Source organism: Phyllostomus discolor, chromosome 14 (genome assembly GCF_004126475.2).
Source record: "Phyllostomus discolor isolate MPI-MPIP mPhyDis1 chromosome 14, mPhyDis1.pri.v3, whole genome shotgun sequence".
NCBI classification, from domain to species: domain Eukaryota; kingdom Metazoa; phylum Chordata; class Mammalia; order Chiroptera; family Phyllostomidae; genus Phyllostomus; species Phyllostomus discolor.
The window spans coordinates 35,590,741-35,819,682 of record NC_040916.2 but is presented as its reverse complement, the minus strand read 5'-3'; the positions used below and the strand labels follow the sequence as shown (position 1 = coordinate 35,819,682).

Here is a 228,942-nt window from a genome sequence, read left to right as displayed (position 1 = left end):
CAAACAGGTAAACTGAAGCTCATAAACTGCCATGCACATGCAGCAGCGAGTTAACAGAGCTAGCATTTGAACCAGGTCTGCTTGACCCCAAGCCTTCCCTGTCTCCTCTCATCTCTCTCACTCAGTGACCTCCACTGCAGTAGGTATGGCTTAAGAAAGAAAAGAGTTCCAGGATCCAGTAACTACTGGGCAAAGTTTTGAGGAGGAAGGGGATGTGTTTTGGCTGAGAAGAGTGTGAAAGGCTTTTCTGTTCAGACCAATGGTCTATTTTAAGTTGACGCAAAGAATCCATTCCAGCCTTTCTCAACTGGAGTTCTATGAGAATTGAGTGCTAATGCCCCAAGGCATCCATTATATATACATTAACTTCTTTCTTTGCATCCAGAATATGACTAGTTATGCACGATCCTTGGGAACATTGAGAAAATAGTCACATAAATCATTTGTAGGGTCTAATGCACTTAACCCCTGCTGAGAACGCTGGGGGTGGGGCAGAGTCCGGAGCCAGCCAGTCGTGTACACAATGGCCGTCAGGAAGGAGTAAATACCCCAGCTATGATGCCCTAAGGATCAGTCAGACCTCTGGCCTCAGCCCACAGCCCCCTGCCTCTGCTGTCTGTTGAAGTACACAAGGGCCACCCCTTAAAGTTCACACATTCTTGACCTTCGTGGTGAAGGCATAAATCTTCACACTGCACAAGACCCCGAGTCACAGTTACTCTTTCAGCGTTCAAGGAGAACTGCACTAGAACCCTTCATTTCCTCTTTCATGCATTTGATGCTGTGGAGTACCTTTGGAACGAAGGCCTACCATGTGCCTGGGAGGAGGTGTGATTCCTTCACTTATTCACTTACTTACCATTTATCCAAAATCTTAAACACCTATCCATACACATGTATCATTTGGGGTTGAGCTGAGGGGGACCAAGATATTTCCCAGATCAGTGGCGTTATGCCGAGCAAAGAATTCTTGTGCCTAAAATCTGCATCTTCTGACTCTGTTGTCATCTGGAAAAGAAGGCAGCTCCATTGCTTTGTTTCTGGTACTGCAACAGCCTTCAAAATCATAATGAGGTGATAGAACGTTGGAGATGAGCTTCTTGAGGAGAAACCCGTCTGCCAAAACGGCTTCCCCCGCTTACCTGAAGGTGGGTGAAGATGTGAATGCAGGTTTCCCCTCGCAGGCTGCTCCTGGGGGAAGAAAGAACACAGTTATTTGACAGCTTCTTCCCCCCAGATCTCCCCTTTGCCACTGCCCGCTGGAGGCGGGGTGGGGGGAAGAGAAGCAACGGGCTCTGGCCTTGCCACCTCCTTCAAACCTGAATCCCACAAGCAACTAAAACTCCACTTTCCCCAGCAAGCCTGGGGGAAAAGAGGCGCTCCTGCCCTCTCAGGTCTTCCTCACATACGTTTGCAAGTTTGGGGCCTCCCCGCCCTTTCCCTTGTCACTCCACTAAAGTCCAAGGCCCCTTGATTCCCTGTGACATTTATTACAGCGGCATATCACTCCAGCAAACCTCACCATCTCAACCTCCCCACTAAAAACCAACAAGTAAACAAACAAACAAACAAAAAGCCTATAAATGGCCCAAATAATGGTCACAAATGCTGGAGACTAAAGGTTCAGGCTCTTTGTTTACAGGAAAGCTCTTCACTATTTTTAGGACTTAAAAAAAAAGATTTTATTTTTTTCTTAGCGAGGAAGGAAAGGAGAGGGAAACATCAATGTGTGGTTGCCTCTTGCACGCCCCCTGCTGGGGACTTGGCTCTCCACCCAGGCGTGTGCCCTGACTGGGAATCAAACTGGCAACCCTTTGGTTCACAGGCCAGTGCTCAGTCCACTGAGCCACACCAGTCAGGGCAGGATCTTTTCATTTTTAGGATATTTCTCAGAAGCTCTGCGGACCAGTGGCCCGTCTATTCACAGGCAACACTTGGAAACAACAGAGAGAAAAATCCCTGATAAGCAGTAGGCTTCCACGGTTTACAAACACAGCTTTGACTTCAGAGGTAGTAAGCTACGGACTCCCTCCAAAGCCCCTGGGGCACACAGTGTAAAACCCGGTGTTTATAATTACGCTCAGTCATATCACTGTGCCCGCCAGGATTTTCCCTTCACGGATCATGGAGGGGTCAAACATAAACAAAGACTCAAGCCTGCATCCCCTGTAAACCAAGGAATCAGGGCTGGATCTGAAGTCGGCTCTTCCCCGTCTATAGAACCCATTGCTTTCCTTTTTCTTTCTTTTCTACCACTTTTTCAGTGTTTCCATTCCAGTGGGCATTCAGTATCAGTTTCCGGTGTAGAGCATGCTGGTTGGACGTTTCCACGACTCGTGCGGTCTAGTGCCCACCTGGCACCACGCACGACATTATCACACTATTACTGACTGGACGCCCGCCGCCGGGCTTCTGCACGGCCCGGGACTACTTCGGGACTGCCAGTGGGGCCCGTCGCTTTCCTTACACCGCGGCTGCCTCGGGTTCTGAACTTAAAAAGCCGTGGGAGGTGTACTTCTCAGACAGCCTCGACGTACCTAAATTACCAATGCTTAGGCGCTCCGCCACTTGGAAAGATCACCACTGAGACCTGGCGACCGCGGCACTCGCCGGCGGCGTGAGCGCCAGGAAACGAATTTCCTCAGGCGGAGCGTCAGTTTCAGGGCCGACGGCCGCAAGGGGTGTTAGGGGACCACGCGGCTCCCGGGGGACACAACCCCCGCTCCTCCCAGCAGGACGAGGAGGAGGTGGAGAAAAAAAAAATGACAGGGAGCGAAACCCACACTCGCTGGCCCGCGGAGGCCTCCCGAGCGCGGGCACGCGCGCTCACGACCTCTCCGCTCCTGCGCCCCGGATGCAGTCTTTCCTGGAACAGCTTTCCACACCGGCTCCAGGTTCAGACTTCCGGCCAGCTGCCCGCCGCAGCCCCGCCCCCCCAGGGCTGAGGATGCAGGAACCCGCCAATCACGGCGCGCCTGTGGTCGGAGTGGGCGGGGCCTGAGAGATTCGAAAGGAGCACCGCCCCCTGGGGTTGCGGATTCCCGGGACTAAGCTGTGGGAGAAAAGCTAAATCCGTGGGAGGTGCGGGGCGGAAAGTGGAAACTCAGGGTAGGCTGGGGGTGTGGTGTGGCTGTGCTGCCTTGGGGAGTGGAAAGGTGGCTTGGGGAGAGGCAGAACCTGGAGGAAGGTGGCAGGGAAGAAGATAAGGCGCGTGGAGCGCCCCCAGTGTGGAGAGGCTGGGTCGCAGAGGGGCAGGAGGGCAATCAGCGAAAGGAGATTGGGTTTCAAAGGGGGAGCTCTCTGCACCTTCCCCGAAGGTAAGGGTAGCAAACCAGAGCAGGTGCTACTCCTGGGAAGCTTGCTTTACCATGATGACCCTCGACCCCTGGCTTGCACCCTGACTCTACCTGGGAGCCTTGGGCATGATGAAGACCTGGGGAAAGGTATGTTTTCTCTCCCCTTCAGGTCTAAGCTGACTGCTGCTCCTGCTGGCTGGAACATGGGAGATTTGCAGGAAGGTAAGGATATCCTGGAGGGAAGATTGAGACCCCGCGATTGAGAGCCATGTTAGGCACCCACAACTGGCATTCATTCTTTCCTCCCCTACAGATGTGAAGTTTATAGTGGATGAGACCTTGGACTTTGGAGGGCTCTCACCATCGGACAGGTACCAGCCCCTTCATCCTACTCACGTCCCTCCAATGATGCCCCTGTCTCTAACCCCTTACTGCTAGATGTTTGGCGTCTGGGGTACGGGTTGGTCATTTGGCCAGGTTGGGTGCACTGGGGCTGCTGTGGTTGGTTTACTTGGGCCCTATAATGCCACTCCTGGGGGAGGAAAGAAGAGAGAAGCTGGAATGGGATTGCAGGGTGTTAAGGAGTGTAAGTGGATTTACAGCATCTTCATCCAGCATGATTTCCAGTGTCAGTAAATGCTCAAGTCCTATTAGGCCTCTAAGAGGCAGGTATATCATCCCCTAGAGGCCAGCGCCAGCATCGGGGTTTGGGGTCGTGTCCCAGTCTCCCTCACACGGTCTCCTGCCCTCTTCTGTGTGGACACGGTGCTTGGTTTGTTTTCTGTCTCAGTCGTGAGGAAGAAGACATCGCGGTGTTGGTGATTCCGGAGAAACCCCTCCGACGAGGCCTCTCCCACCGAAGTGACCCCAATGCATTGGCCCCCACCCCTCAGGGTGTGAGGTTCAGCTTGGGGCGCCTGAGCCCAGAGAAGCTGGAGGAGATCCTCCATGAGGCCAATAGGCTGGCTGCGCAGCTGGAGCAGTGTGCCCTGCAGGATCGGGAGAGGGCGGGCGAGGGCCCAGGGCCTCGCAGAATGAAGCCCAGCCCTCGGCGGGAGACCTTTGTACTGAAGGACAGTCCTGTCCGAGACCTGCTGCCCACTGTGAGCTCTTTGGCTCGGAGCACCCCCTCTCCAAGCAGCCACACACCCCGACTCCGGAGCAGCGATAAGAAGGGGTCGGTCAAGGCTCTTCGGGCCACATCTGGAAAGAGGCCCTCCAGCGCAAAGAGGGTGAGTTTAGAGGGTCTGGGCTGGGGGTGTGGCCCCAGACACAGTCTAGGCAGAGAGTGGATTCCTCGTTGGTAAGCTGGAGATAGTGAAATTCTGCCTCATAGCACTGGTGGAATTCAAAATGCAGTACCAGAAGCCATGCACTTGCTACTGCGTCTGTGCATAGCTCTAGGTCATCTATAATAAGCTCTCAGTGGCTGATATTGATGATGATGATGATGATGATGATGATGATGATGGTGTTAGCAACTAACTTCTGCCCTTCCTTACTGGGATCTAGGCAGCTCTCCACCTCTATCCCATAATCAGCCAGCAGAACAAATTCTTTTTCCATTCTAGTCCCATTTTTTTTTCTCTCTCTTTGTGTTTCAGGAGTCGCCCACTTGCCATCTGTTCCCCACATCCATAAGCCCAGCATCTTCTCTTCTTGCCCGATCCACTCCTCCTACTCGATCAACTCCTCCTACTCGATCAACTCCTCCAACCCGATCAACTCCTCCAACCCGATCAACTCCTCCTACTCGATCAACCCCTCCAACCCGAACAACCCCTCCAATCCGATCAACCCCTCCTACCCGATCAACCCCTCCAACCCGATCAACTCCTCCAACCAGGGAAAAAGCTGGGCCCAGTGGGAGAGCAACAGCAAGTGAGAGGACCCGGGCAGCAAAGCTGTGGGTGAGTGGGAGGAGGGGGAGTGTGAAGCTTACCCTAAAATTCTTCTGCTCTCTGCACCAGGCCCACCTGTCCCCATCAGACCAGTCTTGGCCCCACAGCCTTCTACCAGCAACTCTCAGCGCCTGTCCCGGCCACAGGGAGTGGCCGCTAAACCTTCCAGTCGACTGCCTGTTCCCTCGGCCATTCCCAAGCCAGTCAGCCGAGTGCCCCTCACCAGCCGGAGTGTACCACCCAGCAAAGGTGCCCTAGCTCCAGATTCAGTGTCAGCTCGGAAAGGACTTCCCAGACCAAGTGCTGCAGGGCACAGAGGTAAGGAAGAATGGACATAAGGGTGAGAGGTCAGGAGCAAGAATACCCGCCCTTGCCCAGCTTGACCGCACCCTCCCCGAGCTGGTAGCAACAAGCACTTTCTTCGCCTTCATTACAACTCTGTTCGAAGGTGGCGAGACTGAGTTATAGAGTGACTGTGGACCTGGGCCAAGGGTTTGAGCCTTGCTTTTCAAAAATATCTTGTGTTCTTTATCTCGCTGAGAGGAAGGGCACTAATCCCAAACTCACCCTGCCTCCATCCAGTATTTTATCTTTGCGAGAAGGTCATGTGAACTTTCTGCTAACTCATTTATTTCGTTAATCCCTACCAAGTTCCTGTTTCCCAGAGACCACATCTCCCTGGTGCCACACGTAGCAATCTGCAGCCCCCCAGAAAAGTGGCAGCCCCAGGACCTAGCAGGTAAGGCTGGTGGAAATGCTGTCTCTCTCTCCCTTCTCCTCTGGGCGTCTGAGCTGTTAGACGCATCAGCCCTGAGTCCTGTGTGGTAAGATGGGGAAGAGGAGGGAAGCCTAGAGGTTTTGGGGTGTCCCATTTCTTCCTGAGGAACTTGAACTCAGCTGGGTGATATGGGCTTGGGGAAGAAGGCTGGTAAAGCAGTTCCTCCTTCTGTCTCTTTAGGTAAAAGCGATCAGGACAGCAAGCAAGAAGAATTCAGTAACAAGCCACTACCGTCCCAGGCAGGGACGCACCTCTCCTCCGGCCTCCCAAGCCCTCTCGTGGGAGGCAGTTCCTGACTCCCGTAGATTCTGGCCCAGGGGCAAGAGGAGGACATGCACCAGGGCTGGTGCCCCAGGAAGATGGGGTGGGTTAGGGTTGAGCTAGAGGGGATTCAGACCCTTTGGATGGAAAGATTAGGGAAAAGAGGTCACCCCTCAGCAGTGAAATTAACAAACAGGTGTCCTCATCCTGGTCCCCCCCTCCCCAGCTGTTGTGTGCAGCCCACAGAGGTGGACCTTCTTCCCAGGCGGTGGTTCACAGGGCAGTTTTTACCTGTGCACCGCCTCTGTAGCTACCCTCGCTGCCCTCTCTGCCCTCCGAGGAGCAGTCCTCTGGAACCACGCCCCCTGCCGGACTCAGAGGCAGGCTCCTGGCCCCCGGAACTTCTTTCCTGTGAATTCTGTGACTCTGAACAGGCCAGCTGATGATAAGCATCTTCCTTTGGCCTGCATTTTGCTAAAATAAAATGAGTGTATTTTTATATTCTCTGTATATGTGAGAGTAAGTCCTGCTGCAGTTTCTAACAAATGTAGCGTAAACGCCTGTGTAAGCCCAGTGAGGGAGCCAGGATGGGCTTTCCCAGGCAGAGGGGCCTGAACAGGCCCACGGGCCTTGAGACTCCAGATAATCAGGCTGTGACTGCCCTCTTGTTGGTATTAGGTGGGAACAGGTTGCTTTTTCTCAGAGTTTTTATGTCATTAAAAGGTCCAGATCAAGAAGGGTAGCTTAACCCTGGCTGGTGTGGCTCAGTGGATTGAATGCTGGCCTGAGAACCAAAAGGTTGCCGGTTGGATTCCCAGTCAGGGCACTTGCCTGGGTTGCAGGCCAGGTTCCCAGGACGGGGTGAGCAAGAGGCAACTACACAGTGATGTTTCTCTTCCTTCCCATCTTTCCAAAAATAAATACATAAAGTCTTTAAAAGAAAAAGAAGCAGCATAGCTTAATTCGCAGTATGTGAGGCTGTCAAGCCAACGTCTTGGTAAATTATTTATATCCTAAACTTGGGTGTCCTTTCATGGCCAGGGAACGGAGGCTCTTAGTAACTCTTGAGCATCTTGTGTGCTGTGGTTACGGGCTGAGGGGCCCTTCGGTGGGCACCCTGGTCTTCAACCTCCCTGACCACCACAGGCAGGAGATACTAGGACAGTTCCTCACGGTCTACCTTGCTTCAGCAGAATTGTTGGTGTTCTCCTCTGACCTCTGCTCGACTCCAGGCTTTATAATCCCCTGCAGTGCCTAGTGTTGTGATTTATATGTGGCAAGAGAATTTCATTCATTTATTGAAAAAATAATTGAGGGCAAGATGGGCGTCCAATGAGTGACAAAGACCCATTTGTAACAGATGGAACTAAGGGTCTCTCTCAGAGCCTTTGACTTTGCAACCAGGACCAACTCAATTCCTTCTGAGTATTGGAAGAATGTCTGTCTTTGAAGTCCGGGCCATGACTTCAGGAAACCAGCAGGCCACTGGCCAGAGGGAGTACATGCCAGCCGGTGCCCACCCCACCCCACCCAGGCTTCAGTGCCCCTAAGTGTCCTGTGTAGGTACCAAAGTGCCCCTCTGTTCCCAGGCCAGGGCCCTCCACTGCTTTCTTATTATTATTGTTATTTTTTTATTTTTAAATTTAGAGAGCGGGGGGGAGGGAGGGAGAAAGGAAGAGAAACATCAATGTGTGGTAGCCTCTCACGCGCCCTCCACTGGGGACCTGGCCTGTAATCCAGGCATGTGCCCTGACTGGGATTCGAACTGGTGACCCTTCGATTTGCAGGCTGTCACTCAATTCACTGAACCACAGCATCCAGAGCTTTTCCTTTATATGGGTGATCTCTAGGTTCATTTCATACACTCACCTCTACTGTGTGACAGCTGCCTAGACATTCACCTTTCCCTCAGCCTCTTGCAGCAACTCTAGCAGATCTGGGATTCCACAAATTGAGTTGGGGGACGAAGTGTGGAGACACAGTGAGCAGAAAGAAATTTGGCAGAGGCGAGAACACCTCGGGCGTGTTTCACAGCTAAGTCTTGCACTGGTGTCTAGTAAGCAGGGCCTTTTGGTGACTACCCACTCCGACAGAAGCACTGGGAGGTTGGCAAGCCTAGGCACACACTTAGGTGGGTCCCACAGAGGGCAGGTGTGGCCTGGGTGTGGGCCAGGCCCTGGAAGATCCTTAGAATTCACAAGAGCTACAGACCCAAGCGCTGTTGCCACCTGGTGGCCAGAGAGTACAAGACATGTTCCTTTGGCCCTCGGGGGTCAGTCCTGAATTTTGTACCAACCCCACCCACTCCAAACCTGCTTGAAAGATGTGCATTAAGTAGGTGGTGCCAGCTAGGGAGGAGGTCTGTCTGCCACAGCAGTTTAGTTCAGCCACCTGTTGACTCCCTTCCCTTTGGTCTGGCTTTCTATTTTCCTCTTAATGCATCCACCCCTGCCCCCACCCAGCAGCCACATCGAGGGAAGCCAGTGTTTATTGGCCTCTTAGTTGTTAATGCACCGTGAACTGTTCTAAGCACTTTACATGTGTTAACTCATTTAATTCTCATAAAGGCTCAATTAGGCGGATGCTATTATTATCCTCATTTTGCAGGCAGAGAAACTAAGGCCCAGAGAGATGAAGTCACTCGATCCAGTCCCTGGGTTTGTGTTCTTACAATACGAAGTAATGAGCAGAGTACATAGTTGGCTTGGAGTATGGGTAGCTGCTTCATATCCATTGGGAAAACACATACACACACAGAATAGCCCAGAGACATAGAGTTAGGAGGTACCCCATCACTGAGCACCTTGAAATTCCCGCCAGCCCCTCAGCTTAGCCCTCCCTGTCCCTGAATTCTGCCTGCAGGATGCAAACACTAAGGGGTTGGGCTGGAAACCTGCCTGCCCCGTGCAGTCTCCTCTCCAGCTACACAGGTCCCTTCTCATGAAAATGGTACCTTCCTGCCACGTCTTCCTTGGAAATGCCAGGACATGGGCTCTGTGCTGATGAGGCTGTTCAAGGAGCACGACTGAGGTGCCGGTAGAGAGACTGGCTCACACCAGCCACTTGGCATCCGAGAACCCTGACCTGGTCCCGCCTGCTCATTTTCCAGAGGCCAGGCCTCTCGCCCTCTGGACAGACCACGACGCAGAAGCAATGATGGCAATGCTCGACCCGCACAGGACTAGTTTATTCAGTAGTATGGGGAAATGAAAAAACAGAAACAAAAAACAACCAAGCACAAAACCCTACAATATTTACAGTGACAATCAAACTGTACAATCCGATGGTTAGTATCAAGTTAGAATCCAGCATCTTTGTACTCTTTAAGTCAAGTCATCAGTAGTAAAAACCAGTTAAATTTTTAACCCTTTGCAGGAATTGCGGAGGGGAGAGGTCAGCGGGGAGAATCCATGACGGGGAAGCCAGAGACCAGTCGTACAAAGGAGAAGCAGGAGCAGTCTTTGTATCCCCCTGCTCCAGAGGGAAGCCTGTGACAAGTCTGGGAAACATGCTTAGCGTAAACGGGGGCTCAGATGAACAGCAGTTGGCAGAACGGGGGAGGAGAGAGGAGAGGCAGGAAGGTGACAGCCTGGAGCAAGGGGAAGGGCCTCGGGCCCCACGCCAGGACTGCTGGGTGCACACCCAACCTGTTACAGCCACGTCAGACCCCCTGGGACGGGCTACGAACCCATCCCAACACAAAAAAAGCAAATAAATAAAAAATATATATTAACTCTCTCTTCGAAGGGAGCTGGGGCGAGGGGGCGGGGTGGGGGAAGAAAGAGGAACAGGACCTGGTCCTTTGAAGAAGAGAGCCAATTCCCAGAAGGGGTTAAAAATAGAACATGTCTCAGAGGCCACAGCAGGTCAGATGAAGTGGGGTGGTCTGTCTGATCTTGGGGGGGCAGGTGAGTGGACCCCAGAACCCAGACTGGAGACCAGTGCTGGGAACGACTGAGCCGGCACTCCATTTGTTCCTCCCCCCATCCCCACCCACACGACAGCAAAGAAGCGCAACTGAACGTGACTGGCCTTCCCCACGAGTGGGGCGGGCAGGGAAATGAAGCACTTTTGGGTCAGTGAACTGAGCAAACGCCTGGACTTCGCACGTGGCCAGAGTCCAGGAAAAGGAGAGGGGCTGGGGTGGCCCGGCCACCACCTGGGGGCACGGGTTCCCCTCAAAATGTGTTCATGCAGCATTTGGGGGTCCGGGGGCACTGAGTCCTTCTGCCCCCTCTCCGGACAAGGCTTCTTCAGTTCCTGGGAGGGGCGGCGCCGGCAGGGTGAGGAGCGCCCCCAGCCCGGCCGCCCTCGCCGCACTGAGGCCCGCCCGGGGCAGCCTGCAGGGCTCGGTGCCCTGGGTGCATGTGGCTTTGTCCTTTCCTTTTGGTGATGGCAAATGAGGGGCAGGCCCCCCAAGAGTCGCTCTCCTCCCAGAGGCACAGCAGATGGGAAACCGAGGAGAGGCTGGGGAGCATCCTGGGAGGTCCTATCCTCTTTGGGAAGGGAGTGGGGAGTCAGTTTCCAGCATATAAAAAAAATTAATCCCTGAAGTCATGAAGAGTGAAGATCCTTTTTTAAATTCTTTTTTTTTTCCTCTTTTCTGAAAAACTTTGTCTTGGAGATGTTGGCCCCAGGGGTCCAAAGTGCAGTGAGGGGGATGACAGGGGAGGGAGTTGGCACTAGATGGCCTTGGGTGGGGCGGGCGCCCCGCCCGGCAAGGCCCAGGCTCCTCAGATGGACGTTTCGTCGCTGCTGCGGACAGGCGTGGGGAGCGGGGGCAGGATAAAGCAGAAGACAGGAGTGGGGGCATGAGTGCCGCTGGGGAAGGCCAGGGAGCCTCAGAGTGTGGGGACCACCGGCCCAGGGTTAATGCAGGAAGTTAAAGAAGAGAAATCTGGAGAGGCAAGAAAGGACAGCGACAGAAAAGGCAGGCAGAGGGTTAGTCGGAGCAGAGGGGACAGTGAGAAGCTTCCACCAGAAGAAGGAAACAGAAAAGCAGCCCCAGCTCCCCACCCTCCCTCACTTTGCCCGAGGCCAGGCTGGGCCGAGCCCACAGGGCACCGTGGTTTGTAGGCATGTGGCAGTAACGGAGCCGGGCCGTGGTCGTCTGCCAGGGAGAGCAGGCTGGGAAGGCCTGCAGGCAGCTCTGAGCCCAGCGGGGGCCTCTGCACCCTGTCCCGCCTCCCCGGCCACACTCACTCGGAGCCTGACGAGTCCTCGTCCACTGTGCCTGCCTTGATGCTCATGGCGATGGGCATGACCCCGTTCAGCTGCTCCTGGAGACTCTGTCGGGGTGGGGGGCGAGGAGGAAGCCCGCCCCGGCTGCCCTCGCTGGCTGAGGAGGCCCGAGAAGACCCCGTGCCCTGCTCCAGGGGTAGCCGCAGGAGGCTGCTCTTCTCGCTGATGGTGGGCAGACACTTCTTCTTGAGGATGCCTGTGGGCCAGCAGGGCGGGGGCCGTGAGAGCCAGGAGGTGGGAGCGCAGGGCTGCCCTGGAGAGCCCCACTGGCCACACTCGAGGCATGGGGCTGCCCACTCACCTTTGTGAGGTTGGGCAGAAAGCCCTGGAAGGGGGCCCAGGGACCCCTCCCAAGGCAGGGCGTCACCGTTCTCGCGAGGCCGCTCCTCAGAGGCCCCATTGCCACCACTCTCCTTCGCTGAGGTCCCGAAGTCTCCCGACCAGGGGATCTTCACGGGCCCCGGGCCCCCATCTGGCGGAGGAAGGGAGTAGGTGAGGCCCAGAGAAGGCAGACGGCTGAGGGAGCCACCACCCTAGCGCTGCCTCCCAGGAGCCCCAGGCCCTCTGTCCTCCCGTTGCCCCCAACAGCCGTGGCCCTGGCGCTGGCCCACCCTTGGGGGTGCTGTGTAGGGGCAGCCTCTCGGCCCCCGGCCCCAGCAGGCTGTCCCAGCCCGGCTCTCCGGGGAAGGCAACTGTCTCCTCCTCTTCCTCCTCCTCGCTGTCTGACGAGTGGGTGGAGGCATAGGAGCCACTCTGGTCATCTTCCAGGGACAGGTCGCTGTCAGAGTCCGTGTCAGGATCTGGGAGAGGGGAGAGAGATCACAGCTGCCCGCCCGCCCGCCTCTGCCCAGCAGAACCCAGGCAGCTGCACCCCCGCCTGAATGGCCGCCAGGGGGCATCCGTCCTCACCGTGCTGCTGGTCTTGACCCTCCAGGAATAGGCTGCTGGGGTCCCCCAGGCCAGGGGGCCCTTGACCAGGGTTCAGTGTGGACTCCTCCCTACGGACACAAGACCATGTGGGAGGGGCAGCCTGGCCCCGTGCCCAGTGTCCCACTCTCCTGGGTTTTCCAGTTCCTGCCCCGTGTCCCTGCTTCTCATTCAAGCTGCCACCGGTGTCAGCCACAGTGCGCACTCCCCGCAGCTGGCTGGCTGGCCAGGATCCGGCAGGCACGGTGCTCTTCTCCCCTCCCCACAACCCATCACCAGGGCTCACCTCAGCAAGAAGGGGATGTAGCTGGGCTGACTCTTGCCCGAGCGGCTGGCGCTGTGCAGAGAGCCAGCTGAGTCTCCGTAGGGCTGGTACAGCCGCCCGTCCGCATACGGGCTGGGGCAGTTGTAGGACTAAGCAGGGAGCGGAGAGGTCAGTAAGCAGAGGGGCAAGATGGGGTGCTCCCAGGCTAGAAGCAGCAGGGCCGAGGGAGCCTGCCCTACATTCTACCTCCCACACGCCCAGGGCTGAGAGAGGCCCCACGGCTCTGCCGTCCCCTGCCGTCCCCTGCCGCAGGGCCCAGTGCTTGCGGCTCTGCGGTGGCAGTGCCGGTCCTATCCGCTTCCAGTTCCCTGGACTCGGCTGTGAAAGGGCTTGCTGGCAAAAGATGGCACCAGGGACTGTCTCCTGACAGCATCCTGGGAGACACAGAAAATGCACCGAGAGTCCCTGGGGATTCTCAGGTGTTGGGCATTTGTGACCTGATTACCTGTCTTGGCCACTTCGTCCGTCACCTTGTTCTTCCCAGTTCCATGCCCATCCCTCCCACATCAAAAGCCTCCTCCCCACCCTTCAGGTCCCCCTCTTGCCAGGCCACACAAAGGGAAGGATGGGGGGATGGAGGAAAAGTGGGACCAAAGCACAGAGAACAGGCTCCTTGGGCCTCTTGCCTCTCCCTGGATCCCCCGAGACCCCTCCACCTCCCTAAGCCCCAGCCCCTCACCGAGGTCAGAGTGGACTTGGTGGTCAGAGCAGGGTCAGGACTGGGCTTACGGCTGCACGCAAACTTGAGCACTTTCCGGACCTCCTTGCTAAGCACCACGTAGGAGAGGAAGATGAGGGGGCCCTGGCAGGTGGGAGGCGGAACTGCCTCAGTGCTTATTCTGGGCACCCGCAGCCACCCTTCCCCTCCTGCCTCCCTGGGGCTCCCGCAGGCCTTGGGTGGGCCGGGTACCTGGATGCAATTGCAGGCAGCAAAGAGGTAGTGGAAGAGGAGGCTGTCACTATTGACGGAGAGCAGTGCCAGCAGCCACGAGGCACTCAGCAGCAGGAGGACAGCGAAGGAGGGCCTCAGGCCCGAGCTGGGGAGAGGGGCGGGCTGTGAGTGGGTGGGGCCCTGAGGCCTTCCACACTGCCGCCCGCCCACCCTCCACTGGGGCAGCCACACCCCATACTCACACAGGGCCTTTCTTCTCGAAGCCCTGCCGGTGGGCAGCACAGGAGGCCCGGGCCGCCAGGATGTACAGGAAGACGCTCATCTAGCAGGGGAGGGAGAAGTGTGAGGGGCATCGTCGGGGGACACACGGCTTCCCCACCACCGGGCCCTGGCAGCCTCAGCTCTTCCTCACGAGCTCAGATCCTGAGGACCCAGTCAGCCCAGCCCGCTTTCTAGCGCTTACCGAGACAGCGAAGGCCACGGGGCCAGCGAAACTCCAGATCAGGGTGTCGTAGATGGAGAGCCAGCAGAAGTCGGGGTTCCCGTAGCCCTCGGGGTCCAAGCCCACGGCAAGACCTGGGAGCACGGCAACAGCAGCAGGGGAAGGGGCGGTCAGGTGGGCACACGGAAACAAGCACAGAAGCAGACGGGAGCAGCCCACCACCTGTCCCTGCCGTCCTCTCCCAGGACGGGGGACCCAGCCACTGGGTAGGGGTTCCAGAGGCTGGGTTCAATCAGGGGGACACCCATGGAGAACCTAACCCGGGGCATTGGGATGGAGGGCCTCTGGGCCTGGGGCACGGGTGGGGAGAACACGGAGTGACCAAGGCCCGGAACGGGGGTGGGGTACCTGTGATGAAGGCGGGCACACCCCAGCCCAGCATGTAGTAGAAGCGCATGGGGCCGGCATTGACGTCGCGCACCTCGGTGAGCGCCCGGTACAGGTGCAGGGCCTCCAGCAGAGCCCAGGAGAAGGTGCAGAGGAACAGGAAGTGCAGCAGGATGGCGATGACTGTGCAAGCGAACTGAGAGCCCAGGCCGGGTCAGCGGCCGGGCATACCCAGCACTCTCGTGGGGCAGAGGGCGAGGGCCCGGGTGTTGGGAGGTGCTCCAGGGGAAGTGGGGGCCAGAGGAAGGCACTTCTAGGGTGCTAGGGAAGTAGGGCGAGCTAGAGAAAAGGAAACTGTGGGCCAGGCCCTGGGATGGGCTCTGTCGGCTGCTGCCACAGGAGCAGGGTTCGGAGTGGGGGTGGACAGGACTCCTCAGGGCCCCCGAGAGCACTGGGGGTTGGGGGAAGGGGGACAGCTTACAGGGAGGTCTGCCTGGTTGATTCCCAGGAGGAAGACCAGCTGAGCTAGGCCCAGGGCGGCAGTCAGGTTCCGCCGGATGCCGTGCTGGTTGGAGCGGAGGGCACGCAGGAGAGTGAGGAAGAGGAAGGTGAGTAGCAGGGCAGCCAAGGTGACCCCTAGGGCCACATAGGTCAGTGTCTTCAGTGGCAGGATCTCCCCATTCTGCAGGGTGGACGGCAAGGGGCCAGAGGAATTAGGAGGAGCGGAGCCCGAGCACCCAGCCCGGTGCCCTGGGCTCCTGCCCCCCCCGCCCCACTCTGCGGGCTCCCCTTGGGTCCGACCTCCCGCCGGGACACGTCCATGAGCACAGCGAAGCTCGTCATGTGGTTGCACTGGCAGCTGACGTGGCTCTCGTTGCGGAAGACAACTTCGCAGCCTCGGGCTGACCAGCCACCTGTGCCACTGACCCTGCAGGAGGGAGGCTGGGTCAGGAGCCAGGAGGCCTTCTGGGCCCCAGGCCTCAGGAGCTAGGGCAGTGCAGGCTCACAGGATCGAGTGGTTCCAGAAGACACAGATGGGCTTGGTCCGCTCCTCCGTCTCCAGCAGCCGGAACTGCACCGTGACCGGCTTGTCCAGGGCTCGAGGCAGAAGCTCCTCGTCGTCATGGACGCTGATGCTCACCACGGGCGTGTTGATGACCGGGCGCTTGGGAACCCTGATGGGGGTCAGCGGGAACACAGTCGTCATCGTGTGACCCAGGCACACCCCCCATCCTGGGTTCTGCGCCACGCCTCGGCCTGCAGCCAGAGACCCGCACCGCCCCCCTGGCCCCCCACCCCTCTCTCCGGCCGCTCACCTCAGGCTGCGTTTGTCGGGGTCGTAGTTATGGGGCAGCAGCCCCGCCAGGGTGCGGTATATAATGACACTGGCCACGGCCTCGCCCTGGCTCAGCTCCGGGTGCCGCCGCTGTCGCCGCGCCAGCTCCTCTGGCTCCTGCACCTCCCCGGGGCCTGCGGGTCTGACCATGGGGGCTGTTTCTGGGAGAGGAACACGGTCCACTCAGCGGCGCCCTGCACGAACACCCCGGCCTGGCCCCCGCCCTGCCCCGGAGGCCCCCACTGACCTCTGAAGACGGACTCAGGCAGAATGACCGTCGTCTCAAGATCTGAGGGCCGCTCCCCCCTCAGCGCCTCGTAGCGTGGCAGCTTGGCCCCAGCGAAGTTCCCCTTGTCCAAGCGAACTACGGAGATGACTAGGGAGAGGGTCGCAGGTCAGGGGGCCCCAGCACGGCCACCGTTGCCAGGGGCTCCCTCCACAGACCCCTCGGGCTGCGGGCAGCAGCCTCACCGATGTTGGGAGTGACGATGGTGAAGGGGCTTAGGTAGGTGTGCCGCATGTTCTGGGCCAGGGCGCTGGCGTAGGCCTCGTAGTGCTGAAGCAGCCAGGCGGTGCCGCCCTCTGTCTGCTGAATCAGCTCCCAGTGCCGCTTGTTGGCCGCGTCCAGTAGGGCACTGCCCACCCGCAGCAGGTTCTGTGGGGGGCGGGGGGCACGGTCACAGTGGGCTGCGCCGGCAGCATACACCTCTCACCCCCATCGTGGGCTCTGGGGCCTGTGCCTGGACCAGTTCATTGTACGAGACGCTGCTCCCTCCCTGCCCTGAGCAGACAGATCCCCAAGACAAACACTGTATTTTTTATGGGCACCTTGCTCTGAAAGCATCGGGAAGACGTAGGTTACCTCGGTGCCGGGCCATGGCTCAGCTGGGAGCTGCCTGAAGATGGGGGTGGGTAGTGCTCCCGACTCTGTCCCCGGGTTGCCAGGAGCAGGCTCACTTACTGAGACGCCCTCCACCCCCCGCAACTGTCAGCCACCCCACCCGCTCCGAACCCCACCTCGGTGAAGTGCACGTCCTGGGTGGCCGACAGCCCGAAGCCCCGCTGGGCGCTCTCGTGGGCCAGCAGCCGTGTGGCCAGCTGGTAGGCCACCTTGACGTCGCTGCCGAAGTAGCCGGCCGTGTGCTGTGTGGCATTGCGCAGGAGCAGGGCCAGCCGCTGGGAGCGCCCCGAGTCCAGGCCCGACTCATTCCGCTGCAGCCGCTCAGCCTGGGATGCAGCCAGATGGAAGGGGGTGGGGGCAGGGGGTCAGCACAGGAGGGTGACAATGAGGTACCAGGAGGGCAGAACTGGAACTCTGGAGTACAGGGCCCTCGGCAAAGAGGAGATGCGGCCTCTCCAAGGGGCACACAGGAGGGGGCACACAGTTCAGGAGACGGGCTGGACTTCCAGAATCCCTTTCTCAAAGCTGGGTGGGCCAAGTGAGGCTGGGCAGGGGGCAGGGGAGGGAGGAGAGGGGGCGAGGAGGTTCCCTTACAAAGCCCTTCAGCTCCGAGAAGGTGACTGATGTGCAGTTGAAAAGGTTTGGGGGGAGCCACCCCCTGTGCTCGTCACAGTGGCGCACAGCCGTCCCTGGGGGAAGAAAGTCAAGAGGCTGCCTCACGAAGGGGCCACAGGAGGCCACTGAGACCTCATGGGCTGGAGACGGAAGACAGGGAGACCAGCAGGTGGAAACGGGAAGGCAGGCATGCAGAACGCTACAGCAGGCTCTGCCAGGCCAGCCCGACAAGGGCTTCAGGAGCACAGGTGCCTGGCCTCCTGGGGCCCCCCAACACTGCTGCCCCTCTCCAGCCACCACCTCTGCTCTCAGTCACTCTCTGCTTGAGAACTCTGCTCGTCACCAACCCAAGGCCCGGGTCTCCTGGCACAGGACCCAACACCACCTCCTCCCCGGGCTACCTGTCTAGTGCACAACCCCAGGACCAGGCTGAGAGCCCTGTGGGATCCTTTGAACCGCCAGCACCCAGCCCTGTGCTGGGCACACTGCAGGTTTCTCAGCACTTTTGTTAAGAGCCCAAGATGTAGGTGCCTTTCATCTGGGCACCCTTGGGAGCAGGAGAACTGTGTTCCAGGGGAGAATGGACATGGAATCTCCAAGACCTGGAGGCCAGAGAGGGGGTCCCAGGATCCGCAGCCAGGGCCTCCCCCCCCTTATCCCACCGATGAGAGGCTAGGTCCTCCATATTGCAGTCCAGGCCCCCAGCACCTACCAAAGGAGCCTCTGGGGCACGGGGCAGCGGCAGGCAGCCCGAAGCGGGTACGGGGCCACCAGATCCCAGCCTCGATGGCGCGCGGGCAGCTGTCGTAATTCACTGTGGGGAGGCACACTCGGTCACCCAGGAGCAGGTCTCCCCGGGCAGCTCTGCCCAGGCTGCCCAGCCCTCCCTCCCGCAGCATCCTCAGGTCTGCCACCGGGGCCTGCTCCTGGCCTCCCTGGGACACCAGGACCTGGCACGCCCTGGGGCAGGCCCCAGGGTCCCGTTGTGGGAGCCCCACCTTCACAGCCGTTAGTGGTGACCTCAGCAAAAGGGTTGTCACAGCGGTCGCACTGGCGCCCGATGACGCCCGGCTTGCACGGACACTGGCCATCCTCGGGGTCGCAGACTCGGGACAAGGAGCCCGTGGGGTAGCAGTCACACAGGAGGCAGATGGGGCTGCCAGGGGGCCGGTAGTGGTTCTCCTGCGGGGGGAGGGGCCACCGGCTCAGGCTCCCTTGCCTGGACGCTCATGGATCCTTTCAGCTGCGGTCCCTCTGGAAAGAGGCTCCCTGCCCTCAGGTTTCCCCTCGAGAGTAGCATGCAAAATATTTAACAACTGGCCATAATTGGGGGTTTGGTCCGTCAGCGAGACACCAGCCAGCCAGAACAGGCAGCATACAACCGGTCCGGCGGGCCCAGAGCTCGCTGGCTAAGTATCGGTCCTGGCTCCCCCGACCTCCCAGACACGTGAGGACAAAGAGCCACCTGCCTGCCCTGTTACAGCAAAGGAGCACCGCTCTGGCCTCCACAGGAAGTCTCTCCCCACTGCTGCCCTCAAGGGCCCGGCAAGTACAGAACAGAGGTCAAGGCCTGGGTCAAACTGTCACCTTGCAGTGGCACTCGCCGCTTGTCTTGTTGCAGTCCGGGTCGAAGCCTTTGCTGACATCACAGTTGCATGGGCCACACGTGGGGTGTCCCCACCAGCCTCGGGGACAAGGTTGGTCAATCCTGCAGAGAGGGACCCAGGCAGGCATGAGCTCCCTCTGCCATCCTTGCCACATGTGGCCTTGTGTGGCCCTTCTGACCCTGGCTGCCCCTCAGCCGGGTTCTCAGTGCTCTGAGGGACAAACCAGAGATGAGCAGTAGCCACCGAGGCTTGCTGAGATGGGCTGGTCCACTTACCTGGTCTCACAGTATGGCCCAAGGTAATTTTGGGGACACTCGCAGGTGTAGCCGTGGGGAGCACTGGGCTTTCGGATACACGTGGACTGGTGCTCACACGGGTTCAGGTCACACACGTTAGTACAGTTGTCCCCATAGTAACCTGGGACCAGAAAGGCAGGAGCGGCTCAGTTCCCCCGCCCCCACACGTTGCTCAAACCGCATTCACCCCCCTCCCTCCACGGTGAGCACCATGCCAGCTGGCCGTGGCACCTGCTCGCCTGCCCCGTCTTCCCGGATCCCTGGCTCACCCGGGTCACAGCTGCAGGAATAGCTGTCCCAGTCGTCGCTGCAATAGCTGTTGGCAGGACATGGGTTCGAGTCACAGGGATCTGGCAAGCTGCAGCCCGGCTCCACGTTGATGCTTTCCCCACGGCTGGGATCCAGACTGCTAACCCCCTTGGGTGTCTCGCTCACCCGCACTCCCTGGAAAGGACAGGGGTAGCGTTGGCCCTCCATGGCGCAGGCCTCCGGGTGGTGGCGGGGCCGAGGAGGCCGGGGAGGCTGGGGAGGGGCTCACCTGCAAACAGCCCCGGAAGCCGCGGGCCACACCGCTGGCTGGCCCAGGCACGCCGCCCACGGTGATGTTGCTCAGGTGCAGCCCGTGGAGCCGGGGGCCCAGGTTGCCCTCTGCCTGCTGTTGCCCGTAGTCAAAGGACAGGATGGCGTGGCCAGGGCCCCCGCTGGCTCCGAGTGCCAGCTCCGTGTGGTGCCAGTCACCGTCGTTGGCCCGGCCCGGCTCCAGGCGGAGGGACGAGGCCTGGAGCCCCGTGCCCTCCACACTCAGCACCACGTGGCCCCCCCGCAGCTGGCACCGGGAGGGAGGAAAGGGGGACCATCAGACCACCTTAAGTGGCTCTTCTTCCAGCCCACCGTTCCCCTTCCCCTCCAGAGAACCAACCATCTTGCTGCCCCATTAAGACCAGAAAGAACAAGGTGTTATTTCATTTGGGCCCCATAGATGGCAGCAGCGACCCACCAAACCAGTCAAACCGCTTTTTCATTTCCAGGAAAGACAAGACCCTGCCCACCCTCTCTGACCAGCCAGCCCCCTGGAGGCTGAGGCAGCCCTGGCCAGGGCCAGGTGGGCCCCTTGTGCATCACCTGCAGGGTGATGGTACTTCGCCCCCTGGTGACAGCCTGCAGCAGGACACCGTCGGCCTGGCGTGTGCGGAACATGAGGCTGAGGTGCCAGGGCTGGGAGATGGGCAGCGAGAGGCCCTGCCAGGCCACCAGGCTGCTGCCCAGGAAGCGCTGTGGGTTGGCCATTTCTGGGGAGGTAGATAAAGGCAGGCTGAGGGGCGGAGTGGCCAAGTGCCTCGGGAGATATGATGCTCGGGGGTGGTGGCGGGTCCATGGGAGGCAGGGCCTTGCCTCTCCCAGTGCCCACTCCCTGGGCGGCCCCGCCCTCCAGAGCATTTACCTGCCCCGGGCCCGCCCCACGCTGTGCCTAGGCCTGCCTGTCACTGGGCCCTTTGTCTCCTGTGCTACCCTCTCGGGTCTCTGCCCAGACACGCCTTTCCACCCACAGCCCAGCTCGGCTGGGCGCTGCCCAGCGCCTGCCCCTGCCAGGGTTCCCAGCACGGCGGATGGCTCCCGGGCCTCGGCCTTCCCGCCTACCCTGGGCACAGCTCTTGCCCCCGAAGCCCAGAGGGCACTCGCAGCTGAATGAGTCCCACTGGTTCACACAGGTGCCCCCGTTGTGGCAAGTGTTGCTGTCACACACGTTCTTCTTGGCAGGGCAGCCTATTGTGGGAAGAAGGGGGCTCAGGCAGGGGTCCTGGGGCAGGGGCTAGAGGGGCTTTGAGGCCCCGCATGCGGGTGTCCCCAAACCAGCGACAGCCCCTCCTCCGTGCGGGGGGCTCCTGGACTTGCCCCACCGCAGGCTCCCATACCAGGCGTGGTGCCGTTGTTGGCAATGAAGTCGGCCATGTCCACGTGCCGGCTGTCCACCTGCAGGTTCCTCATGCAGCCCACGAAGTGCCGTGTCCGGACAGGGAAGCTCTCGGGCAAGTCGGGCACCCCTCCCAGCAGCAGGGGCCCGGTCAGGTCCAGAGACCTGGGGCAGCGACGAGGGTGGGGATGTGAGGCAGAACGGGCAACCTGCAGCCCTCCCTTCTCCCCGCGGCCAGAGCGGGGAGGCCTCAGAGTCCCAGGGGCCCTGTAGAGCAGCGCCAGGGGAAGGGAGGCACCCCCACCTGGAGCTGCTCATGCACACCCACCCCCTCTCCAGGCCCACGCACAAGGCCCCGCTGCAGTCCCCCAGGCTGGCCCGCTCCCACCCACGGGAGACAGAGAAGGCCGGGGGCGGCGAGGCGAGCACCGGCCCTCCTCTGGGTCGGTTCCCATCTCAGGGGCCCCAAAGGCTCCCCTCTTGACCCTCGCCCCTGCCCCGGCCCCTCCCTCCCCCTTGCTTACTTCTTGCTGCCCGCCTGGGTGCCCTGGGCAGCGCAGGAGTAGTTCCCCAGCAGAGCTCCGAAGCGCAGGGCCATCCCCGTGTCACAGCCATCCACACTCACCACGGCCACCTTCTGCTCGGACGGGCCCTGGGGGAGCCCTTTCTGGCCCAGCAGTGGCTGCGGATGGGGACAGGCAGAGAAGGGAGGCAGTGGGCACGGAGCCCACTAGGCTCATGGGCCAGGCACAAAGGCCCAGCGCACACCGACAGCCCTTTATGTGCACACAAGCACACACACGCATGCCCACGACTTAGCCTAAGTTAATGTCCGTTTGAGTGTGACCGGCCTAACGAACACGGAGCATCTGCACTACCCACTGGAATGCAGACACCCCAGCAAGGCGGCAAATGTCCACCCCTCCCTCCCTTTCCACCAGAAGAGCCGAGGCCCTCCCTGGAGGCAGTGCCACCTAGGTCTAGGGAGCACCCGAGCCAAGGACAGATGCCTCCAACTCCCTGACCCCCCCCCCCCCCCCGCACACCCACCTTATTGTAGTACTTCAGCTGGACTGTGTGCCACTGGCCATCACTGACCCCTCCGGGCACGAACGGGGACACGGTGGTGGTGGACTCCCCTAGGGAAAGGACCCAGATGAGCTGGGACACGAGCTGAGAGCTGGGCACAGGCTGAGGGTGTGCTCAGGCTTGGTCCCCGGCCCAGGTGTGGCTGGGAGAGCGTGTGCCTTGGGGTCAGGGGCCGGGAGGCATGGGGCCTCCAGGCGACGGGCAGGGGCACCGGGCACCCGGATCACCTGCAGAGAAGGTGAGCTGGACCTGCTCCTGGATCACCTCGAGGGCCACGAAGTCATGCTTCTCATTGAAGCGCCCGTTGTACAGCAGCAGGCCGTCCCGCTCCTTGGTGGCAAACCTGTGGGGGAGTTGGGGACACGGGCAGGGAATGGGGCACCCACTGGGATGCCAGCACCCCAGCCACCCACCCAACTAGCCCTGGATCCTACTCAGTACCATCCACAGGGCTGGCACCTTGGCCAAAGCTAGGGGCCGGGGGGCTAGAACGTGGAAGATGAGCCCAAACCAGAACCAGAACCAGACCCCCTGGCATTCTGGCTCCCTACCCTGGAGGGCTGTTGGGAGGAGTGATAGGTGGACCCGGGTGGGTGAGCAAAATCTGCTGGCAAAGTGCACGGGCAACTCCAAGTGCACAGACGAGGTTCCGCCAACAACCTGCTCCGAGCACCTCGTCTGTAGAGCAGGAGGTACCCGGGCTCCCACCACAACCCTTTGCCACCCCCTCCCCCGGGGCCCAGACACTCACGAGAGGGCCACGGTGAAGTGGAAGCGCTGGCGCAGGCCACGGAAGGTGATGAAGGAGCGGGCAGGGAAGCTGCGTGTGGTCACCTGGCAGAAGGGCTTCTCGAAGTCTCCGGATGGGCAGTCGCACTTGAAGCCACCCACCAGCAGGTTGACGCAGGTGCCCCCATTCTTGCAGACGCCCGGGCTGCAGCGGCCCGAGCGGGCACTCACCTCACAGTGCTCACCTGAGCAGGAGGGAAGGCAGGGTAAGGACCAAGCTCCTGAGAGGAGGCGGAAACTGGGACTCCTCCCCACCTGCGTTACCTCCTGTGGTCTCCTGTGACCCCCACAGTGCTCCCAAACTCTCCCTCTTCTTCCTCCATCTCCTCTGAGAAGCCCTAGCCTTTCCTGGAGCTGTACCTGGCCCTCTGGGCCATTCTCAGCACATCCCATATCCCCCTCCAGCAAGCTCCTTGAAGCTCCCAGCCCCTCCCATGCCCCTCTGGGCCTCAAGAGCATAGGCCTACAAGGTCCCTGAGCACAAGGCCCAAATCCTAGTAGCCTTTGGTGCCAAGCAAGCTCAGGGGTGTTCAGCCCCCGCAGGTGTGAATGTGCATAGGAGGAAGGGCCTACAGGTCGGCTTGGAAGCCAGTGCCAACCCCCCTCCCCCTCCCTCCCACTGGTGCTTTTGTCCCTGTCAGGCGCCAAGATCAGTTTCCTTCCCTGGGGATGAGACCAGGCTTCCACTCAGATTTGTCAGAGTTATGGGGGGTTGTAAGGGGGGAGGTGAGGACACCCCAGGAATGGGGCAGGGGACTCCCACTCTGAGCCCTGCCTGGGGTCCAGGCTGAGGACCTCTGTGAGCACTTGGGAGATGCTAAGTTTGGAACTGAGCCCTGGGAGCAGACCAGGACTCCATGGAGGAGCTGAAAATTCCAGCAGGAAAATCCACCCCTTTCTCTCCTTCCCCATTCCCAGATTCTAGAGATAGGTTCTCAGCTCCTGTGCCTAGTGACTGGCTCTTGTTTCCATGGAAACTGTTGTTCGCCTACTCTAAGCCCCCCCTTGTCATCCTCCTGGACAAAGACTCCACTCCCCTCCCCCAAGCCCAGCCCTCCCCTCTCCCCCACCACCCACAGCCGCAGCCGAGAGGAGTCAAGTCTGGAAGTTCTGGGCAGGAAGATGCAGTGAGGGAGGCGGTGGCGCCCGCCTGCCACTGCCGGCTGAGTCGTGGGCCCGGCTCTGCAGGGCAGAGAGAGAGGCCTAAGGCACTGGGAAGGGAGGGCCATGGGGGAGAGGTGAAGGGGTGTCCAGGGGAGGAATAGGAGCCTGCAGGGCGGGCTCAGGAGCACAAGGCAGAGGCAGGGACTGGGCCACAGGCCAACAGGGAGGCCCCCCGATCAGGACCCTCTGTTATGTACCTGGGCAGGGCAGGACTGTTCTGCTCAGAGTTGTACAGATGCAATGACCGTAAGCAACACCCCTGTCCCCACAGCTGAGCCCCTCCGGGGCCCCCAGCTCCTCCTGCCTTCCCTCCGATGCCTGGGGACAAAGGCACTTACTGTAGCTCAGACAGGTAGGTAACTCACTCGGTGTCGGGAGAGGTCAAGGTGGAGGCCCAGGCTCATCTCTAACCAGGCTTGGAGGTGAGGCCTGGAGCAAGTCACCTGACCTCAACGTTCCCCTAAAGCACAGCCAGCGTTTGCCACAGGCCAGCTCTGTCCATGTGCTACATTAACCACGTTAATCCTCACAACCGCTGTGCCATGCAAGCAGATTGATCCTTCCCGTTTTAAAATTCTGAGGCACGGAGGGGTTAAGCAACTTGCTCAAGGACACAGCCACTAGTGGCAAAGCTGGGGAGCAAATCCAAGCAGGTTGGCTCTAGAGCTAGAGCTGCCCCCGAGTTACACTGCTTCGGTGGGGGGAGGGGTGGGGGAGGAGGAGGACTCCCCTCTCTGACTTCTGCAACAGGTTGGTGCAAAACAGCGCGTGGGGGTTGAGAACGGCCAGGGAAACCCGTCCCTTACTCTGGGAAGGAACTAGGCAGCAGACCCCTCCCTCGGCTCACCCGTGTAGCCGTCGCGGCAGAGGCAAGTGTAGCCGCCCTCGCGGCTGCGGCAGCGCCCGTGGGCTCCGCAGGGCCGCGAGTAGCAGAGGTCCACCTCGGTCTCGCAGTAGTCGCCCGTGAAGCCAGGCGGGCAGCGGCAGCGCAGCCCCCCGACCGGGTGGATGGGCCGGAAGAGCACGGACGAGGAGGCGATGAAGGGCGCCGAGGAGTCGAAGCGCAGCACCGACACGCAGCGCATGTAGTTCTCGCACGGCTCGCGCAGGCAGATGTTGTCGTCGAAGGGCAGCACGCGCTGGGCCGAGATGGCCGTCAGCAGGCTGCGGTTGAGGTACAGGCGCTCCTGCAGGTCCTCCGAGGGCAGGAAGGGCGGCCCGCCCCCGGGCCCCGGCGGCTGGCCCACCGACAGGCTCACGTTGAGGATGTGGCCGCCGGGGGCGTCGGTGTCCCGCTGCACGTTGAACACCACCACGTGGTCTGGGGGCGTGGCCAGCGTGGCCGCCACCGCCTGGATGAAGAGGCCCAGCAGTGGCGACAGGAAGCGCTCCGGCGACATGTCCTCCAGGCGCAGCGTGATGCTGTGCGTGAGCATCTCATCCGTGATGATGGTGACGCGCAGGGCGCACTGGGCCGTCACACTGTGCACGCCATCTGCAAAGAGGCAGCAAGGGTCAGGACCTGGCCTGGGACTGGGATGCCAAGCCATAGACCTGGCCCTGGGCAGCGGCCCCAAGAACAGGGGGTGAATGGGGCTGAAATCCAGCCACACATCCTCACGATGCTCAGCCGCCAAGGAGGGGCCCCCCTTGGGTATAATGCCTGCAGGCAAGCCACTCCTTGAGGAGGAGCCCCCAGTGATCCCCTGGGGTCCCCAGGGATCCAGCTTTCAGAAGTTCTCCTGGCACACTTTCCCCAGACCCTCTGGTGGGAAGCATGGCACACCTTTCAATGTGTGTGCACCTTTCCCTGCCCAGGCCGTGGGTCCTGCTCCCTTCTACCAGACTACTCGGGGCTTCCCTACAGAGAACCTTATTCTGCCTTTCCTCACCTCTCTCCAGGACCAGAGTGCCCGGAGAGAACCACAAATATAATCCCCCCGCCCCCTCAGCCTCTGTATCTCCACACTACCATACCCCTGACCCTGGCTGTGCTCCTCCCCACCCCACCCCCAGCAGAGAAGGGGGGGATGAACTGGGTCAGTGGGCCACCTGGTTCTCCTCCCACTGAGCCGCATGGCTGCTTGGGCGCAGGCCACTATCCCCATGGCAACAGCCCACACAAAGCATTCTTCCCGCCCAACTCTCTAGGTTTCTGAGGGTAGCCCCGGGGGGGACTCCACCCCAGGAAATCCAGCTGAGCCCCCTAGCCAGTGGCAGTACCACCCGCCGCTCTGACGCTCTGGAGGACTGGGGAGGAAGCACAGGTGGAAAGGCCTGGGCTGCCCAGACTCTCGACAGAGCCCCACTGGGCTCAAGTCTTCTCTGGCCCTGGGCCTCGAGCTGCTCAGCGCCCACTCGCCGCACAGCATTGCACCAGGATGCCTGCCACACACTCACTCGCAGACAGCCAAGTACTAACACACTCCGCGGTCTCACTCCACCCACACGCCCTGAGCCCGGCAGTGCCACACATACCTGAATGCACACACACACACGAGAATGGCTTTTATTTTGCTCAAAAATGAAAGCTGGAGGCCAAGGGGAAGGGGAAATGGCTTGGCAGGGCTATAAGCAACATTCATATTTTTGTTTACAATGCCTTGCACACAGTGGGTGTTTGGTAACTACTAAGATGTTGATGAGAACCTACTGGGTCTCCGTGAGGGGCCCTGAGCAGATACGAAAAAGCACACCCTGGCAGGAATGGGGCAGGAGGTGGCGTTTCTGGGGCCGGGTGAGAGTAGAAGAGGGGTCCACGAACAGACTCTGCTTCTCCGTCCTGCCTACTTCAGGTGGCTGACTACACCGGGTGGCTCAGGTGAGGCTGCGAAGGCCACCTCGGCCACGTCCTCGGCCCACTGCCCACCTGCCTTCCAGCCTCAAGACCTGGGATTTCGAGGCACACCTGCTCTCACAGCAAACCTGCTTGTCATCACCCGCTTCTCCTCCTTCCACTCTGGTCTCACAAGCTGTTCCTTCCAACCTGGCTTACCCAGCCACCCGAACTCACCTACTCCAGGAAGCCTGCCTGGATCTATGACCTCTGGCTTCACTTTGCTCCCTCTCTCAGGCCCCACTGCACTCAGGTAGGGTGCTGGCACAGAGCTCTTGTATACCTGGGGCCTCTGCCTGATGCTTCCTTGAGCAGATAGGTCCTTCAGGTAGAAAGCAGCCCAAGGGTCTACACAGAGTGCTCCTAACTGACTGGGGGCGGGGAGGGGACAGTCAAGGCCAAGGAGCAAGAGAAACCTCACCACCACTCAGCCCTGGGAAGAAGCACTCCTCCCCACACCCCCCCCACCACCACCCCAGGCCCCGCCTATGTCCCTCATCCACTGTGTCTCTGTTGCTTCCCATCTGGCCCACCATCTGTGGCCACCTGCCCCCTATGCTATTGTCCCCCATCCCTAGCAGTTAACCTACTGCTCGCTCCTTCCTCTTTGTTCCTCTCCCCTGCCTTGACCTGGGTCACCCCTCAGGTGCCAAGGCAGTGGTGGGAACAGGGATAAGGAGTGCATTGCCTGAGCCATCCTCCTGGACACAAAGCAGTTGGGATGGCCTCTCATCCCCAGAAACACTACCTGAGCCCACAGCCCAGAGCCCAGCCAGCCACGCCTGGAAAAGTGCCAGGTCCCAGACCGTGGCAGAGTCAGCCTCCAAGTTTCCCTTCCCCTGGCAGATGTGCCCGTGGAGGGTGTGGGCCTGGAGGGGTCGACCACTCTGGGGGCTGAACAAGCCATGGACAGGAGCTCCTGTGTGTCCTAGCAGAGTAAGGGAGAGGTGGGGAGAATTCGGGCTCCGGGACAGCCATCGGCCTGGACTGGGGCAGCTGCAGCCCATGGGCACCAGAGAGGGGAAACCAGAGAGGCAGAAACTCGGAGACCAAACAGGGCAACACAAAGGCCCAGGAAAAGAGCCAGCAATGGAGAAAGTGGGAGAGGGAGCGAGACCAACACAGGACATGGGGAGAGGGCACTGGTGAGGGACAGTGCAGGACGGCCCCCATGGGCAGGGCGGAGAAAGAAAGAAGAGACAAAGAACAAGAGAAGGAAGACAAAGGGGCAGTGGGAGTCAATTCCCCCTCACCCCAGCTTCCATGAACTTTGGGGTTGCCGTGGTGACTGCCTCCAAGGGTCAGGGCTGAGGGGAGAGGGTGGGGCTAAGGCTGGAGGGCCAGGGAGGCCCTCCTCTCTACCCCAGGGGAGCTGAGGTCTGGGGTTCGGCCCTGATAGGACCCTGAAGGCTGGGTGGGGCCTTCTCTGCCCCCATCCCTCAGCATCTAGCCACACTCACCTGGGGTGGACTGGGGTGAGGACGAGAGGGAGAGGCTGTCCTTCCCACCACCTGGCCTCCCAGCACAGAGAAGGACTCAGGGTATGGGAACTCCAGCATCCCGCTCTCTCCTCCTGGAGGGGAAACTGAAGCCTCAGAGGCACAGAACCTGGCCCAGGACCTCGAAACGCTCCCACAGCCTGGCTACCGACGTCCCCAGAGGCGTGGGCAGGGGAGGTGTCTGTCCAGGAAGGACCTCGATTTGGGGGGAGGCTGAAGCCATGCCCTGAGTCTCTCTCCTGCCTCTTCCTGACCCCAGGCACAGATTCCCCTCCCGCATGTGTGTGGAGTGGGGGTGTGTGGCCCATCCATCCCCAGGCTGCAGCTAACAAGGGATCCCAGTTGTTCCCAGGCTCGGGGAAGGGGCTCAGCATCCTGGGGCCGGCCCCTCCTTGCTGATGGCTCTCCCTCCCCAAAGCTGAAAGAAAGACACAAGGCCGCCCCCACCCCAGCCCTCCTCCCCCTCCCCTTCTGTCCAGGGAGTCTCTAGGCGAAGCGCTTGGCCAAGCAGCAGGAATGCCCTGCCTGGGTCCTGGCCAGGCTCCCACGCCCCGGGACTGTTCTCTCCCCACCAGATCAGGGGACTCTGCCCTCAGAAGGTGGAGTCCCCATTGGTCCTCTGGCTCATCTTGGTCCCCCGACCCAGGCTGGTGACAGCCAGCAGGGGAGACCTGGTGTCCTAAGAACAGTCTATGGGGTGGCAAGGGGGCCCAGGAGGTGTCAGCCTGGCCCTGGCTTCACTGAAGCCCCTCCCCCAAGATGGACCGAACCAGGGCCTCTGACAGTGGGGTCTGTTTGGACAGAGACAATGAGCTCTGGCCTCACTTCCGGTGGGAGCTCTGAAGGGGGAGCCAGGCCAGGCTCTTTCTGCCCGGAGGGAAAAGAATGCCTGAGACAAAGTCCCCCTCAGCTGGTGCAAGGCTCAGCTGGGAGCCAGAAGGGGCCCGAAGAGGCCCAGCAGCAGGGTCCTGACCCCGCGGCCCTCAGTTCTGTATGAGATCACAGGAATATCTTGCTGGAGTAAGGGGTGCCCAGGGGGCTCCCTGGCCTCTGTGCCCCTCCCCCAGCTCTCGGGGACCCCCCCCAGTCTTCCACGCGCCTTTTTCACATTTCTTGGCAGCCTGGGCCAGGGCAGCCTCGCAAGACTTCCTCCGGCAGATCACAGGCTGGTAGGCGGGGGCAGCCAACCGAAGCAGCCCGGCTCAGCAGGGCTGGGGCTCCTTCCCACGGGGCTCCTGTCCCTCAACCTCTGTGCCAGGCGCCAGGCAGAACAGCGCGGGTCAGGGGTTCCTCCCGGACCAGCTGCCCAGCAGCCCCCCTCCCCAGCATCACCTGGGCCCTCCCTTACCTGACACTAGCACGCTCATGACGGCCTCCAGGGGCCGGTTGTTGTCCAGGGCCCGGCTCAGCCTCAGCTCCCCGGTGGAGGCGTTGAGCAAGACCAGGCTGAGCTCGTTTCCCCGCTCGAAGCTGTAAGTCAGGCTGTCCGAGACGTCAGGGTCGTGGGCCGGCACGCGGCCGATGGTGCCCCCGGGGAAGCTGCTGGAGCGGTTGGTGACATAGTTGTTGAAAAGGATCTCAAAGTTGCCCAGCACTGGCGGGTTGTCGTTGCGGTCCAGCAGGCGGACGTGGACCGTGGCCCGGCTCACGAGGGGCGCCGACGTGGCCTGGATGACCAGGATGTACTCAGGCCGGTCCTCGTAGTCCAGGTCCACCAGGGCGGTCAGCTCCCCAGAGAAGATGTCCAGCTGGAAGACCTCGGGGATGTTGCCCTCTACGATCTGGTACATGATCTGGGCATTGGTGCCTTCGTCCGGGTCCGTGGCTGTGACCCGGGCCACGGCCAGCCCAATGGGGCTGTTTTCTTCCACGAACACATCGAACTCGTCCTGCTCAAAGACAGGCGGGTTGTCGTTCACGTCCAGCACGCTGACCGTCACGTCCATGGGCGTGCGGGCTGGGGGCATGCCCTTGTCCACTGCGTACGCCCGCAAGACGTACTGGGCCACGTTCTCGCGATCCAGCCTGCGAAGTGTCCGCACGATGCCCGACGTGGACTCTACGATGAAGTCGCCGTCCCCGTCGTTGCCCCCCTGGAAGGTGTAGAAGACTCTGCCGTTGAGGCCGGAGTCGCGGTCGGTGGCTGAGATCTGCAGGACGCTGGTGAAAGGGGGCACGTCCTCGTAGACGCTGCCCTGGTAGGAGTCCCGCAGGAACTGGGGGGCGTTGTCGTTCACGTCGTTCACCAGGATCTCCAGGTAGGTGGTGTCGGACTTCTGGGGGATGCCGTTGTCCCGGGCAGTGATGGCCAGGGTGTAGGACACCTGGTCCTCGTAGTCCAGCTCCGCCTGGGTGGTGACGGCCCCGGTGTCTGCGTCGATCCGGAACTGGGGGATGCTGTCCTCCATAAAGTAGGTGATGCGGGCATTCTCGCCCGTGTCCTCGTCCGTGGCACTGATCAGCACCACCGTGGTGCCTGCTGGCCGGTCCTCGTTCACGTTCACGGTGTAGTGGGAGCTCTGGAAGACGGGCCGATGCGTGTTGGCGTCGGTGACGTTCACCACCACCTGTGCCGTGTCCTGCCGCGTGCCGTCGGAGGCGGTGACGGCCAGCACGTACTGCCGCTCCAGCTTGTAGTCCAGCGGCAGGGCGAGGGACACCAGCCCGCCTCCGCTCTGGCTGGTGATGGAGAAGCGGTTCCGGGTGTTGCCGCTGGTGATCTGGTAGGTGATGACGCTGTGGGCATCACGGTCCACGGCCGACACGGTCACCACACTGGTGCCCACAGCCGCATCCTCGTTGAGCCGCACCGTGTACTCGGGCTGGGTGAAGGTCGGGTTGTTGTCGTTAACATCCAGGACGGTCACGCTGACGCTGGCCGAGGCGGTGAGCGCGGGGGCGCCGTGGTCTCGGGCTTCCACCCCGAAGCTGTAGAAGTCAACCTCCTCACGGTCCAGCTCGGCGGCCACGGAGATCCACCCCGTGCCGTTGTTGATGGTGAAGGGGAAGTCGTGCCCGACTCCGGCGAGGCGGTACTCCAGGCGGGCGTTGTCGCCAGCGTCAGCGTCGATGGCCTGCACGTGGAGAACCAGGTAGCCTAAGGGCACACTCTCCAGAACGGTGGCCTGGAACGGGGTGCTGACGAAGATGGGGGCGTTGTCGTTGATGTCGAGGACTTGCACTGTCACCAGGCCAGAGACGTTAGAGAGCGGGGGGCGGCCACCGTCCTGGGCCCGGATCCGTAAGGTGTACTCCTTTGTGGTCTCGTAGTCCAGAGGGCTCACGACATCCAGAGCCCCAGTCTGGGCATCCAGGTAAAACTGGCCCCGGGCGTTGCCACTCATGATGCTGTAGTGCACCAGGGCGTTGCTGCCCTTGTCCCGGTCTGAGGCTGTGACTCTGAGCACTGGGGCCCCTGGGGTCACGTCCTCCCGCACCTGGACCACGTAGCGCTTCTCGCTGAACTGGGGGGCGTTATCATTGTCATCCTCCACGGACAGGAAGACGGCAGCCGTGGCGCTCCGCGGGCCGGGGTCCCGGCCCTGGTCACTGGCCTCCACTGTCAGTTGGTAGGATTCCACCTCTTCCCTATCCACGGGGCCACGGGTTCGGATCACCCCAGAACGAGGGTCGATCTCAAAGACTTCCGAGGGGCTGCCCCCAGGCCCCTCCAGCAGGCGGTACAGAATGTTGGCATTGGGAGGGGCGTCACCATCCGTGGCTCTGACCGTGAGCACCTCATAGCCCACCTCCAGGTTCTCCCTGAGGCTCTCCTTGTATTCCTGCTGCTCGAAGACCGGGTCGTGGTCATTGGTGTCAGTGACCAAGATGGTGAGGGTGGCCAGGGCGCTGCGTCGGGGCATGCCATGATCCTGCGCCGTGACCCTGAACACGTGGGTGCTCTTGGTCTCCCGATCCAGCTCCTCGGCTGTGGTCACCGCGCCCGTGATCGGGTCCAGGGAGAAGAAGTGGTTGGAGCGGCTGTCGAAGAGGGCATCCATGGTGTACTCCAGCCGACCTGCCTCCCCCTCGTCCGGGTCAATGGCCCGCAGGGACGCGACAGCGGTGCCTGCCGGCTGGTTCTCGGGCACTGTGGCCTGGTAGCTGGGGGGCTGGAACTGGGGGGCCGTATTCACATTCCTTTTCCGACGCCCACCCGTGGACTCTTCTGCCGACCTTTCCTCTGCCCTGAGCCCAGGGGTCTGCACCAGCTTGCAGGACTGGCATCGCAGCCGTGGGGCCTTCAAGCACGGGTGCTCTTGGGGCAGGGTGAGCTTGCCCTGTGGGGAAAGGTGGCCTCCGATGCCCAGGAGGCGACAGCTCCAGGGACAGCCTTCCGGGGCTGGCGGCAGGGGGATGTGGGCCCCGGATTCTGGACACCAGACCCTCAGACCATCGTGATGTGGCACCAGATGGCCAGTCAGCTCTGTCCCCTCATCCCTGCAGCGGCTGGTGTAGAGCCAGAGGTTCGAGGCTGAGGCCGGACAGAGCCAGCCCACCGGGGCGCAGGCCGCGGGGGATCCGCGTCCTCCGGTCCCCAGGGAACGGCAGGGCCCCACTTGGTCTCCCAGGAGTGGCGGCAGCGGCAGCAGTAGCAGCAGTAGCAGCAGCGGTGGCGGCGGCAGCGGCGTGGAAAGGGGGGTGCGGGCTGCCCGGCTCCGCATTTCTCCCTGCTCCCGGCTGGCCCGGTCAACGGCGGCGGCTCCTCCTCCGGCTCCTGCCGGCCCCGCCGCGCCTCATGCCCGGGCCGGGGCGCTGGTCCCCCGGGGCCACTCGTGCGTCCCGCGGGGGGCCTGCGCCTTGCTGTCTCGGCGGGGCCGGCGCTGCGCCCTCGGATGCGCCCAGGCTCCCACCGTTCCCCGAGCCGGGCCCGCGCCCGGGTCACCCCGACCAACGCGGGCTGGCGCTGCGCCTCCACTTGCGCGCCCGGCTCTCGCCACCTGCGCCCGCGAGCTCCGCGCGCCCCAGGCCCTGCCGGCCCCCCGATCCCCGAGGTGCCCCCTAAGCCCCGGCGAGATCGCCCACCTGCGCCCACGGAGCTGAACACCCGGACCCAGCCGCCACGGACGGCCCCACACTACCCGCTCACGCCTCGCGTCCGCGCCGCGGCTGCTGCTGTCGCCGCGGCCCCGGGCCCAGCCCCACGCTCCCCCGCCTCCCGGGCGGGCCGGCGAGCTCTGCAGAGCCGCGGCCGCGGCAGCGGCTCATTACCATAGACCTGCTCGCGCCGCCGCCGCCTTAAAGTGGCGACGCCAGCCGCACCGAAGGAGGTGGGCCCCACCCAGAGCCCGCCTCCGCATGGATGCTCTCTAGTCTAGGCTTCTTGTGGTCCAGAAACCCCCATCCCAGATCCCTGCCACCTCCTAGAGAGGAATTAACCATCAGAAGCCACACAGCGAATAATAGTGTCTCATCCTAAGTATGCACAGAGGTTTTCAAAACATTTTGAAGGGCTCTCGGAAGTCAGGAGCCCACCTCACATCACCTGCAACTGCGGGCTGTCGCTGGTTTCTGGCAAGAGCCCTCACTGCTGTCCCTTCCCACAGGTCTCAGGCCAGACTGAGCGAAAATGGCCTTTCTCCACACCCCACCTCCTTGGGAACGCACTGTGTGGTCTGGAGCCCCTCCCCTCATCAAGCTGTGGTCTGGCCAGGCTGCCCTTGGGGTCCCACCACCGGGCAGAAGGACCCCAGCACCAGTTGGACACCACCTGGGTGTTTCAGGGGCAGGGGAGCTGGGAGTGTCAGGGCAGAAGCCAGAGGGTATAAACAGGCGAACGCTGCCAGTTCCGAGGCCCAGAGAGGGTGAAACTTGAAGAGAGTCACAGGGCTGGCTGGGGGGGAAGGTGAGCTTTAGCACAGGCGTCCTAGGTCCTGGGTCCTCTCCACTGCCCACTGTCTGGAGAGGTGACCTCCTGCGTAGGGCTTCTGAGTCTCTTCATCTGCAGCCCGCGGACTGGGGGATGAGGTTTCCAGGGGCTCTACGGGAGCCCCCACTGTGGAAGCCGACTGTGAAGAAGAGCCGGGCGGGGTGCTCCAGAAGGGGACCCCTCTCTCACACCCCAACTAGGACCCCCATCCGGGGACCTCGGGGCCAACTGGGTGAGCAGCGAGGGGCCTGGTTGTCATCAGGGCTGGCTTGGGGACAAGGCCAGGGCTTTAGTCCAGCCCCACTACCCTCTGGCTATGTGACCTTGGTCAAATTCCACGGCCTGAATTTCCCTTTTGTAAAATGAGGGGTTTGGATAAGGTTAATGGTTTTCTAAAAGTAGATTTAGCAGTAGAACCCCACCACCACCACCACCAAAATTATGAAGTAGAAGCCCCAAATATAAAAGTGATAAAGGCAGTGTTGCAGGGTGGGCGAGGGGTCAGGGGCTTGCCCCGGCCCCACTGCTCCCCCAGCCAAGAAATCCCTGGGCCACCCTGTAGAGCCTGAGGGTCTGGAGGGACTCAGGGGGAGGGCGTGGGACCAGACACTCTTTCCCAACACTGTACTCTGGTTACAGCAAGGTCACTCTCTGTGGGTCACGGCAGAGGAGCTATGAATCCCCTCGCTGGGGCCTCTGGCCCAAGGAACTTCCATGTGACCACAGAGTAATGCCAAGAATGAGAAATCAGCTTTTCTCTTTCTCCCCAGGGGAAAGGAAAGGAGGTGGGCCATAGGGACAGCAAGAGGAATTAGGGTTAGACTACATTTCTGGTCATGGGGACGAACAAGGAGAAGGAAGTGGGAGGAGGACCCCAGGCTCAGGGAATGCCCTCTGCTTTAATCAAGATGAGCTTCCCTCTTGTAGCCAAGGCCAAGGGCAGCTCCAGAGACAGAGAGGTGGCTTCGCCTCTCTGGACTTCCTTTGACTTTGTGTTTGGGAGGATCTAGGGGCTGCGTGGGCATTTTTCTCTTCACCTAATAGCCATGTGGTATGGAGAATGCTCGGAAATTATACCATCTGTTAATTATCCCTTGAATCTGGGTTGGGTAATGAGACTCTCATTTTTGCTGGAGGCTCAAGCCAACACAAAAAACTGCAGCTCTACGTCCAGCTCTCTCCTTTTCTGCAAAAATGAGCTCCTGGGTGGGCGAGAGCAGCAGCAGCAGCCTTGGCTCTGAGTCGTGGAACATCGTTCTGGGGCCCCTCCAGGTGAGTGGCCTTCCTGCCTGAGAGCAGACAGGTTGGAGGATGCAAGGAGCCTCTCCCTTCATCTCCAAGCACGCTTGGCAAATAGTCCTTAATCCTCTCCGCGCCCTGTCCCCAGGGGCTCAGGACAGCTGCCTTCCCAGTCCACTCTCACCTGCTCAGCTATTTCTACTTCGTAAAAGCAAGAGGGAAACTTCCAAGTCTTCTCTGAAGCACAGTCTCAAACTAGGGCTTGCCCTCGTGGTGTCCTCCTTGACCCCTAGGGGAAGGGCCCCTACTTCATGGGACTTTCCAGCTGTAAGGAGCCTTCCGGCTTTCCTCCTACGTGGGAGAAAACCAAGGTGCAGCGAGATCCTGGAGTCTGTTCAAAGGGAATTTACTGCTGCACGTGGCAGTAGAGGCTCTGGAAGGAAAGTCACCTGCTCAGAGTCCCCAGCTTTCACAGGACTTCAACACTCTTGCTGCTTCCTGAGGGACCGCAGGCAAACATGGAATACAGCTTGCGTATGGCTGGCTCTCAGCCGAATGCGGTAGCATGGGGTAAGAACTCTAGGAGCAACTGAGACAGGAAAGGCTAAAGGAATTCAGAAGAGAGAGCACTGACAGTAGGGGAAATCCCACTGGGCTTCCAGGGGGAGGTGAGACTTGGGTTGCCTTCCTTGGTCAGGAACTGCATTCCTGCCCAAGTGGAATTCATGGGCAAACCCACTTAACCTACAGGTTAAGGGTCTGGTCCAAGGTCACACAGCTGGTAGATGGCAGACCTGGAATTCCAACCTAGGCAGTCTGGCCAGAAGGTGCATGCTCTTCTTATGCAGTGTACCAGGAATGAATGACATGTGAGTGTCTCCTTGGCTGAAGCCAAGATTGGAGTGGGTGTGTAGTGGCCAGCACGATGGAGGGGAAGACAGGGCCGCATTGGGAAGAACCAGGTGACCCCTGTCATTGGTGGAGACTTATGGGCTGGGACCAGTGGCCTGCTTGGGAGCATTGGGTGTAGAGGGGGGCTGCTGATGGGAAAGGTCATAGTATCTTCGGTGGGTGAGCAGGGCACCTTCTCTGGCAGGAGAGAGAGGTGGGGGGAGGTCCTGGTGCCTGGTCCCGTTCCTGGGCTCAGTGTTGCTTTGTCCCACAGAGATGGGGACAGGGGTGGAGCCCGGCCAGGTGGAGCTCCAGATACTGTCTGGGACCAGGGGTGGGGTGGGATGGAAGGTGACCAGGAAGCAGTAGCCGCAGGCATGCTTTGCGTGCCCAGTCCACTTCCCCACCACCCACTTTTCCTTGCGACCGGAGGGAGTACTCCTTGGCGGTGGGCACTGTCCGGCCCAGGCCCCCCACGCCATGCCTGGCACAGAGAAGGCACCCAGAGTCCCGTGGATTCTTTATGTGGTTGCTTCTCCTCCAAACCAGTCTCTGCTCAACGGCCAAAGTTATCTTTTTTTTAAATTAATAAACATTTTTTTTAGATTAAAAAAATCTTCCCCCGTTTTGTTAATTTTGGAAACTGTCAAGATTTGCAAAAATTGCCAGAATGGTATGACGCACCCCCAGCAGCCTTCCACCTGGACCCCGTGATTGTTGACACTCTGTGTCCCCCGCAGTTCAGTTCGTGGAGAACGAAGGGGAAGGGAGGCACGAAGCCCCCTCGGCCCTCTGCCCCTCAGCATGAAGTTGCTGAGAGTCAGAAGCAGGCCCTCCCCCACATCCCACAAGACTGCTGCCGTGCCCCGAACACCCGCCAGGATTTCAGGTGTCTTCTATTCCCCGGTCGGACTCAAATTCCTCACTGGCCCTCAGAGGACTTCGATATCTGCTACTTTCACACCAGAAACCTACGCATTGCGTTTGGTCACGTGGCCCTTCAGTTTCCTCCCTCCTCCCCCCGCCTCCCTCTTCTCTCTCCCTCTCTGTCTGCCTCTTTCTTTCTTTCCATACTGGATATGGACTGTCTGAAGGGTCCAGGCCAGTTTTCTCGTCAAATGGGCCACGTCAGGACTTTTCGGACTAAAGGATCCCTCAGGGTGTCCTTCGGGGGGTAATACCGTAAGCATGTCGCCCCTTCCCGAAAACCTTGCACCGGGCCTCCCTGTTGTGTCTTGAATAAAAGCCAACTTCCTCATATTGGTCCGCAAAGCCCAGAGTGAAGGGGCCCAGCCTCTTCTTACTCCTCCCCCCTCACTCTATTCTGGGCATCCTGGCTTCCTTCCAGCTGTGGAATTTGGCAGTCTTAAATGTTCCCTTCTTTGTGGCAGGTATAGTCACTTGTAATTACATGAAATATTTATTTGTTCATTTACGTGGTTAACATCTAGCAAGCAGTAAGGCCCAGGAACAGGGTCAACACGAGCGCCTTGAAATCCTAGCACCTGCATGGTATCCGGCGTAGTAGGCACTCAGTAAATATTGGTCAAACGGATGGATGGATGGATGGATGGGTGCCATGGAGGAGTGCCCAGGTGTCCCTCCATTCCTGGAGCCACCATCCGGAAGGCCAGTTGGGTCTACAAGAGGCTCCTCTGTGGAGAGTCCTGCATTCATCCACTTCAGCCACAGAACTGCATTCCCAGCGCTGGCTGCAGCCCGGAGACGTAGGCCCGCCGTCCCAGCCGAGTTACACAGATTTCCTCTAAGGCTCAGTAAAAGATGGCACTGGATGCCTTAATCCAGTGATAGTTTCAACCCACAGAGCCAGCGCTGTTTGCCGGAGGTGGCTCAACAGGCCAGCATTCCATACTAAATACAGTCCGTGTAAGATTCCGCTGAGATAATTCTTGGCTCCTGAGCAGCAAACCCCGAAGCAACACCTTCAATAACTTAGTTGTTCAGTTTGCCAGAGCGGGCCAAGTGGGGAAAGCCATAGCAGCTGTGCCCTGGGCGCCGGGTGACGTGTGGGGTGACGTGTGAGGTGACGTGGGAGAGGGACCCACGTGACATGCCTCCAGCTCTGGCCTCAAGGAGCAGCCTGTCTAACGTGGACTGAGACGAAGGCGCTGGCAGAGTTGTAGTCATCAGTGTTTCTGTCTGGGCTGGGAGGGGGCTGGGGAAGGCTTGGGAAAGGAGGTGGCATTTGAACCCCCACCCCCCGGAAGGGGAAGGAGGAATTCCGCAGACAGGCAGCAGGAACAAATCCAGAGGGAGAGGTGTGTGTGTGTGTGTGGCCAGGTGCGCTGGCGCTCAGAGTTTGGGGTGGGGACAAGCAGAGCAGAAGGGCCTGTTTATCTGAGCTGTGGCCACAGTTGGATGGCTCTGGGTTTTACGTGAGAAGTTGAGGGAGCCATCGGGAGCACTGTGGGGGGAGGCGGGATCATGGCTGTAGCCTCTGCAGCCCCAGGCACAGTGAGTAGTTGGGTGGGGGTGTTGGCAGGTCTGCAGGAGGCGGTTGCAGCATTGGGCGGGGGGCAGGCTGCTAAAAGGGTGGGTCTGAGTGATGAAGGACTCAGTGGGACTGTGGGAGGCTGGCCCCTAGGGATGAGGAGGGGGTGGCCCAGGGTGACTCCTGGGAGTTTGTCATGGGCACCTGAATAACCAGAGGGTGGATCAGTTAAGAAGTTAGACTTGCCCTGGCTGGCAAAGCTCAGTGGATTGAGCGCCGGCTGCGAACCAAAGCATCACAGGTTCAATTCCCAGTCAGGGCACATGCCTGGGTTGCAGGCCACGGCCCCCAGCAACCGCACATTGATGTTTCTCTCTCTCTTTCTCCCTCCCTTCCCTCTCTAAAAACAAATAAATAAATAAGTCTTTTAAAAAGCTTTAAAAAAGTAAGTTCTAAAAAAAAAAGAAGTTGGACTTGGACTTTGGGGTTTTCCATTTGGGTGGTGGAGAGGCTCACTGTGTATTTGGGAGGGGGAGGGTCTGGAGCCCGAGAAGCGTGATTGCCTGAGATCATGGATTTGGGGTCAGAGGTAGAGGGCAGCAGAAAAAGAGTAGGGAGAGGCCAGCGCCAGCAGTTAGAGGCAGGTGCTAAATAAACTCCTTATCCTGCTGGCTTCTTTAGCCTCCCCTCCCCCTCCCACTCACTCTGCACCCAGTACTCAGGCCTTCTTTCTGCTCTCTCTGTCTGGAACTTTCCACCTGCCCTCTGAGCAGGCGGGGCCCCCAATGTCAAGGAGGCAGCAGAGCCTAGAATTGTCCACTGTTTGTCTTGGAGGGAAAGGACCCAGAGCAGACCGCCTCACCAGCCAGGGCAGGGCAGCAGGAAGGTGGCTTTAAGGGGGAGTGGGGTGAGCAGGTGGGTGCATTGAGGTGAAGGAGTGGGGAGGGGAGCGGCAGAAGAGCTAGCTGAAGAACCAGGTCTCAGGGACACCCGAGGGAGGGCGATGAGATCCAGGGCACGAGCAGACCAGGGCTGGCTTGGGAGGAAGAGAAGAAATATTTTTTTTTTCTGAGAAAATGGAAGGAGGAGCCCTGGCTGGCGTAGCTCAGTGGATTGAGTACGGGCTCTGAACCAAAGCATCACAGGTTCGATCCCCAGCCAGGGCACGTGCCTGGGTTGCAGGCCACAGCCCCCAGCAACCGCACATTAATGTTTCTCTCTCTCTTTCTCTCTCCCTTCCCTCTCTAAAAATAAATGTCTTAAAAAAAAAAAAAGAAAATGGAAGGAAAGGATTGAATGCCATTCTAAATGGGTGCTAAGTTCTTTTCTTTCTTCAGGATTAAACAACCAGTCTCTCTGGAGGGTAAGACCGTCTTAATTGCAATTTACACCTCCAGGAAAATCATTTTCCAGACCAGTTCTGACAGCAAGCTTGGGGGGGTGATGGGGTAGGAAGCTCCAGTCCCTTGGAGGGACCCCGACAGCTCTCCAAAATGCAGGGCTTCTCTGCCAACCAATCACAGCAGGAAAGGGGTAACTTCCCTTCCAGAAAGAGGGGCTTTCTCAGAATCAGAGCTCGCCGGGATCCCCTACCTCTGTCCAGCAGGTCCAGGGACCTAGAGGACGGGGCCCTGGCAGGGAGGGAACAGGATTGCTGTCTGGGTCTCCTTTCCGCAGGTTGCTGGGGAGCTCAGTCCCAGGTTTCTGCAATAGGAACCTGTCTGCGGCACCCCCGCCCCCTGGGGGGGCTCTTAAAAGGGCAATGTCAGAGGCTGAGGTGTCGGCCCCACGGCCCCGCCCTCCTCCCCGGGATGTAGGATTGCACCCCTCCTTTTTTGTGCATCTGGGAGGAGCTTTGGGGGAACCCCATGCTGGGAGGTGAAGGTGGGAGAGTAGGCAGGCCCCTCTCCTGGCACAGGCTCCGACATGCAGCGCATTTCTCTGGGGCCCATCCCAGCTCTACCCATCAGGCTCCTCCTGGGAGTTCAGCCAGGGAGGCTTGGGTGGGAGGAAGGAGGCTGGCTGGGGACCCCAGGTAAACCAGGAAAGCTCCAGGGAAGGAGAAGCGGACAGGTCCCAGGGGAAGTGCCCAGGAGTGACTTCAGGTGAGTGCAGCCAGGCTCCTTGGGCTTACACTGGGTCCCCACACAGTTGCCCTCCTTAGAATTTCTTTCTCCAGGTCTGGCTCCTGGCTGTCTCTCTCTGGGGAGAGAAGCTTGGTGTCTTCTCTCTCGCCTGCAGCACCCAGACCTGCATCCTGGGCCCTGCGTTCCTGGGTGTGGGAACCAAGGGTTGTTCAGGGACCCAGGGCTCTGACTCACTCCACTCAGCCTCAGGGGGTTGTTTGCTAACTGAGGTAACTTGGGCAGCTGCCGTTGGAGATGGGGCAGGTCAAGGTGCCAGGGATGAGGGCATCAGCTGTGGGCTGTGCAGGCAACTGCCAGGGTGGAGTCAAGGTTATCTGGTCCTGGTCCCAAGTGCTCAGCTTCCAGGCTGGCCAGCCATCCCTAAACGAGGCTTGCACCAGCCCATTCCTCCACTGCAAGGAGGGAAGGAGTCGGGGTTTTAGCTCACCCTGGAGAAACGCAGACCACACCCTTCCCAATGACTGAGGTCTTCAACAGCAAGGGCTGTGTCCCATTCTTTCTCTACTCCCTGCCCTTGATGGTGCCTGGCACAGGGGCAGCGCTCAGTAAACGTGTGCCCAGGGGCTCACCGGCTGCGTTCCAGTGCATGCCCTGCAGGGAGGGACCTCAGCCACAGGGGCGTCCTTTCCTTCACGACCACCCCTTTCTCCTCTGGCTTCCAGGAGAAGGGGAGATAGACTCCCTACTAACAGACTAGTGGGTCCACACAGCAGCCATATGCTGAGCCTCCGTGCATTCCTTTTCTCTAGGCAGGCTCCCAGGCCAGTCCACACCCCGACCCAGCCTCAGGGCAGGTAGAAGGTTGGCATGGAGCTGGGCTGCCAACAGCACAGACAGGAGGCTGTCTGTGTAAAGCGGAAGGGAGTTCCAGGTGCAGCCAGCTCCAGAAAACAAGGCAGGTGAGAAGAAGGTAGCTAGCCAGTGCTCCAAGTGCTGGGCCCCGGCGCCCCTGGGCTCAGGGCCCCCACTTCTGCCATCCTGGTGGAAGGTCCCAGGCACCAGGAGCTGACGAGTGTTGGAGTGGGGAGCAGAGGACGCAGTTGCGGCGACCTGTATGGCTACAGGAGGGTGCTCAAGGCCATCTCAGTGTCTAACTCCAGAGTCCCAGGGGCCCTCCAGACGGGAAGCCTGTGCGGTGGCCAGTGCTCCCTGTGACCAGACAGCTGGGGCTACAGGAATGCGCAGTTCTGGCCCTTCTAAGTGGAAGCAGCTTGCTCCTTTGTCCTCTGGCCTGGGCTCTGTCATCCCAGAGCTGGGGGCAGCCGCACCACAACAGAGGTGGGCTGGCGGAGCCTGCCTGTGGCAAGACAGCCACTGCGGTCACCCTTTTGGGTGCCCCAGTTGGGACAGTGTTTCCCGCAGCAAAATTAATAGGATTGGCCCCAAGTTCCCAGTGGAAACTGGGCCGCTTTCTGGGGTGCCAAGCTCCAGCAGGTCCGGCAAAGCTGCCGCTTAGGGACTAAAAGACGCTAACGTGACGTGAAGTGACGGGCCAGTTCGGAACCCTCCTCCCATCCTCCCGAAGAAACACGAAACACGAGCACAGGACTCGGGCTTCCGCCGGGCCATGTCTCAGCTCCCTCACATTCCCTGTGCTCTGTCTTCCAGGCGGAGGAAGGGGTATAATCACGTCCCCACCTTCACTCCTGGGACCGTCACAGAGATAAAAGAGATCATCTGTAGGAGGTATTTGAGGCTTCTAGGAGAGAAGCACTCAACTAACAAGAGGGGTTATTAAAGTGAAGTGTTTGGAGATGGCAGATGAAAGTCTGCAGGCAAATAAAGAGCCTGAACACCACCCTCCCCAGAGCAAGGGCGAACTGGCGACGGGGCCACAGTGGGAGCTCCAGAGGAGGGGTACAGCCAGCCCCTCGCCCCCCTCCTGCGGGCCAGCTCCATCTTCCGGAGCTGCAGCAACACCCTGCCATGCACTTGGTCTCCCGCGCGGGAATGGCTGGAAAGAGAAGCAGCTGTTAGTAAGGCCCTGCCTGATGCTCTCGAATCTAGGCCCCCTTTTGGATTAAATATAGTCTCATCTCCCCTGAGACATCACAGCCTCCCTCCCTGTCCAGAGAGCCCTTCCTGGGGAGCAGAAGTGCTGTGAGATGTTTTATATATCAACCCGTCTCTAAGCCAGTCCTACTTAACCGCTTTCACACAGGAGCAGGTTTTTAAAACAGGATCCTGGCCCCTGTCCTACAAGACTGTGAGTCTAAGACTCGAAGATTTCCCTCTGCCCTTGAGCCTTTACTCACTCTACTGCTGCCTCGCCTCCCTTCCCAAAGGCTCTCTGACTTGCTAAGTGGAACCGTCTCCGTGAGAAGGAAAACCCAAAGGAGTCCGGGTCCAAAACTGTGAGGGCCAGGGTGTGGGCCCCAGGCAGAAGACTGCGGAAGAGTCCAGCCTCCCCCAGAGACGCTTTATTATGTGGTTTCATCAGTCCTCAGTGATTGGATCTCAGGCCCAAGCGAACAGGTGAGAACACTGAACCGTGTATGGCAGCTGGTTCGTTCCCCTTATGGCAAAGCAGGCAGGCGGAGCGGGCGGTGGGCGGGTGCCTGGCCTCCCTGCCCGTGGGTGGGCTCTGGGACCCCACCCAGCTGAGAGAACTGGGGGGGGAGGAATGTTCAGGAATCGGTGACCTCCATGCCCTGCAGCCGCTGTTCCAAGGTGACATCTCTTGCTGCCTTCTTGCCGCCCTCGTGCTGCTTCTTCTGCTTCTTGGATGGCTCCTGGTCAATGGGCGCGGGCTTCACGAAGGGGATCAGCTCTTGGAGACCTGGAAGGGAAGAGCCCCTCGTTTCTCAGGGGTCAGAGCCCACGGGCCACAGGGTGAGTGCCGAAAGACAACGATGCCTTTCAACAAGGGGGCACCCTCGACGGGCAGTGCTTTCATTTATTCTCCCCTTCCCCGGCCTGACGTGGGCTGCATCTCCATAGGACATCGCGTCTGCACTGGCTGCTTTCTCAGCTCTGCCCCTACAATGCCCCGCACCGGGGACAGGCGGAGTTTTGGGGACTGGGTGTGAACGAGGGGGTCCATTCTGAAAGGGGCCTGCAATTCAGAAGTGTGAAGACAGAGACGAGGAGGAGGATGGGCCGGGCCGGGGTCTTACCAGGTGGCATGAACTCCCTCAACTTCTCGGGCACGGCGATGCCTGTCTCCGTCTGGTAGTTCTCCAGGATGGCGCAGATGGTGCGCGTCGTGGCGCACATGGTGGCGTTGAGCATGTGGACAAACTCCACCTGCAAGGAGAGAGCCGGTCGGCTCGGCCCTCCGCGGTCTAACCGAGGCCGGAAGCACTCGCCCAGCCAGATGCCCCCACCGCAGCTAGCCTGTAACTGTGGGCTTTTTCTCAGCGTGAGCTGTTTGGTATTTACTGCCTATCAGAGAAGGCCGGACGACTCCTCCTGTGTCCATGAGTGGCAAGCGGTAGGTCCCAGGCTTTGGAGGAGAGCCGGGTCCTTTGAGGGGAAAAAGAGCACTCTGCCACAGGGGCCTCTCCCTTTAACCCCGCTCACGCCCCTTACTTGGAAAAGCAGGGCCTGAACACTGAGTTTGAGGAGACCAGCTTACCACCCAGACCCCCCCTACCCCCCAAGGTGACAGGAGGGTAGACAGCGCCTCCGACATGTCCTGGTCAGACAAATGCGGATTATTCTTTCTTTGCAGTTGCAGAAGACAAAGCCAAAAACAGAAAAGCGAGAATGACTTTGGGGGAAGCAGCTCGGTCTGGGTGTCTCCCCCAAAGGACCCCGTCCTGATGCAGCAGCGACCCTTTCCAGGTTCCCTTTTCTGCCTGCACCGAGGAGCCCAGGTTTTCCCAGATGCCGGGCAACGCGTACCACACGGCCCGAGGAATAAGACGCATCTACTCTGCCCCGAAGGCCCCGCCCGCTCCCCACCTCCCCGGGGCCCTCCCTCTACCTTGTCCATCATCTTCTTGGTTTGCCCGTATCGGATTCGGAGCCGGCGAGCCTGATAGTCTGTGCAGTTAGAACAGGAGACCAACTCACGGAAGGCTCCCGAGCCCGGAAACCAGGCCTCCAGGTCGAGCTTCTTACTGGCAGCGTGATTCAAAGAACCTGTAAGGGAAACCCCCTAGAGTTCACGAAGGAGGGATGGTATTTCAGAAGGCTAACCCTTGAGCGAACCTCGAACAATTCTTTAATTCACATCCCATCCCCAGAAGTGAAATCACGCCCAGATATTTTTATCAGCCAACACTCCCAAGTGAGAAGAGTGTGTGATAGTTTAATTAATGTGGCAATTAAGTGGACGGTGGGCTGTTTCTCTGTGTGCTGTGTGCGGTTGTCTGTGGGGTGCAGGAGAGGGAGGCCGGTACCCGAGACGATGTTCACGATGTGGTAGGGGACCCCCAGGGACTGGTAGAAGTCCTCCGCGGTGGCGATCATCTCTTCGAACATCTCCCACGACTTGTTGTCATGCGGCGAGGAGTAGACAAACTGTTCGATCTGCAAAGGGGGAGCCAGGGAGACCGCAGCGATGGGACGGGGTGAATCGACTCAAGGACCAGCGTGGGGGATACTCGGGTGATGAGGACCCGTTCCTAGGCCCCTGGGAGCCAGGCGGGGCTGCGGCCCCTGGCGAGAGAGACGGCTGCCACACAGGACTGGGTGTGTGACAACACACACCGGGTACCGCTCCAGGTGCTTCTCACATTAACTAGTGAAATCCTCCCAGAGGCCTAATGAGGTGAGCGCTACTACCACCCTCCCTTTACGGGGAGAACACTGGGCCCAGAGCGGCTGAGCAGCTTGTCCGTGTGACGCAGCCAGCAGGCGGAGGGCTGGCACTTGGGCTCGGGCAGCCTGGTTCCAGAGTCTGTGCTGGGAGCCGCTGTGTCACGTGCTGCTGGCCAGTCTCTTGCCCAGAAAACACAGACACAGGCAACGGGAGGAAAGACTGGAGCCGGGACGGGCCTGAGCCACACAGTTCTGGTCTGTCCTCCAAGCACCCCAGACAGATGGACAGAAGGTCCTCACCCTGACTTCTCTCGTGCTCACCTTCTCAAACTGATGGACTCGAAAGATGCCACGGGTGTCACGGCCATGGGAGCCCACCTCCTGGCGAAAGCAGGTGGACAGGCCGGCGTACTTGATGGGCAGGTCCTCGGGCCGCAGCCACTCATCCCGGTGGAGAGCCGCGATGGGCTGCTCGGAGGTGGCAATCAGGTATTTCTCGTCGTAGGTGTTGTCATCGGACTTCTCGCTGCCTTTGCCAATCACCTGAAGGAGGAGGGACCTTTACCAGTGAAGACTAGGGGAGGAGGGCCCCAGCCGAGGCAGAAACCCCGGGAGGACAGGACTGATGGGACAGGGAGAAGTGTCTTCAATCCCAGCCTGGGAGCGAGCAGGGGACACTAACGACAAGGAAGGGAATGGGTCAGCCCCAAACGGGGTCCCTAACAGAGGTCAAAGAAAAGCAAATGAAAAGGAGATTAAAAATTCTGATATTTTTAGCTTATCTAATAAATACATAAATAAATTTGTGAATGATGTATCATGGCCAATGATGGCAGATGTACAATAAAACCTGAACTGGCAGCAATATAATGTAACCCACAAATGTTTGCGGGGCATTTGCTAAGGGCCAGGTCCTTTCTGCCAGTGCTGGGCTAAAGGAGACCTAGTCTGTGCTTTCTTGGTGTTAAAGGCTTGGTCTAGTAGTTATAATCCCCAGTCACTTTGGTGTCCGGTTGGTTAGAATGACCTTCTGAACCTCGAGTCCAACCCTCTGGCTGTCCCTGAGATGGTCCATGGTTGCTAAGGAGCCACATGCATCCCAGGCAAGCATGCCTTGCCCTGTGGAAGCTTCCAGGCTGGGGTCAGGGGTGGGAGGACCTGGTAAGACCAGCCACTTCCATAATTTCCCTTTGTCCAACCAGTCAATAAATGTGTTTCTTTTCTAAGCTCATAATGTTAAAGTGTGCTCATTTAGATACATCATACAGACCATCTGGGGAAAAAACCAAACAGGCGTGAGGTTCGCACTGTCCAGTTTCGTAGCCACTGGCCACGTACAGCTATTTAAATTAAAATTAAAAATAATAATAAAATGTTACTCCCTCACGGGCGCTGGCCGCCTTTTCAGTGCTCAGCAGCCGCACACACGGACCGTTTCCGTCACCGCAGGAGGCTCCAGAGGACAGCGCTGCTCCGCGCCTGTGTGTACAGCTGAACTGCCCAGCCTAGGAAGTCCCACTGCCCCAGGCTGCTCACCTTATACAGCTCTTCATCAAACTGGCTGAGCTGTGCCACTTCCTGCATGACCTCCTTCCTCATGAAAAAGGGGGTGTAGATGGGAGTGTAGCCCCGACTCCCCAGGGTGCGAAGGGCATACTGGATGAGCGCCTGTTCCAGGAACACCAGGGGCCCCTGGGGGAGCAGAGACACGGCAATGTGTGATTGGCTTCTGTCACCACCGAGTTCGGCTGCTGGTATTCACACCCAGCGGCAACTGGGCCAGAAGAGTGTGACCGCCCAGGGGCACACAGGGGGCCAGCAGAGACCACGCGCCCCAACAAGCTATGCAAGAGTGTCTTACGCGTAAACCTCAGCCCCCAAGCATAACACCCGGGCAAATCGTAAAGAGAATTCTCTTTCAGAGACCAAAGCAGGAGAAAAGAATTGTTGGCCCTGGGTGCACGGGAAAGTTTCTTGTGCTGATTCCTACAAGGCTGGACTCATCTGTATGTTGCTAAGTATCCCCATGTGTACACATACGGTACAGTTGGCCCTGGAACACCTAAGGGGTTAGGGGCACTGACCCCCCCCACCCCCACACAGTTGAAATCCACATATAACTTTTGACTCCCCCCAAAGTTAACTACTAATAGCCTACTGTTGACCAAAAGCCTTACAAATAACTATAGTGAAAATGTATTTTGCGTATCATATACTATATTCCTACAGTAAAGTAAGCTAAAGAAAATGTTATTTTTAAAAGTGGTAAGAAAATAGCCCTGGCTGGTGTGGCTCAGTGGGTGGAATGCCGGCCTGCAAACCAAAGGGTCACAGGTTCCATCCCCAGTCAGGGCACAGGCCTGGGTTGCTGGCTGGGTCCCCAGTAGGGGGCGTGTGAAAGGCAACCACACATTGGTATTTTTCTCCCTCCCTTCCTCTCTCTCTAAAAATAAACAACTAAAATCTAAAAAAAAAATGGTAAGAAAAAAATCAATAAAATACATTTTAGAATCATAAGGAAAATACACTTACAGTATCTACTGGAAAAAATCCACATGTAAGGGGACCCATACAGTTTAAACTGTAATTCCAAAATTGTTTCCCCCTGTCTTTCAAGAAGCCTCCTCTAGACGCATCTGCCCTCGGTCCCGGCTACCTGGCTTTGCTCAGCCTGCCTGTTCTCACAGCACGCTGGGCCTGCTCACAGTGCAGCACTGTGGATAAAACAGGGGCCACAGTCCGAACCCCACAAGCTCAGGGGAGACCCAAAGTAACCACACAGGATGGTCTGAACACAACAATTCCTAACTCATGAAGAGCCTCTAGCTTCCTTGGCAAAAGTCAATCTTTACCTTAAATAAGCGTGTCTATTGTCTTTTTGCATTGAAGACAATATACCTTTGACATGTCAGAGAAATCCCTTCTCCAGACCCCTCAGGGCTCACCCACCGGAGCACAGACCACGGGCCCTCACTGTCCCCGTGCCCCCCCCCGACACCATCTCCATGTGCCGTCAGGGTGAGCTGCCGACTGCCGTGCACCCACCAGTGCAAAAGTGTGTGTCTCTCATCTCACTCCTTATCCGGTCTCAGAGGCTGCCCAGCCTCGCCTTCTCCCGCCTCCCACATCCACCACCAATGGGTTTCATGTGACCCTCCTTCTGTCTCCTCCTGTGACTCGAATGTATAAAATAAGCTGCAGAACTGCCATTTTGGGGGGCATTTTCTCAACCCATTGAGATTTGGCTTTCCGGCAGTTGTCATCAGTTTGGTTCAAATAAACTCAATAAAAATTCTCTACAGGTTTGGACGTTTCTTATGTGAACAGCATTTGCCCCGGTGGCTTTGCCTCTTTGTCACTTGTCTGATTACGCTCAGCTGCTCAAACGAGAGACTGTTCTGATGCAGTCAGCGGCATCACTAGTGGCTTTTGTTCCGGGGGCTCCCGATCAGCACTCTCCCGCCTTAGAGAAAGAATTGTGTCTCACTGCCAATAAGTCTGTAGTAGAAAGGCGAGCACAAGTGGTGGATTTGTGGGGCTCCTTAAGTAGATTGTGCTTTCTGCAGTTATTTTATTTAATTTTTTTTTATTCTTCTTTATAATCCCATCCCCACTGGCTCCCAACGCTTACCTTCAGGAAGTACCCTCGACTCCCGGCCACCACGGTGCCTTTTTCACCTTCAAAGCCATCGACCATCACCACCAGGTCCACGTGAGAGTACTTCTTCCTGACCGTGCAATCACCCCATATCCTCTCTACTTTGTTGTCTGCGTCCTAAGGAAATAAGACCAGGAAACATACACGACCTCTGAATTCTGTGACCTCTGTCTTTCCAAACCCTGCTCTAAGAACAACCTGGAGCTTTGTGAAGCTGTGGCTTAACTCGACCATGAGGTTTTGGACATCATGTACAGAGAACAGAGAAGGGAATTTGCTAGAAAATCTGTGCTCGATAGAGAAATAGTCATTTTTAGATTCTTAGAGGCAGTTCTAGCCATGAAACCAAAATCATGATTTCCCCAGTGATCTATCACGTTTGTTTTGTTTTGTTTACCCTTTTAAATGCCCTGCACAAGGACACCTCTACCCTGGACAATCAGCATTGCCTGGGGTGCAGAGGAGAATGTTGATTTTTTTTTTCCAGGCTCTCATTGGTCCCCAGGCCACACGAGGGCGGGCGGGCTCAGGGCCCTGACCTCCCGAGTCTGCCACCCCAGCCTGCAGGGAGTTGAACATTCTGTTCACCAGGGAATGAATGAGAGAGGCACAGATGGGCCCCACTCCGGCTGGGGTGTCAGGGAACAAAGGCTGGGCTCAGAGCAGCTTTGTGCTGGGGAAGCTCCCACTCAGCAGGGAACTTTTATCATGCAGATTCCCCTTCAACCTGCGGCTTCTCAGCAGGGTGTGGGTGAGGGGTGAGGCTGATTTAGCAGATCCCTCCCACGAGACTCCCTGCTACCATGGGCAACAGTGGGGGACAGCAGCCCAATTTAGAAGAGATTTCTGTGCCAGGAGTCTCCTACCTTGCGGTCTCTGCCACTTCCCAATCAGGCAAGGTCTAAGGCTTTCAACTCTCAGTTGGCGGGCAGAGCAAATGCGCAAACAGCCTGCTTCTGGCACACAGCCCATTACACAGAGTGTCAGCGGTTCCTTGTCCTCCATCCCACAGAAGAGTGATACCGGGCAGCCGCCCACCGTGGCACCTACACCTACCTCATCGTTGCTGATGGGCACCGAGGGATGCAGGAGGTTCCCGATCTCTCGGAGGTTCTCAAACCGCTCTGCCTCCAGCTTCACCCGCTCGGCGTCACACTTCAGGATGGCTTCATCGATGAGGAGTCGGAGTTTTTTGATCTGTGACACTTTCAGGTTCTGTAGATGAACAGGCGGCAGCGAGTCAAGGGCGGAGCAGGAACGAGATTCTGTCACCCTAAGTGGGTTATGCACTGATGACAGCCCTTGTGTGGCCTTTTAAAAACGGACAATGAAGGCCTTCAAAGAGCCGAGGTTTACTTCACACAGGGACCTACACATTCCTGCCCGTACAAACCCACTGGCATTTCCTTCAGGGGGGCCGAAGGCGGAGATGGATCGACTCTGGCCACTCTCCTTGTCCCTGTATATCTCAGGAATTTTAATACGCAGCTCTTTTCAGAGAACCGTCTTCCTGATTAAACTAATTTAGCACTCTATTACATACTTCACTTAACTGTTCTCTAGGAAGATCATACACTTATTAGGAGCAAGAGACTCTGTCTCAAGGTAATTTCTTATTCCTTTTGCAGGTGTTTCAGACTGTACTCTGATTTCCTGCGGGGGGCAGGGAGCCCACAGCAGGCAGGGTGGCCACAGCATGTGGGGCCGGACGGCAAGAGCGCCCCCAACCTAGCCCTTCAAGCACAGCAACTCTGCCTTCTGGGCTATGCTCTTGCTACGCTGTTGTGTTCTGGGTTTTAAGAAAGGGTTCAGTAACTAAGAACTTGGAAATGACTGCGCTACACCCATTATATAGTGAATATTTACTGAACTGCAGTAAGTTGGAAAATTCCTCGACTTTGTGAAAACAGAAATAATATAAACTAAACACAGTTCAGCTCCTTTTTTCTCTTCACCCCAGCCCTGGCGTTCCCGCTCCCTCTGTCTCCACCTGCGCTCTCTCATGAGCAAGGCGCAGGGGGTTTAAGGAGAGCAACAGGGCCACGTCCCAGCCGCAGACATTCAAAGACGCCCCAGTGCCCCGTGGAGCAGAGCGTCAGCATTCACTTGCGTAGGAAGAAAGCTAAGAAAACAGAACAGAAATCCCAACCCAGAAAAGGACAATAACATACAGCTAATGTGTCTGAGGTGATGTCCTCAAGATTCAGTATGTTCTCCGGGACGGACTCATCATCTCCCACTGGCTCTTTTTTCTGCAGGAAAGAAAACAAACAAACAAACAACATTATGAAGTAAAAAAAAGTAACTTCTGACACTGTTGTCTAAGTACACACTAAACGTCATATATACCGATCACAGAACTTTCCACGTAACTGTCGCTAAGAGACGCAACACCTGGGAGAAACCTCGGTAAATTGGAAGTGAGGAGTTCAAGTTTCGAGTCTCTGTTCTGCCACTCTCTAGCTTTCTGATCCTGGACAGACTGATCCGGGTCCGTCAGGGTCAGAGGGTCAGCATCACCGGGCGTGTGAGAAGCAGAAGGTCCGCCCTGGCCCTAGATGAGGTGCGGGCACTGAGGGTGCGTGAGGACACTCGCGTGCTGGGCGCTCAGGGGCCATCGCTGAGGCAGACACCTGGGTGTGAACCTCTGGATCCCGCCTGCCTGCTAGGCCAGTCCCAGCGCTGAGGCCAAGGGCAGAAAAACGGATGGGATGATGGGAGATCAGGGAGACAAGGAGAACACATGTTGGAGGGAAAACATCACAAAATCTGAAACTAAATAACTATACAGCAGTCAATGCAGGCTGGGAAAAGGGCAGGGGCGTACCTGGAGCTCAACTTTTTCTCCCTCCTGTTTCTCACCTCACCCTTTTTTAAAAAAAGATTTTATTTATTTACTTTAGAGAAGAGAAGGGAGGGGGAAAGAGAGGGAGAGAAACATCCGTGTGTGGTTGCCTCTCTCATGCCCCCTACTGGGGACCTGGCCTGCAACCCAGGCATGTGCCCCAGGCCGGGAATCAAACCGGCGACCCTTTGATTCACAGGTTGGCACTCAATCCACTGAGCCACACCAGCCAGGGCTCACCTCACCCTTCTTTACGATATTCTGCCAAATCATCATTCCTAATCCTTGCCCACAGCCACAGGGAAGACAATTTTTAGAGTCAAATTCTTCTTAAATTACATTATCAAAGGCCCTTATAACAAGACATAGACAAGACCTCAGCAAAACTCGTATAAAAACAACGTGAGATTTAGGAAGGTTCTGCTTCGCAAGTATAAATAAAATGCGTAGAAATGGTATTCAATGTCCTCAAGATTTTAAAAATTCTATACACACAACAACAGGCCATGATGTTTATCCCACGGCACAAAAGTGAATCTTGAGCAAGGATGAAACCTTTTGAGGGTAAACGTGTAGAAATTCTCTGGACTCACTACACATTCTCACCCACCGCAGTGAGAAGTCAGGATTCCAACCAAGATCCAGCTCACACCCTTCAGTGACTCAAGTAAAATCATCTGGAAAGGTTGGGACAGTCTGAAAACATCAGAACAGTCTTGATAGGAACAAGTGCAGGCTGACTACTCAGGTAGGAAAAAATGGCCTAAATCTCCACATCTTCCATTTGGTTAACTGAGGCTCCCTCACTATCTGCTAATCCCTCAGGGCAGCGAGTTCAAGTTCTGAGTTCAAGTTTTGACTCTGCACCTAATGTGATTTTAGGCACGCTGCTTAATTTCCTCGGCCTATTCCCTTGCCCTCTGAATAAGGCTGATAATTATACTACCTATACTCTAGGTTTACAGCAAAGGTCAAAACCAAAATGAGATGTATATAAAAGGACTTTTAGTACTTTCAAAAACTATGTAATTGAGCCCTGGCTGGTGTGGCTCAGGAGGTTGAGCATTGGCCTGTGAACCAAATGGTCACTGGTTTGATTCCCAGTCAGGGCACGTGCCTGGGTTGCAGGCCAGGTCCCTGGTAGGGGGTGCTCAAGAGGCAACCACACACTGACGTTTCTCTCCCTTTCTTTATCTCTTCCATGCACCCCTTAAAAAATAAATAAATACAATCTTAAAAAAATAAATAAAAGAGCTATGTGGTAAGTAAAATATGTGAGCTATGTAAGTGAAAGCTAGCACCACTCCAATGCACAGCAGAGAACACTCTTGCAGGGTTAGCAGTAAAGGGATCCAAGAAGGTGACCATAAATGAAAACACTCCCAGTTTCTTGTTATGAAAAACACCTGACTGGTGTGGCTCAGTGGATTGAGTGCCAGCCTGCGAACCAAAGGATTGCTGGTTTGATTCTCAGTCAGGGCATATGCCAGGGTTGCAGCCAGGTCCCCAGTAGGGGGAACGCAAGAGGCAGCCATACACTGATGTTTCATTTCTCTCCCTATCTTTCTCCTTTCCTTCCCCTCTCTCTAAGAATAAATACATAAAATCTTAAAAAAAAAAAAAAAAGAAAAAAAAACCCCACCTGGCTGTCACTGTCTATGTGCTTCACAGAACACACAGGCAAGGGTAGACGTGGCAATTAACATGATTATGGGGCCTCTGGCATGCAAATGATTAAGTATCACAGCTCCCACAGGGAAACAAAGTACGATTATATCAATTTCTACAGCCAGTCACAAGCTGAAAGCGTAATAAAATACCATGAAAAGGATAAGGACTGTTAGGAAGTGTAAGTTGCTAGATTCCCAGGGGAATCTCTGTTATGTTCTTGACTGGTTCAGGTTCCTCATTTTTAATTTTTTTGGTTTAGCTTAGAGATTTGCAACTTAAAAATGAGAGAGACAATAGGGCACATTTAATACATTTAAAAAAGGTGATCGAGGGGCTACAAGGATATTTTTGAAGAGAGATTTAAAACAATATACTGTCCTGGATCTCAACAGAAGCCCAAACTGAAACTTAACATGCTTCAGGCATGGAGGGGTGTTTCTGGATGCAGGCCATTCATTGTTACTCCCAACTGCTGGTATTTTTTACGCACAATGTTCTAGGCATTACGCCAGGTTCTCTACATTTAAAAAACATTCCATTCTCACAACTCTGCTCTATAGGTGAAGGTTACTATTGTTACTTCAGATGGAAAAAAGGAGACTCAGAAGTTAACTTGCCCCGAGTCGCCCCGCCAGCAGCCCGGCCCCTGGAGCCCCTGTCTGTACCCTTTCCACGAAACAGCCCCACGGCCCTGAACAAAGAACCTGAGTCTGTCCTAAGAAATTCTGTGGTTGAACTCAAGAAATAACTGAAAAAGAGTCCTGATGGAATTTATATTCCCTTTATAAACATGGAATAAACAGCGAGGGACTAGTGTGTGGCGAGAATCTCACCGTGCTAAAGACTCCATGTTGAAAGTCAACAAACTCCTATCTGGAAACCCAGCCCCCACTGTGATGATGCCTCGTGAGAGGACCCCCCCCACTCCCACGAGAACTAGCTCCCTGGCTCCTCCTGCCCTGAGAGGACACAACAAGGAGGCTCTGAGCCACGGGGTGGGCCCTCACCGGCCACCAAGTGGGCCTAAGCCTTGATCGCGGACTTCCCAGCCCCCAGAACGGGGAGAAAGAAGTTTCTACTGTTTGGCAGTCACCCAGCCTTAGCAGCCAAACAGACTACGTAGGACATCTGAATCCAGGAGATGAGCTCACCCCTTGGTCCCCTCCCCACCTTCCTCGCTTCCTTTCTTTGTAAAATAATTCCCCCACTTTGATAAGAGATTCAGTATCCCACAGAATTAGACACTACATTAGAAATTAAGTATTAACTAAGAATAAGCTGAAATACCTCTGCTGAAGCTCTCAAGGCTGTTAGTTCTCTTACCTTCATCTTCTCCCCAATTGTCTTGCTGCATAGGTTCTTGAGCTTGTTCAAGTTGTCTGCGCGAAATCTGCCTGCAGAATAAAGAACCCAAGGCTATTCCAAAGGCAAGCATACAACTAAGGCTCCCCTGCCTGCTAATCGTGGCTCCTTCGGACGGACCTCAGCCCAAGGCCAGGGTGCAGGCGGAGCTACGGGATCGGCTCACGAAGCTGTGAGATCTTGTAGCTTTACAGCCCCAAATTTGGGGACCTACTGGTGACTACAACATGGTTTCCCAGCTTTTGGCGACAAGGAAAAGGCCTCTCTGACACTGAAATTGAAAAGTGTCACGCCCTGATATCGCCATACAATAACACGTCTGAGAAATCTGGAACGTAATCAAGTAACTAGGACCTGCTCACTTCTCTTAACATGTAGTGTGCAGTGGGACCTTGAAAGGGGCAGTCATGCTTCTGGTCCATGAACTTGGCAGCTCCGCCTCTATGCCAGAGATGGTTAATGCTATCTATTCCCTTTGCTTTGACACCATGTTCATCTGGCAACCCCCAGATTAATGTATTTTTTTGTATTTTGGGTTCTTTTGGAGGAAGACAGTGTACTTAAGCAGCCTACACAGATATTCTGAACCAAATTAACATATCGGTATGTGTTGTGGTTCATTAGTCTGACTCTTGATTCTAAACTTTAGGAGTAATATGGTAAAAATCAAGCTTTCAACAGGGGAAATGATGAACAGAAAGGAGATAACATCTAGACATCGCTACTGTTTAAGGCTTTGCCAACCTTTCACTAAATTTCAACTAAACTTCAAACAAAACGGTAAAACTATCTTCTCATTCACTGAATCCCTTTGATTACAGAGATGAGGACAGACTAGCGGTTGCCATGGATTACATGGGGGAAGGGAAAGGGAATGAACCACAAAGGGAGAGCAAGAGGGATCTCTGTGGTGGTGGAACACGATCTACGTGTGATAAAAGCGTAGAATTATCACACACACACACACACACACACACACGAGTGTATGTAAAACTGGTGAGATCCGATGAGGTCTGTGGGTTGCAGCAACGTCACCTTCTTGGTTTTGATGTTGTTCTCTTCAAATGGGTGAAGGGTCCCCAGGACCTCCTCATGCTTTCTTTGTAACTTCCTATAACTACGTAATTATTTTGGAATAAAAATATAAACAATTTAAATTTACTCCCTCCTATTTGCCAGGCCCTGTGCTGAGGGTTGGAATATAAATGAAAACACTGTGCTAAATGGGGGGGTGGGGAGGAGGCAACTTTAAAAAATATTATAACAAAACGCTGGTTGTTCCAATCAACGAATACAGCACATTCCTTCATTACCTTTAACTCTTCTCATCAATGTTTTGTAGTTTTCAGTGTAGAGATCTTGGACGTCACTTATTAAATACTTCTAGGTATCAGATGCTTTTTAATTGTTACTGGCATATAAAAATACCACTGATTCTGTATGTTGTATACAGTGATTGTGCTAAAGTTACTTAATTTTAATAGTTCAGAATTGAACAAGCAAAGTCAGCTGCAGACAATGACAGTTTTACTTCTGTTCCAATCTCTTCCTTTTTCCTGCCTCATGTTTCAGCAAGATGCGCACTAGAAGCGGTGACAGTAGACACCCTTGCCTTGTTCTCAGCCTCAGGGGAAAGCACCCAATATTTCATCATTAAGAATACCATTGGCTATCGTTTTTGACAAATGCCAACAATTAGATTAGGAAAGTTCCCTTCTATTCCTAGTTTGCTGCATTTTATCACGAGCCATTGGGTTACTACATAAAAAATGAACTTTGATCCTTATCTCACATCATACACCAAAATCAATGTGAGATAAATCATCTGCCTAAATGTGAAAGGTAAAGTAATAAAACTTCTAGAAAAAAAATTGGAGAATCTCTTCAGGACCTTGAGATATGAAAAGATTTCCTAAACAGAACACAAGTCACAAAAGAAAATTAGGTGCATGCATACACACACACACACACACACACACACACAGGGTGAGGCAAAAGTAGGTTTACTTCTGTTCACATGGAAAAATGACACAATAATTAATAAACAATAATATAAGAATACATTGTGGCCCTGGCTGGTATGGCTCAGTGGTTGAGCTCTGGACTGCGAACTGAAAGGTCGCAGGTTCAATTCCCAGTCAGGGCACATGCTTGGGTTGTGAGCCAGGTCCCCAGCTGTGGGATGTAAGAGGCAATGAATCAATGTTGCTCTCTCACATGGATGTTTCTCTCCCTCAGTTCCCCATAAATAAATAAATAAAAGGGGCAATGGTTATGGATGTGTGGAAGAGTGTACATGTTGCACAATAAGGCCGCAACAAACAGCACGGGACATACATGGGAGAGTGGCAGAAGATCAGGCTAGGAAGGAATGTGGGAATTCATAAACTGTGTTAAGAAATTTGGATTTTTATGCTTTAGGGTTACACTGTTCAATATGGTAGCCACTAGCCACATGAGGCTACTGAGCATTTGAAATATGGCTATGCCAAACTGAAATGCACTGTAAGTGCAAAAATACCCACTAGAATTTGAAGACCTGTAAGAAAGAAAAACAATGTAAAGTACCTCAAAGATTTTTTATGGATTACGTGTTAAAAATATAATTTTTGGATACATGGGTTAAGTAAAATATATTCCTCAAGTTAATTTCATCTGGTTTTCTTTACATTTTTTAAGTGGCTACAGAAAATTCATAATTCCATCCGTGGCTCACACTGTACTTCTATCAGACAGATTTAAGCTAATGCCAGACTTGAGCCTGGAGGCAAAGTGACTGGATTTGCATTCCAAAAAGATCACACATCCTGGGTGTGGCCCAGGCCTGGGGGAGACTGGGGTGAAACTGAAAGCAGTTAGACAGTTACCGTTTTCTAAGGACAAGGGCCTGGCTGACAGGCACATGCAGTAAAGGTTAAGAGGACATAACAACTTTGATTTATAGTAAAGAGAAATCTCATTCTGAATAGCACTTTGTCGGGGAGGATAGGACTCTGGTAGTTACCAGGTTCAATCAAGATAGGTGGAAATCTGGTGGCTTTGGAAGTAGTTGAGACAAAGGCTTATCGTGGGCCCAAATGTGTCCTCAGCATATTACTCTGAATTAAAAGGAAGAAATGACAGTTCGAGTCTTCGGAGTTGGGAGAGCCGTCGTCAGCGGTGGTGCCAGGACATCACTCCTTTGAGAGCCCTAATGGCACCTCAGGGGTCTACAGACAAGTAGGTACACTGGTAATGGGGGGCCTTGTGAGGTTCGCTGTGTCCTCAGTCAGGGAGCACAGTGATCCTCACCTGAGGACACATTTTTATTGATATTTAGAGAGAGAGGAAGGGAAAGAGAGAGAAAAACATCGATCTGAGAGGGACATCAATCAGTGTCCTCCTGTATGTGCCACAACTGGGGATCGAATACGCAGCCTAGCTCTGTGCCCTGACCACGGCTCGAACCTGCAACCTTTTGGTGTACTGGACGACGCTCCAGCCAATGCAGCCAATGCAGCCACCGGGCCAGGGCAGGAGGAGTTCTTAACGTGGATCGGGGTTACAAGTCCTTGTTGCAGCCAACGACAGGGGAACCCCAACCTTTTATATGAGCTTCGGATCTAAGAGAACTTTGATACAAGATCTGTAAGTATCCTACTCAGGCAGCCAGTGACTTGAGAAAAATCACTAACTCCCTTTGGCTGCAAAGAGAATATTGGTAAGAAATGTCAAGTAAAAAAGAATCAAATCCACAGATGCGTTGAAAATAAATGAAATAAATGGCTTTTCATCCAGGAGGGCAAAGTGCCCTGAACACAGAAGATATTCGTGAATTCAAAAAAACCTTCGTCAAGCCCTTAACCCAGGAGCAGGAGCAGTGCCAGGTGCTGGGATTAAATGTATATATGTGTACATGTATATCTTATGTATATGTATACCCTAGGCCCTGGGACATACAGATGCATACAACACAGCCATGTCCCTGAAGAACGCATCCCCTCACCATATATCCATTCATTAGGAAAGGAATGAAACTCCCTGTAGATGTATATGGGTATATTACACACAAGAGATGAGCTAACACATGCAAAGTTGTTTAGTGCTGAACAGTGGGTAACCAGATACAAAACTCTGATACTTCCGATTCAGTAAAATGGTGTCCAGTCTAGTTTTTTTCCTTCCAATTAATTTAATTCTATTCCAACTCAAAACTTCAGATGCAGGTGGTGGGATCTCAGTCACAAACTACCACATAGGATGACAGACACACGGAGTCAGTAGACAACCCAAGTTAAACTGATACTCTCTTGGTACCCAATACCCTTATAAACTTAGGAATATCAATGTTCCTAAAGCCACCACGCTCTTGGGCAGTGGCCGTCTTTGCAGCGCACTGTCAAAACTTGGCGTTCAGCTGGTTGCAGGTTTATTGCATCAGACAAAATTAATCACACGCCCTTGACAGCATCCGGCCAATCGGTGACTGCTCAGTTCATCTAGGCAGAGGGTTCTATGGTTTTATTTTCAGTTCCAGGTTTTAGCCAAACTCTGCCAATGTCTTTTCCGGAAAACTCCCCTAAATCACAATTACACAGCCTCAATAATTGCCAGCTTTTCCTTGCCTCGCCGCACCCCGCGCCCCATATGTGATCTACCACGGAATTGGTTTTTCTAGATTTTTTGAAGTATGATCACAGATCAGGGGGAGAGCTTTCCCCAAAGCCCCGGGATCACTGCTAGTTGGCAGGGGCATCCTCCAAAGACCCCAAATGCTTCCAATGTGTATGGAATGAACCTATTACACTGCAGATGTGACTCAGGCTGCAGCCTGTGTTCCTACCGAAATAGGAGACCACTGTGGCCTTGCTGAAGATGAGAAAAAGACCAGAGGCGACCAAAGATCAGTGTTAGGAAAGGGCAACCCGCCCCTCAATCCTCCGTCCTCCGTTTCTTCTGGCTACCCTTGCGGTGGGCTAAGCCGTGACAGCTCTTGATGCGCATGCGCCATGCTCCTTCCCAGAGACCCGAGATCCGCACTGAGCGCGCGCAGAAAGAAGCTCCCGCCCCTCCAGCAGACATGAAGAGATGGGACGGTCCCGGTTACTCGAGCGTTTCGGGGATAGGGAAAGCCTCGGAGCCACCCCACCCTGCGAGGGGGTCTAAGGAGGGGCGAAAGCTGTGGCCTCGGGATTGGTAACGAGATCCGAGAGCTGAGGCTGGGATTAAGACCGGGGACATCCCGCGCATCCCAGTACTCACATCTCCGCCACTCGCCGTCCGCCTTCACCAGCTGATCCACAAGTCCTGGGTCCTTGAAGCGCTTCTTTTGCGTCTCTCGGATGAGGTCCGGGTCCCCTCCTTTATCCACCCGAAACAAATCCAGATCTAGCACCATTTTTCCTTCTCCCCGGTATGTCGAGGGCCGTAGCAACGCAGTCAGACTGTGACCGACGCACTGTGCCGGCTCGCTGACCCGTCCCTCCCCGCGCAGGCGCAGCGGGAGCGCGCGTGCTCCTCCCCTCGGCCGGAAGCGGCTGTGTCGGAGGCGGGGCGGCAGTGAGGAAGGTGGGGTGCACGGGCATGGGCTTCTCGCGCTGCCTGTGAGTCTGCCCCTCGGCTCCGGCCTTGTACCCCTCGCGTGCTCACCCGAGCTCTGCCCCCCCCCTCCCCCGCCCCCCGTAGGGTCTCTCATTGCCTTGTGAAAGTGAGTGCCTCAGTTTCCTCCTCAAGTTAAAGGACATCCTCAGGGTAGACAGAGGCCTGCCACCGTGATAGCTGGCTTGGAAGCCAGCGCCTCCAGTAGGTGCCGGTTTCCAGCTGACAAGCTTGGGTCCCAAGACTAGACCCTCTCCCAGAACCTCTGCTGTCTTCTCCATCTTGAGACGAGCAGGGCTACATTTTTTAGTCCCAGGGTTACCTCAACTCAAGATTCCTACTCTCCTGCCTTAGAGCCCTCAGAGCTAGAACGCATTTCTTAATCTGATAACTGGCTGAACCACATTGTCCCTTTACTAACCTAACCCTTAAGGTCATAGGGTTGGGAAAGTGCAATTCAACTCTTTTATTAGAGAGGCACAGGGAGAGACTTTTCCAAGGAGAAACATTTACCAGCTTTAAAAAAAAATCTTCACCCAAGGACATGCTTATTAATTTTAGAAATAGCGGAAGGGGGTGGGGTAGGGGAGAATCGTCAATGTGAGAGAGAAACATCAGTAGGTTGCCTCTTGCTTTGCCCCCCCAGGAACCGAACCTACAGCCTACTGAGCCACACCAGCCAGGGCATGCTTACCAGATTGGAAGGCAGTACAAGGTGCTGAGGTCACATCTTAGGATATTTGGAAACTTGAGCAAAGATTTCATCATATATCATGTCGTAACATTCAGGCTTTTACAGTAAGAATTCTGGTTGCTGGTGGAGCCGAAGTTATCAAAGAATTTCCCTGATAAGGAGGCTGGAGGATTTAGGGATGGGCTTCCTCTTTCGTCTGGCCTTTCACCCTACAGATACTTTAGAGCCCCACCCCCAACGCCCCAGGGCTACCTGTGCTGAGTGAGACCTTGGTTTTAGGCCACTTGCTTGGGCCGCTGTGATGAGGAGGTCGAGTAGCTCTCCTTGCTCCCCAGCAAGCCTCTGCCAAGCTGACTCGGAGGTTGCGGGCAGGGCTAACGCATCAGTGGAGCTGACAAGTAGAGATCCAGAGGGAGGCTTAGGAAACGGGGTTATCTGGGTTTGCCCCCCTAGGTTCAGCTTGCCTAGGATGTTAGGCTTAAAACTAGTGGAAAGGAACCTTGGGGAGCTGCAGTCTCTGAAGAAAACGTGTGAAAAGACTGTCCTCAAAGAACTGGGGTTCTTTGACATCTGAGGGCAGGGTCTGGGATGGGGCCTGACTGCTTCTGTGTCAGCGAAGGCACTGCCTTTAACGCACAATTGTCTGCTAAGTTTCAAAACAACCATGGGTGTTCCTGAGGCCACACCTGGACCCAGGCCTCGGGGAGGAGGGCCATTGTGCCAGTCCTTAAGGAGGTCGTTATTATGATGGAAAGGATGACCTGAATGTTCTGACCTCGCCAAATTTCCTTAGGAATTTTTGCCATTAGTCTTATCCTTAGATTACAAACATCTTCCTTTAAAATGCTCATTGTTACCTGATAAGTATAAAAACATTAACATAATAGCCCTGAACCAGCCTAGCTCAGTGGGTTGGGCATTGCCCACAAATGAAAGGTCAGCAGCCAGTTCAGTTCCTGGTCAGGGCACAGGCCTGGGTTGCAGGCCAGGTCCCCAGCTGGGGGCGAGAGAAAGGCAACTGATTGGCGTTTCTCACATTGATGTTTTTCTCCTTGTCTTTCTCCCTCCCTTCTCCTCTCTCTAAATATACATAAATAAAATCTTTAAAAAAAAACTTTATTAAAAAGTTAACATGATAGCATACTTCATTTATCAGGTTAGAATCATTGGATTTTTAGAGCTAGAGTGGAATCTCAGCTATCTGCCAACATAATAATTCCTATTTTTTTCATCACCTTGTCTCTCATGTCTACCTTTCTCTGGTAAACATGATTTAAAAACTAGTAATTTTTAAGAGATTTTATGTCTTTGTTTTTTAGAGAGAGGGGATGGGAGGGAGAAAGAGGGGGACAGAAACATCAATGTGTGAGAGATATTGGTGGGCTGCCTCTTGCAAGCCCCAGCTGGGGACCTGGCCCACAACCCACGCATATGCCCTGGCTGGGAATTGAACTGGCAACCTTTCCATTCACAGGCCGGCACTCAATCCACTGAGTCTCACCAGGTGGAGCTAATTTTCCCCTTTTTTTGGACACATTTTTAAAATTAATGTTCTAGTACAGTTGTCTCCATTTTCCCACCACCACTTCCCCCTAATTTTCCCTTCATATTGATAAGACATATATAACTTCCAACTAGAATTTCTGATTACCAGAGTTATGACACTGAGTAATTCTTGCCAGAAGCTAACACAAAAACAAATCCACATGCCACTCTAGTCGTGCAGGGATGGCGTGAAGCCATACCACCTTTGGATGTGTGGTTCCTGTTAGAGTTTTCTGTTTAGAAGAGCTATATCTGAGGACTCAGGGGTTCAAGGATCTCCAACTGGAAAACAGCTAGATCATCCCTTCCATAGGAGGAATCCGAGGCCCAGGGAAGTCCAGTAGTGGAGACACCATCTAGATACTGGTAAATGCCTAAGATAGTCTCACGTTTGGGCTTGCGCCTTTGTTAAGATTCTTTAGCAGAAAACAGGGCCTTGAGGAACTTGTTTAAAAAACATGACTTTAAAAAACAAAGATAAGGCAGAGACCATTGCCTATTTTTATCTTGTAAAAAAAATTTTATTGATTTTAGAGAGGAAGAGGGAGAGACAGATAGAGACAAACATTGATTTGTTGTTCCACTTATTTATGGGTTCACTGGTTGATTCTTGCGTGGATTGGTTGATTCTTTTATGTGCCATTACTGGAGATTGAACCTGCTCACCCGGCATACTGGGATGATGCTCTAACCAACTGAGCTACCCGGCCAGGCTGGATATGTGTATCTTTATCTCTACAGGGCCTAGCACAGTGTCTGACACATGGGAGATGCTTATTACAGCCCCACTGGGTGAGTGACTTGCAGGGAGCAGGCCGAGTGCAGGCTCAGGGAACCGAATCCTAGGCGAGCAGCAGCCTTGGTGGCCCTGGGTAGCTGGGGGCAGCCCAGGGGGAGAGAGCACCTGCAGGGAAGGAGCAAGTGAAAGGGCAGGAGCCCAGCCACAGATGCCATGGCCAGTGTCCCCCAGTTTCAGGGCTGGCTAGTGCAGGAGGACTCTCTCTGGCCTCCCTGTAGCACCTCTTTGCTCTTTTTGCTCCGGATCTGGAACAGGATTTCTCAGTGTTTGACAAGTGAGCCCTGACCTCTCACTCCCTGCTGGAAGCCTTCAGTGATGACCTGTTGTCCTCAGAATGTTCAAACAGAGCTGGCAAAGCCCTTCGTGGTCTGCCCCTCACATGTTCCCTCTGTATCTCTTAGCCTTCCCCTCTGAGCTACTGGCGGCTCCCCTCCCTTGCCTCTGAGCCTTTGTACAAGCCCCTTCTGCCTGGAACTCTCTTTCGCTCCCCTCTTCCTCCAAACTGGCTAATTCCTTCTTCCGGAAGTCTTCTCTGATACGCTCTTTACCCCTCCCCCCAGACGGGCTCTAGGTTCCCACAGTACAGTGACATTTATCCTGCTGTCGTAGGAGGAACTGACAGCCCAACCTCCAGTTCCCGGCTCTCACTTCCTAACATCAGAGAGGTGCAGTCACAAAAGAAGTTGATGTTGCTGTCCGTGGGCAACCAAGGATGAACCATTTAAAAATAACGCGAGTCAGGGAGAGCTGCCAGGAAGTGGGTAACTTTGATTCTGCGTCTTTCTCTGTTACGGTTGGAATGAGGGGTCAGTCATCCTACCACACTGTCTTGTTCAGGGAATTGCACTTTTTGTGGGATTCTGAACTTCAGTGCTAAAATGAAATTATTAATATTCCAGACTTGCCTTGAATAGCTCAGTTGCTGGTAAGGTTTTGTATATGCAAGCTTCCATCAACTGCAGTATCTCTGCAGTGGTCATTGTTGCTCTGCTGTTCTCAATCAATAAAATATCTTCTTTACGTTTTTAGACCAAGTCATTAGTATCTTCCCACCCGGTCACCTGACAATGCGTTTTACTTCTTTGTCAGTGACTGGGAAGCCCTTGAAATCATTCACACATTCCACCCCCCACAGTTTCAAGCTGGGTCATGTCTGCTTCTTGCTTGAGGCATTGAAACTGCACACTAAATGGCTGAATTCATATACATTAACTGCACTGTGCTTGTATAACTGTTTCTTCCCTATTGTATCTCCAAGGGGGGAGCTGGAAAAGGGTTCACAGTGGGGTGGCTTGGAGGATGGGGTGGGGGTCTGTCAGGTGAAAAGGAAGAGGGGGAGCAGAGGCAGGTGCCAGGTGGGGAGGCATGGAACAGCTTATGACTGAGGGACAGTCAGAAGTTCAGTGAGGTTAGAGTGTAAGGGTGGGCTGTTCCGGGTCTCACACGTCTTGTGACTAAATCTGTTGGAGGTACAGTTTCCTCATCTATTCTAATGGGCATAGTCCCTGCCTTTAGGGCTGTTCTGAGAACTAAGTGGGCAATGCTGTGTAAGCACTCAGTTCAGGCCCTGGCTGCTGTGGCTCAGTGAATTGAGTGCCAGCCTGCAAACCAAAGGGTCACTGGTTCAATTCCCAGTCAGGGCACAGGCCTGGGTTGCGGGCCAGGTCCCCAGTAGGAGGCGTGCAAAAGGCAACCACACATGGATGTTTCTCCCCCTCTCTTTCTCCCTCCTTTCCCCTCTCTCTAAAAATAAACAAATAAAATCTTTTTAAAAAATAGAGGCATAGTCAATGAAATAACAAACAGGAGTATAAATAAATAAATGAAAAACAATTTTTTAAAACGCACTCTGTTCAGGCTTGACACAGAGCGATGCCACATTAACAGCGTCCTTTTCTACCTTCCCAAGAGGAAGGTAAATATCACCCCCGCTCATAGACGTCACCCTATGAGCGGGGGTGATATTTCAAACATTGAACCACCAGCACAGCCCAGGTACCACCTAGCCAAAACAGATGGAGGTCACAACCGACCAGCTGTGGGCACTCTTTTGAGGAGATTAAGAAGGAAGGAAGACACTGACACAGGATATCCCAGCTTCCCTGGGAAATGGCTCTTGCCACCCTCTAGGATCTTAGCCATGTCTAGTCTGTAATAACCCACCTCGAGCCCAAACGAGCTCATTTTGCTTGTGTTTGTGGGCACCGTCCTGTGGCTGGCCTCAGTGCTGCCCGTGGGAAAGTGCAACTGGAAGGGAAGGGAAGGGAACAGAACTCACGTGCAAAGTGTTTTGTGTTCTCTCATTTGAACCTCGCTTAGTCTTGGGAGGCAGGCATTGTTAGTTGCATTTTGTGTTGGGAAGACTGAGGCTTCTGTTGGTGGTGATTCCTTAACAGGTGAGACGAGGCTGCTAGCCCAGGGCCATGTACCTCCAGAGTCTGTTCTTTCCTCTGTTACTCCAGAATCCTTCTCTGCAGTGTCAGCTTCAAGGACGTTTACTGTTTCTCACCCCTCCAGCCGTCCAACCCACGTTCAAGAAAACAACTTGAAAGGTATGGTTTTATTTCACAGAAAAAAAAGTGACATGCAATACCCAACCCCTAACAAACTACAAACTCTTGGAATACAGAGTAAAAAAGGGAAATCCAACCCGTCTTGATGAGGCAAAAATCTGGTTTCACAAAGCTGAAAAAATTCTTTACAAAGTCTCTGTCATATAAATATAAGTCAGTCTTATCTTTAATGTTGAGTCAGACACACACACAAAAAGGGTTTTGTTGGCATAAGAAATCCCTGGTCCTTGAATATGCCACAGTCTTCGTTTGTCCTCCCAGCCAAATCCAGGTGACATCTACGTGCTGAGAGTCACTTGTGAGTTCTAAGACTTCAGGTAACTAAATGTGGTTTAAATACTCTCTCCCCTGAGCCCGCACTCCCTCCCCCAATAGCTTGTGCAAACCGGTGTAGCCTCAGCGTAGGGGCTTAAGGCCTTACACTCTCCTACCTCCCTGCCGCAGGGGGAGGTAAGTATCACCCCTGCTCAAAGACGTCACCCTGTAAGGTGCGGCCGTACCATCTAACGTGTCTCTTCTAAAATCGACTGTGGTGACAGACACACAGTTCTGTGAGCGCACTAAAATCTATTGGATTGTGTATTTTAAGAGAGGGAATTGCATGGTGTTTGAATTACAACTTAAAAGAGCTATTGAAAAATACCTAACACGTGTCTAGGCTGCCAGGGGAGCAACAGGCAACCCCTGTAGCGTAACTCAGGAGCTCCCGGCGGGCCCCAGGGGAGATCCACAGAAGTCGGTATGGGAAGGGTGAGTAAAAAGATACTTAAAGCATTGTGACTAAATCAGTGGAGTCTGAGGCTGCTCCGGGGGTACACAGTTTCAAAATGTCAGAATACAGAAGTCAACGGGGTGTGTACTTTTCCTACTGCTTCTAGAATAGTCTAAGGATGTGCTGTGGCCTTGGTCACAAAAGCAAGCTATCCATGGGTCACGCAGATGTTCGGGGTGTTGCAGAGGCTGCAGAAAACCTGGGGCTGGAGCTCAGGAGCCAGCTGTCTGCATCCTTCTGGAGAAATTCCAACATGGCCACCGTTTCCAAGAGCCCAACTCCCACAAGAGAAGGGAGAATTGGGGAACCCAAAGAAATGCTTCTAGATTTTTTTGAACCAAAGGCACTATTCACCTTTAGTGATTGCCATTGCTGGCCAGAAGTCACAGCAGGGTTTTGGTTTTCTCTGACCCTGTTCTAAGACCATTTCTGGGACAGCAATGGCTGGTAAGACCAGCAAACCATTTTGTGGCAGGCAAACCACTTAGAAATGCCTTCTTCGTTCTGTGCCTACCATCTGGTCACCAGTGGCCACTCAAGAAAGGAGACAGGTACGAGCCACGAGCACCTGGGCCCTTGCCCAAGAGATGGCCGTTCTAGCCTGATAGTGAGGGAGGGAAGATTGTTAGTAGTAGACGCTAAAAGGGAATGTGAACTCTCGCTCTGGTTTTACTGTTCTAGTTCAAGTCCATCCATTGGAGTTGGCGTAAAAGTAGAGACAGGGACACAGAGGATGCTCCCTTCACTCATCTTTCAAAAGGGATGCTGCCAGAAATTGGGGTCAGAAGCCTTTCTAGCTTTCTGGCTCGCAAAGACCATGACAGCAGGAACAAGGGGAGGACAGGGGCTCGAAAGTGGGACGAGTCCTGGTTTGGCGAACACCTTGTTCAACTCCCCTCATCTTCCCCTCCTTGAAGATGGATCTGGTTCTTTTGCTGGGGTTTGGGCCTAGGAGTCAGTTCCCTTCCAGCCAGCCTCGAAGTCATCATTCTGCAGCTAAGTAGGAGAATTAGCTCATAAGCAGACATCACCACCTCCGGTCCATTCCCTGTGGGCTGGACCCCCCGGTGTGGCTCCTTTAAGACTGTGGCCTCCTTGTGTCCTTTCAAAATATGACACCCCTGTTGCACGATATGGCCCAAGGCTCTAGGAATGGGGCACCCAAGGGTGGGGAATTGTCCCCATGGGCAGGGTTGTCATCTTTGTGGGTAAGAGGGAGTAGAACATCTGGGTTTGGGGCTTGCCTGGCTTAGTGTCATAGGGAGGTGGTGAGAGACTTTTGTGTTAAAGTGGGGAGTACAGACCATTTTCTCAGTGAGCTTTTCCCTTTGGCTCCAGTGACAATATTTGTCTCTTACTCCAGAAAAGAGAATTGAGTATCTAGCTTAAAGAAGAAAACAAAACCGTCCTTATTGCCTCTCTTTGTGCTTGCCCAGCCTCTCCTTCCCTGGGCCTCACTCACCCAGCCCCCAGCCTGTCCACTACACCCAGTCTGAGCTGGGGATCCAGGAGAGACACGTCCAGGCGGCCACGGAGATGGCCCGTCAGGGACACCCACACCCTCGTCACCCAGCCTCTCTCCTAAAGAGAGCACGGGCTGAGGGCATGTGGTCAGGGAAACTCCCAGCCGCTTCTGCTCTTAAAGAAGAGGGCAGAGGAGTCATTTCTGTACTTAAGAAGAGAGAGGTCTTTTCACTCCAGAGCTATAAGAATCACGAGCAGAGGAAGCTCTGGCTCCGGCAGCTGGACCATTTCGGGAAAAAGCAGGCAAGGGAGTGATATACAAAGAAAGGGCGGGTATATTTGGCAGGTTTGAGGCAAGCAGAGAGGAGGGTGTGGGTTCTCTATAAAAAAAAAAAAAAACATCTAAAATTCAAACTTCTTCGGATAAGGCCACAATGAAGAGATTCCCAGCAGCGGGTGTCGCGGGGAGCTGGCACCCACATTGCCACAGGCTGGCAAGGTCAAGGTGCTGTGCTGAGTGAGGAGGCCGGGCAGGCGGGGCCATGCCTCTCACAGGTCCACGTCGGGGCCCCCTGAGGACGTCTTCAGTGGCACCGAGTCAAATCCATCAGGAGTCCTCTGAAAGAGAGATGGGGACAGGAGCTGGCTGCTGCACAGGGCCATGTTTGGGAACAAAGGAGAGAAATGGAAAACAGGTGACAGAAGGAACCCTTATGGAATTCCTGCTTTCAGCGGGTTCATGGAAACTTAGAAATAAGGTACCCTCTATTCTTCCTGCTCCCTGCAGTCAGCCAGAGAGGGTAAGGAAAATCTTTACAGCCCTCGGCTTTGCATCTTTGCTGTAGTTCCAGAAAGACTCAAGGGTCCCAGGATAAATTGTTGTCCCACCAGTAAAAACAAACAAACAATCAAAAAGATCAAGGTCTAAGAGGACGAAGGGAGCCGCCCTGGTCAGTCAGCACAGAGGGAACGGGATTCGGCAATCTGAACACCCACACTCCTTCCCTTCATCACTGCCCACTCCCGTCCTCCCCTCTGTCTTACCGCCCCCCCTGCCCACACCTGTTTGGATGTGTTGGTTCAGGGCACCGGTGAGGGGTAGGTGCTGGCCAAGTGGGGCTGTAGAGGGAGGGCTGTGGCCCTGGAGGAGTTGCTTGGACGCTCCGTGCTGGCCCCACGCCCAGTGACAGGGCTGTCTGTCTCGCCTTTATGAGCTTCAGACTTACCCACCCACGCGGAGCCAGTGCTCCCAGCTCAGAATTGCTCCGTGCCAAACAGCTGCGACTTAGCTGTGTGACTCAGCCCCCGAGGGACCGGGCCAAACATCTGGGGGATGGCACCCTCCACTGGCCAAAGGAGAGCCTCACTTCTATCAGCAGTTGGTCCTAGACTTCACCTCTTGCCCTCCCTCCAAAAGAAAAAAAGGGGGGAAGCGATTCTTACAACGTGGATGGTTCAACACGCCTTCTGGAAGTTAAAAGGCCCAAACAGTTCATCAACTGGAGTCCATGTTGGGAGAGAAGGAGCCTGGTCAAGAGCAGCCTTGGGCCCCAGGGAAAGGAGCATCGGTGTGAAAATACAGAGGGCAGAAGCCGGGATTTTCAGGGTGGGGTGACAGAACAGTACGGCAGTTGGGGAGCCAAGCAGCGGCCCCCCGAGGCAACGCGGGCCGCTCGGTGTCTAGGACTGTTGTCTCCTCCAGCCCTCCAGGCTGACCTGGGCGCCGCGGCCAAGCTCCCTACCTTGGAGGTAAACGACTTGATCTTCCCAAAGAGGGACTTCTTGCTGGTGAAGATGAGGTCATCCTCCACGTCCTCGCCTTCCATGATGGCGCAGCTGTCGGCGGCCGGCAGGTCGTAGTCCTTCAGGGACGCGTTCATCACCAGCTTGGAGTACTTGTACTCCAGCCTGCGAGACGGGGTGGGCAAGACAAGACACCAGAGTGTAGAGCAGGTGGAGGGAGGGAGGGAGGGAGGGAGGGAGGGAGAGAAGGGGGGCCCTGAACAGGTGGCCCGGGGCCAGGGGCGAGGAAACCCAAGCCTAGCGAAGGGGCATTGGGCTGGGCACACAGCTGAGCAATCCTGGCTCCCAGATCAGTGGTCTTTTTCCCTTAGCGCTGGCTGCTTCCCTGACTTCAAAGCTTAAAAGAAATACTGGAATCATAAGGTCATTTTTATTATTAATAACCACAAATTAAGGATACGCTTAGCTTTTCTTTTGAGAATCTAACAGCCGTCTAGGCTGCCGCACGGTACCGCGTCCTGTTCAGGAGTCAGGACAACCAAGGCATACGCTGTGTCTCAACAAGTCCCTGGCCGGAGCCCCAGGGTCTGTGGCCAACTCCAGGAAAAAGCCCATGAATTTATCCTCTCCGTTGATCTCCCGGCCCGGTGATCCAACCCTGTCCACCCCCAAACTCCAACACCCCACCATCACGTACTTTTGATTCTTTTTCCAAAAGTAGCAGGTCAAGACGGTGAGCAGGATGGCAGTGCAGGTGCCCGCGGAGATGCCCACTTTCAGCCAGAAGTCGATCGTTTTGCAGATGGTGACTCTCAGCTCCGGCAGGGAAATGCCGCTCGTGCACAGCTTCGGCTCTCGCCACACATAGGTGGTCTTCTGTTGGGGAGAAAACCAGGGAACTCGCACGCCACACCCCCTTCTCTTCTGGGACGTCTCCGGGCAGAGAAACCTACCTGCACCCCAGCCACGCAGCTGCTGGTGATGGCGTGGTAGTCGGCGGCCGAGCAGAGCGGGCAGGCGGCCGCACTCTCCCACAGGAAGTGGAAGGTGCAGCCGTCACAAGTCCCGCCGGAGCACGTGCTGGACGACAAAGAGGAGAGGAGACTTCAGCTGCCTCGCTGGGCAGGTGGGGAAGGTCTGCTCGGAGTCCTGTCACCCCAGAGCTAGCCTCCCTCACCCATCCTCTCCTGGACAAACTACGCGCTCCACCGGGATCCTCCCAGCTGGTCCTCAGTTCAGTCTTGCTCTCTAATTTCCCTGGTGACAAGAGGCACTGCCGGCTTCCACCGGGCCACACCCTGTGCCTGTTTCTGCTGACGTCAGCCGAGAGCTCAGACACGGTGTCTGAGCTCTAGCACGCCGCCCCAGCCAACCCCTCAGAGGCTGCTGTGCTCCCCGTGGACATGGGGCAGGTCTCGGACGCCACGGTGGTGCAGCTTCCTGGCGGCGGGGTTACAGAGTGGAGGCCAGGTCGGGGACTATCTGCCATTAGCTTTCCTGTGATGATGTCGAGGATGACAACAACAGTGGTCTTACACTACTGGGTGGGTTCCCTGTCCTGCTGTGCTACCCACCTTCCTGGCCTCCTGTTCAGGGGAAGCATTTCCCAAACCGTCTTCCTCAAGGCATTAGTGCCCCTTGTGATGTTAATGGGTGTTACGTGGGGAAAAAAAGGTGGGGGTGGGAAGGGTGCTGTAGTCAAATTAGTTTGGGAGTTCTCAATTTAGCGCACTCAGCTGTTAAACTCAGAATTGGATCTCCCAGTCGTGGAGAGATTGCTAGGATTCCCCTAAGCCTTTTTTCATCCTAATTATAGCAAGTGCACGCCGAGCCTTCGGAGAAGTCCTCGAGTCTCATCGTCTCATTTCACTCTCACGAGAACCCCCGGGGGACGCCTCCTAGTATCCCCATGTTATAAAAAAGGAGAAAGAGGCCTGCAGAAGACGAGAAACGGCAGTGGAGGCCATGCATCCCCTCCAGCTCCCAGTCGGCCACCTGGCTCTGCAGCGCCCCACACTGGTCTGGGAACGTGAAGGCAGCTTCGACCCTTCCTTCTGCCCCATTCTTGACCCGAAGGCTGAGGGCTTGGAAGCATGGCCGTGCCCCCAAGAGCCCGATAATGAACCTCAGGACTGTCTTCTCTTTTGCTCCTTTGGTAATCTTTGGCTTCTGGGGTGCCCAAGGGTCCGAGGAAGGGCGACTTCGTTGTCCCTGTACCTGGGCAGGGAGAGACTCCCAGGGGCGGGCTTCAGCGGACTGCATCGGACTCGGATGGTGGTCGATCTCCCGGAGCTGCAGGACTGAGTCACCTCGCTGGACCTGCAGGGAGAGCCAGGCCCCCGCGGGGAGTGAGTCACTCATTCGGGCCGCTGGAGAGTCACTAAGTGAGGTCAACGTGGAACAGGTCCCTTGCCGGGGAAGTCAGGACTTGGGCTGGACCTGACGCACAGGGGGTACACAGGCCTTGGTGCACCCTTGGAGAAGGCAGGGATAAGGAGCTGGTCAAGGGGCAAGGCGCAGTGTCCTGGGAAAGGTCAGCGTGTGCAGCACACCAGAGTGTCCTTGGCTGGAGAGGGAAGCCTGCAGACCATCCAGGAGTTCTCCCTGCCTCCCCCGCAGACCTGCCCCCAGGAGCACCCAAGAAGCCGGGATCAGGGACCTCCCTGCCTTCGGCTGTCGTTGCGGGGAAGTCCTGTGAGACCTTGGACATGTCTGGCTTCATAAGTATTAAATAGCTGAAGAGTGGGGGATGCAACAGATACTGTGGAGGAGCCCCAGCTTCCCTTGCATTAGCCTGGCCTCACACCTTCACCTGTAAAAGAAGATCACGTCCGGTATCCCCAAGGACGCCGGGGGGAAGAGTTCCGCTGGGGAGGTGATTCCATCCAGGGTCATATCCGTTGTCACCCCTGCCGAACCAGAGCCCCTAGTTAGTTCTCACTAGTAGCAGTAGCTGGCAATGACTTCGGTTCTCTCAGTGCCCCCCAACATCCAGCCTCCCCTCACCTCCTCACACCCCCTGGCGGCTCGTGGAAGGGTGAGCCGCAGGTGTGCCGGAGGCCCCGGGGCACTGGGTGCCCTGGGCTGGAAAAGAACACAGGCCGGGCCGTTGGGCCGCTCCTCTGGGACCCTTTGCCTTAGAGCCTGGTAGCCTCGCTCTGGCTTCCAGGCACCCGCACTCACGCAGAGCGGAGCAGCTGGGGCACTCACCGATGAGTTGGTCGGCGAGGCTGACAGGCTGCAAGGACACTCCAGCCTTGTAGCCTGTCACCTCTGGAGGAATGATGAGCACCTGGCAGATGTAGGCTGTGATGGACTTGGAGAAATCTGACTCGTCCTCAGGAATCCGGAGGTCGGTGACATTGTTGGTGCACACAGACATCTTCTTACCCTGGGCAGGGGGATGTGGTGGGGGCGGGGGGGAGAAATGGGAAGGAGTGAATGAATGGTCACAGAACTCCCAAAAGGGAACAGGGAACACATTTTTTTTTTAATATTTAAAAATTTTAGCCTTCTAATGGTATGTTGCCATGGAATAATTCATCCCAGATCTAATTATAAGTAGCTTAAAAAAAAGTGCCCTGGCTGGTGTGGCTCAGTGGATTGAGTGCCGGCCTGCAAACAAATGTTGGTCCGATTCCCGGTCAGGGCACATGCCTGGATCGTGGGCCAGCTCCCCTGTAGGGGGCGCATGAGGGACAACCACATACTGGTGTTTCTCTCCCTCTCTTTCTCCCACCCTTCCCCTGTCTAAACATAAATAAAATCTTAAAAAAAAAAACACTAAAAATAAGGCCTAGGTGTCCTGGTTCCTGGCACTCTGGCCGGGGGGACCCCAGTCGTTCTGTTTTGTTAGAGTCACGTGGGGACCCTTTGTGATCAGGGCTGTACCCATGGCAGCCAATCAGGAGATCTAGTCTGTCGGTTAAGGGCCTTCCATGCTGTAGTCAGTTTGCTAGACAGACACGGAAATACGGACGTGCTCCCCTGAAATCTGTGATCGTCCGACCTGGTTCACAGCCCTGTGCTGTGTCTGCCTTCGTGCGGTGACTCCACCGCGCTTGTCTCGGAAGCACTTTCCAAACAGAAACTTCCAGGGGTTAAAACAGACCCCATAACCAGCCCCTCCCCTGCCCTGAGACAGGACATCTCAGGGCTAATCGGAACCTATTCTATTTTTTAAAATATCGTCAAGAGAAGACATTTGGCTTCTCCTTCAGTTTTTAGCGACCCTCATGGTGTAGGGAATCTGGAAGGTGGTGGGAGTTGAGACTCTTTCCTCGAGATCTTGAAATAGAGGAAATATTGAGATATTGTTCCCTCAAATATATTAAATGTATGAAATACCAATAGAGAACTTGTTTGCGGATATAAAATCATTTGTTCAATATTTTAAGTACAAGTGGATTAAGCATTCAGAATGTAGGGTTTTCAATATTATACATTATATTACAAATTGAGCTAAGTTGCTAAATTTGATACCTTAGTTTATTTTTTAGATTGCAAGAATAAAGAATATGAGAGCAGAAAGAAACCTTTAATTATAATAAAATGTAGCAATACTGTCTTTGAACGGAGGATCTGTAGTGTGGCAGTAACAGTAAGCGTTTCTGAAAAGAACAAAGGAACAAAGCAAAAGGACAAAGAAAAAAAAGATACAAACTCCAAGTTCCCCATCATCATCTCTCCCAATGAAACATTTACTACATGGGGTTTTAATTAATCCCAATTCTCAAGTTTTCACTGTCACTTCTGAGCCTATACTTTCTTCAAATAGTTAAAAAAAAAACAACCCCAAAATAGAGACATCTGTCTCTAATCTGTCACAGATTACTTTATTTCTTGACACATTCCCTTGTAAACACAATTCAGCTTTTGGGGGGATGCTGCAGACTATAGGTGGAAGCCATGTGGCGTCAAGGCCGTAGCTCCACACAGGATCACACACTAAATGCCCAAGATGCTCTTTATTTTGTAACATCGGAAACCTAACTTTCCAAAGGCAAATCCTGGCTTGTTTGTAATTTAATCAAGTGCTACAGTGGTGTGGTTACCTTGAGTTTTGGATACAAAATATTTGCAGCAGCATGAAATGACTGGTGGTAACATTCTTTCCTCAGCATGTAAGGGCTTTCATGTTACTTTCTTTTCTACTGTCGGCAAAGGTATACATGTAGAGGAAGCAAGAATAATTCGTTTTATCTACCTTCTAGAAAACAAGTGACAAGTGCCATGATTACTGAAAACTCCTTGCTTTAAAAAAAAAAAAAGATTTTATTTATTTATTTTTTAGAGAGGGGAAGGGAGGGAGAAAGAGAGGGAAAGAAATATCCATGTGTGGCTGCCTCTCCCAGGCCCTCTACTGGGGACGTGGCCTGCAACCCAGGAATGTGCCCTGACTGGGAATTGAACTGGTGATCCTTTGCTTTGCAGGCCCCTGCTCAATCCACTGAGCCACCCAGCCAGGTGAAAACTACTTTTTTTTTTTTTTTTGAAAACTACTTTCTTAAGGGAAAAAACCCCTTTCTCCTTCATAGTTTCTAATACACTCATTTTGAGGGAATGAAGGTCAGGGAGGAGTACATGGACACCTTACTTCAAACACTTTTATTTCCTAAATTTTAAAAACCCAATAGATTTAATTTTAAAGGAGAGAGTACTCAAAGAGAATAATCATCATTTAAAAACCTCCCACCTCCTCAATCCCCTGCTGCCGGAAGTCTCAGGTGGTGGCTTTTCTTTCGTGTCCATCTCTGGCCACCGACCCCCAGGTAACGTCTTCCAGTTCCCACACCGTCAGCGCTCGCATGCCTTACCTGGTTCCCGCAGAGACTGAAGGTGAAGTGATGGAAGTATTTCAGCCCTTTGGAAGTGAAGCTGGGCCCTCCGGCCAGAGAGACGGTGCCGGCCAGGGCCGAGAAGTTGTAGTCGAAAGCCCTGCTCCGAGTGCCGATGGAGAAGGTGCAGTCGTTGTAGCACAGGGAGTGGATCTGAGGGGAGAGGGGCCGTCAGGCCGGCTGCCGGGGCAGGGCCCCCGAGGGGGCCGCGGCGGAGGCCCCGCCCGGCCCGGCCTGGCCCGGCCCAGGTGCAGTCCAGGAAGCGAAGGTGAGGACTGCAGGCGGGTGTTAACAGAAGCAAAGCAGTGGCTGGTGGCGCTTCTGTGCATCTTGCCATTCAACTGCTAGCACAGGTGTGATGTACAAACCCGAACCTGTTATTCTTCACTAAGCAGCTGGGTCAGACTCTATAGCCTCGTCTCCAGGCTGAGATCACAGAACTCTCTCAAGGCCCAAGACAGCCCTTCCTACCTCCGAGCAGAAGACGAGGTGCTGCCTGGAAGAAGCGTGTCCGGGACGGCAGGAGAGCGACTGCAAGCCTGACCCTCCTCTCACTTCCACTCACAGACCCCTGCCTCCTCTTCCCCAGGGTCTCCGTAGAAAACTGCCCTCAGAGGGGGCTTTGTTCCCCGTAAACACCTTCCTTGCTTCATTTTAGGGTGCTCATTCAGCAGCCGCCTTACACAGCTGTCATCCCCTCCCACAGCAGCAGAGGGAGCCCCAGGAGAAGCTTGTGGCAAAAGTCCAGGGTGCCCCCCAAAGGTTGCCAGGGGTCTGTAGAGTTGTTGCAAGTACTGAACTGCTGAACTGAGCAGCGTTTGCAGACTGTAAATAATGCCTTTCGGACGTACGTCCTTGCGGTTGTGATTGATAAAATACAAATTCACTTGGAAGCATTGATGACTGCTAGAGGGCTTTTAGTAATAGTACCCTCTTAGGTTCATACAGTACATGGCCAATAGCAGTTTTTCCACTTTACAGGAAACCACTGCGGGGGAAGACAGCAATGCCAAGTGACCGTACATCCCAGCAAAGGTGGGCTGCCTTCCTGGAGGAGAGGGGGCAATGCCTGTGATCCTAGGCTGGAGTGAAGCAGGTCTGACTTTGAGCTGTTTCTCCCCTTCAGGTCTCTCTGCACAGACGCCAAACAACCCTCCCGCCCAGGCGGTCACAGATCTCCCTCACCCATCCCTGGAAGATGAGACATGCCCTTGACGGAGGCCCAGACCCCGAAAACCAACTGCTACAGGTAAGAACTCGCCATCCCGGTCCCAGCCTGGATGGCCGTCCCCCAGGACTTCACCCTGGGAGCATGCTGTGGGCGGTTCTTGGAGATCAGCCCCTTGAGACCCCCCCCCCCAAGTCTAGCTCTGGCCCCCTCCCTCAGAGGCAGTTCACCAGAGGCCAAGGCCAGGATGCACGGCACACTGCTGGCACCTTGTTGCTCCTGGTCCCCGGGCCGCAGGGCCTGCAGGCCTGGACGCCGTAGGGCTGGTGGGCTTTCAGCACGGTGTTTGCGGGGCAGGGGCGGCAGGTCCCCGAGCCCCGATCGATGTAGTTGCCGGCAGGACAGGAGGTGCAGGAGGAGCCCAGGTTGGAGGCCTCCAGGGCGCAGGGCCGGCAGTAGGAAGCCACCCCATTCATGACATTGGTGACGTTGATGGAGTAGATCTTGGCGACATCGTTGGTGTACTTTCTGCCCTGGAAACAAGGAGACGGGAGGAGCGTGGGCAGAGGCCTGAGACGCCAGCTGCAGCTGAGCTCTCTGGGAGTCGTAGGTTACTGCCTCATCTTTTCATCCTGCACTACTTGGGAAAAATTGATAAGCATCCTATTCTTTTTACTCACTGAACAGTACCTCTTTATGTACATTTTGTGTCCTTTTAAAGCAAACACGAACCATTTAAAATGATGTATGAAAATATTCAGTGCCATGGGGGAAATAAGCAGCAGACACTGTTACATGGGAAAAGCAGGTCTTTTCCCTGCAAAAGGAGAAAAGTATTTGTAGAGTATCTCCTGGGTAGGGGCTACTCGGATGTTAACTGGGGTATGTCTGGGTAGCAGGATTATGCCTGATTTATTTCATCTTTTTGCTTCTTTCTACCTTCTGAGTTGTCTGCAATTAACCTGCATTACTCTGAGCTAAGAAAATAGACCCAGAGTTATTATTATTAAAAACAGTATCAGAAATGCACAGGGTGTACCGGGGAGGCACCACACGTGTCCTCAGGGGGCTGCTGAGGAGAGGCAGGTAATTCAGGGAGCTTACCTGGGCGTCACCTGGACAAGGCCCGATGCTTCTCGGGGGGCTGCAGTGGGCAGTTCTCTGCGGGACTCCTTCAGAGCCTTCTAAGCCTTGGGTTCTGAACGGCACACCCCTACCTTAGCTACTGCTGGGGACCCTCCTGGGTGCGGAGGTCCCTCCTGGGAGCCAGAGATCTGAGGGAGGGGAGGGACTTACTATCTCATGGAAAGTGGTTCTCTGGAAGGCCCAGGTGAAGGTCATGGTGGCGTTCTTCTCGATGATGTAGGTGAAGGACTGCTTGCCCTTGGAGCCTTTCCACGTCTCCACGGGAGTGTTGGCCCTAGAATTGGCACCCTGCACCCAAGACAGACCAGTGAGGAAGGCACGGTGGCTGGGCGGCTGCTGGGGAAGAGGGCGCTCGCGCTGCTGCCACCCTGGGGCCATCACGTTGCCCAGACCCACGCGCGGCTGGGAGGTCCCTGGTGAGGTCTGGGCCCGTCCCCCGTGAAAGCCCATGAGCAGGGGTGTCCACTGTGTCGATGCTGCAAAGGGCCCGAGGGGGCCAGCCCCCCCAACAGCCCGCCCTGGGAACCCGAGCAGGCAAAGGAAAGAAGACGCACCACCATGAAGTAGAGCTGGCAGTCCACGGAGCAGACCGTCTCGAAGACGAACGTGACCCTGGCCACCTCTTTATTCTCTGTGTCGGCCGTCACTGCCTGTGGAGGCCTGAGGGTGGGAAATTAAAAGTGGGCGCCAGAGGCCAGCCGGTGCTGACCGAAGAGCCCAGGGGCCAGCAGAGGGTCCGCTGGGGGACAGGGTGACGTCCTGAGCACGCTGGAGAGAGCACGGACGAGGTCCGGTTCTGCCATTGCAGCTGTGTGACCTTGACATAGCCAGCCTACAGTGTTCTCATCTGTGAGGTGGAGGTAATAATACCTTCCTTACTTACCGCTCGTCACTGTGGTGAGATCTAAGGCCACAGCGGATGTGGAAGCGCCGTGTAAAACGCGGCCCCCCAAGCAGAGTGCGGCCCCTAAACCAGCAGCATCGCCATTGCCTGGAGCGTATCAGACACTCAGAACCTCAGGCCCCTCCCCAGGCCCCCTGGGTCAGAATCTGCACATTCACACGATCCCTGGGTGATGCAGATGGGCATTCAAGTTTGAGAAGCACCACTGTCGTAAGGTGTAAATTGGCTATATTCCCTTAGCAGCTCACTCTCTGGGACAGTGGGGGCTTTGCCTGGGTTGAATGAGCAGACATTTCAACGTGCAACCTCTTCGGCAAAGGTCTCAGGGGGGTCCTTCCTTTGGGGAAGAGAGAGCCAGGCACAAAGCTAAGGGGGTGGAGGAAGGGGGTGGGTGGGGCAGTGAGTGGGGGAGGTATGGAAGCCCTTAGTATGGTGATCAGATTCAAAAGGTGGAAAGTACTTTTGGGAACATTACCCCCCAAAAGCCTAAAAAATGTTCTTATATGTCAAACGTGGGATGTATCTCTCAGCCTTGAGCGATATAAATGAAGGGACGGGAAATGAACACCTCCCAAGCCGCTGCCATGGCCTGAGCACCGTCGGGGGTGGGAAGTGGGGGGTGGGGGGGCTGAAATGGGAATGGAGAAGCCAGACTGGCCATCGGGCCGCCCCTTCAGTGGCTCCCCCTCGTGTTTTCAGTGCACGTGGGCAGAAGAGTCCACTTTGGTTTTGGAAATCCGTTTGTGGCTTTTTCCTGGCATTGGCCATTTCTTAAATTCTGAGGACGTCTGGGTCCCAGCTCCCGTCTGCAAGGCCGGCCGTGTCAGCGAAGGGACTGGGAGAGCCGTCCCGGCCCGGCCTGAGCCAGCCTGGAGTCTCCCTCACGTCACAGACCAGGCGCCTGGAGCCCACAGGGGCCCCTCGAGCCTCCCGAGGCCACAAAGCCAGGCGGCGGCGGAGTTCAAGCGCCCGGTTTTCCAGCCCCGGGCTCACTCCACGGCACCACATGGTCTGCGGTACTTCTTTAAACGGCAGACCCACGGCTGTTGTGCTAGACCTCCTTGGAATAGGGGAACAGACGGGACAGTGAGCATGACCCCTCTCAGTCTTCCGGCCCCAAACAAAGATGAGCTGTCTACAGGCACTTGTGACCCTATTCAAAAACAGCTTTTAAAAAGCCTTATCGGGTGCTGTGAGCAGGAAAGGTTTAAGTAGCAAGCGGCCAGTTACGGGCAGACGCTAGAGGGGACGGGAGAGGGGCGGGCAGGCAGCTCAGGCAGGCGCGGGCTCCCTCCCACGAGCCCTCCGTCCACCACGCTCCCTCCATGGAACCCGCTCTGCCGCAGGCCAGAGTCCTCTCCCACCGCCTCTCCCCCCACGTGCCAGGGGGTGGGGGGCGTGGGCATGGCCAGCACGGCGCAAGCTTTCCCCCCGGCTCTGCATGCCTCACCTAAATCCTGGCACAACCAGGGTCAGAATCATGAAGTCGTTGTCTGAGGCTCCAACAGCTGTGTAAATGTGGTCGCCGGCCACCTCCCAGCCTGGGGAAGGAGAGCGGAGAGTCAGCACCCCAGGGGTGCCGGGCGCGCGGGGCTCACGTGCACCCACGTGACGCTCTGGGGGAGATAACACTGTCCCCTGAGGCACCCGGAGCCACTGCCATCCTACCTATCCCCCCTAGCCCCGGGCCCCTGCACTGCAGTCAAAGGCCCTGAAGCTCTCCGGGCAAGGCCTCCGGGACGTGTGCCTGCTGCTTCTAGCTCAGTTTCTGTCTCTTGACACTGAGATTCGGCAGAATATTTGCCCACGTAGACTGGAACTTTCCGGGGCATGTGTGGCCTGCTCAGCTCCCTTCTCCTCCAGACACCACTAGTCTGCAAGCGTGAGGCTGGAAGGGCCGCTGTGGGCGTGCAGGGAGCTGGGGGCCCGAGGTCAGGGGGGAGGCCCTTACCCGTCATGCCCTTGTACTCAAAGTTGATCCCACTGAGAACGGTCGTTTCCATGTTCGTGGGCAGCGTGTTCCACCATTTGTACTCGAATCCCACGACAGGCTCCGTCCCAGCTGGGCAGTGGCTACAATCTGGGGGGACCACAAGATCCAGGCCTTCAGCAAGGAGGCTGCGGGCCCCCCCCGACTGGAGCCGCTGACACCCAGATGGGTGGCAGCAGTCCTGGGCAGCCAGGCAGGGGGATGCTGTGCAGCTGCATCCAGTTAACCAGAAACTCCCCGGCAGTGCACTCAACAAACCTGGCCAGCAAACACGGACCCCTCCTTCCCGAGTTGCAGCTTTCCTCCTTGCCCACCTACGTTTTCCTTTCCAACTTACACGTGTCTTCTAGCCTGACCCACATAGCTCAAGCTACGGGTCACCTCTGAGCAGTAAACGCATTCACACGAACAGGTGCACAGGCTCCCCTAACTGCTCTCTGCAGCCCGGCCTATAGGTTCATGTGCGTCAGGCTGCCTGTCTGTCCCAGCTCCCCAGGCCTTCTGGTGGGCATCCCTGCCGCACACCGGAGGCCCCTGTGGTGAGGAAGGGTACCCGCAGGCCCAGTCCCCGTCGCAGGCAGGATGAGAAGAGCAGGCAGTGCTCCCATGTGACGGCGACTCCCTGACACAGCCCCGCCCCCCCCAGCTGACTGCTCTTCTCCTGAACTCAGTCCCGGGCCACCTGGCCCTCACCACCTCCCTCAGGGTTGAGGGGGGCAGCTGACCACCCTGCACGCCCACACAGCCCGTTCTCGTGGGTGCTGTGGGACGGATGGGGTGCGGGTCGCAGGCGGTGAAGGGGTTACCGGAGCCGTTGGAGTACGACCCGTAGGGGCAGGGCTCGCAGGTGCTGCGGTTGGTTTTGAAGAAGCCGGGGTTGCAGGGCGGGCAGCGGGTCTTCACACCGGAGGCGGGCAGGGTCACCGCCCCCTCGAGGTCCTCGCCGCAGATTTTCGGGTGGGCCCATTTGTACATGAGCTGCGTCTGCGGAAACGGAGCAAGAACGGCTCAGCCCTGGCGCACCTTCAAGTGTCTTCAGGAAAGTTTACCTCGGGGGCGGGGAGACTCTGGGCTGTCACAGAAGCACCTCCAGCTTGGGGATCTGTGTTTTGGTCACTGATGTGTCTCAAGTACCTGGCCCAGTTCTGGCACGTGGTGGTGCTCAATACATGTGTGTTGAGTGCATGTCGACTGGATGCAGAGGGACGTACCTAATGAGGACGCGTGTGACGGGGGTGGGGGCACCTGTTGTCTCCAGAGGAAGCTCTGATTCCCACGCAGAACCTTATGACTGCCAAAGCCACAGAGACGGTGGCTGGCAAACCCCAAGCACCACAGGCACTGAGTGGGGGTGGCCTCCACAAGCCCTGGGGAAAGAGCGGGTGGCCGAGGTGTCCCCTTTGTCTTCCGGGTGTTTCCTTTGCCTTTTCATTTATTCAGTGGACATTTATGGAAAGCTAATACGTCTCCGTGCCAGACCTGGTGGCTGAGGAACGAATGGGAGAGACACGGCCCTTGCCCTCTGGGAGCTCACCATCGAGCCACTTAGTGATAACGACCCGCGTGGGGCGTGGGCACCGTGTCCCGGGGCATCGGGGCAGGAGGGGCAGCGCTGGTCAAAGGGCACACACTTCAGTTACAAGACCATGCAGCTCTGGGAACGTGAGGTGCAGCACGGTGATGGCAGTGTATGATGCTCTTTTATGTATATATTGGAGAGTCGCCGAGAGAGTCGATCCTAAGGGTCCTCGCCATGAAGGAGAAAGGGCAATTACGTGATGTGGCGGAGGTGTTAGCCGACACTGTACTGGTCATCACTGTGCGGTGATGTAAGTGCATCAGACCAGCATGCTGCACGCCTGAAACTCACACGGCGTTGTGTGGCAGTTACAGCTCAGCAGCGCTGGGCGGGGCGGGGGGAGGGGAGGGGAACAGCGGTTCAGGGTCAGTGGGCGGGAGAAGCAGCGCACCGCAGACCTAGGAGCCCTGGGCCCAAGGTGGGGGGTGGGGGGTGGGGGGGGAGGGCGTGGAGCAGGAGGGAGGAGAGACATCCACCTGCAGCCACGTGGTGTGCCCACATGGAGAGGAGGAGAAGGCTGTCCTCCTGTATCAGTGAGCCAACTGAGGCCGAGAAATGGCCGTTTTGCAAGGTCACACGGACACCAGACACTGCCGGCCTGAGTCTGAGGTGCAGCTGCTAAGCTACACAGCCTTTCCCACTCGGCTGCTGGGGAGGGAGAAGATGCTCCACCCATGAGGGCGGGGGTGGGAGGGGGGATGAGAGATGACTGTGGAAAACAATCACAGCTAAGGACCAGCCTTTATCCTGCGCTCAGTTAGCAGGAGAATTCAGCCAGCCAGCCAGCCAGCCAGCCAGCCAACGCTGATGCGTGCATGCTAATAGCTAAGTCTGTGCTGGGTGCCGAATGCAGATTTCCTGACTCCTAATTCTCTCTTCTGGAGGAGCCCTGCTCCAGAGAAGCACACAGTTCATCAGAGCATCTGACCCGAGATAGACCCTTCCTCGGGGCCCGTGAGCCCTGGCCCTGCTCACCGGCTGCTGGCCCTGGCACTCCCAGCACAAAGCCTGCCTCCTCCGCCACAGCTGTGCCCTCCGCCTGGACAGAGCTGCGGCTGCCCCCTCACCCCACTCAGGTCCCTGCTCAAGTGTCACCTCCCCCGAGAGGTCATCCCTGCCCTCTCTAAAATAGCTTCTCCACCCCCCACACCCCCCTCCGTCACTCTCTCTCTCCTGCTCCTGTTTCATTTCTCCTCCCTGCCACTTATTACCGTCTGGCTACCCCACACGCCCCTTCCTCATCCACCTGCTGTCTCTCCGCACTCGCTCCCCGGCGGGAATCAAGCTCCCTGAGAGCAGGCGTTCCCTTGGCTTGGCTGCCTGCTGAGTCCCGGGTGCCTAGCACAGTGGCTGATGGCTGAAATGGACACATGACCCCCTCTGTGAAGCCTTCTCTGCCCGGGGCATCCTAGTCACTCTTCTGCCGGGGTCCCCAGCACCCCTACATCTTGTTGCCTCAGTCAGGCCCATCTCTCTCCTGCCTCCACACTCCCCGAGGACAGGGGCCTGCCTTAGTGTCCCTGATTCCTCTCTGGAGCTCCGTGCCCAGCACAGCGGCTCATCCTCAGAACACGCAGGCGACCAAGGAAGGCCTTTCTGAGGCGGCGCAGGTCCTGGGGGGAAGAGGGAACTGGCGGAGAGCGAGCCAGGAGGAGGGGCAAGTGTGATGAGTTCCGCTAGGAGGCAGGTGTGCGCGGGCAGGCAGCCGTTGTCCAGAGGGGCTGGACGACAGAGGTGCTGGATAAGCGAATGGAAGAAATCGAAAGAAGACGAAACGGCTTTTTGAAACAGAGCCTGTGGAAATGGGGCGGCGGGGGCACAAGTGCAGCCAAACAGTGTCGGGCCTGAGAATGAGTGAGGCCATCGGGTTTTGCCCCCACAGGCCCCCGCGTCACCCTGTGGGTCTCTGGGGTCTTCTCTGGTGCCAGGTTCAGGGGCCGCTGACACTCCAAGTGTGGCAAAGCCCAGGGCGCAGGCGGAGGGGCGCGAGGCGGTGCCACCCACCTCTCCGTTGGCGTCGCAGGCCGTGTGCGTGTAGAAGTAGTCTTGGTCGGTGCAGGCCGGGCGTCTTTTGCAGGAAGAGGATCCTTTCTCTAAAATCGCAAAAGGAAGGACAAACATTCAAAGTTACATAGGAAAGAGAGTTCCTGACCACTTGGTCACGACCCAGGGGCCGGCCCCCAGACCCCGGGGTACGGCACACACAGGAATTGCTGAGAGCGGAAGAGCCGGCACACTGACCCTTCCCTCGGCCTCAGAGGCAGAGTCTGCAGTCCCTAAAGCCAGGCTCAGTTTGCCCGTGCACCGCTCCCTGCTGCTGCTGAGAGACCACGGGGCCGCACTGTGGAGAAGGCCACTGGCCAGAGGACCAGCCGTGAGGGCGGGTCGCATCCCACACGTAACTACCACCAACCCGAGCTCCCTGAAACCCGCCGCCTTCCAGGCGCCTCAGCATCCCGACTGCATGTGGTTCCTACTCCTGGGGGACCGAAGTGAAACAGGGGAGCTTAGGGCAGTGTCTTCACGCTCCTGTTCTCACTCTTTCTCTGACTTCCCTCTCAACATCTTCTTTCCACTCCCCTCACCCCCCAAGCATCCTGGCACTCGCTCTGCACCCGATGAAAAACCATTTTGCTTATTCTGTCTCTGTGTGCTCCTCCTGTCTGGGTTCGTTCTGCTTTAACTCTGTAAACACCCGGAGAGCAAGGACGATTTCAGTGAATCCTTTAAAGCAATGGATTTCACTTTTTAAAAATTATGCACCCCTTTGAGAATTGTTGGGGGGGAGTACCTGTTTTCTCTATCCAGAAAAATATACATAACCCATGCATTAAATTTCCAAGAAACGTCCTGTCCCTGGAGTAAAAATCCCTGCTTTGTAGAATGCCGGTGCAATACTAGGACTGCTGCTGTCACCACTACTCCCAGCGTGACTGCAGTGTCACCTGCAGGTCAGCGTTCGATGACAGGGGACTGCCTCCCTCTGTTGCCTGACTGGCATACGGCCGAGTGGAGGGAGGGTTAAGTCAGACCCCGGTCTGGATCCCACTTAATCATTTAGTAGCTGTGTCACTTCAGGCAAGTGGCTTGCCCTCTCTGAGCCCGAGCGCTCTCAGATGGAGAGCAGGAGCAACGATATCTCCTTGGGTGAAGCCAGTGCACCCCGCACGTCCTAAGTAGGGACTCACTCAAGGCTGGTAACTCTTACTGCCTGGGTGTGTGGGGATCCCTTTTATTTGGTAACTGTCATGGGATTTTTAGTAAGGATTAAAAGTCTCTTTCTCTCCCTTCCAGTCAAGGGCTTATTTCTCAGCTGACCTCTTCATCTTCCCAAGGCACCAAACGGGTTCCTAGATCAGAACATTCCCCAGTTACCGCCGTGCCGGTCTGCATGGGGGCATGCCCACAGCCGCGCATCCCCGCGCCTCCTCTGTCCCCGTCTCACTAGCTTGGGCAAGAGGGAACTACTGGCTGAGAAGCAGCTGGGGTCTCCTCAGCTCATCGGCTTGGTTAACAGCAGAAGGCCCAACTCAGCAAGAGAAATCAGGGACTCCTGCCTTTGACCGACTTGGTCAGGAGAAACCTGGGGGGAGAGGCTGAAAACACACCAATTCCCAGGACCTTGCGTACTGGGTCCGGCAAATTGTAAGCTGCCTGTTAGAAAGTGCCTTCCACTCAGGGGCCTTTCTCTGCTGGTCAAATATTTGCTCAGCCCGACACGCTAGCTCCGGGTTTCAGCAGAGACGGTCCAGCTGTTCACACAGCGACAGCTGCCAAGGCGGTACTAATAAATGATTAACCCAAACGCCAAGACGGAACTCACTCGATCGGCTCAGGTTTCGTCACGGGGTTTACGTCGGGTGCTAGCCCAGTTTTAAAACTTTGCCTAGATGTTCGAGAAAGTGAAAAGCGATTCCTGTAGGGTTGGCCTTGGCCGAAACTGTGAGAATTTAAGATAATCTTGGGGACTCTTTCGGCACCTTCCTCCTCCTTACGGTGCCTGCCCCCCGCCCTCAGGAGCGCAGCACTCTCATTCTGATCCATTTCACCAAAAGAAAACATTGACCTTGAGGATGTGAGTGCCTGATGAACACAGGCCCCAGCTCGGGCTCCGGCCCAGCCTGGGCAGAGGCCTGACCCTCTCTGAGCTGCTCTCTATTCATTCATAAGTGGGGAGGTCACTCTTGTGCTGTGCTGTGAGTGACCAGTGGGGCAATCCTGTGTAAACTGTAAAGCACTGTACGAGCTACATATTATTATTATCTGTGCCACCAGTGTTTTCATATTAGCAGGGGGCTGCTGGGACAGTTCTTCATGTAAATGAATTAGTAAATGCTGGGCACTGTTCTAAGTCCTTCATCTGTATTATTGAATCTACACAATAACACTGTGAGGTAGAGATGATTGATGTCAGCCCGTTGGACAGATGATTAGATTGAAGCCCAGACAAATAACTTGCCCAAGGTGGCACAGCTAGCATGTGACAGAGCAGGGATTGAACCGCAGTAATGCGGTTCTGGGGTCCACGCTCTTAAGACCCATGCTGTTCTCTTAGGAAATGGATCCCTGGTATTAAATGTAACACAAAGGAGTTAATCCTAATAATCAAATTTTAGCTGTCAACGAGAAGATGCTCTCAGTCAAGCCTCTGTCCTGAACATCCCCACGCCCAGTGGCTCTGCTTTAGGCTGGGTCCTGGGCGCCAGCACCAGTGCCTGCTGCCAAACCTCCAGCTGGGACCTCTGCCTCCAGCCAGCCGGCCTGTCCCTCATCCATTCTCCAAATGGCGGCCAGAGTGGCCTTCAGAAGCACAAGCCAGCTCATGCCACTCCCCAGCTTAAAATTCCTTAGTGGCTCCCACCCACTGCCGAAAGGATGAAACCTCAATTTTTGAGCAACGGCACAGAGGACTGAACCATCATCTGTCCCCTGCCCACCTCTCCGCCCTGGATGTGCCCTCTCTCTGCATGAGCCGCAGCCACGCTAGTTACTCAGAGTTCCTGAGCCTTTCGGCCTCGGCTCACACTTCTTCCAGGACATCCCGCCCTCTTTCAGGACCCAGCTCGTCTCCCGGGGCCACAGCCAGTGAAGCCTTTCGTCCCTCCCCGGAGAGGAATGACCACTTCCCTTCTGTGCCCCCACTGCACCCCACACTCAGCGCTCCTCCTACCCCAGCGCCTCCTACACTGTGACGTTACTACACTGAGATGTCCCTATGACCATGTTTCTCCTTTTCAGCTAAGCTGGAAGGCGGGTACCAGCTCGAACCCTGGCACCAAGCTCAAGCCCTGGCACCTAGCTGGCACCCACGACTTAGTTGTCAATGGGTGACTAATGGTCACAGGGTCTTCTGTTACTTCCTTCTTGCACATTCCACCATAAGCTTTCATGAGACCCTCTCTGCATTTTCCCAGCTCCCCACTGACCCTGTATTCTTGGATGAGTCAAGTCCCAAAGAAATGTGACTCTCTTTGTACCCATAGCTGGTGAGGCGGTCAACAAGCTTACCATGTTCTTCCTCACTCCCCAGCCAAAGGGATGGGTTGGGAAAGGGGTGGCAGAAGGAGAACAGACTGCAAGAATTCAGACTCCCAGCCTCACACTTGCATAACAGCTCTCTGGATAACAACCAGTTTACAGAGAGTCAATCAAAATACAGAACCACCTTGCCATTCAAAGCCTTGTGCAGCGCCTGGGCTGGGAGAGGGAGCCGGAGACCTAGACTAACAAAGGCTGCCATTGACAGAGCGGGGAAGAGGAATAAGAAATTGAAGTAGACGAACAGGAATTTAGACTTACAGATAAAGACTTCCCCCAAGATCTAAACACCCGTTCTTGCTGAAATCTACACTCCTTTGGCAAGATCTGCGTAGATAAACAGGATTTTTATTTTAGGAATCGTGTAAAAATGAGCAGTTCACAAGGGCAATGGCAGGTCTTGGCTGAGCAAACACAGGCATGCACCTGTGTTAAGAGGGCCTGGAGCTGGGTTTGCGTATGGCTCTGTGTAGGGAAGAAGTGAAACGGCTATGAGTGTTTGCAGGGCGAGAGAAGGGGCTCCTTCTCCCTGCTCTGGAGTTTTTTCATAGCCTGTCCTGGACACTGGCCCCTCGCCAGCCACTGGACAGCCTGAGCCCAGGGCCGCCTGGGAGCACTGCCCATCCTATGCCAGAGCCCTGCTGCCCCCGAAAGCCCCTCCAATGACCAAGTCCTGTTTCTTGAGCTGGGAAGCTTCGGGAACCTCTCCGGAGGCTGTGGAAACAGGCCACTTCCCTTAGAACAGTGGTTTTCAAACTGTGTTCCAAGGGACCCTGGACTTTCTAGAAAGTCCCACCTTAAAATCAGAGGATGCTCAGGCTGATGAACAGCTGTCACCGCCGTCCTTAGCCGTTGTCCCCAAAGCGTCTTGTTCATTCACACAGCCTCACGGCTCTTCTAAATTACCTTTGACAATACATACACCCTTTATCCCCTGTATCGCTTACAGTTATAATCTCATAATGTGTAAGGTTTCACTTGAAATTTTTAATGCTTAAAAAATAAAGAGATGGCAACCCCTTTCCCTGGCTCTCCCAAGTCCTCTAACCCCGAGTTGCTTCCCCCTTTTTGCCACGTACTTTTTACGGTCCAACCCCCGATAGACATTTTTATGTATTTATTATTTATGGTCAGTTATTTTTTGTTATCTGTCTTACCCGCTCCGGACTGTCAATTCCATGAAGACAGGGTGCTTTGTCTATTTCGTCCCCTGATACATTCACCTGTAAGCACCTCGAATAGCACCTGGCAAATAGCGGAGGCTCCATAAATGCCCCTCGAATGACTTCACTTTTATTTCCAGAGTGATTGGTGGAATGTGGATTGGCAAAGCTCTTCCAGGACCCAGAGAGCAAGAGCTTAAGAATATCAGTCTGGCCCTGGCCGGTGTGGCTCAGTTGGTTGGAGCATCGTCCCATAAACCAAGAAGTCGTGGGTTCGAGTCCTGGTCAGTCCTGCTCAGGGCACATGCCTAGGCTGCAGGTTCCTGCCCCAGGTCACCGTACACATGAGAGGCAACCCTCGATGTTCCTCTCTCACCTGGCATTTCCCTCTGACTCCCTTCCCCTCTCTCTAAGGTCAATGAGCATGTTCTCTGGTGAGGATTAAAAAAAAAAAAAAGAATTATCAGTCCAGAGCTTGACCCGAGGATGGCTCCACTTCCTGTTTCTCCCCACCAAACCCTTCCTGCCCTCGGAAACATCACCTGAGTATTTGTCAGGGTCGCACTGGTGACAGGAAGTCTCTCCCTTGTTCGAATAAGAGTTTTCTGGACAGACTTTGCAGAAAGAGGAGCCCTGCTTGTCTGCGTACGTGCCGGGTTTGCAGGGGAAGCATTCGGACGTGTAGGCCACCCCTGGGAAGGAAGAACAGAGACAAGCAGAAGTTGAGCCGAGAGACTGGGACCCCTGAGGACTGACCCCCACCCTCCCCCTGAAGAGGCACAGGCCACAGACCCCAGCCCCCCTCTCCATACCTGTTATGGCGATGTTTCTCACCAACACAGGCTTGGAAACCTTGGACCACACTGAGAAGGCTGTGGTTCTCCAATAGAGGACATTATTGCCTCGATTAAGCTCTACCTGGAAACCACAGACAGAAGAGTTAGCTCAGCCTCAGAGGCAGATCCTCCTAAAGCCTCCTATTAGCCTCTTGCTGGGACCCCTCCTCCTCAGTCTGCATGGCAGTGCCTGTTCCGATCCTCCCCCTCACTCCCTCACCTTTGCCCTTCCTCCCATCTTGGCGTAGCTCCTCTGTCCTTCTAAGCCTCCTCTACAATCCTCTCCCACCTTTCCCTGCTTCTCCCTCGGTCTCATACACCATGAGCGTCTCCACGGCCAGACCAATGGAGGGACGCCGAGGCACTGACCATAGGGTGGCTGGAATTCCCTCATTCTTCTCCGGTTCTATTCATCCACGCCTCCACCACCCCAGAAGACCTGGTCCTTAAAGCCGGACAGCTGCTGACCCTTGGGATCAAGTCATCAAAGCTACACGTCAGCCTACACCCATACTCCGTCAGCTCAACAGGAGAGAAACTGACACGCTCCTCACCATGTCAGACCCCCGTCCTCTAGGGAGAGGGGGCAGAAGCCCAGACTGGGAGGAAGCACGCCCTGGAGCAAAGGCCCTTGGTCCCTCCTCTGGGATTTCCAGGAAAGGCTGGAGTCTCCAGGCAAGGGCGCAGGAAGGCTGGTGTGGTACTCACGCTGTGGAATTCCCAGCTTTTCTCCGTGGTTCGCATCCACCTGGAGTCATCCATGCTGGGCTGGCACTGGTCGTTCTGGACCTGAGGCGGCAGGAGTCTGGGATCAGAGTCGCAGCCTCCTGAGGAGATGGGTTCTTCCCCCCACGCTGCAGCAGCCTCCCCGGGGCCCCTCCTTGTGGGAGAAGAGCTGCCCTTCCCTCTAGGAACCAGAGCTCAGAGCACAGGAGCCTTGAAGGAGGGCGGGAGCTCGTCACACACACAGAGAAACAGCTTGTAACTCAGAGGAGCCGTCACATGCGTGTTCACGTCTGAGCAGGGAAAACCCGAGGGCCTCCCGCACCCTACTCATCCCCCTCGGAGTCCCTCGCCTCTTGAAGCCTCGGCGCGTTTTGCCCCCAGTTCTCTCCAGAGACAAAACGACTGTGGAAATTCCCCGAGCCGGACTGCGCTGGTGACCCCTGAGAAGCCTGAGCCACGGAGAGCCTTTGCCCCCCACCCTCCCCCTTGGCCAGGGGCTTACAAAAAACTCAAAGATGATGCTGGAGTCTGGGTAGTAGTACTCGAAGCTGACGGTGCCTGACTGCTTCAGGTTGACGGCGTACATCAGTGTGGCCGTGCACTCGTCCGTGTTGGAGGCGATGTAGTCACCCAGGGGAACCCACTTGGACCTGTGGGTTGGAGCGGGGGCCCAGGTCACTGTCAGGGGTGCGGCCCGTCAGGCTTTGTGTGACCTTCTAGGTCTCGGGGGGAATCCTACAATTGTGCTTCACAAGCAGAAGCTTAGACCTGAAAATGCTCAGTAAAGAATGACCTCCAGCCCTGGCTGGTGTGGCTCAGTGAGTGCTGGCCTGTGAACCAAAGGGTTGCCGGTTCGATCCCCAGTCAGGGCATGTGCCTGGGTTGTGGGCCAGGTCCCCAGTGCAGGGTCTGTGAAAGGCAACTGCACACTGATGTTTCATTCCCTCTCTTCCTCCTTCCCATCCCCTCTGTCCAAAACTAAATAAATAAAATATTTTTTAAAAAAAGCATGACCTCCTGACCAGGGAACCAACAAGAAGTGGCCCCACGTATGCCCCCTCCAAGTCGCTGTTTGGTTTGAAACTAGCTCAGGTCTCCAATGATTAATAATGCCCCATTGAGGGGACCTCAGCTCAGTCCGCTGGTTTCCCCCGTCTGTCAGAATAACACGGTATTTCCAGGTCTTCGATGGTTAATGGGATTCTCGGGCGGAAGCATACCCAGCATTGCTGGGCTGAGCTCCCCCGGGACTCGCCAGCCAGCCTGATGGTGCGGACTGACTTCTCCCATTAACAGAGACAGCGCTCAGTGCAGACGTGCTCTGCAGCATCCGCTATAAATAACTCCCGGAGGTGGATGAATAATTGAAAGGATGTCATAAGTGGGTTACATTTGCACAGTGCACCGCCATTCCGGTGCTTGTCAGAGCTGTCCCTGGCGAGGATCGTTTCACGTTCAAATGGAGCAACACGGCTCCACTGACTTCTAGTTCCGGGCGTGGCTCCCAGTGCTTCGCTCGTGCCGTCTCGTTTCGTCCTCACCGCGGCCTCGGAGAGGAGCCCTAATGTTTTAAGACGAGGAAACCGAGGCATGGGAGTGCCTGGGAAACGGGCTCGCGGCCAGTTAGCGGTGACCTGCCCATACCTGCTTTGTTCTGCCATGGCCCTGGGGGAAGAGGCACGTTTTCCAAGAGGAATTCTCACATGGCGGCCACCCAGACACCGGCCTGGCTCTCGCTGGGTGGCACGTGTCAGAAGTGCAAGTTAGGGAGAAGGAACCGCCCAGGAAAACGTAGGAGGCTTCCAGTGTTCGAAGCCCTTTCTAATGTTTACGTCTCCCTTCCTCTCATTCCTGTTCCATCTTCCCACTCCCTGGGCTTCGGTCTTTCCTTCTCCGCTGACACACGACAGCCCTTCTCTCCTGTTCCCTCTTGCTTGTCCCCGTCCTGGGTCTAAGGACTGTCTCCAGCCCCTTGGTCCTGGAACATTCATCTGGGGACCAAGGAGGAGTGCCCCCAAAAGCACAGAATCCTTCCATGGAAACGTGTTGAATCGGCCTATTTCGTTCCCAGTTACTTATTTCTTTGTGTCAGATGTCAGATGCTGGACATACAACAAAAAACCAAGACAGACCTGGCCCCCTCCTTCTCGGAGCTTGCGTTCTGTGTATAGTTGAGGAGAGCGAAACTTAACTAATCGCACAGTTAACCACCTGGTGGTGACTGTGGTAAGTGCCATGTGGAGAAACACGAGATGATGCGAGGGTGTAATGGGAGTCAGTGGGGTCAGGGCTGGCTTCTTTGAGGAAGGGGCGTGTAGGCAGGGGCCTGAGGGTGCAGCAGGGGTCGGCTAGGAGGAGACTGGGAGAAGAGTGTTCGGAGGCCCCAAGGAGGAACGGAGCACGGTGGCGGGGTGGCCAGAGCCTTGCAAGCAAGAGGGGAGGCACTGAGAGAGGCCGGAGAAACGGGCAGAGGCCAGATGGGGCCCGCAGGCGTGGCCAGGCGCTGGGTTTTATTCGAAGAGCAAAAGGAGCCCACAGAATCCAGAATTTTCAGCAGGAAAGTACTGTGATTGGGTTTGTGTTTTAAGAAGATCAGTCTGGCGCTGGCCGGTGTGGCTTAGTTAGTTGGGTGTCATCCCGCAAAGCAAAAGGTCGCCAGTTCGATTCCCAGTCAGGACACATGGCTGGGTTGCAGGTTTGATCCCCAGTTGGGGCACATATGAGAGGTAACCAATTGATGTTTCTTTCTCACATTGATGTTTCTCTCCATCTCTTTCACCCCTCCTTCCCTTCCCCTGTCTCTAAAAATAAATAAAATCTAAAAAAAAAAAAAAAGATCAGTCTGGCTGCTGAATGGACGGTGGCCAGGTGGAGGCTGGGCATGCCCGTGGAAGGCGAACTGGCTGGGAGGCGTCAGAGCAGAGCAGGCGGGAGGTGACACTGGCTAGGGTCAGGTTGGAGGCAGTGGACATGGAATCGCTAAGTGCAGGACACTTGGTATCTATGTACTGGCTCAGGTACTGCCTCTCTGTGGGGCGGTGAGGAAGTCGCAAAACCTCTCTGGATGGCCACCTCCTCCCCACTTCTACAGAGAAGAAACGTCCTTCCCCGATCCCAGGGATGTCGTGGATGCTTGGAGATCTGGGCCCTTCGGGATCTGAGTTGTGGAAACCCGAGTTATTTCATTAACAAGCCCACATCCTGCCTTGCTGAGGGGTAACGATTTCTGGACTTGCAGTGCGGTCCCCAGAGAGAGAGACCATTTCTTCGTTTGAGTGGGAACTGAGAGCCAGGCCTGCCCCTCGGTCGGGTCACTCACGTCCTCTGTTGGGACCCGGTCGGGGTGGCCGTCTTCACCCGCACATTCCCTCTCCTTCCGGCATTAATCCTCTCTAGCTTTGTCTCTGACGCCAGTGTCGTCACGCTAATGATTTTGACACATAATTTGAATCCTAACATAACATTGAACTCAGACTACGAAATGCCTGCTGCCTGGCTCTGACAATGGTATTTCTAGGAGATTAAAGCATAGAACGGGAGACACTGCTCCCAGCGTGAGAAATCCAAGTGTAATACAATTGTTAATTCCTTTCTATCCTTTTGATTGCCTCGGCGCAATGTATGTATTCTTCTCCCATATTATTTGTCAGTATTTAACAAAGAGCAGCGGACAATTGTCTCTGACATCTATGCATCCCCCCCCTACCCTTCTCCCCTGGGACCGACATCGCCTTGCACTCACTGAATTATTTGCAGGTGGAGGCTTGGAGCAGTAGGAAGGTTGGGACCGGGTGTGAGTTGCAGTCTCACAAGTGTGGGCTGGGTAACAAAGCACACATCCCTTAACCTCCCTGGCTGAGCCTCCATTCCCCCCTCTGTGTAACGGGAACAATCACACCTCCTTCACAGGGCCCTCCCTCGTGAAGGTAATAGAAAATAGTATAGGCAAAGCATCCAGAATAGTGCTGAACAACGGGAGGCACATCACCTCACTCCTACCCCTGGAATGATGTATCCAAAGATTTTGACAAGGAGAGCTCACCAGCTCTCCAGGCACCCTGGGCTGAGCTTCTCAATTACTGGAAAGGTCTCCTTCTGAGCTGGAAAACGTTCTGGGCACCGTGGTCTCAAAGGATATGAAAGATCTCGACCACCACTAACCAAAGCTCTGGTCCTGCTCCTTCCCCCGCCCCAAACCTATGAACTCCGGTCTGGCAGACCAGTGGTAGAAGACAGCCCCCCAGAGCTGGGAAGGTGCCCAGTACTCTACCTGTGTGCCAATCAGGTTGAGGATGTTTGCTGACCCAGAATTCCATGGTGGAACCCCAGCTGGACTTTGTTTTAAGTAGACCGGGTCATTTGACCTTTGGCCATCTTATCTACCTCTCTCTATTTCCCAGGGATTTTTAAAATTTAATTAATTAATTTTTTTTTTAATTTTCAAAGAATAGAAACATCAGTGTGTGGTTGTCTCTCACGTGCCCCACACTGGGAACCTGGCCCGCTACCTAGGCTGGGAATTGAACCAGCAACCCTCTGATTCACAGGCCCATGTTCAATCACTGAGCTATGCCAGCCAGGGCTAATTAATTTATTTTTAGAGGGAAGGGAAGGAAAAGAGAAAGAAAGGGAGGGAACATCAATGTGAGAGAGAAACACCGATCAGTTGCCTCTTTTACATGCCCCAACTGGGACCAAACCTGCAACCCAGGCTTGTGCACTCACTAGGAATTGAATTGATGACCTTTTGCTTTGTGGGATGATGCCCAACCCACTGAGCCACACTGGTCAGGGCTATTTACCCATGTTTTTCACCTGTCACAAATGCCTGTCCATCACTAGGAAGCTTAGGTCAGTGAATGGGCTGAGGTGGACGGATGTCCCATCCAACAGTGCTGTGGGGACCTGCTCCAGCCCTCGCCCTGGCAGCTTGGCTCCCTCCTTTCCACCCTCCCTGAGCAGCCTGCAGAGCAGGAGGGGAGTGCTCCTGGGAGTGGGAGCACAGGGGGTAGGAGAGGCCGGGGACAGGGTAACTCACAGAGTGCAGTTCTCAGTGGACTCGGTGGTGCCGTCGTCAATCTCCATGTTGGCTGAGAGGCTGGCAAAGCCGTGCGGCAGCTCGTCCCACTCGTCGAACCGGATGCCTGTGCCCAGGGAGTAGCGGCCCTCCGCGCAGGGCTTACACGACTGGTCCTTCATGTCCAGAAACTCCCCGGCTTTGCAGGAAAAGGCTGGAACACAGGGCAAGGACAAGGGTGGGCTGGTGAGGCTGCTGCTGCCCCAGGGGAAGTGGGCAGGTGGTGGGCACCCTGAAGGGAGGAGCAGAGGATGGAGTCCTAGGTGGTCAGCCCACTAAGATTTGGGGCCATGCACGTCTTGTCCAGTTCCGTTAACATGGACTGTCCCGGCAGGGAAGTCCACAGAGACAGACCGGAAGTTTGGAAGGGCCAGGGACTTGGGAGAAGGGGCATGGGAGACATTGATTGCTGATGGATTTGACCTTTCCTCTTGGGGTGGTGATGGTTATGTGACTCTGTGAATATTCTAAAGACTAGTGAATTTTACACCTTAAGGGGGTGAATTTTATGACATGTAGATTATATCACAATGAAGCTGTTACTTACAAAAGAAGGAGAGTTAGGGCTGTGGAAGCTCTGCGTTGCTGAAAAACTTGGGCTTGTCCCTGTGACTGTTGTTTCCCAAGTGAGCAGCCTTGCCCATTCAGAGACGGCCCCGGGGAAGAGGACACCATGGTCTCTCATGCCTACCCCTCTGAAATGCACTGGCCCTTCAGCCCTGAATTTTCCCCGAGTCTCTGGCCTCTGTCTCCTTTCTGGTTCCCCTGCCACCATGCTGGATGGGATTCCCGTGGCCTGTTCACTCAACCTCTGCAGTGTCCTCCCGACTAGTTCCCTGTTTCTTGTTTCTGCTCATTTTGTGGTCGGGAGTATCACTCTGAAACCCTGGCGCGTGCTATTGCTCCTGCTATTTAAAAAACAACCAGGAACGCCCCTTCAGTTATGGAACGGAGCTCTCAGCCTGGTGCTGTCTTCCCCACTTTCCCCCAACCTACCTTCCTAGCTTATCTCCCACTACAGGCCTTTCTCCAGCCCGTCCCCATCCGTCACCCTGCCCGTGTCACCTTCATCCTGGTCACGTGCTCGTCTATCTCCACGCTTTTGCTCAAGTGGCTCTGATCTCTAATAAGTACCCACAGCTCCCATTCTTTCTCACCTCGTACTGATACATCACATTAACGGGAGCCTGCCCCTAGGCTCTGAGCTCCTGCAGGGACGGTGACTCCGTGGCTGACACAGACCCAGCAGGAGCTCCAGAAGGTTTTGCTGGAAAATGAGTGGATACATGCACATAGGAGGGGCCCGATAAAGTTGGCCTCACTCACTGAAGATGGCTCTCTTGTTTCCATGAGCCACGCCTCAGTTCTGCTCAGATCTGAGCTATATTATTCATTCGTTAATTTAACACGTGTTTATTTGCTCTCTGACTGACCCGGACACTAGGCTCAGCTCAGTTTAGAATTTAAATGCCCTCAATCTCCTTTCCAAACCTTCAGGTGTTCCTTGATTGTAGTCCCTGGTTTTTATTGTTGCGCCCTTTGCGTGACCAGAAAGAACAGTGTGGGGAATGAGCTGCCAAGTGCCGAGGAGTCCTGCTCCAGACTCACAGAGGTGGGCAGGTCATGGCCCCCCGGACCTCTCGGGCAGCTCCACCGTCGGGAAGGTTCCTGGCCCCTGAAGTGAAGCCCAGTGCATGTTAAAGTTCTGTCTCTGCAGAGATTCATCTCCTCTGGCTCCCTTTTCAAGAATGAAAGCAAATTACCATTTTTCCTAACAACCGATTGGGGCTGGTGAGGGTAGACTGGAGAGATGCACAGGCGAAAATGAAAATATACTCACACTGCAGAAAGTATCTGAGTGGCACCCAGCTGCAGCTACTCATACACTATACCCTAATGGGACTTAAATTTAAAAAAGGAAAAGAAAATTCAGATCCCAGTTTGCATCTGTGAAATAACATTTCTGCACCAAATCTCTACAGGGTTGGGGATGGGGACTCACGGGGGGGAGAAGTCTGATTCCTTAAGTTAGGAAGGGCCTAGCTGCATGGCAGGGGGCTTGGGGCAGAGGCCAGAGCTGAGTGACAGGGTGGTCCTGGAGCGGGATGGCTGCTTACAGCACTCGGTGCCCTTGACGGGGTCGGGGAGGCTGGTGCACAGGCCTGGGGTGTGCGGCACGGCGACCCTCCATCTGGAACCCGTGCTGTCACACGCAGTGTACTCGTAGTGGTACTCAGACTGCAGGGGAGAGAACAGTCAGCACAAGGCACATTAGCGGTGACCAGGCAGTAACAGCGTCTTACCCGCTTCCTACCGGGCACCATGGCTACTGATCCCCATTGACAGAGTAATGGGCCCTGGGGCCCAGTGGGGAGCAAGGCATCATGGGAGCCCTCATTATTTGGACCATTCCTCTGCACCCAGCCATTAGAAATCCCTTATTTTTTCCTTCCTTCCTTCCTTCTGTCCGTCCTTCCTTCCTTCCTCTGCACCCAGCCATTAGAAATTCCTTCTTTTTTGTTTCTTCTTCCTTTTCTTCCCTTCCCTTCCTCCCTCCCTCCCTTCCCCCCTTTTTTTTGGCGGGGGGGCACAACTCTCTTTGCTGTTGTGAATAAGTAATGCCCTGGTATACCAGAGGATTGTGGGAAGGTAACTAAAGAAGAGGCTAGAAACAGGTGGAGTTCTTCTCATCCCAAACTGTTGACTTTATGGGCAAGGACTGGTCCGTGAAGAACTTCCAAAGGATTGCCACAGAAGCTGTGCTGCTTTTCCCCCTGTATTCTTCATGCTCCCTTCTGCCCAGAAAGACTATGATTCCACCTCCCGTTTTAAGAAAACGTCATATTTAGCCCACGCAGGTGCTCGTCTCGTGTGGATCCCTCATGCCTGACTTCTCTATGCAATGAGAAGCTCATGGTTCATTGCTTTGCCTCCAATAAGAGTAAGCTAAGTAACAGCAACAAAACAGCAAAGGGTCAGCCAGTAAATAGAACAACAAAAACAATAAAAAGCACTACTTGGGAGAAAGAAAACAGAATGGATATGCCAACCACCCCTAAACATTTATCCTTTTACATCTTGTAAGAAACAATAGAACACACAATTCATTTGATTTTGGCTCTGATGAATTTTTACAGTCGGCACTAAAACTATATCCAAGCTCAGAACTACTTTGCATTACTACATCCATAAGAAGTATGGGTTTAATGTCCCCATACTTCACCCATATGAAAGCATTGTTGCATAACATGTATGAATGCAAGGAGCTGAGCCTAAAAATGAGACGTCAATGTCAGGATGCATCTGAACCGAAAGGAGGAAGCTTTACCTTTGGAACTGGTGAGCACGCTGCATTTCATCTGTTCTGAGATGCCTGTTTCTTTGGCATTTTAACGTCTGTGAAATCAAGATGTTTGGCTTATAACTGACACAGTGAAGAAGCATTGTGTCATATTTTAACGGACAGAGCCTTCTCATCCTTTGTGGCACCTAAAAACTGCTGTGCCTTAGAAGCAGTGGCATCTCAGACTTGTGGAAATATGATGAACATGTTTCTCCATCTGCAGTTTTAGACACTTAGGATGATAAGAGAACAATTGTAGAGCTTCATTTGTATTTTCCTTTTATTATAAATATTTACCAACTACCGTATTTTGCCATATGTAATGCACACTTTTTTGCCCAAATTTTTGAGAGAAAAATAAGGATGTGCACTATACCTGGGTATAATGATTACGTACCATGGACATAATAATGGGTATAACAATCCTGTGTATAATGCACACCAAAATGTGGGTGCACATTATACATGGCAAATACGGTACATATTGTATGCCCACCACGTATAGGTACCAGATGGTGTGTCGGGCGTAGCTCAGGACAGTCTCAGAAAACTCAGCCCTTTCATCCAGAGGGAAAGGATGTAGAAGACAAGGGGGCAGTTTGGGGAGCTGTGAGCCTATCTTTGGATGAGAATTTTTGGCTCTGCATGTAGATGTCAGTGTCCCTAGCAAAGAAAGAACACCCGGATGGGAATTCTTTGTGCCTTCGGCCAGCATCTCTTGGGGCCCATTTCTCCTCATAGTTTCAGTCTTTCTGTCCTTTCAGAGGATACTGAAATAAATAAGGCAGTTCCACACAGATGAGTGGCAGGCCTAAAACTGACGCTCTCCAAAGGGTTTTGCCGCAAGAGTGAGGGATAACGTCCGCAGCACACACACGCAGCGGAGGGCGGAGTGAGGCCACAGATGGTCCGGTGTTCTGCCTGCGAACTCACTCATGCTGGGCGTTCGCGGAGTCTTTCGTTTGTGAAAACAAAGTGAAGGTCCTGTGGTATGTCGTTATGTATTGTGACCCTCCTGTTCTACGTTTGAGGTCACAAACACTATATCCTATGTCTTTAATGGTGGCGCCATAGTTTCTTTCTTTCTTTTTAACTTTGTTTTTATTGTCTACACTATTACAGATGTCCCCTCCCCCCTTTCTTTGATCATTCTCCTGTTGTTGGACATTGAATTCAGTTTTTCCTTGTTTAAATAGAACTACAATGAAACGTTCTGTGTATCGCTGGTTATTGCCTTGGGATAAACTTCTGGAAGCAGAATTACTAGAGTTAAAGAGTATGAGTTTCCTTAAGATTTTTGATCAAGAAGACAGATTTCTAGAGAAAACACACATTTCTAAGTCTCTTTCTTGTACATGTTATAGTCAATTTCAAATATCTATTATTAGAAGCCAATATAATGCCCCTCACATACTCACCACCCAGTGCCAATACTTACCAATTTCTGCCATTCTTGCTCATTTACCTCCACTCACGTCTCCCCACTTGAAGTTATTTTTTATAGGTTTTGTTCTTTTAAGGTGAAATTTGTGTACACTGAAACCCACAGCTCCTAACCGTACAATTCGAACAGGTGGATACACTTGAGTGGAACCCCAAGGGGAAGGGGACGACCCCGCCCCTCTGCCACACAGATAGAACAGACCGAGTGCAGCAGGTGTCACCTCCTGCGTCTCAGAGTCACAGAGCTGCTGCTGCTGCGGGAAGTCACCGCCACCCAGGGAAGCAGGGGACCCACACCACTTGGGTTTGTCTTGGCTGGGACAGGGCCCGAATCACGAAGCAGGTGTTCAAGGAAACCCAGATTTTGACTCTGAGGCCTTGGGGATCCAGAGGAGGCTGCTTCCCCCAGCTGCAGGCTCTTCCCCATCTCCTCGCTGTCCCTGAAAAGCAGATCCTTTGGGGACGATGCCCTGGCAGGCCAGGCCAGGCCGGGCCAGGCCAACACCCTGCACTTGGCACAGTGGGGTCAGCAGGTGTTCGCTGACTCAGCTGCAAATGCCTCTTTGCTCGGAATGCACCTGACTCGGACAGGAGCAGGTCCCATTCCACCATCCCCACCGCCAAGGAGAGGATAGACCTCTGCTGGGGGGGGAGCCATGACTTCCGGAACTTATCGCAGAACTCGGGAAACGGCGGAGAATGTCAGAATTTGAACACAAGACTTTCTCTTAGGCCCAGCCCTGGCTGGGTGGTTTCCCGGGCTCCTGTTTTATTTTGTTTTTGTTTTGCTTTGCTTTGTTTTCGCTTTCGGAGTGCCCTCCATCAGGTTTTGGTTTTGGCTGAGGCTCAGGGCACAGTGACCTCGCTTTGCCCTGCTGGGAAGGGTAGGGTGGAAGGCACAGGACCCTCCCTATTGCTCTGCCACTGCCCAGACTGGGGAGGGCAGCGGGCCTTCTCCCTCCTCGCTCCCTCCTTCCCAGCCTCTCGAGAACTGCCGACTCAGTAGCAGGGTCTCCCGAGCCCTCGGGCCCAGACACCCCAGCCCAGAGCTCTGTGGCCTAAACCTGCGCCTGTCAGGTCATCACAACTGCCTGGCCATCACGTTAAAAATAGAGTCCTGGGCTCCTCCCCCATGATTCCGGTTCTCCTCCGGGTCGTTTCTGTTTCCTCCCACCTTTCCGTTTGCCTCGGGACTTAAGTATGGATCCCATTTGGAAGCAAATCAGATAAACCGATCTCCCACAAGACGGGGGTCCTTCATACAGACCCCGGACCACTTCCTCCACACAACCCAGTGCAGAACTTTAGGTGTGGGGGAGGGGAGTTTTAGTTATGTGCGTCTTTCTGGGCACGGGGTCTGCAGTTTTCATCAGATCCTCTCAGGAGTCTGTTATCCACCTTCCCACACACAGAAAAACATTGAACTGTCACAATGTGTTAGTCATTTTAAAATAGCTTAACATTTTACCAGCCAAAGTCTGTTCACAATAGGGGACTGAAACACTTGAACACAATGATTTTCAAATTATGCTCCTGACTCCAGGGGTTTAGAAAGCAAGCCCCTCTGACGGGTGGGGGGTGAGGGGTTCGGGATTCGCACCCCGCCTGTAATGGAGCGATGTCGTTTCTTCGGTCTCTTTTCCATCTCTGCTTCTTCTTCTCAGTTAAGATTTCCTTTGAACCAAAAGTTTCACGCATGAGAAAAGTTTTTTTTTGTTTTTTTAATATATTTTTAAAGATTTTATTTATTTATTTTTAGAGAGGGAAGCGAGGGAGAAAGAGAGAGAGAGAGAAACATCAATGTGCGGTTGCTAGGGGTCATGGCCTGCAACCCAGGCATGTGCCCTGACTGGGAATCGAACCTGTGACACTTAGGTTCGCAGCCCGCGCTCAATCCACTGAACTACACCAGCCAGGGCCACATGAAAAAAGTTTACCACAGTCTTAAGAGCAAATTCCTCTTAACTGTGGAATTGTAGGCACCAAGGTGGACTCAGGGTCAAGGATACCTTTTGGCCTTCACCTCACAAAGTTATTTCTTTTAACCTACAGGTAATGCCCCTTCTCTGCCAGGGCATCAGACCAGCAGCAGGCAAAACAAATGACCACAAGCAGCCGGCCCCTGCTGATGGTCCTCTGCCGGTGGGCTGTTGCCTAGCAACACAGAGCCAGGCGCTCCAGGGCTCCCCATCTGAAGGAGTATGGGGGAGCCTGGCCTTACATCACCCGTGCTGTCCGAGTTTGCTATTCTACTCTGGGTTTCCAGCTTCCACTTCAGTCCAGACCAGCAGGGACAGTGCTCAGCCGGGGCCTGCCTTCCTGGTCTGTGTCCGCGGACACATTACACAGAGCAGATTCTGGGTCTCAGCACGGGCTGAGGCCATCCGCGTCAGCATGCTCTGGGCCGACCTGCCTGTAACTTGAGCTGCCTGTCCATTGGGGGCACAGCCTTGGCCTGGGGGCTCCTGAAAGACACTGATAGGCTGATGAGGAGATGGCACTGGTGTGGTGAGGACAGCCATTACTTGTGAGCATGCATGAACACCCATGCACCTGGGCTCGGGGCACTTTACCTGCTTCTGCCCCTTCAGCCCCCCCAACCCTCCCTGAAATGACCTCTATTGCTGTGACCTTCCTGCTCACAACTGTAACCCACTCCCTCTGTCCCAGGGATCCTCACATCCTGAGTGAGTTTTCTCCGTAGCACTTACCACCCACCAACACGCCTTCTAACTCAGTTACGCACCATGTGCACCGTGGATTTCTGCCCCTGCCCCACTCCAGGGCACACGTGAGCACCACAAGAACAGGGATCTTCGTTTTTGTTCACTGATATGGCCCAAGTGCCCAGAACTCTGCCTGACCCGTAGCAGGCAGACATCAGTAACTATTTGCTGAGGGACTGAATGACAGGACAAGGGCACGGCTCTAGAGCAGCTCTAGAGCCGTGCAAGGTGCTCTGGATTGGGGCTGAAAGACCTAGAGGCTCATCTCGTCCTGCCACGCTCAGACTGCAGACCAGTTATTAGGTCTCCCCATGCTCGGTTCCCTCGTCCATAAAATGGGGATGATAAGACTTTGCTACGACGACTAACCAGAATCCACATGCCCCGCCCCACAATACTGAGTAACACGTAACACCAACCTCTCAGGACTATAGGAGATGTTCAGGAAAGCTCTTTGTAAACCAGTTTAAAAAAAAAAAAAAAAGCAGCCAGCTACCACTGCATCCCTGACAGGAAAGGATGCACAGAGGGGCACCCAGGCCTCCTCTTTTCTTTCTGGCGGTAGGACTGGGCGAAGGGAGCCTGGCACCATCTCTGGCCCAAGGACGAGGGCGGCGGCGGCGCTGAACCCCTCCCCGCTGCCCCGGTGTTTGCTGCGTGCCCTGACTCGCCCTCATCTTGGGGCCTCTTCTCGTGCATATGAAACGACATCTGTCCTCTCACCACTTTTCTCCCCTAGCGACTTGCCCAAAGCTCATCTCGCCAGGAGAAAGGCCGGCTGCTGACGTTTATGACACTCGGTAACTGCGGCCAGTCCATCGAGGGCAGAGGGCTTTTCAGTGTTGCTTGTAAATGTCCCTTGGATTGGAATGGCTTTGTCACTAGGAAACAAAATGTCCCTTTATAAAGTCCAGTCCCCTTCTGATAGGTGAGGGCCTGGTACTCACATCTGTCTACAAGACAGGGCTTTATGAGATTATATTTCAAAGATGTCCTTTTCTTGTTTTGTTTTGTTTTAAATTTTTAAAAATGAGATCAAAATGTTCCATTGAGTTGTTTTTACCTGAGTTTTTAATCATACATGAAAGAAGCAGGTCAACAAGGTCCTGGCCTGTGCAAAACTCTCCAAGGACAGCTCGGTGTTTTGATGTCCTAGCTGCTTCACAGAGAACTTGAACCTGGAGGACAGACTCCCTGTCTTTGCTGCCTCCTCTCCTCCGAGCCACTCTCCAGGCTGCAGCCAGGGTGACCCACCTGAACTGCCGAACAGAACGTGTCACTGGGCCGCTGTGGGCCTCTCAGAGCGAGCCCCAGACTCCCCGCGGAGCTTACAAGGCCCTTCGCCCCCGGCCCCTGCTTGTTCCCCCAGCCCTGCCCGTGTTCCGACTCTAGGCCCGCACCGCAATGCTTAGATGCTGCCCACTTCCCGTCAGAGGAATCCAGCCCACGGTACACCCTAAGACATGATAAGGGGATGCCAGTTTAACCAAGGCGGCCCTGCATACACGGGGGCCACTGTGTCCAGCTGCAGAGCTTGTGCGCTGTGCAATCCCTGGGCACGCCGTTCACGTACTGGTATGAAGCCACAGAATAGGAATGCTGTAAATATATATAAACGTAGTATCAGGCAGTCGGTAACAGATGAGAAATAATGTTTTAGGAATTTTTAAGCCCTAGCTGGCGTAGCTCAGTGGATTGAGCGAGGGCTGCGAACCAAAGTGTCGCAGGTTTGATTCCCAGTCAGGGCACATGCTTGGGTTGCAGGCCATGGTCCCCAGCAATTGCACATTGATGCTTCTCTCTCTCTCTCCTTCCCTTCCCTCTCTAAAGAATAAGTAAATAAAATCTTTAAAAAAAAGAATTTTTAAAAAGAAGTGATTTCTTTAATGCCTCCCAGTTTTCCTTTTGCCTCCTGCCCATATCTATAATCTCCTGACTTAAAATTTAACTCCTCCAATCCCGATCTGAATAATTAAAATTATAATTGAAAGACACTGTTCATAACTAGTGTCTCATACTTTCATCCTGTGTCCAGCCCATTGTCCCACGAGCTTTCTCCTGCTTCTGGTTTTGATCTCCCAGCAAGAGAAGCCTAAGGCCAGGGTTGCACCCCATCTCCTGTGCATCCCCAGTGTCTCGGGAGCGCAAACTGACTTCAGTCCTAAGTCTGAAGGCAGCAAGAGCTGCTTCCTGGCAGGAAAACTAGGTGACAGGGGACAGAAGTGGGAGGAATACTCTTTATTCTGTACCCATCTATGCTTTTGGAATTGATTATCATGTAGATGAGCTACTTGTTCAAACCATTATTTTAATCAAGCATTTTTTAAGTTGATGCCTCTCTTAGAAGCTTTTTTCAGCAGGATTTTTGGAGCGGTGGGTACAGGCCTGCCAGGCAGTGGGAAGCCTGCAGCGTTCCACCACCCTGGGCGGGAGGGAAACTGAGGCTGTGCTTCTCGGATGACTGGCCCATGGTGAAAGGCTCTGGAGAGGACAGACTAGGACATCGGGAAGCCTCGGCCTGCTGGTGGAGGGAGGGTGATGGGAATGGTTCTCTTATTACCTCCCAAGTCTTATCTGTGCCTCGCCAAGGGATCTGGTCAGCTGTGGGCACTACGCTGATGGGCGAGTGCGGTGAACCAGAGGGCTGAACAGACACTGGGCGGGCGCCGCTTGTCCTGTAAAATGACAGCTGCTGTAGCTGTAGACACCTGAATTGCTTGTGAAATTTCTGAATAAAATTCCCAGGCCATTCCGTGGGACAGTCTCACCGTTGGCCATCGCCAGATGTCACTACCCGAAATTCTGGCCCATCCTTCTGCCACCCCTGGAAAACTAGCGATGGGTGAGTAGACAACCAGTTCTGGGGCACCGGCGCCTGACCCTGAAGGCCGTCAGAGGCCGGGCTCTTCCCCGAACAGGCTTGGCCGCAGCCCCGGGCCAGGATCTGGGGGCAGGTTGGGTGGACGTGTCTCTGGGCCGGCGGCTTCAGAAAAGATGCTCAGCAGTTGGCCAGGTTTCTGCACCGACAGAGTCCAGTCACTGTCCCGTAAAACTGGAACTAGTCACTCTGGGCCTCAGTTACCTTGACCTTCATTCTAGAAAGAGCTAAGAAATCAGAAAAGTCTGTAGGAAGGATCACAGCCCTTTCCTGAGTGCTCTTTTGAACTGCTTACCATGTGGCCATATTACCTGATCAAAAATGTTTTAATAGAGTTTTAGGAAATGTATCTCCCTGTCTTTATCACTTACCCCCTCCAGAGTGGCACGGGTTTACCACGGGTCCTCTAAGGAAAAGGGTCAGAAAAGAGGACTGTACCCTCTCCTCCCACCCCTGCCCCGCCCTCCTCACCCCTGACGTCCCACCAGCCCCAACCAAGGCGCACTTTCCTGGTCCTTCGAGAACACAGGTGGCAGACACAAGGCCCACGGGCCCAATCCAGCCCTCCACCTGATTTTATCCGGCCCAGCACCTGGTTTCTGCCCGGTGGTAGTGCCGAGCTCTCACTTAACTGCTAAGGAGTGGTTACATGTATACAGTCCTAAAATTACGTTCGGCCCTTTGAAGGCAATTGCCAGGCTGATGTGGCCCCCGGTGAAAATGAGCTCGACACCCCTGTGTGAGAAGGTGAGAGCTCTGTCCTCCACGCCACTCACGGGGCGATGATCATGCATCGCCTGGTGCTGCTGTCACTCCTCAGGCCTGGTCCCAACCCGATAGCAAAGTCCCTGACTCATACTTCCCTGTGACAGCCCCAACTGTCCAGCTGCTTTGCCCGCGCACCGGACACTCCCCAGACATTTTGGAGAATTTCATATTGTTTTAGAATTGGTTGGCGGGGGGTCTTCTAATCCAAAGTCCGACCTGGTGCAGACATCCTGATAGGCCTGGCAGGCGGTTCCAGCTGTTGGCCAGCTGGGAGGTCAAAGAGATCTAGAGGCAGAGGCATGTACTCTTTTCGGAGTATTTATTTAGTGTAACTGCCTACGCTTAGAATGTTGAAACGACAGGGGATGCACGGGATAAAAAGTGAAAGGTCTCCCTCCCCTCTCGCAGGGCACCCTGTGCGTGGTGTGATGTCACACCGGCGGCGCCTACAGCCGTGGCACCTCGGACCAGGGGCTTAAACAGCAGACGCCTGTCTCCCAGTCCCGTAGGCCAGAAATCCAAAGAGGGGTGTTGGCAGCCTGGAGCCTTCAGAGGCCGGGAGGGGCAGCCTGTTCCACGCCTCTTTCCCGCTCGGTGACGGCCAGCAGCCTGGAGCTGCTCGGTTTGTGGCAGTACGACTCTGGTCTTCACACAGCATTTTCCCCTGCAAGTGTTTCTCTGCCCAACCCGCCCCCTCCTTTTTGTCAGGACCCCAGTCCTATTGGATGAGGGCCACCCTATGACCCCATCTTAAGTCGACCACAGCTGCAAAGACCCTATTTCCAAATAGGGTCACGTTCTGAAGTGCTTGGGTCCACAGGGAGTACTCTGAGGTGCATATGAATCTTTAGAGGATACAACTCAACCTCTGCTAGTGCCCATACCTCAGACTGTCCGTCTAGGCAAAGAGAGAATCGTGGCTCTAGACCCATGCTATAAAATTTGAGAATGACTTTTTGGACAACAAAAAAGTAAAAGCAGAATCATGTTACCTTCTGTGAGGGAAATGAAATGAATTTTTATTAAGCATCTCTCGTGGTCCTTGAACTTTGCAAATTTTGTCTCTTTAAGCATCACAGCCACTGAAAATTCCTTGACATCAAAGCCTGTCTTATCCTCTGTTGTGTGCCCAGTGCCTAGTAGAACCTGGTACTGCAGTTGTCACAGAGCAAATATTTGTTCAGTCTGTGGGGTGTATATGATTTCCCCATTTTAAAGATGAAGACGCCTGTTCAGAGATGCTCAGGCACGTGTCTCAAGGTCACACAGCTGATAAGTCAGCTGCAGGATTGGGACCCAAGCCCAAGACGCCCAGTCTTCCAAGCACTTGACCTTTCTGTTCTCAAAGTGTGGTCCCGGGCCAGGCAGCCCTCCGCACTGACCCACTGAATCAGTACTTCCCCGGGTGGGTGGGGCCAGCAATCTGGGCACCGCCCACACTTTGATTTTGAACTTGTAGCCTCCAAAACTGTGTGAAAATAAATTTCTGTTGTCTTAATACACCAAGCTTGTGGTATTTTGTCACTGCAACCCTAGCCAGCTAATACAACTAGTCAATGTTTGTATCTTATTTCTCATTTCTTTTTTTAAATTATTTTCTAAAGATTTTATTTATTTATTTTTAGAGAGGGAAGGGAGGGAGATAGAGAGAGAGAAACATCAATGTGTGGTTGCTGGGGGCCATGGCCTGCACCCAGGCATGTGCCCTGACTGAGAATCGAACCTGCAACACTTTGGTTCACAGCCCGAGCTCAATCCACTGAGCTACGCCAGCCAGGGCTTATTTCTCATTTCTAATTCTCACAACAATCCTGAAAAATTAAACCTGATCGCTCCTTTGATAACTAAGTCTCACAGCCAGCGAAGCTCCACTGGGGATGTGAGCCCCTTTCCAGAGACTGTGCTCTACCTGCCGGTCCTTCCTTCCCGGCCTCGTTGCAGCATGCACCTGACCTGTTTGTGGCCACCCATCCCTTTAAAGGCTGGAATGAGCCATCCGTGTGGGTTTCATATTGTGTAGTAGTTCTTCACGTCTCCTTCATCAGCTCGTTGTGTTCAGTAAGTGCTTGGTGAATGAGTTGTTTTAAACTTAACAGGATTGAAGGTAAAAAACATATGAGAAAAGTTATTTGGTGGAGAAAACATGACAATGGCCAGTGGCCGCTAGAGGAAACTTGTCATCGGTGTTTTCAGACTGACAGCACCTGCTCTCCAGGGCCAGGCACCAGTATGGACAGTGTCCATCAACATTCCTACAAGGGAGAAGACCAGAAAGGGCACAGGGTGGACGAAATGCGTGTCAGAAATAATGGGGCCACCGGGTGCCCACTTGTGTTACTTCACAATTACGAATGTTTAAAAGAGTTTTTTGGGTTTGTTTGTTTTTTTTTCACCCCAGTGCTAGGGGTTTACTCTAGAAATAATGAACATCTCATTATCTGGGGTAAAAAGTATTCTTTTGAAACACGTTTGTAATTGTTCAGCAAGTACCCTACCTGAGGATAAGCACCCACTGAGCTGGTTTCGGGGGGGTGGGAGGATGCCTTAGGCCTGGGGTCACCCCGACGTCCCCCCCACACCAGTATTGGACCAGGTCATGAGTTTTCATCTAAGCAACACTCCGCCGAGTGACCCAACATGCCGCCCTCCCTGGTCTTCAGTCTCTGCAAGTATGAAACTAAGATTTCAGTAGAGATGGGATGAGACCAAGACGTTGTTTCCAAAAACCTTAGATTTTCCTGTTATCTAAAAATCGAAAGGCCGTCTCCTCCTGCAGAGAAGCTCCTGGGCGTCAGTGCGCACCCCCAATACTGTCACCACCGCCCGCGCGCGCGCGAGTGCGCACTCCGCGCATGCGCACTCCTGCCCGGTCCCTTCACTTGCTCGTCACCCACAGCGACCAAGCACGTTGGCCACGGTCACACATTTTTTCTGAAATCTTACATGATCTTTCTCCACATGGGAAAAACTAGCTGGTGACTATAAGAATGAGGAATAGTCTTTTAGATAATCCAGGACTAAAAACTCTACGTGTTCTTTAAAAATCTGCCTTTCCCCCCATAGTTGTCTGTTTCCTCCTGGCTACTTGCTAACCTGTTGCTTTATATTTAGGCACCGCCCCTTCCGGTCTGTGTACAGCACAGGCCGTGACGTGCCTGGCTTTTCCCAAGTGCTCTCCTGAGCCAGACCCATCCTTCGGAGAATTGAAAGAAAGCCGAAGGAACAGACATAATGAATGCTCCCTTTGTCTGTGCTCTGGGTGGCTTACTAGCCACTCTTTTATTTTCCTGCGATTGGGGTCGGAGAGTAAAGCAATCAATTTGAAGCAGAAAGTTAGCCAATTTCAGTTTCCTTTCTAACTCAGAAACAGTTTTCCTTTCTTGTTTTGCATGGGGTAAGGAGACGGACACTCCAGTTAGCATGCAGGCTCATTACATTAAAGGCCAATTATTATGATTATGATTATTATTTGGTCTTTTGTATCAGTAAGATCCAGGTTTAAAAAATCACGTTCTAGGCCTACGAAACTCAATTTTTCTTACACCACATTGTTCTGTGGGCCTTTAAAAAATGCCTTTGGTAATACATGCCAAGTTGATCCTGACTGGTGTGGCTCGGTGGGTTGGGCGTCGTCCTGCAGGCCAGGGGTCACCAGTGTTTTCCCCAGTCAGGGCACATGTCTGCGTTGCATGCTAGGTCTCCAGCTGGGAGTGGGCGGGAGGCAGCCCATCGATGTTTCTCTCACACATTGATGTTTCTCTTCCTTTCTCCCTTCCTTCTCCTCTCTTTAAAAAATAAAGTAAATTTTTTTGAAAATCTAAAAAATAATAATATATGACAAATCTAAGAAAAATAAGTGATAACCTCATATTAAGCCTTTCAGACTTAAAAGAATTTGAAAGCTGGAGGGCCTAGGAGGTATCAAAAATGTACTTTCTTTCCGCAGCTGTCAAGCACTAACTGTAATTATCTGTTCTGTGCTTTATCTGGTATGACATAGGAAAGCTGAAGGAGAAATGTGGCAAATGGCACAATTTTCATCACTTACCAGAGTGACAATACAGCCTGAAGAGCTATGAGTCTGACCAAGTTATTTTGCGAAGGTTTGGCAAAATGAGCCACCAGGTTGGCGTGCCCTGACGGGGACCGGCTGGCAGCTTCGCTGGCAGGCTCTCCAGCAGGGCCCTCCAGGTACCAGTGGTTCCCGGGGGAGCATGAATGGGGCGGGTGGCAGTCCTCCCAGCCAGAGCTTCCCTCCTCCCGTTCCTCCTTTTTTTCTTTAATCCTTACCCGAGGATATGTTTTTACTGATTTTAGAGAGAGGGGAAGGTAGAGAGAGTGCATGCATGATGAGAAACATTGATGTGCGAGAGAAACATGGATGGGTTGTCTCTGTACGCACCCTGACCGGGGATCAAAAGTGCAACCTTTTGGTGCCCAGGACAACGGTCCAACCAACTGAGCCGCCCAGCCAGGGCCGCCTCCTCCTCCTTCTGACTGCAGATGAGTAAGACTAACACTGTCTTTAACAGGCCCTGTGCCAACTTGACCCTTGACTCTTTGACCCACAGTTTCTGCTTTTAAGGCTTCATCCTGCAGATAGACTCAAAGACGTAGGCGTCGGGCCACGTGAGGGGGTGCGCTCTGCAGCACAGTTACCGCATAAATGATTGGAGTCATCCTTCCTTCGAGTTTCTGTTTCAGTGAGTGATGGGACACACATATAGTGGATCACAATTTCGTGGTGAAAAGTAGAGCCATAGTAATGAAAACAGTAAAATGCAGCCAAGGACAGATATTCTAACCTGATTTGTACAGAAAATTAAGAAAAGAGTAGACAGGTGTGCTTGTATAGACATAAAACATTTCAAGAATGTATCTCATCAAGGGTTGACAGAGGCTAGCATCTGGGATTTGCAGGGGGTGAGGGAGGGGAGCTTCTGCTCTCAGCGGACCCCCTTCTCACAGCGTGGACTGCAGCACGGGCGGGCGGGAAACAGAGGGGCGGCTACAAGTCCAGCGGCCTGAGGCCCTGCTCTTGTCCCAGCCGAGTAACCTGGGACAGGCTCACCTCTCTGTGCCTCAGTTTCATGATCCACAAGTGGGGATTCACTCCGGAAACTCTTTGAGTGCCTACTGTGTGGCAGGCACTGGGAATATACAAATGAATAAAACACACAAGAATACCAGCCCTCAAAGGGTTTCCATTCTAGTCAGAGAGACAGACAGTTGAAAAACATATATGTGCACATATGCACATACGAAAATACCGTCAGAGGGTGAAGCGTGCTATGGAGGAGAATAAAGCGTAAAGAGGAGGGGCAGTGGTGTGGGATGGACGAGGGTGGAGCATTTGTAGCACCCACCTGGCAGAGTATTGCAGTCACTAGGCGGGTTAACCCACGTGGGTCACTTGGAACACTCAATATGGGGAGATCATCATCATCATCATCATCATCACTATACAATGTAAAAGTTACTCATAATATTTATTACGCCCTGAGGGACCTTTGATTAAAATCTCGTATCTTCCTTCAGTAGTTTTTGAAACTTCAAAATGCGGATATTCTTTTTTTATTTTGTAACTGGAAAATCACGCTATCCAGCCCCACTCGTCTTCTCTCCATCACTTAAGCAACAGACTCTCCCCTGCCTGCAAGCCAGTCCCTCGTCTTCACCCTCCACACGCCTCGGACCCTCGGCTCGCCCCGTACACTCACCCCGCACAGAGGCCTGCCTAGCCTTCCCGATCTAAATTTGGTCTCCTAGTCACAGTCTCGCAGCCCGTCTTTCATAGAACTTAACCAAATTTATGAGTCGGTCGGAGCGGCTGTGTGTGAGTATCAGCCCTGCTTTCCAAGCCAGGCCCTTCCCCAAGGACCACGGAGATGGGAAAATGCGACAGAAAGGAGACGAGCGTGGGCGTGGCCTGGGCGAAGAGGCGTGGGCGTGGCCTGGGGAGTTCACTCCTGGCTAAGCAGAGAGGGAAGCAGCTGGGAAGGGATTTAGAACAGGAACTAAGCTTAGGGATTTTGGGTGGTTTCTGCTGTAGGAATAACTTCCAGAAACGCTCTGAGGTCACTTGGGGGACTTGGTTGGGGTCTTTCTTGAAACTGGTGGGTTCCTTCAGCTTTGGACCAGGCAAAGATGGTGTGTGTGTGTGTGTGTGTGTGTGTGTGTGGTGTACTGATTTATCAAGGTTTGAAAGGACTGAAAGCATGAGAAAAGGTGAAGGCATACAAAGTCAATGGGAAGTAAAACTGGTGCAATTTCCCCAAGGGAGACAGTGGGTAATATAATACCTTATATTTGATCATGGAATCCCCATTTCCAGGAACACAACTTAAGGAATTAAGAGAATGATAATTTAGCAACTGTTTGCGAGTGTATGTGCAAAGGTATTCATTTCAGTATGTGTATGCTAATAAAAATTAAAAGCTATCTGAATTGGTTGGTTAAATAAATTACAAACATGCTATAAAACCCTATACAGCCTTAAGAAATTATGAAGTAAACCTGTATTTATTAATAGGCAGAAGTGCCCCCTGCATATTATTTAATGAAAAAAGCAGGTTGTGAAACACGTGTGTAATATCCCATTTGTGGATATATATTATATCTATACATACAAGTATATAGTTATAGGAAGTCTGTAAGTATAGAAAGAAGTCTAGAAAGAAAAAAAAAACAAAATATTCACAGTAGTTTTAACCAGTTATGAAATTTTGGTAAGTTTTGTATTTTTTTGCATTTATATTTCTTTTTTAAAAATGAGAATCTATCATTGTTACAAAAACATTATAAAAAACTATTTTAAAAAGTATTTAATAGGTCAGAAGGGGGCAAGGCAATCTGGAGGTCAGTCCTTTCCAAAATCAATACTTTGTATGCTTTGCCTTGAGTACGATGTTTCTCCACTGTGCTGCATCCTCTTGCTGTATGTATTCTCAAAGCAGTGATCTATCCCGGCAGACACAGTGATGAGAAATTCTCAGCTGTCAGTTTTCCAGCAATGTGCTGAAACTATATAAAAGATCCTGTGATACAATGTAAATTAGTTCTCCTTATAATAATCACTCATCATATCTTACATTGTTCTGTCACAGCTTTTAACCAAATTTATAACTATAAGTCATTCGGAGCGGTTGTTTGTATCAACTCTGCTTTTCACAGTGGTACACTGTAAAAATGGCAACAGATTCTCTTCCTCCCTGTATGCATGCCCCTTTGTATGTGACTTGGCAGGGGCTCCCTTCAAGAGGCGGAGTCTATTTCATGGCATGAGCACGTGACTTGCTTTGGCCTATAGGACATTAGCAAACACAATGCAAGGAGAGTCTTGAAAAAGAGCTTGCACATTGGGGCTTGCTGTTTTACTACACTTGGAACTCTGAGGCCATCGCATGCATGTGTCTAAGATGGTCTGCTGGAGAATGAGAGGCCACTTGGAACAGAAGGTGGGGACCCCAATCAAGTGTCACACATCTGAGCGTGGCCATCCTAGCTTATCTAACGTGTAGCCCACCCACTAGCTGGCCAGTCACACAAGGCAGCCCAGCAGAGAGCAGCCAAGCTGCCCCAGGCCCAAAGAGCCACCCTATCAACCTACAGAATTGTGGGCTAAAAATAGTTGCTTTGAGCCACAAAGTCTTGGGGTTGCTTGTTACTCAGCAAAAGCTAACTGATGCAGGTCCGCTTTTTATTGAAAGATTCTCTGGGACAGAGAAGCCACTTCCAAATTAAGAATATACAGTTTTTCCCTGGCTGGTGTAGCTCAGTGGATTGAGCACGGGCTGTAAACCAAAGCATCGCAGGTTCGATTCCCAGTCAGGGCACATGCCTGGGTTGCAGGCCATGGCCCCCAACAACCACACATTGATGTTTCTCTCTCTCTCTCTTTCTCCCTCCCTTCCCTCTCTAAAAATAAATAAATAAAATCTTTTAAAAAATCTTTTTAAAAAGTTCATTTAAAAAAGAATATACAGTTTTCTGGCTAATGATCTTCTTTTAAAAATAAGGAGCACACAGGCAAAGCATATCTCTGCTATTGGATGATGAGAGTATGAACAAGACCTATATTTGCAGAAATTATTTAAATGCCATAGAGCTGGACAATTCCTGGCAATGTCTTCTTCCTAGAAGTTAGTCCCTCCAGTGTCTAAGGAAGCATGAAGCCCCTCATTTTAGGACTCATCCTGAATGTAAAAGGACACTCTAAAAGGTAACTGAGTGCCCCAAATCTGGATAAGGGGTCAGATGGCTCAGAGGGCACTTCCCTGAGAGCCATTACGATACCTCAGAGACCTCTCAGGCCACATGGAGAGCGGTGGCCACCTCCCGTCCAGTGACACTTCTAGTTTATTCTCTCTTCTAGTTAAGAGAGAGAGAGAGAGAGAAACAAAGGTGATACACTGAGACATCAAAATGCTACCGATTTCCAGAAGCCCACCCCTGGAAGTAGCTTCCACCCAGATTCCCTTAGTGAGTGATCCCAATGTATGTATGTCAGTCCAGCTTCCAGAATAAAAGAAAACTCATGAAAACTCATGATGCCTCAGATCACAAGCCACTGAAAACTGAGAAAAACAGTAAACTTCTGGGAAAACGTGACTCCACCTACCCCCACCAAGAGCTCTGAGGAAACGACATCACTTACAAAGGGAAAGTGGCCCCAGAGTTAAGCCCTCACTTAGGGTGTCTGAGGCTACTCACGTCCATGGGATTTGTCTCGCGCCCCACAACCCAGCACCGCACTTCTAGGCTTGTACTTGAAGGACCCTGCACCTGTGCACCAGGTGACAGGTCCCGCACTGTTCAGAGCAGCAGTTTGAAATGGCAAAGCACTGGAAACCCAAATGTCTGCCAACAGGAGAATCAATTTTTAAATTGTGAACTAGTCACACAAAGGAATATTTTACAACACTGAAAATGGACAAAATATAGTAACACTGAACCACATTGGTCAGGGTGCAGCACATTTTTCATATTTACACCCTTCCACGTACCCAACTGCAACCATCCCATAGCAGTTCCTCTGTCTACCTTCTTGGCCTCGGCGACACCTTCTGAACCAGAGCCCTTGCCCCCAGCTCCCTGCCCTCAGCTGCAGCCTGCTTCGGCCATGTTTACTTTGCGGGCACGCCAATCCAACTCTCAGCAGGCAGCCATCTCTGCCAGAAATCCTTTGGGATGTTCTGCTTAGTTTCTGACTTTCCAACCTTGGTTTCTAGCGTACCTCACGCCTACTCCACATTTCAGCCACCTGATCTTCTTGCAATTCTCAGGTTCTCTTCTACCTTCTACCTGCCGACCTTCCCTCAGGCTCCCCACTCTGTCCAGAAAGCACCCCTCCTCCATCTCTGCCCATTGAAATTCTCCTGATTGCTCCAGGGCATTGCTCCAGGGCAAGTACCAACCGTTTAAATAAGTTTCCTTATTTTCCTATCAACTTCTCTCCGGCCACTCCTGCACTGTTGACCACAAATCAATCTTAATCTCATCATTTACCTGCCATTGTTTGTATATCTACCTTTTCTGCCTACTAATGTTTCTTATGCATCTCTGACACGTCAAGGCTACGTACTAGTCACTTCACATGTGTTATTTAACTTAATTTAACCCTCACAACAGCCTTATGAGATAGGTATTGCCACCCCCATTTTATAGATCAGGAATCTTAGGTCGTCCGAAGTTAACTTGCGCACAGTAGCACCCTTACGAAGTGGGTGAGACATCACTCACTCAGCAAATTTTACCCCAAACCACGCCTGCCAGATTCTTCAGCCCTGTGGGCTGTTCGGTGTGGGTCAGGGAGTCCCTGAAAGTGTGGGGGCATCTAGCACGGGGCCTCGGGACAGGCACACGCGTTACAGGCAGCCTCCCGCTTCTCCCGCATTTCATGCGGACCCATCGTGCTGCAGACAGTGGCTGGGCCTTTGGCTCTCGGTCAGCCCGCAGCCTGGGCTAGCACAGAAATGCCAAGCCCCACACAGGGTGTTTCGTTGACTGGTGGCCCTGATGACGGGGAACCTGTGAAAGGAGTGCCAAGTCCCAGCTCAGGGCTGGCAATCTTGAGCTCGCGTTTTAAGGAGTAAAAGATGTGGAGGCCACACGCGGAACCTCCGTGTTTTCTGAGGAGATCCGGGTGGGGGGAGGTGACTCAGGTTCCAGAAACAAGGCTGGGACAGTGCCATTATCATCAGGGTCAGCCTCGGCCTGGTAAGGGTCCTGGCCTTTAACCCACCCAACATGGACTCAGGAGAAACTCACACACAGACACAGACCAGAGAAGGGCCGGTCCACCCTGACTTGGTTTCTCACCCTCTGGGGTGGAAGTCCTGAAACTTGTCGGGTCAGTTCATAATGCCAAGTGAAGAATATTATAATAGTGGGTTTATTCTCTTCCTTATTGTTTTGGAGTCAAGGGTGTTCAGCTGCCACTGTTTGCTCAAGGGGAGTGTAAACAGAACTCGACTCCGTGACTAATGAGCACCCAGCCCCAAGCCACTTTCCCTCTGGCCCGGGGTGTGGACCTCGGGGTAAGGACACTGAGAGGGAAAGGGGGTTGGATACCCCTAATGTGTGTTTTATTTGTACTTTCCTTTCCGTCTAAAGAGCAGTCCTTTCTGCAGTGGGTGGTACTGAAATACCCGTTCATCCTACAGATCCACAAACTGCGTGGTGGGTGGCAGGCAGGGGCTGGAACGCCAATGTGTTGATTTCCACGGTTTTCCGCAGCCCTAGGCTCACTCTCTGTGGCGAGAGCCTTTGCTTAACAATTGTCACTCGTTTAAAAAGGACTAAAGAGAAAATTTGTAACCAAATGCAAAGTTCTCAAGTAGCAACATTCTTCTCCCCCTCCAAACCAAGATGATACAGAGTGTTAAATTTCTCAAATGTCTCACATTCTACACAGCTGACAAAGACCTTCCACTCAGGAGACTCCCATGTTGGGCTCCTAGGCGAGTGGCCTTGTTGCAACTGTTTATCTTAGAGCCACCAAGGCCAGTAAGCCACAGTCACGGACAGAACCTCCCTGCTCCCGGCCATCTTTAAACAGACCAGAAAGTGGCTGGGTGGAAATGCTGATGACGGCAGGGCAGGGAGTCACTGGGGTTGATGACAGTCTTCAGAAGCCCCACTTACTGGGGGCTCACTTGTGTTGTATTCGTGAATGAAGTCCAACGTCGGCACGCACACAGAAATTCTCCCCCCCCGCCCCACCTCTTCACGGTCTGTCATGTGGTAGACAGTCTGTGGCTAGAACTCCGTAATAATACATTTCCATATGGGGTGGGGCTGTGGCCGCCAACCAGTTAGCACTGATGACTTAGAAAAAAACACTTCAGCTTCTCAAAACCTTAGCCAAGTATGACAATTGGGACGACGTTTACAGGGCCAGACCCCTGATGGATTATTATAAAGGCTTCCCCATTTTCTCAGAAATAACACAACAACTTTTGTCATGCCTTCCCCCAGTGAAGTTCTTGTAAATATTTGTTGCTGTCTCTGCCATATGGTTACAGAAGAAAAAAAAAGTTACTCAGGGCCACAACACTATAGAAATGACTGAGTTTTATTACTCCTCAATACCTTTAGGTACCCCTCCAAACAGAATGTCCAAAAGGCCCTTTTGGCCAGAAGGTACCGATTGTCTGAATTATATTTGGCAACAGTTTAGAAACTCCTCGAAAAAGACCTGTGACATACGTCAGCAGAGGTCGGAGAAGGAGAGGAGAGACAGGTGGGAAGAGCAGTGTTAGGGAACTCACAGTCTGGTCACAGGTGGGCCAGGTGCGCTGTCGGGTACACTAAGCAAAGCGCAGAGGGGAGGCAAAGCTATGAAGGGACCTCCACTTAGCAGCCAGCGAGTGACCGCACGCCCGATCCCAGGAGAGAGAGGGGCCTCTCGTGCCTCTTGCACATCTCCTTCTGCACAACTTGCACAGCTTTCATGCTCCTTTGAAGCCATGGTAGAAGCACAAGGATCTCCTGCCCCTCTTCTCCTTTCCCACTTTCTGTCTGGTCCCTCTGCACGCCCATAAGCTTTTGTTCTCAACCACTTTTAAGGTAATTCCATCCCAGCTGGCAAACCACCCATGTCTTCTCCCCTCATGCCGGAGTCCAGGACCCCGGGTCCCCGAAGGTGGGTCCCGAGACCCACCGCGCTCAGCAGCCCAAACTGTTGAGTCTTCCAGGGGGCTGGCCTCTCTGTGAGGCCGGTCCACTTCGCGCCCTCCCCGCCTACCCTCACCCTCAACGAGTCCTAAACTCCGTGGCCTCTGAAGCTGTCCGTGCCTGGGTCCCCAACGTCCCCTCCGGGATCCAAGATTTTTCTGACTAAAGTGGCGTCGGCTCGGGAAGGACAGTACCTCTTTGCAGGCGTGAAGCTCTGGTTCCGCTGCCTGGGTCACCTGGAAGGCGGTCCCAAGCCAAAGCAGCAGCGGTAGAAGCCGGAGTGTGCGCCGCTCAGTTCTTCCCCTGCCTCGGGCAGAGGGATGGAGGCTGCGCCCGGCCTCGGCCATCGCGTCGTCCGGAGCGAACGGCAGCGGCGGCTCAGGTGCTGCGGCGGCTGCTACGGCTGGCCGCAGGCGGAAAAAAGGGGAGGGAGGTTCACGGGGGGAGGATGCAAGGGGCCGGGCTCGCTTCAGTCACCTCCGGGCGGCTACGCCGAAGCCGCCCATCCTTCCTGCTCCCTCCTTCCTCGTCTCCTCCTACCCACGTCGCCTTGGCAACCGCCTCCTCTTTCCCTCCGCGCGGGTGGGGTAGGGACCGCGCGATGCTCTGCCGCTCACCTGCCGGTCACCATGGCAGCCGCCGCCGGTGGCGCGCGCCGCGCGCAAATGCGCGCGCCAGGGGTCTGCAACCGGCCCAACAGGCGAGCACGGGGCTCGCGTAAGAAACGCGGTGGGAGCGTCCTCCAAGCCGTCGCCACCAAATTCATGTTTCCCACGGCCCTCTCGGGTCGTGGGCTATTTACGAGCATCTCTAATCCTGCAGATGTGGCGTTCGACAGACACTAGCACGTCCCGTGTGCGAAGCGCCGGAAAGGGGGTTGAGACGCCGGCTCTCCTCTGGAAGTTACAGCCCAGGGGAGTGGCCTAGAAGGTATCACCTGCCGCAAAGGCAGCCGCCTCTGGGGATCTTCCGTCCATCCTGCGCTTCCATCCGGGCCTCCACACCGACCTCATGCCAAGCCTTGGGACTCGTGCAGTTAAGCTGGGTTAGAGCAAGAATGTTCCTAGTCGGCAGTTTTCCAGGCGCAGCACGTGGGCTCCCGCTTCTCTGCACATCCCCATTCCCTCGCCGGTTGGAAAAAATCCATTTGCTTGGCGCGAGGGAGGAGGAAGTATCTGGGTCCTCTTTTAGGGCTCCTTTCGCCAACCGCAGTCTTTCGCATTAGCCCTGTCCGCCGAGAAGCCTCTGTGGTTTCACCTGTGGCTTACGAGCACGAACCAGGGGCTCCTAGGTGTGCTCAGCCGCCCTCCGGTTCCCAGCAGCTTCGTCCTCCGTGTGTGTGTGTAGGGGGAGGGGGGATGGGGGGGCCCTCCCTCGCTGCACCGCCAGGTGGCGCTCCTATTGATGGGACCTCACCTCAGTCATAGACGGTAGGGCGGTTGCCTGGCAACCGAAAGTGGGCGTTCCAAACAATTGGGACCCGGCATCTCCCGCGCTCAAGGTTGTGTGCGGCTGTGCGGGCTTCCCACTCCTGTTAAGAGCTCTCGCGGGGCATTTTACCATGCCTCCCACCCGAGACCCTTTCCAGCAGCCTATGTTGGATAACGATGATTCCTACTTGGGGAAACTGAGGGCTTCCAAGGTACTGTGGTTTCTTGCACAGACTCCTCCCTGGCAGGGCCGACGGCACTGTTCTTCCTGTCTGCGCGGGCAGAGATGGTAACTTGAAGACCTCCGGGGAGGACCCTGGGGTTCTGGAGAAATCCGTTCCCTGCCTGCCTCCACATGCTCACCTTGAGGTCTGCTAAGGTTTCAGAGGTGCCTTTGAGCAAAGGGAAGTGGAGCCCCAGTCCAGAGGAACCAGGGGCTCTGGCCCTCCGAAGCCACGACTGGTATAGCGGGGCTCACACAGGCCCAGGCTCCACCAGGCCGCACTTGGCCCTGTTTGGGCGACTGTCCTCCAAAAAGGTGTGAGAGAGGGAATGGGGGGAAATCCTCTGGAAAGCCACCAGGTCGTGCTCTGTCTTCCCGCCGTCTGCGTCCTCTGGTTAATGCTGGGGTGTGTTTGTGCATGTGAGTCAGCGATTGGGGAGTTCGGATGACCCTTTTTTCTAGTCGATGTGGTTGGGAGGTTCGACGTGGTGCAAAATAAGGAGAATTAAATAGTCACTGTGGCTTAATAATCCAGTCAAAGAGCTTCTTTTTGTTTATTCGACATTTATTATTCACTGTATGGCACTCTCTAAGGGGCTACTAAACGCTGAGGATATACAGATAAACTAGGTACACGCCTGCTCTTAAGAAACTCCTCTAGAAAAGCCAAACTAGCAACAGCAACAGCAGAAGCGCTCGCACCATGGCACAGGTGTGACAGAGTTACAGGTGATGAATGTGTCAGGAGAACTGGGAACTAGAAGGAAGCCTCCCCGAGCAGGTGAGCTTTGACATCGAAATATGAGTGAGCCGGGCCAGGTGAGCGAGGAGGTGAAATGCGAGTTAGGAAGGAGAAACAGGAACCACACATCGGCCACCAGCAAAACAAAGGAAGCGGCAGGTGCACACACAGCTGGAGAGGAGAGAAAGGGTGACCTGTGTGGGGCCCAGAGCCCAGGCTGGCTGGACGCCGGTGGGAGGTAGAGGAGTGGGCGAGTGGAGGCTGGGCTGCGTGTGCCGCGTGCACCACGCTGGCGAACTAGAACTTCATCTCGGAGGTGCTGGGAGTCGCATCGGGCTTTTGAGCACTGGAGCGGCGCAGAAGATGGGCGTTTTAGAAAGCACAGTGGAGGTGGATACTCGGGGCTGGGGGTGAGGCAAGAGGGCGCAGCGAGGGGGCAGGAGCCCCAGGCGGCAGCCGTCTCCAGCAGGAAGAAGAATGGGCCTGGAGCGGTGACGCAGGACACAGCAGTGAGGTGCGGACGTGAGAGAGGGGCGAGGGTGGGCCCAATGGGACTTCGTGGCTGACTGGATACGAGCGCAAGAGAGCAGACGAGTCTAGGGTAACTCCTAGGCTTCTGAGGGCTTAGCCGATACTGAACGAGTGAGGCATCCAGGGGAAGCAGGTTTGGGGAGAGAGATGTTCAGACCAATGGCGCTGGTGTTGCTTTGTGGTGCCCGTGGGACAGTTGGGTGGGATGCATAGCAGGCAGTGCGGTTGAGTGTCTGCAGCAAAGACGTCTGTCTGGAAGCCGCAGGGTCCGAGTGGTGGTTGGAGCTGTCCGTGGGAGGAAATGAGCTCATCCAGCGAATGTGAGGGTAAGGGAAGCAGGGACTAACCCCCTGGGGAATGCCACTGTCTGAGGGGCAGAGAGGGGACGCAGACCCAAGAAGTAACAGAGGGAGGAGGAGGACCAGAGGAGCAGGACCCCCAGAGGGTGGGGGGGAAATATTTGAGCAAATCAAAGTCATGCTGCCAGAAATTACCGAGGTCAGACAAGACCAGGTCTGGAAAGGATCCACCTGACCCAGACACAAGGATCGTTGGTCACAAGCATGGTGCAGGCTCGGGGCACGGCCAAGCTGAAGGGCAGACTGGAAGCAGGGAGGAAGCGAGGATGGTAAAGGGTGACTCTGGAGGAAGAGCCTGGCTCTGCAGGGAAGGTGACACAGCGGAGTCAGATGGTTACACAGAGTGAGAGAGAGGGGCTGGGTGTAGGGATGCCAGGATGGCGCAGGTTTCTGCGGCTCAAGGAGGGGCTGGGTTCAGGGGAGAAGGCTTATTCTTGAATAAAAGGGGCTTCCCTTTCTCTGAGATGGAAGGGAAGTGGACGTGAAGATGGAGTTCATGCTTGACTTTCCCATTGAGAAACAGTCTCGCCCTTCTTCCGATAAAACTGACGAGGCTTGTGTAGCCTTCTCTGGATGAGAGAGGAGCTGCCTGTGCTTGCCTCGTACGTGTTTGCAGTTCTCTTGTTTCACTTGCCGTCTTTCTTGGGCATACACAATGCCTGGCCTGAAACACACTGATCAATTAATGTCTCGCTGAGCTGAGACACTCCACTCTCGGTCATGTTTGGGGGTGGGGTGGGAAGAGGGTTCCAACATCAGAGAGGTTGCATGAGATTTCTACCAGGTTGTGGTTGTGCTCGCTGGAGTTCAGTCATCGATTCAACTAGCATTTCATTTTTGACCACCCTGTGTTAGGCGGCTGTGCTAGGTCCCGACGGCACAGCGATGAGCAGTACGGCACTTTATATACAATGAAGAAGTCAGTTATGTGCATTTCACATTCACGCTTGCGAGGTTTTATTTAGAGGATGGAAGGTCCAGCGGACTTTTTCTTTGACGTTCCCGAGTCACAGTGATCGTTCCCCGTTTGCTGAAATCTGCTCCTCACCTGCTTAGACACGGCACCCTCCTGGGTCTCCTGCAGCTGCCTGCCTCTGCCCTCCCCCGGTTACAGCACTGTGCACTCATGGCCACTCCTGCCCTGTGGCCACACTCAGCTCTGCAGGCTTCAGCCACGACTTCCCCGGGACAAACCCCAGATCCTGACGACTTGTCCTGCACTCTCCAGCATGTAGCACACTTCCTGTTTTCCACCTGGTGATGGCAGCAGGAGTCTAACCTTTTCCTCACACTCAGGACACCTGAGCCTGAGCTCACCATCTTTCCCGTCTGCTCCCCGCCCTCGGCCCCCTCTCCTGCTCCACCCCTTTCCCTATATTCCTGGCCCATTTCTGTCAGTTCTAAGATTGAAGATGTAGGAGGATCAGAAGCCTGGGGAGTCATGGCCCCTATTGTCCTTCTCTTTGCAGATGTTGCTCTGAGGTTCAGTTAAAATGGGATGGGTTAAGGGGTGGATGCCACTGAGGCCGCCACATCAGCGAGGCCCTGTCGTCGGGTAGCCAGGTCCTCGTGTGTTGTTTTTTTTTTGCAGCAACTGCCATGTAAGAACCCGCCTCACCTCGCTCAGCAACAGGAGCCCTGGAATCGGCTCAACTCAACTCAGACGATCACCTCCATGAGGCGGAATTCTTATTTTTTGGAAGCTGAGGTACCTAATATTGAAATGCCGTTTCTCTTTGAAAGGTAGTCTGTTCCTAACTGCCTCAGTGTCTTTCCTGATTTTGCCCAGTCCAAGGTCCCACCCAATCTAAAACCAAACGCCAGTTTTTCTGGTCTGTGGGAAGTCAGGAGATTTGGGTTTCTGGAGCAGATCACTTTCTCACCAGACTCCTCCCACTTCTGACTAAAACGAAGGCTGAACATAACCATGAATAATGATGAGGCCCACTGAGCCCCAGCTGTGGACAGTATAGTGGTTCCTGCATCTGCAGGGAGAGCTCACTACTCCTTAGACCTCACCATGAGAGACAACTCCAGCCCTTGCCAGCGTGGCTCAGTTGGTTAGCACATCCTCCCCTACACCAAAAGGCTGGGGGTTCGGTTCCAGGTCAGGGCACATACTTAGGTTAGGAGTTAGCTCCCCAGTCAGGGTGTGTCTGGGAGGTAACGAATTGATGTTTCTCCCTCCCTCTCTCCCTTCCTCTCTCTCTAAAATCAATAAACATATTTTTACAAAGACAGAACTCCCTATTGACAAGAATCGTTATGTACAATTTGATTTATAAGGAGTTAGTGGATCCAGGCCCCAAAGAGGTTCACTCCACTTTTGGGGGAAGAGTAGAACCCAACAGAACTTGACTAGAGCAGGGGCAGAGGTGGTGAGTTAACCTTGGAGGGCTTGACTTTCTCTAGATACCCAAGGACGATCTGGATTTCCGCTTAGCAACCTTGTACAACCATCACACGGAGGCGTTCAAGGACAAAAGTGGGGTCCTGATACACCGGGAGACCTCTCAGGACACGCACGGGTAAGAGGTGGAGGCGGAACCTGCTAACTGCAGCACCACCCTAACTGTAGCACCACCAGTTACACAAGGTACAGCGCCACCTGGGAAAGGACAACCAGCAGGTGCCTTTTGTGTACAGGTTTCTGTGTTGTTTACATCCGTGCCTGTAAGTGGTTTCCGTGTTTCTATTATCTAAAATGAACAGAGAGTCTCCAAGATTGTGTTTGTCTACATAGACAAACAAACTCTTTGGTCCGTGTCACAGGGGGTAAAAAGCGCCCTTCGCTGCTGTATTTCTGAGGTTGCATGCAACTCTTCCTCTCCTCGCTTCTCTCCTGCTTGGCCTCATTCTTCCCCGTTCCTCCCCACACCATTCTCCAGAAGCATCAAGCTCCAGTTCCCTGAGGTTTTACCCCCTCCCTCACCACCCCCCATCATGTCCCGAACCAACATCAGACACTGGATCAACCCTAAGAAGGAATCCATCCACAGCATCCAGGGGTCCATCGGTAAGTGCTAGAGGGCAGATGGGTGGTGCAGGTTTCCCTAAGTGGACCCAGCAGTCAGGGAGAGGGGGCGATTGGCTAGGAGCGAGCATGGGAGGTAATGAGGGTCTTGAAACAGCAGTGATCAGGTTGGCACATAGCAGACTCATGCCGGGGGCATGCTGACTACGGAATGAATTCAGTTTTTCAGAGCCTCTAGCTCAGCCTGCGGTCTCGGGGCCAAAAATTGCCAACAAAGGCAGACCCCAGGGAGTGGGGCAGACACCTGCAGCCTCCTCCTAAACCTGCTCTATGTGCCCCTCCCCCAGCCAGTACAGGAACCTTCTGCATAGCACCCATGAGTGTGTGGACGGTTCCAGGTTCCCCGCGAAGGCAAGGCACCTGAAATTCACAGCCCCCCCTTCTTTTCTCCACAGTGTCCCCTCACACTGCAGCCACCAATGGAGGCTACTCCCGAAAGAACGATGGTGGCTTCTTCTCCGCCTAACGTTGACAGGCCCCTGGACTAATTAATGAGAGTGGAACATCATCCTGCCGCCCACCTGCATTAAAAATTCTTGTGCAAGATGAAGCCTGACGTGTCTGTTACCCATAGGCTACGAGTCGCCACTCGATTCCTCTTCAAAGATGGGAGGGGCCCTGGCCAGACAGTTCGGTTGGTTAGAGCGTGGTCCAGATTGATACGCCAAGGTCGTGGGTTGGATCCCCCTTCGGGGTACATACGAGAGTCAACCAGTGAACCCATAAATAAGTGGAACAACAAACTGATGTTTCTTTCTCTAAAAAATAAATTTAAAAAAAAGATGGGAAGGAAGTTTTGCAACTTCTAGAAACGAGTCTCGTTGAGCATACTTGCAAGGATTTAGGGCAGAACAGCAGTTTGGGGCAGGCTGCAGGCATTCGCATTTTGTAAACTGGTCACTCCAGCTGTCTAGAGACATCCGTTCAGTGTTTACTGCGAACCTTGGTGTCGGAGCTGAGTGTGGGACAAACAATGGACATAGTCCATCCTCTTAGGGAGCTTACAATCACTGTGATTTTAGTAGCTCTACATAGCATTAGTATTTATGCTGATGTCAAGCTTAACAGACTTCCCACTTCCTGGATTTAGTCATCTGCTGGGCTCTGCTTTTCCATGGGGGGCTCCATCTCTGGGGTCCTGGCTCCTTGCTGTTGTCCTAACTGCAACTGTCTTCTTGCTGTGGGTTAATTCCCTTCTCTTTGGGTCAGTTTGTACTGGTATCTGCCCCTGATTCTTAGTCACTGCCAACTGCTGTTAGATTGGGCATGAGACAGGAAAAGGCTTCTTCCTGGTACTCAGGTACAGGGTCCTTAAATACCACCGATCCCAGCCTCTTCCACTATTCAGGTAGTGTATCTGCTGCCAAGTGGCAACAGGACATTTCACTTTTTATTACTGAGAATGGCTGGAAGTGGCAGAGAGAGGTCTCTCTGGTTGGTCACCTCATGCAGGGTGATAACTGAACATCAGAAGTCATGGCTGTGATCCAGGCATAGAGGCTGTTAAAGATACACAGGTTCCTAGAGTTCCCTGATAATTCTGATTCAGGGAACCTGGGCCGGGCCCCTGGAATCTGAATTTTTATAAGCTCCTCAAGTGTGTGTGTGTGTACATATGCATACAGAGACTTGCATATATACTCCGATACCCCTTAGCAGCAGCCGCTGTGTAGTGCCGGGAGGCCGGGTGCACCGGTATTGGTGCCATAGTCATCATGACAAGGCAGGCCTAACGAAAAAACAGGGGGGAGGAGCGCTAGAGATGAATAAAACCTCCTTCCCGGCTTCGCTTCCGCGGGCCTACGGGCTCAATCACCCTCGGCCCTCGCCCGTGCGCGCCCCGGCCCGCCACCGACCGCTAACGCTTTAGCCGCGCACCACTGGCGGCCGCATCCTGGGGCCCGGCTCAGATCAGAATCGCCTCGATAATCAGCGGCCCGGGACAAGCCCGGCCTCGTCTATCTGATCAATTCATCACTTCTGAGCGCCGAGCCCCGTAGGACCGACTCCGGGGCCGCGGCGTGCCGCCACCCGAGGGGCCTCGCTGCACAGCGCCCCGAAAAGGGGGCTTCGCAGGAGGGGAGCTTTTCATCTCGGGTCGGCCCGGAGCGGCTGGGGTCACAACCCGATCAAATAAGATCAATGTGTAGGCGGGGGGAGGAGCACAGGGGCCACGCACTCGCCTTGCACACCCCAGGCACGATCACATTCACGCGTCCACGCACACACTCGGCTCGCACCCATCAGCCACGCGCCACTTTGTCACAGAACACAGCCATACCGCCCCAGGCCGCCCTCCCTCCAGGGAGCAGCGGAAGTCTGCAACCTCTTTTAAACTCCTCCGCCCTTCCCGTCTCGGAGGATTCTGGGAGGAAACGGCGAGCACCGACCCTCGTCCCGCGCGCGCTTTGCTGCCCTCGCGTGGCTCGGAGGGGAAGCTGCGTCGTAGGAGCTGGCAGAACAAATTCCCGCAGTACGGAATCCTGGTGGGCTTTTGATCTTTGTGCAGCTACGGATTTATACCCGTATCTGCAGTTTTTCTTTGACCTTTGATCCAAATTCTGGATATAAGTTGATTCAATTTCAATAATAGGTGGATGACTCCTCTCCCACGCACAACGCAAATAAATCCTGGTGTTTTCCAACATCAGCTTCTCCAGGAGTTCCTTCTCCCAAGGCAGGAGGCAAGTACGATTTTACCAAAGGGAAAGGTGAGACTAGATTAAAGGAGTCAAGGTAGGAAGGCAGAGCCCTTCTGCTCCCCAGAACTTGATGCTGTGGCAGGCATACTGCTGACCCTTCATCTACTTGTGTATCCGTTTAAACTTGCCAGACTCAACCTCCAGAGTGCGTGAAGGGAAAACCACAGGTCGTTATATAAATAGAATTAGCTCCTTTTACAACCAGAGAGCACAATTTTAATGTCTGTTTCTTCTCCTTTTTCAATGAAATAGGTGTATGTGGGGGGAAGACAAATCAGAAGACTTTTGGAGACTAGAAAATAGTTTGTGCAGTTGTAACTTGTACTTCTGTCGGTCTCGCCATGCACTTGGAGTGAACACGTAGGGGAAAGTATCCAACGTGTCAGAACCCCATAGCTCAAGGGTTTTGTAGGTGTGTGCCTGGGTAACCTGGTATCATCTGAAGGAAGTTTATGGCTAGTTAAGGGCAGATGATACTTGTATTTCAATAGTGGTAGGTAAAATGTATTTGGGAGTATCATCTACCTTGATACACCTCAAAATTTATTCATATATATATATGCTGATATGTGCAGTGTGACGTGTATCAGCTCCCCCCAAAGGAGACAGCTACTCTCACAGACTCTGGACTGTGTGTATTACACATTCCTGTGAAGGTGTAAACAGGAATGATGGGACTAATTAATTCAAATTAAAAAGGTACACTACGGGCAGAAACCAAGGGAAGATTGAACAAAGTTCAAAAAATTCAGCATGTGGCAAATAAAGTAGACAAAAGCAGTAGGGAAAGAAATTTTATTTTCCAGGATTTGTGCAGACAGTGGTGAATAAAAAATTGTATTTCAACTATAAAAAGCTGACTTCATTCCCCCCCAGGCGTTCAGGGTGTATGGTGATGCCAGTTTGGACCAGGGCTGATGTTGCTGTCCCCATTCTTCCACTCCTAAGACTCTCTTAGAGGAACACTTGCTACAGTTTTCAGTCAAAGAATATGAAACATCAAGCAAAGTAATGAGTTAAACAGGTTTCTGCTGATCTGCTTATATAAAGTGAAATAAGCTGTGTATTTTTTTGTTCTGTTTTGCTTTGCTGTAAATTGCCTTCGCTCTGTGCACTTTTTGGTATATTCGAGAATGAAAACATCTCAAAATATTACGATTCAAGAGTCAAGGTGACCTGCTCAGGAAGCTGCAAATATTGGTTTAAATAACCAGAACTGTGAAATGAAACTAGTTTAAAACCTGAAAGAGCTCTAAGCACCAAGCTTAGAGACATTAGCCCTATTAGAAAACAAAAGTCATTAAAGCTACACAGTAACAACTGCAAACCCATTGAACCTGTGTTTCCGGGGAGAGACACCCCATTGGCCGACAGGTCCCAAACTCACACCCCAGGAGGTGTAACTTCTTTCCCATTTCCTTTCTCACGTGTGAAAGGTCCTCAGAAATGACCACGGAAAACCTATGAATCATTGAAAGTTACCCTGTGAACCAGTTCCTGACGAGACCACAGCCACAACTCTGAGATGATGAGACATGTAGTGTTTACATAATGACTTTCTGTACTTCGAAAAACCTGCAAAGACGAAACCGCCTGTTTCAGAACCTAACTTCCTCGCAGCTTCTGTCCTTTCAGAGTACGACAAAACACAATTTGCTACCACACAGGGGTCAAGCACAGCTAACGTGTCCACAGTCGAGTTTTATTCCAATGGACAAGGCAACTAGTAGACCCAGGTACATGCTTGCTTTCTACAATAATTTTAGACCCACTTTTTTTTTAAGTAAAGAAGTTCTAGGCTTCAAAAATGTAATATTTGATTTTTTTGCTGATAAGAGGAGGAGGAAATGTAGAAGTCTCCTCTTCAAATATTGAGTCGTCTAAAACGATTTGCTCAGGAGTTATCATACTCTATGGAAAAGTCATCAATCCAGTTGCAAGCCTTTGTTTTCCTTTACTTTAAGAAGCACCCTCATTTATTCATGGAGTCTATGAACTGTCCAAATATGCCTATGAATATTAGCAACTTCTCTCATTTGAATTTCTCATTTTCATATAATACAGAATTTACCAAGGACAGCTAAAGAGGATTGTAATATGAAGAAAATTAAGAGTTGGCTGAGAAAAGTAGTAATCAACTAAAAATGGCCGTAACAACACAAATTTAAACAAAGGATAGGTTTGCATCATGGATAACATAACAAAACTCCCATCTAACATCACAATTAATTTCTACTAGATGACTTTACTAGTATCTGAATATACTAGATTTATTTCTTCTACTCTAGCTGCAAATACATTAAACAATTACTTCTTCAATCATTTCTCTTCTCCCTAGTGGTGGCATTTAAGACTGAGTATTTAGCACTCAGTAGTTTAGAAAATATAAAAAGGCTTAGGAAAAGAGAATCAGTGGATTTATCTTCTTACACCATCGGTTGGGGTGATGTCTCCTTTTGGGGGTACTGGTGAACAGAACCTTTCTTCTTGTCTGAGTTGCTGCCTTCCGCTTTCATCACAGACAGGAAGCTCCCAAATCTCATGCCGGCCCAGACCATCTTGGCCAAACTCTGCAGCTTCCAGCACACAGAACAGTGACTTCACCTCTTCTCTTTTTGCAGCGAGGACCATGCCACTCTCTCATGGTGCCAGATGAGTATATGAAAGATGAGTTTCCAAAGCCAAATATTTCTGGGCATTGGACAACTCCTGTTTCCCACCCAGTTCCCCACACTCTTCCAACCTGCCAAATCTAAATCACAACAACGGGGGAAAAAAAGTCAAGTCTCGAAAATTCTTTCTTTCCAAGACATCTGAACACAGCTTATGTCCTTCCCTAAAGATCTTCAGTATGAAAAGATCCTGGCGAGGGCCGAGGAACCAAACAGATGACAGGTTTCTAAGCAGGAGGTATGTAATGTTATCACCGACGCGTGTAATTTATCTGGGCATTATGCACTGTCTGCGAGGACTGATTGGAGGAGTTGGCTTTCTGGAGTCCCCTGAAGCATAAATAATGTTTGTGACCGTGAGTTTTCCCCACATATGGGAGGGGCAGAAGCTGTGGTGTCATCCTGGGGCCTCGGATGATTTCAGCTGAACTCTCCTATGCTGGTCCCAGGCCCCCGACAGGTCCTTCACCCTCGTCCCCTTGGTTGGCAGTTGACGAGATGGATGCTCTGGAATTCATTTTATGAACAGGACGTAAAAGGCCATGATGACGCAGGTGACTGCCACAGCAGCGTGCAGCCTGGTTCCGATCACAGCAGCTGGAAGGCAACGGGAAGCAGGGAAAAGGAATCATGGCCTGCCCTTCATATCGGCCCTCCCTTTCAAGGGGGTAGTTTGAACTTTTTAGTCACAGACGATGAGACCTACTTGGGAATGTCTTGAAATCCTACCCTAGGTTCTAGGCGGATATACCTTTTCTTTATGTCCTGGCTGGTGTGGCTCAGTGGACTGGGTGCGGGCCTGCAAACTGAAAGGTCACCAGTTCGATTCCCAGGCAGGGCACATGGCTGGGTTGCAGGCCAGCTCCCCAGTTGGGGGCACGTGAGAGGCAATGGATGAATGTTTCTCTCACACACTGATGTTTCTCTCCCTTTCTTTCTCCCTCCCTTCCTCTCTCTCTAAAAGTAAATACATAAAATCTCTTAAAAAATATATATACCTTTTGTTTATATTTTGCCCTATGTTGCAGCTTTAGATAGGATTCCAAATGAAGGTGCCCACGATAAAAAATAAAAAAGCATTTCAGTTAATCAAATCAAAACTTAACAGACTCCAATATACTCTTTCCAGATTTTCAGAAAAACTTTTCATTGGGAAAATATTCCTCCCAACAATACCAGTCCAGTCTAAAATTGTTTAATTTGTATACCTTTCCCTCCACGGAGAATATTAAAATTACCTCAATGTCAAACAAATATGTAAAAGCGGAACCGAACCCAACCCCAGCCCATCTCACCCCCACTCTGCAGCACACCTCGCAGCCCAGCGACAGCGCGCTCCTCTGCCCGGGCAGGCGCGCTCTTACCTTTGTAAAACACACCCCAGACTCCCTTCTTCTCCGACAGCAGCCAGGTTTTGAGACGGGGAACCTTCTTGAAGTAGGCACAGGTGCAAATAAAGAGCAAGCCAAACACCAGAATCCCATCCAAGGAGTACACTGTTACAGGATGAAAAGAACACCTTTGGTGCTAATCCCTTTGGCACAGATCATCCCCTGGAGAACTCCAGGGAGCAGAGTGTGACACATTATCAAGACGATAACCTCAAAAGCGTGCCAACCCTTGACTTGAGGAAGCCACCGTCCTGGGACTAGCAAGGTGACCTTACCGTTCCCCAAAATTGCTTGTATCCATCCCCCTTACAATTGCACTCTGCCCTGCCCTTCCCTCCTCTCCCCTTTTAAGAACTACGAATCCTTGAAAAGTGCATCACTCCACGTGCGATCAGCCCCCCGGGAATGGCCAGTGTTGGCCAGAGGATGAGAGAGTCCGAAAAATCCTTGGAGCCTCGGCTGAGAAAACTGAACACATTTTTTTTCTTTTTCTTTTTTTTTTTTTTTTAGAGAGGGAAAGGAGGGAGAAAGAGAGAGAGAGAAACATCAATGTGCAGTTGCTGGGGGCCATGGCCTGCAACCTAGGCATGTGCCCTGACTGGGAATCAAACCTGCAATGCCTGGTTCACAGCCCACGCTCAATCCACTGAGCTATGCCAGCCAGGGCGACAACTGAACACATTCTTATCATAAATCACTTGTGTGATAAAGGAGAGCTAGATATTTAAGCAAGTCTCTCAGATCTGCCTCTGTTGAAGAAAATGTTAAGGCAAAAAGTGGAGTTTCATGGAAATTGCAGGAGTTAGAATCCATGACTACAATTTTCCTAGGTTTATCTAACATTTCATGCATGGGACCCTACTTACAAACCAAATTCTACCAGGGTGGCAACAGATTCTCGTAAAATGTATACCATCTTCCTGAGGCTTCAACATTTCAACACAGTGGAACAATTTTGTGGGGGAAAAAAACTTTGAACAATTCTTTTTCTTACATATGTAAACTGAGCTATGTCTCATACATGTAAGCACAACAAATCGCCTAACGAAAAAAAGAAAAAAGAAGGCGTCCCTCCACAAAGAAGGGAGAGTGACTAAAGTTTATTCAGTGGTTTTTATGTGTCAGACTGCTCTCTTATTTTCTGGTGCAGATGACTTCTCGTTCTGGGTGATGTCCCTTCTCCTGTACCTAGTAACCTCAGGTCTCTGGCGGCCCAGGAAGCTCCGAAAAGATAATTGACGTAACCAGCATCTGCCAGTGCCGGACTACTCTACCTCCCTCTCTCCCTCCAGTAAAACTCTCACAGTGAGGTGTCACAAAAGATTCAGTAAATCAGTATTTCCTACTTATTGATTTTAGAGAGAGAGGGAACACATTGATTTGTTGTTCCACTTATTTATGTATTCATTGGTTCATTCTTGTATGTGCCCTGACCCAGGACTTAACCCATAACCTTGGCATATGGGGACTACACTCTAACCAACTGAGCTACCCGGCCAGGGCTACATACACTGAACCTTTATGATGAATGATATCTTATGTGCTAGTCTTTTCCTACCGTAACTTTTTGCAGATAACGCCAACATTGACAAGGAGGGGGAATATGAATCTTCGGTGCCAGGCTATGGAGAAGGTTCTGAGAAATGCTTTCTTGTGCCCCTCCAATCACACTGCCTAAAGGCATTCCGTTCTTTCCCGTAAGGCTGACGCGAAAGACCATGAAAAGCCCTGCTTCCCTCCCTTCCCTGGATTTCAGAAATCACCTCTGTAAAGTGTTTGAAGAGGCCGAGAAAATGAGGTCGGGTGAACAGGGTGGCAGCTGCCACTTCATTTAGGAAAGGCAGTATCTAAAGCCAGTACTAGCCAGGGTCTCCAGAATCACCCAGACACATCTTTAGAATCAAACAAGAGAAAGCTGTCCAGCATTGCTTCAAAAAAAAGACCATTTCAGGCTCGAACATTCACCCCTCAAAAGTGTTCAGCTTGAGGTCCTCTGTGATTTCTTGGTCCTACTGTCGGAAAGCATGAAAACATAGGGGGCTGGGAGGAAGGCCCTGTCTTTTCCTTGGTGCTAAAGCAGTGGTTCATCCCAGACTGGCCATTCCAAGGGGCTTGTAAGGGCCAGAACGAACTTCTAGGAAAGGGAGAAGGGCAAGCACAGAGTAGGAACCGAGGATGCGGGGTGTGGGCACCAGAGGCACTAGGGTTCTAGACGGGCAGGAGACCCGAGGACCCGGGAGGGGTCTAGAGGACAGGAGTCCGGGGCACCCTGAGAGGCCAAGAGGGGCTGAGCGGGGGGAGGGGGCGGGGAGACCGGCCACGTCAGTCCCGGCCCCGCCCGCCACGTCTCCCATGGTCCTTCCCTCCCATCTTCCGCTCTGAGCATTGGCTCTCACCGTTCGTCATGGCGGCTGGGCCCGGGCCTGGCTAGGGATCCGGGATCAGCGGTGGGAGCCGAAGGCGGGGGGAACCCAGCTCTCGCTGGACACTTCCCGATCCCGGCCGCAGCGACTGGTAGGAACCGTAGTGCGCAGGCGCAAGGGCAGGGAGGCGAGCACCTACCGCAATCAGGGGTGGCTAGCAGATTGTCGAGCTACGGGACCTGAGTGGGTAGTTTTGCGTGCTGACGTTTGAGTAAGAAGCGCGCAATCCGGCAGGCGTCCTGCGTGGCCATGGTAACCAAATCTCTATAGCTTGCCTGTGCGGGATTAGTGCTGGGGCGCAACCTGACACGTTCACGTTGTTGTGGCTGACAAGGATTTGCAGCTTTGCACTGTATTGTGTGCTGTGGCGGCTGCTATGTGCGTTTGTATGTCTGTAGCCCACCTGCAACAGAGAGGTCTTGGTCCTTCCTGGGCTTCCACGTGAGAACCCTCACGCGGGGGGTGAAGAGGGGCCCCTTGTGACCTCCAGGACTGCCCTTGCCGTGCGGCCCTTTCTTACTCCTTAAGGAAATCTGAGTAGCCAGGCTGCGTCTGAACTTTCGAAATGAAATAAGGAAATTATAACAAAAACAAGTCTCATATTTTAGATCCTAAAGCTCCACGTTGTCGGGAAACGTTCAGATAATTGCCTGTTTGTTTGTATGGATTTAACCTTAAACTTTCAGGAGCGTGTCTATTATCTCCTGTATCTAGTTGATGCTGTGATCCCCTTGGCTTTTTGCACCAGACATTGGAGATATCTGACAGCGCTTTCCACAACACTTTCACAAGCTGACGAGAGAGATACCGTCAGTTTTTTGTGGGGGTCGGGAGTGGAGAGGGTGGAGACAAAGTCTCAGATTCCGTCCTGTGAATTGAAATCCTTAACTGCGTACAACTCGGCCTGCTTTATTAGACTCCGGGTAAGAGAGCAACTCCGAGCCCTCCGAAGATGAAATTGTAAGGTTAGCTATCCGCGGTGGTTGTCACCCTCCTGGAGGGACTCTGCCGCCCTTGCCACAGTGCCATCTGCTGGCTGCGGCCCGCTCTGTCACGCAAAAGAAAGGCCAGCAAAGCCTCCTGGAGGCAAAACAAAAAAGCTGATGCAGAACAGACTCCTTGAGATAATACACATAAATGTAGAATAAACAAACAAACAAAGAAGGAAGATATATGGGACAAAACCTGAGACGGCCAGGCGCAGGCCCACACATACATACGCAGAGTCATCAGTTGTCTAATGATGCTTTCAAGGACGGAGAGAGACCCAACACCTTATTTTGAATAAGCGGGTATATTTCACTCTGCTCAGAGTTTACCCTTTTCTCTTTCTTTTTTCATGTGTCTATCTTTCCTCTCCTTCCCACTCTTTCTTCTCACTCACTCATACTTGTTTGTTTCCTTATTCTTCCCCTCTACCATGTTTTTTCTTTTCCAGTTTTTACAGTTTACTTATTTGAATATAAAGCAAATCTCACCACATTTGCATTTCAAAATCAGTTATACCAACAATTTTACATTTTTTAAAATTACAGTATTATGTTACTCTCTGTAAAGTTGGTTATAATGGCTGCTCCTTTCTAGGGTTGTTGAAGGATTAAGTGAATTACTATTCACAACACCTGGCATGAAGTAAGGGTGCCCAGAAATGTTAGCTGTTACTGTTGTTGTTGTTCGTTTTAAAAAATATTTACCAGTGTCTGCTACATGCTGGTCACTTTGCTAGATTTGCAAGTAAAGATGAGTCCTTGCTCTTAGGGAACAAACTTTATTGGGGATGATAAGGTATGTGTGTAAACACAGTTTAGCAGAGTACAGGCACTGTGTGTGTAAAGACCTTACCTTGGGTCTTCACCACCAAAAGATATTTGCACAATATCTTTTCAAGAAGAGATCTGAGGCTCAGAGAAGGCAGATGGATGAGATAACGTAGCTTCAGACCTAGGTCTGACTTCAAAGCTCCCTCCGTCTGTTATCGCGCTGCCTCAGATTAGGATGCTGTTCCTGATACTGATCTTTGATGATTTTGTTTCAAGCATTTGTGTTTCTGTCGCCCTGCCCAGCCCAGCCCCAGAGCCTCACATCAGGGTCACTAGCTCTTGCCACCCAACTGCGATAGAGCCCCACTGGCTGGGGACTCAACTCAGACAGTCCTTCCTCAGTTCACTCCAGTCTCCACGGAAGGACGAAGGACGGGCAGTTGTTGCCAAACGCCTGTTACTCAAGAACAGTGGCCCCTTTGTTGGGGCTGTTTCAGTCCCTGTGGCAAACACTAATCAGCCCTGGGGACCATGACGATGGCATTCTGGTTTAACTAAAGAGTAAAATCAGTCCCAAAGGCACAGTTTGCAACAATAGCTTCATTTGAATGACAACATATTTGAAAAGGGCTGTCAAACAGGCATTAATTTATGCTGCAAATATTTGTTCCAGGTCTTCTATGCACAAGGAATGTGCCAGCCTTTGGGAACTCAGAGAAGAAAGATACACGCTCTGTTCCTAATAAGTTTAAGATTTAGTGGACAAGGTAAGCTGGGCGTATAAATCACCAGAAAATGCAGTTGAAAATGAGACGTGTTGCAGGAAAATGAAAATGGTGCTTTGGGAGCGGAAAGAAGAGAGGGCTCGGGGAAGGCTCCATAGAGGAGCAGGCGTCTGAGCTGGGCCTGTAGCGTGTCAGTGCAAAGGAAAGGAGTAAAAGCTCAAAGGCACAGAGATGGGAAGGTACAAGGTCGCACTGTGCGGTCCCCTCTCCTTCCTTCACCAGCTAACTCCAGTCCTCACACAGGTCTCACAGGAACCTCCCTGGAGCTCAGACCTCACTTGTTCCAGGGAGGTTCCTCTGACCTTGGGCCCCCTGCCCCGCCATAAACTCCCAGAGCATACATTATCTAAATGCTTTCTTAAAAAAGATTTTGTTTATTTATTTTTAGAGAGAGGGGAAGGAAGAAAGAGAGGGAGAGAAACATGGATGTCACCCATCGACAGTGCCCTGACCAGGAATCAAACCAATGACCTTTCGGTTCCCAGGCTGGATCTCAACCCACTGAGCCACACCAGCCAGGGTCAGAGCATCCATTATCTACTTAATTCATGTCCCCCCCCACCCCCCACACCCTGCTGCATTGTGAGGCTGTAAGTCCCTGGCTGTGTATTTGCATGGTCTGTCATTTTATCCACAGTCCCATAGCAAGTGCCGAACATTTTACAGGTGCTTGATAAATACTTGTTTCGTGAATGATGGATCGTGACCTTGTGGAGCTAGGATGTGGAGTTCACGAAGGAGAACAGCAGGTTAGGCTGAAAGGTAGGTTCTTGAGTAAAAACATAGGACACTTATGGGATGTTCGCTACATTCCAGTTACTGCACTGGGCCCCTTGTGGGTAAGAGCACATCTAAGCCTTGTAATAAGCTTATAAGGTCAGTAACTACTGTTTTCCCCGATCTCACAGATGAGGACATGGATCTACGGAGAGGTGGAGTCATTGGTCTCGAAGGAGCTCAGCAGATTTCAAATCCGACTCATTTGACCTCAGAGCTGGCCTGCTTAACCAGACTGTGGGCATTATTTGGTAAACAAGCAAGGTTCATTAAGATTGCATAAAATCATTGTGGAAATTACGCCACCTCACTAAGCCCCAAAGGCAGGGGGTGGAGGGGAGGGAGTGAGGGTGAAGAGGGGTCAGGGAGAGGGTGGGACTGCAGTTTCTGCCTAAATTTGGGGTCTGGCTGGTACTGCTTGCTTGCCCTCGTCCATCATGGCTCCAGCCCACCACCCAGCCTCCTGCGCTTCTCCTTTCCGATAGCCCCATCCCTGCGATTCCTTGCAAATTATCCTCACAGAACTCAGCCGCCCCTGTCTGCCTCTCTGCATTCTTCTGTGAACAAATCTCTTTAAAAGCTCATTGTCCCTTTTTTGCTATCATTTATTCAGAGTCTACTTTCCTTGAGTCTGCTGCCCTAGAAGGCTACTTTTCTCTTTTCTTTTTTTAAAAATTATTTTTTAAAACTTAGTTTTAGAGAGAGGGGAAGGGAGGGAGAAAGAGGGAAACATCCATCGGTTGCCTCTGGCACGCACCCTGATGAGGGCTGAGCCTGCAACCCAGGCCTGTGCCCCAACCAGGAATCGAGCCAGTGACCTTTGACTTTGTGGGACAGTGCCCAAACAACTGAGCCTCCCCAGACAGGGCTCTTTGCCTTCCACTCTTCACTGTCCTTAATCTCCTATGATCTGGCTTTCGTCTTCACCATTGCCCTCAAACTGGTGTGTCCTGATTATTCTGCCACCTCCTACGGTCAAACCCAGGCCTTTCTTCAATCTCTTAATCTCTTTAACACTGAGCGCACCAGACCACTCTCTGCTTCTTGAATTTTGTGTGTGTGTGTGTGGGGGGGGGTTCAAAATATATTCCTCTCCTCCTCTCTCTCTCTTCCTACTCTATGTCTTTTTTATCTTTTATCTCTTGAGCCATTCCTTCAGTCTTTTCTTTGTCTTGATTTTCCTTTTCTAAGGATCTGCCCTTCACCTCCCTTCTCTCTGGCCTTTGTTCCAGCGTTCAGGTCTTCCATGCTGTTTCCTCCCTTCCCCATTTCTCCGTGGATTTCCAGACCTGCACGTCCATCTGGACCCCTCTCAGACTGAATTCGTTTTCTTCCCGCCCCAATCGCCTTCCCCTTTTACATTCCAATTAATGTTAGTTACAGCGTCAATCTGCATGTGAACATCTCCGTCCACAGCACTCAGATTCATTCAGACACAAAGCCCTGTCAATTCTCTTCCTAAATTCCTTCTTCCTCTTCATTCAGGTTCGGGTGGCCTCTCATCCTCCCTCGGTCATCTGCCTGTGAAAGCGAGCTTTTTCAAAAGGGCCTGTGATGCTTCTGCTTCCAGACCACCCGGGAACTCTGGCAGTTGGAAGAGAGCAGACAAGGCCTTTCACACTCTAACGGCAGCTTCACCGCAGACTCACTCTGCACCCCAGCCCAACAGCCCTGCCTCTGGCAAGCCACACGGAACGCCTTGTGGAAGCACGCCCTGACTTTTCACTCTCTGCACTTTTTTCTGCTCTTCTTATTACACTGCGATTTTTTTCCCCTTTATATCTTGGATCTCCAGTTCAGAAGATTGAACTATTCACACTGCACAGTTCATGACATACTGTGATAGTTGGCACCTCCAAAGTCCTCCACGTGTCCTTTGTCTCTCTGCATTACCTTCGTCCCTCCTCCCATTTCTCTTACCCCGCCACCTTACTAGTATATTTAAATGTTATGCTTTTTTATGTCACTCTAAAATATGTATTTGTGTGTGTGTATGTTTAATTTACATAAATGGTATTGTGTTACAGATCTCATTGTGTTTCTTTTCAAATTTACCAATGTTTCTAAGCTCCGCCCACATCGCTAGTGGGTCGCTTCTACCGTCCAAATACTAACGAGGCCCGACCTGACCCTGCTTAGCTTCCGAGATCACACAAGATTGGGCGCGTTCAGGGGGCTATCGCCCTAGACAGCTAGTGGATTGTTTCTGACTGCTGCATGGTCCTCCTCGGTGTGTATCCAGCACGTTTTACCTGTCCGCCTCCCTGATACGGGACCTTGGGAACGCTCTACCCCTGATCCCCTTGCACAAGGCTGGCATTTCATCGCTGCCTGACATGGCAGTTCTCAGTCCTGTCGGACTTGATAATCTACCTCGAGTAACAAATACATTGTAATGTGCCCTTCATTATTCTGAAGTGAAAAGTCACAGACGCAATAACCCATTGTCATAGGCAGCCTCTCTGCCCCCAATGATGCATGCCTCCTGGTGTTCTCATCCTTGTGTAGCGCCCACCCCTTGAGTGTGGGCTCCACTTACTGACTTCTAATGACTGTAAGTGATGGGGTGTTGCTTCCAAGGTGAGGTTACAAAAAAAAACCTGGCTTCTGCTTGGGTGTTCTTCCTGGTTCTCTCTCTCACCTGCTCTGAGAGAAGCCAGCTGCATGCTGTAAACCACCCCATGGAGAGTACTGTGTGGCAGGTAACTGAGGGAGGCCTCTGGCAACAGCCAGGGAAGGACTGGGGCCCTTGGTCTAACACCCCAAGGGAACTGAGTTCTGCTGACAACCACGTGAGCAGTTTGGGAAGTGGGTCCTTCCTCAGCAGTACTTCATATGAGGCTGCAGCCCCAGCCTGCACCCTGAGTGTGTAGTAAGGGACCCTCAGCCAGAGGCACCCAGCTAAACTGCACCCAGGATCCTGACCCACAGAATCCGTGTAATAAATGTATATTGTGTTTGTCACTAAGTTTTGGGATAATCTGTCAACACAGCAATAAATAACTAATACACTTAACTACCCATGTAATTTAAAAGTAACATATAGTACCCTAATGGTAATATAATGTGGCCTTGGTGACATTATTTCCTGAAATTGTTTACATTCTTCATAAGTTGCACACAAAACAAAGAATAAAATCTGTCCAGTTTCAGGGTAGTTGCTATTTTGGGAACTGGGAAACTCCCAGTTCTTCCCTTCCTGTGTGTCTTTCTCCTTTACTTTCATAGAGAACACTTCACTTGGGACATTTCTGGTCACCAAATGTGTGGGAATTATTTTCCCGCACACCAAGCAATTCTGCAACACTGGCTGGGTGTCCTACAATTTAACTCAGTTCTGACTACCTGGAGATAGTGTCAGATCCTGCAAGTGCTCAGTCCTGTGAGAATGCCCCCCCCCCCCCCCCCCCGCCACCTTAAATGACAATTGCAGCAAGAGTTCCTGGGGATAGCCACAACTTCTGTTTAACTTAGTGACAAACTAGAAGTTCCTGTGACCTCCCCCCATATTCTATTATTTGTTAGAACGGCTCACAGAACTCGGGAAGACACTTCTGTTTACCAGTTTATTAAAGGATATGATCAAGGATGTAGATGAACAGCCAGGTGGAAAGATGCATTAGGTGAGGTTTGAGAGGGTCCCAAGTGCAGAGCTCTGTCCCTGTGGAGTTGGGGTAGGGCACCCTCCCAGTACGTGGATGTTTTCTGCAACCTGGAGGCTCTCGGAACCTCCCACTATTGGGATTTTTATGCCTTATGTGGGCACAATCAATCAACTCCATTTTCAGCCCCTCTCCCCTCTCTGGAGAACGGGCAGGTGGGGCTGAAACTCCCAAGCTTCTGTGGCTTGGCCTTGCTGGTGACCAGCTCCCATCCACAAGCCATCCAGTGGTCACCCCATTAGAACAAAAGATGCTCCTAGTGATCTATTTAGGAATTTACAAGGGTTTTAGGAGCTTTTGCCAGGAATTGGGAGAAAGAATATGTATGTGTATACATGTATGCATAAACAGGTTCTAGGCTGATTATAAACAGATTTTTCACTCACTTGAATGTTTAATAGGACTTCAGAAATAGTATACTGTGGGACAATTTTTCCTTCTGTGGCACCATCTCTTGCATTGCAGAATATTTATATCCTTTGCTTGAGACTCTAATGCCCGTGGTTTTTCCAATCATTGTTCTGACCAAAAAACTATCCACAAAAATTTAAATCCTCAGTCTAAGAGGTGGAACTGCCCCTGTGAGAACTAGTAGTGAAGAAGAGTATCCCCAATAACCAACACAAAGCTTGGTATAAATAACAGCGGAACTCTAAGTTGCTGAAAAAAAATTTTTTTTAAGATTTTATTTTTAGAGAGGGGAAAGGAATGAGAAAGAGGGAGAGAAGCATCAATGTGAGGTTGCCTCTCAAGCGCCCCCTACTGGGGACCTAGCCTGAAACCCAGGCAGTGCCCTAACTGGGAATGGAACCAGCAACCATTTGGTTCGCAAATCTGGTGCTCCATCCACTGAGCCATACCACCCAGGGCCTGGAATTGTTTAAATACAATTTAAACATCACTCTTGGGGGGCAGCCCAAGACCACGTGGTCCCACAACGATCCATCCATAACTGGAAGTCTCGAATCAGAGAGTGGTGACTCCATATGCAGAAGCAAATTTAGGGTGACATACGCCGCCTAGGCTTCCTTTTCTTCGCTAATGTTTAATTCCTCAGGATTTCAGACCTCATCCCCAAATCCCTAGGGCGTGCCCTGGCTCCGCCCCTAGGCAGCGCGCACGCGCACCGTTCCTGCTGGCTCGCCCGATTAGGCCCCGCCCCGGCCGCGGCCGCGCGTCACCGGAAGTGAGACAGCGGAAGTAGTAAAATTCACTGGGAGCGAGGCGGGTCGGGTGTGTAGGCTGGCTGGTGGGATGGCGGATGAGGAAGAGGACCCTACTGTGAGTGACCACCTGTTTCAACCTGCTCTTTCCTTTACTCCCTCGGGTACAGTAGCGGAGGCGAGTTCGGAGTCGAGTCTGTTTTCCTTAGTGAATCAACTGGCAAAGCTGGCGCCTTGACGCCCTGCTAGGTTGTTTCCCTTCGTCGTTTCAGTACGAGGGGCAGGACGTGAAGGGAGAGGTGGCCCCTTGCCCTTTGCTTTTGGTCCGTATCTTCCAGACGCCCTTTACAACGCCTAGAGGATCATCGGAGGTCAAAGCTAATGTTTACGAGAGCTCATTATGAACCAACAGTTCAACTGCTCACAAAACTATGTACTTGAAGTATGGACCGGAAGTCGGAACCTGGGTTTCAAAATTGCTGTTCTCTGCGAGCAAGTTATTTAACTTATGTCCTTGGTTTTTCATGTCATAAAATGGGGCTAAGGCTTACTTAAAAAGAGTTTCTAGCTCTGCGTAAGCAGCACTTAGTATTAGCTTTGCTTGCTTTGGTTCAGTACCAACTCTTGTAAAACTGTTTAGCAATAGGCCAACTGAGTTGGTTAAAAGAGAAAAATATGGTCATGAGACCTCTTCCAGGACAGTATAGGGACATTATAGAAGTCATCTGTGCGTGAGCCGGCGGTTGGACTGAAACGCTATGGCTTCATGGGTCTTTTTGCTGCTTGCTTTTCGCTTTTTGGCATGATGTCAGTGTTGAAAATGGGGGAAAATGTTAATTATTTAAAAATAAAATGCATTGCAATTACTTGACATTTTCACGTATACATTTTAACTTTTAGTTTGAGGAAGAAAATGAAGAAATTGGAGGAGGTGCAGAAGGTGGACAGGGTAAAAGAAAGAGACTTTTTTCTAAAGAATGTAAGTAATATTTACAGTGATCTTATTATAGATGATAAAGAGTTTTGGACATGTGCATTTAAAGTAGATGTATTGTTCTGAATCTGTTTCCCTGTAGGGACACTATTCTGAGACTTGCCTATAAAGTTAAATTTAACTTGTCATAGCTAGTAATATCCAAATCCCAATTTATATATTAATTCACACACATTCTTTTTTTAAGTGCGGAACTGTGATGAGGGTTTCAATTTGGGACCTAAGAACACACCTCCATGTCTTTTTGCTGTCCCTGACCTTTGCAGCAGTAGAAGCAGGGACGACTTTGACTATAAGCCAAAGGTTAGGTGGACCCTGGAACAGGTGCTGAGGGTAGACATGGAGTTGGTTGGAGCTTTGGACTAAGATGGGCAGGTGGTAAACAGTGTGGGGCCTTATAGTGGCTAGTGGCGTATAATGTATTGATCCTCTATTCTCCCTCAATAGACAGGTTCGACCTTTTTGTCAGCAGCATAGGGGACTGGTCCAGCCCAAACCCTGAAAGGCACCATGAGAACGTTCTCCATCTCCCAGTCCCAGGTCCCTTACATGTAGTCACGGCTGAGGATTGACCAGTGGGGCAACACATGAGTACCTGGTTCGTTTACGTTGCTCCAGATGTAAGCAGTTCCCAAAGGCTGTTGAAACTGCAGCACCAGTGTGTTTTTTCATTTTTTTAACCACTCAGATTTTTCTGCATATCTCAGTTCCTCGCCTAAAGCTCACTGCTCCTTACTCCATCTCGGATGCCATTCATTCCATTGGTATGTAGTTTCACTTGTGTCAACCTGCACATGGAATTCCTACACCAGAGCACCCCAGAGTGAGGCTTGCATAGTTGGTTCATAGCAGAAACTTTACGTATTTTTTAAGATTCTTATTTATTTACCTTCAGAGGGGAGGAAGGGAAGGAGAAAGAGAGAAACATCGATGTGTGAGAGATACATCGATTGGTTGCCTCTCTCACGCCCCAACCCAGGACCTGGCCTGCAACCCAAGCATGTGCCCTGGCTGGGAATCAAACCAGCGACCCTTCAGTTCGCAGGTTGGTGCTCAATCCACTGACCACAGTAGTCAGGGCAGCAGAAACTTATTCTCCTTGGATTGCATTATTTTTATGATGAAAAGAATTTGGAATCTTCACAGCTTTCTCCTTGTCCTTGTCTTGTTGAAATTTTGTTATATCTTACTGACCAAGATCTCCTCTCCTATACCTTAAAATACATTTCTTTTTGTTTTTGCTACTATAACATAGAAAGTTTCAAAGCATCTGCTGGTGTTTATCTTCACAGACCCTTTAAACAAATACAGTTGATATACTTCCTATCTAATATGTTTTCCAGTGAAATATATTTCCGTACTGGTGAATTCTACATTTTCAAGGAGAATAATAAGGGCATTATTATTTTTGGAGAATCCTAGCAGACAGTACTTCAGCCATGTCATCAAAGTTATCACCAGTGACATGTTGACATCACGTATTTCTGATATGGTGCATTAAGAGGGCACATCACCCTTGTAGTACCCTTTTTGGTAATGCGCAGCCATAATCCAGTCATGAGAAGGTATCAGACAAGCCCAAATTGAGGGACGTGCTACAAGGTAACGGACCAATATTCTTTAGAAGTCAAGGTCATGAAAGACAAGGAATGTCTGAGGAACTGTCACAAATCGGGAAACTAAGGGGGCATGACAACTAAATATTGAGGGATCCTGGAACAGAAAAAGGACATTAGTGGGAAAACTGGCGCAATGAGTAACTTTTGTAGTTGTACCAGTGTTAACCTTTTAGTTTTGATAAATGGCTATGGTTATGTAAGATGTTAATATATAAGGGGAAGCTGGCCCTGGTTGGTGTAGCTCAGTGGATTGAGTGCTGGCCTGCAAACCAAAGGGTCACCAGTTCGATTCCCACTCAGGGTACATGCCTGGGTTGTGGGCCAGGTCCCCAGTTGGGGACATGTGAGAGGCAACCACACATTGCTGTTTTTCTCCCTCTCTCTAAAAATAAATAAGTAAAATCCTTTAAAAAGGTGGGGGGAGCTAGATATAGGATATTCAGGAACTCCGTACTATTTTTGCAACTCTTCTGTAAGTCTGAAATTATCTCCCCCCTTCCCAAAAAAAAGTTTCAGAAACCAAAGGAGAGAGAGAGAAAGGATGAGAAGGAATGAGTGAGAGACCGAGAACATTGGCTTCTGTGTTTGTTTTCTCCCTCTTGTATCTGGACCTGAAGGCTCCTGCCAGTGTACACCCTTGGGGATACCTCTATCCCCGGCTGGCTTCCGAGGCACCCCTCTCACTCCTTCCCTAGGTCTGGTCTACTTTCTTCTCTCTTAACTTCTATCAGCTTTTGCTTTTCTTAAGTAGTTACTCTTTTTTTCCTCTCTGTGCCACTGAGGGACAGCTGCCACTGGCACAGTCCCAGGGTTAAGTAGTTATTCTTAAGGTACACGTCTGCCTTGAGAAGTGCCGGGTGTCCCTTTCCTTTTTTTTTTTTTTTTTTTTTTTTTAAGTAAAATTTACACAGAATAAATTGTGGATGAATCTTACATATATACATATACTTGTAACCACCACTCACATTAAGATAAAAAGCATTTCCAATGTATGACAGTTTTTTCACATTTAATTGCTTCTTTGGGAATCTGATAAGAGTTGATTTTTCTTCCTAGAAAAACGCACGCACACACATAATGTATAAAGTTTTTGCGTATAATTTTAGGAGTGTTTGAGGACTTCTTAAAGCTTGTCTGTGGACTAACGGGGATTATTTGGGATATAGGATTACTATTAATTTGTGTCCCATTTGCCCCAAACTACCAGGAACAGTGGTGCTACTGTTGTGGGTAGGAATATAGCCTCTGGAGCCTGATCAGTTGGGTTCAAGTTCAGGTTCCATCTCTTACTATCTGTGACTTTGGGTAAGTCACTAACTTGGTGCCTCAATTTTGTTGTTTCTATAGAATGGGGATGATGATAGTATTTATGTAAAAGCATTGTTGTGAGGATTAAATGAGTTATATGCATGAAAGGCTTAAAACAGCCCCTGGCGTACAGGGTGGGGCAAAACTCGGTTTACTGTTGTTCGTAAGGAAAATAATATAATAATAAAAGTATAAACTGTATTTTTCATACTCACAAACTTACTTTTGCCCCACCCTATAGAGTAAGGGCTATATAAGTTTTTGCTATTAGCAATTATTTTTATTATTCTGTATTATACTTTTCTTCTCTTGCATTTTTTATGGTTCCTTCAGACACAGTCTGAAAGGGCTTTGCTGGCAGTTGCATTGATCTAGGGAGTGAAATGTCAGGGTTCTGTGTAGGAAGCCCTTTGTTGTCTCTTTTGATTGCCCCATTCTTCCTACAGGAAGGTAATTGGAACGCTTTCTCTCATGTCCTTTTCCCTATGGTACTGTCAGAAAGGATTTTGCCTTCTGTTTCTGATGTCCTACTGACTACCTCCCAAGGGCTAAGTCATTGCCATTCACCCTGTCCCTGCCTATTTGAAGCTATTATGGGCTCTGACCAGTTGGCTCAGCAGGTTGGGTGTTGTCATGTAAACTGAAAGGTTGCTGGTTCGATTCCCAGTTACGGCATATGCCTGGGTTTTGGGCCAGGTCCTCAGTTGGGGGCGTGAGAGGCAACTGATCAATGTTTCTCTCCCTCTCTTTCTCCCTTCTCCCCTCTCTAAAAAAAATAAATACAAATTTTTTTTAAAGGAATTCTGGGAAGGTTGGTGAGTAGATGATAGAGGTCCCTACCTACTAGGTAGGAACAGTTGGTTATGAGACTGGTTGAAGCCTTTCACACCAAAATCATACTTGGAGACAACAAATACAATGTAAATATGTTTTTGTACCCGTATATTCTGCAGCTTGGTTCAATTCTAATTTGAAAAAGTATTGTTCAAATGGTTGAATTTGTTCCAGTAAACACAAATGAGTATTCTTTCACAGTACGATGTATGATGTATGGGTTTGGAGATGACCAGAATCCTTATACTGAATCGGTGGATATTCTCGAAGATCTCGTTATAGAGTTCATCACTGAAATGGTAAGTTTTTTTTTGTAATTGATCTTAGTTAATTAAAAATAGATTTGAAATTCTAATTTTAGATAAGACTATAACTATGGCATCCTTTAGAAATAAGCTATCCATTTGGGTGCCTGTTCTGTGGAAGTTATTCTTTACTGTTTATTCTTAAGAATGGAGATTTTGTGTGTGTGTATACATATATATACATGAGGTCTGTCCGGAAAAAGTACAGCCATTGTTAATATAAGGATAATAGTTTACGCAACATCTATGTAACCTGGCAGCCAAGGAGGGCAGACTGGAATGCACATGCTTGAACAATGACCACTTCACTGTACTAGTCAGTGGGGGGCGCTAGATGCCACTGAGTGAGCATGTGCACTGTGTGGCCATCGCATTCAAAATGACTGAGTGAATAGAGCAACAAATCTGCATCAAATTTTGCATTAAGCTTGAACATTCCTCTGTGGAAACTTTGTGGATGATTCAGAAGGCTGCAGCTATGGGCAGCGTGATTGGCAGCTTCATCATGACAACGTGCCTGCTCATGCATCATGTCTCATGCAGAGGTTTTTTTTTTTTTTTTTTTTTTTTTTGAGAAACATCAAATCACCCAGGTGACTCAGCTCCCCTACAGCCAGGTTTGGTGCCCTGCGATTTCTGCCTTTTCCTTAAACTAAAATGATCTTTGAAAGGGAAAAGGTTTCAGGCTGCCAATGAAAATCGGAAAAATACAATGGGGCAGCTGATGGTGGTTGGGGGAACTGTGTGAGGTCCCAAGGTGCCTAGTCTGAAGGGGACTGAGGTGTCATTGTCCTGTGTACAGTGTTTCTTGTATCTTGTATCTTCTATAGTAACTGTTTTTTTCATAGTACATGGTTGGGTACTTTCTGGACAGGCCTCGTGTACACACACATGTATGCACACTCCCTGTAGAGACAACTAATGCTAGGATTTTGGTGAATATTCTTTTGTCTTTTTGCATGTATTTTTTTAATTTACAAAATTGAAATCATGTATATATTAATACAGTCTAATAGCCTGGGTTTTTGTGTTTTTTATTTCCCACTTAGGTAAGGCTGGAGCATTTCCCCATGTTATTGCATAATAATCTCTGTCATTAATGGTTTCATAATATTAATTGAATCCATGTGCCCAGATTTATCTACTTAAAGCCTTACTGTTTAGTCTCCCCGTTTCAGCCACTGGAAATCACGCAGTGGTGAGCCTTTGTGCACAGGATTAGTACATAATGATGGGGGAGAGCTGATTGCAAGAAAACCCAGCACTATTGAGATGGACGCCAATTTTAAATGAAATTGGTGATTACAAAGAAATTACAAGAGTAATTTCCCCCAAAACTACACATATCAAAAAACAAACAAGAAACATCAATAAATTTGATAGCTTTCATGTCCTTAAAATTAAAATATGTTTATAAAGCAAGAGAGACATTGCTAATCATGTGGTAGAAAGTGGACAGAGGACACGAATAGAACGATAATTCACAAATGAATGGCTGTGATGGTTAGAAGAGAAAGAATCTTCAAATTCACCAGCATTAAATACATGCAAATTAAAAGAGTAAAATATTAGATTTAAAAATAAATTTAATATGTTTCTTTGTAATAGACTCACAAGGCAATGTCAATCGGAAGACAAGGGCGGGTACAAGTTGAAGATATCGTCTTCTTGATTCGGAAGGATCCAAGGAAATTTGCTAGAGTGAAAGACTTGCTTACTATGAATGAAGAGTTAAAACGAGCTAGAAAAGCTTTCGATGAAGCCAACTATGGATCTTGACAACTTCTGTACTTTCTGAAGCTTTGTTGTCTTCTGAGGAGACCGAGTATAAAAATAATCATATGTTTTACATGGTAAGGTCCTGACAACTAACCATGTGAGTGAAAGATGGAAAAGGACAGAGTTTCCCACCTTTTTTTTCATGTCTTCGATTTTGGGGAGATAGCTGAGCCTTTAACAGCCCGCCGTGGTGCTACCACACCTGCATTACTTACAGGGTTTTAATGACCATGTGTAATTTGAAGGACCTTGCACACCATGCAGAACCTGACTTGGGATTGTCTGAACAGTGAAGTGGTATCCATGTCTCAGGTGGACCTGTGCCCTTGTGGGCTATGCTGCTTAACAAGTGAGGTCCAAACAGCGCCTTTGCCTTTATGAGAGCTGAGACATGACAGCCAAACCGGAATGTTTTTAGACTACAGTAGTCCGAGGGGTTACTAAAAGATAGTGAAGTGGTTTGTGTTTCTTTTAAGGAAAGATGACAGAAGAAAATACAGTCTTTATAGGGGTGTTTATCTGTCTTAAGGTAATAATTTGTTTTAATACTTCCTTTTGATAAAGAGTGATGTGTGGGAGGGAGAAACTAAAAGTTTCATGAATGCTTCTGTGTTGAAGTCTTTTTGATTTAAAACCTCTCGGCTTATAACATACTATTTGTCAAGTTTTAAGAGGACTCATTTTCCCAGGTCAGATTTCCCTTCTCAATAAAAATAAAGCCTTTCGGTAACAGGAATGTCATTGCTGAAAAAGCCGACGGCAGGATAAGCGTTCCGGTAGTGTTTTGTGAACACTTGTTAGTGCTTGTTCATCGCGGAAATCTGTACTTGACTAATAAAACTGTATGTGGCTATGGAAACCACTTCTGTAGATCAGGATATGTGGGTTTTGTGTGTATTTGGCTTATTGTATTAAATTATTATTGTACTTAGCTTAACATAAGGATTAAAATTGCATTTAGAGAGATCAGTGAATATTACTCTTTGTGAAACTAATGTGTGTCATTTCTCCTAAACGTTGTCTGCAAATCAATACTCAGGAAAAAATTTACTTTCTTAACCTATTGATACTGAATTAAAGTATGAAAAGTTAAAAAAGATTAGTACTTTGACTATATGATTTATCAACTCCCCCCATTACTGCTAATAATAATTCTAGCTGCTTAACCTCATTTAAAACATTTTTTTCTATATTATTATTATAATGCACTTGATAGTGAGATTCAAGATAGCTGGACTGATCTTTTTGTTATTTAAAAAAGTAAAAACCAGTTGAAAAGCTGTTTCAGTCTAAGCTGAAGTCAAGAGTGGGAGCAGAAAACATTGATCTTTCACTGTTTGTGCTAATGAGGTCTACCGCACTCTGATGACGGAGGGAGCCGGTGGTAACACGCACCCGGGCCGTTGTGCCGGGTGCCTGCGTTACGCTGCCCCGAGTGCTTTAGCAAATGCTGTCCCCTGGGCGGCTTAGACAGCAGATCCACTTTCTCAGAGTTCTGGAGGCCGGGAGTCCGAGTCATGGCGCCAGCACGGCCGGGTCCTGGCGAGGACTCTTCCTGGACTGCAGATCGCTGCCTCCCCCTGTGCCCCCACTTGGCTGAGAGCTCTGTTGTCCCTTCCTCTTTGTGAAAGGGCAGCACTTCGGTCGCATCAGGCATCTGCCTTGATCGTCTCAAAGGCCCTGTCTCCAGGACAGTCAAACGGAGGGGGGTCAGGGCTTCCACGTACAAATGTTGGGGGGACACACTCAGTCTGCATAGCGGTGCAATTAGTCTTACTATTTTTGCCAGTCCCCTGGTGTGTAAGAAGTTTTGTGTGGGTACATAAAGAGAAAAGACCACGTGAAGACACCAGAGGAAATTTTTGTACGGCACTTTGTATTGAGACTTTTTTAGGTGGCAAATGTTAGAACTTAACTCGAAAATGGCATACACAAAAAGGGAATTTATGGACATGTTGAACTAAAACAAGGGAAAGAAAAACCTGAGATCCAAGACACTGTCCATCTTTATCTTCATTTTGGCTTTACTCTCAGGAACCCCCGTGTATCGAGGGAACAAGAAGGCAAGTAGTGCTAGGGTTCCGTCCGTGTAACTCCTAATCCAGGAAGCTGCTTGACTTCCTAATACACAGAATTCCAAGCAAGGATCGTGACTGCCCCGGCTCAGGCATTCCTGGGCCAGTTGCTGTGGCCAGGAAGGCGCTGTACTGGAGCCTGGGTCTCAGGCCCTACCGCTGGTGGGAGCTGGGCACTGCTGTCGGCAGGAGAAGGAAAGAGTCCGGGCAGACAAAAATGTGTGTTTAGACCAGATGTGCGCCGACTCAATTCGTGCCGATACTGTGGCAGCGTGCCCCTCTCCCAGTGTCTAGAGCTGCACTGGGCAATATGGTAGCCACTAGCTATGCTGGGCTTTTTAGCTAATGAAAGTACAATAAAATGGAAAGTTTTTCGTTGCACTAGCTGTATTTCAGGTTTCCAGTAGTGCCCAGTTGCCACAGGGCTAGTGGCTGCTGCACTGAACGGTGCTGATAACGTACCATTTCCTTTATCACAAAATTCCTCTGGACAGTGCTAATCTAATGTGTCACATGGTCTAAGTGAACTCACGTTTTTCTTGTTTTGTTTAAATTACTGTGGAAAATCTCAAGTACATACAATCAGAATAGTCTCATGAGTCCCCAACTTTGATATAATTAACAAGTCTTTTGCTAATGTAATGTCTTACCTATTCTCCCATTGTTTTTAGGGGGTAGAAGGGCAGTATTTTAAAGCAAATTTCAGATACCCTATCATGTCATCTATAAACATTTCAGTATGTATCTCTAACAAACAGTTTTAAAAGGTAGCCACAATACTATACCCTAACAAAAATTAACACTAATTCCTTAATATTCCATCTGTAAACCTGATCCCTTCTTAAATCACTTGATTCATCTTAAAGAATCTCTTTGAGTTTGTGTCATAGTATCTGTTGCTGCTGTAAAGTTACTGCAGATTTAGTGACTTAAAATCATCATCTTACCAGTTCTCTAGGTCAGAAGTTTGACATGGGCCTCACTGGCCACAGCAACTGGCCCAGGAATGCCACTGGGCTAAAATCGAGGTACCTGGAGGGCCACATTCCTTTCTGGATGTTCTAGGAAAGAATCTGCGTGTTTGCCTCTTGCATCCTCTGGAGGCAGCGTTCCTTGGCTTATGGTCTACTCTCACCTTCAAAGCATCTCTCGGAGCCCAAGTCCATAGTCATAGCTCCCTCTGACCCAGGTGGGGAAGGGTCTCTGCTTTTAAGGACCCATGTGATGGTGATGGACCCACCTGGAAACCCCAGGCCAATCTCCCCGTTTCCAGGCCCTTTGACTTAATCACATGAGCAAATCCTCTTTTACAGTGGAACTGGCATGTAGAGTTCATGAAGGAGAACAGCAGGTCATGCTAAAAGGTAGGTTCTTAAATAAAAACAGCTGACGCTTAGGCCCTGGCCAAGTAGCTCAGATGGTTAGAGTGTCCTGAAACTCCAAGGTTGTGGGTTCAGTCCCTGGTGATGGCACATACAAGAATCAACCAATGAATGCATAAGTGAGTGGAACAACAAATCGATGTTTTTCTCTCCCTTCCTGTCTCTCTAAAATCAATTTTAAATTTCTATGTTTAAAAGGAAAACAGGAAAAATGGCTCCCAGGGCCAGGGGCAAAGCTGAGGTGGAGGTGGGAGGATTGTTGCCTGGGGACTTATCTTCAAGATTGCGTTGTTACTGAAACTAGAAACTTGGCTTGATTAGAGTGTGGTCGCTATACACCAGGGTTGTGGGTTTGATCCCCGGTCAGGGCACATACAAGAATCAACCAATGAATGCATCAATACATGGAACAACAAATTGATATTTCTCAAGTCAATAAATAGAAAATTTTGGAAGTACATCTCCTTTATGTTGAAACAAGAGTATAGTTTTCTTTATTAGGTTTACCCATGCACATGTAATTTAAGCTTTTGTTTAGGGGTCTGGTCTGGACAGGAGCTCTGGGAGAACTGGTATTCCATGTACCTAGTCCTTCAATCTGCTTGAAGGAGAAGCAGCGAGGGTGGCACTTTGTTGTCCCAGAACTGGGGCGCTGCTTGCTGGGAAGCACGCAGCTCTTTGGTGTGTGCATTTACGAGGGCGTGTTCTAACAAAGAGTAGAGCTTTTAAAGCAAGTTCCCTTTTCCCCACTGAACTTCCCCTGAACAGCTTGAGGCAAGATGTCCCAACCTAAGCTTGGGCTCAGATTTCTTCCTCCTATTGGGAGAAAACCAAAAACTCCCCTTTTTAGAAGTGAGATTTGAGAGTCGTGTTAACAGGGGTCCACCTTAGCCTGGAGGCACTTAGGTCACAAGGCACGATGACTCATTCTGTCCAGTTAGAACCTGCATTTTTAAATGATGCCTAACCTAGTTCCTAAGCAGAGTAGGCAGGCACTCAATAAATATCTGGTGGAAGATGGAGGCAGTGCCTCGGGACCTAAGGACAGTCCTTCATCTGAGAAGGCCTTGTCCTTTCAGAACAATTCCTGCTTTGCAGCAACTAGAGTGAAAGACAAGCAGATCTAATCTTAACCAGTGTGGCCGAGTATAGAAGGAAAGGTGATACCTTAGGCGACAGCTATTAAGGTTGTAGTGTAAAACCTGATGTTACACTAGGAAGCAAACACACAATCAATGCATTTGTCAGTGTACAAGTAATAAGATGTACCAGATGTCTTGTGTTTCAGTGCCTGGTTTCTTTCCTCCTCCCATCCCCCTTCTCTGGAAATATTGTATAATGGTTATGTATTTGCTTCTAACAATTCTGATTGGTATTCATTGAAAACGGAGATGCAGATGACACTATGTCATAGAACATAGGGGATACAAACATGAATAAGACCCTTTATTCTCTCTACCTTGTCAGAATAAAGTCCTTTTTCTTGAAGTTGAAACTTGCAGTTGCTACAGAGTAGAGTGGGGAAAAAAATTTAAGAGTCAGAATGGCTAGAATCTTGGCTCTGCTACATAGTAACTGTTTGACCTTGGGCAAGTTATTTCCCTTAATCTCCAAATGTGAATGAACAAGCATTTTAAAGGAGATTGTGAGGCTTAAATAACATAGGTAAACACCACATTTTGTGCTTAATGAATGCCAAAACCAAGGTAATACCATAGTTCGTTTTTTTAATAGCACTCTGCATATAATAGGTAGCCAAATGTTTGTCAGCTTGTCCCTAATTAGTAACTCTAGATCCAGTTAAATATTGAAATATTTAAATGGTCCTGGTTTTTGCAACTACTGTTGTTTGAGAATCGAGATTGAGAAATAGGTTTTCGAGTGAAATATACTGGCCAAATAACTGACAAACTATTTCCAGGATATATCATATCTGCCCGCTTTTTCAGTTTGAACATTCTATAAAGTTTGTTTTTGTTGTAGATATCAACACCTGGGGGTAACATTAAGTCATGTTTATATTTCTTTGTGGTCATTTATCATTGAGAAAATTCTTAGTGAAGACTTTCCTCCAGGAGTTAATCAGGGCTAGACAACTGAAGTTTTGGAATTTGGCTCTTTGGGCTTATCGTTTTCCCTGAATTTGCGAATATTTTTCTTAAAACCTTTTCCTTGCCCTGGCTGGCGTAGCTCAGTGGATTGAGCGCGGGCTGGGAACCAAAGTGTCCCAGGTTCCATTCCCAGCCAGGGTACATGCCTGGGTTGCAGGCCATAACCCCCAGCAACTGCACATTGATGTTTCTCTCTCTCTCTCTCTCTATCTCCCTCTTCCGCTCTAAAAATAAATAAATAAAATCTTAAAAAAAAGAGTTAAAAAAAAAAAACCTTTTCCTCAAGCTATCACTTCTTTGTGTCTTGAACTGGAGCAAATTCTTCCTTTACAGAAATGTTTGTGTTCATTCTTACCAGTCTTTTTAAGACATTTCCCCCACTTCGGGAGGCCCAGCTCACTCTTGGCGCTTTGCCTTGGTGAGTACCAGGTTATTGCAGGCTTGTGTCCCTGTGTTCCTTAGGTCTACGTGGTTTTTACCCCCTGAACACTTTCATTCCGCTCATTTGAGCATCACGTACATTTGTGGAATACTAGTTAAATGCCGAGGGGAAGGGAACCTGGGAGCTCTGGTTAGAAATAAATGATAGAGACATTCAAGGGCCTTAGGGTTTGCAAGCCGGAAACACAACTAGGCAATACCCAGAGAGTTCTGAAGAACGAAAACTAAGTTCTCGTAGTGAAAAGTTCCTTCTTGAGAAGAATCAGTCCTGACTTCTTAGCTTCTGGATTGGTCCAGATGAGGGGTGGTCTGGACGACGGATGTCCTCGTACTGCACCGAAGGCGTGGGGCGTGTTGAGGTTTTGCTGCCAATGAGCTTACACCCAAAGGGGTAGTAAAAAACTATGAACACTTGAATATTAAGTAACTGACAAATGCTTCAAGCCAGATCACTATGAATCAAGAAGGGGTTGGTTATTAAGCTGCTGGGGTTTCACGAAGGATGAGACTTGGAAAAACAGGAGGAGGAAAGGTTAATTTCATTGGCCTGTATTAACACATTATCCAGGAGGATTATTAAAAGACAATTCTAATGCGCAGAGGAGTCTAGGTTGGCAGGCGACAATCCCCTACGCTATTTCGGGACACACGGTCACGGCGACCGGGGTCTGCGTCCAGGCTGCGGGTCTCACGCAATCCCCGCGACCTCTCTTCCTCCGGGTCCAGCCAGTCCTTGGAACGATTGCCGGGAGCCTGTGGGTCCGGAAGGGTCCTCACCTCGCCGGACTCGGCCCTCCCAGGCGACTCTCCTATCCGCGCAGGCACCTGCCTGGCCGCCCCACTGGCGGGGTCCTGAGGCGCCTCGGGGAGGCGCGGCGATTGGCTGGGCTCGGCGCTGGAACCGGGCTCTGCACCGTTTGACAACCGCAGTCTGCAGGAGGCCGGGCTGAGCGGCCGCCGACCTGGGAGGGGCGGACGGGAGGAAGGGCGGACTGAAGATCTAATGGACTGACGCCCGCCGCCCGCCGGAGGGAGGACCGAGACCGACGCCGAATCCAGACCGCCGCCCTCGCGTTCCCGCCCCACCCGGAGCCGGCGCTTCGGGCCCCGGCAGCCGGCCTCCCGCTGCTTTCTCCTCCGCCGCTTCTGCCGCTTCTCCGGGCTCACCCCGCAGGTGAGTGACTCCGGGAGGCGGGGTCGGGCCGCACCACACACCTCATGTTGCCATGGTCACCCGTCGCCACCTGTCACCACCTGACACTATCTGACGGGGCTCGGAGCCAGACGACCCCCAGGGCGGCGCTCGCGGCCGGGGAGCAGGGCCTTGGGTAGGCTTGGGTGCTGACTGGGTGGGACTGGGGTTGCGGGTGAGGGCCCGGGCGCCAGGGAATGAGGACCTGGGAACTGCGGGCCGACGCGAGGCCACCGCCCCTGGACCACACCTTCCCCTCGCTGCCAGCCAGGCTTGGGGGGCGCTGCGACCCCGCGCCCTGGCTTTGCACACCCCTGAGCCCTAAGCGGCTGCGGGGGTCGTGCACACCTCGCTAACGCCGACAGGCGGGAGAGGGGCAGGCGGGCCGATTCTTCCTTCCTCGCGCCTCCGCCGAGCCCGTGCGAGAAGTGGACACGCCTTGGCCGGAGGAGCGGGGAGTGCGGAGCTGGGAGCCAGCGGCAGCCAGGGGCAGCCCCAGCGGGGCCGGGCTCTGCCGTTCTTACCTCGGCAGTCTATGGGAGCAGCCTTTGGGGGTTGGGGCGGGCATGGGGGGTGGGGAGGGCGGCGACTGGATTAGGAACCAGGGTTGAGCCCGGGCGGGCGGGGGCGCCTGCCTGGGAGACGTGGGAGGTCGTAGAGCTCCCGGGGTTAAGCCGGTTCCCTATAATGGGAGAAAGAGGTTGGGGCTGCAGCTCTGGGGCCAGGCCTTGGCCAAAAGGGCCGGAGGCGGGGGCAGGCAGAGACAGCGTTTGACCAGCATCGGATTTTTGCCTCCTCTGTACCCAGATTCGCAGTCACTAACCATGCATGGTGTCTGAGCCGAGCGTTTTTTTTTTTTTTTTTGGCAATTTGGTTCTCTGCATAATGAAAGGCGAAGTCTTTGTTCCACCCAGATTCATAGGTGGTGATCCTCACACTTAATTTCCCTCCCTTTGTTGTAGACTTCATAGAATACTTAAAGAAGTTCATGGCACAGGAATTAACATGTAGGTTTTAATGTGCTAGAAATCTTTTTTTTTTCACAGTAAATCCAAGTAGATTTTTTTTTTAATTTTTGGTCTCCAGGGTTGACATGTGTTGTCACTGAAATTTTACTAGACAGGAGAAACGCCTAGGAGCCCATTTTCCTTTATATGGCATAGTCTAGAGGTCTCATTTCAAAGGAGGGTACCACGAACAGTTTTACCTTAGGGTTTAGGGGTAGAGAGCTTCCACACAGGAAGGAAAAAAATATACAATGATGGAAAAGACAAGCAATTAAGCTGGAACAGTATATTGTTAGGTTAAAAAAAAACCAACATTGAGTTTAGGTATCATTAGGTATAACTTAAAAAATTTTTCAATTACAATTGACATACAGTATTCTATTAATTTTAGGTATACTGAGTATGTAATTTTGTGTGTGTGTGTAAGGGATTTTAACCTGCTTATCTTCCCTCCAACTTCATGATTTTTTCCTCTCTCTGTCTTTTTAAAAGCCAGTACTAGGAACGTACCATAAGAGAACTGGGGTCCTGTCCTATGTCCCTAGTTACATGACTGTGTTCAGCCTCTTCCATGTGTGAGGTGGAGTTTATCAGTTACTTACTGAATGGACAGCATGTGATGGACTTGATATATGCTGCAGTTTGGGAAACACTTCAAAATAAGCCTGAAAAGATGCAGATTTCCTCAGTAGATTGGCAAGCTGGAAGCCAGGATTTAAGTTTCCCTTTGCTGCTGATTACCATCTTGGAAGAGCTACTTACCCTCCTATTGGCTCTGATTTCTAGATCTGAAAAATGGGGATAGTACCTGCTCCTGTTTCAGTCTGGGAATGGGCTCTGAAGTTGAACAAAATAATGTATTTGAAAGCACTCTGGAAAAAATTTAAGGCATCTATTGATTACCTTTTAATAGAGTGGACCATTGGCAAGGATAATTAAAATTTTCTGCATGTTCTACCTGGCCCATTTTCAGGTCCAGGACCTTATTTCTTATGGCTTTAAAAGGCTCACGGGGACTATTAAGGTGCATTTTTACTCCCCAACAGAGGTTCTTTATTACTGTGGTTACATGGAGAAAAGGGTGTTTCCTCCCTATATGTGGGTCAGCAGGGTTGTTTTTCTGCTTTTAGTAGGAGGTTCTCATATTTAGAAAATAAGACTGTGGCAAATAACTGTGACTTGCGTTTCCTTTGGTATTGAAGAATCCTCAGTGTGGATCATTGGTTCTTGATTTGCGAAGAAGTAGCTTACTTTGTTCTGTGTGACTGATGCTTTTCCAACAGGAGCGTTCACAGCGTTAGAGAGAAGATTCTGTGTGCCAAGGGATAAGTGTGTGGTCACGTCACATGGCACACACTTACGGAGTGGCCGTCAATTTTACGTGAAGACTTAGATAAATATATATTGTTTTTATATCAAAACAGAAAGATAATACAGACAATGGAATATTCACACTATTTCTAAGGTAAAATTCAAAGACTTTAAAAAATTTCATGCTTAAGGGCTCTCCAAAGATATGCTCAGTCTCTTGGGCCCTTATGGAGAGAAGTGTAGGAAGCACTGCCCTACACGTGTCAGCTAATGAGTGAGAAATCACTGCATCACACAGTGATTTATTCAAACAAGTTGAATTCCAGCTTCTAAAACTTTGACTGACATCAGGCTCAAGATGCCCTCAATCTTACTTATCCCTCTTGTTTTCACCCCTGCAAATGTCACAGTGTTGTAGTGGAAAGGTCACAGGATTGTAGTGAGACACACCCTTTTGGCCCATTCTTCTGTACCTTTCACTGTGTGACCTTGGACATGTACCTAATGTCTCTGAGCATTAGTGTTATCTGTAAAATGAGATTATAGCGTTGTAAGAATTACATAGATAAATATATAGGAGTATTTAGCATAAGGCCTGGCATAGTAGATGCACAATAAATGTTAGTACTCTTTCCCTTTCCATCTGTGCATATTAGGATATTAACAATCCTTCAAACCCATTCTTAGTAGGAAACCTCAGTACCCCTCTGATCTCCCATTGCATTTCATTTGTAATTCTTTTATGGCACTCTTTCTTTTTTTAAGATTTTATTTATTAGCCCTGGCTGGCGTAGCTCAGTGGATTGAGTTCGGGCTGCGAACCAAAGCATCGCAGGTTCGATTCCCAGTCAGGGCACATGCCTGGGTTGCAGGCCATGACCCCCAGCAACTGCACATTGATGTTTCTCTCTCTCTTTCTCTCTCCCTTCTCTCTCTAAAAATAAATAAATAAAATCTTAAAAAACATAAAAAAGATTTTATTTATTTGTTTTTAGGGAGAGGGGAAAGGAGGGAGAACAAGAGGGAGAGAAACATCAATGTGCAAGAGAAACATGGATCGGTTGTCTCTGTATGCTCCCCAGCTGGGGACTGAACCCACAACCCAGGTATGTGCCCTGACCTGGAATCGAACTAGTGGCCTTTAGCTTTGTGGAATGATGGCAATCAACTGAGCCACACTGGTCAGGGCTATGGTACCCTTTACTTTCTTTTATGATTGTTTCACATGGCTGTTGTGGAGTGCCTGCATCGTGGGAGGTGTTAGTTTCATGGGGTGCAGTTGCTGACCAGACCATACCTGGTATGTTGTGCTCCATTTGGGGTGTATTAAGGGGGAGATCAACCAATGTTAAGAGGAGAATGACCAGAATGGTAGGGGGTCTGAAAGCCATGTGAAAAATAATTGAAGGAAATAAAAGGATAAATAGGATTATTGGCAGATTCAAGTGGTGTGAAGGTTTTTAACCTAATAGATTTGTATCTATTGTAGATGAAAGTCACAAGTAGATTTCAATTCCATATTAGAAAAAAAAAAACACCTTTTTTTACTTGTGAAAAAAGTGAAGTTCTGTATTATCTATTGTTGTGTAAAAAACTGCCCCCAAATTAGTGGCTGAAAACAACAAATCTCACTGTTTCTGAGGGTCAGGAACCTGGGCACAGCGCAGCGGCATGCCTCTGAGTGCAGGCCTCCTGGGGCCACAGTCAGGCTGCCCCCGGGCTGCTGCGCCGTCTCAGCTGAAGACGCGCCTCGGGACATCTCTGTCCCAGCTGCCGCGGGCTGTCCCTTTAGGCTGCCGCACCGAGGGCTTCCGTCCCTCGGTGGCTGTTGCTCGGAGGCTTCCCTTAGTTTTGTCCCTTGAATCTTCCCACACGGTTGCCTCACGACAGGGCAGCTGGCTTCCTTCACACAAGAGGGATACTGCAGTCTCTCTAGATCTTGGACGTGACACGCCAGCATTTCTGTGCTCTCGGGTAGAAGTGAGTCACTAAATCCAGCCTACGCTCAAAGGCCGGGGACTACAAAAGGGTGTAAAGACCGGTTGGCTCATCAATGGCCACGTTAGAGACTGCCCTTCACAGGTGCGCTGGGGGCATGGGTACCTACCTAATACCATACGTAACTACTCCAGTATCACGGACGCTACTCCCTGTGCTGACGTGACATCCCATGACTATTTTTATAACCGGCGATTTGTACGTCTTGATCCCACTCGCCTATTTGTTGCTGTGATGATTCAAGAAACGAACTTCAGTTCTTTCTGTGATTAATGCCTAAAGCTTTTGGCCAAGAGTCAGGAGACCTTGAGTTCTTAGCTCTGCCTAAGCTCTGTCTAATAATAATTGTATAATTAAGTGGCGGCACTATTGCTCACTGGTTAAGTAGGATTCACATCTTGAATTGTTTTTAACGCTGGGCTGCTTTGGTCTGTCTGTGCTTACCACCAGGTTTCTCTTGAGGTCAGCGGCACAGTTTGCCGCCTTTTTGCCTGGAACAGTGTTCAGTCTGAGACCAGAGACCACAGCAGAGTCCGCCAGGCCTTAGCAGATCCTCTGGACCAGGCCCTAAGCAAGTGAGCTAAGAGAGTGTGTTGTTTAAGAATAGAATAAAACTTTCTATACATTTTTGGCCTTAGAGTCAAAGTTCTTATGCCTTAAATTAACACCCTAATTTTGCTTTTAGTTGTGTTCCAAAAACTAAATTATGTTTAATAGCAAAGCATTGTAGCAACACAGTTAACATTTATCTAGATTTATCCATATTTTGTGTGGTATCTTATAGATAATTCAAAAACTGAAGTTTGGCCCTGACCAGGTGGTTCAGTTGCTTGGAGCGCAGTCCCGTGCACCAGAAGGTTGCGGTTTCAATCCCTGGTCGGGCATGTACCTAGCTTGTGTGTTCGATCTTGGTCAGGGTGAAGATGGGAGGCGACCGATGGATGGTTCTCTCTCACATTGATCTCTCTTTCTCCCTCCCTTCCTCCCTTCCTCCCTTCCTCTCTCTCTAAAATTAATACAAAATATCCTCTGTGAGGATTTTTTTAAAAGTTTAAAAACTGAAGTTTGTTTTAAACTTAAAAGTTACACTCTGGAGTTCTTAGGTCTTTCCTTTCTTCCATCCTTCCTTCCTGCCTTAGTTCCTTTCTTCCTTCCTGTTTCTTTTGAGGCTCCCTGCCCTCCTCCCAGTTTCAATGCTGCTTATTTTTTTGATGTTTTCATGACTCTATAAATTTAAATAACATAATTTAAAAATTACGTGGGGTTTATGAAGTAGGGGTTAGGAAGTACCGTATTTTGCCATGTATAATGCGTGCCCGTATTTTTGGCCCGAACTGTCAGGGAAAAAAATCTTTCATTTTAATTTTTTAATTCAATTTTTAATTAATTTATATTTACAAACAAAATCAATGATCATATTCCATGGTATTATTTTGCATACGGATATTGTTATTGCTTCCTAGAGTTATACTTTTAATGCATAAGCATAAATAAAAGAATTTAAAACATTTATGTACTCAAGATATGGCACCAGCTTGCTGGGTCTGTGGGTGGAGGGTCTAGAAAAGGGACAGTGCCTCTGCTTACCTTGATGCCAGGCACTTCAGTTCCTCCCTGAATGCCACTAGGGCCTTTCAAGCTGCTACCCCAGTGCTAGAGCTCAGAGGGAGTGAGTCTGAGTAGGTGCGCTGAGACAAAGAAATATGGCCCAAATGAAATAACAGATCAAAACTCCAGAAGAACTGAGTGATGAGAAGATAGCCAACTTACCAGATATAGAGTTCAAAACACTGGTAATCGGGATGCTCACAGAAATGATTGAGTATAGCAGCAAAATAAAGGAAGAAGTGAAGGCTATACAAAGTGAAACAAAGAAAAATATACAGGGAATCAGTGAAGGGAAGGAAACCAGGACTTGAATCAATGATTTGGAATATAAGGAAGAAATAAACATCCAAATGGAACAGAATGAAGAAACAAGAATTCAAAAAAGTGAGGAGAGGCTTAGGAACCTCTGGGACAACTTTAAACGTTCCAACATCTGAATCATAGGGGTGCCAGAAGGAGGAGAGGAAGAACAAGAAATTGAAAACTTATGTGAACAAATAACTTCCCCAACCTGGCAAAGGCAATAGACATACAAGTCCAGGAAGCTCAGAGAGTCCCAAAGAAGTTGGACCCAAAGAGGAACACACCAAGAAACATCATAATGAAATTACCCAAGATGAAAGATAAGGAGAGAATCTTAAAATCAGCAAGAGAAAAGAGGGGAGTTATCTACAAAGGAGTTCCTATAAGACTATTAGCTGATTTCTCAAAAGAAACCTTATAGGCAAGAAGGGGCTAGAAGGAAATATTCAAAGTCATGAAAGGCAAGGACCTACATCCAAGATTGCTCTATCCATCAAAGCTATCATTTAGAATAGAAGGGCGGATAAAGTGTTTCCCAGATAAGGTCAAGTTAAAGGAATTCATTATTATAATAGCCCTTATTATAGGAAATGTTAAAGGGACTTATCTAAGAAAAAGATGATCAAAACAATGAACACTAAAATGACAACAAACTCACAACTATCGACAGCTGAACTTAAAAAAACAAAAATAAAAAAACTAAGCAAACAACGAGAACAGGAACAGAGTTGCAGACATGGAGATCACATGGAGGGTTCTCAGTGAAGAGGGGGAAGGGAGAGAGAGAGGGAAAAGGTACAGGGAGTAAGAAGCATAAGTGGTAGGTATACAATAGACAGGGGGATGTTCAGAACAGTATAGGAAATGGAGAAGCCAAAGAACTTACATGTACAACCCATGGACATGAACTAAGAGGGAGGATGCTGCAGGGAATGGGGCTTCCAGGCAGAGGAATATAAAGGAGAGAAAAAAGAATGAGACAACGGTGATAGCATAATCAATGAAATATACTTTAAAAACATTTATATAGATGCGGAATTAGTACTAACCATGTTTAATGTGCATTGCTATTTTTCCCTCAAAAATTTGGGGAAAAAGGTGTGCATTATACATGGCAAAATATGATATATTTTATTAGACCTGAAGATATATATTTTTTAATTATTTTACTTTTAGAGAGAGAGAGGAAGTGAGGAAGAAGGAGAGGGAGGGAAAAATCAAGTGTGTGCTCCAGCAGGAGCCTGCAGCCCAGGCATGTGCCCTGACTGGGAATCGAACCAGAGACTTCCTGGTTCACAGGCTGGTGCTCAGCCCACTGAGTCACACCAGCCAGGGGTAGACCTGAAGAGATCTTTTAAAATAAAAAGTAATCTTTAGTTTTAATTTCTAATAAAGTTGAGCTAATACCTTTTGCTAAAGGTCTCAGTAGCTAAAAGAACCTTTAAAAGTCTGGTTAGATTGTTATTAATGCAAACTTCTAGATTATTTACCTACTCTGTTAACATTCTTTCATAGGTGAATAATATGAAAGATCATAGAACCGTGGACCTCTCTTAGAAGAGTATTTCAGTACTATGAAGCCTTTTCTTTTTGGCATATTTAAGTGATATGTTGCCATATGTTACCTTGTTTTTGCAAGATGTCTTTGCGCTCCCCTTTCTGGGGAATCAGAGTGCTAGAGTAGGAGGAGCTTTAGCATCCGGCAGACTTCTGGTTCCAACCTTACACGGGGGTTATTACCTCCAGCTGCTGCTATTTCCTTCCTTTCTTCCCTCCCTCTCTCTTTTTCTTCCTCTTTTCTTCCTGTGTCTTGCTCTGTGTCTGTCTCTTTGTCCTCTTTCATTCTGTGTTTACGTCTCTTTTTCACAATCAGAAATCCTGATTTTCATTCCTGCAAGGCTTAAGTAAGAAAGACAGGAACTGGGGAGGAGGAGACAATTTCTTATCTATGTACCAAGCTTAGCCCAGCTGTTTAACTAATGAGGAATTCAAGAGTTCTACTTGCTCAGATGTTTAAGGAACTCGAGAGAAATTGATCTAAAAACTAATCCAAATATGTGTGTGTCTCTGTCCTGTGTTTGCTACCCTCTCAGACAGCTTCCCTGTGGTACTGTTAAAAGATTTCCTGGTTGGTGCCGACATGGGTGCTGATATGGGGGTTGATGTCCTGGCACCTGGGTTGATGCTGGTGAGACACACGTTTAGCCTTAGTGTGGAGGTTAGGCTGATTTCCTCACCTTACAGAGCCAAGTATCTCCATCTGTAAAGTGGGATGAAATTGTCTATCTCATAGGATTGTCGTAAGTATCAATCAAACAAAAGTAAAGACTGTAGAATAGTACCCAGCAGACTTTGCATTGTAAACGTAGCAGTTAATCTTGTCTTGGCAACTATACTGTAGTTGGTACCTTGGTAGAGAAGAAAACCTTTGAGATCTAATCTTGCAGTAATTTTTTTTTTCATTCTCATAATTTTTTTCTCTTTGAAGTTAAAAATTGTATTCATACAAGAAGTGTGGGTATAAACATACAAGTAACGCGTGACTGTGTATTGGCTGTAAACCCTTTACCTGTTACAGATGGGTAAGAGGAAAAGAGTCTCCCCTCAGCCCCTTTCCCCTCCTAGTTCCCTGTCCTCACTCCCTTCTTCAGGGAAACAGCTGGATTCGTATCTCAACAGACCCGTCCTGTTATTTATTTAGACTCGGGGTAGCATGCCTTCCCTTTTTTTAAATCCTCACCTGAGGACAGTTTTTCATTGCTTTTCGAGAGGAAGGGTGGCAGGGAAACATCCATTGGTTGCTCCCAGGCCTGGACCACGGATGGTATGCACCAGACTGGGAATCGAACCTTCAACCTTTTCTCTAGCTGACAAGGCTCCAGCCAACCCAGCCATATCTGCCAGGGCTCATGCCTTCCCTTTAAAAAAACAATACAGGATGGGGCAAGAGTGGCAACATCACATGTGTAATTCCTGAAGCACCAGGAATATGTAATAAAATGACCTGGTAGCGACATAAGTTTTTGGAGTGCTGTTTTGTTAAAAGGACAGCTAGCAGATTTCTTCCTTTTTCTCTTTTTAAAGGAAAACGTGCAGTTTGATATTTTCTTCAACAGCGTCACAGAACTTCATGTCCTTATCTGCATTTTCGCCTGCACACTGGAACTCTAAAGCGCTGTCATTCGGTGTTGGGCATTCCGTAATAGCTGGAAAATTAAAGAGAGCGGTTTTTATTGTGCAGGATGGAGTTGGGGATTCATGGAGCCTTTCTTAAGCATTGTTTTTTTTTTACTATAAAATTCATGGTGGCTCTACCCCAATTTCCTTAACCTTATACTTGTGAATGATTCTTAGTTCTGTGTTTTTCTTTCTTCCTAATCTGTATTATAAGTAATCTCATTGCAAAAGATCATTTAAATCATATCTATTTATATTTGGTTAGAAAGCTACCACTGATTTTTTTTTCATAAAACTTTTTTCATGTCTATATATGGAAATGTACATAGAAGTTGGTATATTTCTTTTATTATTTCATTATTAAAATATTGCCTTCATTTTTAAAAATATCTCATTATTTCTTTCTTATGGTTAACATTTTATCTTTAATTAGATTTCTAAAAATAATGTTAGCCCTGACGGGTGTGGCTCAGTAGGTTGGACATTGTCCTGCGAACCCAAGGTCTCCAGCTCACTTCCTGGGCGGGGCCTGGGCCTGGGCTGCAGGGCGGGTTTCTCGTTGGGGGCACCTGGGAGGCAGCACATCGATGTTTCTCTCTCAGATGTTTCTCTCTCACGCTGATGTTTCTCTCCCACTCCCTCCCTCCCTCCCTACCCTCTACAAATAAATAATAAAATCGCAGAAATTCGTATTTGTATTTCTGGCCCCTTAATACATCCTTCTAATCTTGTTACACTACAATTTGAAATTTAGTTTCTGTGGATATTAATTGTCATCTAAATATTAAAATACTAACCACTTTCCAGCTGGGTTCCAGATGTACTTATTATTAAAGAAAAGTCTTGTTTCCTTACTTACCTAGTCCAGGAATTGGGTGTGAGTAAAAATTTCTTTCTTTCTTTTTTTTTTTTAAAGAATATTTATTTATTTATTTTTAGATAGAGGGGAAGGGAGTGAGAAAGAGAGGGAGAGAAGCATCAATGTGTGGTTGTCTCTTGAGTCCCCCAATGGGGACCTGGCCTGCAACCCAGGCATGTGCCCTGACTGGGAATTGAACCAGCAACCCTTTGGTTCGCAGGTCAGCACTCAATCCACTGAGCCACACCAACCAGGGCAAAAATTTATTTTTTTAAAGAAGGATGTTTTTTGTGATTTTTTTTACAGACAAATCAGTCATTTAATATGGAAATATCGAAACAATCTGATTTTTTTCCCACCTTGTTTCCTGTTCTCAGCGGCATACGCTGTTTTGGCCTTACATAATTCTGAGTGGTGTAGCTTTGTGTAACAATTGATAGTTTAAGATTAGAAGTGTTTGTGAATTAAATGTTATCCTTAAAAGTATGTGTGGTAGTTCCCGTTATCGACAGTGTCAGTTACCTGCAGTCACCATAGTTGGGAAATATTAAATGGAAATTTCCGAAATCCATCATTTGTGTGTTAAATCGTGGTCTGTTCTGCGTGACGCGGTGAAATCTCGCTCAGTCCTGCTGCAGCTGGCCCAGGCACGGGCCACCGTTCTCCGGGGTGTTCGCCCTGTGCAATGCTGCTTGTCTGGCACTCACTCGGGGGCCGCCTTGGTCATCAGATTGACAGGCAGTGTCGCAGGGCTTGTCTTCGGTAGCCTTTATGTTACTGATGGCCCCAGAGCACAAGAGTGGTGAGGCTGGCGATTTGGATGTGCCTGAGAGAGGCCGTAACGTGCTTCCTTTAAGCGAGAAGGTCTGTATGTGTAGGAAAAGCGTAGTGTGTGTACAGTTCAGTACGGTCAAGGTTTCAGGCATCCCCTGGGTGTCTTGGAATAGATCATCTGCAGATAAGGGGGCACTACTGTGTATGTGTCTGTGTGTACATTCATTAAAAAGAGATTTTACGTATTTATTTTTAGAGAGACAGGAGGGGAGGGAGAAAGGAAGGGAGAGAAACACTGATGTGTGGGAGATCTACCAGTTGCCTCTCGCACACCCCCACCGGGGACTTGGTCTGCAACCCAGGCATGTGTCCTGACTGGGAATCGAACAGGGGACCCTTCAGTCCACATCCAACGCTCAATCCACTAAGCCACATTAGCCAGGGCTGAACATATGAATTTTTAAAGACAAAAACATTCAGACCATAGCAAATGAACCTCCATTACCCATTACCTGGCTTCAGTAGTTAGGGTTATCATTTGATCTTTCTCTCCTCCCACTCCCCTCCTCCTGTATTATTTTGAAGCAAATCACAGACTTTATATCAGTCAATCTGTAATTATTCCATTGTGCATCTCTCAAAGATAAGGACTTTAAAAACATCACAGTCATACCTTTATTACACCTTAAAGAATGACTTGCTTTTGCTAAGTATTACAATTACACTGCAAAATACCTGTGCTAAATATTTCCAAAAAACCAGTTATGTGTAGTTTCCAGACACTTACTTAACACTTAGAAATAAAACAGTAGCACTAATTTTTGTTTTGTTCTGTTTACTACTTAGACTGTCAACATGACGGCCGAAGAAACCGTGAATGTAAAAGAGGTGGAGATCATTAAGCTAATTTTAGACTTCTTGAATTCGAAGAAGCTTCACATCAGTATGTTGGCTCTTGAGAAGGAAAGCGGAGTCATAAATGGCCTCTTTTCAGATGATATGCTTTTCCTCAGGTACGAGTTCATCGGTGCTGTGAGGTTTGTAGCTCCTTTCAAGAAATGCGAAGTATCAGTGAGGTAATAGTGCATAGTCCAAGTAGATCCTTATAGTCATGAAAAGGCTATGTAAGTGTAATTTTTAAAAATTGCCTATATTGCAACATTTACAAAACAATGTTCTCTGTAGAAGGTTTTCAGTGGTAAGATCTAGAGTCCCATTAAAAAAATGAGAGGTAAAGGGGAAAACAACGAGGTAGAGCGACATTGTGGGTGTGGCATTGTCATGAAAAAAGCTGGTGAAGGAGGCGGAGACTCCGGAAGGATAATGCATTTCTGAAATCACCTCCCCCCCATCCAGCCGTGCTACTAATGAGTTTCTGTGCACATTAAAAAATAACAGTGATTATATTGCATTTATAGTGTAGTATCCTGCTTTATCTATTAACACCACAGGGATTCTCTATGTGATTACCAACTTTACACTTTAAAACTTTTCAATTTTCTTAATTTACTAATGGTTCCTCTACTTTTAGACGAATTGTTTTCAATTTTTCTTAAATAAATGCTCTACAGAGCATCTTTTTTTCTGTATCTTGGATGAGAACAAGATTCTTGGAGGTTGGAATTGCAGAGCAAAAGGGAATTAATGTTTGCCAAAGGGGGAAGCTAAATATATCCGAACTTGGACAGAAAAAGAAAAACTCAAATTTCTGGAGAGAATTTGTGTTTTCTGCTTGTGAGATAAAAATACCAAGTGTCCCTGACAAAGAGCACAGGATCCTGGACATGTGGCGCTGTGATGTGGAAAGCCTTAAGAAATGAAGTGTCCCCAATTCATGAAAAAGGAGCTAAAAAAAAAAAGCTTTATGATAGCAGGGGAGTTTGTTGGGACTCAGGAGCACTGCCCCCGTATTTAGCCTGAGGAACACCAGGGAGCTCCTGGGAGCTGAGGCGGCGGGAGGGCGGAAGGCCAGAAGGCCAGGCACCAGAGCCAGGGCAGTATCCTGGTGCTACCCTGCTTTCCAAATGCTGCTGCTCCTGAAACTGAGCCGTGACTTCCAAATATCCCCTCCGGGAACCTGCTGGTTTGTGAGGAATTCTTGCTGGTCTGGGGGGAAATGCATGGAATTGTAAAATAGTAAGTTTCCCATGTAACTAAAGGTATTCATCTTAAAGGGCTAGCCTTTGAAATTGCCTCCTTCCTCCCTTTATAAATATTGAATGTCCCTTTATAAAATGATTATGATACAGTGGTTGCTTTTTATTGGTATTCCTTCTTCACAGAATCAAAAGTCGGCAGTCCTGTGTAGATTCTCCTGCTCATCCCTTCCTTTAAAAAATCTACTGTTCTAAAAATCCAAAAGGAGGGGAAATTGCTATTATAAAGGAAGAGCTGCAAGGGGAATGCCGTCTAGCTTGGGAGCTCCCGTGGAACCTAGAGTAGGATGAAATCCGATCTTACTCCTTCCCGTGTTCCTTCTCAGAGTGTAAGCTGTGCTGCTAAATGCCTCAGAGACAGAGGACTCCCAGTTCAGAGCAGGGTTTCTCAACCTCTGCGCTATCAACGTTTCGTGCAAGATAATTCTTTGTTGGGCGTGTGTGCTCCGGGAGGGGGCGCCCTGTGCATTGTGGGCGTTAGGCAGCATCTCTGACCTGCGCCCAGCGGACGTCAGGAACACTCCAGCTGTGACAGCCAGAAATGTCTCCAGACACTGCCGAGTTGCCCCCAGCAGAGAAAGCACTGGGGCAGGAACACGCCCACGCGCTGGCCCCTGAGTGACAGAGAATAGCTGTCAAACTGTAAGATGAGGAGGGCAATAAAGGAATTTTTAGATTTAGCCCATTTTCTTTTACATATGTGAAAACACACATATATATTAGAATGAGGAGTGCTTGAAGATTCACTAATTCTCCTCGTATGGCATATGTTGTTACAAATAAATTGTGGAAAAATTGTTTTATTGTAGTGGTTGAGGAGCCAAGTAAAAAGTCCATCTCATTACAGACTTCAGGCTGAAGCTTTAATGCTATCTTGTCATCTATTCTGCTTTTAATTAATGTGACCCAAATGTGATAAATACACGTATTTTTTCTTTATATAGGCAGCTAATCCTTGATGGTCAGTGGGATGAAGTTCTTCAGTTCATTCAGCCTCTAGAATGTATGGAAAAATTTGACAAGAAAAGGTAAGATTTTACCTGAAGTTTTTAATATCTTGTCGCTGGTAGAAGTTTAGCAAAAGAAAACAATAAACAATGGAAAAAAAAAAGACCGTTCATTTCCCTTCACTTTAGGGCGCTTCCACAGGCCATGTTACATGCCCTTCAGTTAGTTGAATCTGATCCACAAACCTACTCAGTCAACAGCCTCTATGTCCTGAAAGTCACAAGGGCCACGACTGAAGCAGTTGTTTCTTCGTAATAGTGGGGAGATTTTAAAGATGTCATTTCGTTGTCTCCTGGCCTCCATTACTTCTGACAGTTAGCTGAGTTTGTATCTTTATTCTTTTGTATGTAATGTTTCCTTTTTTTTATTCTGGCTGCCTTCAAGATTTTTTATTTTTATTTTTTAAAAGATTTTATTTATTTATTTTGAGAGAGAGGGGAAGTGAGGGAGAAAGAGAGGGAGAGAAACATCAATGTGTGGTTGTCCCTCATGCACCCCCTACTGGGGACCTGGCCCACAACCCAGGCATGTGCCCTGACTGGGAATCGAACTGGTGACCCTTTGGTTCGCAGGCCGGTGCTCAGTCCATTGAGCCACACCAGCCAGGTGTCTTCAAGATTTTTTAAAAAATTGAGATATAATTGACAGTTTCAGAAGTTGTACATAGTGATTCAGTATTTGCAAAATAATCCTCATAATTAGTCTAACATCCATCCCCGTACATAGTTGCAAATTCTTTTTCTTGTTACGAGGACTTTCAAGATTTACTCTTTTAGCAACTTTAAAATAGGCAATACAGTATTAACTGTAGTCACCATGCTGTACATTGCATCCCCAAGACTGACTTATTTTATAACTGGAAGTTTGTGCCTTTCAGCCCCCTTCCCCCATTTCATCCAATCCCCACCTTTGGCAACAACAAGATTTTTTTTTTTCATTGGTTTTCAGCAGTTTCAGAAACAGCCAAGGATTTGGGCAGACTATACAATAGATTTTGGTGTATCTGTCATTGTGACTTCCTCCTTTTTGGGATTCCCTCTCCCTTCCCCTGCTTTCTAGCTTCTCTGGCAGCGCCAAACACCCTGCTGACTTCTGGAGCTGGTACACTGCAGCCCTGTGCTTGAGTCGGAGCTGACACTCTGTGGACCGGGGAGCACCCTCAGCTGGAAGGCCTTCTACCCTCAAATCCAGCCCTGAAAGTTCCCTTTTTCCAGGGACAAACTTCCCTCCAGTTGTGCCAGCTTTTTGTTGTTCCTCAGGGCCTTCTAACAGTTTTTGGGGTGGTGTTTTTTTTTTTTTGGTATTTTGTCCAGGTTTTGTCATTTACCTGTATAGAAAGGTTAGCCAGATAGAAGTGACTCAGCCATTAGCAGAAGTGGAACCTCCCTTTTTGGGGTCTCCATTCACACCATGCCATCGATACCTGTTTGCTTTAGTACCTTCTTCCTTTATCTGGAACCCTACTCCTTCCATGACCTCCTGCCTTTACACGGCGCACCCCTGGTCATCTCCGAGAGTCAGTTTTGTGGAGACTTCCCTCTCACTGCCCACCCTTTCTGGCAGTACTGGCCTCACGTGCCTTTGGACCTTGGTGAGCACTGTGTGTATTGCACGTGGTTGATTAGTTGGCCCTCTTTTGGAAAGCATGGATTTTGTGTTTACCGGACACATATTTGTGCCACAACGATGGTTGAAGAATGAAGGTTTATTATTTTCTTTCAGTTCTTAGAAATACTTTTTCATGAGAGTGCTTAAGGCACCCAACATTTTTGGGTCCTTAGACAAGTCAAAGACTCTCTGCTTTCCCTTTTCCTTCCTGGAAATTTCTGCTGAAAAGTGTTAAGTCTTTAGTTACTTCATGACCTTTTAGAAATGTTGTTCATTTCTCTTTACCCTTTCAGCTTATTTGTATTAGACTGTTCTCATGTTTGAAAAGAAAAACAGTCATATTTTGAGAACACAAAAGCATTGTGAGTATAGAGGATTTTGATTTTATATTAGGTTACATTTGACATCTTCCATAACAACTTGATTTTTGTTTAGAATTAATTTTGGAAGTAGAAATCCTTTCTTTGAGTATAAATTGTGATTATTTGCTACTGAAATAGTTTTTACGATGGTTTCGATGTGATAAACTTTAGAAACTATTTTAAGAATTCCTGAAGTCAACGGTACTTATAGTGACTTGCAGGTACATTTGATTTTTTTTTTCAGACACACTCGGCCTGTTTTGCTTCAGGGACTTGGGCTTCATTTTCACTCTTGGACATGGCTGTAATTCAGCTTTTTAATTATTTTAATTGCTGTCTCTATTTTTCACAGGTTTCGTTACATTATCCTGAAGCAGAAGTTTTTAGAAGCTTTATGTGTTAACAACGCGATGTCAGCAGAAGACGAGCCCCAGCATGTAAGATTTTTATTCCTGAAGGTTTGCGCCCTAGTCTTGTTTCAGCCATAAGCATTTTATTCACCAAAATAAAAGATTAGTATCATGAGTTCCTGAAGTTTTTGTGAGCAGGGCTGGGGTCAGCTCTCCTCTTTTACAGTTGTAGTACTTCCCGCCCGTAGCAAGTCCAGATTCGTCCCACGACTGAGGCAGAGATGGGAAACGGATGGCCGGCTAGTTGGAGGGCTGCGCTCCCCTCCTGGTTGAGGCGGCTCAGGGAGCCATAGCTGTGTGACCTGATGACTAGGGCGTTGCTTGTTTTCCTGTCCCAGAAGTAGACTGTGGGTGTTCTTTCTTTCTTTTCAGTATTGCTGTCTTTTCAGTGTTTCCTCTTCTTTCTGTCTTTTCAGTATTTCCTTTGATCCAGAAGTGGTTTTTTTGATAAAATGATTGTCTTTATGACAATATAAATTCAATGATATTAAATTCTTTCTGACTAGAGAATTACTTTTCAAGTCTTAATAATAGAATGGTTATATCTAAAACCAATGAAACTTTATCAGGTGCCAGTAAGTGTCATTGCAATAAGCCATAAAGAAAGTACAGTGCTGACTTTGGTATATAATAGAGAAATGTTTGCCAGATAGTGATGTTTAAAAGTGGAAAGAACACTGGAATGTAAGTCAAAAGACCTAGTTTTTATTCTTTCTTTGCCACTCACAAACTGAATTACTTTGGTTAAATCTGCATCCTAACTTTTCCCATATGGAGGATGTAGAAGCTGGAATATGTAGGCTGTAAGTGTCCTTACATCATTAAAAATATATGGAAAAAAATTAAAAATAAAGACGTATTAGACATTACAATAATAGTTACTCTACAAATTGTAATTTGTCTCTCAGCTCAGCCTCCCCTTGTTCTCTGTACTGTTCTTGTAGCAAATGGGCTGCAACATGGTCCTTCTCTTGATTTGCTTTCTTTTCCCGCACAAACGTCCCTGACGCGGGTTTTGAGAATGGCTCTCCTGCCTTTTGGATGAAACCGGAGTGACAGCAAGCTTTAGAGACAGTGGACTGTTGGCATGCTTCAGGTCTCATTTTCAGAAAACTCAGTTACTACCCTTAAAAAGTACACGGTTTGAAAAATAATAGTCAAGCCTGAGTTACAGCACTGTTTGTATAGATGAAAGCTTAGTGTGCTAATTGACAAAATTATTTAATCTTTTCATTTTAGTAGTGAAAAGCATTTTGGTTTCTGACTTGAAAGTTGTTAAATATTCTAAAAATTGTATGAGTATTCTATGACATCGGAGGTTATCCTTTTGCAGTTAAATAGCTGATGAAAGTATGCAAAGTATCGTTGTATTTGAATGGAACACTCTCATTGTTCCTGTCTCACAGCATCTCTCTTTGCAGTGATAACTTGCATTTTCCTTGCAGCTGGAGTTCACCATGCAAGAGGCTGTGCAGTGTCTACACGCCCTGGAAGAGTACTGTCCTTCTAAGGACGACTACAGCAAGCTCTGTTTGCTCCTGACGTTGCCCCGTCTGACCAACCACGCCGAGTTTAAGGATTGGAACCCCAGCACTGCGCGGGTGCACTGTTTCGAAGAGGCATGTGTCATGGTTGCAGAATTCATCCCTGCCGATAGGAAGCTGAGTGAGGCTGGTTTTAAAGCCAGCAACAATCGTTTGTTTCAGCTCGTAATGAAGGGCCTCCTCTATGAATGCTGCGTGGAGTTTTGTCAAAGCAAAGCCACCGGAGAAGAAATCACAGAAAGTGAAGTACTTCTTGGCATCGACCTCTTGTGTGGTAATGGTTGTGACGATCTGGATCTCAGTTTACTGTCATGGCTTCAGAATCTCCCGTCTTCGGTCTTCTCTTGTGCTTTTGAACAGAAAATGCTTAATATTCACGTGGACAAGCTCCTGAAACCCACGAAAGCTGCGTACGCTGATCTTTTGACTCCTCTTATCAGCAAACTTTCTCCCTATCCGTCATCTCCAATGAGAAGGCCTCAGTCCGCTGATGCCTACATGACCCGCTCGCTGAACCCTGCTTTAGACGGCCTCACCTGTGGGCTGACCAGTCACGACAAGAGAATCTCCGACCTTGGAAACAAAACTTCCCCAATGTCACACTCCTTTGCCAACTTCCACTACCCAGGGGTACAGAACCTCAGTAGAAGTCTCATGCTCGAGAATACAGAGTGTCACAGTATTTATGAAGAATCCCCTGAACGGTAAGCTTTTGCTCATAAAAAAGTTAAGAAATCTCCGTAAGTGTGAGGTAATTTAGTTGTTGCGTGTGTGTGTGGGGGGGGGGGCAGTGTGTTTTCTTAGTGTTCAAGTCCCTTTAGTTGAAAGCTAGTCCTTAAAACTTTACAAAGGGTTTTTAAATTTTGATCATTACAATTATCAGGGAAAATCTTTTTATTTTTGTCCTGTGTTATTCTTTCTTTTGCTGGTTATGAAAGCAGTATGTGTGCCCTGAGGAAATTCTGGAACCTACAGAGGAGTATAAATTTGAGAATTAAAATTCTACACAATCTCACACTTAGACAAGCAGTCTTTTGAATATACTTTTTGAAATTGGGAGCATACCATATATATGTTCATATAATCTGCTTTTTTTTTCACTTGAAAGATCATGGATATTTTTATATTTTCTTTCTTAAAAATTTTTAAGAATTGATTTTTTTTTAGAGAGAGGGGAAGGGAGAAAGACAGAAACATTGATTTGTTGTTCCATTTATTTATGCATTTATTTGCTACTTCTTTTTTTAATTGAGGTTACTTGTTTATTTTTAAAGATTTTCTTTACTTATTTTCAAACAGAGAAGGAAGGGAGAAAGGGAGAGAAACATCAATGTGCGAGAGATATGTCAATCGATTGCCTCTTGCATGCCCCCAACTGGGGACCTGGCCTGCAGCCCAGGCATGTGCCCTGACTGGGAATCAAACCAGCAACCTTTCGGTTCAGAGGTCAGCACTCAGTCCACTGAGCCACACCAGCCAGAGCTTTTCGTTACTTCTTATGTGTGTGCCTTGACCTGGGATTGAACCTCAGCCTTGGAGTATGCAGATGATGATCTAACCAGCTGAGCTACTCGGCCAGGGCTAGACCTGTGTTTTGGTATGTCTTAACATACTTCTGTCCGGAGAGTCCACTATGGGGCCATGTCATAATCAAGTTTCATAAAGGCAAAGATCATTTTACTTTTGTACTTTTTTCTGTGATGCCTTGTACCATTAGGTAATTTGTGTAAATGTCTGTGATATTCATCATCTTTGGATGATATTAATTATTAGAAATTTTGAACAGAATGTAACTATGAAAATTAGAAATTACTAGTATTTTAAAAGAATATTAGGAACACCCTGACATAAGGTGTCAAGCTTACTAATTAGTACACATTAAAAATATTGGAAAGATGTATGTTTAGCTTTTATGCTAACTGCAAATAAACCAAAGAAAGCCTTTTAATAAAAATTCACCCTGGCTGATGTGGCTTAGTGGATGGAGTGCCTGCATATGAACCAAAGAATCACTAGTTCAATTCCCAGTCAGGGCATATGCCTAGGTTTGGGCCAGGTGCCCAATAGGTGGCACGCGAGAGGCAACCACACATTGATGTTTCTTTCCCTCTCTATCTCTCTCTCTCCCCCTCTCTAAAAATAAATAAATTAAGTTTTTAATAAAAAATATCAACAGTTATTAAAATTTTGTTGGAGCATATTGGAGGAAAAAATTAATGTTTGGATAAAGAATCCAAACATTTGGATAAAAAAATCACAGATTGAGATCTCATAAAGAGAATGTAGGCATTAGGTCATCCAGCCTACTACTATAAGTTCATAGCTGTCGCTAAGGCTCACAGAGTGTGAGTGATTTGCCCGAGGCCACACACCTCACTTCAGGTGCGAGTCCTCCTTGCTCAATGACCCAGTGCACACTTATTATGAGCACATTCTATTTTAAAAGCCTTTTAAGTAGAATACTTAAGAAAAGAAGGGTACATTTAAAAATCCATTTGTGTGCATTTGATAAACACTTAGCCAGCGGCTGGAAGCTCTTCCCCAACCTCTCTACCTCATCCTCTGGATGCGAGTGTGTGCGCACATTTGGGTCCGTGCAAGTGCAAGGCTCCCAGCTGACGGTGTCCTTGTGAAAATGCCTAGCTCTGCTTTCCTGAACCCTACACCTGTATTTTGGTATGTCTGACATATCAAATGTGAAATGTTATTTTAAATTACAGATTTTCCAGCTAAAATATATTATCCTTCATCCTACATCTCTCTCTTTGTTCTCTTGCACCTTCCTGGAAGAAGTGATACGCCGGTGGAGGCCCAGCAGCCTGTCCACAGTGAGATCCTGGGCCCCAGTTCTGTGTCCGAGAAAGAGCCTGCGAACGGAACGCAGAATCCAGGGACAGCCAAGCAAGAAAAAAATGAGGTGATATTTACTACGCCCAGTGTCTTAAAAGAGTTATTCCCTTTGTGAGAAGTAATAGTATTTGCTTGGATAGAATTTACAAAAAAGTTTTCTGATATTTGGGAGTAGGAGACAGAATATCTAGATTTTCTTACTAATTAGCTTATTTTCTCCCCTCTTAAGAAAATATGTTATTTCTAGTTGTCATTTTGTATTTTGGATCATTATAATAGGTAAATTTATTAACAGTCTAAAATATCACAGTTGGCACTTATATATTTCAGGACTCAAGTGATTAAACTCACATTAAACATAGATAGCTTGTCTTTTTAAGATATATGTTTTATATTTTACTACTTAGATTTAATGAACAAAAATTATAACATCTGTAATATGGAGTAATACTTAAATGAATTTTAAAAAAGAATAATACTTTTATTTAAGCTTTAGAGTTTCAAACTACTTTTCTATGGTGTTTTGGAAAGGAAATTATGAAACAGGGTATAAATTTTATCTTTTATGCCACTTAGAAAGGGCAAATAATAGGTCGTTCTAATAAACTGAATAAATTTTTTTGTTTTCAACTAAATATTAAGAATGAAGTAGAAAAAATGCTATTAAAAATACGAATGCATATTTGTACCGAACAACAGAACCCCAAAATAAGTGAATCAAACACTGACAAAGTTGAAGGGAGAAATGGACCATGATGCAGTATTAGCTGGAGACTACAATACCCCACTTACAGTAGCAGGTAGGACACCTAAGCCAAAGGTCAGCGAGACCACAGAGGACTTGAACCCAGCACAGACCATCTAGACCTAACAGACATCTGCAGAACACGCCAGCAGCGGCAGAACACACAGTGCTCTCAAGTGCACGTGCAGTGTTCTTCGGGATGAACCGTATGTTAGGACACAAAACAGAGCTCAGTAAATCAAACAATTTTTAAAGACTTAAATCATGCAATGTATCTTCTCTGGCCACAGTGGAATGAAGCTAGAAAGGCTAAATGGTAATGGGGAGAACATACAATAAAGAATACATTTTTTAAAAAGTAAAGAAAATGAAAAGAACGTAGCAAAACATACATTTCAAACTTATGGGATGCAGCCAAGAGCAGTGTTCAGGGGAGAAAGATGTAGCTGCAAATGCCTCCGTTGAAAGAGGAGAACGATCCCTGGCCGGTGTGGCTCAGTGGATACAGCACAGGCCTGCGAACTGACAGGTTGCAGGTTTGATTCTCAGTCAGGTGCATGCGTGGCTTGCAGGCCAGGTCTCCAGTTGGTGGGGTGCGACAGGCCACCAACTGATGTATCTCTTGCACTTTGATGTTTGTTTCCTTCTTTCTCCCTCCCTTCCCCTCTCTCTAAAATAAATAAATAAATAAAATTTTTAGGAAAAAAGAAAAAAAAGAACAACTGAAATCAGTAATCTAACTTTATGCCTTGTGGAACTCTAAAAAGGAGAGCAAACTAAGCTGAAAACTAGCAGAAGGAAGGAAGTAATAAAAATTAGAAGAGTGGTCCTGGTTGGTGTGGCTCAGTGGATTGAGTGCGAGCCTGCAAACCAAAGGGTCGCTGGTTCTATGCCCAGTCAGGGCACATGCCTGGGTTGCAGGCCAGGTCCCCAGTAGGGGAGGACTCAAGAGGCAACCACACATGGATGTTTCTCTCCCTCTCTTTCTCCTTCCCTTCCCTCTCTCTAAAAATAAATAAATAAAATCTTAAAAAAAAATAAAATGAACATTAGAAGAGTGATAAATAAAATAGATTCCAGGAAAACAATAGAGAGAATCAATAAAACCAAAAGTTAATTCTTGGAAAAGATCAACAAAATTGACAAGCCTTTAGCTAGACTTACAAAGAAAAAAAGAGAAAAGTCACAAATGTGTAAAATCAGAAATGAAACCAGGACATTGCTATCAACCTTAAAATAATGAAAAGAATTATAAGAGACTACTATGACCAATTGTAAGCCAAAAAATTAGATAATATAGATGAAATGAAAAAATTTCTAGAAACACACAAATTACCTAAACTGACTCAAGTAGAAAATCTCAACAGATTCATATCAAGTAAAAAGATTGAGTCAATAATCAAATATCTCCCAATAAAGAAAAGTCCAATCAGATGGTTTTACTGGTGAATTCTACCAAATGCTTAAAGCAGGGTCAACACTAATCCTTCTAAAAAAATTTTGCAATGTGTTCTTAGATATGATACCAGAAGCATGAGCAACAAACATAAAAATTGGTAAATTGTTCTTTATCAAAATTTAAAACTTTTGTACATCAAAGGACATTTCAAGAAAATGAAAAGATAGCCTACAGAATGAGAAAAATACTTGCAAATCATGGATCTGATAAGGGTTTAATATCCAGAATAGGCGGGGAACTGCAGGCAGACATAGTTTTATTCTGCTTCACAGGTACGGCATTTTTTTTACAAACGGAAAGTTTGTGGCAATTCCTCATCAGTGAATCTATTGGCGCCAAAAGGGTTATGACTCACTGAAGGGCTCCGATGACTGAATTTTTTTAACAATAAAATAATTTGAATTTAAGACGTGTACATTTTTTAGACTTGTTATTACACATTTAATAACTACAGTGCAGTGTAAATGAACTTTTGTGTGCACTGGGAGAGCAAAATTGTGCCTGCTTTGTTTTTTACTTTATGGACGTGGTCTGGAACCGAACCTGTGATGTCTCTGAGGTACGCCTGTCCTACAAGCCAACAACAAAAAGACAATCTGATTTTTAAAAAGGACTTGAACAGACATTTCTCCAGACAATAGATACCGATGGCCAATGATTGCATGAGAAAATGCCAAATGTCAGTAGTCATTAGGAAGATGCACATCAAAACCACAGTGAATACAAGTGCCCAGCTACTGGGGTGGGTACAGTCAAAGCAGCGGAAAACGACAAGCATTGGTGAGGAGGTGGAGAAATGTGCACGCTCATGCATTGCTGCCTGGAGCTTGGTGGTACCTCGAAAAGCTAAACAGAGTTACCATGTAAGCCAGCAATTCCACTCCTAGCGCACCCCAAATCAGTGAGGGCCAGGACTCAACAGATACCTGTCTACCCAGGTTCATAACAGCACCATTCACAGTCGCTGAAAGGTAGAATTCACAAATATCCACCCGCAGGTTAATGGGTAAACGAAAGTGCTGTATCCATATGATGAAATGCTCTTCAGCCATAACAAGGAATGAGGTTCTGACATGTACAGCATGGGCGTACCTTGAAAACATCATGCCAAGTGAAATAAGCTTGTCACAAAAGGACGAGTATTGTGTGATTCCATTGCATGAAATATCTAGACTAGGCAGATTTATGGGGACAGGAAGTGGAGTGGAGATGACCAGGGGCTTGGAGGAGGGGAATGGGGACTTACTACCATTAAGTGCTCCCGTTTGGGGTGATGAAAACATAAATGGTGTGGATTGCACACCACGGCGAGTACAATGAATGCCACTGAATCGGACACTTCAACATGGTTAAGATGACAGATTTTAAAAGGACATATAACTTTGCGTTATTGCTGTACATCACGAAATAGAGGGGGATCATTACTATTTCTGGGAAAAGGGAGAGAGTTTTAGCGTTAGGTAGCTGGACAAGGCTCCTGGTTAAGCTAGCTGTCTGTCATTGTCAGCCAGTTTTAGAGATGGTCGTTTGGTCACATGACCCATGTACTGTGGCCAGACTCCAGCTCGGCAGAGGGCTCTTTCGTTGCTGTGCCGGCGTTCACTAAGTATTCAGGTCCTGTGAGTTGAGTGCCGTGCGGTTCTTCCAGAGGGCTGAAGTAGGAACCCTGGGGCCGCTCAGTTTAACACTCATTTATTTGTTTGAAACCAGAGTTAAAGTATTGTTTTTGAGGGAAATTTTTATAAGTTGCTCTCTAGAGTAATGTATGAAACCATTCACATGCTTAAATTAAGTGCATTGGACAAGGTTAATATTGTGCTTATTAAATATTAATGGCAGCTTGTCAGTATTTTTCCCAGTAATGTAGATAGATTCTCATTAGTATTTATCTACATCCATATTCTCTAGCCATGTCCCCCTTGTGACCACTGTAATTTGTATTTTTATTCTGGGTTATTCAAGGATCCGAGGTGGCCATTCATTTTGGTCAGCCTCTTGCTGTGGAATAAAGGAAAGTTACTGACCTGCTTGACTACTAAGATGCAAGGATCCTATGCTGTTATTCAAAGAGCAATGTATTAAGTATTTTTCACTTGTTAAGTGTAGCTCTTTGTGTATTTTATCCAGCACTTATTGAGTAGGGAGATAGCCCATCATAGTCTGCTCAAATACATTTTTCTAATATTTTTAAGCTTCGCGATTCAACGGAACAGTTTCAAGAATACTATAGACAAAGATTGCGCTATCAGCAGCACTTGGAGCAGAAGGAGCAGCAGCGGCAGATATACCAGCAGATGCTGCTCGAGGGAGGCGTGAGTCAGGAGGACGGTCCCGATCAGCCGCAGAATCTCACTGAACAGTTCCTTCACAGGTTGGTATTGCAGTCATTTTTTTAAATATAAGGAATTTTTTAAAGAATTATTTATTTATTTACTTTTAGAGTGAGGGGAAGGGAGGGAGAAAGGGAAAGAAACATCAAAGTGTGGTTGTCTCTGGAGCACCCCAACTGGGGACCCAGCCTGTAACCCAGGCATGCGCCCTGACTGGGAATCGAACTGGCGACCCTTTGGTTTGCAGGCTGGCACTCAGTTCACTGAGTCACACCAGCCAGGGATGAAGACGGTAACTTTTTAGTATGAAACTTGCCAGAGATTGTATATTATACGTGCATGTACTTATTACCTTATGAAACTTTTAATCTTCTATATGTTAGGAATGTGATTAAGTTTATATTTTAAAATACTTGTGTTTTTTTATTTTATAGGTCCATTCAAAAGCTTGGTGAATTAAATATTGGAATGGATAGCCTCGGCAGCGAGGTATCCGCACTCAACCAGCAATGTAACGGGAGCAAAGGCAATGGATCTAATAATTCTTCCCTCACTGGTTTTGCTACACCGCCCCAGGATTCTAGTCAGAGACTGACACATGATGCTTCAAATGTCTACACAAGCACTCCGCGTAATTCGGGGTCGACCAATCACATACCTTTTCCTGAGGAGTCTCCCCCTTGTGGAAACCAAGTGTAAGTGCTTTACCTTGTAAGACCTGGAAATGTTCACTTCCTGCTAATGAATGGAAATACATGTAAGAATCCAAACTTTTCTTTGCAGCCTTGCAAGTAAACATTTTTGGAGCTCATTTACCTATCAATTGTTTTTCTAATTTACCTTCAGTTTCTATATTCTCTTCTACTAACTTATCTCTCAATAGTCTTTATTCCCCTATTTTCCTTTTTGCTTTCTTATCACACCAAGACAATTCTATTTTTTTGTTAAGCCATCTTACTCAGAGATGATACTGTTTTAGGCTTTATCTTCTCCAGGTTTTTTTTCTGTCTCTCTCCGCCCCCCCTTCCCTCCCTCCCCTCCTTTCCCTCCTTTCCCTTCCTTCCCCCCCCCGCCCCCCCTCCCTTCCTCCCTTTCTTCCTTCCGTCTTTCCTTCCTTCCTTCCTCCCTCTCTCTTTCTTTCTTTCTTCTTTCTTTCTTTTTCTTTCTTATCTTTCTCTTCTTTTCTTTCTTTCTTTCTTTCTTTCTTCCTTCCTTCCTTCCTTCCTTCCTTCCTTCCTTCCTTCCTTCCTTTCTTTCTTTCTTTCCTGTTGGTACCTTTCAACAAATCATCTCATTCACAGACTTCTAGGGCACAAGAAGTTGTTTTACATCATGGTGGAGTAATTACCGCAAGACAGTCTTGATGGCTTTGGTCAGGGAGAATTTTTTGTCTTGCTATCACTGGTAAACAAGTGTTAATTTATTCAGCGGGGAAAGTTAAGGAGCATTTTCTTCATCTGTTCTTGACATTAAACACCTCTGAGAGAGGTTCATTTGAAAATGTGTGACTTCCTTTTGGCATCTGGATGCTTATAGGAATCAGCCATATATATTTAGTATCAAAAACTCTGGTTTCATACTTAAGAACATACGTTTATCTAGTATATGCTTCTTTATTACAGTTCCTATAACACTTGTATACTCCCAAAAGTAGAACTCTAATTTTAAAATTTAATTTTTATTTGTATCAGAGTAATACACATACATGGTTTAAAAAGACAAATAGCGCCTCAAGGCCTAATGTAAAAGAGGATCTCCTGCCTCACCCACCTTTGACCATGATTTCCACTTCCTGTAGGCTGTCATTTTCAATGCAGTTAGCTGTTTCTTTTGCTGTGTATCTCCACATTTCTAAGTAACACGCTTCTTTTTTTTTTTTTTTTTTTAAGATTTTGTTTATTTTTAGAGAGGGAAAGGGAGGGAGAAAGAGTCAGAGAAACATCAGTGTGTGGTTGCCTCACATATGCCCCCTACTGGGGACCTGGCCCACAATCTGGCATGTGCCCTGACTGGGAATCAAACTGGTGACTCTTCGGCTTGCAGGCCGGCGGCACTCAGTCCACTAAGCCACACCAGCTAGAGCATGCTTCTGTTACAATTTTATTATCCACTGATTCCTTGCCAGTTAGATTTAGCTCCTGTACTCCTTACTCACAACACACTCACTTTGTCTACTTCTTTCCAATATATACCAATTTTTTGTTTAAATCGGTGTTCAGTGCTAAGTTTGTAAATGCTGTTTACACCTGGCTCGTGAAGTACAGTGTAATATGATTACATTTCCTTTTCATGGGGCCCTTTGTTTTTCCTGAGACAGGAGTTGCCTTTTTCATTTTGGGTATGCGTGTGTGTGTGCATGCACACAGGCTTGGTTTTCTTAGTGCCTACCACACACGCTCTGCAGGTATTTCGACAGAACTGTAAACTTATAAAACTCCTCTTATTACAGTAAAAAAATACAAGTACTTTCTGTTTTCCGTTTTTTGCCCTTGGAGACCCCTGCCTGATGCATGCTCCTTGCTTCTAGGCCCTTGTGTTCAGGCCCAGAGAGTCCTGGGGCTTCCCCGCACTGTCCTCCCGGGGTTGCCTTTGCCCCTCCCTCTGCCGGGTCCCCTGTAGTTTCAGGGAGAGAGGTGCCTCAGAGGTGAGGTTTCTGTGATGTGCATGTCTGCATAGTTCACATTCGATTTGTTAGTTTAGGGTGGGAATCATTCCTCAGAGTTTCGAAGGCATCGCTCTGTTTCACTGCTTTTGTTAAGAAGTCTGATGCCATTTCAATCTGATCCTTTGTATGAAGCCTTCTGACTTTTCCACTCTGGATTTGTTTTTTGTTTTTTTTCTACTACTGTATTTTTATTTTCTAAGTTCTTTCTTATTCTCTAATTTTCCTTAAAATTTTTTATAGATCTTTTTCTGGACTCATTATTTCCTCTTAGATCTCCAAGGATTTTAATTACGTCTTTGTGGCATTTGTTTCCTGAATTGCCTCTCTTCTTGTAAATTCCCTTCCCTGTTTGTTTTCTTCTCTGGGCTTCATCTAGAGGCTTTCTTCCAGTATATAGGACTCCTTGGCTGTCTGTAAAGGGTGAGATGTTAAGTAAATGCTGACCGGAAGGGAGGTCTGCGTGTATGAATGGATCTGTCCACCTGCTGACCTCACAATAAAGTGACTAAGTGGGAACATTGTTTTATAGTGGGACCCTCAACTGTCAGTTTCTAGTAGTGCTTCCTCTTGGGCCAGATGATTTTCATAAACAGCAGTTCAAGTTCCTGCCTGGGATAGGGTTTAATCAGAGCAACCAGGATTCTGGAACTGAGTAGGGGAAAGCTACTTGCCATTTCACTATAAAATTTGTAGCCTTAGATGTAATCTGCTTCCTGGAATGGCTTCTCACTCCCTCCTTACAACCATGCTTTGTGTTACGGAGCCCAGAGCCATTTCATAAATGGCCCCTGAGAGTAACTTTGGGGACAGTGAGGGTCATTTGTCCAAAAAAAAAAAAATTAGAGATTGAATGGATAAATTAATTAATTTAGTTTCTGTTTCGATGTTCAGAGTAAACTATTTGGTTTTCTGCTCACACAGCTCGTCAGAACATTTGGTCATCAAGCCACCGCCTGGAGATTCTTCTGGGAGCCTGTCCAGATCAAGAGGGGAGGAGGTAATGCTTCTGGGAAGGAGGTTTCCTTGTTTTTACTTGCAACATTCGCTAAGGAACTCTTAGCTCAAAGAATGGACCATGCTTAGAAGTAATCATTATTGTTCATGCTGGGATTTATCTCAGGGTGGTCGAGCTTTCATGGGGCTCAGGGACGAGGCGGCCTCAGAAAGCGCGTTTCAGAGCATTCGCGTTAGTGGCCCGAAAGCGCGTTGCGGCTGCGCACTGCCCTCCGAGCCCTGCGGTTAGTCAGTCCTGATGGCATGTGCGCTGCCGCAGGGCTGCACATCCGTGCACATTTCCGCTTTGGGACCAGACCTCCATCCTAAGCAGTGCACAACCCCGCTCTAATTTTCCGTAGTTCCCAGTTTAACCCCGCGAACAAACTCATTGTTTCAGGTGCTAACGGGGCCACACAGGTAACAGAGATGAGTGAAGCTGACTGTTTTTATGTCAAGTACATGGGAATGTTTGTTTCTTGCACAAAGAATAATGCTCGCCTAGTGTTTCCAGTTCTTTCAGTTTTCAAGAAAAGCTAGAAATGTAGATTTTTATGTGAACTCTTTTTTTTAAATGGCAACAAATTTAAAAAGTTTAAAGCACACTGGAGAAGAGCAAATAAGTTTATTTGTGGCTCTGCCACTTCCAGTGTAAAGCAGATCTTAGTAATTATTATTAATGTGCTGTAGGCCATTTCATCAGTCATTCCCCTCCCCTCTTCTCTTATCTGCCTGTGCCGTTCGTTCGGCAAGCAGTCACATTTCTTGTGTATGGATTACTAGAAACTAGCATTTCTGGTCGGATGAGTCCATACGGAAAAATGTAAGGATTCGCTCAGTTACGTAAGACAAACATGGGCCACATCAGGCTCCCCCTACCGGTCATGAGGATGTATTGCAGGGATACGCTAAGGTTCGGGTGGTGAGCAGCATAATCTCCTCATTGATGCAGTCATTTCAGGCCCCAGAACTCTCAGGGTGCAGCCCGGGCTGACGTGGTTTCCCTCAAGTGTGAACTTGGTTCACCAGGACAGGGTCAGGCTGGACTTGTTGGCCGGACCCAGTCTGGAGGTCCCCGTGCCAGGTGCAGTCAGTCCCGGTCAGGGTAGCAGGGCGGCTTCGGCCCCAGCCGCAGGAGTCGGAAGCTTCTGTGTAGAGCTGCTTTGCCACGCGCTCTTCCGAGCAGCAGCGGGCAGGTGGGCAAGTGGAAGCAAGCAGGAGGCTTGAATTAAGTGTTGTCATTAAATTCATTTAAAAATTTTATTATCATTTTCATTGTTGACACTATTACAGATGCCCCCTGGTTTTCACCCTTTGCCCTCCTCCACCCAGCTCCCACCACCCCCAGAAAAATTAAAATCATTTTTACAATTTTAAGAAGGGTTTTTCATGACTTCAGTTAGGAATATTAATGTATTTATTGCTGGAGATAATGGCAAACTCCTTTTCACCCTAAAAGTGTTAAAGAATAGTCCTCTCTATCCTCCTTTTCGAAACACAAACGATGTCTGTGGACATCGTAAGAACCAGACTCGGGCTAGATTTGTCCTTGTCGGTTAAAGACAGCTCAGTGCCGGCGCGCATATCCTTGTATTTTGTCACAGGAAGTGAAGAGAGACTTGGATTTCTCCAGCCACCTGAGCTTAGTTTAGCAATGAGTGGCAAACAGTGGGAAAATTGGAGTTAATTTGGACTTGTCGTTTAAAAGAATGTGTGATCTTAGGGTGCGGACATGGAGTAAATAAGACCGTCCAGGTGAATTTAAAGTGGGATAAAGATGAGTTCTTACACGGGATGACTTTCACACTCCTTCTTTCCGTAGGACGACAAAGCAAAGAAGCAGTTTGTGTGTGTTAACACGCTGGAGGACACACAGGCCGTCAGAGCGGTGGCTTTCCACCCAGGCGGCGGTTTGTACGCCGTCGGTTCAAACTCAAAAACTCTGCGAGTGTGCGCCTACCCAGAGGTCATCGACCCAAGGTAAGGGATAGGTGGTTTGTGTCGGTCCCTGTTCCAGAATTGTCCTGCAGTAGAGTTCACCTTCTTTTTCTTGCCTTTTATTATGTTTTTTGCTTTTACATTTTAATAATTTTTGAAAAGATTTTATTTATTTTTAGACAGAGGGGAAGGGAGGGAGAAAGAGAGGGAGAGAAACATCGATGTGGGGGGAGGCATCGACTGGTTGTTTCTCACGCACATCCCTCCAGGGACCGATGCTGCAGGTGAGCCCTGTTTTCAGAACAAGCACAGGAAGGCCGGGAGGACCCGAGTCCGTCTGTCAGCCTTCTCCAGGTTGATGGTCACGGGTCCTGAGATGGGGCTTCTCTAAGTCCTGGGCTGGCCAAAAAGTCTGGATGGTTTTTTCCATAAGATGAAAGGCATGTTTTTCATTTTTACCAATTCCTTTATTGGTTTGGATATTTTGAGTATGTCAGTTCTCTCCCACATTGTACAATGTTGATTGTCCTCAGTTAATGGTCTTGATTTGATCACTAACAACTTCAACTGGTCTACCTGACCAGGGAGCATCATCCAGGGAGAAATCTCCAGCACAGAATTTCTCAAACCACTCTTGACACATTTGATCAATCACAGAACCTTCTCCATACACTGCACAGATCTTTTTTTTTTTTTGTGATTCAGTTGCATTTTTATCTTTCTTGAAATAATAAAGCATAATATGCTGAAAATGTTGCGTATTTTCTTTCATCTTCAATCTTAAAACAGTTGCACAAAAATTCCCAAGTTTTGATAAGGTTTAAAAAAATGCACACTGATATGACAGCTGTCACAATACAATCTAACAAAATTGTGTTTTTTTAAGATTTTATTTATTTATTTTTAGAGAGGGAAGGGAGAGAGATAGAGAGAGAGAGAGATGTGCGGTTGCTGGGGGTTATGGCCTGCAACCCAGGAATGTACCCTGGCTGGGAATCGAACCTGGAACACTTTGGTTCCCAGCCCGCGCTCAATCCACTGAGCTACGCCAGCCAGGGGCACAAAATTGTTTTGAATGAAGCTAAAGACAACTAAGTGCTACTACAGCCATCTACAGAAAAAAGAACAAACTTTTTGGCCAACCTAATACTAAGGAAGCAAATAGCTTAAATATATATAACCGCATAGAAGACTGAATTTGAAGTTCTTACTCTTTGATTTCTCTTTTTGTCACTTCATTTGTTAAGGCTTTTACTATCAAAATTGGTGTCATAAAGATCATGAGCTTTGGTAGATCTTGTGATTAGAGCAATGAATGCCGCAAGTGGAAGGCTTTGCATACCAGTAGACAAAAACACCCAAACAAAATTAGCCAAAACTCTTAAAAATTTTAAATATAAAAAGCAATACACATTTTATATATTCCAGAATTTATTTTAACCACTCTTAAGTCTTTTTTATTATAACCCTGGATTGGAGAACAGAGGGGTGAGATTGTTTATTTGCATTTTGGGCCATACCTCTCCATCTGAACGCAGAAATTCAGGCTTTTGGACCGCAGTAGCATTTGGATTGGGAAGGGAATAGGGCTCCTGGTGGGTGACGGTGATCGAATTCGTTGGCGCTCCTGGCGTGCCCTAGGAATGCACGTGAGAGGGCAGGCGGAATTCCAGGTCAGGGAATGGGGGCGGCGCTGACCATGGAGGCAGGGCCACGGCGTGGGTGTCTAGGGTTCACCTGACCTTATGCTAACTGCCTCTCCTTTTGGTAGTTCTTGTGCTGCACGGATGTTTCATAGACTCTTTGTGAAGGAAGTTATTTTTATGAAAATAAATTGACAAATTTTGAGCTCGTATGTGCTAGGTACAATTCTAGGATTTGGGGATAGTGGTGACAAATCAACGTGTTCATACACTTCACGTCACTCCTGGTTTAGTGGGGAAGCCGAGCATTACGCAGATCAGCACAAACAAATGTAACTGTATGTTGTGTTAGGTGTCCAAGGAAACTGTACAAGGTCTGGTAACAGGGAAATGGGGAGTTGAGCGGGCTGGGGACTCAGAGGCCTCTTTGAAGAAGCAGTGTTAAAGCTGAGCTCTCAAGATGCGTAGAACCTAACCCTGGCCAGGGGAAGAGAAGAGACAGCATCCTGAAGGGAGGGAACTTTATACTCATTTACTTTAGCAGCAACAAATTGAAATATCTTTCTTTAATTTTTTTCCAGTGCACACGACGCCCCTAAGCAGCCAGTAGTGCGTTTTAAAAGGAACAAACACCACAAAGGATCCATTTACTGTGTGGCCTGGAGCCCCTGCGGACAGTTACTAGCAACGGGGTCGAACGACAAATACGTCAAGGTGCTGCCCTTCAATGCAGAGACGTGCAACGCGACAGGTAGGGCCCGAGGGCGGAGGCGGGGGCTCACCAGTGCATTTCTCCTCTTCCCCAGGCTGTGGCTCTCGCGGCTCTGAACCATCTTTAATGAAGTCTGAGCACAGAGCCTGAGGAGTCTTTTTTGCATCCTGATTGCTTAGTTGTGTTCATGAGGCATTATTTTGTTAGTAAGTTCTTACAGGTGGCCAAGTGGTGTCTAATCCCTAGAAAATTATTGTTATCAGAGAAATAACTTGTCAGTAGCCACCAGCCTTGTGCTGACACACATTTTCTAGAGAGCATCTGTCTTCTAGTTCATTTCCTCTGGGATAAAAGACGAGAAGGTGGCTCCCCACATAGCTCTGGTTTAGAGGTGATGCTGAACCAGCATCTGGATTTCTTGATCTTTTTTTGCTCAGTCAAGCGAGACTGATTGTGATATCAATCCCTAGGTACAGATACAAACCATACCCCTCTGCCATTACTCGTGGCCGGTTGTGAGGCAGTGAGCAGTCTCGAACGACCACAGCAAGTTGAGCAGCATCTTTTTGTTTTAATTCCTATTGCTGTTTCAGGACCGGACCTGGAATTCAGCATGCACGACGGGACGATCCGAGACCTGGCATTCATGGAGGGCCCGGAGAGCGGCGGGGCGATCCTGATCAGCGCCGGGGCGGGGGACTGCAACATTTACACGACCGACTGCCAGAGGGGGCAGGGCCTGCACGCGCTGAGCGGCCACACCGGTAGGTGACATCCGTCTGGGCCGCTTTCCCTTTGTCCAGCCTGTGCTCTCCGCCCTCTCTCTCCCTGCCTTCTGTTAGTGGGGTGTGGTCCGTCAGGCGATGTCTCCCCGACAGAACCTTTTCCTCTCAGAAAGTTAGGTCGTGCACTTTAGGGGACCCAGCGATGGTGGCTAACATTTCCCTGTGTGCTAAGCCCTCTGCTTAGGCACACAGTCCCTTTCCTTAACCCGCACAACAGCCTTACTCGGCAGGAAGTTTTGCCTCCGTCTCACACGTGACAAGGCACACGGCTTGCCCAGTGTCTCACGGCAAACGTAGTAGAACTGAACTCCGACCTGAGCTCCGTCTCTGCCGCAGCTGGTGATCTAGCCCCGCCGTCCTGTGTTTCCTCTGTGGAACATGTGCTGTGACTTTAATGTCCTAAAATACTGAATAACCAAGAAGGATTAAGTTTATTCAATATGGTTTTGATGTGTGTTTTACTGAATTTTAATATATGTAGTGTGTATATATATATATATGTACACACACACACATATGTAATCTCTATGACATTATGTCTTTGAGTGAGCAGACCATCGTATGCCCAGTAACAAGGAGCTCTGAGCCCTGGGTGTGTCACGGAAAGGAGCCGTGCCACAGCCATGGCTGAGGAGGTGATCTTTCGCAGGGCACATCTTAGCGCTTTACACCTGGAGCGGCTGGATGATCGCGTCCGGTTCCCAGGACAAGACCGTTCGATTCTGGGACCTTCGAGTACCAAGCTGTGTTCGGGTGGTCGGCACAACATTCCACGGAACCGGTAGGTTTTTCTGGAATTTACGTGGATTTCGGTGAGAAAGAAACTATAAATCGCACTTGGTGCTTCCTCTGCTCTGCAGTATATGTGGTAAAAAACAACAGGAACAACAGTAAAACGACACTGTGTATTTTGTGGATTACTTTAAAGTCTTTCAGAATGCTTTCAGCTGTTACTTTATTTGTAAAAATAATACTCACTTTAGGAACCAAGGCCCAGGGAGATTAAGTATCATGCCTCAATTATCCCATGAGCAGGGTCATTTTAGAACTCAGAACTTGGTGTTAGCAATTATATATATTTTTGTTTAGTTTCTATACACTCACCTTTAATTTATCGCTAAACTCCCCCTGGTTGTCTAAATTACATTCAGCTCCTTTGCTCTCACTGAGAGCCTTCAGTTTTTTGTCGGCTTCTCTCGTGCAACGTGAGCGTTGCCCTCTCTTTGGATCTCTCCTTCTCCACTGCTCCGCCAAACACACGCGACTACTGTACGAATTGTCAACGCCCCAAGGTCCTCTGCTGACCTTCTTTCCCCCTCCCAGCTCGGACCCTAATTTTTTTGCTCCCTTTCTTACCAGATGTCTCAGCATTCTTGCCTACATCCACTGCTCCCCATCTCCTCACCCTCCGTCTTCAGCCCGTTCTAGCCTGCCCTCCGCTGCAGCCACCCCTCCGAGAGCTGCCTTTTCCAGATCTTCACACGTCACATCCCTTTTCGATCCTCATCTGACTGCAGCTCTCGGTGCCGTGTGGCGGTTGACCTCTTCTCTCCTTTGGGCTTCGCATCTTCTTTTCCTTCCTGGATAACTACCTCTCTGCTCAGCCCCTCAGTGTGGGCGCTCCCCAGGGCTCAGGATAATGTCCTCTTTCTTTCTCTCGGTGAGCGCATCTATTCCCCTGGCTTTAAGTGTGAATCATCTGCTGACAGACCTTAAATTTTTATCTCTGCCTGGCTGGTGTGGCTCAGTGGATTGAGTGCCAGCCTCTGAACCAAAGGGTCACCTGTTCGATTCCCAGTCAGGGCACGTGCCTGGGTTGTGGGCCAGGTCCCTAATAGAAACACGCAAGAGGGAACCACACATTGATGTTTCTCTCCCCCTTTCTCTCCTCCCTTCCCCTCTCTAAAAATAAATAAATAAAATCTTAAAAAAAATTTTTTTTTAATCTCTAGCTCAGACTTCTTGCATGCCAGGCTGATGTTTTGGACCCACCGAGTTGACCTCTCCCTTGGGTCTCTCACAGGCCATCTCAAACTGTGTATGGCTTAAACCAAAACCGTTGACCGTGGCCCCTCCCCTGCAACACAGCTGCCCCACACCTCCTCATCTGAGTAGTACCACCCACAGCACTGCCCATGCCAGGAACCCTGGCATCTCCCTGGGCCCCCTCTCCTCCCCTCCGGTAGCCGATCCATAACAAATCCTGTTGTTTTAGCCTCCAAAAGCTATCTGAACCCCACCTGCTGCTTTTCATCTGTATTGCTGCCACTCTAGGATAAACCCCCATCCCTCAATTCACCTCCGTGAGAGCTTCCTTACTGTGCTCTGCGCTCCCCTTCGCACCCCTCTGGCCTGTGGTTCCCACGGCAGCAGCCGGAACACGTCACACCTTCCCCAAAACCCTTCATGTCTTCTCGTTGCTCTGAGGACATACAGCGCAGGCTCTTTACCACGGCCCATGAGGCCCCACTTGACTCGGCACTGTATGCCCTTCCTGCTCGTCCCCTCTCTGACCTCCTGCATCTTTCCTGCAGCCCCTGGAATGTACCGGTCTTTCCGCCTGCAGTGCATTCTCTTGCTGTTCCCTTGGCCGAAATGCTCTCCACCTGTCTTCTCACGGTTAGGTCTTTCTCATCTGTAGGTCTTTGCTTCAGTAGCACCTTACAAATATATTTAATTGTGTATTTGTTTACTTTTTATTTTTGGTCACAAAGGCAGCAATTATGTGTTCTGTTTCCGGAGTGGATTTAGCACCTGCTGTAGTCCATGGTCCAAGGGAGTAGAGATCTAAGAACTCCGTTGAATAAATGAACCTGGATTTCTTTGGCACCATAAACTTTGCATGTGTAAACACCAAACTCATTGTGTTTCCCCTGCAAATCAGTTCTTTTTCCCTGTTTTTGATAATGCTTCTCTTATTCCTCACACAACTAGATTTGAAATCCAGGGCTCGTTTTCACTCCTTTTTTTGCCCCCATCCAAGCAGTTAATTGCCAAGACGGTTGATTCTTTAATCAAATATTTTCTGAAGTCTGTCTTTCCTCCTTCAGGCTCTTATTCTCTGGTTATTCTACTTTTATCTTGTCCTCCAGTGGCCTCCCTTCGATAGCCTGTCCATTGTAATTGATGCGCATTCATACAGGTTGATCTTCCCAAAGTCCTGCTTGGACCACGTAGCTCTCTTCCTCAGAGCCCTGCGGCGATGTTCACCATGCGCAGGAACAAGCCCACGCTCCGTGGTTCGGCATCCAAGATGCTCCATGGTCTGGCTCCAAGCTCCCTTTTACGTTAACTTGTCAAACCAAGTTGCTCCGGCCCAACTAAGCTTCCTGTCCTTAAATATTTTCATACTTTCTCCATAAGTGTCTTTATTTATGTAATTCTTCCTGACCCTAATAGCCCTCTTCTTTATAAAAATTTTGAGCAAAGATTATTTTTAATTACTTATGTAATTAAAATTAAATTACTTATATAATTAAAAGTATATGTGTATATGTATTACATTTTAATTATATGAATACATAATTAAAATTAAATTACCTATGTAATTAAAATGTAATACACATAAACACCCCCCCATACTGTTTATTACTCTTCAAGATCTGACTTCTACTCCTTTCTTTTGTGAAGCCCTCCCAGGCTGCCTTAGTCTAGAGCAGTGTTCTTCCACCTTATTTTCATTCCTTCTCCTGCTAAGGAGATAAACTGTTTTTCTAACAAGAGAAATTCAGTACTAAGAAACGAGATTTGTTGGGTACAGTTGAGCTTTGGAGAGCTACGAACTGTTGTTAATCGTTAAGATTTTGTTGTCCCCGAGAACCATTTTGCCCTCCACCCCCCGCCCTTGGGAGCATTAGTGCCCTGTCGGAGGGAGGTGCCTGGTCTACCACTTTTGGTGCAGTTCCTGTTGGCAGTTAGTCACGTGCTGCTTAGAGACGTTTTCTGTGCTGTGCGCTAAAATATATTTTGCTGTTTAACTTCTTGTTCTCCCAGCTGGACTGTGATGTGAGACGGGACTCCGTCTCACCCTACCCCGTGGTGGGAAGAGGGGCTCATCCAGCGCGCTGTAGGCGATGCTTCCCCAGCGGGTTCCCCAGCGGACAAGAGAACGGGCTTTCTCGTTTCTCACAGAATCTTGCTACATAGCTTACCCCTAAAAAAGATGCAAGTGGTTATTGGTTGACTGTTCATTTGGATTTTTCTGTGACCAAGCAGTGTGGGCAAGCCGCATTACATTTTTAGTGTGCGGTTCAGTGCACAGAGTTCGCTGCTGTGGTTTAGCCCTGTTGCCTCTTCCACGTTGAAACTCCTTTCCTCCTGCCCTCCAGGCAGCGCGGTGGCGTCCGTAGCCGTGGACCCCAGCGGCCGCCTCTTAGCCACTGGGCAGGAAGATTCCAGCTGCATGCTGTACGACATCAGAGGGGGGAGGATGGTGCAGAGTTACCACCCTCACGCCAGTGACGTCCGCTCCGTTCGCTTCTCCCCCGGAGCCCACTACCTGCTGACCGGGTCCTACGACATGAAGATAAAGGTGACGGACCTGCAAGGTGAGGCAGAGCTCTCCCCTTGGCCTCTTGCCTTTTTCAGCCTCTTCTGCTCTGTTTGGGCTGACTCTCAAATGTTTTCACGTTTTAGTTTTAAGTATTTACTGAGGAAATAACTGGTACTGTACTGAGACGAATTGCAGCAAGTTATTAAATAAATTGAATAGTCTTATTTTTACCGTTAAATAGTTTAAAAAATATTTAAAAGAATCAACACTTATTACACTGAATCACTTTGAGTTCAGTGATGATGGATATTAAAACATGAATTTGTAATACTCTTTGCTCCTGCTTTAAAAAACCGAGTGTGTTGCCATGGCCGGTGGCTTCACTGGTTGGAGTGTCATCCTGCACACGAAGCAGGTGGTGAGTTCGATCCCCCAACTGCGCACATGCTGTCATGGAGGAGGTCACCTGTCCTACTCACCTCTCTCTCTGTCCCCAGGTGGTACACAGATTTGCTCTATGAATGTTTAAAAATAAAACTATATACTGAACACATAATTGCACAGGTTACACACTAAGTTTTTTAAATCCTCACATGAGGATATGTTTATTGATTTTAAAAAGAGGAAGGGAGAGAGAAAGAGAAACATCGATGTGACAGAAACATCAATCGGTTGACCGGGGATCGAACCCGCAACCTAGGCGTGTGCCCTGACCAGGAATCAAACCTGCAGCCTTTTTGGTGTAAGGGATGGCACTCCAATCAAAGGGAATGACTTTATTTTAAACAAGTTAAATTTTTTAGAGAGGTGAAAGGAAAGTAGGAAGAGAGGGAGAGAAACATCCGTGTGAGAGAGCAAAGTCAATCGGTTGCCTCTTGCGAGCGAGCTTGTGCCCTGACCTCGAATCAGCGGGCGACCTTTCGCTTTGCAGGACAATAGCCAGCCACTGAGCCACACCAGCCAGGGCTAAGCGAGTTAAGTTTAAGATGGCTGTCAGGCGGCCAAGGGAGATGTCAAACAGCTGTTTGGATACTAGTCTGCGTAACTTAGGTGAGAAGTCAAGGTTGCAGATGAAACATGCGTGAATCCTAAGTACGTAAATGGTCATGTACCGTGACACCTGATGGGATTTCCTAGGCAGGGAGGGATGAAGGGAACCGGAAGTCTGAAGGCCGACTCCTGAGCGACACCGGACTTTATGTCAGAGGGAGAAGAGAAACCTGCAGAGGAGCCCGAGATGTTGTGACACGGAAAACAGGGAGAAGCCAACCAGATACTGCTGACAATGAAGTGTTCCATAATTTGTCCCTGTTTAAGTCTTCCAATGTATTGTATTAATATAGATTAGGATGTGTATAGTGTGATGTCTTAAAGTAACAGGAAGTCTGTGAAACCTGTGCCTTTACTCATTTTGTATTGTAAAACCATCTCTCTCTCTTTTTTTTTTTTTAACTTAGGAGACCTCACTAAACAGCTGCCCATCATGGTGGTGGGGGAGCACAAAGACAAAGTGATTCAGTGCAGGTGGCACACCAAGGACCTGTCCTTCCTGTCGTCCTCCGCAGACAGAACTGTGACCCTCTGGACTTACAGTGGATAGAGTGCCCCCGGTGTCAGTCTAGGCAGTGAGAGCACGGGGACTGAAACTACTGAGGTGTGACGATCCCAGATTTGAAGGACAGAGACTGACCAGGAAAGTGGCTTAGCATGAGGAGGCCCCTGTGACCTGTGCCCCTTGGTAGGAACTGCCGGGCGTGTTATTCTGCAGTGCTTTCGGTCCTCCACGTCAGCGCGTGCCGCCGTGACCTGCTGTGTGTCGTCCCGTTGCCAAAGTCTGCGGCAGAGCTCTTACGTTGTCGGTGTGCCCTCCAGGTCGAGGTGGACGGTGTGTTTACAGTTTAGTATTAAAGCATTCCTTGGTCTTTGCCGAAATAACAGTTTTATATACACATCGAAATCGAACTATGCTTTAAGCATATTATTACATGTAACACAACCAAGTTCTACACAGATTAATTAGACATAGGTGTTCAGAAATGAATTTTGTTTTTCTCAGAATCCCATGATATTGTATCACTTATCAGCTGGAGGTCAGAACTTTATGTGTCTTGAAAGTTACATGCTTGTTTTCACTGAGGATCATTCTGGAGTTTAGAGATAGATGGGAAACTGCTTCTTAGTCCATTAAGTGGCATAGGCCTTTTCTTTGTCTTAACCAGGGACATAATTACTCTTTTGTCACGTTATTTTGCTTCAGGCTTCAAAGGTAAATGTGTTTGCTTCAGAAACTTGTTGAGTTCAATTTTTTGAATGCAACAGGATCCCTCCCCCCCACACTGGACTGTGGCAGCAGAGCGGCGGCGGGGGCGACCCAGCCCTCGACGGCACAGTCCGCCTCCCGGCTGGCATTCTCCTCTCGGAAGGACAACTTCGCCATAGACGATAGCATGGCTTGCAATGCTATACCTGCATGATGACGTAAAAATGGAAATTTTAGACTTTGCACTCCAAAAGCTTATTTGGATGTTTTTCTTGCACTGTTTTATGTACTGCAGAATAATGATTTTATTTCAATGGCACTGTAGGTCCTAACACTTAACGTATCTTTATTTTCATATTGTACAGTAATTTTACTTTAAATTATTAAATAGGCTATTTTATTTATTTCAGATGCGGTTGACTTGGTTTTAATTATTGAACTGTCTGTGCACCGTATGTAGCGAGCATTTCTAAGCTGTCTTACACAAGTGGAAAGGGTGATGGAAGTGTAGCTGTGCTATTATCTCAATAAAGACCTCTTGGTACCTTGAACTGCTCCTGTTCTCAGCGTCTGTGGCTCTCATTCAGAGGGCTAGTTTTTCCAGTTTCCTTGGAGGTAGCGTGGCCTGATGGATGAGCAGCCCCTCTCTTGTGTTTCTGTCGAAAGTTCCCCCACTAACTTAATTTTTACCCCTTGGCATCTGCACAACTTTTGTGTGTCTTCTACCTCTTTTATTCAAGATCTAGAGAACTTCCTGTCTTGCCTATCTTGTGAAAGCTGATTAATAAAACCTGGCAATATTTATAAATTCTAACCCAGACTACAAATGCATTGAGCACTCTTAAAAAGAAATACAATCGAATTGACTTGTGGGTGGGTAGTCAGTGGGTACACAGTTTTCTACCTCTGAGGCATGCAGAAGGGAACTGTGCTAAAAATAGACTACAGACACCTCTTTACTTTTCTTTTTTTCTGTTTAACCCCTTTATTTTTTTTCCTATTGATTGAATTTGCTGGTGTGACATTGGTTGACAAAATTATGCAGGTTTCAGGGGCACAGTTCTGCAACACATCATCTGTACACTGTATTGTGTTCACCACCTCACCTTTCATTTACCTGCACGCTTAATTTCACACATTTTAGCTATTATAGCAGGTCGCTAGTGTTAAGTTTGAAACTAGGAAAAAGGGCAATTTGTCGATACAGACCAGCGCAACCTCCTGGCAAAAATGTTCATAAAATTTAGGGTTCCACCTTTTCCACTCTGAAGTAGTAAACGTTGAAGATCCTCTTGCATGTGGGCTCTGGAGTCCACTCTGCAGTGCATGAGGTCATGAGCCCTGGAAGTGATCTTCCTGCAGTAAGTGTCTGGTTCCGTGTGTCCTTCTTCCTCTGTCGCCACACTGTCTTCTGCGTGGAGGTGAGCAGGTTCGGGGAGGTTCACGTCAGAGAGAGAACACGAGCACCAGAGTGTGTACGTTCTCTGGACCTTTCTCATTTGGGGGTGCTGGGAAGGACAGTGGGCATGGGAGCGTGGTGCAGAAGTTCTGAAGTCCTTGCCAGAAGCTTCAGGGGTCTGCTTCACATTTTATTTGTGAAGTGTTTTAACTATTTTTTAAATTGTAGTAAGCCAGGGATATAGTCAACAGAGTGGGGGAACCCATGAAATGGGAGAAAATATTTGCAAAGCGTATATCTGATGGAGTTAATATCCAGAACAAAGAACTCCTGCACCTCAATAGCAATCCCTTTCCCCAAACTATCATCCTGATTTTAAATCGGGCAAAGGACTCGAATACACGTTTCTCCAAAGAAGACAGACAAATGGCCCATAAGCACATGCAAATATGCTGGACACCACTAATCATTAGGGAAATGAAAATGAAAATCATGAGGCCAGCTCACATCCATTAGAATGGCTGCTCTAAAAAACAGTGTTGGGAAGGATGTGAAGAAACTGGAACTCTTGTGCACTGTTGGTGAGAATGTAAAATGGTACAGCCACTGTGGGAAACAGTATAGTGGTTCCCCAAAACGTTAAGAATGAAACTACCGTATGATCCAGTGTACTCACTTCCCGGTGCATGCCAAAAAGAATTGGAAGCAGGGACTCGAAGAGAGATTTGTACACTCATATTCATAGCAGCATTACTCAAAAGAGCCATAGAGGTGTAGGCAACCCGGGAGTCCATCAGGGGGTTAGTAGGTAAAGAAACTTTGGTATACAATATACAATGGAGTATTATTGAGCCTTAGAAGGGGAAGGAAATGTTGACATCCTACAGCATGGATGCTTCTTGAGAGTATTATGCTGAGTGGAATAAACCAGCCACAAAGAGACAAATACTACTTTCACTTATGGGAGGTCCCGAGTTGTCAAATTCATAGTGACACGAAGGGGAATGGTGGTGGGCAGGGCAGAAGTGATGAGTTGTTTAATAGATCCAGAATTTCAGTTTGTCAGGATGAAAGAGTTAAGGAGATGGGATGGCGGTGACGGTTGCACAACAATGTGAATGCATTTAATGACGATGAATTACACACTTAGAAAGTGGTTAAGATGATGACATTTATGTCAGGTGTATTTATTTTAAAAAATTGTAATAAACAACATGTACACTCAAGTACTACTTTATATACCAAATTTTAAGCTATTTTAAATTTGTTGCCAATACCTTGTGTACGTCTCCCATCTCCTCCTGGTGTGTAAAACTCGCCCCTTTCTCTCTGGAGAGTTTCCTGAGATTGCAGGGCCAGCAGATAACACAAAGCAATTCCTCTGCCCTGTCCCATAAGACGATTGTTTCCCTTCCTTACACTCCATTTATAGTAGTGTGCTCAAAATAGGTTTCCGGGTGTTATGGTAAATATTACACATCCACAGTTGTAAGTCAAGACCAAAAAATACGCTTCTTATCTATTTCACACATTTTGCTTCGGCGTGAGTGTCATTCAAACCCTGGACGGAAATCCAGCCCACAGAGGCCGGCCCCGCCCCCTCGGCGAGCCAATCAGCGGCGCGCCCGGGAGGACGCACAGCTGTGGGCGGAGCGAGTCGCTCCGCGCGCGCTGGAGGCTCGGCGTCAGCAGAAGCGGTTCGCGGTGCGAGCAGGTGTCTGTCTTCTTGAAGAAGTCGAGGGGGGCGACCGCGGACGTAAGTGTCGCTGCGCCTGTGTGGCTGGCTGGCGGGCTGTGTTGGGGGCTTTGAGGTGTCCCGGGCTCGTTCCGCGGGCGGCCTGGAGGCGGCGGCGCTGCCCGCACGGTGAAGTCCGCGCGCTCCCGGGCTGGCGGGCAGTTCGAAGCGCCGCGTTTCTCGGGACGGGCGAGCCACGGTCCCCTCGTCCCCCGGCCACCGGGCCGCCTCCTCTCCCGGACCTTCGCTGATGCGCTTCGCTCCGCTGTTTAAGGAGCGGCCCGGGGAAGCGGGGCGGGCGAGTGCCTAGCGGACGCGGACGAACGTTGGTTGACTTGGTAGAGTTTGGTTATCTCTGAAAACTTTGCGAAGCGTTTGAACAATCACCGTTGTCAGAGATGCCCGGATTTAGTGGTGGTGAATTTTGAAAAACTCCAAATAAATGTGAATACTGAAAGTTCGAGATACATGTTTCCTGAGTGGTGAACAAGAAGTCAGGTGCTTCCGACAGCGCTGAGGAATGTGGGGCCCCGGGGCGGCCTCATCATTGTCATGTTCACCTGGGAGCTGGTTAGGCTCGCGCTCCGGCGTTAGGGCCACGGTCCCAGGAAACTGCCGCTGCCCACTGCTCCCTCCCTTGCAGCCTCGTGGGGTGCCTTAGAGTTTAGGAGGAAGCCAGCAAGCAGAGAGAGGAGAGGAGGCTGGGCGAGCTCTAGAGAGAGCGAGCTTGCAGGCTCCTTTGCCCGAGGCTTTTTATCTTTCTTTGCCCAGCGGAATCCTAGGGAGTTTGCTGGGAAAAGTCTTAACAGAATGTTCATTAGCTTTCCAGGCGTGTCCGTCACTGTGGTGATTCATCAAAGTGTGTGTATAGTGAGGTCAGGTTATTTTCTGATTAGTTTCATTTTTAAAGAAAGTCATTGCAGCCGGACCCGGATTTAGGCGGTTCTGTTCCCAGAACAGCCTGGGATGTGCAAACCACTTATTTGCTCCTAAGCGCCCTTGGTTAAGGAAGATAAAACCTTGGGAATCATTAGCTGACTGTAAATTGCCGAAATTGTTGGGTCTTGTATGATTATCTTGTTTCAGTTTCCCTTAATCCACGTGTCCAGGAATTACCCTAGCTTCTCACTGTCCTGCCTCACTGACACTTGCTAGCTGAGTGACCTTGGGCACCTTGTTTTCCTCATGTGTAAAATGGAGACAACAGCAGTAGTACTTGTGAGAGGTTTTGGGAGGATTAAATGAATGAATGCATGTAGCAGTGTTTGGCATAACTGAAGACTAGCTGTTAGGATTATATATACAGTGGTACCTTGGTACTTCTGGTTCATTCGTTCTGGAACTTGTAATGAGTATCCAAATGGATGAATACCCAACAAGCAACGAGTGAGGATGCATTTTCCCTGGCCGGTGCCGTGGGGACTGAAAAAAGTTCTAGCGAGTGAGACAAGTCCCGAGCAAGTGCTGAGTGCTGAAACATTTTTTCTTGTCAAAATGCAATGAGTACAGGGTCTGATCAGTCCTGAAGCCTACAAGTACCGAGGTATGACTTATTTTAATTTTGTTATCAGTGTTAAAGCTTGACCCACATGAAAAATGATAAAAAGTAGGAACTGGGGGAGAGAGACCATTACTAGCAAGTACTGGAATCGCAGGTGCCACCATCGAGCTGAACCAGCATGGGTGGTTGGGTTACTCGTCCTTTTCACTTCCCAGAGCGCCGTCTGCAGGCCAGCATCTCTGCCAGCACCGGGAACTTGGGGAAACGCAGACTCTTGGGCCCACCTCAGACTTACTCAATCAGAATTGGTTTTTAACAAGGTCCCCACCAGGGATAGATGCAGCTTTGTTTGGAGGAAGCATGAAATCAGTTTCGCAGGTAGTTCCAGCCTTAAGTCATTGACCCTGGGGGTTTGCCAGGAGGACTTGAATTTGCAGCTGACTCCACTCATGGGCCTCACCCCGTTCTCCCGTCGTTTCTGCTTTGCTCACTAACCCTTGCCTGGTAGAGAGCTCTCCATGCCCTGTTGATCGGTGAGGATGTGGCGTGGTTGCCAGCAGCATGAGTCCAAAGTCCAAGGTCACCTGCTGGAAAGGCTTTGAGTCACCTCCCTGGGATAACCCCTCTTCAGTGCTGTGTTTCCAGATCTCGAGCCTCGTTCCCACAGTGCACTGCTGGCCTCTGGTGGCTATTTCACCGTCTGACCTCTGGTTTAGAGAGAGGGGGGCAGATAGAAACATCGATATGAGAGAGAAACATCAATCTGTTGCTTCTCCGACACATCCTGACTAGAGACCAAACCCACAACCTAGGCATGTGCCCTGACTGGGAATCGAACCTGTGACCTTTTGGTTTATCAGATGCTCCGGCCAGGGCTCTTTTTTCCCTAAGTTAATGATATCCTGTTATTGCTGGTGGTGGCCCTAGAAATCCTGGAGTCACGTTTGTCATCGTGCTTTTCCTTTCCCTTTCCCCGAGCTCAGTCGCTGAGGCCCGCAGAATTTGTCTTCAGAATGGGTCACGTGTGCTCTTCCTGTCCTCCCTGGCCCCCTCTTTCCAGCCCACATCCTTTTTCTGCTTCAGTCTCCTGTTGGACTCTGAATCCGGTTTTCTCCACAGTCTGTACCCTCAGTGCTGGTGTCATCTTCCAGCACGTAGCTCCCACCACCCTTGAAAGCAGCAGTCAGTCAGGCTTTTCACTGGGGCAGTGCCGTCCCAGCCTGTGTCTTCATGCCCTGTCCATCCTGCCTCCCCGGCATTTACTGACTGTCTTCCATGCGCCAGCCGCTGAGTAGGTGTGGGGCTTGGAGACGTGTGGGGGCAAGGTGGGGACGTCATCGGGAAGGGGAATTCAGATTTGAGTAAGATGTCACCTTTGTCCTAACAGTTCACATCTCGGGCCAGTGGTTTGCTGCCTTCACTGCATGTTGGAGTCACCTGGGGAGCTTCCAGAATCCCAGTGCCTGGGTCCCACCCCCGAGGATTCTGATTTAATTGCACTGGGATGCAGCCAGAAGGGCGGGCATTTTAGAAGCTCCACAGGTGATTCTCCTGCACAGCCCAGCTTGGGAACCGCTGTGCTAGCTGATGAGACAGGCCAGGAAGGAGCTAATTTCACTGTGTGTTTTCCCAGAGGGATAAACACACTGGAAGCACAGAGGAGTGTAGGTCAGCCTGGAGTTACTTTCATTCTTACAATTTGACTGTATGTCATTTATGGGCAGGACCCAAAGCTTTCTCATCTTGGAGCTCCCTTACCGGATCCTTATCCGGGATAGGGCTGCAGCAGGCTGCCCAACAGAAGATGCTGAAAACCTTCCGTATCTGCACTGTCCAGTGTGGTAGCCACTAGCCACGCGTGTGAAGGAGGAACTGAATGTTTTAGTTTACTTAGTTGGTTTAAAGGTAAATAGCCGCCTGGTCCGATGGCTGCTGTGTCGGACGGTGTTGAGTAGAGGGGGTAGTCCAGCGCTGAAACAGTTGGACAGTGTGTACAGAGAGGCTTAGGTGGAGCAGGTTACTTTTTTCTCAGCGGTGTGCGAGTACACTCGCCTCATTTGAATCTTAATTTTAAAATTTAAAAAGATTTTCTAATTCCAGTTGGCACATATTATGTGTCAGGTGTACAAGATAGTGATTGGACATTTATGTAACTTTTGAAGTGATCACCCAGATAAATCTAGTACCCATGTGGCACCATACATGGTTATTATAATATTCTTGAGTGTATTCCCTATGCTGTAATTTACATCCCTGGGACTGTGTTTATGATTATCAATTTGTGCAACTTAATCCCTTTTTCTTTTTACCCATCCTCTCAACCCCCTTCCTATCTGGCAGCCATCAATTTCTTCTTTGTATCTGGGAGTTTGTTTCTGTTTTGTTTACTTATCTTGTTTTTTAGATCCCATATGTAAGTAAAAAGTGCCCTTGTCTGTTACACTTATCTCACTTAGGACTCTCTAGGTCCACAATATCCTCTTGTTGAAAATGGCAAGGTTGGCTTTATTTTTACGGCTGGGAAACATTACATTTTATATATGTGTTGGGTTGGCCAAAAAGTTCATTTAGCTTTTTCTGTGAGATGGCTCAAGTAGTGCTTAGTTGTCTTTAACTTTATTCAAAACAATTTTGTTAGACTGTATTGTGACAGTTGTCATCAGCGTGCATTTTAAAAAACTTAACAAAAGTGATGAATTTTTGTGCAGCCATGTTGATACTGAAAATGGAAGAATATAAAGGTAAAAACAACTGAAAACACACAAAAAAAGATGTGTGCAGTGTGTGGAGAAGGTGCTGTGATTGATCAAACGTGTCAAAGGTGGTTTGCGGTGTGTCTTGGTACTGTTGACATTTTGGCCAGATAATTCTTTGCTGTGGGGCTGTCTTATGGATTGGAATGTGTTTAGCAGCACTCCTGGCCTCTCCCCACTAGAAGACGATAGTGGAAGATAGCCGAATTACTCAAAATATCCAAATCATAAAATTATTGGTGAAAATGAAAAATGTCTTTTATTTTACAGGAAAAAGTAAGCAAACTTCTTGGCCAATCCAATACCACATCTATGTCCATTTGTGTATCAGAGAGTATTTATGTTGCTTCCATATCTTGGCTGTTGTAAATAATGCTGCAGTGAACACAGGGGTGCATATAGCTTTTCAAACTAGTGTTTTGGATTTCTTTGGATAAATAACCAGAAGTAGAATTGTTGGCTCATATGGTACTTCTACTTTTAATTTTTTGAGGAACCTGCATATTGTTTTCCATAGGGACTGCACCAATTAATAATCCCATCAATAGGTACAAAGAGGTTCTCTTCTCTCCACATCTTCACCAGCACTTGCTTGTTGATTTACTGATGTCATTTGTTGATTTATACCCATTTTGACTGGTGTGAGGTGATACCTTGTAGTATAATTTGCCTCTCTCTGATGATTAGTGATGCTGAGCATCTTTTCATTTGTCTGTTGGCCATGTGTATGTCTTCTTTGGAGAAATGTCTGTTCAGGCCCTCTGCCCATTTTTCCAATCAGATTGTTTGGGGTTTTTGGTATTAAGTTGTATGAGTTCCTTATATATTATATTTTAGGTATTAACCCCTAGTGAGATGTATGATTGGTGAATATCTTCTCCCATTCAGTAAGCTATCACTATGTTTTGTTGATAGTTTCTTTCACTGTGCAAGAACTTTTTAGCCCTGGCTGGCGTAGCTCAGTGGATTGAGCGTGGACTGCGAACCAGGCATCGCAGGTTCGCTTCCCAGTCAGGGCACATGCCTAGATTACAGGCCATGGCCCCCAGCAACTGCACATTGATGTTTCTCTCTCTCTCTCTCTCTCTCTCTCTCTCTCCCTCCCCCGCCGCTTTCCCTCTCTAAAAATAAATAAATAAAATCTTAAAAGAAAACTTTTAAGTTTGATATAGTCCCATTTGTTTGTTTTTTATTTTGTTTCTTTTGCCCAAGGAAACGTAACAGAAAAAATACACTAGTGGGCAAAAGTAGGTTTACAGTTGTGAGTATGTGAAGTAAGAGTTTATTCTTATTGTCTATTAATTATTATAGTATTTATTTGTATTACAACTGTAAACCTACTTTTGCCCACCATTGTATTACTAAGAGCAACGTCAGAGAGTTTACTGCCTATCTTCTAGGAGTTTTATGATTTTGAGTCTTAAATTTAAATCTTTAGTCAATATCGGGTAATCTCATATAACTGTAGGAAGGTGGTCCAGTTTCATTCTTTTGCTGTATCTGTGCAGTTTTCCCATCACTTTTTATTGGAGAGACTGTCTTTACCCCATTGTACGTTCTTGCCTCCTTTCTTATAGATTGACTATATAGTTGTGGGTTTATTTCTGGGTTCTCGGGCTTATTTCTGGGTTCCCCATTCTATTCCATTGGTATATGTCTCTCTCAATTCCAGTACCATGCTGTTTTGATTACTGTAGCTTTGCATATTTTATTAGGTAGCGTGATTCCTCCAACTTTTTCTTCTTTCACAAGATGGCTTTGGCTATGTGGGGTCCTTCTGTCATTCCATATAAATTTTAGGATTATTTGTTGTAGTTCCATGTAAAATTAATATTTTGATAGGGATTGCATTGAATCTGTAGATTGCCTTGGGTAGTATGGACATTTTAATCATGTTAATTCTTTTTATCCATGAGCAAAGTACAGTCTTCCATTTATTGGTATCTTCTTCAGTGTCTTAGTTTTTCAAGTATTGGTCTTTTACCTCCTAGGTTAAATTTAATCCTAGATATTTTATTCTCCTGAAACAATTGCAAATGGGATTGCTTTTTTTTATTTCTCTTTCTGATGGTTATTAGTATATAAAATGCAACTGATTTCTGAATATTAATTTTGTTTTCTGCTACTTTACTGAATTCATTTTTTCATTTTAAAAATGTGTTCAACATTTAATAATTCTTTTTTTTTATAAAGCAAAGATTTTTTTAAAGATTTTATTTATTTATTTTTAGAGAGGGAAGGGTGGGGGGAGAGAGAGAGAGAGAAATATCAATGTGTGGTTGCTGGGGGCCGTGGCCTGTAACCTAGGCATGTGCCCTGACTGGGAATCGAACCTGTGATGCTTTGGTTCACAGCCCGCGCTCAATCCACTGAGCTACACCAGCCAGGGCTAATAATTATTATATATATATATATATATATATATATATATATATATATTTTATTTTTAGAGAGAGGGGAAAGGAGGGAGAAAAAGAGGGAGGGAAACATAGTGTGTGTTTGCCTCTCATACAGCCCCCACTGGGGACCTGGCCTGCAACCCAGGCATGTACCCCGACAGGGAATTGAACCAGCAACCCTTTGGTTCACAGCCTGCACTCAATCCACTGAGCTACACCAGCCAGGGCAGCATTTAATAATTCTTTGTTGTTGTTGTTGTTGTGATATTATTATTTTTAAATATATTTTATTGATTATGCTATTAAAACATGTACAGTAAAATGACAGCAAACTCACAATTATTAACAACCACACCTAAAACAAAAACAAAAGCAAACAACTAGAACAGGAACAGAACCACAGAAGCAGAGATCACATGGAGGATTAGCAACAGGGGAGTGTGAGGGGTTGAAAGGGGGAAAAGGTACAGAGAGTAAGTGGCATAGGTGGTAGGTACAAAATAGACAGGGGGAGGGCAAGAGTAGTATGGGAAATGTAGAAGCCAAAGAACTTATAAGTATGAACCATGGCATGAGCATTTAATAATTCTTAAAAGGCTTGTTTAAGAACAGCCATTCCCATTTGTTAGTTCTAATAGTTTTTGTGGTGGACACTTTAGGGTTCTCTATGTACAGCATCATAGAGATACTGTGCAAATAATGACTTCTTTATTTCCAATTCGGATGCCTTTTATTTCTTTTTGTTGTCTGATTGCTGTGGCCAGGGCTTCCAATACTATGTTGAATAAAAGTGGTGACAGTGGACATCCTTGTCTTGTTCCTGATCTAAAAACACTTTCAGCTTTTCACCATTGAGTATAACGTTAGTGGTCGGTTTGTCATGTATTGTGTTGAGGTGTGTTCCCTTTGTTCCCGCTTTGCTGAGAGTGTTTATCATGAACGGGTGCTGGATTTTGTCGAATCTTTTTTTGCATCTATTGATATGATCATAACGGTTTTTATCCTTGCTTTTGTTTACATGGTGTATCACGTTAATTGATTTGCAGATATTGAACCAGCTTTTGATCCCGGGAATAAATCCCACCTGATCACCATGTATGATCTTTTCAGTGTATTGCTAAATTCAGTTTGCTCAATTTTTTTTTTTAAATCGTAACTTTTTTTAAAGATTTTATTTATTTATTTTTAGGGAGGAGAGAGAGAGAGAGAGAGAAAGAGAAACATCAATGTGCGGTTGCTGGGGGTTATGGCCTGCAACTCAGGAATGTACCCTGGCTGGGAATTGAACCTGGGACAGTTTGGTTTCCAGCCCACGCTCAATCCACTGAGCTACGCCAGCCAGGAGTTTGCTCAATTTTTGTTGAGGGTATTTGCATCTGTGTTCATCAGGGATATTGGCCTATAACTTTCTTTATTTGTAGTAGCTATGTCTACTTCAGTATCAGGGTAATGCTGGATTGGTAAAATGAACTTGGGAGCCTTCCTTCATTTTCAGTTTTTTTGAAGAGTTTGAGATCATTCTCTGAATGTTTGGTAAAATTCATATGAGAAGCTATCTTGACTTGGGCTTTTGTTTGTTGGGGATTCTTAAAAATTATATTTTATTGATTATGCTATTACATAATTTTTCCCTTTACCTCTCTCCCCCCACTCCCTTATGCAATCCCCACACCTTTGGTCATGTCCATGAGTAATACGTGTAAGTTCTTTGCTACTCCATTTCCTATACTGTCTTTTATATCCCCATGGCTATTCTGTAGCTATCAATTTGTGCTTCTTAATCCCCTCACCTCTTCACCCATTCCCCAAACTGACCTCCCATCTGGCAACCATCAAAACACTCTCCATATCCCTGATTCTGTCTCCATTCTTCTTGTTTGCTTAGTTTTTTGGATTCAATTGTTGATATGTGTTCATTACCATTTATTTTCATAGTTGTGATCTTTTTCTTAAGTCCCTTTAACATTTCATATAGTAATGTTTTGGTGATAATGAACTCCTTTAATTTTGTCTTGTCTGGGAAGCTCTTTATCTGTCCTTTGATTCTAAATGATAGCTTTGCTGGGTAGAACAATCTTGGCTGTAAACCCTTGCTTTTCATCACTTTGAATATTTCTTGCCAACTCATTCCAGTCTGAGAAGTTTCCTTTGAGAAATCAACTGACAGCCTTAAAGGAACTCCTTTGTAGGTAACTTGCTGCTTTTAAGATTCTCTCTTTAGCTTTCGGCATTTTAATTATATGTTTTGGAGTGGGCCTATTTGTATCCATCTTATTTGGAACTCTCTGTGCTTCCTGGACTTGTGTGTCTATTTCCTTCACCAAATTCAGGAAGTTTTCTTTCATTATTTTTTCAAGTAGGTTTCTAATTTCTTGCTCTTTCTCTTTTCTTCTGGTACCCCTATGATGCAAGTGTTTGCTTGAAGCTGTCCCTTAGGCTGCTTATACTATTCTGGTTTATTTGGATTCTGTTTTCTTCTTGTTTTTTTTTCTTCCTTATGTTCTAAATCATTGATTTTCTTTTTGGCTTCATCCACTTCATTATTCATTCCCTGTAAATTGTTCTGTATTTCAATTAGTATATCCTTCATTTCTGCCTGGATCTTTTTATATGCTGTTGAGGTCCTCACAAAGTTCCTTGAGCATCCTTATAACCAGTGTGTTGAACTCTGCATGTGAGAGCCTACTTCTCTCCATTTCTTTTAGCTGTTTTTTTTGGAGTTTTGATCTGTTCTTTCATTTGGGCCATCTTTCTTTGTCTTCCTCATTTTGGTAGCTTCCCTGTGTTTATTTCTATGTGTTAGGTAGGGCTGCTATGACTCCCTGTCTTGGTAGTGTGGCATAATGTAGTCATTGTCCTGTAGGTTCAGTAAATGGCACAGCCTACCCCATCACCCAAGCTGGGTACTTGAGGTTCGCCCTCCTGTAGTTGAGCCTGGATTGCTTTTGGCAGGTCAGTGGGAGGGATTTACCCAGGCTGATCAGCTGCAAGTGTGGCAGGAAAAGAAAAACTCCAGAAGTTCCTCTGTAACTGTAACACTTCCAAAAATTCACACAGGACTATAGAAGCTGACCAGTCATCACCAAGGCAACGGCCAGTTATCTCAAGGTGGTACACTAACTCCCATGATAAGCCCCTTTGCTCTGTGGCTTCTGCAAATTTCCTCCTATGTTTTACTCTTTTGTCTCCCATATAAGGTAGCTAGACCTAACTTCCACATTTAGCTTCTGTAACCTTGCTTCGCCACGTAGGCAGGAAGCCTGGGACTGTTTAAACCCTGGGAAAGTAAAGATAGGGGCTCAGAATTTGGGATTCCCCCCTGAGCTCCCTGGGTAATAAAGTTTGTGCTTCATCATCTCTCCGAGTGTAAGTGATTTTCTGCAACACAAGGACTAGCTGTGATCACTGACCACCAACCTCCACCCTTGGTAGAGGATCAGCTGTGCAGGTGTAGGATGGTGGTACTTAGATGTGGTCTGTAGCTGTCCACTGAATGTGCAGGCCAAGGTCAGCCACCAACTGTGTTCTTCCCGAAGCCACCCAGCATGTCACAAAGGAATCTGAAGGTGGCTGCTACTTGTGCTCAGCTTGGAGGTTCCCAGGTAAATCCAACCTGTGATCTAAGGCTGGCTGCTGCTAGTGCCATGCCTGGAACCACTGAGCAAGAGGTATGGGGGCTAGGGTCCCACTGAGGCCAGCTGTTGTTTGTTTGAGAGCATTAGGAGAATGTGAAGCATGAGCTAAGACAAACCACATATATGGAAAGGCCACTGGAAACAGCTCTGGTGGGTCCGAAGTTGGGTGGGGTGGAGACTCAGGAGTCACCAGGATGGGCAGTCCCTGTGAGCCAGGTTGATGAAATCTCAGATATGGCACCCAATTTCTGGCTCTCTGGGGAAGGATTCAGAAAAGGATCAATAGCCTGTGTCCACCCTTCTGTCTGGGAGAAAGTTGTCCCCGAGCTCTTTCTTTGATGCCAGACACTTCAGTTCCTCCTTGAATGCCACTGGTGCCTTTCAAGCTGCTATCCGGCGCTGGAGCTCAGAGGGAATGAATCTGTGCGAGACTGTGTGCAGACCCTCCAAGAAGAACTTCTTGGGAATCCAGTAGTTTCTTCTACCAACTCAATTCCTGCTGGTTTTTACAGCCAGAAGTTATGGGGGCTTATCTTCCTGGCCTTGGAACCCTGAGCTGGGACTCCTCACTCCAGAGATACCCCTCTCAAATTTTTATCCACCACACATGGATATGGGACCAGCCAGTTGTGTGTCTCCGCCCCTCCTACAAGTCGGGATGGCTGTGGTTTCTTTAGTTCCATAATTGTCTGACTTCCATTCAACTCGGTTTCTGACGCTTCTGAGTGATGGTTGTTCTATAATTTAGTTGTAATTTTGATGAGGTGTGAGGAGGTGAGCCGTGTTTTTACCTATACCTCCATCCATCTTCCCCCGTTGAGAGTTGTTTGATTACTGATTCGATTTTGTCAGTAGTTATCAATCAGTTCAGATATTCTGTTCCTTCCTGACTCAGCATTGGAAAATTGTGTGTTTCTAGGAATTTATCCATTTCTTTCTGGTTGTCCGGTTTTGGGGCATATAATTGTTTGTAGTATTTCCTTATATTTCTGTGGTGTTGGTTTTTACTACTACTTTTTTATTTCTTATTGTATTTATTTGGGCTCTTTCTCTTTTTCCTTGTTTTTTAAAATTAAAAACAGTTTAATAGGTTGGAGTGTTTTTAAACAACTGTTTTGCTTTCAGTCAAGATCCTAGCATACATTCATAGTTTGTTCCAAATTTCCATCCTAATACTACCAAGTATTGATTATATTGATACTACCTTGTCAAAGTTTTAACATTTCTATGCACTTTTTAAAATAAATGTTTTCCATTTTAGTTGATAATACAAATTTATATATCAGGTGTACAATGTAGTGGTTAGACATTTATATAACTTATGAAGTGATCACCCAGATAAGTCTAGTAACCACTCAGTACCATATATAGTTATTACTATTCTTTTTTTTTAAGATTATTTATTTATTTTTAGAGAGGAAAGGGGGAGAGAGAGAAAGAGAGAGATTGAGAGAGAGAGTGAGAGAGAGAGAGAGAGAGAGAGAGATCAATGTGTGGTTGCTGGGGGCCATGGCCTGCAACCTAGGCATGTGCCCTGACTGGGAATCGAACCTGCGATGCCTGGTTTGCAGCCCGCGCTCAATCCACTGAGCTACGCCAGCCAGGGCAGTTATTACTATTCTTGACCATATTCTCTCTGCTGTACTTTGTATGCTTGTGATTGTTTTCGTAACAGGAAATTTGTACATCTCAATCCCTTCCCCTTTTTCACCCATCTCTCCCATCTGACAACCATCAGTTTGTTTTCTGGATCAATGAGTTTATTTCTGTTTTGTTTGTTTATTATTTTAGATTCTAGATGTAAGAGAAATCCTTTGCATTTTTGTGATGATGCTTTTACTTTTCTTTCATTTCTGATTTTACTTATTTGGATCCTCTATTTTTCTTGATGACTCTGGCTAAAGCTTATAAATTTTGTTAATCTATTCAAAGAACCAGCTCTTGGTTTCATTGATTTTTTTTTTCTTTTAGCATTTGTTTGTTTGTTTTGAGACTTCATATATTTCTTCACTGATCTTTTTTCTTTTTTCCTTGTAATCACTTTGGATTTTGTTCTTCCTTTCTAGTTCTTTTAGTTGTAAGGTTAGGTTACTTATTTAAATTTTAATTCTTTCTTGACATCCCTATTGCTCTCAATTGCCTCTTAGAACTGTTTTGGTTGTTTCTCATAGATTTGGAGTTACTGTGTTTTCCTTTTCATTTGTCTCAAGGTACCTTTGATTTCTTCCTTGATCTTGTTAACCCATTCTTGTGTAGTAGGAAATTATTTAGCCTCAGCATGTTTCTGTGCTTTTCAGTGTTCTTTAAAAGAAAAAAAGTTTTATTGTTCATGCTATTAAGTTGTCCTAATTTTTTCCCCATTGCCCCCCTCCGTCCAGTACCTCCATTCCTTTCAGCAATCCCCCTTCCCTTAGTTCATGTCCATGGGTTGTACATATAAGTTTTTTGACTTCTTCTCCATTTCCTATAGTGTTCTTACCATTCCCCTGTCTATTTTGTACCTGTTTGTACTTCTTAATCTGTGCACCTTTCCCTCATTCTCCCGCACTCCCTCCCAGATGATAGCACTTCAGATGATCCCATATCTATGATTCCCTTCCTCTTCTGGTTGTTTGCTTAGTTTTTTAGATTCAGTTGTTGATAATGTGAATTTGTTGCCATTCTAAAGTTCATAGTTTTGATCTTCTTTTTCTTAGATAAGTCCCTTTAACATTTCATATAATAAGGGCTTGGTGATGATGAACTCCTCTAGCTTTACCTTGTCTGGGAAACACTTTATCTGCCCTTCAGTTCTAAATGATAGCTTTGCTGGAGAGAGTAATCTAGGTTGTAGGCCCTTGCTTTTCGTGACTTGGAATACTTCTTGCCATTCCCTTCTTGCCTGACAAGTTTCTTTGAGAAATCATCTGGCAGTCTTATGAGAACTCCTTTGTAGGTAACTCTGTGCTTTTCTCTTGATGCTTTAAGATTCTCTCTTTATCTTTAACCTTTGACATTTTGATTATGATGTGTCTTGGAGTTGTTCTCTTTGGGTCCAAGTTATTTGGGACTCTGTGCTTCCTGGACTTGTATGTCTGTTTCCTTCACCAAATTTGGGAAGCTGTTTTTCATTATTTTTTCAAATAAGTTTTCAGTTTCTTGCTCTTCCTCTTCTCCCTCTGGCACTCCTATAATTCAGATGTTGGTACGTTTGGACATGTCCTGGAGGCTCCTTAGTTTATCCTTTTTTTAAAATTCTTTTTTCTTCTTGCCTTTTTCTTATATTTCAATTCATTGATTTGAATCCCGGCTTTATCCCTTCCACAGTTAATTCCCTGAGATTTTTCTTCATTTCACTTAACGTAACCTTCATTCTTCTAGAGTTTTCCTTATGCTGTTGCAGTACCCATAAGTTCTTTGAGCACCATGCTAATCAGTGTTTTGAACTCTGTGTCTGATAGGTTGGTTATCTCCAACCTTTTGTTTAGTTCTTTTTGTGGAGATTTGTTTTGTTCTTTCATTTGGGCTGTATTTCTTTGCCTCCTCAAGTTGGCAGCCAAACAAGTGTATTTGTTTCTGTATATAGGGTAGAGCTGCTTTTATTCCCTGTCGTAGTAGCATGGCCTGTTGTAGTAAAGTGCTCCCATCTGGACGAATATACTTCTTCAGTCCTTGGTTATCGAACTTCCGTACAGCTCGATTTTCTGAGGAATCTGGGTGTTACTTGTTTGGTGATCTAGCTGTAATTTTTCCTGTAGTTGGGCAAGGAGGCGAAGTGTATTACCTACACCTCCATCTTGACTGGTAGTGCCCTTGTAATCAGTGTTCTTGTAATCGATTTCTGATTTCATACTATTTTGATTAGAGAAGATGCTCGAAAGGATTTGAATCTTCTTAAATTTTTTGAAACTTCTTTTGTGGCTTAACATGGTCTATCCTGCATAAATGGGCATGTGTACTTGGAAAGAATGTCTATTTTTGCTGCTTTTGGGTGATAGGTGCTGAAAGTGTCAATGAACTCTGTGTAGTCTAATGGGTCGTTGAAGGCCACTGTTCCCTGGCTGGTGTTTTTCTGGTTGACCCGTGCACCGATGGGCAGTGGGTTTGTGAAGGCCCCTTCTGCTACTGTTGCTCTCCCCCTTCATATCTGTCAGCGTATGCTTCATGTACGTAGGGCGCCTGTGTTGGGTGTGTAGGTGTTTGCAGGAATTATATCCACTTGTTGGGTTGATTTTTTTTAAATCATTGTGAATTACCCTTCTTTGTCTCTTGTCACAGCCCTTGTTGTAACATCTGATATAAGTATTTCTACCCCAGATCTAGTTATTTTTCTGTTTGCATGAAATGTCATTTCTATGCATTTACTTTCAGTTTGTCCTCTCTCTAAAGTGGGCCTATCATAGGCAGCATATGCACAGGTCTTTCTTTTATCCATTCAGTCACCCTATGTCCTTGATTGGGGCAGTTAGTCTATTTACATTTAAAATAATTATTGACAGGTATGTAGTTATTGCTATTTTATGAATTGGTTTTAGATAGTTTTTGTGGTTCTCCTCTTTTCCGTAATTTTCTTCCTTTGTTATCTTGTCTGTTGATGACTTCTTACAGTGTTGTGTTTAGTTTCCTTTCCCTTTATTTCTTCTATATTTTGTAGATTTTGGTTTGTGGTTACCATGTGCTTTATATATACCAAGCTATGTTTATAAGCAGTCTTTTAGTTGATGGTTGCTTAATTTGAACACATTCATAAACCCCTACAATATTTACTCATCCTTTCCATGTTTATTGTTTTTGTCATTTTTTATTTTGTGTGTTTGTGTGTATCCAGTAATGTCTTGTATTTATACATTAACTTCTTAGTTTTTCTTTGTCTTTGTACTAGCTTTACAGTTGCTCGATCTACTGTTTGTCTTTGTGAGTGTGAATTTCTTCTTCACCGTATTTTGTAATTCATATTTTGATGTTTGCTTTTCTACTTAACAAAGTCCCTTTAAGATTTCTTGTAGTGATGGTTTAGTGGTGATGAACTCCTTTTGTCTTTATATCTCTTTATGTAACTATTTATATCCCCCACGTTCCCAGTGCTCTTGCAGCTCCCACACCTGCACTGCAGCCTGTAGCAAGTGAGTTTGGCTTGGGCTCCTCGAGAGGAGCATCTAGGCCTCTGGCAACCCCTTGTCTTTTTTTTTTTTTAAGATTTTATTCATTTATTTTTAGAGATGGGGGAAGGAGGGAGAGAAACAACAATGTGTGAGAGAAACATCTATCAGTAGCCTCTCACACACCCCCCAGCTGGGGACCTGGCCTGCAAGCCAGGCATTTGACTTGATTAGGAATCCAACCAAGCAACCTTTTGGTTTGTGTGATGAAGCCCAAATCACTGAGTCACACCACTCAGGGCCTGCAGCCCCTTGGTTTACTCAGATGTGAACCCTGCTGGTTTTCACAGCCAGATGTTACGGGGTTTTCTCTTCCCAGCACTGATGACCTGTTGTAGGGATCCTGGTTTGAGCTAGGGCCTCCTTACTTCTCAGGGGGAACCTTGGCAGCCAAGGTATCCCTCCCATTTCCTAATTGCCACACTGTGGGTGTGGGACCAACCCATTCTGTGTCTCAGCCTCATCTACCGGTCTTGACATGGCTTCTGTGTATCCTTAGTTATACAGTTCTTTTTGTCTAGTCTGCAGGTGTTTTTTTTAAGATTTTATTTATTTTATAATTTTAAAAGATTTCATTTATCTATTTATTTTTAGAGAGAGGGAAGGAGGGAGAAAGGGAGAGAAACATCAATGTGTGGTTGCCTCTCATGCACCCCCTACTGGGGACCTGGCCCACAACCCAGGTGTGTGCCCTGATTGGTAATTGAACAGGCGACCCTTTGGTTTGCAGGTTGGCACTCAATTCACTGAGCCACACCAGCCAGGTCTATTTATTTTATTTTTAAAGCAAGGGGAAAAGAGAGAGAGGGAGGGAAACATCAACATGAGACAGAAATGTAGATCTGTTGTCTTTTGTGTGTGCCCCACTCACGGACTGAATCTGCAACCCATTCATGTGCCCTGATCAGGATTCGAACTGGTTACATTTTGCTCTGTGGGATGTTGCTCAATCCATTGGTCAGGGTATAAAATACCCACACTGGTCAGGGTATTTTTTTTTTAACCAGCAAAAGCTGATTATGAAAGTAACAGATGTAGAAGAAGTGAGCCTCCTGGACTTTGTGCACTTGGGAAAAAAGTTACGGAGGCAAAAGAAGGGCCCTTGGAACTTTGGAGAAAGAAAGCAAAGGTACACACTTTGAGGGAAGGAAAGGGGAAGGGAAGAGCAAAGTTGCGGGAGTGCTCGAGAGAGAGCTGCTTGCCCAAGGCTGTTAATGATGGCGGAGCTCTGATGCAGTTGTGATCTCGATGTGGTCGTGGGAGGAGGCGAACACAGCATTTACCTACTCAGCGCCATCTTTACTGGGGTCTGGGTCTTCATTCTGCACCTTTCATGGTTCCCATTTGTTAGAAAGCAATGGGGGCAATTTGGTTAAAAGACCTGTTTTTTTCTATAAAAGTTTTACTTAGAAATCACTCACATACAATTCATCCATTTAAAGTTTATATTGCAGTGGTTTTTAGTATATTCACAGATGTATGTGTCCGTTGCCACAGTTTTAGATCATTTGTCATCACCTCAAAGAGAAACCCTGTACGATTTAACTAACACATTTTTGTCCCTTATAATATCCCTAGCCCTAGGTACCTATGAATCTACTTTCTCTCTATATAGAATTGCCTATTTTGGACATTTCACATCAGTGGAATCATATAATATGTTTTATGGTGGCTGGCTTTTTTCCACATACCATAATGTTTTCCAGGTTCCTCCATATTGTAGCATGTATCAATACTTCATTCCTAAAAATACATTTTTATTCTTCTTTATGGCCTAATAATATTCCATTCTGTGGATATACCACATATTATTTGCCCATTCATCAGTCAGTGGACACTTTTTCCCTACTTAGTGGATATTGTGAATAATGTGGCTGTAAATATTTGTGTACAAGGGTTTTTTTAATTCTTTTTTTAATATATTGATTATGCTATTACAGTTGTCCCCCCCCCCCCTTCCCCTCTACCCTGCACACCCTCCCCCACCCACATTCCTCCCCTTTAGTTCATGGCCATGTCATAAGTTCTTTAGCTTTTACATTCCCATACTATTCATGCCCTCCTTCTGTCTATTTTCTACCTACCATCTATGCTACGTATTCTCCATACCTTCCCCCCTCTCTCCTCGTCCCACTCCCTCCCACTCCCCAGTAGCTAACCCTCCATGTGATCTCCATTTCTGTGGTTCTGTTCCTGTTCTAGTTGTTTGCTTAGTTTGCTTTTGTTTTTGTTTTAGGTATGGTTGTTAATAATTGTAAGTTTGCTGTCATTTTACTGTACATGTTTTTTATCTTCTTTTTCTTAGATAAGTCCTTTTAACATTTCATAAGATAAGGACTTGGTGATGATGAACTCCTTTAACTTGACCTTATCTGAGAAGCACTTTATCTGCCCTTCCATTCTAAATGAAAGCTTTGCTGGATAGAGTCATCTTGGATGTAGGTCCTTGCCTTTCATGACTTGGAATACTTCTTTCCTGCCCCTTCTTGCCTCTAAGGTCTCTTTTGAGAAACCAGCTGACAGTCTGATGGGAACTCCTTTGTAGGTGACTGCCTCCTTGTCTCTTGCTGCTTCTAGGATTCTCTTCTTCATTTTAATCTTGGCTCATGTAATTATGATGTGCCTTGGTATGTTCCTCCTTGGGTCCAACTTCTTTGGGACTCTCTGAGCTTCCTGGACTTCCTGGAAGTGTTTTTCCTTGGCCAGATTGGGGAAGTTCTCCTTTATTATTTGTTCAAATAACTTTTCCACTTATTGCTCTTCCTCTTCTCCTTCTTGTACCCCTGTAATTCAGATGTTGGAACATTTAAAGATGTCCTGGAGGTTCCTAAGCCTCTCCCTCCTTTCTTTTGAATTCTTATTTCTCCATTCTTTTCTGTTTGGCTGTTTCTTCCTTCTGGTCCACTCTATTGATTTGAGTCCCAGTTTCCTTCCCATCACTGTTGGTTCCCTGTACATTTTCCTTCATCTCACTTATCATAGCCTTCACTTTTTCATCTAATTTGCAACCAAATTCAACCAATTCTGTGAGCATCCTGGTTACCAGTGTTTTGAACTGTACACCGGATAAGTTGGCTATCTCTTTGTCGCTTAGTTGTATTTTTTCTGGAGCTTTGATCTGTTCTTTCATTTGGGCCATTTTGTGTGTGTGTGTGTGTTGATGTGCCTGTTACATAGTGAGGGGTGGACCCTTAGGTGTTAATCAGGGTGGGGTAGCCCAGTTACTGGGTTGTAATTCTGTATGTGGGGGAGGGGTCCGAGAGGGAACTCTGCTTGCTCTGGTCTCTGTCAGATTTCAGCTCCTTCTGCTCTTCCCCCAAGCAAATAGGACCTTTCTAGTACTGATTCCCATGTGGGTGGGCTTATGCACTTTCTAGGACCCTGTGGGTCTCTCCAACGCACTCTCCTATGAGGCTGGGAGTCTTTCCCAGCACCTCAACCCCCACAGGTATTTTCAATCGGTGATTTGAGTCTTTAGTTTCCCATGCTGGGACCCTGGGTTGTGTGGTCTGTCCTGCTCCTCAGTTTCGCCTGGTTTATCTGCATGTAAATGTGGGACCGCTGGGTCAGCCAGCCACCTTGTGCCATGCCCAGCTTCACAGTGACTGTCTCGCTGGGTCTTTCCTTCGCCACCCTGTGCCCGGGGTCTGCCAGCCACTGCCTGCACGCCCGGTGCCACCGTTTTTATTCTGCCGTGACCCCCTCTAGGCTGTCCGACTCTGCCCCTCTTACCGGTCTGGATGAATGTGTCTATTTTAACTCCTTGGTTGTCCAACTTCCACACAGTTCAATTTTCTGTCAGTTCTGGTTGTTATTTTGTTTCTAAATTGTTGTTGTCCTTATTTTGGTTGTGCGAGGAGGCACAGTGTGCCTGCCTACGCCTATATCTTGGCCAGAAGTCCATGTGTACAAGTTTTTATGTGGACTTATATTTTCATTTCTTGGTACATACCTAGGGATGGAATTGCTGAATCATGTGGGAAATCCTAATTTTCTTTTTGTCTTAATGAGAATGGATGTGTATTTATTTGTGAATATCATCTTGCTAAGTCTTTTTTCAGTTCAGAAAGAAAGCATTATCTTAGCACTAGAAAGTCGTAGACAGTTGTTATTGCAGTTTCTTGTAAAAGTAATTGCATTTCACCGTGTTTATTACAGATTGTTCTTGGTCTCCATGCAGGATGCTGTGTTCTCGGCTGCTTTGTGCGTGTCTGTGGCTGGTAACTGGCTACGCACACGATGACGACTGGATCGACCCCACCGACATGCTCAACTATGACGCAGCCTCGGGAACGATGAGGAAACCTCAGGTATCAGCAACCACGCGTGGGCGCGTGCGGCCTTGCCGGTGCCGTGACAGTGCCGTGACGGAGACGGTCTGTGCGTGTGCGTGTTTGCTCAGCGCTCTGAGAGGCGTGTGGATACAGTGGTTAGCAGCCACACAGAACCGTTCATGACGCTCCCAGTCTAAGATCATTTCAGTTTTGAATTTGAGTGTAAAACCCATCAGCTAGCAAACTAATTTGATTTTAGTTATCAGTATTTGAGACTTACCTATTTGGTAGTTCAATACAGTTGAAGAACAGCAAAGTCATAAAATGATGAAATTAAGCATTGGCTGGTGTGGCTCAGTGGATTGAGTGCTGGTCTGCAAACCATAGGGTTTCAGATTCGATTCCCAATCAGGGCACCTTCCTGGGTTGTGGGCCGGGTCCCCGGTAGGGGGTGTACAAGAGGCAACTACACATTGGTGTTTCTTTCTCCCTCCCTTCTCTTCTCTACAAATAAATAAAATCTTTTAAAAAAGGTTAAATTAAAATTTTAGTCTTCATTAACAATACGCTCTTTTTACAACTGAATTAAGTGATATTTTAATTAATTTTACGTTTCATGATTCTGAAAAGCGGAAGTCACGATTTGAAGACTCCTTTGGCGTGGATCCATATAATGTGTTTATGGTAAGCTTTGAGGAGGGGTGTGGTTAACAGGGTTTATTTAAATACTTTTATCCCTCCACCGTAATTATGTTAAAAACCTGTACTAGGTCACTCATACTGTACTGATGAACTTGGAGCAAATAGTTTTGTGCATTTGAGTCTAGTCCTTTTGTTTTTGTTGACGGGTACAGTTTTGGCAGGAGGACAGCCTGACAGTAACCCCGCTGTCTCTGCTTCTTTCCATCTTCAAGGTGCTTCTGTGTTTGCTCTGTATCATGCTGTTAGTGGCTACGGAGCTGTGGACATATGTTCGGCGTTATACCAAGTTCATATGTTCTTTATTGGTACCTTTTCTTGTCCATTCGACATGGAATTGGATGTCGAGATATAATATAATACCTTATATAAGGTATTAGGTGGAAGGTTTTAAAATGTAAAAATGTTCTTTCATAATAAGAGAGAATCCATTTAGAGCTAGTATCTAACCTTGCATCAGGTGAGGGGTGGAGGCCGGGGTTGGAGATGGGGGTGTGTAATTGGCAGGTGCTCTAGGTGCCTGGGTTTTGGGTCCTTGACTAGTTAGGTGGGGGACATTGGTGTGGGGGTTGCCTGAGGGAGTGCTGGCTGGAGGGCGGCAGAGGGGGTAAAACTGGGATAACTGTAATAGCATAATCAATAAAATATAATTTTAAAAATTACTTATATATATATAAAGTAAGTGAAAAACTCTTGCATATATTAAAAATTGTTAGTATTTTTACTCTATTTTTTTATATTTATAGATTTTAGAGAGGAAGGGGGGGTGGAGAGAGAGAAGCGATGATTTGTTGTTCCACAGAGTTATGCATCCGCTGGTTGATTCTTATATGTACCCTGACCCAGGACGGAACCTGCAACCTAGGTATATTAGGATGACATACTAACCAACTGAGCTACCTGGCCAGGGCAAAATTTGTTACTGTTTCACAGTCATTTTGCTAATAAACATTTGTTCTAGGAAAAAAATATTTGTTAAGTGATTTTCATATGTTTAAAAGTTTATGGTAGTATTTTAATTTATGTAACACAACTTCAGCCTTAGCGCAGTAAATTTGACCCATTGTACGTGCTTCAGTCCTTTGAAGGGAAAAAAATGAAGTTGCTTTTACCTTTTTTAGGCACTGGGGGGTACCTTCATCAACCTTGTCATGGATCCATGGAAGTATATTGGAAAAGGAACTGGTCAATTTGTTACAGCGCTCATGAAGGAGATCCCAGTGCCCTACCAAGTTGTACTGCTCGGCATCGTGGCCCTGGGCGTCCTGGTCAGTACAGAGCACCGCGGACACCGGGGTTTATGGAACAAGCACTTCTGAGTCGTTAGGCTTCCGCAAAGCGCCCGGTGGCAGGAGAAGGTGGTTTTCGGTGGTACAGCTTTATTCATACCCCACGTGTGTTCTTCCTAAGCACGGCCACGGTGCTCAGCTTGGCTTGTAGATGCCATGACGGTGATTTAAAATACGGCCTTCTTTTAAATTGGTTGTTTGCGCTTGGTGAATTAATACAAAGTAAATTGTTTACATCCTCTTTGAGAAGATGGGCCTCCTTGTCCCAGTCCAAGTTTTTGCAGCGCTGAGCCGGAGCAGCCTGGGGTTGCACAGCGTCAAGAAAGAGTGAGTGGAAGAAGGCACGTGCACCTGCGGTCTGGGGACCAGGAGCAGGCGTTCCTGAGGGGGGAGATGAGCCTGGTCCCCTCCCCACGGTGTCTGGCTTTCCGTGCCGTCGGTTTTCAGTTTGGGGGCGCGGGTTTGCTGGGTGACGTTAGGTGTGTGACACTGTAATTTCAGTCTCTGACACTGAAGTTACGTGCAGAGCCCGTCACCTCTTGTCATTTTGTCCGCCTGAGGAGAAGGGCCTCGGCTGCTTCTGTCTTCACAAAGGAGCATCTCTAGTTCACAGAACATTTTGTGTCTGGGACCCTTGCATTCCCAAGAATTGGAGGCCACAAAGGCTCTTATTTATGGAGATTTTATTTATCGATACTTGACATAGTAAGAATTAAAACTGAGGAAATTTTGAAACAACAGTCTGTGCAAGCACACGGCCCGTGAACCACCAGCGAGGAAGTCCGCGAGGCCCGGAGACCCCACTTACGCTCGGGAGGGGAGGGAGGCTCCTGTCTGTGTGTCGTGGGCAGTGTGGACCGCCCAGGTCCTCGCGGGGCTCGCCGGCCCCCCTTGGAGAAGTGCTGCCGGGCGTTTCCATGGACCGTGACTCAAAGCCTGTTGGGTTGCAGCTGTGACGGAGGCCAAGTTTGTATGGCAGTAAAAAGAAAAGAAAAATTAACCTGCAGGAGAATGTTGACATGATGATGTACAACTTTGAACAGTTTTCAGCATTTACCTCCTGTGATGGGTGTGAATGGAGAAAACATATGCTCAATTACGAGACAGTTAGCACCTTCCAGTGGAAATTTCTAGGCTTCAGCCCAACCACCATTGTTATAATGCGTTCAGAATGCATCTAGCTGATTGAAGTGTCTGCTTAATACCGAGTGGTTTCTCATTTTCATTGGCTTCCCTGTAGTAGAAACCTCTAATGAAAAAAGTTAAATTAGCATGTTTGTATCCACAAATGCCACAAGTTAAATTATATAAAATTTGTTAGCGCCCTGAATAAAAAGCCCCTGACAATGTAGTTGTAAGTCGACCATTAGGTACTAAGGAGCACGTGTGTCTTTTCCTTCTAGGGTTTCTCCTGTGCTGCTGGGAACTCACTTCATTTGCTGAGACCTTTAGGTGGTCGAGGAACAGAGCCGCCCCAGGCCCTTCAGCCAGGTGACCCGTGCCAGCAGCAGAGAAATGACTTCAGACCCAGTGGCGGAGCAGGTGATGCAGACTCTTACTGTGGGGGCCAGATCGGCCCCTCTGAGCAAGGCCCTTACCACAGAACGTCTGAGGGTAGGAGACGTGTTTTGAAAGAGAGAGATGCTGACTTGAGAATTCACACTGGCCACTTGAACCCCGAAGTGCTCCCGGTGTCTGATTTACCAGAGACGGAGATGAGAGAAGCCCCCCAGGTGTCTGATTTATCAGACAGAGAGTGGAGAGAAGTGCTTCCAACGTCTGATTTACCAGAGACAAGAGAAGCGCCCCAGATGTCTGATTTATCAGACAGAGAGTGGAGAGAAGTGCTTCCAACATCTGACTTGCCAGACACAGAGACGCAAGAGCACCCCGAGGTGGTGTCCAGTGTAAGTCAGCGACGGTTTGTTTTCTATGCCTTTGCTCGAGGCCTTGGAGCTCCCTGTAGACCTGTGGTTAACTGACCTGCTCTGCTCTGTCACTGCGGTCAGGTCATCCACGTGCTATCCTCCTCGCTGTGGTCAGGAGTTAGTCCGGATTTTCATGGTAGTTTGTTAGCACAGGTGGGAATTCCCAGGAGACCCCCAGTGAGCATGAGAGAGAGAGAGAGAGAGGGAGAGGGAGAAGCCCAGAGCAGAGCTGAGTCTCAGCTGGAAGAGGAGGTGGGGGACCAAGAACCTCGGCTTCCCAAATCGGTATCATTGGCCGGCCACACTGTGCTGCTGACCTGCAGGATGGTGAGGACTTCCCCCCACCATTTTGACTGTTGAAAGGCACATTCCCATTTCTGTGTGAGACAGGGATTTGTATTGTCCTTTGCGAAGTTTTAAGTTGCACGTGTAAAAGCCTGAAAAGTAGCTATGAGCACAATAGAGCCGAGGGAATTAGACCCCGTTTCGATGGAGCTAGTATACGGACAGGTATCTGCGTGGGTCTGGAGAACGTGGAGGCGTCCTTCCAGCTCCTGTAGTGAACGTGGATCTGACAGCCATCTCAGGAGTCCTCCAGTGACGTCCCACTCCACTCAGACTGAATGTCAAATTGCCGTGTGGCCTGGGGCCCCCGCTGTCTGCCCGCACCCCACCTGTTCCTGCATGGCCCCTCCTCGCTTGCCCCACTCCTGACCAGTCCTTGAATTCGGAGCCTTGGCGCTGGCTGTACATGACCCGGAGCCGTTCCCCTGGTGTAGCCCACGGGCCCCACCGCCCCAGCCCACTTCTAGTGCAATGCTTTGTTAGTTTGTTGCCCGGGGTTCTCTCCCCAACCTGCATGTACGTCCCAGCAGGGCCCAGGTTTGTCTGGTCTGTTCCCGCGGTGTCCCCAGCACCCAGAACTCAGCATGTATTCAGACAGTGTTTGTCAGTGGACTGTTCTCACCAGGCAGGAGGAGTTGGCAGTTCGGGTCCCGGTCCTGACCAGGGGGCTTGTTGTGTCCCACTCTGCCCAGCACGGTTCCATGAGGCTGAGTGTTTACACCTTTACAGTCCGGCACTCCGGATGAATTCAGCGTTGCATAGAAGCCAGTTAGACGTGATTAGTAGCCTTCCCAGTGTGTCACTTAAACAACTGAAACAAAATGTACTCTGTACTTTCCAGCCCAGAGGGACTGGTGGAGGCCCCGGAGGACGCTCACCCTCGGAGAGCAGCGCTGCAGGCAGCCGGCCCCCTGAGCTCGCCTCTGGCCGGGAGGCCTCAGGGAGCGTGGACGGTTCGGCTGCAGCGGGGAAGGCCCAGCTCCAGACTGATGCCAAAGGCAGCCCCGAGGAGGGCAGCACCGCCAGCCCGGCAGGCCCGGCTGCCGGAGCCACAGGAGCCGCAGGAGCCGCAGGAGCCGCAGGTGGAGGGGACCCGCCCGGTGGCCCGAGTGTCTAGAGGAACTCGGACTCGAACCACAGCTTGGAGGTGGTCTTTTTGTGTTGGGATTTTGACATAAATTTTTCACAGCTATTTACTACAGATACTTGATACTACAAAGTGGCCAACATAAACATCAATATTTTTACTGACAATCAGAATTAACAAACACACATGTATTTCTTTTTTTTCTTTTTCCTTCCCTCTGTTTAATCTTCTGCTGGAGGTGAAGACACACCCCACGAAGTTTGAAGTGTGAATTTTGGAACAGGATCTCGTCACCCGAGTGTGTGTTGCCTGGGAGACGTCCTGGGGCAGCTACTTTAGTTGAGCTAATCTGTTAATTGTGCATGGCATTCCAAAAGTGGCAGGTACTCACAAACCATTTTGAAGGAAAGTCCACTATAGCCACCTTGACCTTAGAATACCCAGATAATAGTGAAAACTGAGAACAAGTATTAAAACACCCCCTTTTAAACATGCATTGCATTGTAACATAGTAAAGTCTTAGCGACAGTACCCGTTGCCTTTCCGTGCAGCCCCAAGGTGACCTTCAGCCCTTTTTGACACCACTGGGGGAAAGAACCCACTCCCCAAGGTCGTGCACTTAGAGGTGGAGAGAGAAGGTCTTCAATACTGAGCTAAAATCTAGTGTCCTAAAGCAAACAACACAGATTAAAGGCTTGCACATATAAGGTCTTTTCAGGAGGTATCCAGCCATGTGATAGGAAAAATAGAGACCTTTATTGAACAAGATGCAAGATACAAGAAAAATTGTACATATGACAATGATGTTTCAGTCCTCCTCAGAGAAGGCACCTTGAAACTTCACACAGTTCTCCCAATTGCCATCAGCTGCCCCACCGTATTTTCCTGAATCTCATCAACAGTCTGAAATCTCTTCCCTTTCAAAGGTGATTTTAGGTTTGGGAAAAGACAGAAGTCACAGGGCACCAAATCTGGTCTGCAGGGGGCGGAGTCACCTGGGTGATTTGATGTTTTGCCAAAAAACTCTGCAAGAGACATGATGCATGAGTGGGTACATTGTCGTGATGAAACTGCCAATCACCAGTTGTCCATCGTTTAGCATTCTGAGTCATCTGAATAGTTTGCACAGAGGAATGTTCAAGCTTAACATAAAATTTGTTAGGGCTCTGGCTGGTGTGACTCAGCGGACTGAGTGCCACCCCATGAACTGAGGGGTCACCAGTTCGATTCCCAGGCTAGGTAGGGCACATGGCTGGGTTGTGGGCCAGGCCCTCAGTAGGGGATGCGACAGAGGCAACCACACATTGGTGTTTCCCTCCCTTTATCCCTCTCTTGCCCTCTCTAAAAAAATAAATAATATCTTTTTAAAAAGGTGTTATAGTTTCACTGCTCTACTCTTGGTCATTTTGAATGCAATGGCCACACAGTGCACAAGCTCACTTAACAGTGTCTACCATCCCCACTGACTAGTATAGTGAAGCTGTCATTGTTTATGCATGTGTGTTCCAGTCCACTCTCCTTGGCTGACAGGTTACATCAATGCCACACAAATTGTTCAATTATATTAACGATGTCTGGGCTTTTATGACAGATACCATTATTATGACAGATACCATTGTTCATGTAAAACAGCAAAGTTTTATGCAGATTAATTAAACATAGGTGCTCAGAAGTTATTTTTGCTTTTCTCAGAATCCCATGGTATTGTATCACTTATCAGCTGGAGGTCAGAACTTTATGTGTCTTGAAAGTTACATGCTTGTTTTCACTGAGGATCATTCTGGAGTTTAAAGATAGATGGGAAACTGCTTCTTAGTCCATTAAGTGGCATAGGCCTTTTCTTTGTCTTAACCAGGGATATAATTACTCCTTTGTCACGTTATTTTGCTTCAGGCTTCAAAGGTAGATGTGTTTGCTTCAGAAACTTGTTGAGTTCAATTTTTTGAATGCAACAGGACCCCTCCCCCCCACACTGTACTGTGGCAGCAGAGCGGCGGCGGGGGCGACCCAGCCCTCGACGGCACAGTCCGCCTCCCGGCTGGCATTCTCCTCTCGGAAGGACAACTTCGCCATAGACGATAGCATGGCTTGCAATGCTATACCTGCATGATGACGTAAAAATGGAAATTTTAGACTTTGCACTCCAAAAGCTTATTTGGATGTTTTTCTTGCACTGTTTTATGTACTGCAGAATAATGATTTTATTTCAGTGGCACTGTAGGTCCTAACACTTAACGTATCTTTATTTTCATACTGTACAGTAATTTT

General features: G+C 49.8%; 8 protein-coding genes, 4 long non-coding RNA genes and 1 other non-coding gene across 28 annotated transcripts; 7 read left to right on the top strand and 6 right to left on the bottom strand.

The window, feature by feature from the left end:
* Positions 1-3,003: 3,003 nt before the first annotated feature.
* PSRC1 (proline and serine rich coiled-coil 1) lies at positions 3,004-6,737 on the top strand. Of its 6 annotated transcripts, none has more exons than XM_036015701.1 (8): positions 3,004-3,108; positions 3,466-3,518; positions 3,610-3,667; positions 4,087-4,528; positions 4,901-5,177; positions 5,267-5,515; positions 5,849-5,938; positions 6,159-6,737. In XM_036015701.1, coding segments are annotated over exons 2-8 (1,137 nt in total). In that variant the 5' UTR covers positions 3,004-3,108; positions 3,466-3,499; the 3' UTR covers positions 6,161-6,737. The 6 variants fall into 6 exon arrangements, with proteins under 6 accessions (XP_035871594.1, XP_035871596.1, XP_035871595.1 ...); XM_036015703.1 differs by having other exon boundaries at positions 3,058-3,081; XM_036015702.1 differs by lacking the exon at positions 3,004-3,108 and adding an exon at positions 3,115-3,317.
* Positions 6,738-9,402: 2,665 nt separating this feature from the next.
* Positions 9,403-33,651, bottom strand: CELSR2 (cadherin EGF LAG seven-pass G-type receptor 2). Of its 3 annotated transcripts, none has more exons than XM_028502574.2 (34): positions 29,843-33,651; positions 25,007-25,654; positions 22,958-23,180; positions 22,434-22,549; positions 22,168-22,256; positions 21,642-21,799; positions 21,119-21,282; positions 20,844-20,969; positions 20,328-20,494; positions 19,744-20,031; positions 19,475-19,649; positions 19,185-19,326; positions 18,890-19,010; positions 18,301-18,484; positions 18,015-18,116; positions 17,282-17,376; positions 16,804-17,013; positions 16,258-16,441; positions 16,034-16,162; positions 15,767-15,947; positions 15,458-15,625; positions 15,252-15,378; positions 14,932-15,132; positions 14,472-14,646; positions 14,085-14,197; positions 13,864-13,943; positions 13,640-13,766; positions 13,409-13,531; positions 12,691-12,818; positions 12,387-12,475; positions 12,089-12,277; positions 11,779-11,949; positions 11,439-11,673; positions 9,403-11,133 (listed from the first exon to the last, which is right to left on the bottom strand). In XM_028502574.2, the coding sequence occupies exons 1-34, from the start codon at positions 33,156-33,158 to the stop codon at positions 11,106-11,108; spliced, it is 8,772 nt and encodes a 2,923-aa protein (XP_028358375.1). In that variant the 5' UTR covers positions 33,159-33,651; the 3' UTR covers positions 9,403-11,105. The 3 variants fall into 3 exon arrangements, with proteins under 3 accessions (XP_028358375.1, XP_035871590.1, XP_035871591.1); XM_036015697.1 differs by having other exon boundaries at positions 9,403-10,991; XM_036015698.1 differs by having other exon boundaries at positions 9,403-10,732.
* Positions 33,652-43,464: 9,813 nt separating this feature from the next.
* Positions 43,465-60,831, bottom strand: SARS1 (seryl-tRNA synthetase 1). Its single transcript, XM_028502874.2, has 11 exons — positions 60,577-60,831; positions 55,297-55,367; positions 51,629-51,709; positions 50,514-50,672; positions 49,431-49,574; positions 47,336-47,491; positions 46,121-46,342; positions 45,439-45,568; positions 45,021-45,178; positions 44,209-44,338; positions 43,465-43,871 (listed from the first exon to the last, which is right to left on the bottom strand). The coding sequence occupies exons 1-11, from the start codon at positions 60,710-60,712 to the stop codon at positions 43,720-43,722; spliced, it is 1,539 nt and encodes a 512-aa protein (XP_028358675.1). The 5' UTR covers positions 60,713-60,831; the 3' UTR covers positions 43,465-43,719.
* Positions 60,832-66,444: 5,613 nt separating this feature from the next.
* C14H1orf194 (chromosome 14 C1orf194 homolog) lies at positions 66,445-126,666 on the top strand. 2 transcript variants are annotated; one of them, XM_036015351.1, is made up of 6 exons: positions 66,445-66,503; positions 77,469-77,588; positions 124,678-124,794; positions 125,499-125,614; positions 125,975-126,102; positions 126,516-126,666. In XM_036015351.1, the coding sequence occupies exons 2-6, from the start codon at positions 77,538-77,540 to the stop codon at positions 126,584-126,586; spliced, it is 483 nt and encodes a 160-aa protein (XP_035871244.1). In that variant the 5' UTR covers positions 66,445-66,503; positions 77,469-77,537; the 3' UTR covers positions 126,587-126,666. The 2 variants fall into 2 exon arrangements, with proteins under 2 accessions (XP_035871244.1, XP_028358960.1); XM_028503159.2 differs by lacking the exons at positions 66,445-66,503; positions 77,469-77,588 and adding an exon at positions 121,177-121,443.
* On the bottom strand, positions 66,779-120,385 carry ELAPOR1 (endosome-lysosome associated apoptosis and autophagy regulator 1). Of its 4 annotated transcripts, none has more exons than XM_036015350.1 (23): positions 119,996-120,348; positions 98,584-98,704; positions 96,428-96,620; positions 91,892-92,039; positions 91,372-91,452; positions 90,640-90,745; positions 90,370-90,519; positions 85,131-85,219; positions 82,354-82,531; positions 81,509-81,637; positions 81,008-81,098; positions 79,208-79,313; positions 78,804-78,941; positions 77,777-78,040; positions 76,319-76,492; positions 73,713-73,893; positions 73,315-73,411; positions 72,720-72,821; positions 71,456-71,582; positions 71,200-71,378; positions 70,502-70,667; positions 70,203-70,258; positions 67,631-69,408 (listed from the first exon to the last, which is right to left on the bottom strand). In XM_036015350.1, exons 1-23 carry the CDS (start codon positions 120,146-120,148, stop codon positions 69,309-69,311), a joined length of 3,129 nt encoding a protein of 1,042 aa, XP_035871243.1. In that variant the 5' UTR covers positions 120,149-120,348; the 3' UTR covers positions 67,631-69,308. The 4 variants fall into 4 exon arrangements, with proteins under 4 accessions (XP_028358649.1, XP_035871243.1, XP_028358651.1 ...); XM_028502847.2 differs by having other exon boundaries at positions 68,711-69,377; XM_028502848.2 differs by lacking the exon at positions 70,203-70,258 and having other exon boundaries at positions 66,779-69,377; positions 119,996-120,385.
* A 1,360-nt stretch (positions 126,667-128,026) lies between the features above and the next one.
* LOC114489295 lies at positions 128,027-128,430 on the bottom strand. Its single transcript, XR_003683861.1, has one exon.
* A 1,438-nt stretch (positions 128,431-129,868) lies between these two features.
* On the bottom strand, positions 129,869-135,553 carry TMEM167B (transmembrane protein 167B). Its single transcript, XM_028502730.2, has 3 exons — positions 135,282-135,553; positions 132,859-132,990; positions 129,869-132,091 (listed from the first exon to the last, which is right to left on the bottom strand). The coding sequence occupies exons 1-3, from the start codon at positions 135,289-135,291 to the stop codon at positions 132,009-132,011; spliced, it is 225 nt and encodes a 74-aa protein (XP_028358531.1). The 5' UTR covers positions 135,292-135,553; the 3' UTR covers positions 129,869-132,008.
* LOC118498148 lies at positions 135,284-140,654 on the top strand. The gene is made up of 4 exons (XR_004900669.1): positions 135,284-135,399; positions 137,742-137,835; positions 138,520-138,615; positions 140,116-140,654. It is a non-coding gene; the product is annotated as an uncharacterized LOC118498148 (long non-coding RNA).
* Positions 140,655-143,441: 2,787 nt separating this feature from the next.
* Positions 143,442-151,393, top strand: TAF13 (TATA-box binding protein associated factor 13). Its single transcript, XM_028502802.2, has 4 exons — positions 143,442-143,573; positions 144,356-144,434; positions 148,412-148,509; positions 150,124-151,393. Exons 1-4 carry the CDS (start codon positions 143,547-143,549, stop codon positions 150,292-150,294), a joined length of 375 nt encoding a protein of 124 aa, XP_028358603.1. The 5' UTR covers positions 143,442-143,546; the 3' UTR covers positions 150,295-151,393.
* A 5,443-nt stretch (positions 151,394-156,836) lies between these two features.
* On the bottom strand, positions 156,837-159,780 carry LOC118498149. Its single transcript, XR_004900670.1, has 2 exons — positions 157,844-159,780; positions 156,837-157,265 (listed from the first exon to the last, which is right to left on the bottom strand). It is a non-coding gene; the product is annotated as an uncharacterized LOC118498149 (long non-coding RNA).
* Positions 157,161-198,649, top strand: WDR47 (WD repeat domain 47). Of its 5 annotated transcripts, none has more exons than XM_028503209.2 (15): positions 157,161-157,477; positions 169,379-169,545; positions 171,633-171,716; positions 174,019-174,103; positions 175,522-176,324; positions 178,414-178,537; positions 182,867-183,045; positions 183,439-183,699; positions 186,591-186,666; positions 188,485-188,642; positions 190,825-190,994; positions 191,549-191,719; positions 192,390-192,521; positions 196,069-196,287; positions 197,690-198,649. In XM_028503209.2, the coding sequence occupies exons 2-15, from the start codon at positions 169,388-169,390 to the stop codon at positions 197,830-197,832; spliced, it is 2,763 nt and encodes a 920-aa protein (XP_028359010.1). In that variant the 5' UTR covers positions 157,161-157,477; positions 169,379-169,387; the 3' UTR covers positions 197,833-198,649. The 5 variants fall into 5 exon arrangements, with proteins under 5 accessions (XP_028359010.1, XP_028359008.1, XP_035871242.1 ...); XM_028503207.2 differs by having other exon boundaries at positions 157,170-157,477; positions 178,411-178,537; XM_036015349.1 differs by having other exon boundaries at positions 157,211-157,477; positions 191,543-191,719.
* A 2,407-nt stretch (positions 198,650-201,056) lies between these two features.
* On the top strand, positions 201,057-221,362 carry LOC118498195. The gene is made up of 3 exons (XR_004900719.1): positions 201,057-201,067; positions 211,645-211,649; positions 221,211-221,362. It is a non-coding gene; the product is annotated as an uncharacterized LOC118498195 (long non-coding RNA).
* A 3,746-nt stretch (positions 221,363-225,108) lies between these two features.
* Positions 225,109-226,608, top strand: LOC114489168. The gene is made up of 2 exons (XR_004900718.1): positions 225,109-225,221; positions 226,429-226,608. It is a non-coding gene; the product is annotated as an uncharacterized LOC114489168 (long non-coding RNA).
* The last annotated feature ends 2,334 nt before the right edge of the window (positions 226,609-228,942 follow it).

Coding starts and splice junctions, on each gene's coding strand:
- C14H1orf194 (XM_028503159.2), top strand. CDS start 121,363: ATGCCTCCCACCCGAGACCCTTTCCAGCAGCCTATGTTGGATAACGAT. Junction 121,444..124,677: donor GGAAACTGAGGGCTTCCAAG/GTACTGTGGTTT, acceptor TTTTTTTTGCAG/CAACTGCCATGTAAGAACCC. Junction 125,615..125,974: donor ACCTCTCAGGACACGCACGG/GTAAGAGGTGGA, acceptor ACCATTCTCCAG/AAGCATCAAGCTCCAGTTCC.
- SARS1 (XM_028502874.2), bottom strand. CDS start 60,712: ATGGTGCTAGATCTGGATTTGTTTCGGGTGGATAAAGGAGGGGACCCG. Junction 49,575..50,513: donor TGCCCATCAGCAACGATGAG/GTAGGTGTAGGT, acceptor TTATTTCCTTAG/GACGCAGACAACAAAGTAGA. Junction 46,343..47,335: donor TTGATGAAGAGCTGTATAAG/GTGAGCAGCCTG, acceptor CTCCTCCTTCAG/GTGATTGGCAAAGGCAGCGA.
- WDR47 (XM_036015347.1), top strand. CDS start 169,388: ATGACGGCCGAAGAAACCGTGAATGTAAAAGAGGTGGAGATCATTAAG. Junction 188,643..190,824: donor CCAGAGGTCATCGACCCAAG/GTAAGGGATAGG, acceptor ATTTTTTTCCAG/TGCACACGACGCCCCTAAGC. Junction 196,288..197,689: donor AAAGGTGACGGACCTGCAAG/GTGAGGCAGAGC, acceptor TTTTTAACTTAG/GAGACCTCACTAAACAGCTG.
- TAF13 (XM_028502802.2), top strand. CDS start 143,547: ATGGCGGATGAGGAAGAGGACCCTACT. Junction 144,435..148,411: donor GAGACTTTTTTCTAAAGAAT/GTAAGTAATATT, acceptor ATTCTTTCACAG/TACGATGTATGATGTATGGG. Junction 148,510..150,123: donor TAGAGTTCATCACTGAAATG/GTAAGTTTTTTT, acceptor TCTTTGTAATAG/ACTCACAAGGCAATGTCAAT.
- PSRC1 (XM_036015699.1), top strand. CDS start 3,446: ATGTTTTCTCTCCCCTTCAGGTCTAAGCTGACTGCTGCTCCTGCTGGC. Junction 4,529..4,900: donor GGCCCTCCAGCGCAAAGAGG/GTGAGTTTAGAG, acceptor TTTGTGTTTCAG/GAGTCGCCCACTTGCCATCT. Junction 5,178..5,266: donor CAGTGGGAGAGCAACAGCAA/GTGAGAGGACCC, acceptor TCTCTGCACCAG/GCCCACCTGTCCCCATCAGA.
- TMEM167B (XM_028502730.2), bottom strand. Junction 132,092..132,858: donor CTGGGGTGTGTTTTACAAAG/GTAAGAGCGCGC, acceptor GTTGCCTTCCAG/CTGCTGTGATCGGAACCAGG.
- ELAPOR1 (XM_036015350.1), bottom strand. CDS start 120,148: ATGGCCGAGGCCGGGCGCAGCCTCCATCCCTCTGCCCGAGGCAGGGGA. Junction 85,220..90,369: donor CGACCCTGACAAATACTCAG/GTGATGTTTCCG, acceptor TTGCGATTTTAG/AGAAAGGATCCTCTTCCTGC. Junction 76,493..77,776: donor CGGGGACCAGGAGCAACAAG/GTGCCAGCAGTG, acceptor CTCTCCCCTCAG/ATCCACTCCCTGTGCTACAA.
- CELSR2 (XM_028502574.2), bottom strand. CDS start 33,158: ATGCGGAGCCGGGCAGCCCGCACCCCCCTTTCCACGCCGCTGCCGCCG. Junction 14,647..14,931: donor TCAACCAGGCAGACCTCCCT/GTAAGCTGTCCC, acceptor CTGGGCTCTCAG/TTCGCTTGCACAGTCATCGC. Junction 13,532..13,639: donor CTGCCTGCAATTGCATCCAG/GTACCCGGCCCA, acceptor CCCACCTGCCAG/GGCCCCCTCATCTTCCTCTC.